Source organism: Mirounga leonina, unplaced genomic scaffold, assembly GCF_011800145.1.
Source record: "Mirounga leonina isolate KUSES-001 unplaced genomic scaffold, KU_Mleo_1.0 Mir_165, whole genome shotgun sequence".
In the NCBI taxonomy this organism is placed as follows: domain Eukaryota; kingdom Metazoa; phylum Chordata; class Mammalia; order Carnivora; family Phocidae; genus Mirounga; species Mirounga leonina.
The window spans coordinates 75,653,396-75,868,019 of NW_023270415.1; the positions used below are offsets into that span (position 1 = coordinate 75,653,396).

General features: G+C 42.8%; 1 protein-coding gene and 1 non-coding gene across 5 annotated transcripts; one reads left to right on the forward strand and one right to left on the reverse strand.

The window, feature by feature from the left end:
- Positions 1-3,889: 3,889 nt before the first annotated feature.
- Positions 3,890-192,714, forward strand: KHDRBS3 (KH RNA binding domain containing, signal transduction associated 3). Of its 4 annotated transcripts, XR_004680592.1 has the most exons (11): positions 63,032-63,555; positions 71,252-71,370; positions 91,167-91,283; positions 97,282-97,428; positions 109,541-109,680; positions 125,931-126,126; positions 151,110-151,192; positions 182,135-182,193; positions 184,048-184,197; positions 185,617-185,675; positions 192,450-192,714. XR_004680592.1 is itself a non-coding variant. In XM_035011994.1 (10 exons), the coding sequence occupies exons 1-10, from the start codon at positions 63,342-63,344 to the stop codon at positions 192,511-192,513; spliced, it is 1,152 nt and encodes a 383-aa protein (XP_034867885.1). In that variant the 5' UTR covers positions 63,028-63,341; the 3' UTR covers positions 192,514-192,714. The 4 variants fall into 4 exon arrangements, 3 of the variants coding, with proteins under 3 accessions (XP_034867886.1, XP_034867885.1, XP_034867884.1); XM_035011994.1 differs by lacking the exon at positions 125,931-126,126 and having other exon boundaries at positions 63,028-63,555; XM_035011995.1 differs by lacking the exons at positions 63,032-63,555; positions 185,617-185,675; positions 192,450-192,714 and adding an exon at positions 3,890-4,570 and having other exon boundaries at positions 184,048-184,673.
- LOC118015525 lies at positions 123,590-123,694 on the reverse strand. The gene has a single exon (XR_004680669.1). It is a non-coding gene; the product is annotated as a U6 spliceosomal RNA (small nuclear RNA).
- Positions 192,715-214,624: the final 21,910 nt, after the last annotated feature.

Below are 214,624 nucleotides of genomic sequence, written 5' to 3' on the forward strand. Positions count from 1 at the left end.
GGGGGGGGGGGGGCAGAAGGCTGGATGTGACTTGAAGAGCTTTGGGGACTCGAGGATACCCGAGGGAAACTTGTGGGTGGGGGACGGCGAACATCTGCGGGATTTGGCGGGGCGGGGGTTGAATGAGCTCATTGGAGGGGCGTTTGTGAGGGACTCAGGGATCCTAGTGTGTGCGGTTTGTCCAGGGAACTGGAGAAAGAGCTGGAGCAAAATGGAAGGATCTGAGGAGATGAAGTGCACACGAGGTGAAGGGAACAGGTGCTTGCGCTGTTAGTAAAGTTTGAGGACCTTGGGGGAGGTTTGGGGTCAGACGCTGAGCATTTCAGAGGAGAGGGGCCCGGCGGTCCTAGTGGCAGAGCCCAGTTCCTCTTCTTTCCCTCCTCTTCTTCCATGCCGCGGCTGTAGCCACTCTTGTAGGGTGGTATGCCCTCCCTGGAGGGCTTGGTGGGGGAGAAGAGGCCCACGCAGTTGCGCCGGTCTTGGCTTGCCTGTCTCCTCTTTGGGAAGCTCTGGGTGGGTCACGGTCACTGGGGGCTGGCTAGGGGTTGGGAAGACTGGGCAAGGAGTCTTTGCTGCCTGTCCCTTTCAGCGCTGCTGCAGCCAGTTCCGGGTGTGAACAGTCCTGGGAAGTACGGGGCACCGGGATACAGGGACACATGGAGGCGTGCCTACCTAGGACGGTATTTCCTGGCTTGTTCTTCCTCCAGCTTCTTGAGTAATCTGGGATGGATGGTAAATCAAGCCTGCCTTCCCAGGAGCAGTCCTCAGCTCCTTCTGTATCTGTTAATGCGTGTTTCAGATAAAGATGGGTTTGGGGGCCACTGGTCTGCTTTTTCTCTGGGTGATGGCCGAAACATTATCTGGTCAGATCTGTTACCTTTTGCATGAATCACTCCGTGCAGTGACAGTTTGGGGTCCCCGAGTTAAATCGGGTCTGCTGATCTTAATGCTGGCCCTGGCTCTTTTATTGTTGCAAGTGAAGGATGAGGCAGACACATTCTATTTGTATATAGATGTCTATATTTTAAAATAGCAACCTCCAGCATTTGCCTGTTTCAACCAGTTCTTCAGAGGAGGGTGTTGTCGACTGATGGTGGTAGTGGAGAGACTCAGTATCTCCAAGAATTTAAGCATGAATGCTGTTTGAACGGTAGAACAGAAGTCGGTTTACGGAGCTTTCCCATTTTAATTGCAACCTTGTTTTTATTTCTTTAATAAAGTGGGCTTGTGAAAAAGCAATGGGCTTACATTCTTAAATTAGAGAAAAAGAATTTTCAGCTTTATTCCCATGCTCTTCTGAACTGTTCTGCAGTTAGGCTTGTACTCCTTGCTCTTTATGATTTACATATATCTTTTGTTGCCTGCTGGGCTGTCATTTCTGTGAAAGAAATTTCTTTGTACATTGTGTGAGATCAGTGGCAGTAGAAATATCCTAGATTGTGGAATCAAGTGCATTTTTTTTTTAAATAAAGCTGACAAAGTTATGTTGTACTCAGTTAAGGAAACAGATTAACTAAAAGTGTAAGAGTTATCTTATTTTGAAAGTTATTTTTTTTTCTCTGTGCCATGTTACAGTACCGTGTTGCTAATACATTCAGAATTCTCTCGGTTTCTGTTTCTACTGGTGTTAATGGCCTCTAGTTACTTGAAACAGATATTGGACAATATTGCCATTTAGTATTTTTTTTTAGATGTTAAATCTGATTACCTCACTTTCCCATAAAAAGTGTAATTTGGGTAAGAAGTACATTTTTCACATTGAACAATTATGTGAAAGAAGGAAAGGGTGCTACTGAGGTGCTCTTATTACTGTTAATTTAGATTACTTCAGACAGACATGTTTCCCTGATATCCAGAAAGCCAAGCCCTATCATTTAAAATATTAATCATGCTCATTTATGTAACTCCAGAATTACAAGTGCATTTCTAAAATAGTATCTTAAATCTGAATTTTAATGGTTATTAGAAAACTTTGATTTTGAATCTGACAAGTGTCTTGTTATTGGCTACAGAAAAGTATTTTTATTCTTATTTAGCTACGTTTTTGACTCTTTGCCTTGAAAAAAACCTATTTTTTTCAGAGTTTATTCTGAATTTCAATACTGGCGTTAGTGTTCCGACAGTAACTCGTGCAGTGACAGTGGTCAGCAGTGAACGCGATACCTCATGTTTGTGTGGAGTGTGTTCAAGTTTCCAAGGCTCTTAACGGTACAGGATGTCCAGTTTCTGTCTCACTCTTGCGCTCTTGTGAGGTCGACACTGATGTCTCCATTTTTCTAGGGAGGCAGCTGAGGAACCCAGTTATGCAAGCTTGTGGGCAGCTGAGATGTAATTTGAACTCAGGTCTTCGGTCTCCTAAAGCCGTTATTCTTGCCACTTGTCCCTTCCCGCAAAGATAGAATAAAATACTTCGCACATGCTAATTTAAAACCCTTCAGGAATCAGTATCATTAATACGCTTGTTTCTGGTTGACTTACCTTGATTTTCTAAAAAGTGTCTTTCTATTCTTATCTAGTGGTCTTTTTGAAGAAACAAACATTGGTAGCAGATTTATCCTACAGGATTTTAATGCTCCGGCCAAGAGGCATTTTTGAATTAAAGCCCTCCTGTGACCAGTTTATTACTTTCATAATCAACACATCACGATAATGAAACAGTTTATAAATGAGGTGTTGCCGTTTTTTAAAAATTCAGTAGTTGTAAACATTGATCAGCCTCCTAGCTGAATTATTTTTTTTCTAATAATCTTTGGTAAGAACTTGAGCTGGGATGACATCAAGATATATGCTCCTGTGCTCGTATAGTTCAGCTTTTATACTTTTCCCAGGCTTGTGTTTCTTTTTTTTTTTTTTTTTAAAGATTTTATTTATTTATTTGAGACGGAGAGAATGAGAGACAGAGAGCATGAGAGGGAGGAGGGTCAGAGGGAGAAGCAGACCCCCCGCCGAGCAGGGAGCCCGATACGGGACTCGATCCCGGGACTCCAGGATCATGACCTGAGCCGAAGGCAGTCGCTTAACCAACTGAGCCACCCAGGCGCCCAGGCTTGTGTTTCATGATGGGCATTAGTTGCTGACTTTTTATTTTCTCAGGCTGACTGGCTCCCCTCCCCCCTAAATACTGAGTACTTTTGTTTCTCTACCAAATGTAACGGTTAATGTTTACTTAATGTTCAACCTGAATCCAAGAAAATAGGCTTTGGTATCACCCCCTTCCCTCACTTCCATGCCTGTAGAGAATTGACGTTGCCATTTCTTGCCAAGGAGGTTTAATTGGAGATGAAAGTAGCGTCCCATGTTTTGTATTATATTTGCTAGTAGGGGATGCGCTGACTCTCATGAAAAACATCTTTAGAAATGTCTTATGCATTATAATTTAATCCAGCTCTCTGCTACTGCTTTGGATGGTTTTCAATCCAAGCCAAGTAACCATTAAATAAGATTACATAACCCTGTATTTTTAATTATCTGATATAATATATGGATTGGTGGCTGGTTCACTGCCAAGGTATATTTAGTGGTTGGTTACAAGAGGAAGTGGAGCAAAGGATTCAAGATTAACGTGGTCTTTTTGTGTCCAGATTGATAAAGTTCTCTGATGGTATTTCAGAATAATAATTTTTCATCTTACATCAGTTTCTCTAATATCAGTACTCCTAGCATTATTTAGGATATATGTGAGGGGTAAAAATGTATAAAGGGAGGATCATTACTTGGCCCGATGTGCCGTGTCTCTTTTTCAACAAAACCTGATGGCTTAACATTTCATTTTTGGTGACCCCCTTTTGGAAAATGTTTGTGATTTGCTTGACTGTTGTCAGACATGTGGAGTAAGAGAGACGAATGAGAATGGAAATTACAGAATTATATTTAGATGTAGAGTGTGATCCTCTGTTTCATCCAAAGAAGGCTGTGGTTTTTTAGTTTTCAATTGTTTTTCTTAGGGTTTTCCAAATTTTTGATGGTTTTTTGTAAGAAAATGGATGGGATGCCCTTTCTGAGTTCCTGTAGCGTGCTGTGATTCCAGGTGATCCAGTGATTGTGAGTCACAGTGTTTTGGTATCTGGTCATTACTGACATGTTGCTTGAGAAGCTGCCGTGCCAGGCCCTGGGGCTGAGTCCTGGAGGTGGCCAGGGAAGAACGCAGACTCCGCTCCTGAGAAATGAGTGTTCTCACATGTGTGAATTTGAGAGTGAGTGTCAAGTTTGTAGATGCCCTCTTCTTTCCTAAGGAAGGTCCTCGACTATCCTTCAGCTGTCCTTTTGAAGTGCTGAGTGACTAGATGGTTTAACTTGGTCAGCCTAGGGACATTTTTGAGGTTCTTCTCTGTGCTGAGTCATGTCTGTAATCTGAATACTGTAACAGCCCAGAAATGTAGAGGTTATTAGCCCAATTTTTCAGTTGTAGAAACTGAGACTCCAACAACTAAAGTGACTTACCCAGGGTGACTTACTTGCAAAATCTCCCAGTGAGGGTGCAAGCTTTGTTCTTCTTTCCTGAACCACACTGGCCTGCAGAGGGAGAAGGTCCAGCTGGGCTGGCAGTTCATGGCTGGGCTGCACTTGAAAGGCAAGTTATATGGCATCCCTTTTTATACCTCACCCTTGGAATTTCTGCTCTAAGGGATCTCCTGTGATCACTTCCTTCCCCCCAAATGGACTTAGATGGCCCATTTTTTCCCAAAGCAGCCGGTGCTTACTTCTCTGATGGTGTGGTTGTCCTTACACTACGTTATTTGGACCTCAGTCTTCCATGGGAGAATGTCAGCTTCTGGGCGGCCCGCCTGGGCTTCCATGGCTTGGTCTTGAGCACCTCGTGGAACTCTTGCAGCCTTCCACTCCTATCTTCATTTCAGTGTTATGTTGTAATTTTCACGGGGGTGGAAGACTCAGAGTGTTGTCGCTGTAAGGCAGCTGATGGGGGCACAGACACAAAAGAAAGAGGCTCTGAGTGAGATGCAGCGTGAGGCCAGCAGCAGAAGGCCCAGGAGACAACGAGATGTTAGCAGGTCTGCTTTGCATCAGATGTTTATTTACTTTTCTTCTTCTTAAGGAACTTATTGATTAAGCCAGTATGCGCTAATTCAGTTAGCTCTCCTTCCCTAAATTCCTAATGACAGACTAAAACCAGAAATTTGAGGCCCTTGTTACATGGCAAATAAGCCTTCTTACCTGAAGGAGTTAATCGGCGATCTCAGATGGCAAACGGACACCCCAAACCAGAGGAGCAACTGGGCTTGCACACTGAATGCCCGCAGCGGCTTTGAGAGCACAAGACCCTTTTGCTTGTTGTCCTCATTCCCACTGAGTGAAGATAGAATGGTTTATATTTTTTACCAAAAAGTAGAAGCTTTCCTTAGCATTGGGGATAATGATTATGATAAAAGCTGCCAAATTAAGGGCTTCTTTGTGCCAGGTGCTTCCTATGCATTAGCTCTAATCCTCACAAAGATCTTGCAAGGTAGGTGGTTTTATCCCCTGCCTGCCTCTTTCGTTTTTTCAAATGACTCATCTGAGTTTCAAAATGTAAAGCAACTTGCCCAGTCAAGGTGCACAACTTTAAATATTCAGGCTGAAATTTTGAGTATGCAGTGTTTTGATAGGTTACTTTAAGAAAACAGATAAAAGGACAGAAGTCGAGATTGTTTTTAAATGAAATTTTTTTTATAGTAGAAGCCAGTTAGGAATTTCCACTGGTGATGATGAATTTTTAAAAGAGGTCCCCCTAAAATGTGTTTTACCAAAAAGGCAAGTTCACTTTTTCCCTGTGTTCTCCAGCAGCACTTCTCAGTCTTAGGTAGGCATTCAAGGCAAGGATTTTTAATTATGTTTGTTTCAATGGACAGGGAGAAAATAGGGAAACTTTGACTGTGGAAAGTCACTAAGACAAAGGCTCTGTGTGTCTTGAAGGAACCTCCCCGAGGCACAGAGCTCTTTATATTTTAATACTGTATTTATCACAGAAACAGTTGGTCACAAGGATGATATCAGGGATTTTTAGTCAGTTTATTGTATGTTTAGAAATTCTCCATTTTCTAAAAATAGGCTCAAAAAGTGGGGGGAAAAGAGTGCCAAGAACATAAAAGAACATATTCTCACAGACAATGGTTTTGGCTCTCTGATGGCAGTGGGCTGGGGGGGGGGGGGGGGGAGGATGTTTCAATATCCTTGCCTTGCAATTGCTAACAGTAATAGTTAACATTTTCCTGGGTTAGATGCTTTATGTGCATCATTGCGCTTAATTTTTCTCACAGTGTTAAAAGAGTAAATCGTTTTACCTTATTTTACACATGAGAGAAGTGAGGGCATGAAGAACAAATTATTTGACTAAGGTCAGAAAGTTAAGTGGTAAACCAGGGTTCAAATCCTTACCTGCCTACCTCCCAGACAATAGACAGTTCACCTGTGAGCACCAAGTACAGGTGGAAGCTTCCGCCGCGGCTGGATTTTCATCTTTGACTTCCACGGGAAATTCTCTGCCATGCAGCTCTTCAGATTAATTGCTCGGTGTGGGAGGGGTGGTCTGTGAGTGGGCGGACTGTGTACTGTGCAGAGCGACACACAGCGGCCTGACCCAAGGGGGCAGGAACTCTGTGACCAGTGGAAGCACGGAATGGGTGCTGGATGGCATTTACATGGGGAATAGTGTTCCTTAACAAGGGAAGAGCTGCTGCAGGAGGCAGCCTGTGATTATGGGGGTATCCAAGTTGCTTATTTCTGGGAGCCTCGGTTTCCCATCTTTAAAATGGGAGTGCTTTTTTACCTCCTCTGCAGGGCTGTTGTTTCAGGCATGAGATGAGTGCAGTGTCTAACTCATGAGAGGTGCTTGGTAAACATTACCTGCCCTTTTTACATGATGACCTGAGACCGATGTGTGTGTTGGCGTCACTTTCCAGACATAAAACGTAGAATAACGTAATCCCCTAGTTTCAGCTCTCAGGGTGATTTTTTGTTACTAGCATGAGTTTAGTTTTCCAGTGCAGGGAAGACTGAAGAACAGACTCGTTCTTGGGAAGCTTCGTGATGCCCGGGGGAGTGAGCAGCACTGGTTGGCCGTCCTGTGCTGCTCGAGCTGCAGTAGCCCCGGAAGCTTCAGTTCCACCCCGGAGCTTCCATAAACAGCTTTGTGACTGCACCTCTTAAAACATAGCTGGACCCTCAGCAGCTCCTCTCCACAAGCACAGAATTTCTTGCTCTGAATTGGTAAGCTGTACATTGTCAGCACTTTTCACATTTCCGTAATTTTTCACCAGTCAGCCCCTGCTGCTATTTTAAGGACTTTAAATGGTGCTCCTGGCGTCTCACTGATGTTGTTCGTTGGTATGATAAAGAGCATGAGCTGGATGTGAGCGCACCCTGTCTGATATACATCTTACACGGGGCGCCACTGTTGGTCCGAGCTCCCCGGGAGAGGAAAGCCGATGGGAGCAGGGGCGGTTTGCCTGCTCGGCCTTCTCCCTCGGTCGGCACTTGTGCTCTGCTCCCGCTCCACTAGATGGCGGTGCGCACAGCTGGTTGCCCTCTCCGTCCGCCCCGCGGCTCCTTCGAGCTGTCCTGGCTCGTCCACAGGCCGGCGTTGCTTTTGATTTTCCTGTGTCCGTCCTCCACATTGCTGATTTTAAGAGGCATCCTCGGTAGCTCTCTTCAGTGTTCGCAGAGAAGCACGACTTCAGTCCCGTAGGCACCGTCTGGAGTGCTTCAGGTGTCCCAGGCACTGCTCACACGTGGCTGCCTTAATCCGGGGAGCCCCGGGGAGTTAGGTCCCTTCTCACCCTGCAGGTAGTCGGGGAGTTAGAGGGTAGCTCGCCTGTGCAGGGTCATGGTGGGGGCTTACCGTCCCTAGAGAAAAAGTGCCCCCAGAGCGTGAACTGAGAACTGTATTCAAGGTGTTAGGGCAGTCTGATGGATGGCTGCTGGCCACAGATTTGTTCGTTTTGTGCGGGAAAATTATAGTCCTGTTGCTTACACTGGAGCAGAGGAGTCAAAATCTTTGATTTGCATGGGGAAGCAAACAACAGTAACCAAAGCTTTGTCAGCTGCTGTAGAAGTGCCTGCTTCCCCCTGGGGTCAGGGGCTTGATCCATACCAGGGCCAAAACCTGGGAGAAATTCTGGACAAAGCCACGATTACATTTTCTGTAATTTTAGCAGAGCTGTATACTGGATAGAGTACATAAGCCTTCCAGAATGTATACTGAGCTTTCTTTCATTTTACTCGTTTATTCAGCTAATATTTGTGAAGGACCCGCACCGCTCGGTGTAGCTGTGTGTTCTGGGCCAGTCGTTTCTCCTGCCTGTGTTCCTTATCTGCGCAAGGCAGTGATGCCTGCCTCGTGGCTCGTTGGGGTGGAATGACAGTGATGTTATTTAGTTTTACTTCAAGATTTTAACATACAGGACATATTTGTTACATCTAGTATGAGTTCACTACACATTTATGTATTTCTCTTCCTCACATGGTATCTTTTGTATCTCAATTTCCTACCTCAGCTCTTGCTTATCTCCCGGCGAGTAGATTATCTGCCGGCAGTTTTCTTAGGGCCGGCTTTCTCCTCCCTCCTTGTGCCTCCTCTGCTCCTTGCTTTGAGTTTGGGTATGCTCACAAACAGGAGCAGAGCAGAGCACTTAGAGAAATCCTTCTCACCTTTTGTTTGCCTCTCAAGTGCAAGCCACTGCTAACTACAAATACTGGGATGAGGAGCGTGCTGTTCGGTAGGAAGGAGAGGTGAGGGACGGTTTTCAGTCAGGTTGGAGTTCCGTCTCAACTCTGCCACTTCGTGTAGTGACCTTGGGTATGTGATCCCTGCTCAGCCTCAGTTTCCATGACTGTAAAATGGTCATTAAAAAAAAAAAAAGTGAAGCCAGTTGGACACTTTGAGCAGTTTACACGCGCTGCGTGGGGAGCTGGGTAGTGTCATGTGGGATGTGTAGTAAGTGCCGGGTAGGTGACTACTGCCTCCTTCATCGTCGTCGTCGTCATCATCATCATCATTTCACATTTTTATTTATTTATTTTTATTTTTTTTAAAGATTTATTTATTTGAGAGAGCGAGAATGAGAGAGAGAGAGAGTACATGAGAGGGGGGAGGATTAGAGGGAGAAGCAGGCTCCTTGCTGAGCAGGGAGCCCGATGCGGGACTCGATCCAGGGACTCCAGGATCATGACCTGAGCCGAAGGCAGTCGCTTAACCAACTGAGCCACCCAGGCACCCCATTTCACATTTTTAATCCAGCAATCTGTAATCCAGGGAGGGAGATAAACATGTAGAGGGAACGATTCTGAGAGTGAGTTAGCACTGCGGTGGGAGGAGGTGGGGGGGGTTTCTGGGGCTCAGAGAATGACCGGGCCAATCCAGGGCCAGGAGGAGTGCTCTTCCAAGAGGACTCGGCTGGACGCAGCACTCCCCGCAGGCAGGCGGGAGAAGCACTTGGGCAGGGACACTGACCTTTCCTGACTCCCCCAGCTAATTACTGACTCCAGTCTGCCCTGTTCACATCACGCCCTCGTACCCCTCCTCCTCCCCCGGGCGCATTGTGGTTCTGTGCATCTCTCTCCTCTTTCCTTCCCCCTCCCATTGTTAACACCTTTAGTTCTTATTCCCGACATTAACGGCTTTTATTTGGAAACAGTTTTAAAACAAAAGAGTTGAAAGAGTAGTGCTGAGACCCCACAGGCCCATTTGTCCGGATTCACCAATTGTGAACATTTTCCCACGCGTGTATTTACTTACGTTCCTGACACCCTGGAGGGGAAGGTGCCTGTGTTACCTCCCCGGACCCCGACGAACGTAAGTACGTTGGTGTGTGTTTTCTAAGATTAAGGGCCTTCTCTTAGGTGACTGCAGTCATAGAGAACAGGGATCACATTTAGGAAGTTAATCACTGCTTCGTACGACGGTCTCCTCCCCGGTCCACGTGCCGATCTTGCTCTTTGCTCCCGTTTGTCTTTTAGAAGATGCAGTTGAGGATCACGCAGTGCCATCGGCTGCAGGCGTCTTTAGTCTCTTGGTTTGGAAGAGCTCCTCTGTCTTCCTTTACCGTTCATGACGTGCGTTTTTGATCACTACACACACTAGTGTTTTTTTGGTAGAATGTCCCTCAGTTCAGGTTGTCTGTTTCCTTAATATTGGATTCACGTGTGTACACTTTTGGCGGACATTCACGGAGGTGTGGTGTGTCCTCCTCAGTACTCAGATGAGGAGGCGCATGGTGTCACTGCCTGTCCCGTTACCTGTGAGGTTACGTTTGGTTACTTGATGAAGAGGCTACCAGTTGCCTCCGCTGGGAAGATACTGTTTTTCTTGTGTAAGTCATTTGTACTTTGCGGGAGCTACTTTGAGACTCTGTCAGTATTCTCTTCCTCCTTATAAACTCTTCCTCACAGATTTTAGCATCCACCACTGTTTCTTAGCCGAAGTATTACTGTACTAGCTGTGAAATGGTGATCTTGTTCACTCACTCTTTCTACATTGATTGCCTGATATTCTACTGGAGGGGACGTGTCCATTGTTTCTGTCCCTCCTTCCTCCTCCCTCTCCCCTCCCTCCAGCGGTCATCTGTCCGAATAAGTTCTTGATTTAACTGGTTATAATCCTTTACTGTCACAGTATAAATTGACCATTAAATTGCCCCAGATTTGGCCATTGGGGAGCCCTTTATCTGGCTCCTGGGTCCTATTGACAGGAGCATCCCGTACGTCTTTTGAGTACTTTTTTACTTCCTAACAGCATTTTGTTCCAGGCACATCTTGTCGTTGCTGTGCTGTGGCTCTTAAATCAGCCATTTCTTCCGAGGAGCCTGGTTTCTCGTAGTGTGGGACGGTCGTTCAGCATCAGGATCTGGGCTGCCAGGGTGTCATTGCTTCTGGGCCCTTCTGGACAGTGGGAGGTGGCTGTGTGTCTGCAGGGGGATCACACGGGAAGCTGCGTGTAGGCCCGCAGACTTGCTGTAGGAGGCCAGGAGGGGATGTTCTGTAGGCTGTACATTCTGCTCAACTCACTGTTGTAGCAGAAAAGCAGCCAGAGATGTATGGAAACGGATGTGTACGATTGTGTCCTGACAACACTTAGAGAAACAGGCACTGTGCCGTAGTCTGCCCGCCCTTCCCTGCTCTCAGCTACTAGGGAGCAGGGACCAGGCCTCGCCTCTCTTTTCCGATGCCATCCACACTGAGGGCACGTCAGAGTTGTGCCCTTTGGATGAGGGAATTCGTGATTCATTAATTGTTGTTTCTGTTGCAGACCACTCATTCCTCTCAGATGGATATTTTGGATATCCATTTCTTATGACACATTGGACATGTTGATTTGTTGGGGATTTAATTTGCAAGATGTGAGTCTTTTAAAAACATAGTATGTGCAATATGCAAAGTAATAAGAAAAAATAATTTCATAGAACTCCCGAGGGTGTTTGTTTATCTCCCCATGATAAAATGATTACTTTCTCTATTTTTTTATAATCAAAACTCAATAATTTTAATAGGGAGTTTTGTATACCCTGTTTATTTTTAAATTAGATACATGAGATTCACACTTACATTTTAGCTTATTATCCACACCGATGTCTTTTTAAAAATTTTTTAATTGTTATGTTAATCACCATACATTGCATCGTTAGTTTTTGATGTAGTGTTCCATGCTTCATTGTTTGCGTATAACACCCAGTGCTCCATGCAGAACGTGCCCTCCTCAATACCCATCACCAGGCTAACCCATCCTCCCACCCCCCTCCCCTCTAGAACCCTGTTTGTTTTTCAGAGTCCATCATCTCTCATGGTTCGTCTCCTCCGCCAATTCCCGCCCCTTCATTCTTCCCCTCTTGCTGTCTTTTTAAAAAAATTTTTTTTCTTAACATATATTGCATTATTTGTTTCAGAGGTACAGATCTGAGATTCAACAGTCTTGCACAATTCACAGCGCTCACCATAGCACATATCCTCCCCACTGTCTATCACCCACCACCCCCCTCCCCCCCCCCCCCCCCCCCCCCACTCCAGCAACCCTCAGTTTGTTTCCTGAGATTAAGAATTCCTCATATCAGGGCGCCTGGGTGGCTCAGTTGTTAAGCATCTGCCTTCAGCTCAGGTCATGATCCCAGGGTCCTGGGATCAAGGCCCGCATCAGGCTCTCTGCTCCGCGGGAGGCCTGCTTCTCCCTCTCCAACTCCCCCTGCTTGTGTTCCCTTTCTTACTGTATCTCTCTCTGTCAAATAAATAAATAAAATCTTTAAAAAAAAAAAAAGAATTTCTCATATCAGTGAGGTCATAGGATACATGTCTTTCTCTGATTGACTTATTTTGCTCAGCATAATACCCTCCAGTTCCATCCACGTCATTGCAAATGGCAAGATCTCATTCCTTTTGATGGCTGCATAATATTCCATTGTATATATATACCACCTCTTCTTTATCCATTCATCTGTCGATGGACATCTTGGCTCTTTCCACAGTTTGGCTATTGTGGACATTGCTGCTATAAACATTGGGGTGCATGTACCCCTTTGGATCCCTATGCTTGTATCTTTGGGGTAAATACCCAGTAGTGCAATTGCTGGATCATATGGTAGCTCTATTTTCAACTTTTCGAGGAACCTCCATACAGTTTTCCAGAGTGGCTGCACCAGCTTGCATTCCCACCAACAGTGTAGGAGGGTTCCCCTTTCTCCGCATCCCCGCCAACATCTGTCGTTTCCTGACTTGTTAATTTTAGCCATTCTGACTGGTGTGAGGTGGTATCTCATTGAGGTTTTGATTTGGATTTCCCTGATGCCAAGCGATGTTGAGCACTTTTTCATGTGTCTGTTGGCCATTTGGATGTCTTCTTTGGAAAAATGTCTGTTCATGTCTTCTGCCCATTTCTTGATTGGATCATTTGTTCTTTGGGTGTTGAGTTTGATAAGTTCTTTATAGATTTTGGATACTAGCCCTTTATCTGATATGTCATTTGCAAATATCTCTTCCCATTCTGTCAGTTGTCTTTTGGTTTTGTTGACTATTTCCTTGCTGTGCAAAAGCTTTTTATCTTGATGAAGTCCCAATAGTTCATTTTTGCCCTTGCTTCCCTTGCCTTTGGCGATGTTTCTAGGAAGAAGTTGCTGCGGCTGAGGTCAAAAAGGTTGCTGCCTGTGTTTTCCTTTAGGATTTTGATGGACTCCTGTCTCACATTGAGGTCTTTCAACCATTTGGAGTCTATTTTTGTGTGTGGTGTAAGGAAATGGTCCAGTTTCATTCTTCTGCATGTGGCTGTCCAATTTTCCCAACACCATTTGTTGAAGAGACTGTCTTTTTCCCATTGGACATTCTTTCCTGCTTGTCGAAGATTAGTTGACCATAGAGTTGAGGGTCCATTTCTGGGCTCTCTGTTCTCTTCCATTGATCTATGTGTCTGTTTTTGTGCCAGTACCATGCTGTCTTGATGATGACAGCTTTGTAATAGAGCTGGAAGTCCGGAACTGTGATGCTGCCAGGTTTGCTTTTCTTTTTCAACATTCCTCAGGCTATGCGGGGTCTTTTCTGGTTCCATACAAATTTTAGGATTATTTGTTCCATTTCTTTGAAAAAAGTGGATGGTATTTTGATGGGGATTGCATTGAATGTGTAGATTACTCTAGGTAGCATTGACATCTTCACAATATTTGTTCTTCCAATCCATGAGCAGGAACGTTTTTCCATTTCTTTGTGTCTTCCTCAATTTCTTTCATGAGTATTTTGTAGTTTTCTGAGTACAGATCCTTTGTCTCTTTGGTTAGATTTATTCCTAGGTATCTTATGGTTTTGGGTGCAATTGTAAATGGGATCGACTCCTTAATTTCTCTTTCTTCTGTGTTGTTGTTGGTGTATAGGAATGCCACTGACTTCTGTGCACTGATTCTATATCCTGCCACTTGACTGAATTCCTGTATGAGTTCTAGTTTTGGGGTGGAGTCTTTGGGGTTTTCCACATAAAGTATCATATCATCTGCAAAGAGTGAGAGTTTGAATTCTTCTTTGCCAATTTGGATGCCTTTGATTTCTTTTTGTTGTCTGATTGCTGTGGCTAGGACTTCCAATACTATGTTGAATAGCAGTGGTGATAGTGGACATCCCTGCCGCGTTCCTGACCTTAGGGGGAAAGCTCTCAGTTTTTCCCCATTGAGAATGATATTCGCTGTAGGTTTTTCATAGATGGCTTTTATGATATTGAGGTATGTACCCTCTATCCCTATACTCTGAAGAGTTTTGATCAAGAAAGGATGCTGTACTTTGTCAAAAGCTTTTTCTGCATCTATTGAGAGGATCATATGATTCTTGTTCTGTCTTTTGTTAATGTATTGTATCACATTGATTGATTTGCGGATGTTGAACCAACCTTGCAGCCCAGGGATAAATCCCACTTGGTCATGGTGAATAATCCTTTTAATGTACTGTTGGATCCTATTGGCTAGTATTTTGGTGAGAATTTTTGCATCCATGTTCATCAGGGATATTGGTCTGTAATTCTCCTTTTTGATGGGGTCTTTGTCTGGTTTTGGGATCAAGGTAATGCTGGCCTCATAAAATGAGTTTGGAAGTTTTCCTTCCGTTTCTATTTTTTGGAACAGTTTCAGAAGAATAGGTATTAATTCTTCTTCAAATGTTTGGTAGAATTCCCCTGGGAAGCCATCTCGCCCTGGGCTTTTGTTTTTTGGGAGATTTTTGATGACTGCTTCAATTTCCTTAGTGGTTATAGGTCTGTTCAGGTTTTCTATTTCATCCTGGTTCAGTTTTGGTAGTTGATACATCTCTAGGAATGCATCCATCTCTTCCAGGTTATCTAATTTGCTGCCATAGAGTTGCTCATAATATGTTCTTATAATTGTTTGTATTTCTTTGGTGTTGGTTGTGATCTCTCCTCTTTCATTCATGATTTTGTTGATTTGGGTCCTTTCTCTTTTCTTTTTGATAAGTCTGGCCAGGGTTTTATCAATCTTGTTAATTCTTTCAAGGAACCAGCTCCTACTTTCGTTGATCTGTTCTACTGTTCTTTTGGTTTCTACTTCATTGATTTCTGCTCTGATCTTTATTATTTCTCTTCTCCTGCTGGGTTTAGGCTTTATTTGCTGTTCCTTCTCCAGCTCTTTTAGGTGTAGGGTTAGGTTTTGTACTTGAGACCTTTCTTGTTTCTTGAGAAAGGCTTGTATTGCTATATACTTTCCTCTTAGGACTGCCTTTGCTGCATCCCAAAGATTTTGAACAGTTGTGTTTTCATTTTCATTGGTTTCCATGTATTTTTTTAATTCTTCTTTAATTTCCTGGTTGACCCATTCATTCTTCAGTAGGATGCTCTTTAGCCTCCATGTATTTGAGTTCTTTCCGACTTTCCTCTTGTGATTGAGTTCTAGTTTCAAAGGATTGTGGTCTGAAAATAGGCAGGGAATGATCCCAATCTTTTGGTACCGGTTGAGACCTGATTTGTGACCTAGGATATGATCTATTCTCATCCCAAAGATTTTGAACAGTTGTGTTTTCATTTTCATTGGTTTCCATGAATTTTTTTTAATTCTTCTTTAATTTCCTGGTTGACCCATTCATTCTTCAGTAGGATGCTCTTTAGCATCCATGTATTTGAGTTGTTTCCGATTTTCCTCTTGTGATTGAGTTCTACTTTCAAAGTATTGTGGTCTGAAAATAGGCAGGGAATGATCCCAATCTTTTGGTACCGGTTGAGACCTGATTTATGACCTAGGATGTGATCTATTCTGGAGAATGTTCCATAGGCACTAGAGAAGAATGTGTATTCTGTTGCTTTGGGATGGAATGTTCTGAATATGTCTGTGAAGTCCATTTGGTCCAGTGTGTCATTTAAAGTCTTTATTTCTTGTTGATCTTTTGCTTAGATGATCTGTCCATTTCAGTGAGGGGGGTGTTAAAGTGCCCCACTATTATTGTATTGTTCTCAGTGTGTTTCTTTGCTTTTGTTATTAATTGGCTTATATAATTGGCTGCTCCCATGTTAGGGGCATAGATATTTACAATTGTTAGATCTTCTTGTTGGATAGACCCTTTAAGTAGGATATAGTGTCCTTCCTCATGTCTTATTACAGTCTTTGGTTTAAAATCTAATTTGTCTGATATAAGGATTGCCACCCCAGCTTTCTTTTGGTGTCCATTAGCATGGTAAATGGTTTTCCACCCCTTCACTTTCAATCTGGGGGTGTCATTGGGTCTAAATTAGTCCCTTGCAGACAGCATATCGATGGGTCTTGTTTTTTTGTCCAATCTGATAGCCTATGATTTTGATTGGGGTATTTAGCCCATTTACATTCAGGGTAACTATTGAAAGATAGGAATTTAGTGCCATTGTATTGCCTGTAAGGTGACTGTTACTGTATATTGTCTGTGTTCCTTTCTGGTCTATGTTGCTTTTAGGCTCTCTCTCTGCTTAGAGGACCCCTTTCAAGATTTCTTGTAGGGCTGGTTTCGTGTTTGCAAATTCCTTTAGTTTTTGTTTGTCCTGGAAGCTTTTTATCTCTCCTTCAATTTTCAATGACAGCCTAGCTGGATAGAGTATTCTTGGCCGCATATTTTTCTCATTTAGTGCTCTGAATATATCCTGCCAGTCCTTTCTGGCCTGCCAGGTCTCTGTGGATAGGTCTGTTGCCAGTCTAATGTTTCTACCATTTTAGGTTACAGATCTCTTCTCCTGAGCTGCTTTCAGGATTTTCTCTTTGTCTCTGAGACTTGTAAGTTTTACTATTAGATGTCAGGGTGTTGACCTATTTTTATTGATTTTGAGAGGGGTTCTCTGTGCTTCCTGGATTTTGATGCCTGTTTCCTTCCCCAAATTAGGGAAGTTCTCTGCTTTAATTTGCTCCAATATACCTTCTGCCCCTCTCTCTCTCTCTCTCTTCTTCTGGGATCCTAATTATTCTAATGTTGTTTCGTCTTACGGTATCGCTTCTTTCTCGAATTCTGCCCTCGTGATCCAGTAGTTGTTTATCTCTCTTTTTCTCAGCTTCTTTATTTTCCATCATTTGGTCTTCTATATTACTGATTCTCTCTTCTGCCTCATTTATCCTAGCAGTTAGCGCCCCCATTTTTGATTGCACCTCATTAATAGCCTTTTTGATTTTGACTTGGTTAGATTTTAGTTCTTTTATTTCTCCAGAAAGGGTTTCTCTAGTAACGTCCATGCTTTTTTGAAGCCCAGCTGATATCTTTAAAGTGATGATTCTGAACTCTAGATCCGACATTGTACTAATGTCCATATTGAGTAGCTCCTTGGCAGTCAGTACTGCCTCTTGTTCTTTTTGTTGAGGTGATTTTTTCCGTCTTGTCATTTTGTCCAGAGGAGAATAGATTAATGAGAGAGCAAAATGCTAAGAGGATAACAACGTCCCCAGAAAATATACTCTAAACAAATCAGAAAAGACCTGAAGCCGGGGGGAAAGAAAGGGAAAGAAAGAAAAAAGAAAAAGAAAAAGATAAAAACAAAAACAGAACAAAACAAAAAACAACAGAATATGATCACATATGATCAGGCTGGTGTATAGATCAGTGCCACACACTAGATTTTGGGTGTATTTTGGTCTGTTAGAAGAAAGTGCCTCCCAAAATTGTAAAGAAAGAAAAACTTATACATGTACAAAAATAAGAATTGATATGATGAAGGGATGGAATATGACTATAAAGATGAAAATTATAAAAAATTTTATAAAAGGAATTGATAAGAAGTTGTTTGAAAAAAGAAAGAAGAGGATTAAAAAAAAAAAAGAAAAAGGGAGAGAATGTGATCAGGCAGGAGAGTAGAAAAAACCATACACTAGAGATTTAGGGTATATTTTGATCTGTTAGAAGAAACTATCTCAAAATTTTAAAGAGAGAACAACTTATATATATATGCCAAAAATACGGATAACTACTATAAGGGATAGAATATGACTCTAAAAATGAAAAATAAAAATGTTTTTTATAAAAAAAGGATTGATAAGATATTGGTTGAAAAGGGGAAAAAGAAAAATTCAAAAAAAAGAAAAAACAGTTAAAAAAAATCAACTTTGAAAGACTAAAGAATCATGGTAAAAAAGCCGTGAATTCTATGTGCAGTGGTCCCCTAGCGCTGGAGTTCTGCCGTTCTCCTTGATCGGTAAACTTGGTCTTGGCCGGCTGTTCTCGCTGATCTTCTGGGGAGGGGCCTGTTGCCGTGGTTTCCAAACGTCTCTGCGGAGGCGGAAGTGCCCCGCCCTTGCCCCCTCCCGGCTGAGTGATCTGCTCGGCTTTGCTCTCCGGGGCTTTTGTTCCCTGCGAGCTTTCCGTACAGCTTTGGAGGCCTCCCAATCTCCGCCCCGGAGGAGCCGAGAACTCGGGGCCCCGCTCCTCAGTGCGCCCCCAGAGAAAAGCCGCCAGTCACTCCCGTCTCCCCGGTCTCCGGCCTCACCCCGTGCTCACCCGGCCTGTGACCGCGCGCCTCTGTCTCTGGCACCCGACCCCGGGTGGAGTCTCCAAACCCAGCAGATCCCTGCGGTGCACCTCCGTGCGGCTCCTTCCCGGGGAGGAAGGTGAGTCTCCCCGGATCTGCCGCTTGTGGGGTCCCCGCTGGAGGAGCCGGGGCTGACTGTGCCGCGGATCACGGTCAATGGCCACCCCGAGCTGAGGGCCCGCGCCTGGGCTCCGCCTCTGCAGCCGGCTTCCCTGCTCCGATACCTGGGAGCTCGGCCGCACGCAGGCACCCCCGGTCTTTCTGTGACCCTGAGGGTCCTGAGACCACACTGTCCCGGAGGGTTCCACCCCCCGCTTGGCCACCAGAGTGACGTCCCTCGGTGGAGCCGACTTCTAAAAGTTCCGATTTTGTGCTCCGCGGCTCTATCACTTGCCAGAAGGGCCGACGGAGGCCCCCTCCCCCGCCGTCTATCCTCCCGAATATCGCCTCGGATTCACTTCTCCGCACGTCCTACCTTCCAGAAAGTGGTCGCTTTTCTGATGAGAGTTGTTGCTCTTCTTTTCTTCGATCTCCTGTTGAGTTTGTAGGTGTTCAGAATGGTTTGATCCCTATCCAGCTGAATTCCTGAGAGGAGACGAAATCCAGGTCTCCTACTCCTCCGCCATCTTGCTCCGCCCAAAATGATTACTTTTTCTTAATGAAGGCATATCTCAAGACAGAGCCGTGAGGTGTGGTCATTACACGTGGCCCCTGCTCTGGTCTAGCATAGCTCCTGTTCTGTGTAGTCTTCAGCTGAAAGCACAACTCGAGCACCAATTGCCAGTGTGAGAAATCTCAGTTATGCTCCTTTTATTGTCTCAGAATAGGTTTGTTTCTTCACAATTTTCTTTATGTAATTTATTGCTCGGATTTATTCAAAAAAGTACTTCATTATAGCAGTGATAAATGGGTTTTATCAGGGACTGAACCCATTCTCAGAGAAAAGTATGTCATTAGGCAGGACCACCTGTTGTTGATGCGCACTGATAACATCCCAGGTAACGTGGGACACCGAAAACACCCAAGCACCCGAGTGCTGCAGATAGCAATAGCAGAAGCATGAAGATGCAAATTAAATTGATTTAAAGTGTCTCTGATGCCTCTGAAATAAATCAGACTTTTAGTTATTGCTTACATTTTTTTTTTTAATTCCCCAAATTCAAAAGTTGATTGTCAGCGTGTTGGTGAGCAGTTGTTTTGTTTGTCTGCAGGCTGTCTGTTGATCAGAAAAGCATGACGTTGCTCTCAGTCCTTTCTCAAGACTCCAGAAAGGTGGTTTTAAAGTTCTGCGTCCCAGAGCAGCTCATGGCACTGTGGAGAGTCCTGATCTGGAGGGAAAGGGGAAGCTGCGCAAGCCTCCTGCCCCCGCCTGGCTTTTGACTCCCAGGTTCTGAGATGCCTTATAAGATTTTGATTTGTTTAATGAGTTTTACTGCTTTTTACTGTCTTGTTGTTTTTAAGTACGGGAAGTCGTGAGGAAGTTCTGCCTCAGTGTCTGTGTGTCTCTCACTTACTCAGAGACACATACTAAAAGAGCACTGTCTGCACTTTGGACGCATCGCCCATCACGTAGGGTACCGTCAGTTCAGAACCGACTCCCCACCCTCCATTTGTACCATCTACAAGGACTTAGAAGAACACAGACACACACACACACACACACACACGTCATGTGTCTTAACAGTCAATTGACTGTATTCTGTATTGTACATTCTTTTAATTTCCTTTTGACTGTCAGGGTTTTGTTCATAAATGGTAAATTGGGGTGCTACTTTTGGTAATAATAAGCTCTGTGAGCCTCAGTTTCTCCATCTATGAAATGACCACCAGAGAATCGGTAAAGTGCCTGGCGTCTTATGGGCACCCCTCCTCCAGCAGTGCACCTGTCCCCTCTTCACGGAGCCCCGCACAGGCACGGACGGGGCAGACTCGACACCCGTCGTGTGCTTCTCGAAGCGTTCCTCTAGAAGGCGGTACCTGAGTTCGTAGCTCCCCAGTGTCTGCTCCGCCATGTGACTTCCAGGAAAGGAGTCACAGCAGAACATACCGTTTGGGCTTGGACAATCAGCAGGACATGGCACAGGAACAGCCCAATCTGCTAGTGAGACTTCAGACTTTCACTCTTTCCGGGAATCACTGTCCAATTTCCAGGGACACTTTGGGAGAGCCCTGGCAGGCTGTGTGTTTCTCCACTGCCTTTCCCCCCTGAACTGGAGGGTGTTCGGTTCTTCTTCAGAAAGGCTCGTGCCCCTCAGCGGGGCTAAGTGCTGGGACACAGAGCTGAGTGGTACTTGGTTCCTGCTGAAGGCATTTTCAGCTCTGGGGAAGCAGCCAAGTGAAAGACATACATACTGCAGGGTGGTAAGTGCCGCAGGAAAGACAAGTGCAGGGTCCTTTGGCACTACCTGGGTGTGGTACATTATCCCGACCCATGTGTGACTGCTGGGGGAGCTGCAGATGGTGACACACCTGTGACGTGAGTCACTTCTCAGAGTCTGTTTCTTCAGCATTGACAGTGGGCATCTGTGTAACCGCGGGACCCCCTGTTGGGCAGGTAGTGTGCTCAGAGGGGGCTCCTGCTCTCCTCCCCCCGCACCCCCCGTGAGTCCCAGCACGTGCAGTACGGCCCTTCTTTCTCTTTGCAGCCGTCCTTGTATTTATCGCACTCCGGATGATAATGATTTGTTGGGAGTTATTTCTCCCATGAGAATCCAGGTTCCTTCAGGCAGGAAATGTGACTTACTGTCTTTGATTCCTGCCCGGTGCCCAGCACGGTGCCTGGGAAATAGTGGGTTCTCAGTAATGTTTGTAGAATGAAGAGCCAGTCAGTCTCACATTTCTTCTTCTATGCATTAGGACAGTGAATTCATTATCTCAGGGTGCTTTGTTGAAGAAACATAGAGCGTGTTTCCATTTTATTTGAGTTTCCAGCTACAGATTGTGAGAGACTTACCATTTCTCAGGCCATTGTGGCAGGTGGGTGCACCCTGGCAGTATGGGTATGGGCCTTCAGTCTGGGACCCAGACTTTGTCTCCTGAGAATTACTGAACCTGGGCACGTACCTTCACCTCTCCAAACTCAGTTCCTTAGTTTGTTCAAGCAGGCATGGTACTGCCTACCTCCCAGACTTCTTGTGAGGATTTAGTGACATACCTCAACACTGTATAGACTCCAGGCTGCTTGGATCTCCAGCACTCAGAATAGTGTTAGCACATAGTAGGCACTCAGTGTTTTTTGAATGAATAATACATGTGAAAGCACCTTCTATTAGTTTGTCTGGAGTATGAAGTAAAAGCAGGAATGTATTGAGAAGTGGAGTGGGGAATAGGCAGGGACTAGAACGTGTAGGACCTTTAAGCGGCTAAGGAGTATGAATGCATTTTAAAATTTGGAGCACGATTGATGGATAGAATGCGGGAGAAGGACGTGGTCAGTCAGCTACATGTTTCAGAAATCATTTGGGATGTTGAACAATACAGGTGAAAAGTGTTTGGAGTAAGTGAGTTCAGAATTATATGTGGCATTCCTAGACGTCTGACTGCGCTAAGAACGCATTGCTGTGTATCTGAGGCTGTGGTGGAGGAGGACGTTCCCTGGGGAGAGTGTGCAGAATCAAAAGAGGAAAGGACAAAGAGACCCTTGTGGCCGCGTCAACACTGGGGTTTTGGGCAAAGGAGAAGAAACCCTCTGTTGTTTCCTTTTTTTACTTCATAAAGGGTGTGTGAGTCCATCAGTGTAAATTACACTTGAAACTGTATTTTAAAAGCTTTTTTTGTGTGCATGTGTGATACATTTCTTTTCAAGGAGGAATCTTAAAATTTGTCACTGCCAGTGATGCTTAAGTAAAACAGGATCTCTGTAAGCTTCTTGAACCCTGAGCTGATAACAGTTTGAATTGGCTGGTGGACCAGTCAGGTTATCACAGGCTTATCTGTCCACAGAGCTTCTTGGCTCCTCATCGCTGCTCGTGTTCATGACCACACATCTTCCAGATTAACTGTTGAGTTGGTTCACACTTTCCCAGTAGAGCTTAAATTTGAGTGAAATGCTTTGTGGCTTTTAATTCTCACCAGCAAATGAATGTTGAAATCGCCACTTTCTTTGTGAATGTTTTGGTTAGTGTTGCTACGGTCAGCAGTAAGGGTGGGTCCACAGACCATCCTAAAGGTGAATCCTGCTGCCCAAACAAGAGCCGAAGAGCCGTGCCTCAGAGGTTCCCTGGGGATGTGTGCAGAGGGCGGAGACACTGCTCCAGGCCAACTTACACTCTCGCCGTTAGAGAACTGGGGCCACAGACTTTTGACAGAGGAACTGCGACAGTTTGATTTGTCCCACCTCCTTTCCTTTAGGGCTTAGGGAAGGAGAGACTTGTCGTCGGCTTCATGCCACCTCCCCTGGTTCTTGTTTGGTCTCTGGCATGGGTGGCAGGGGTAGAGCCGTGTGGCTTTCTTACTGCAACAGCCGGGTGGTAAAAATGGGCCCAAAATGGCGAGTTCCAGGAGAAAAGCCTGGTAAGGTCCCCTTATCCGATGATATTTTTATTCTCTTGTCTACTTGCCGTGGAGGTGTCACCTTCTAGTGCTTGGACCCACTGTGGTGGCCCAGGTGAGTCTACAGGACTGCAGTACTTTCTCACTGGTGCTGCTGTCACAACTTTGGGGGGCCAGCGAGGATCCTTGTATCCTCCAGAGATTTGGGTGTGTCAGTGACACTGTATTTTAGCTCCTTTACTGCAGACCATACTAGGAATTAAGGAAGCACCAGGTCCTAATGAACAGTCTCAAGTTGTCACTTTCTACTTGAGTAACGTTTCAAAACCCTTTTCCATAATAGTTTTGCCATCAGTTTGAAAAATATCAGTAATAAACTTTTCTGAGTTCCTAGATTTGGGGTCCTTGTCTAGAGTGAATATTGGCCTCCACTGTTATTACATCTAAGTCAAAGAAGCAGTTTTCCTTTGATTAAACAAAAATCACAGCATGCAGAATAGGTTTCACACCATAAACTTTGCCTCGAAACTTAACATACAGTATACTTGAAGCTAGGATGCCCAAGGGAAATATGTACCATGTCCTGCTTAGTTTTGGATAATAAAGACTTCTCTTGAGTTGGCTGCTTCTTTTAACACCAGGTACTTCTATGCAGTGGGTTGTATCTTAATTAAATTATTAACACTATTGTTCCGAAATGATAATGAGTCCATCTATATTGTTTAATATCTTAAGTTCTTTATGACAACAGCCAAGAATCAAGCACTGTTCAGGTCACTCATCAGTATAGTTCAGTAAGAAGTGATTTTCTTAAGAGATTTCATTTAAGGTGAGGTTCATCTGCATAGAGAAAACAAAAATAATTTGCTTTTTTCCTTTTTCAATTTTCAGATTCAGATGTTATTTGTGACTTATTTATAATAAAACCAAAAAACCGGATGGGAGAGTGTATCAGTGTTCTACAACTGCTATAACAAATTGCCAGGAATTTGGTGGCTTTATTATCTTCCATTTCTGAGGGCAGGAGTCTGGAATGGTTCTCACTGGACTAAAGTCAGGCTGTCAGCAGAGCTGCGTCCCTTTCTGGAGACTCAAGGGGAGGAATCGCTCCCTATCTCTTCCTGCTGCTGAAGACTGCCCACGGCCCTGGGCACCTGACCCCTTCCCCCATCTTTGAAACCAGCAATGTCAGGATGGGTTCCTTCCACACTGCTGTCCCTGTAGGCCTCTCTCTCCTGCTTTTCTCATCTGTTTCTAAGATTCTTTGTAATTACCTTGGGTTTACCTGGATGATCCAAGACAATCTCCCCATTTTAAGACTAGCTGATTAACAACCTTAGTTATGTCTGCAACATGCAGCTTTCCTTCGCCATGAAACTTGACATTCACAGGTTCTGGAGATGAGGATGTGTGGATGTGTCTGAGGGAGACACTGGTTTTTTCTACCACAGACGGATTAAGGGAAGCTGAAGAACGCTGATGTTTACCAGTTACCAAGGACATCTTCAGCCTCGTTTTAGGGATTTTCATGTGTTAGGATATTATCTCTAATTATACATCAGGGGTTCCAGAGATATTAAATAACTTGCTGGTGTCACATAATTGTTAATAATAATGAGCTATTATTTGTTGAGTTCTTGCTAAGTGCCAGCAGATGTGCAGACAGTATTTTTCTCAATTCTTAGTACAGGTCTCTGAGATAGAAGACGTAGATTCCACTTGATAGGGGAGAAAACAGGCTTTTGTGGACGTTGTGCCTGGCCTCATGTCACATGGCCAGCTTGTAACTGGGTGCTTTGGATTTTTTCAATCTGCTTCCCTATTCCAGTGGATTAAGATGTAAGGGCCGTACAGAACTCATCATCATACTGACGTTGTTATCTGGATAATATTCAGAGTACTGTCAAAGTATTTGGCAAAGTTTGTTTGGTTCATGTGTCAGAATGACCAGGTAGTTAATCGATTGACTTGACAGCTGCTTTCCTTCCCTCTGCCCGTCTAATTCTTATCTGTCTGTAGGCCATTTCAGTCTTAGCGAGTGTTTATTAAGCTCCTCCTTAGTCACTGCCTTATACAGATAGATATTAATGCCCCCATTTTATAACGAAACTGGGTCTGACAAAGGTGAAGGGCAAGATTAAAACCAAGCTCTGTTTCTACTCAAAACCTGTGCTTTTTTTTTGCTATGCTATAAAAGGTGTATCTTATTTACAGATTATTGCTTCAGTCCTACATGTTCAGCATGATCACTTGAAATAATTCCATAAAATATGAGGAAAATATAGAGAAAAGAAACTAAACATGGCTGATGTAGTATTTAAACTGATAAAGAGGGGCGCCTGGGTGGCTCAGTCGGTTAAGCGACTGCCTTTGGCTCAGGTCATGATCCTGGAGTCCCGGGATCGAGTCCCGCATCGGGCTCCCTGCTCGGCAGGGAGTCTGCTTCTCCCTCTCCCACTCCCCGTTTGTGTTCCCTCTCTTGCTGTGTCTTTCTCTGTCAAATAAATAAATAAAATCTTAAAAAAAAAAATACACTGATAAAGAATGTCCAAAGAACATAAGTTTATATATCCAAACGTAGGGTTAAAAGGTGCTTGGTTTATACTGACCCTGGTGAGCTCACTGATATGGAACAAACTAGGACTTGATTCAACAGTTTGTGTCAAATTTGATTCAATAATTTGTTTCAATTAATGTTTGTGGTGAGTGAGAGGTGTTCCCCAAATATATCTACATCTTAAGCCCTAGAAATTGTGAATACTACCTTATGTGGCAAAAGGGACTTTGCAGATATTATTAAGGATCTGGAGGTAGAGAGATTGTCATGATCATCTGGGCGGGCCCAGTGTAATCTCACTGGTCCTTGTAAGAGGGATGTGGAGGAGCAGTCTGAGTCAGACAGAAGGCAGGTGACAGTGGAAGCAGTGATTGTAGTGATGTGGCCCCAAGCAGTAGGACATGCTTCCTTACATACCTATTTAGACTTAAGTTCCAGAACTGTAAGGTAATATGTTCATGTTGTTGTTTCAAGCCACTAAATTTGTGGTAATTTGTTACAGTGGCAATAGGAAACTAATACAATGTCCTTAAATAATTATGACTTCCTTAACAATAACAGTTGGAGACTTCAATAAAATTTTTACAGTAATGGATACAACAACTAGGTAGGAGATCAGTAAGGAAACAGAAGACTTAAACAGCATTATAAGCTGACTAGATTTAGCAGACATCTGTAGAACGTGTTCTCTTGAAAACAGCAGAAAAAATTTTCATAAGTCACATGGAATATTCTCCAGGACAGATTATATGCTAGTCCATAAAACAAGCCTCAACAAATTCTAAAGGATTGAAATTATGCAAAGGATGTTCTCTGGCCACAATGAAATGAGATTAGAAATCAATAACAGAAAGAAACTTGGAGAATTCACAAATATGTGGAAATTAGTAGACACTTTAATAACTGATGAGCCAAACGAGAAATCACAAGGAGAATTAGGAAATACTTTGAGATGAATGAAAATGAAAATACAACATAGCAAAATTTATGGGATGCAGCTAAAGCAGCACTTAGAGGCAAACTTTTAGCTGTAAAATACCTATATTAAAAATGAAGATAAATGTCAAATCAGTTACCTAATTTTCCATCTTAACATCGAAAATAAACAAATTACATGTAAAATAAGCAGAATGAGGGAAATAATACAGATCTGTCCTTGAGAATGTTCCACATGGCTTAAGAAAAATTAGTTTCTGCTACTGTCAAGGGAACATGTTCTATGGATGTCTGCTAATAATACATATTAGAATGGAAATTATCAAAAAGCAAATAGAAAAACAATAGAGAAAATCAACAAACCAGAAGTTGTTTTTTTGAAAACATCACCAAAATTTAACTTTAACTAAATTGACTAAGAGAAGAGGGAGAGAATTCAAATGACTAAAATCAGGAATGAAAAAGGGGACATTCTGCTGACTTTACAGAAATCAAAGGGATTGTAAGGAAATACTGTGAATAATTGTATGTTCATGAATTAGATGACTTCGTTGAAATGGGCAGATTCCTAGAAGGACATGAACAACCAACACTGACTCAAGAAGAAATAGAAAATTTGAATAGAAGGGTGAAGAGATTAATTGGTAAATAAAAAATACTGAAAAAAGCCCAGGTCCAGATGGCTTTACTGGTGAATCCTACCAAACATTTAAAAAAAATTAATACAAATTCTTGATAAACTCTTCCAAAAAAAATAGATACTTCCCAACTCATTCTATGAGAACAGTTTTGCCCTTATTCCAAAATCAGACAAAGATATCACATATACAAAAAAATACAAAAAACAAAAAACCTCAGACCAATCTCTGTTATGAATATAGAAATAAAAATCCTTAAAATATTAGCAAACCAAATCTAGCAACATATAAAAAGGATTACACACCATAATCACATAGGATTTATCTTAGGAATGCAAGGTTGGTTTAGCATTGAAAAATCAGTTAATATACCATCAATGGAATACAGTACAAAAAACACATAATCATTTCAATAGACACAGGAAAAGCATTTGATAAATTCTAACCATTTCATGATAAAAACACTCAACAAACTAAGAGTAGAAGGGAACTTCCGCACCTGATAATGAAGGATGTCTATGAAAAACCCACAGGTGACATCATAATTGTGAGAGACTTTTCCCTTAAGATCAGGAAGAAGCAAAGATGTCTGCTTTCACCTGTTACTATTCAGTGTTGTTCCAGGGTAGCGATGCAAGAAAACGAAACAAAAGGCATTGGCATCCAGATTGGGAAGAAAGAAGTATGATTAACTGTATTCTATAGGTGATGTGATCTTTTATAGAAAATCATAAGGAATCAACTAAAAGTCTATTAAAACTAATAAATGAGTTCAGGACATTCCTTTCTTCCTCCGCTTTTGGATTTAAATTTAAAATTAATATATTTCTGATAAATACAGTCTGTATAGGACTATAAGTTTCATGAAGGCAGGGTTCATGTCTGTTCTGTAGACCACTGCATACCTAGCTCCAGCACACATGCCTGGTGCACCGAAAGCCCTCCTGATGCATCTGATAAATGATTGCTTATTTTGGATAAAAATAGAAAGTATAAAAAATTTTTTTTAAAAGTTGCACTCCCCAGAAAGCAGTCATTTGGGGATAATCATTGTCAATATTTTAGTTTCCTTCTCCGTATAGAATTTTAGATTTTAGTGTTTAGTTTATTGTTCTACCATAATCATTTTCTTAGGTAGTTGCAAAGTTGGAAACTGTTTTTCATGGCTGTGTAGTACTCCATGTTACGTATGTCATCATATTCTTGAGCTGATTCTTCACGAATGAGCATTTCCAGTTTTTGGAATTATAGTTCAGAATTGTCTGTGCCATTGCTTTGCAGTGTGTCCATTTCTGCTTTTGCCTAGATTGCTGTGACAGCCTGAATCTGCTTCCTCACCACCTGAGCTGTTCGCCTCCCAGTTAAGGTTTCCATTTTAAAAGGCAGCAGTGCAAATGGTGGGTATTCATCCTTTCTGATGGCTGAGTAATATTCCACTAGGGATTATGCTAAGTGAAATAAGTCAAGCCGAGAAAGACAATTATCATATGGTTTCACTCATATGTGGAACATATAAGGAATAGCACAGAGAACCACAGGGGAAGGGAGGGAAAACTGAAGGGGGAGAAATCAGAGAAGGAGACAAACTGAGAGAGATTCTGAACTCCAGGAAACCATTTGAAAGTTTCAGAGCGAGGGGTTAGGGGGATGGAGTAGCCAGGTGATGGGTATTAAGGAGGGCATGTGTTATAATGAGCACTGGGTGTTATATGCAACTAATGAATTGTTGGACACTACATCAAAAACTAATGATATACTGTATGGTGGCTAACTGAACATAATAAAATAAATAAATAAAAAAAGGAAGCAGTGCAAAATGCAAATCTTTTTAAGCAGTCATTCCCGTGTTTAAAAGTTTTCACTGGTTCGGGGCGCCTGGGTGGCTCAGATGGTTAAGCATCTGCCTTCAGCTCAGGTCATGATCTCCAGGTCCTGGGATTGAGCCCCGCATCAGGCTCTCAGCTCAGCGGGGGGTCTGCATCTCCCTTTCCCTCTGCCTCTCCCCTTGCTTGTGCTCTCTCTGTCTCTCAAATGAATAAAGTCTTTAAAAAAATTAAAAAAAATGTTTTCAGTGGTTCTTCATATCTTAACAGTAAAATCTTAATTTCTCAGGACGGTGTTCACCCTTACTTTGGTCTCCAGTCTCATTTCAGTCACCCCGCTCTAGGGTCCTGAGGTAATTAGCACACTGGATTTCTTGTCTGATTTGTGAAAGCCCTATGCTCTTTTGAAGGCCTTCTGTGTGCTGTGTTTTGTTTGTTTTTTTGTTTTGTTTTTTTTTAATAACAGAAATGCCCTTTCCCCTCTTACTTGCTTATTAACTCATTTATATTCTTAGGGATTCAGCTGGGGTATCCCCACCTAGAGGAAACCTGCTTGCCACCCACTCTCACCTCTGGCTTGGGTTTCCTTGCTGCCCTTTTCTGCCTCCCTCTGTCATAGTCTTTCACAGTGGATTGGGGTTTCCTTCCTACGTATGTCTTCCCTTTACAGGGTAAACTCCTTGAAGGCAAGGACTGTGTATCCACCGTGACTGGAACACAGTAGGTCTTTAGTGAGTGCCTCAGTGCACCTCTTTGCACATAAGTCTGCAGTGGGCATTCAAATAATTTCTTGAGGACAGTTTCCCAGAAGTTGGGATGAGTAGGTCATAGTTTATCAATATTGTAAAGCTTCTTGACCCACATTGTCAAATTGATTTATAGATGAGTTGTACCAGTTAAAACTTTCTGCCAGTCATGTGCATATATTTGATGAGGCCCTCAATCATATTTTTAAAAATTTTTCATTCGTAATAGATTTCTTTTTTACAAAATAATGAATTTTTCAATTCTATAATTAACATATAGTACTGTATTAGTTTCAGGTGTATAATATAGTGATTCAACTGCCAGGATAATTTATATTGTCTGCCTAGGACATGGTTATTTAGGGAAATGCTAAGTAGAGAGCATTTATGGAGGCTCTCAGCCTGTCACCTTTTATGTTTACCTGCTCATGGGAGCATATTTTACTAAACTGAAACACTGAATATTTACATGGTATTACATGTTATTGGGTGTTATGTTAATGTATAAGTTCAGAGTTACTTGTTGGGCAGATGAACTTACAGTAGCTAAAGTTGTCGACAAGACAGAGAGAAAAATAATTAGCAGTGATGTATCTAGTGTTTGGATTTGCATCTGATAAAACCTGCTGTGGAATTATAACGTAATTTACAGTGCTTCCCTGGGAAATGTGAAATGGTTCAATTTATAAGGCTTAATACTAATGAAGAGGGAAGGCAGAACTGAGCTCTCGCTTCCCAGACCAGTTTCTAGGAGAAACCTTGTGTTCCTCTGAGATAGTTCTCTATCTGCTGTATGCCCAGTTGTCCTTCTGCCTCCATGGTGTGCCATCCTTTCTCCCGATCTCTCTTTCTTTGTGTGTGTGTGTGCGTGTGTGTGTGTGTGTGTGTGTGTGTTGTGTTTTGGGATAGGTGAGAAGTAGCATTAGAAGCTGGGAAAAGCTTGCTATCTGAGATTCTGATTTCATTGTTTGGGCAAGTGTTAGTCTGGGAGAGAAGATAATCGACTGTGCTCTGGTCCAGTTGTAGCTGTGAGGACTCGTGCAAGTTAATCCACACTTGCCAAGGAGGAGAGCACTGCTAGTGGTGCTGTTGGGAGGTGAGAAGGTCGGGGCGAGAAAGGAAATATTTGTCAAGAGTCAGACTAGTGCCTGGCATGTAGCAGGTGCCCAGCCAGTGTTTATACTTTCTTTTTCATAAAGCTCATTTAGATCATTTAGAAAAGAAAGTGCATTAAATCATGGGGGCTTGTTACTGTTGTTGTGCTGGTTCCTGGGACAAGATCTTTTTTTTCTCTTCCCCTAGCATTTCCAGACATTGTCTCCCTCCTCCCTGCCTCTCTCTCTACCCCTTTCCCTTTGAAAAGAAAGGTCAGAACTGATGGTTTTCTCTACTAAAATGTATTTACTAATTCAGTCTTCTTTGCACCTAGCTTACGTTTCAAAGTTGCTGATCATATTTTATGGACCCTTTTCTTTCTTTTAAACATGTGGCACAGGGGCGCCTGGGTGGCTCAGTTGGTTGAGCGTCTGCCTTCAGCTCAGGTCATGATCCCAGGGTCCTGGGATCGAGCCCCGCATCGGGCTCCCTGCTCCGCGGGAAGCCTGCTTCACCCTCTGCCTGCCACTCTGCCTATCTGTGCTCTCTCTCTCTCTCTCTCTGTCAAATAAATAAAATGTTAAAAAAAAAAAATAAACACATGGCACAATGGTCAGACTTGTCGGAAACATCTCAAACCGGTCGTTATTACAGTTGCATCGTTGTCCGGCACCAAACCTGGAGTGTGATGGGTTGTGGCAGATGAACGCCCTCGGCTGCCCTGGGCGCGCTGGCTGTGCCTTGCAGGCGCCCGCACTGGCCTGTAACTGCTGCAGGAACGTGGGTACGAGGGCGCTGGGAGGGTGGAGCGCCTTTCCTGAGCTTTAAGAATCTTTGAAGCCAATGAGTTTTTAGAATTAAATAGTATACCGTACACAAATCAGATTCATACTCTGAATTCAGATGATTTCCTAAGTGTGCTGTGCTATAAAGGAATCAGGCCCAGGTGCCTGGTTGTGCCGCTTGCGGGCTTCCTGCCCCTCACGTGCTGCGGAGCTGAGCTTGCTGTCTGCGTCCCCGAGGGCTTGGCGTGTGTGAACCCAGTCATGACCGGCTCATTCTCGCTCCCCGTCCAGGACTGTGAGACTCCGTTTGGGGGCCAGTACAAGCCATTTCTAGACGTGTAGGAGAGCACAAATGCACAATTCCAGTTTGGCTTGCTGTAAGATGACTTCGAATGTCCAGTATTTGGGAAGACAGTACTGGGTTGGACTAAGAATGAGGCTTCTGGAGTCAGATTGCTTGGGTTCAAATCTGCCTTGTCACTCCTGCTTGCTGACTGTGTGTCCTGGACAAGTAGCGTAAGCCCTCCCTGCCCGGACCCCTCCCTCCCTCCCCAGGTGGGTCCCATGTGGCACGTAGCTCCCCCGGTCTGGTGGAGGTGAAGCCAGCCTGCGGACGGGGGAGCTCCCCTGGCGCGGGAGGCGGTAGCTGTCCATGGTAGCCGAGGCTTCTCCTGTCGCGTTTGAGGAGGGCTGTGCGGTCGCAGGCCGCTGCGGTCTGTGGGCCCGCGGACCCGGCACCGTGTGCAGCGTGGTGGATGCACTGACCGCGCCTGCTCCCTCCTCGCTCCGTCCCGTTTTCAGAGCACCCCGTTACCGTCTGACATATGGCCCGTTTGTCGTCCGCCCCTCCCTGTTGGAATCGAGACCGCATGTGAACAGCATGCGCTCCAGCACCTCCGGCAGTGACAGGCACGTAGTAGGTGTTCAGTAAGAGACACCGAACCAACGAATGCTGACGAGAAAACCCGGAATCAGCTGGGTGGGACGAGGAAAGCCACAGAGGTGGTGCTTTTTACGTTGGACCTCGAAGGGTGAGGAAGAGTTTGCCAGCCGCGTGCAGGGTTGGAGGAGAGCAGGCCAGCCAGAAGAGCAGAGGTTTGGGGGTTTGCAGAGGTGGTGTGAATGAGGGGAGAGGGTCACACCCGGTGCCGCATCGCCCGGTGGCCAGTTTGCCTGGAGATTGTCAGGGTTTGTTTTCTGTTTGGTCACTTGCTTAGTTGTCAGACCATTTCCACACAAACTCTTGCTCTGCTCCTTGCAGGAAGGGTTTTCATGTAAGGGTCCATATGGTAGCTTAATCTTTTTGGTGGAAGTTAATTTTTAGAATATCAGCCGTTGCTCAATGCTATAATCACACACCAGTGGGACCAAATGATGATGGTGACGACGATGATGATGGCATTTGAAAGCGTTTTACAGGGCTTTTACCAAAGATTTTCACCTTTTACTTCACTGGAGACTCTTAATAGTGCTGTAAGATGTATACGATTGGTGGGCATCCCTGGTTTCTATATATTTTTTAATTTGCCTAGGCACTCAAAGTGGATAGCTTGCAAAGAGACGCCAGGATCCTTGTATCACTACCAGAGGCCTGAGCTCCTGGGTTCTACCTGGTGTCTTTGTTACTGACCTGTGCCAGGCAGTAGGACCACCCTGGACCGTGGGCCCAGAGAGTAAAGAGCAACATGCCTGAGCAGTGTGGTTCATGCATTCCATTTTGGTACCTACACAACTTTCCCACTGTCCACAGGCAGTCCTGGCTCAGGGTCAGCATGCCGACCTCATGGTTTGAGAAGCAAATGAAGAGGTCAGTGAGACTCAAGTCCCTGTCCCATACCATGTATAATGCTTTATTTTTCTCTCTAAAGGCGTCACCCCTTTGCAGGTCATAAGCTCCATGAGGGCAGGTCTTTATATTATTTACTGCTGATGCCACATGGTCAAAACAGGGCTTGGCATGTAGAAGATGTTGAGTGAACATTTTGGATGAAGGATTGTTAAAGGGGCAGTAGGCTCATTTGTCTACGAGAAGTCTACTTGCCCTAGATTCTTCTCTGAGCTCCTGTTTGTGGTGATGGGGAGATCATAGGGGTGGACTCCTCCCAGAAAATAGAGGTTTGCTCCTAGGCAGGGAGCATGTCCTCTCTGTTTCCTAAGTGAGGAGAGTTAAGTGATCGGAGCACAATTGAATGACTTTCTCAGCTCCCTCAGAAAGGCATGTTAATAGTTGTTTATATGTAATCTGTGCATGTTTAGGGATGGATGTGTTGTGTTTTGTCTCCCAGGTGTTTTCAGTATATGAACATAGTTTGAATAATAACAGTGATGTTTACCTATGTAGCAAAACTCATTCTTATATGGTGTGTATTTGTTATAAATTGACATGATTAATGGTGACAGAAATAGATTTGCAGAAATACTTTTATCAGACCTGATCAAACATGAATCAGCTGCACACAAATACTTATTTTCAGAAGCATCTCTGATGAAAGAAAAGCAAGTTAGTTCTTCTCTTTTATTCTGTCTCTTTTTTCGGAAGAGGATGGTTTGAGCTAATTTGTATAAAAAGATTTTTCTCTTCTATCTGGTATTTTGATCTCGAACCTTTAGATCTATGTAAAACAAATTTTCTTCCCGTATTCTTTCCTTTATGTTTGTCTTTATTTTTTTCAACATTTTAAGTCATTCAAATATCTTACACGTAATGTCTAAGGATAGTTCTCATTTGACATCTTTTGTCAGTGGTTGTTAATATACCTAACTCTTTAAGGTCTGAGAGGACAAGTGTGATATCTCTGCTCAGTGTTGATTTCTTAGCACATAGTGGGCTGCAAATGTTTGTGGAATCAGTGAATTTATTAAATACCTGTTGTATTAGACCGGGCAGGAGCTGGATGGAGGAGGGAGGGGGTGTCCTGAAGGAAGTGTGGCCCAGCTGCTGGAGGAGCACTTGGGGCGTGTAACTCATCGGTATGTTTGGAAGGGGACTTCACCGACTGAATTTAAAGCTTACATGGGATTGAAGGAGAAGAGGGGGAATGGATAACAGTACGAACTCATGGAACCTGGAGAGAGCACAGTAGGTTCTGGTTGATTGCCGTAAAGAAGGGAGAGAAGGATCAGCTTGCCTGAATTCCATTTCAGTATCTGTGCTACAGATAGAACATGGACATTGCCCTAGAAGTAATTGGAGGAGTCTTTATAATTCTTAGGCTTAAAGGATTGTTTTAACGTTGTTGACCCTTGTCCCGTAGAAATGCTTCAAAAGTGATACCTTTTTAAAAAATCAGTGCTAAATATTTCAGAAATGGTTGCTATGTGTGCTAGCTGTGCATGTGTATATGGGTATTTACGTACGTGTATGTATGTTGGATACTAATCTTGAGAAAAATAAATACATATAGTATGTAAATACATTTATAGAAAATAGCATATATAGTTCTACATAAAGTTGTGTATTTAGTTTTATGTATTTAATTTTAACTTGTACACTTGCTCATACTGATCATGCTTTTTGCTAAGTGGAGATTATTACTATATTGATCTCAGAAAAGAACTAAGAGGGAAGTGCATTTATAGGTCTTTTAATTGTTATTGCCAAACTATTGAATAATCAGCTTTATTAGGTATACATGATGGGTTTCAGGAGAGATCGTGTTTCTTTCATTTATTAAGCTGTAAAAATACCCTTCTTATTGTGACTTGATCCTGCAGCCTGGCAGAGATAAGAAGTCCAGAGACCTACTCTAAATTCAGCTTATTAATAAAGACACTTTAAACAAAGATTAAATTATGCTCCCCCCCTTTTTTTGTTTTTACTGCTATTTAGATTCAGTATCCAGAGATTAGAGGAAGTTAAGGATAGCAAGTGTCAGCCTAGTGCTCAGCATCTTTTTGAAAAATTATGCCATCTTCAACAATAGAGAGGGTTGAGGGGTACCTGGGTGGCTCAGTTGGTTAAGCAGGTACCTTCGGCTGGGGTCATGATCCTGGGGTCCTGGGATTGAGCCCCATATTGGGAAGTCTGCGTCTCTCTCTCAAATAAATAAAAATCTTAAAAGCAAAACAAAACAATAGAGAGGGTTGAGAAACAGAGCAAGATGAGGATGCAGGGCTACTGGTTTTCATGGCGTGAATTTCATATCTGATTGGGAGTCTGGCTATGATCAGAAGCCTGGAAAAGAGCCTGTGTTCAGTGAGAGGCTCCTAAACATCATGATTTGAATTGCATATGGAAAGAGGACATGTTTTGATTATTACTGTGGACTAAGTGTATGGTTAGTTCCTGCTTATACTTGATGCTTAATGAATGTTTCCGAGTGGAGGTTTTTGAGCGTTTGTGCTTAGCTAATCTTGAGTTCAGGTCCCAGCAGTGCTGATTATTATCTGTGCATTAGATAAGTTACATTTTATGAGTGTTGTCTATTCTGAAAATGAGAGATGTCATGTGTAGAGGCCCGATAAAGTACCTGCAGGTGGTGGATGACCAGCCAGAATACAGAAGCAGCTATTTTAACTTATTATCATCATCATCACATTATAGCTGGTAATATATTTACAGGACTTTTTATATTCTTAGGTAATTCTGTCCAACCCCTTTCCTCCTTCTCCCTTACAAAGTCTACCTCCCTTAGCAGGCCATAGTCCCCCACAAGATCAGGGACTGTTTCTGTTTCATTCCCCTCTGCCTCTCATGCTAGACAGAGAGCAGGATTCCAGTCCACTTGGTGACCGATGGGTACACTGCGTATCAATCATGGTGCCCTGTTGCTTTGGCGTGTGATGATGACATGTGTGCCTTTCCTCTCTCGTTCCATGCTGCCCTATATAAGACCGCAGCTGTAATCTGATATAGGTGCAGAAGTAGTTTAACGTTTCACAGTTGCAGGGCACTTAGCACGGTTCCAAGCTCTCTGTGCATCAGGATTTGCATTTGTATCTGTGGAGGACTGGGGTTCTTATTTGGGAGAGAGAAGCTGACGACTTGTTTCTGCACCTGGAGAAGCGCCTTACAGTTCAGTGCCAGTCACTGTTGGTTTTGGTGACCTCTCCAGCTCTGAAAAGGAACATGTCCACCCAGTGTCCCTTAATTTTGACATGTTTGTAGCTTTTTGCTGGAGGAAATTGACTAGTCTTTGTTAAGTGCAGTGTTCTGGTTCTGGAAATGTTACCTGCAAGAAAGTACCTGCCCTCCCTGCCTCCACGCCTGCACACTTCTGGTAGTATAGAGCCCATCTTTGAACCTTGTGACTCAGATAACTTACTTCTCTGCTCTGCCCTTCTTCCTCCTCACCTCTAACATGGAGATAATGGTTGATAAGATGGAAGAATGAGAAAGACTCTCAGTTTGTCAAGTGTAACACAAAGTCAGAGTGCTTGGGTATCACCATGGGTATCTTCAGGGCTGTTGATACACAGGTGTGGGATTCAATGTATTTTATAATCAGCTTTGAAAAGTTGAATAATATGAAAGTGAGTGACTGATACAAGGTATTGTGTAATCAGGTGTTAAGAGGAAAGCCAGGGAGCAGACTGAGGGCATATTACTGAGAAAACCAAGTGTCACTGGGGGTAGGAATTCTGAACTTCAGTGTCTGCCAACATTAATAGTGAATAATGAAGAAATGTTCTCTGTGTTTTTTTGTTTGTTTTGTGTTGGAATTTTTTAAACTACTTCTTTGGGTAATACCTTTAGATTTAAACACAAATCATTAAAATAGGTGATGACAGTAATGTTATTGGAGATAAATGGCACTTAGTATTTGATTTTATTTGTGTATCTAATATTTATGTAATATATGCTATGTGCCACTTGGTGGGTGTACTTATTGTGAATGATATTTTAGAATGAAATAAATAATTTTTAACATTTTATTTTCCATCAGTTCCCAAAGAGTCCCCAAAGTGTACAGTAGTGCCACTTTCAAAGTTGAGGAATGTGGGCGCCTGGGTGGCTCAGTTGGTTAAGCGACTGCCTTCGCTCAAGTCATGATCCTGGAGTCCCAGGATCGAGTCCCACATCGGGCTCCCTGCTCGGCAGGGAGTCTGCTTCTCCCTCTGACCCTCTCATGCTCTATCTCATTCTCTGTCTCAAATAAATAAATAAAATCTTTAAAAAAAAAACAAAACAAAAAACAAAGTTGAGGAATGTAGGCGGGGGACAACGGAAGCAAGTCAAATGGGGACATCCGGCGGCTGGGCAGGGCAGCTTGGCTGTGGACCCCCGTCTTCTGGTGGGAATATCAAAACTTCCCTCTTTGGGTTGTTGCAAAGGTTAAAGAATTACTGTCAGGTGCCTTAGGCATAGGAAGTACTCAGTCCGTGTTGGCTGGTGAGACCACACTTACCTAGGTCTGGTGTGCATGAAGAGGTCCGACCCAGTGAAAATGGTGCGGGCTCGCCAGCATCGAAGTGGCAGGTGAAGTTGGAAGAGCAGATGGAATCCAGAAGCCAGCCATAGAGACCCACGTGAGAAGGCAAATGTCTGACCCCAGAAGCAGAAGGGCCACATACACACTTGTAATAAAACAGTATAAATATGATTGAAGTAAAGTAATTGAGAAAACTACACAGAATGTGATGATAATTTGCATGGGCCACCATGTCTTGTTATTTTCTCAAGCTTCATTCAAATTAAAAAAGAATTGTTTAAAATAAGAATTTTTCCTAGCAGCCTGGTGGGTGGCTTGTATGGAAGGTGACATGCTGACCAGTATGGAAAGGTCCTTAAATACCATGTTTTAGAACCTTGTGTGTGCTTGTGAAGTGTTCAGGGTTTGAAAATGTCAGGTATGACAATACTTTGTTATCAGAAAGGAAGACAATTTGGGGATGCCCATTTATTCACGTCACCTGCATTTCTTGTCTTCCATATACTGGCCTCATTCTTGGCATGAGGGCCACACTCATGGGCAGTGTGTCCAGGACCCTCCTCTGGCAGAACTAGAGTTATAGTGGGAGGATGGGCACATACAAGGAAACCCAAAGTGGATATCCAGCAACAGTCAGTTCTCTCATGTCCAGACTAGCGCATTTCAGTTAGTGGGGTCAAAGGGACTGTTCCCTGTAGATGGAACTACAGTAGAGGGCCTCAGAGGAGCCCGGAGACATACACGTAACCCAGACTGGGGTGTAAGAAACGGCTTTCCAGTAGAAGGTGATGCCTGAGTCGAGTCTTCCAGGTTGAGAATAAGCTAGGGGCACGCAGGCTGGGGCTGGAGATGAAGAAGGCCTCAGCTGCTCTTGCCTTCACTGCTGTGGGATTGCCTGGTAGCAGGGGCAGGAGAGAAAGGATAAACAACCTAAAGAACTAGACTTACCTGGAGGATTTTCCCAGCCTTCTCTGATCCTTAGAGCTCCCTTTCCTGCTCCTCAGACTGGAAAGAGAAGGCTGTTCTTGGTGCTTTTTCTGTCGATCACTGGTACGGAATTCTAGATTTGGGGCTGCCTTTAAGTCCAGGATGGGAGAAATGGAAGGAAAACAAAAGAGGCACTCATCACTGGGTGGATCTTACTTCAGTTTCTGGTTTCTTTCCCCAGTTCTCCTGCTGCCATTTCTTTTAAAGCCCTTTAGATGACTGCTCTCTGCACTCTATCCAGGCTTTGCTTGCATTCCTGGGAGAGACCTGGTAGAACGGGCTTAATTCCACTTTCACTGAAGCCAGAATCAGAACCTTGTTTTAAAATGTAAAATTTTGATTTTTTTCTGAATTAAAAAAAAGTCCTATAATTCATTTTGTAGATACTTAGTATTTTACTGAAAGATTTTCATTTTACAGAAATGATTTCCAGTGTTCCCTGTTTTTATAAATAGCACTGCAGTGAACTTCTTTGTGCATTAAAAAAAAAAAATTGAACCTAGTTCAAGTTATTCCTTTAGAATATTGACTTTGTTTTTGCTATCTTGTAAGCACGGTATCGGATAATATTCATTAAATATATGCTGTGTGGTGGTATGTGCTTACTGCATTAGCTCATGTGATTCTTCTAATAACTCAGTGGAGTAAATACTCCCCTTGGTTTTTAAAGAGTTTTTGATCAGGAGGTTCTTCGACCAAGTGGCTAAAAAGTTGGCATCTCAAAACTGAAGAATGGATTGTGTGTTTTTCCAGTATTTCAGAAAATATGTTCAACTTTTTTTTTTTTAATATAAACATTTACTGTAAGTGTTCTCCTGAGCAGAAACTGATCATAAGAGTGAATAGAGTTAATACAAAAGTATCTTCTTGTTGAGTAAGTCATTATCACAACTAGAAATAAAGTTCCTTTATTCTGGCTTCTGATACTTTTATATCTATCATTAGCTTAAAATGTGAGGAAAGCTAAAAAAGTGTTTTGAAGATATGAAGAATATGTAAGTAATATACTTGAATTTTATAAAATACTTAACAGCAGTCTCCAGCCTGTATATTCTAAATCAGGATTCACAGTCTTTGGCCTGTCAGCCAAATCTGGCTTTTTTTTAAGACTTGCAAGCTAAGAATGGTTGAAAAAAAAATTTCTTGACATGTGAAAGTTCCTTGAAATTCAAATATCAGTGTCCATAAATAAAGTCTTGGTAGAAAAGCGACACATTCATGTGTTTAGCTGTTGCCTGTAATTTCACCGTAGGTTTTGTGCTACGACAGAATTGAAGCTCTAACAGACTTATGACTTGCAAAGCCTAAAATATCTACCATCTGACCTTTCACACACAGTTTTCCAACCCTGTTCTAAATCAAATTGTTACTGGGAATTTGACACGTCTTTCAATACAAAAATCACATTGCTAAATGTGTGAGTCACCGTGGGCTTTGGAGTTGGCGTATGCGGTTGTGTTTGACCAGCCTGTGACTCACTAGCTTTGTGAAATACAAGGGGTTGTGAGCTTTAAATGCCATCAGTAAGTTTTCAGTACATGGTAACGTATCAATAGATGTTGATTTTCTTTCTTACTTTCCCTTAGTTTCCAAGCTGACCCTTAGATTTCTAGTTAACCCAGTAATGTAAATGAACTAATGTTACCCTCATAGACTTACCTTGCCTCCCCTCCCTCTTTGGAATACAGCCCCTTCCTTTCCAAGTTGCCCTCGGAGTGAGAAGTCCTTTCTCAACACAGCTCTTGGTGAGTCTGAGAGCCCCCCTACCTTCTCCCTGGCAGGGACAGGCTCATTATGTTGCCTCCAACCACTGTTACTTACCTAGAGAGAATTCTTTGGGTTTTAGAAAAAATGAGAATGTTTCCCTTTCCAAGAAAAAAAAAAAAAAAAAAAGGCAAGATGAAGACAATGAACTGGAATTCATGCATTCAGTTAGCTAAGCTTTATTTTCATGCAGGTAAATATTTAGTCTGGGTAAAGGTACACATTGTGTATGTGTATGTATGTTTCATTTTTAACTTACGATGTAAGAAAATTGGTATGGTTATAAAGCTAAGAACCAGAGAGCCCCAAAAGATAAGAGTCAGTTATCCTATTGGTTGAAGACCCATGGGAGAGTTGACTTAGTTTCATCAATAGATTAATGCAGTAGTTCTCAAAAGTGTGGTCCATGAATCCCTGAAGGGGGTCTGTGAGGTCAAAACAATTTTTTCCAAGAAGGTGATGTTTCTGGCTTTTTTATTGTGTAAACATTTTTACTGGTAATGCAAAAGTAATGCAGAGAAAATTCCTGGCCCCTCAGCACAAATATCAAGACAGTGGCACCAAACTGTACTTGATGGTAATTTTATTCTTCACCAATACCAGGTGCTGCAGGGAAAAACAAAACAAAACAAACAAAAACAAACCAGTTTCACTTAAGAATGTTCTTGTTGGAGCAGTAGAAATTGTTAATGCTATTGAGTGTCCCCCTTTGGATACATTTCTTTTTAATATTCCTTGTGACAAAAAGGGAAACCTGTGTACAGTACTTCTCATGGATACCCTAGTAGTAAATAGTTGTCTCAAGGAAAAAACATTTGTGTGGTTGTTTGAGTTGTTAGCTGAACTAGCCACTTTTTTTCCATAAAAATCCATTTTTACTCAAAAGAAAGATTGACATTGACAGATAAGTAAGGATTATTCAGATTTGAGTATTTTACAGACTTTTTCTCAAAAATGAGCCTAAGTAGCTCATAGTTTTTATTGTCAATGATAAAATTTGAGCTTTCAAATGAAAATTAGATTTTTGGAAATTCTAAGTACATGCTTAACTGCTTCCTAATAATAGATTCTGAGGAGAGTAACGATATAAACAAATGTGCTTTTTTATTTTTATTTTTTTATTCTTATGTTAATCCCCTACATTACATCATTAGTTTTAGATGTAGTGTTCCATGATTCATTGTTTGTGCATAACACCCAGTGCTCCATGCAGAACGTGCCCTCCTCAATACCCATCACCAGGCTAACCCATCCTCCCACGCCCCTCCCCTCTAGAACCCTCAGTTTGTTTCTCAGAGTCCATCGTCTCTCATGGTTCGTCTACCCCTCTGATTTCCCCTGCTTCATTCTTCCCCTCCTGCTATCTTCTTCTTTTATTTTTTCCTTAACATATATTGCATTATTTGTTTCAGAGGTAGAGATCTGAGATTCAACAGTCTTGCACAATTCACAGCACTTACCAGAGCACATACCCTCCCCAGTGTCTATCACCCAGCCACACCATCTCTCCCACCCCACCCCCCACTCCAGCAACCCTCAGTTTGTTTCCTGCGATTAAGAATTCCTCATATCAGTGAGGTCATAGGATACATGTCTTTCTCTGTTTGACTTATTTCGCTCAACATAATACCCTCCAGTTCCATCCACGTCGTTGCAAATGTCAAGATCTCATTCCTTTTGATGGCTGCATAATATTCCATTGTATATATATATCTCACATCTTCTTTATCCATTCATCTGTCGATGGACATCTTGGCTCTTTCCACAGTTTGGCTATTGTGGACATTGCTGCTATAAACATCGGGGTGCATGTACCCTTTCGGATCCCTACTTTTGTATCTTTGGGGTAAATACCCAGTCAAATGTGCTTTTTTATATTGTAAATTTTTTTTTGCATTTGGAAGATCTACATAAAAAGGCAGTATTTTTTAAATGATCATGTGATGTTACAAAGTTACACATGAGTATAGATTCATTCTAGTACAAGATAGACCAAATAGGTTATAGTTTAACAGAGTATGAAAAGTTCACTGATACAGTTTCTTATTGCAACTCACCTTTAAGAAATTAGTGCTTATTGAGTTGTGGTGTACAAAGAATATCCACAGTTGTCTGGAAAGACACCTCCTTTTTACAGATGCATGCCTGTGTGGATTTTTTTTTTCTTATGCTCTCATAACAACATTTTTGCAGTAGTTGAAACACGGAAGAGATAAGAGAATTCAGCTGTCTTTTTTTTAAGACAGTCATTAAAGAAGTGTGCAGAATTGAAATAGTGCCGTTCTTCTTGATTTTTTTCTTTTTCTTCTTTTTCTTCTTTTTCTGGAAACTGCAGTTATTTCCATGAAAATATGCTTTTATTTTAAAATGTAATCATTTATTTTTGTTATTTTTAAATTAATAAATGTTTTTAAGTTTCTCAGTTTTAATTTAGAATATGGTAAATATTAATAGATTATGACATGCAAATTAAAAGCTCTCTGAGGTTCTTAAATATTTCTATGAGTCTAAGTCTAAAGGGGTCGTCCTACGATCGAAAAGATGGGAAACGCTTGGATTTGTGAGACCATGTTCTGCATCTAGGATAATGCTTAGTACATTTGCAGGGACTCTAAAAAGTCTTGTTCCCTGAATAAATTAAATTTCGTGGCCAATAGCTACTCACACATTGCTAGATGTTGTTCTGGTTGTCTACTTAGTAATTGCTTACTCTGTATGAACTACTATCATAATGCAATAAAGTAGGCTATTTTATAATTAACTCTTTTGTACATTTAAGAATATTTTGGTAACTCTTTTGTACATTTAAGAATATTTTGGTAACAGGAAAAGTCACACTAATTTTATAAGGATAGGTTTTGATATCTACTGTATATTTTCCCTACCCACAATCGCCCTTCTGTGATTATTTGACAAACATATAGATTGGTAACCTGATAAATCTCAAGACTGGAAGTACCAAATGGAATGCTGATAACCATTTGTTGAAAACCAGGGATGCTATGATGCATTAATATGACATAGTGGATACAGAGAGTAGTGGGTTCTGCTGAACAAATAAGCTTAAAAAACAAATAAAACAAATTCTTTTGTTTTATTCTGTAAAATAGCTTAGCTAACTGAATGCATGAATTCCAGTTCATTTTCTTCATCCCTTTTAAGTAGTGGGTTCTGCTGAACAAATATACAGGATTATTAGCATAAGATCTGTGAGTTGCAATACTTTGCCCTATATTATACTTCTTTTCAGCTGAACTTTGTATATGTTAAATTAAAAAAAAATGGCATTTTTCATTTACTTTGACAGTAATTAAAAGTACTTGTATATCTATTGAACTAATCCACTTAGAGAAAGCTCTGTGTATGAAGAGTTAAGATGTATCAAAGGAAATGGGAAGCAGAAATGGAATATATAGGTTTGTGTTCTATTACAAGTTATTTTTTGTATACAGCAAGCTTGAGGTTAATTGGTTTGCTTATGTATATCTAATTGTTCTAGCACAATTTGTTGAAATGACTGTCTTTCTCTACTGAATTACCTTTGAATCTTTGTCAAAAATCGTGCATAAATACATTTTTAAGTTAGCTTACCAATTCTATAGAAAAATTCCTGGGCTTTTGATAGGGAATTGTATTAAATTAATCAAATTTGGGAGAATTGGCATCCTAACAATGTGAGTCTTCTGACCCATGGATGTGATATATATCTTCATTTATTTGGAACTTTTAAAATTTCTACTAACAACATTTTGTAGCTTTTAATATATCAGTCTTACATATGTTTTGTTAAAAATCCCTATTTCATATTTTTGGTGCTATTGAAATGTTTTTTAAGTTGTGTGTGTGTGTGTGTGTGTGTGTACACACACTTGTACCTAGAATTATAGTTGATTGTAACATAGTGCCCTATATCCAGCATTGTAGGTAAACTCACTTAGTACTTCTAGTGGCTTTGTTGTAGAATCCTTGGGATTTTCTAGATCATTTTGTCTGTGAATAAAGGCAGTTTTACTTTTCCCTTTCCAGTCTGAATTATTTTTATTCTTTTTCTTGTCTTATTGCACTGGCTAGGGTCCCCTCCCCCTCTTGTCCCACCACCCCCAAATCAGTGAACAGATGTGATGAAAGAGGACATTCTTTCCTTGTTCCTGATCTTGAGGGGGAATTAGTCTTGCACCATCATTGTGATGTTATCTGTAAGTATTTAATAGATGCTATTTATCAGATTGAGGAAGTTTTCTTTTATTCCTATTTTACAGAGAATTTTTCTAATAATGGAGGTTTACTATTTTAAAATACTTTTTCTAGGGGCACCTGGGTGGCTCCTTTGGTTAGTTTCCAACTGTTGATCTCAGCTTGGGTCTTAGTCTCAGGTTCGTGAGTTCAAGCCCCAGGTTGGGCTCCATGCTGGGTAAAAAAATAAATTAAAAAAAAATACTTCTTCTAAATCTATTCACATAGAATATAATAATAATAATAGAATATAATTTCTTTTTTCAGTTTGTTGATATAATGAAAAACATTGAATTATTTTCCATTGTTAAGCCTTTATCTTCTCGGGATGATCTACACTTGGTGATCATGTATTCTTCTATTTAGATACTGCTAAATTCAATCTGTTAATATTCTGTTAAGGACTTTTTCATTCTTGTTCATGAGGGATATTGATATGTAGTTTTCTTCTAAAATCTTTGTCTGATTTTTGTATTAACCTAATGAAATGAGTTTGGAAGTGTTCACTCTTCCTCTCTATTTTGGAAGAGTTTGTGTACCGTTGGTATTATTTTTGCCTTATGTGTTTAGTAGAATTTACCAGTGAAACTATTTGGGCCTAGGGTTTTCTCTGAGAGAAGTTTTTAAATGATTAATTCAGTTTCTTTAATAGATAGAGGCTTATTCATGTTATCTTTTTCTTCTTGAGTGATCTTTGGTAGTTTGTGTCTTAAGGAAATTGTCCATTTCACTGAACTTATCAAATGTGTTGATGCAAAACTGTTGATAATATTTTCTTATCCTTTCATTGAATGTAACATTTCTGGTGATGTCACTCTTATTCCTGATATTGGTAATTATGTCATCATTTTTTTTTTCTTGATCAGTCTGGCTGCTTATTATTTTTATTGTGATAAATAAATGATGATTTATTCTATCACTATTGAGCTTTTTAAGTAATTAGCTTTTGGTTTCATTGATTTAGTTTTGTAATTTCATTGATATCTGCTCTTTATTATTTCCTTTCTTTGCTTGCTTAGGCTTAGTTTGCTCTTCATTTTCTGGTTTCTTCAAGTGGAAGCTTACATCATTAAATTGAAACTTTCTTCTTTCAAATCTAAGCATTAATAGCCTTGTTTCAGTGAAGGATCCTGAGCAGTCTGGTTTCCTGCCCTTCCTCTGGTAGCAGATGCATTTTTGCCTGCTGTCAATATAGTACATGTGTTGGGGCCGATTTTTGTTTGTTCACTTGCTTTGTTTTGTTTGTTTTTAAACAGATTTTTAAAATCTTCCCCAGTGGGTTCTGCTCACCCCCTACCCTCTTCAGTGAGCTATGACTTTGCTTCTTAACCCTTTGACTGCAGGTGGAAGAAGGCATTGTGAGGGTTATGTACCCTGCCTCAGTGGCAGATCCCTTTGCTCTTTGTGAGAGAAGGATCTGGGATGCAGAAGGGCTTTTTGTTTTGTCTGCCTCCCAGTGGCATCTCGTCACTGCTTGTCCCATCCAGAAACTGTCCTTGAAGTCTCCTGCTCTGCTCTGGTCTTGAGCACCTGGTAGAGGCCTGTGGGAATAGTTGGTGAGTGCGTGTATTTTCCCAGGCATTTTAAACTATCATACTGGCTCACAGTTGGCCTCTAAGAATTTGTTAAAATTCCGGGTGTTTTCTTCATACTTTTATTTATGGCTGCCACTTTCGTGCTTTGCCAAGGGTAAATCATTTCTTGGGTCCCATCTCTCCTTGGAGGAGCTTGCCACCCTTTAGGATTCAGTTCACCTAATTTCATATCAGCTTTCTAACTGGCTCAAAAATTATTTTGTAGATCTTCCAACTTCTGTTGGTGTTAAGTAGCAAGCCATGTTGTCCTGCTGTCTACATCCTGGGTGGAAGGTGTACCTCAGCCTGCTAGGCTTTGAAGTGTAAGCAGTGAATTCCTTCAGGACCCCAGGAAATGGCTGAATTACAACTAGAAGAAGTACAGCATGAGTTTAGTTGGGATCAGTGCGCTGCATCAGTCAGAAAGGTGATCGTGCCTCCTTACTGCATGCAGTTACACTACCCTAGTGTTTGTGGGTCCATTGTAGTTTCATATTCCTTTATTGGGTTGTATCCTGATTTTGTCTTTTTGACTGTTTGTTCTAACCAAGGCTGAGTGCCTTCAGGTCGGAGGCTGGTTCTTCAGTGGGGTTTCCCTGGTGGAGGCACAATCCGTGGCACGTGGGCAGGAAGAATAAATGCATAACCAGATGAGTGAGTGTTGGGACAAGAGCCGTGTGTGAACAGCCTGTTTTTGCCTCAGGGACATGATTAGAGAACTTCAGAATTGAATCACTGAACTATATAGACATTGCATTTTAAGCATAGATGTGTGGTATTTTAAATATTTTACAAAGCATAGTTTAAGCGAGTAAATATTCCTTTTGAAATGTAAACATGAGCTACAGAGAAAGTGTTCCTTTCCAGGGAACTCAGGGTAGACCATGAGTAGACGGATGCTGAAATGGGAGGAAAACTGCAGGGGGCAGGAAGGTCATGCAAACAGAGAGAAAGCTTATCCAGGAGATAGATCAGTGAATTGAAGAAAACTCTCCAGAAGCAGTTGTTGTTTTGTTTTCCAACAAGTACTAGGGTTTTTTGTTTGTTTGTTTTGTTTTGTTTTTAATCTGCCAAATTGAACATGGAGGAGGCTAGGTTAATACTTAGGCAAGTGGCTGCCTTGGTGTAATAATCCTTAACTTGAAATCCGCATGACCCGGTATATTCATGCTGTTTATTGTTGTGTAATAAACCACCCAGACTTAAAGTGGGGCAAGACAGTGTGGTGTGAGTGCACAGTTCTGTGGATTCAGCTGAGTGGCTCTCACTTGGGAGCTCCCCGGAGGTGGCAGTGAGACTGTGGCCCTGCTTGCAGCATCTGAAGGCCTGACGGGGCCAGCGTCTAGGCTGCTCCCTCCAGCACCAGGAGGTGCTGCTGGCTCCGGGTGTCTGGGAGCGTGGCCGTGGTGGGTGGGTGACCACCCTGCCTGCCCATCACCCCCTCGTGGCCCAGATCCTTAGCGCCCAGGGAGCAGGGTTCCCAGGGGGAGTGTACCAAGAGTGCGTATTTCCAGAGGCTCAGGCACCACCTGAAATGCCTCGCCCTGGAAGTCCCAGCGTGCCACCTCTGCTGCTGCTTTTTGTTTGGTTAAGGGAGCCCAGATGTAAGGGGAACTTAGACTCTCCTGTCTCTGTGGGGGACTAGCACAGAAATTGCCACCTTCTGTGGACTTGACGTGTGAGGAGTACAAGCACGGTTTCCTGCTGGTCTTAGGGGCACAGCGGCACGGTTATCCCCCCTTCACTCCCAGGCTCCTGTTTCGGGGCCGCAGGAGACCCACCACGCTCACCAGTGGGTGTGCCGGAAATGCTCCGTGTGTCCGAACGGTAGGTTTATAAGGGTATTTCTGAGAAGAAGGTGTGCTCTCAGGACCAGAGCAGCCTGCTCTGTGTGCCTCTCTTTCTTCTTTATGCTTCGTTTGAATGGCTGTTTTGAAGGCTTTCGGAGTTTGTAAACTTTTCCTTTCTGCATGAATTCAACCTTATTACCTTTAACATCGGCATCTGTTGTAGTCTGTTCCTAATACAGACAGCGGACCTGAAAGCTCCTTTCTTAGGCTGGGACTGGGAGTGGAAGGTGGGTGATTTGTAAGGGCATCAGGCCACATCTGTACAAGTGAAGAAATTGTCAATATGCTTTAATGTAAATGTATCTAAAAACAGCATTTATTAAAAAGTACTGTGGTGAGTAGGTTTTCTTTATGTACTAAACTTATGTTTTTCAGTAACCCATGAAAAGTAAGTAGTATTTTCCTTACTTTTACAAGCAAGGAACATGTAACCAAGTGGGTAAGTAACTTATCTGATGTCATAAGGCTAGAAATTAGCCATTTTTTGGGTACTCTTCCATCTAACTTCTCAAAAATATATGATTATTCTATGACTAATTGGGTCACTATCAGATAATTTGTATGTGATGGTAAAACAGGAAGCAGCCCTGTCCTATGGCACTAAATCGCCATGGCACAGAACACCCTTTTCTTTATGCTGCCCTGAGGTTTGTGGTCCAATTCTTATGCTCCTGTGTTCATTTAAGGATATTGCATGGCTGTCTCTGAACAGAATGAATGGGCTTCAAGATGTTCACAAACCCAAAGATGAAAAAAAACTGGTTATAGTCATCCATATTGCATTGCTTGGTGGGATTGAAGCCATAGTACATAAAATGCACTTTCTTTGGGGATTTTGGGGTTGATGAGTACTAGTGCTTTTGGTCATAATTAAGAAATGTCTCTGCAGCAGTGTCCTAAGCGGATCACCTGCCTTGCTGGCTTTTTCCTCACCTGGCAGGTGAGAGCCACATTGATCTTGTAACAGTCAGAGCAGAGCACATAATTCTTGTGTTGAAAATCTTTCAACAAGTCTTAGCCTCCATGTGCCTTCTTTGACCCTGAGGTAGACTGGATTGAGCTCTTTGCTAATGTCTTTCTTAGCCTGTTCACTCACCTGTCAGGACACCCAGCACCTTTTGCTATAATTATCTCCCTAATGTCTGCCTTCCTCGCTCTTTAAGTTTTTTGATCACTGGAACTCTGTCTGTCTTGTTTCTGAAAGAGCTTTGCAGCCAGTGTGACCCCTGGCATGTGAAAGGCATCCAATAAATAGATGAATGAAATGATTTTGAACCGATGAGTGAAAATTGGTTTTCTTGTTCTTTTTGAGTAACTCAGCACACATATGTTAACCACTGATTCATTTAGTTATCTGAAACATATTGAGCATTTACTCTGAAATAGAAAGGCTACAGAAGAATGAAAGGTATTAAGGCATTCCCCCCCCCCCCATTGCCTCCCATCCCCCAGCCCAGGCTCACAGTCTGGTCTGGAGTGAGGAGGGAGGGTGCGCTGGTTTCTGTGGTGGCCACTTTGGCGCACTCTTACCTACCTGTCTCCCTCTGTCCTGTTCAGTACTGGGCATTGGGTATTGTCCTTTGAAAGAATCCTCATGACTGTAAATGCGGGTTAGATCTAGGTCAGACTGGCTCTGTTCATTGCGCTTACTCTTAGAATTGACTTGCTGTTCATATTTTCTTACCCTACTACAGCCACAGGTCAGTTTTGGTGCCCGTTCTAGGTAAATGATGTGCAGGAAAGCAAAGAGTGTTGCAGATTTCAGTTGGGAAAAGTAGGTATTTTCAGTGTGTGTGTGAGTGTGTGCGTGCGTGTGGCCTGGGGGAGGGTCACTTAAAAGTACATAAAGATAACAATATTAATAGGTAATAAAAGTATCGACTGCCTGTCAGGCATTATTTGTATTTGTCTTCTGTTTTAGTTGCTTATGGCATCCTGCATAGTGGGTATTAGTGTCTACATTTGGCCAATAAAGAAAGAGAGTGTCAAAGATTAAGCAGTTTGACTAAAGTCACACAGCTTCAAGGTGTCAGAGATGTCATTTAAGTCCACTTCCACCTATTTTTAACTCCTGTCTTCCCGCAAATGTACCTTGATGCCTTTAAAACTCCTAATGCGGGGCGCCTGGGTGGCTCAGTCGGTTAAGCGTCTGCCTTCGGCTCAGGTCATGATCCCAGGGTCCTGGGATAGAGTCCTGCATTGGGCTCCCTGCTCTGCGGGAGCCTGCTTCTCCCTCTGCCTCTGCCTCTCTCTCTTTCTGTCTCTCATGAATAAATAAATAAAATCTTTAAAAAAAAATAAAAAATAAAAAAATAAAACTCCTAGTGCACTCAGCTATGCGTGTGTGTGTCCCGTTACAGAAAATGGAAATTGCAACTCTTATCTGTAACTTTGTCTTTCATTATAATCTCCTCTTTTTGAAGATATAAAATCCTAGATGCAGAATATAGCCAGCAGGTCATGTTTTTGTTAAGGCACAGTATCTACACATCTTAGTTTTTATTTTGATTGCACTTTTAAAAACGATTCATTTTTACTCTAGAAACACATCAGAGTGTCTTAAGCTCATTTATCTTACTTTTGCTTCCTGAGTTTTTATCTTTCCCTGGAGGAGGAAATTTACTTAGATTTTTATTTGATCAAAGACACTTTTTGTATTAGGTGGCAATAAAAAAAATTTTTAAGCAGTTTCCTTTTATCCGGCCTCCTTCCTTGCTAGAGCTCTTACCCCACTTACACTTCCACAAAGTTAAAATGAAATAGAAAATATTTGTTACATTTACAGTAAAGTTTACTTTTGTTAGTTCCAAGATGGAGTTAAACTGTTATATATTGGCTACAGTTACCTTCAAAATTTTTCCACAGAAAATCATGTTGTCATATTTAATGATACTGCATCTCTTAATTGAAGATAGTTTATCATTGATCTCAGAAAATCACTGCAACTGCTAAGGTTGGTCAGACTTAGCCCTAAAAACACGAACAAAAGGATTTCAAGAAGAGACAAAAGTAGTGCAGTGGTCAGCGAGAGAAATGCAGTTCATTGTGAGGTCTGATAAGCCAGGATCCTGTAGAAGTTTGGTTTCAATTTTTTTTTTTTTTAATAAAGTGATTAGATGAAAGGAGGTGATATTATTGGAGGCTGTTCTATGTGGAGGAGACCAAACAGAACCTGAACATCAGAGCTCATAGGGCCAGTGGAGGATGATAGGAGTCGGTTTTGAAATGGACAGGAACAAGGGCCCCTCAGAGGAGGGATTGCCTGGAAAGGAAGCAGATATCACATGCCCCTTGTCTCAGGGGTTGTTGGTCCCAGTTAGAGGTAGCGGCTGGCTGCATTGGGGTGGGCAGAGGGAGAGAGCTCAGAAAATATTTCCTGGAAGAAATGGAAAATAAAACTCGGAACACTTGTAGTTTGCTAAAGGTCACTTAACTACTTCATGGTAAAAATCAGCAGGGAATTCATATCTCATGATTGTTGAAGACAAATGCATTCATTTATTCATCCAGTACCTGATACATCCACAGCACTGTCCTGAGTGGTGGAAATTAGCCATGATTAAGACAGAGCTAAACAGTTGTGGTAAATGCTGCAAAGTAGCAATGCATGAGTGCTTTGGGAAGATGAGTAAACTGATTGACCAGGAATTGGTGGAAGTTTATATTAAGTATATTGAACTTGAATTAAATATTCTCATTGAAGAATGTAATGCTATTGCTATATTTAAAAACATGGACCTTTAAATCACTTATGGATATACTGCCTATTACTTCCATTTATTGCCTTGAGAGGCAAGAAAAGACCCTCCTGTGTTTGTTACCTCCCTCAAAGATTAATTAGGACATATTTAAAAGTGTCTAAAATATACTTGTCTGGTATTCAGGAGCCTCTCAATAAACGCTGACCTCCATCTCTTTTTCTGCTTATTATCATATGCAATATAGTGCATGGCTGAACGAACAATTTATAAAATAGACATAAACAGCATTGGCTGATTTTTGGAGCCCTGTTCCCTTTATTTTGTAATATTTTCTTTCTTAGAATTTAGAATATATCTGATTTTTTTGAATATATCTGATTGGTGACTCATGAACATACATAAAGGTGTGATGTCCTGGCATTAAGACTTTTAAAAGTCCACATAAGGGGCGCCTGGGTGGCTCAGTCGTTAAGCGTCTGCCTTCATGGTCTCAGGGTCCTGGGATCGAGCCCCTGCATCGGGCTCCCTGCTCTGCGGGGAGCCTGCTTCTCCCTCTCCCACTCCCCCTGGGCTTGTGTTCCCTCTGTCGCTGTGTCTCTCTCTGTCAAATAAATAAATAAAATCCTTAAAAAAAAAAAAAGTCCACATAAAATATCAGTCATGACGTGATTCTTGTTTCAGGCAAAAATATCCCCTGTTAACATATTATTTCTATGAGTTGTAAAGGTCATTTTGAGAAGAATCACATGTAGCTGTTGAGCAAGAAACTGAAACGGTATCAGAGAATGTTTAAGAGATCTAAATGCATTTCGGGGTGGGGGGTAGGAATGAATTCAAGAGATTTAAGCTACAAGTAGATTAGAGGAAAAGAAATTTGAAATCCTACATTTCTACCCATCCTTCAGTAAGATTTATATCTGTTTACCAGATGCCCCAACATGTAGCTTGTCAGTCTTTTTCATCCTGTCTTGTAGAAAAGTGGTAATGTAGGGATTTCTTTGGTTGTTTCTTCTTTCATAGGTACTGTATAACAGAATTTTCTTTCACATTTTATTTTATTTTTTATTTATTTATTTATTTTTAAAGATTTTATTTATTTATTCATGAGAGACAGAGAGAGAGAGAGGCAGAGGGAGAAGCAGGCTCCCAAGGAGCAGAGAGCCTGATGCGGGACTCGATCCCAGGACCCTGGGATCATGACCTGAGCCGAAGGCAGACGCTTAACGATCTGAGCCACCCAGGCGCCCCTTTCGCATTTTAGTCTCAGAATAAGATGACTTTGTTGTCACAAGAAGACATTTTGGGGTGCTGCTCTTTGGGGATTCCACTTTCTGCAGTCTTCAGCCCCTGGCCCTGGGTTTAACATATAATATGTGAGTTTTTTCATGAAAGTTTATACCAGCACATCTTGTACTTTTTGCATGAATTGTTGAAGTTTTTAATTTGCTTCCCTCTTCTGATGTGGGTAGCTACCATAGAGAGGCCTATAGAGGTCTCAAAACCCACCTTTTCTTTATCATATCTTTTCAATCCTGTACAGCCTTTTTGTAGCTTGTTTATTAAAGTAGTTTAACCTTAACACAAATAGCCATGGACATGGAATCATCAGTTAGAACAGAATAGCCGTTGGGCACTGCTGTGGGATGCAGTTTCTCTCCTTCCAATGTAAGTGCCCCAGGCTTCCCAGCCGTCCTGAAGGAGCTGCTATTTAGCACAGCATTCATTGCAAGCCCTTCCTGACTTGCCTGCGGTCTGCCTGCCTGCCTCTTCAGCCCTGTCACCAGACAACCCCCCCTTTGTACCTTATGCTTCTGCCACTCTGTTACTTTGTAGTCTTTGCAGACGTTACCATAGATCCATCTACAAAGCTCTGATCATGCTGTTCCCCATGCATAGGACGCCCCTGCACATATCCAGGCCTGCTCGTTTAGGCTCTGCTAACATACTGCTTATGGTCAAGTTCCTCTTGATCTTGGGCCTAGAAATGTTTACTGCCTCCTTTAAATTTTGTAATATTTCATCTGTACTTTTCTTAAAGTGATTAAAATGTATACGTTGTGTTGTGAGTATCCACATGTATGTACTTCTTGAGGAGTCAACATCATGACACGATTCAGTAACATAACCACCATTTATTGAGTCCAGGGCTGCCTGACCCCAGAGTCCATGTGGACTTGTCCGTCCCATCCAGGTGTTTTCTGGGGAGCATTGGTAGCATGTTGTAAGGGCTCAGTAAATTGTCACTGAACTTCATGACATCTCTTTCTGCCGATCAGATACCTTTTCACTTCCTTCTTAGTTTTTAGCTGTATTCTGGATCTGTGCTGATCGATGCGGGGCTCGATCCCAGGACCCTGAGATCATGACCTGAGCCGAAGGCAGATGCTTCACCGACTGAGCCACCCAGGTGCCCTGAAGCTATTCAAGTTTTAATTAATTAAAATGAAATAAAATGAAAAATTCAGTCATACTAGCCCCGTTTCAGGTGCTCAGTATCCACATGTGGCCTGTGACCACTGTGTTGGACTGCATAGATACACATTTCCATCTTCACAAAAAGTTCTCTTGGGCATTGCTGGTCTGTGTGGTTTTGATTGCCTTCTAGAGAGTCCCTGTGTACATGTGGAGTGTGTGTGCGCCATACTTCTAGGATAGGAATGATGCAGTGGACAAACTGTCGTGTGGAAATACACCTGTATATACTGTTAGAGAACACTTTCCAATTTGATATTATTTCCTTGTTTGATCATCCCAGAGGCCCAGTTTTCAGTAGATACTCTACCTGTGCCCCGCCTCTTCACTGTTCTCGGGTACTGTTCCTTCGCCCAGCATACCATCTTCACTGCTCTTTGGAGGGAAGCAGACATGTTTTTCCTCAGGTCTGAGCTTAGAGAGCTGGCCGCGCTGGAAATGGGAAATAGAAGGCTAACCTGGCAGGTCTCATGGAAAGGCTCCCCCTTATGCATTGTGGTCTGCAGCTTCCTTGTGCTGCTTAGAGGTAGCTTCCCAGATGGGGCTTGCCTCGGCCCTTGCTGCCGGTCGCATGATGCTCGAGTAGCTCTTGCAGGTTGTTGAGTGGAGTCTTCTGCATGGTCTCATTTAATTTCCACCTTGACGAAGTGAGATAGTAGGTGACCCCCGTTTTACAGGTAAGGAAATGGAGTCGCAGGGAGGGTGAGGCACTCACTGCCCCGGGTGAGTCAGGACAGAAGTGTTAAGCATCTCTAGCTTCATGCTCACGCTACCCTGGTGTGAGCCTGCCCGGTCCTTCCCGGCGGTGGTACCGCTGCCACTGCGCAGATTGCTGACGGCAGGAGAACCAGGAATCTCTCTGCAAGTCTTTTTCTCTAGTGCTAATTATATTAATATTTCCACTTTTCATTGAAGTTTCATCAGCCTGCTCTTCGTGTAGACCTCTGCTCACATTAATGTGCAGAAATATGGAATACGTGGGAGGTTAGAATTTGCTATGCGCAGTGTCGAGGCCGCGATGTACATGATTAGTCCTCCCGGCTGCAGAAGTGGGTGTCCGTGTCCCTGATTGATAGTCAAGGGGACTGAGAGCCCTCTGACGTGCTTTTTTTTTTTTCCTTTTTTTCCAGTGTCCTACTGGATGCAAGTACTGGTCTGTGATTTGAACCCATGTTTCTATTAGTTTTTATCACTTCAGGTCTCACTAAATTAAGCTCTTCTTTCGATATCATCATTAATTTATACTCTTATTGCAGGTCTCAAAAAGCTAGACAGTTGTGCTTGTCTGGAGGCTGTAGGTTAATAAGCTGTTCTGAGAGTGCCATAAGCAAAAACAGGTGACAAATAACTCGATTAAGCATTCAGTTAGGGCTATTTTTGAATTTTCCTCTAAGCAACTTAATTTTACATTCGTTTTATGCTCATGTTTTGGCTTCATTTGTTCGCAAACTTGAGATCATGGAATTTAAAGGACTTGGCTGGTTGTAGCATTTCTATGTAATACCCGTGATACAATTTCTTTGTCAGAGCATAATTAACAATATGATTTGTACATCTACTGCCTTCTGGTATTCACAACACAGTTTGTAAACTTAATTAGTTCTTGGAATAGCAAATGTTTTGAAGATGATAAACACTTTCCCTCTGAATAATGTGTTGAATGGTTATATATTCATAGGAATTTACTCTGTGTTACTCAAATTAGAATGCTGATAGGTATGCTTCTCAAGGTAAACATCACCTGCAGTTGCATATTCCCAGATTATATTGTTTTTGTGCATTTCACAGGGGAAATCAGAAATTTAGCTCAGATAATTCAGCCTGCAGGATATTCATTATGGTTCCATTGTATAGAGAACCTCTGTGCTAATATCATTACAGAGATGCCGTTTTTCCCAACTCTGATGTGATCATTATGGTATAGACGGGGGCTGGAGTGGGGAAGGAGCACACCACCACAGCCCTGCTTCCCTCGCCTCTGCTCTCCGCTGTCTCAGCCCTCATTGAGGCCAAGGAAGTAAGACTGCACTCTCAGCAAGCAGAAGAGATGCCGTACAAGTGTGCTGTGTACCCAGGAGGGGCCTTATTACCATTAATAAGTCACCGGTCTACAATTTAATTGAGTTTCCAAGCAATATGGAACTAGAAGAATCAAATGAGAAGAGGCTCAGTGCCATTAGATTAGTGACTCCCAACCCCAGGTGTCGGGCACAGGTCCCAAAAGCCTGGGTTTCTCCCCATTTATATTTGTGAAGAAATGAGGGCACAGTGAGGCTAAGGGACTTGCCAGAGATGCTCTGGTGGTCAAGCTCAGGCTGCCGCTCCAGGCCCTGGGCTCCCTGCCACTTTTCTGCCTGGTTTGTGCTCAGTTGGGTCCTCCTGAAGGCCCAGCATGAGACCTGGCACATAGTACTTAGGACCCCGAGCCTTCTGATTTGCAGGTACTTTCCACTGTACTTCCAGGAACTTGTCAGGAGTGTATATCAATCAGGTGAACAGAAATCACACCAGGTGTTTTTTTTTTTATTTTTTTTATTTTTATTTTATTTATTTATTTTTTAAAGATTTTATTTATTTTTTTGACAGAGACACAGCGAGAAAGGGAACACAAGCAGAGGGAGTGGGAGAGAAAGAAGCAGGCCTCCCGCCGAGCAGGGAGCTCAATGCGGGGGCTCGATCCCAGGACCCTGGGATCATGACCTGAGCCGAAGGCAGATGCTTAACGACTGAGCCACCCAGGCGCCCCAACACCAGGTGTTTTTATAGAGAGGATTTACTATGAAGAATTGGTTAGATAGGTGCCGGGTGGCTGGAAAAGCAAGTGCGGACACAGAAGTGACACAGACTAGTCACACTAGTCAGACCCTTAGGGCATGGGGAACCAAGGAAGAAACTTGGAGGAAGCACTGCATGGGGGCTGGGGCCAAGGCCCAGTCAGTGTGGTTACTCAGGGAGCTTGAAGAGGGAGCTCAGGGGGCAGGACTCAGGCCTCTGAGCCAAGGGTCCTGGTTTGCTGAGGAAGTACAGTGAGTGTGGCTCTGCGATGGCCGGGGAATCGCTGTCACTGCTCGAACTGGAAACCGCATGTGGCATGCTGCCAGCGACTGGAAGCCAAATGGGGAGAAATGGGGAGGGTCAGTCCTCCCTCCCCCCGCCCCGCCCCGGTCTCTCCTCCTCCTCCAGCACTTCGGAGTACAGATGGAGAGACCACAGCTTAGGAAGTGGCAGAGACGGTTTGTTTATAGAAGTGAGAGATAGACAGGTGCCTTTCTTTTTGGTTAATTAAACCTGTGGGGATTCTTAAAAGTTCATCAAGTCTTACTGTGCTCTCCATGGAGAATACCATCATTCTCTGTCATTCGCTCAATAAATATATTTTGAATGCATGTTGTATTTTTGGTGCAAAACTAGGTGCTGGGGATATGATGATGAAGAACACAGTTTTGTGTGTGTAAGAGCTAGTCAGGGAGACAGATGATAAGGACATGTGTAAATCTCAGCGTTGAAAAGAACCTCCCTGAGTTCAACTTGCCATCAGATGATTGAATCCTGTCTGACGTTCCTGTCAAGTGGGACCCATCTGTGTCGGTCAGGGCTCTGTAGGTGAACTTAAACTCTCCTGAAGATCGCTCTTTCCATCTTGGAAGCATGCTGTCATTAGAATCTTCTCTCTGATTTCTACCTTTCTGTCCTAACTGTACCACTGGCCTTCTTAACTGACCAAATCTAACTTCTCTTATATGATATACAGAAATGTTTATATGCGTGTTTTATTTTCTCATGAATCATTTATCCTTTAGGATAAGCGTTTTCAGTTATTTCGGCTATTTTTCCCAGGCAGCACTTTTCAGCTTTTCCCCATTATTTCCTGCCTTACAGAGTCTTTTTAGGCTTTTTTCCCCCTAATCATTCCTTCTCCCTCTCCCATGAGTTAGTGATACTTCAGATCCACTGTCTATCTGTTTATGTGCTGTGGCCCACAGTTGCCGCACAAATTGGTGAATTCTTGAAACTGGTCTAGGGAAGCACTTCTCTGGATTCCTGGCCATGCTGTTCACCTTAGTCTTCTCACCTTGGTTTGTTAACTCATTTGTAGACCAGAACAACAAATTATCCCAACTCCAGTGCTGAAGACAAGAGAACAGAAGACTGGCAGACATCAACCTAAGATAGTAATTGCTAGATTTAGTCGGAGTAAGCCCCATATCCATCCTTGATTCTGTCTCCTTTGCCCGGACAGGCCATGTGGGGCAGTTCTGGAAAGTAACAAGTATTCTGTATATTCAGCCTTAAAATAAATCAGTCAGTTGTCAGGAGACTTGACAAGGGGAACCCAGTGGCCTGCATAATTGCGTAACTAAATTTTTTATGGTTGAAAGACAAAATGAAAACAAACGAATGCAATTGACTGGCCTTAGCCGGTTGATTTTTTGTAAGATCCCTAGAGGATTTTAATGTACATATTGGTTTAGAATGTGAAGATCTGTACCCAACTTGACAAACACCTTTAAGAAAATTCACAGTGGGAATGTCCACTGTGAAGAGACGGCATCCGATTCCTAAGGAGAAGCCGTGGACAAAATGTAGCTGGAGAATGACTTCATGTGGGTAACTCTTCCCAGCCTTCTGTTGGCGTGGGAAGTTTGTTCTCATTTCCAGCAAACTGTATGTGTCTGTGTTGGCATGTTCCTGTCCTCAGAAGCTGGGACTGTTAAAGTGTTTCCAAACTGATTTTTTAATCAATGTCTTAGCTTCTATGATGATGAAATTTGAGTGACAAAATTTTTGTCTCTGCTATTATTGTATTTTGTTTTTAAAAAGTGTTTTATGCCTATTTGGCAATTTTCAGGTAGCTTAGAAGTACATTGAGTTATGAGGGAAATATAGTATTTTTCGGCATCTTGTATGTTTTGTATTAAGCTGTGTTTTTTGTTTTTGTTTTTTTTTAGCCATGTTCATTATTCTAGTATATCTCATGGTTTTGTTGATACACCTTTTAAATAGTATCGGAGTAGATGTGTTCTTTGGGATCTAGTTGCAATCCTTGATCGTGTTATTTAGTTTTTTGTATTCTTCTTTATAAAAGTGACCCTGTATCAGCTTATGAAAAATGTGATTTAATATCTTAAGCATCATTTTGCCCCAATTACTCTGACTTTTTGCTGTATAAATAGGGACTGATTATGATTATGAAACTGGCCTAAAAATGTCTATCTAGACATCGCATGATTATATCCTACTTTGAATTTATTTTGAATAGTCCGTCATAGCCATAGAGTCTGCATTTTGTTTATCTAACCAATAGAAAATATTTGTTCGTAATCTTATTAGATATGAAAGTAATAGAGAGCAAAATGCTTGCATTATATGGTTGTTATAGGATATCATTAGTCCAGTCATATTTCTATCTCCAAGTATGGTAATGCCAGCGGGATAAATGAGAAAGACACCGAATCTTCACACAAAGGAAATGGGTTTTATAATGAGTACAGTCGGAACAGAACTAATCTCTTTCTTGGATCATTACTTCACCTAATCATAAAACCTTTTTTAATTCAAATCCTTGCAGGGTTCTAATTGGTGACCTCTGGAGCCTGATAATTGTTTAAGATAGCTGGTCTTTTGCAGTATACTTAATGATGTTTGCAATTAAAAGTGAGAGATGTGGTGTAACCCTCAGGCAGGTATAACTAAAATGTAGATTTTCCTTTTTTCAATCTTTAGTAGTTATTCCCATCTCTCCTTTCAGTAGTAACCAACTTAAATCATTGTTAACTTGAATTAACCTCATGCAGTGTTTTCTGCATTCAATCTGTGGGTTTACCGGATCTTCATTGAACAAATGTGTTGGGCTCTCTCCAGAATAGTCCTGAAGCATTTGGAACAGCCATGGGACTGGTCTGTTTGGGGAGGCAAAAACTCCTAGCCTCTTTCTCTCATCCCCTTCTCGGTCCGTCTTCCTGCCTCCCTTGTTGGGGTGATTTCAGTAGAAGCTGACCATTCTTGGCAGCCGATGCCAAAAAATACTTCTGAACTTTCTTTACTACCAGATGAAAATGGGTCAGTAGAAGAGAAATTTGCCAACATTCACCTTTAGAACTAACTGGTAAGACCATGGATGAACCTGAGCCCTGGTCATTTGTTGTCTTCATCACTCTGCATAGCATCATGCTGGGAATGAGTTTGCCCTGTGGTACATTTATTGTGTTTTTAACTCCCTCTCCGCTTCTGTCCTATTTCTCAGTAAATAGTGGGCATTCCATAAATGCAGTCGATGGATTGTTCCTATAAAATTCTGTTGATTTATTGGTGGTGGAATTTAATCTCTTGTGCTCACCTGTTGGCTTGGAAGGTTTTGTTTGGTTTTTGAAGCCAAAGTTGTATGGTAATTTGGAGAAGAAGCACAACCTTTGAGAGTCCATAATGCTGCAGTCCAGCCTCAGCTCTGCTGCTGATCAGGTATAAGAAAAAGGGGATGGTAATTTCCGCCCCATCACTCTGAGAGGTTGTGAGGACGAAATGGAGGTAAAGCCTCCAGTGTAGTGTCCAGCATATAGGAACTGTTTAACTTGTTAGATACCGTCTACCAGTTCTAGGGAGTGTCTCAGCTCTGATTTACATGCTTTGGTCTTTATTGTTTTAAAATTATAGGGGGGAAAAAACCTTTTGCAGTTAGAAGTTTATTTTGAAAATTGTTAGAATTTAGAACCAAAATCCAGTAACCTACTTATTTCTGAAGGTCTTTGAGTCTTTCCCCTTGAGGCACCGAATGATCATGCTGTATCTTTGTATTGCTCTTTTTTCTGCCATTATGCCCTTTGTTTGGTGAATGCATATATTTCAGGGGAAATTAAGGTGCCAGTACACTAGAAGCATTTTCTTCCCTTAAAAAGAATTTGACAAAATGTTCATAATAATTCTGAGTAGTGCTCAGAATTTTTTAGTTATCTGGATTTGATTCTTTAGAATCATATAGCTTTTCTTTAGAATCATACAGCTTTCACAAATTCTTTTTGAAATCCATTCTGTAATGAGATACTTGTAAATAAATCACTGCAAATTAAACACTGTATTAAGTGAGCAATACTAGCCTATATTTGTTCTGTATGTTATAATTTTTAAAGCACTGTGATAAACATTATTTCTTTTGATACTTTCAAGAGCTTGGTGACTTTCTGCAAAAATGAAATAATCCAAAGCATTTTTTTTCTCACTCAAAATCAAGATCCCTGTACTACAGAAATACCAGAAACTGGAGGGAGCATAGCTTTAGGAAGAGGTGAACTGTGGTTGGGGTCCTGGATCGGGGCTGGCTGTGGGACCTCAGCTGTGTCCCTGGATGCCTCCAAGCAGCTATTCCCTTTCTATACAATGAAGATTATAGCTACTTTGCTGCAGCATTACAAGGATTAAATACCTGGAAGATAGTAAATAAATTCCGGCTGCCTATATTATTGCTATATTTTTGTTAATTATCTATGGTGGGTAGAATTAATTCCTCCCTTCCTCTTTGTTAACCTTTCTTCCCTCCTGGAGTAGTTTGACTTTCCTTTCTTTCTATATATGTTTTAATCTTATGTGTTGTATGTATATTTAAGGATATTCGTGCCTAAATATTTGCTCTGTCTTTATAAAAATAGTTTACTTCCAAGCATTCTTAATATTGAGAGTATTGACTGTGTCCAGCTTCCTGGATGGTATATATGTGTGTGTGTGTGTGTTTATGATGAGTCTGTTCATCCTTATTAGACAGTGATATGCATCTCTACTCTGCTGTGCCATTTATTTCTGTTTATGGAAGATTATTTGCAAGATCATGAGCTGTATAAATCAATCTAGTCTGGGCAGGTTTTAGTGTATTCAACTCTGGCTTGAATCTAATAGGTATTCAGTTAGGTTGCTTAAATAAAATAATTCCTTAGTGAAAACATTTGTCATGTTGCAAGTTAAAAAAAAATTATTTTCAGACCAGCAGCTACAGTAACATTTTAGTAATCTGTCAAATAGAATTTACAGTGGCTTTGAACACTATATATATATATCTTTTAAGATCAATTTAAATCCTCCAACTGGACTGTTGTATTATTTTGAAATAGATTTCTGAATGTTGAGCATGTAGTTGTTCTCCTTGTGTGGGCTTCTTGTTAGCATAGATCTGGGCTAAGTCCTGTCCTCTCTGATCAGTTCATACAGGGTGTGGCCCTTGGCAAGGGGGTCTCCTGACTGTGTTAACGTCCCCACTCAGACTTTATCGTGCAGGCTAGTTAGTGCTATTTACCTACACTTTTATGACCCTTTTAAATGTTTTTTTACTAAGTTGCTTTTATTATTTGTTTATTTTTAGAGAGAGAGAGAGTGCACATGCATCAGTGGGGGAAGGGGCAGAGAGAAGGAGAGGGAGAATCTCAAGCAGGCTCCACATTCAGCACAGAGCCCAAGGTGAGGCTCAGTCCAACAACCCTGAGATCATGACCCTGAGCCAAAATCAGAGTTGGACGCCTAACCAACTGAGCCACCCAGGCGCCCCCTAAGTAGCTTTTAAACAACTAGTAAGATGGGCTTTGACATTAGATATACCTTAATGTCAATCCTGAATCAACTCTTATTACCTAACTTTTGTCAAACTTGTTAACCATTTGAATCCCCTGGGCTTATTCTGTAAAATGGACGTGATATATCATAGATTTGGTAGAATAAAAAGAGACTGTAAGTCAAACACAGAGCCCTGCACCCGGTGACTCATTGTCAACAGAGTAATGACAATAATTACCTCATTAGTACCGGTGTAAGTGACCTCTGAAACAACTGTCACGACTTCTCAGCATTTGCTGTGTGATATTCCATGTGGTAAGCTCACATGGAAAGGAGACATCAGAAATTCTTTAATGACTCCTTTGGTTTTTACCGAAGATGTAGGGGTGGAGAGCTGCTCTCTGCCTTACCACTTCCTCTTCCCACCCTCTCCACTCTGCTCTGTGCCAGGAGGCCGATGTGGACGGCACGGGGGCGGCCTCAGCAGACACTCCTGGCCTCTGGCTTGTAGCTGGGTCAGTACCTGCCCAGCGGACGGCACCAGCAGCCAGCTGTCGGGAGGGAGAGGTGAGATCAGAGTGCTTGTTCTCTTCTGCTTCTTCCCTGTCAGGCTACCAGGAGTTGTCTGCTTCCCTCTGTGGGAGTCTGTGACCCCTGTCAGGCTGCCCTGGCCATACAGCCTCTTTCTTTGCTTTTCTTTGCCCCTTTGTGCTTCATGTCTTGGGGCAGTAATACCTCCCTTGCTAGCTAACCCCGGAGTGCTACACCATTCTTTCTTGCTATTATTGTAGGTTCTTTGCACCTTTAATATATAGGCCCTTAATTAAACTCTGCTCAGATTACCCAGTTTGAATGCCACACGTTTCCTTCTGGAATCCTGTTTCTTGGATCATTCACCCGGGGAAAGAACAGAAGCTTCAGGAATAGGCAGAGTTGCAGAGTATCAGGGTTTCTAGCTAACGGTTTCTGACCTAAAAGGTAAATTCCATATGGGCTCAGCACAGGAATGTGTTGGTTCGTTAATGCATTCTTTCATTGACCTGTTTTGTAAAGAGTGCATTTTTTTCCTTTATAGAAACACTGTGTGCTAAAACCCTGATTGGGCTGTTAGCTTGACAAATTATTTTAATGACCTGTGGATGGAATATGTTGGGAAAGTGTCCTGCATTCAGAGCCCTCAGTTTGAGTCTCAGTAATGTTGCTCGCAAACTGTGTGACTTTAAGAAACACATTTTCAAACTTTTCTCATGTGTAAAATGTGAATAATGCTCACCGGTCCTGGAATATTGTCAGGATGATGTGAGATAAAGAAGCAAAAAGACTGAATAAAAGGTAAGGTTATAAGCATGTGTGTTTGTAATGATGAGTTCTTTTCACCATCCAGTCTCATCCAGTCTCACAGCTTGTACCTGGGAGCCCTCACCATGTTCCAGGCTCCATGAAAGGGATTGAAAGGGGGTAGCTGACAGGGTATTGCATGAAGTAGGAGGTTAGACCTGTGGTAAACATCATGATAGAGTACTGTGTTTTTTGGTTAACTGGTCTGGGAATTCAAGGGCACCTCTTCTAGGAAGTAGAACTTAGTTGGAGACACCAAAGAGAAGACACCTCAAGGCAAAAAGCCCACAGAATGTTCTAGTCTTAGAGAGCAAGTTCAAAGCCTACCTACGACATGGTGGACGTGGTGCTTAAGAACCTGTGGACGAAAGTGGGTGTTGTGGGATCGACAATACAGCGTGGGGTCAGGAGCACAGCTGTGTCCCTGTGTCTACTGAATATCTGATTGGATACTCAGTAGACCTGACGCTTTCTCTAAATATGAGGGCTTTGCCTCTGACAGCTTTCTCATTTGTCTTCTGTCCACGTCAACTATAAATAAACTGTCTGCTGTCGTCCCACAGTGGTTTTTCATCCCGACAGACTGTTTTATTATCTAGCTCTGTTTTAACCTGCCTCTTTCTCTCTCTCTCTCTCTGCATCCTGTCCATGTCACTTGCTCCTGCCAGATTGCCTTTCCTTAAGGCTGTCTCCCATCACGACAATCCCCACCTAACAACTTGTAGTAGCTCCCTGTTGTTACTGATCTGTTAGGATCTCAGTTTTGACCTTAGGAGCCTGGCCTGCCCTTTTATGCTTTTGTCCTCACTTCTTCTCTGTGCTGACCCCTCCTCTCACCCTGAAGCTGTTCCGTCTTTCTGCAGGAACCTAGGACGTGGGGTCAGGAAATTGAGTTCACGCCTAAGCTTGTCCCTGATGGGCTCTGTGATGGCAGGATCTTGTCATCCTTACCTGTCTGATCTATTCCATTTTGTACCTGTTTGAAGAGAAAAGGGAAAAATAGGTTTTGCTATCTTAGTAAAACTCCCATCTATCAACTGTACAGTCTGCCTAATCGAAGGAGCGACTGTGAACTAGTGTTACACAGGGCTACTTACCTTCAGTGAAGAATTCATCATTTCCTTGCCTGACAAACTCCATTCCTTACCCTGTAGCACATACTTGCTAGCTTCTTTATTTTCAAATAATTGTCCAAATTCCAAAGCTGCTAGTCCCTTTCCTGCAGCACTGTGTGCATTATATTAAATTTGTCTATTTCCGTGCCACACATTCTCTATATTCTGTTCCCAGCACCTAGTACATTTCCTCAACATATCAGAGCCCAGTCATTGCTTTTGGGTAGGTGCCAGTCTTCACTGCTCACCCAAGTGAACCTCATTGCATTGAAAATATTACCAGATTCTCAAAATAAAATGTTTTATATGTAATTTTCGCAAATCTGTCTGTTGCTTCAGGTGAGATAAGCAGCTCAGGTAGATGCCCCTACAGTCTCAGTAAAATAACATAGGAATGATGAACTTAAAATGAATGATCAAGAGAGAGTAAAGCTCTGGGTTACTAGCCAAGATGCAAAATAGAGGCATGGCCACTTCTGTATAAATTTTTATTCTATTCTGTTTCACTGTTTATAAAAATTTTATAAAATGTCTAAAAATTTACTTTTATGTAATTTAAATGGTGAAATATTCATGTTTCAAAAATTTAAAACAACATAAAAGATAAAGTCCTGTTGATTGTCCACTGATTCCCTCATGTCCACTAGTTACAACTGTTGCTAGTTTCTTATCTGTAAGTAGAGAGACATTTTCTGTGGCGATACAAGTGAATATGAACATACATTGTTAAACCATTTCACACTGTGTGTGTGTCTGTGTGTGTCCTCAACCGTGTATCTGGTGGAGGCTTTTTTTCTATCAGAACATAAAGAGTTCTTGATCTTACAGAGTAGCTGTCTGCTATTTCATAGTGCACGAGTGCCCTAGCTTCTGTAGCCAGGTTCCTGTTGCTAGACATTTAGATGGTTTTCAGTGTTTTGCTATTAAAGACAATGCTATAAGCTTTGTACATAATATTTTACATTAAAGTATGTCCATAGGGTGAACGCGTAGAAATGGAGTTGCTCGGAAAAAGGAAAATATCAATTTAAATGTGCTTGATTCTTTGAGAGAATTTAAGCATTTTTAAAAAAGATTTATTTGAGAGAGAGAGCAGGGGGAGGGGAGAGGGAGATAACTCCTCAAGTGGACTCCCCACTGAGCACAGAGCCTGATGTGGGGCTCAGTTCCAGGACCATGAGATCATGACCTGAGCTGAAATCAAGAGTCAGATGCTTAACCGACTGAGCCACCCAGGTGCCCCGAACTTAAGCATTTTTAATGAAAATGTACAGTTCTCAAATTATTTAATATTTTAAATAAATACTGAAAATTTAATTCATGTAAATCCAAAGATGATTTGGCTGTTTTTTTAGAGGATTTTACTATATTTGATGGGCTAAAATAAAAAGGTAAGTGGCCATTGCTTGGGAAGCTCTGTAGTCACCCAAGGCAAAAACAAAAAAGAACAAGTAAGAAAGACATTGTAACTGACACTAGGTTTCTGGGCTGACAGAAATTTGATGTCCATGGTTTGCAAACGTAACATTTTAATCCCCTACATTATCTAAAACCTAGTCACACATTTGCTTATTATTTCTGAGCTGGGAGATGGCGTTGGTACATTGAACTGTGTGGTAACAAATGCAATCTGGGGATTAGTAAAAGTGAAATCCCTCGTGCATTTGACCTCAGAAACCTGACTGGATTTTCTCTATGGTTGGCCTTCACTGGCTACAGTTAACTAAGAGGTTCTATCCACCTTGGTCGTGTCAAAGTACCTTCCCTTCTCAAGAGAAGATCAGAGAGGTGGTCACAGGGGGTTTGGAAAATGAAACTCCCAGTAAGGGAGAGGCATAAATACCAGAAAGCTGTTTCATGATTTCATACATCATGTTGTACAGTCCCCCCCCCCCCCACTTTTTTTTGCATTGTATTTTATGGGACTTCATGAAAACATCAAACTACTTACAATGCTCTATCAAGTGGAAATTACAAAATTGGTGATTGAATGAATAGTCCCTAAAAGAACCACAAAAGTTTTGACCGGTTTTGGATTTGGTAGCTGGAGGGTCTGGGGCAAGTACAATAGTCGTGATTTAAGCCAGGTGCGTCGGACCCTAGGGATTGGGGCTCCTTCTCCTCCTGTGTGGTGTGTTAGGTCCAGTCCTTGCAAACCAGCACGTTTGTAGCGTGGCATCAGGCCTTCACAATTTTCAAATAAATCTTAAACAGTGAAATACTATATTTTAACATAGTTCAAAGCTTACTTAAGGTGACAAGATATTTTAGCAACATAAGATTTTCAAAGTTGACGGTCTAGAGAGGAAGTTAAATATTTTATATATTTTTTTAAATTTTTATTTACCCTTCCAAAATCATAGGTATATCTCAAACTTTAATGTAATATATTGTAAAATACATATTTTTTTCTAATTTTTTAATCTTTATGATTTTATGTTGCTTAAAATGTTTACTGTCACTGATGCAAGGAATAACATTTGAATGCTGACTCTGGAGTTACATGTCGTGCATATGTTGTAAGTGCTCAAAATCACAAAAATGCAGTGTTACCTGAAAATAAGTAATTACACCTATTTTAACAAACATTTATGTACATTAAAAGTTCTTTTTTTTTCTTTCTACAAAGTTTCAATATAATTTTGTTGAATCTTCTATGCCAAAGGCATTTCTAATTATAGCATAAATGCATAAATAAATACGTGGAATGAATTCTCATTAAAGCTGAAGTCATGAATTATTATACTTGATGGAGCAGATGACATGTGACTTATTGTTCTTTACCGAGGAAAACAAAGCTAGTTTAGCTCATCTACACCATTAGTTCTACAGTTTTAAAGCCTGTTTGTGTGCGTGCGCTCGTGTGTGTGCTTGTGCATTCATGGAAAACTTCTGAAAGAGTATATGATATTGTTATAGTCATTACCTCTGGAGTATGGGTGTAGGAGGAAACTTTTCTTTTGATTTTGCATCCTGTTACACTGTTTTAACTTCTTTTTATAGGAAAAAGTCAAAATTAAAAGTACCCTTACAGGTGTTTTCAACAACAATAACAAGAATTATCTAAGTAAATCTTTGCATTTCATATCCTTCTATTTTAATGTACATTGTTCCCATACAGATTCTGTTTAGAATCCGTTTTCTCGATTAAAGCCTAGGATAGTACAAGAAAGCAAACGAGATAATCCGTTTATTTGGAAGTTTGGTATTATCTTCAGGGCCTTTCCTGCTCTCCTCCATCTCCCTCCCCAGCACTCCTAATCCCTTTGCTGTAGTGTCTGCTGGTACCAGCTAGGTCTCCAGCACCAACTGGGGGTCCAGCAGCTCGACCAGTTCAGTTCTGACACTCATGCTGGAGTTAGGGGCGACCCCATGGGAGGAGGGCCGCGTCCTACAAGACTGCCCTCGCTTCAGACATCAGCTGCAGGTGCAGCGCCCGGGCTACCCACAGCCTGATGAGCTGCAAGTGTGGGGCTTCCACGGCTCCTCCTCAGGTTGGGTAATGTGCCAGAGTGACTCCCAGGACTCAGAGAAGCACTCTGTTTACTATTATGGTTCGTGCTGATGACTGAACGCCTTCTAGCGCCTCGTCTCTCTGCGCAGGTGGGAGTGCTGAACGTACCAGCTCCACACTTGCTTGGTTTTTCACACAGGCGGGCAGCTTTCCTGGCAAGCCTTAAGCTCCCTCTTCCTCCAAGAGTCATCTCATTAGCATAAAGGCCTCTGTGCTTGAGAGGGGCTTGTTAGGAATGATAAAGTGCAGTCCTATCACTCAGGAAATTCGTAGGGTTCTAGGAAATCCGTGCCAGGAACCTGGGACAAAGACCAAATAGATACTTTTCATTATACCCCACGTGCATACTGACTTTTTACCATGCACTGTTAAAGAAAAAAATCATTCTGACACTTGTTAAAATAGTAAGGAAGACTTTATTCAGGACTATCATGATAGGTGTCAGGATTGTCACTGTGGAGAAGGGAGATCAGGTTCAACTCTGAATACAAGCAAGACAATTGGGGGGTTAGCGCTCGAGCATGAAGGGGTAGGTGGGTGGAGGAGGGGAGGCATCAATACCCCTGGGTTCTTTAGTGGTAACTGAAGCCTCCAGCTGTCAACAGAGCCTCCATTATCCTAAGGTGCCATGAACATCTTATTTTCTGTCTTGTATGACATAAAAAATGGTGGGAGAGACTGCAGTAGCAGGCTGTCTTTATGGTCAGACAAACGTGGAGGGAAGTCCTACCTTTGCTGCTATTAGCAGAGTAACGTTTCTGAACTTCCTGTCTGCCATCTCTTGTGAGGATTGAATTATGTCATGAATGTGGCACATATTAAGTTCTCAAGTATTCCTAGCCCATTAACCAAAACAAGTGAATGCGTGTGCCCCTTTCTACACCTGATGCCAGGTTTGGGCCTGCTCCATGCTGTGGTTCCCTTCCTTGAACCTGCGTATCTTGTGGTGCGTCTGGAAGGAGCAGTGCGTGTACACAATCATTCAGCACTCATTGAAGCACCTGCTTGTGTGCCTCTTACACAGCCAAATGCTATAGGCAACAACGTGAGGAAACAGCATCTGAAATTTTCCAAGATCTGGGAGGTACACGTGGTGTGTGCTTAGTGATGTTTGTTGGATGAAGAAACAGATTTTTACCTAAGAGAAATTTATGTTCTGGTGGGAGAGTATCTTGGTCCATTTGGGCTGCAGTTGCAGAATACCACAGACTGGGGAGCTTATGAACAACAGAAATATATTTCTTACTGTTCTGGAGGCTGGAAGTCCAAGATTAACATGCCTACAGATTTTGGTGTCACATGAGGGCCCACTTCCTGGCTCATAGACGACCGTTTTCTTGCTGTGTCCTCTTGTGGCAGGAGGGGTGAAAGAGCTCCATGCATAGGGTCTCTTTCATAAGGCACTGATCCTTTTCGTGAGGGCTCCACCCTTATGACCCAGTCACCTCCTTAGAGCCCCCACCTCCTAAGACCATCACATCCGGGATTAGGATTTCAACATGTGAATGGGAGGTTCCAAACATTGTCTGTAACGGAGATACACTATGGAGATACCACATTCTCTCCAACAGGAGTCATCATAGAATTGAATGTAAAGTGTTTTCTGAGCATCAAGGTGGAAGTGATTGATTCTTTCCTTCCTGCCTCATTGGTGAAAGGGATAGTCACACATAAAAAATAGTATTTGGTGTGGCTGAATCTTGAAGGAGTTGTATGACGTTGGAATAATAACATTACAGGCAGAGAAAAGCATGTTAACGACATGAGTGTGTAGTTGATCCGTGTCACTTGTGAGGAGGGTAGATTTGGCTGGGGAGGTCAACTGACAGGAGGTTGTCTAGGACTTTTCATGCCATCTTAAAGAATCAATTCCTGTGAGGTAAGCCTCGGAGAGCCAGGCAGAGCTGATGGATAGGGATGTCAGTACTTTGTTAACACTGAATAGAGGTTGTTTTCTGGCTTTTCTTAGCTGTTTGAGCAGCCTCTCTCCCGGATTCCAGAAGGCCCCAAGAAACTTATTTTTGTTTGTGTCTGTTTTTTAGTTAGTTCATTGTTCCCTCCATTAGCATGGGCTGTTGAGATTTGACTTTGCAGAGCCATGGTACATGCCTTTTTTCTACAGTACTGGTGAAGAACGATTGGTACAATGGGAAATACGTCATTACTTGAAAAACCCCTATTGATCTGATAGTCTGTATTTCTGTATTTGATTTCATGCCACAGCAGAGCTAGCAAGAACTCCCATCCTCTGGGGTCCTAAGTCATACACTTCATGGTTATCTTTTTTCCTCCACAGAAATAGAAAAGTTTCAAAAAGGAGAAGGCAAGGATGAAGAAAAGTACATCGATGTGGTGATTAATAAGAACATGAAGCTGGGACAGAAAGTGTTAATCCCTGTAAAGCAGTTCCCTAAGGTAAGACAGTGAGGTTTGCAGGTGTGGCAAATCTAATCACAAGGGAGCAGATGTTCAATTTGTATTGTTTGATATTTTCTTGAGGTGTTTTCCCTTAGCATAGCCCTCCCCCACCTGACACCAACACAGATACACTTTTAAAGTTAATTAAAAATTAAAAACTTATTTAGTGATCCTATCTTTTCTGTTTGACTTTAGTGTGAGTTGGGGAGCCCTAAAGAATTATGCTTCTGAATCATCCTAGTGATGTGACTTTGGACAACCTACGTAACTTCTTTCTACTTTAATTTCTTCATTTGTAAGATGAGGTTGGATTACTAAGAATTAGATAAGATTATCCATTTTAAATGCTTAGCATAAGGTGTAAGCACATAAATGTTCACAGTATTATTATCTGTTCTACTTCTCTGTTCCAGAAAAATGTTCTGTTTTTTTCATTTACTGCAAGTGTTATGTCCTTGAACATGATTACAATAGGTGCTTTAAAGTTTCTATCTGATTCTAAAATCTTGGTCGTTTTAGATTTGGCATGACTTGATACATTGATACTCTTTTTATCTTGGTTTTTTTCTTCTGAGTGCTCATGTACATGATTTATGCATACTGTTGTATACGTTGGTAGTTCATTTCTCTTGATTGCTCACTAGTAGTCCATTAGTTGAATATGCCACAGTTTGTTTATTCATTCACTAGGGCGTTTTCAATTTGGGGTTATTATAGATTAAATTGCCGTGAACATTTTCATACATTTTGTGATGATATGTTTTTATTTCTTTTGAGTAAATACTTAAGATTTAACTAGCTATGTATCTAATTTTACGGGAAATTGCCATACTTCTTCCCAAAGTGATTGTTCCTTGTTGTGTTTCCAGGAGCAGTGCAAAACCTGTATCCTCTGTATCCTCATCGGTGTCAGTGTGCTCTGTCTGTTGAATTTTTAACCATTCGAATAGTATGTTGGTATTTTCCTGTGGTGTTTATTAGCATTTCCCTGATTAGTAATGATGTGACCACTTCATGTACTTACTGGCCACTCCTGTATCTTCTGTTTTGAAGTGTCTTTTTGGGTCCTTTGCCTGTTTGTGAATGGGCTGTATGTCTTCTCATCATTGAGTTGTAGGAGCTTTTTTAAATATCCCAGATACAAGTCCTTTGTTAGATGTGTTCTGTGAATATTTGGTTCAGTCTGTGGCTTTCCTGATATTTTCTTCATAGTGTCTTGTGATCTGCAGAAGCTTTTAATTTCATGATGTCTGTCTAATATATCAGGTTTTTCTTTCCTTTTATGATTATTACCTTCTGTCAACTAACAAATCTTTGCCAGTTTCAAAGAAATGCTAGAGTTGTTGATAAGTTACAGAGCTAGTCTACTGTGTTTCTCTAAAAGCTTTACCATTATAGCTTTTACTTTTAGGTTTTTGATACATCTCAGATTGCTTTTAGTGTATGTTGTGATGCAGGGGGTTCAAAATTTATTTTCTCTCCATGTGGATATCCAGTTTTCCCAGTACCATTTGTTGAAAGATGTTTTCCTCCCACTGATGGTGTTGGCACCTCTGAGGAAAATTACATGGCTATGTAAGTGAGGGTCTATTTTTTGCACGTCCTCTGTTTCATTCATCTATCTGTGGATCCTTATGCCACTACCATGCTATCTTCATGACTGTAGCTTTTTATAATAAGACATGAAGTTAGGTGATGCAGTCCCTTCAACTTTGTCCTTCTTTTTCAAGATTGCTTGGATAGAGGTCCTTTTCAATTCCATGTAAATTTAAGAATTATTTTATTAACTTTCACAAAACATTTTGCTTGGATAATGATTGTAGTTGCACTGTATTGATTAATTTATGCAGATAATTTCATCTTAACAACATCGAATCTTCTCTTCCTTGACATGGCGTGTCTTTCCATTTATAGATTTTTAATTTCTATCAGCAGCATTTTATGCTTTTCAGGGTAAAGGTCTTACTTGCCTTTTGTGAAATTCATTCTTAAATATTTTATGTTTTTTAATATTATTGGACAATGGATATTTTAAAGTTTTATTTTCTCATTTTTTTACTTCTAATAGAAAATTTTGTATATTGACCTTATGTTCTGCTACCTTGCTAAATTCACTTGTTTTCATGAGTTGTTTTATAGATTACTTAGGATATGCTGTGTACACAATCTTATCACCTACATAAATAGTTTACTTCTTTCTCTCCAATTTTTATGCTTTTTATTTATTTAGTTTGCATTATTGTATTGTGTAATGCTTGAGTACAAGTAGTGAGATTAGGCCTTCTTTCCTTGTTACCAGAGTGGAAAAATTTAAGAGTGTTAACAGCCAGGGGGTTTTGTAGATGCCCTTTGTTAGGTGGAGGAAGTTCCCTCCTATCTCAGTTTTGCTGAGAGATTTGATCCTGACTGGGTGGTGAATTCCGTTGAATGCCTTTTCTGCATCTGTTGAAATGAACACAGAAGGTTACTTCTTTACACTGTTAATATAGTGAATTTTATTGATTGATTTGTCTAAATTAAACCAGCTTTGCCTTCCTGGGTTAAACCCTACTAATTATCATCTCTTTTATATATATTGTTGGGTTCAAATGCTTCTATGTTCATGGACGATACTGGCCTATAATTTTTTTTCATATATAACATCTTTGTCAGATTTTGATATTAGTGTTATGCTGGTTTCATAAAGTGAGAGTGTTCCTTTCCTTTTTTTTTTTTTTTTAACCCCAAAGAATGTATGTCAGTTTGATGCTGTTTCATCCTCAGTATTTGATAGAATTAACCAGTGAAGACCTTTGAGCCTTAAGTTTGGTGATGAGTTCAAAGTCTTTAATTGACCGGGCACTAATCAGATTTCCTATTTCATCTTTTGTGGTCTCCTCCCCCTGCCAAGAGATTTGTCCATTTCATCGTAATATTTTAGCTATTACTTTTTCAAATACTTTTTATGACCCTTTCTCTCCACCTTTAGAGAGCAGTTACACATATGTTCAACGTTTTGATATTCTCAAAATAGTTCCTGTGTCTCTTTTCTCTTTTCTCCGCTCCCTGCCCCATTCTTCAGATCGGACTTCCACTTCTGTATCTTCAATTCATGAATTATCTCTAACGTTATCTTTATTTTTCTGTTAAGCCCATTAGATAAACTTTTTGTAGCAGGTATTGTAATGATCTGTTTCAGAATTTATTATTTGATTCGTATATAAATATGTGTATGTGAAAAAAATTTTTTCTCTGCTGGGATTTTCTGCTTTTTATTCATTACAGGTGTCATATTATTTTGTGTCATTGAGTGCAGATAAAATAGGTGCTTTAAAGTCTCTAATTCTAAAATCCTAGTCATCTTGGATTTGACCTGAATTGATAAACTTTTATCTTGATAGTGAGTCATAGTGTCCAGTTTTTTGTGTGTTGAGTAATTTTGGACTGTATCCTGGGCATAGTGAGTGTTGTGTTGACAAGACTCTGGATTCTGTTCTGTTTGAGGAATGTTGATGATTTTGGATTCAGACCGCAGACTTGTTGAGTAGAGTGCAGATCTCAGTTCAGTTCTTTTTTTTTTTTTTAATTATGTTATGTTAATCACCGTACATTACATCATTAGTTTTTGATGTAGTGTTCCATGATTGATTGTTCTTTTCTTAGTTTGACTTCTGCATTTGTTTTTGGCATACAGGGTCCTGGGGTCAGCCAGGGATTTGGGCAGATTTTTACACAAACTTGGAGGCCCCCCGTCTCTGACTCCACCTTTCCTTGTATCCCTACCTCACATTTTGGCACTGTGGTTGTCTCAGGCTCTGCCACTCAGGCTAAAAATTCTAAAACCAGTAAGTTTGCCCAGGCCCAGTCTTCCAAGTCTTGACTCCTTTCCAGAATCCCCTTGTTTTTGATCATTCTCCAAAGGCTTCAGACAATTGATTTTTTTGTTTTGCTTAGAGTTTAAGAATTTATAGTTGTTATCTATAGATGGTCATCCTGTTAGGAGCTTACACAACCGTACCTGCAGAACTGAAGATACACGTTTTTAGTAAAGAGAAAACTCTGTTGCAAACATTTCATAGACAGACTCGTTACTAAACAAAGCATGGCTTACGGAAGGCTTTATAAATTGATCACTATGCTTGATTCACTATATGCACACTAGGCAGTAGATAGAAAGATGAACACTCTCCCTGTCCTGAAATAGTTCATAGTCTAGTAGATGATTAATCTGGAATTAATACTTTGTGAATATGAGTGAGTATATGAAATACAGTATGTGTACACAAATACCTGAAATAAAATCTCAAATACTGTTTTTCACTGTCAGCTTTGATGAGAGTGGGGGAAGACAAATTATAATTTCTGTGTCTAACGGAGAGCAGAGTCTATTTCAAGTACTTATAATATCTGAAGTAGGCTGCTTAGACATCCACTGCTTTCAGAATGCTGAAAAAAAGATATTTCTGCTTAGCCTAATTGAGCCTGGGAGTTTCAGGCCAGACTTTTGTGAAGGCTAATCTGGCACTTGCGGCAGTTCTAAGAAAAAAGCTTTCGTGCTGGTGTCAGTGAGTAGATGGAGCTGGAGGAAGCTGGCGATCGGCCCTCCAGAGTGCAGGGCAGAGAGCAGCTGGATGCGCAGTTTTCCCGAGACTGTATACCTTCAGCTGCTGCGGCAAGAGAGCAGTGCTGTTTGTGAAACTCCATCCAATAAAAGGATTTCCATTAATTGAATATTTTCTCTTTTTTTTTTTTTTTTTTTTTTAAAGATTTTACTTATTTATTTGACAGAGAGAGACACAGTGAGAGAGGGAACACAAGCAGGGGGAGTGGGAGAGGGAGAAGCAGGCTTCCCGCCGAGCAGGGAGCCCGATGCGGGGCTCGATCCCAGGACCCCGGGATCATGACCTGAGCCGAAGGCAGACGCTTAACGACTGAGCCACCCAGGCGCCTCTTGAATATTTTCTCTTAATGAACCACTTCCAACACTCTTTCGGTGGGTAGCACGGAACGTGAGTCTTTTAGTATTCAGAGCTAAGACACATTCACTCTCTTGAGTTATATGTCAGGGCTTGTAAAGTGTGAAACTCAAAGTAAACACTGTTTTATGGGGTGTTTTTTAAGACTTCAAGCTGTAGAAATTGCTATCCAGAGTCTTCCTGTGGAGAAACCCTTACCCTTGATTCTGAGCAGTGGCTAGATACAACGTAAGGGCCAAATCAACATTGGAACCCATAGATCCTTTGTGGTTTAGATTTTACATTCTTTTGTTGTTGTTGTTTCATACATCATTGAATCTATCCATCCATTAATATACCTAGTATTTACTGGGAAAACAGAAGTGATCAAGACATGTTCCTTTGTTATAGGAAGATCTGTTTTATGGGGAGTGCAGATGAACAGCCTAACGTCTATAATATAGCATGAGAAGTTCAAGGTTAGGGTGCTTTGGGAAGACAGAGAGGAGGATCATATTGACACTCTTGAGAGAAGCCTTCCCGAAGGTGGCTGTCTCTGAAGGAGCTAGCTGGGCTTGGGTCTGAAGTCAGACAGGGTGAGGTTAAGGGGTGGCCACGATAGGGAAGCACAGGGTAGATGGCAGTTGTGAAATTACAAGCCATTTTATTTGGCTAAACAGGTTAATTTCAATAAGGTGTGCAGATTTTTATAGAGTCGTGATAGATAAAGTGGTAAGAGAGCGGTGTGTGGGGTCGGGCTGGCCATTGAGGGCTGCAGAGATCGAACAGGAAGTGACGTGTGGGCTGTACTGGAGGATGAGGCGGGCTTCTCCAGGTGTGTCAGTGTTGGGAACTGTTTAAGAAGCAGGGCACACTGCATGCAGAGTTGTGCTGGGGCGGAAGACTCCTGTGCACCATTTGGAAAGCAGGCTCTAAGATGAAAGGAATGCATTACATCTCTGTGTAGCCTTACGCACACTGCATGCTCTACTGCTGTGGTAAGATGTCTGCTACAATGTTAAGTAAACAAAGAAAAGCAACATGTAAAGCAGATAGTACCCCAGTTGGACAATTATTTAGGAAAAAAAAACCCAACAACTTGACTCTTAAGAGCAGTTACTCTCTAGAGGGTAGGATCATGTGCGGCTTTCTGCCTTACCTATTTCTGTGCTTTAATGTTCAGCAGTTTGGTGCAAATTTTATAACTGGGATAAAAAAAGATTTCCATTTTGGGGAGAAAGTGGTCCTGAGATTGTTAATTTGGGAGAGACCTCTGTACTATGATTGTTAAGATTTAGTGTACCGAGTTAAATTCTGTCATTTTCAGTTATAAGTTTCAGTTAGATTTATTAATTTTCTTAATTTGCTAGTTGTTTAATCCCTAAGCATTATAATACATGCATACTATTTTCAAGTAACATTATATTAATCAACGTGGTTTGTTACAGTGAATGTTTTCCTATTATGTGCATATTTTAAATTTGATATATTTGCTGTTTCATAGAAGCTCTTAGGTTAAGGGTCTTGAGAGAGAGAAGAGAGAAGTACTTACAGAAACATGTTCCCTCCTGGAGTTTGAATTCAAGCTCAGGGAAACGTTCTTTTTAAAAATTGGTTTGCATTTTTCCCTCGTAGCATGTTGCAGACAAGTAAAAATCCATAAATTTACTACGGGGTAGAAACCTATTCCATAAAATCTTGATGGGTTTAAAAATTTCCCACAGTAGTAAATATTTTGACAGTTATGTTGGTATGTAAACACTTGCCTTTTCTGTGACTCCTAATTGATTTTCAGAGGCATATATAATGTTTTTCAAGAGGCTTTATATGAAAATAAGGTGTATTTTTGGTGTCCAGTTGATAGTTTACCTGTAGAAATAAAGTGATAGTATACTTGTATGTTAATTCTTGATATATAGGTGCCATTACCAAAATTGATGTTGGTGGCCAGTGGGGATTTTGAAACTTGTTGACATCAAGGAGGCCTGATACTAAAAATAATCACTTTACGACACATGTATTTGTGATAAGTTGCTATTAGTGTCCCTCCTGGTATGCATTAACTTTTGGGACCCCATGACAAAGTAAGAAGGCCCCTCTGGACTCCAGAACCTCAGGGAAGGTAGTGAGGTAGAAGGCCGCTGTTTGACCACGAACCATCCAGGTCAGCCTCCCACCATCTCAACAGCCCACACCTCCCAGGGAACCGAGAGCCGTGCGGTTTTAGGTAGAGATGGAAGGATGCATCTGCAGAGGCTGGTTTCCCTCTGTTGTGATCTTGGGACACATGCTGGTGTCATGACAATTAGAAAGTTATCTAAATTGGTATTCGTAAATACGATAACATTCAAAATATATTATGAAAGAACTTCAGATCTTATGCTGTGACTTTTCCTTTATTCTCTTTAAAATTCTTGATTTTTGACCTGGAAAGTAGCAACTTAAACCTAGATTTAGATTTGTTAAGTGAACTCCAAAACCAGCCAGGCATAAATTGAGGGGTTCCTAAAAGAATATGTTCCTGGAGAATTTATTTATGTTCCTGAAACATAGACATAACCAAATTTTGTGACTTTCATTCCTCCTCTTCTTGGCAAACCTACACCTTTTTCTGCGTTCCTTATTTCACCGAATGACAGACACCACACGTACCTACGTGTCCGTGCCTGAAATCAGTGTGTGATTTTTGTCTGCTGGTTTCTCCTTCATTTACTTCCTCTCCCTCCATTCTTGAAGAACCTTGACTTAGACATTTATTATTTGTACTTCCTCAATTAATAACTATCCATCTCTGTGTTCCTGAAACAACTTCTGTTGTTTTAGGGGGTTATTATTGTTATTAATTATTATTACTCCTACTCTTTTATTGAGCCAAATGAATAATCACAAAATTTAGTTATATATAGACCCCCCCAAATTGCATTGCATTCAAAAGACTAGAAATGCTACCATATATGTACTTGGGTCACAACACAGTACCATTTAGAAATTAAAGTCTGTGATAAATATTGTTATATATAAATTTTGTATCATATCACTGCTTACTTTCTCAAGGGTGATAGAAGATAGATCTGTGTGTTGCTGAGCCAAAAGGTAAAATCATTTTCAGTGCTTAACAATGTGTTACCACTGACTTAGATACCTTAAATATTATTGTACTGACTATTTTGGCTCTGGGCCCCCAGAGAACCACCAAGTTGGAGCAGTTGAAAATCACATGACTGTGGTATTGCACACAGGACATCTGGTCCCTCACTTCTAGGATTCCCTGCCCAGTCAGTAAAATGGGAGAAATTCATACCACAGACCAAACTGTGAACTTTTATCAAGACAAATAATTGACACATAATTACATGAAGCAAAAGGACACATTGATTCTGAGAAGCAGTTAGAGAGGGGAAAGAAGCCAGGTTTAGGAACCAGTCCCTCTGTGTTATGCCCAGCTCTGTCATTTACTAGCTTTCTGACACCTGATGTGTCTCCTCTGTGTGGGTCTCTCTCTCCTTCCCCATCCTCTTTACCTCCTCCCCATCCCCGTCAGACCAAGCACCTACTGGACACCTCCACTTGGATGTCCCACAGACCTCTTACATTTGGCGTGCCCAAAAGTGACCTTCATTCCTCGCCTTCTTGGCAAACCTAGAGCTTTTTCTGTGTTCCTTATTTCACTGAATGACAACACATATACCTAAGTGCCCATGCCTGAAATCAGTGTGTGATTTTTGTCTACTAGCTTCTATTTGATTTACCTCCTCCCCCTCCATTCTTGAAATACCATGACTTACACATTTATTATTTCTACTTCCTCAATTAATTACGATTCATCTCTATGTTTGCATTCCGTTATACTCCTTAATTTATACTCCCTCACCCATCTTATATAACAGGCTCTTGTCCAGATCAGTTTATTGCCTTTAGTTTCATACCCCTCGGAGCCAGACTGTTGAAGTCTGGGAGTTTCTAATTAACAATTTCAAACTCACTATTGGATAGTTTTCTTTTTTTATTTGTTTTGTCATCTAGACACTCAAAGAATAGAATCCAGCCTTGAGCAAATAGAGATAGAAAGTATGTAGATTATTTCACATTGTACATTATTTGTGTATGCCTGTGTATATGGATTTTGCCTATATCACCTCCTGGAGAAGTTCTTTGTATACTTTGTTGATGTTTAGAGTTGCTGATGTCTAAATAAGTTGAGCTGTTTGCCATTTAGAAGTAGATACTATGTTAAAATTACAATCAGTGTAGAAACACCAAATAATCTCCACTACTGCCAATAATACTTAAGTGATTGTGGTTGGCAAAGTAATAAATTTAAATAATTATTTTTATCCATAGCTTTAATAGGTCACAATAATTTCTGCAAGCAAAGAAAATCAATAAAATCTGTGTTGACTAGTGCCGTTTGATTTGGGATAAAATAAATTTTAATTCCACAAGTATTTCTTGAGAAACTATTATGTAGGAAAAATGATGAATCAACTGTGGGTCCCAGTTACTCCCAAGGATTGCTACTCTAACAGGAGAAACAGAGTACATTTCGCTAAATGATATAGGGTAAATACTAAGTCGGCAGACTCTACAAGAATTTAAAGATGTAAGAGAGAGCTATTTTTGGAGAAAGAATTACAGATGGAATTAAATTTAGTCCTTAAGTGTAAGTTCAGGATGTTAATAAGTAGAGATCAGAGGGGAGAGCAGAGTAACTGTTGAGCCAGAATGATTTAATTATGGAGAATAGTAGGTTGTAGCCGTCACTGGAATGGTGACAGCTAGTCTGGAAAGCCTTCAGTGCTATACTTGGGCATCAGAATTTTATGTAGCCAGGAGGAAGCCCTGGAAGACTGATGACATAGAGACAGACAGACAACTAGAATGCATAGGGGAAGGTGTTCTGTATTATAAAAGAATTTACTCTTTTTTTTAATTCCTCTTAAAATTTAGGAATGATTGATTTAAATACAAGTTTGGAATGTTTAAACAAGTTTGGAATAACTTTTATTCCTCGGAAATTCATCTGTGTAGAGGTGATTATCAGAATCATGGAAGTTATTGTCAGTAATCCGAAGCTTGATTTAGTTACTGGCTCTGCTAAGAAACAAGCATGTTATTTCTAAAGCACCCACTCCACTTCATGTGGATGCCATGGTCCCGAATCTGTTATTAAGTTTACTATTGTTTGGAGTTTGGCATTTATGACATTGGTTTAATTCAAATAAGATCAATATTCTGAATGTCAACTAAAATGTGGATTTATTTAACTAACCATTGGGTTAGCAGTTACATCATTGGAAACTAAAATGGCCCAAAGACCTAATAAAAGTGGTGATCTGGACTTTCCTTTCAAGCGAAGGCAGGGAAGACAGATCTCATTTACTCTTTACTTTCAGTTCTTGCCCTTGGGCAGGAATCAGAGGAATGTGGAGATTATGAACAAAATGTGTTTCTTGAGGGTTTAATTCTCTTTCCCCAATAAGGTGAAAGCAAATGCTTAGGTGATGTTTTCCAAAGAGGGCTGTATGCACAACAATATATTTGGTGCTAGAAGCACTTGCTAGAACTTCTGTTTTAGTGTGTGTGTGTGTGTGTGTGTGTGTGTGTGTGTGTATAAATAGCCTGTGTGTCAGGCACTGTTCCAGCATCTTACATGTATTAACTTATTTAATCCTTACAACTTTAGGAGGGAATGATTATCTCCTCTTCACATATGAAAAAACTAAAGAATAGAGAAGTAATTTGCTAAGGGTTACACAGTTACTAAGTAACAGGCATTTGAATCCCAGAAATCTGGCTCCAGAGCTCATGCTCTTATTCAAGAAATTAAAGTTCATGTTAGTATTTAGTACCTAGATGAATGCAGGGTTCTTGTGAGTGCCTACAGTTCCGTGCACGCTAAGACCATATCTTCCGGTAAAGGGGGGCAGGGGGAGTTCCACAGTGCAGAAGGTCTCACCAAGTCTTACTTTGCTTTCAGGACATTAGGGCATATAGCTGTGATATATGCCTCATTATGGATTCATGGGCTACGTTACCTAGTTTTAGTTAAACTTCCCTTTAAATGGGCACGGATTATTGCAAAAGAAACTGAATTAAAGGTCTAAAAGACATTCTAAATGAGCAAGAAAAATGGCCGCGCTGATCCTTCCCCCGTGCCTAGTTCCAAGCCCAGCCTTATGACAGAGTGAGAGCACCTGTGATCTAGCTGGATGTGACAAAACGAATCTTCTCAAACTGGAACTGTTTCTCTGTGTCCAGTGTCATTAATGATGAATCTTTTGCCCTAAGTATTAAGATATTAATCAATGATAGAAGAGATACAGAATTTTAAAGTAAATGAGTGCCTACATACATACACAGATACACATACATACACTTCACGTGTGTGTGTGTGTGTGTGTCTCTGTGAGAGGTGTGGGGGCCAGTGGTAGGGATGATTCTTTGCTGCCTAACGTATGATCTTGGCCTACTTGAGGCAATGGCCCAAGGGTGAATTTGCATTTGCCATCACTGGTGACCTGCTCCCTTTGGCCTCCTTCCTCTGTTACATCTTCTTAGCTCTTAAATTAATGACATGTATACTTCATTCTGTATCCAGGCATTTAAAAAAAAACTTCTTTTTATATCCTCTCTTGTTTTGCAGTCCTACTTCAGACCCATCTCTGTATACTAAACTACATTGTCTATCTGATATGTACCCTATGAATTTTGTAGTCTTTCTCAGATGTCTTTTTAAGCATTTTAATGAACATTTAGATTTTATATGACACCCAGTTACAAGATGCTATTGGCCAGTTAGGACCCATCCACCAGAAATCTGCTGCCTTCCATCTGTGCTTATGTGGCATACTCTGGGTTTTCTTTAAGTTAATTAAACTGTGTTAAACCCTTGGGTAGTGATTGGTATACTCTGGACATTAATTTTGATTGACATTCATCATTCTCTTTGAATGCATGAGACACTGCTTGCCTGTTAGAAGCTAGGTGCTGTTTTACGCAGTTGTTGAGTTGTTGCACAGATGAATGAGACAGGGTCTCTGCCCTTAGAAGGTCACAACCTCTGCGCTCCTTAGGGAAAATAATAGGTGGGCAGGTACATTGCTAGGCCTAGAAAAGACTGTGATGTTTGAGGCTCTGAAAACTTAACTTTTTGATAAATGACTGCTGTGTCATTGTTCTCTGTGCTGGTGCTCTGCCCTCAGCGATCACTGCCTGCCCTTCCCTTATGTCTCTCCTGACCTTGCAGCTCCCTTCCAGTGAGAACTTGCCCCAGAGCTGACGTGGTGCCGGCTTCCGGGCATGTGCTTTAAGGGAACAGGTAGCTTCTGCTTTTCTGATCTTGGAAGTCATACGCCAGGAAAAAGCTCTGCCACCTTGAGGCCACCATGATAAGTGGGAGCCCAGGATACCTAGGTGGGGTCGAATCGGTGCAAACAAGGAAAACTGAGGACATCAGCTGACAGCCACCATCAGCGGTAACAGGCATCGAGCGAGCCATCTTGAGAGCGGGTCTTCCGCCCCAGCTGATCTGGCCGTTGCCACATGGAACTCCCCCCAGGGTTCAGATTGCTGAATTGTGAGCAGATAAATCAGTGGTTATTGTTTAGAGCCATTAAGTTTTGGGTTAGTTGGTTACATAGCTGTAGATAACCAAGATAGCATTAAAGCGTGCTTTTCTCGCTGCCGGGTCAGGCCGGGCGTGTGAAATGACCGACATGTGCACATGCTGACTGCAGGCCAGGGTTTCAGGGTTGGAGGGGCAGGGCTGTGCTGGGGGGTGGGGGGAGTGGGCATTGTGGACCGAAGGGGTGGATTTTAGCAAGTGTCAGGTTTATCCCAGGATTTCATTTTGGCCGTGAAATAGTAAAGTGCATTTAAGAAAAGCAGTGGAGGTGGAGGGAGCATTAGAAAGTTCAGTTACAGTCAGGGAAGGTCCTGTAACCCGTGCATGCACTTCATCCCCTGGAGCTCACTCTCCCTTCAGTGTAAAGTTGTGCCATCGTTAAAGGAGTGAGTTCTTATCAAGAGGGAACAGTTAAGCAGTGACCAAAATACAAAGAGAAAGTGAAACCATCCAGATTGCCATCTGTATTTTATTTATTATTTATTTATTTATTTATTTATTTATTAAAGATTTTATTTATTTATTTGAGAGAGAGAGCACATGAGAGGGGGGAGGGTCAGAGGGAGAAGCAGACTCCCTGCCGAGCAGGGAGCCCGATGCGGGACTCGATCCTGGGACTCCAGGATCATGACCTGAGCCGAAGGCAGTTGCTTAACCAACTGAGCCACCCAGGCGCCCCTGCCATCTGTATTTTAAACTCAGAATTAAGTTGGGATTCTTGACAATGGCCTACGAGACCTGCTGGATGTCTGTCTTTGACCCTCTTCCTTCCAAGCCCCGACTTGCTCTGCTCCCCTCAGGCTGCTGGCTTCTTGGTCTCAGAAGCTCCTTTGTGCCCAAGGGCTTTCGCACTGGCTGATCACATTGCAGGAAACGCTGTGTCCCCACACCCTTGCACAGGACACAGCTCATGCTCGGCTGTCACAGGCCAGCCCTCCGTGAACACCCAGACGCTCTGTAGGTGCTTTCGTCCACCTCCGTGGATGCTCACTGCCAGTTAGTCAGCATGGCTGTCTTCGTGTAAACTGTACTTGTCACCAGGCTCTTACTGCTGGAACGTGAAACTCTGTGTGAGCAGGGTCATCATCTCTTTCCCGTTTCCACTCGGCCCCTAGAACGAGCTTGCCACTTCACCAATGTTGTAGTAGTCATAACACGTACTGAGGGCTAGAAGCTGATCTACTACATGCTTTGTTGACTTTGTCAATATTTTAAAAAAGCAAAGCAGATTGGTCTTGTCCTTGATCCTGCAGATTAAGCTTTTGTGCAGGGGTGTGATGAGGACATGAGTCTGAGCTGATCTCAGTAGTGGCTGCTTCCTTCTTCCACACAGCACCCAGGGAAGTGGCCTCGGGAGTCTCCCCCACTCCCTGATCTTCCCTGTGAGCTCGTGTAGGTTGGGGCAGGAGTGTTGAATTCCTGCACAAAAGACCCTTAAGGGAGTGTCGACTCCTCTAATTCTGTGGCTTTTAGGGCTTCGTGCTCTCAGGTGAGCCCACCCCAGGTAAGCAAAGAAGCAAATGCTGGAGGCTCATTTCTCCCTGCAAGCGCCTGAACTCTGCCCCATGGGTGGTTGGTGTTTGCCCTGGGACTTGGGCGTTAACTTTCATTCTGTTCAGCTTTCTTCTTGTCTTAAAGGGCAAGAGTGACGTTCATCTGAGCTGAAATGGGGTAGTTCTGAGAAATGGCAATGGCTAAAGTCAAAAGCAGGAGAGCAGTGGAGCCTGAGAGGCAGGCATGAGCCGGGTCAGGAAGGGCCTCTCTCAGCAGTGTCAGGACACGGGGACTTGATTCTGAAGACTGTTGGGAGTTGTGTTTGAATCAGAGATGTACCCGAGTGAACTTCGTGTGACACTCTGTGCTGCCTGAGGAGCTAGAGGTTGATTCAGTGAAAGGATGCTGAGGCGGGCGAGGCGAGCAAGGATGGTGGCCGGGGGTGGGGCTCGTGGTGTGACTGCAGGCAAGTAGACTGTGAGAGGCATCGAGGTGAGATCGGTGCGATATAATGAGGTGTTGGGGCGGTGAGCACAAAAGGCCTCGTCACTGCCCTCATGGCTTGAATGTCAGGTTCCTGGCTCGAGTCAGGACACCGCAGCAGGCCCGCTGGCTGGGCTGAGGAGCTCTGACGGGCGCTGGCACATGAGTTCAGTGTTAGGGTGGAGTTGGAGGTCAGTAAAGCATCCCTTTGTCGGACTAACCACCTCTTTGGTGAGCACCCAATTAAGGGGACCTTTTAATGGAGACAGTGACATGTTCTTGAGACTTAGTTGTTTATGAAATGACAGCTTAAGTGTAATTGTTCCCTGAGGAACAGTGTCACGTCACAAATATAGTTGAAACCAATTAAAGCCAGTTCAGAAAAGCATTTGGTCTTTACCAACAAAGAACATAATTACAGGATCTTATACATTATGCAGTGAAACCTCTATGTTGGTTTACCGTCTTTGAAAAGTTTCCTGTTTACAATTGTAACACTTGTAATATGATAATATATTTGCAATGTAATAATTCACATCTGGAAAAATATCATTCATCTTGGAAATAACACTTTCACCTTTTATTCAAATCTAGGCACAAATGAATTTATTAATAAAAATGAAAGTTAAAATATATTACATTCTCAGAATACAGTTATCAAAAACCAGATCCTGACTTTGGTTAAGGAAAGAGTTTATTTGAAAGTATTACAAAAAAGTATTACAAGAGCAGGGAGGGGGCCTTGTAATAGGGAGAAGATCTGCGCCTCATGAGATCAGTCAGACAGCCAAGGCTTTGCTTTATGAGGAGAGGGCATGAGGCCAGCAAGGTGGGGGAAGTGGGAGGAGTGGGTGGAAGCGGCATGAAGGGACAGTAGATCAGAAAACGTTCACCCTGAGGCTGGCGCCTGAAGTGGAGGGGTCTCTCTCGGGGGTTGTATGCTGGCCCAGGTTGCTGGTGGGTCACATTCAGGGTCCTGAAGAAAGAGAGAACTTCCCTGAAGTTTGATCAGGTCAGGTTAGTGGACATTTTCTGATTTATCAGTGGGGACAACAGGTCAGCTAATCTTGTGTGGGGCAAAGAATGTGCATTTAGAGGGTCTGTGTCTGGCCTTGTCGCAGGTGAACAGCGGGTCATCCACAGATCTTATCTAAATCATGTGCGGAGGAGTAGTTCTTAGCAATGAGCCATTCCCAGGAATGGAAAAGGGCCTGGGCTTGTCCTCATCATACTGTTTTTCAGGAGTACAGGGTCGGGTTAAATTCAGCATCCTTCCAGTGCTCAGCACTTACCTGATGCGCCTTAATCTTCATGATAACCCTTCAGTGTGAGGACTCTCACAAGCTGTGACTTGGCTTCCTGAGGACCGGGAAGGCTAAGGAACTGCCAAGGTCACGCTGCCAGTAAGGGGCGCCGTGCTACTTTGGAAGGCTGTGGCCTGGGAGCACCAGTGGGCGGTCCTAGTACTCAGAGCAAGTGAGACAGCCATGCCGCCTGACTTGTGTATTGTCATGTTGTCTGAAGAATCTGTGTCACTCAGGCCTTTTCTTGTTGCAAGTAGCAACCTGGGCTAGCTTAAGATTTGTTTTGTTTTTTGAAGTATGTGGGGTACCTTACAGAATCCGTGGAGACATTGAACTTGTAATCTGCAAGAAGGCCTGAAGCAAGGACTTAAAGCCTAAGAAAGAGAGAGGAACCAGAGTCAGTGACTCCTCTCCCTAGCGGTGTTTCTCAACAGGGACACAAATGACATTGTACACAGGGCACTTCTTCGTTGTGAAGGGCAGTCCCACCATTTCCGATGTGTAATATTCTTGGCCTTTGCCCACTAAATGCCAGTAGTGACCTACATCATTGTGACAACCAAACAGACGTGCTAAGTATTTCCAGATTCCCTGGGAGGTGATGCAATCAGGGGTTGAGAACCCGACCAAGCAGCCGAGCGCAGTGCCATTGTTGTGACTCAGCATTAAGGACATGAGTGTCCACACTCTTAGTTATAAACCTCAGACTCCATGACTTCCAGTCAGAGGCCAACTCCATGGCCCGCCTGGGTGGCCTGGGAACAGTCCTGCCGTTTCAGTGTGCTGGCTCCCTTGGTAGCCTCGTGGATGGAGGGGAGTCAGTTTTCAGTAGTCAGTGGATATTGTTCATATAGATTTATGTATGTCCATAATAGCTGAATTCATCAATTTGTTACTTACTAATTTGGCCTGGAGTATGCACAGTCTGTTGGTTGCTCTCTTAGGTGATTTTTTTATACCTTTCTGTATTTAATTCATATTTACTGTTCATCAATCAGTGGGTTGTAAAATCCCTGTGTGGTAGATGAAGTCTGGGACTCATGAGGCTGACTTGACATAGAACATGTAACTCCTGCACAATATGTGCTTGAACAGAGAAGGGAGTGAAAGTGTTTCTGACTGTCAAAACACTCATTTATGTCCTTTTTGTGAGTGAAAGACTAACAAGTTAAATGGAGAAAGAAATCCTAAGGGCATATAAAATCATAAAAATACTTTTCCTTCTTATGTAGAGTTCTACAAGTGACCTTGAATAAATCATATCATTCTGTGGACTTCAGTTTCCTCAGTATAAAATTAGATGTTTGGACTGGATGATTTCTAAGGTGTCTTAGTTTTTGTTAATGGGGAAATATAAGATGTGATGTAAATATGGCTGCTTGACCACAAATTTAGTCTCATGCCATCTTTGAAACCTTCCAAAATGAATATAAATGAAGGGAAAAGGCACAGATACTCAAAGACAAGAATGGAAGGGTGAAGCAATAATAGGCCAACGATGGGAGTGAAGTTTTGGTGGCTGCGAAATAGATGGACAAATGGTAATGACTTAGGCGTCAAGAGAAAGCAGAATTCAGGCTTACAGGGCAAGAGAAAGTGTCCCAGAAACATGGGCGTTAGTACGGAAATAGCTCGAGGAGGCTCAGGAATCGTGGACACTAGTTATTGAGAAGGTGGATTGGTGGGCAGAACTGAAGAAGAAGAGACTTGGTTCAAAGTTTGTGTGAGAAGTGGTTAGACCATTGGATGCTCTGCCTGGCTGATAAAACCAGGCATCTGCCTTCTTAACCTACAGCAGGCTAGAGATTTCCTGGAGGGATTGAATAAAGAAGCCTTGGGCTCTCAGACCCAGATAGATACAACTGAGGGCTAGAGATGCCACACTGAAAATGAGGGTATTTATTTCCCTTATATAAAGGTGTGCACCTACTAGTGGGAATCCCAGCATTCCAGCAGCCAAGCTGATACCTCCTCCTGGGAGATTGGGGAATTCCTATTCAGGGTAATGCTTACCTAGGCCAAGAGAAGAGAAACACAGATACTGATATTTGAGTAACGTTTGATGAAAAAACTAGCCTACCATCTTAAAGTGAATTGTCAAGTCCAGTTGTCAAATCCTGTGGATGAAAGCAGGACTTCAGGTAGTGTTTTGGAACCTCAGCCTTACATTTTTAAGAATAGGCAGCAGAGGATTACTGGTCACTTGAGGAAAGCCCATAATGTACAAAGAGACCAGTTCACAAAATGTGAATCTGTCGGAAGAAGCAGATACTAGAAGCTCCAAGTCGGGGTGGGGGTGGGGGGCACTGCCATTCATATCCTCAGAAATATAAGAATTTATATCACTTCCATAAAATATTTTTAAAATGCTATAAAAAAGAACAAATATAAGAAAATACTATTAATAGTTAAACATTTGATAGCAGAAATGAAAAAAATCAATAGATATGTAGGAAATGTACTTAAATTCCCCAGAAAGTAAAACAGAGAAGGTGAAAGGGAAAGAGGAAAAATAAGAGAGAAATTTAGAGTTCCAACTCAGGAGATCCTAATAGCCAAATAATAGAATTTCCAGAAAGAAAAAGCAGAGAAAATGGGGAACCAAGAATAAGGTAGAGATGAGTGGATGGAGACACTGATTTTTTTTTTTCTATGTTGTATTATTTGATATTTTTAACTCTATATGTATCATTTCTATATTTTTAGAGAGTAATCGACTTAAAATTAAATTTAAAAAACAAAACATACTTACATGTGAAGGTTAAAAATACTGTAGATATTTGAGTTTTCATTGAAGACCAATAAAATTAAAAGTAGGCAAAGAAAAAATATCATTTTGATTTTTTAAAAGTATATATTTTAAGAAAATTACTTCAATTACCATAGAGAAATTGAAGAACAGTTTTCTCTTAAAAACAGCAACAGCACAGCAGTGGCACAGATCGTGGAGGAGCTGATGCCAAAACAGCGGCTGCATGAGTTTGTAATCAGAAGTGTTGCCAAAGAGAACAGTTTCCCTCCGGCCAATAGGGCTGACTTTCTGGGAACAAGAAGTATTGATGACTTACCTTAATTATGGGAAAGCTTTTAAAAGTTGTGTGAAATTCCTAATTACAGTCCTTTCATTCAAGATATATTTATTGTCTTTTCTATGCTAAGCATTGTTCTGATTCATTTATATGGACCCATTTAATCTTCCTAACAGCCTTACGGGAGTAGGTTCTGTTGTATTTCACTGTTCTCATTTTACAGACGAGGAACCCACGGTACAGAGAGGTCAGGTGACCCAGTTAACTAGCTGGGTTACTCAGCTGGTAAATGGAAAAGCCAGGTTTTAAAACCATGGCAATGTAGCCTCAGAGTCCATATCATTAATGAATTCACTTCTGCTGTGCTTATTAAATTAAGAACCCTAAGAATCAAGACTCATTAATTTGTCAACATTTTCATAGCTAGTTATTTTAGAAGAGATAGATGGATTTTGTCATAAAGCTTTGTGAGCCACCAAATGCTTGAGAACTCATCTAGGCCAGCGCAATCCCTGGTTGACGAACCAGGGCTCAAGTGCTGAGGTTAGGTGGAAGGACCCAGACACTCCATAGTGACCAGCCTGGAGCACCTTACATCTTCCCCACCTACATCCTCATCTTACTAGCACTGTGCATGGTTGAAGTCAAATATGCGTTAAAATTGTCAGGATAGCAACCTAGGATTTCTGGGAATTAGCTTAATTTGTAATTTGTGAAATCTAACCATCATTGAAATGATTGGTTTTTACTTTACGACTTTTAAGCCCCATTATATGTGGTTTGTGGAGAGGCATATAGCAGGAACTTAAATATTTGGCATTAATTAGTGATTTGTAGCATACTGTAGTGTTTACTGACATTCAAGATTAATAAATTACTTTCAGATATGAATGTTACAATTTTGGTTTGTTTGTTTTTTCCCTAGTTCAACTTTGTGGGGAAACTTTTGGGTCCCCGTGGCAATTCTCTGAAGCGTTTACAAGAAGAAACCTTGACAAAAATGTCCATCCTTGGGAAAGGTTCCATGCGAGACAAGGCAAAGGTAACATTCATCATAGACAATGGCTACTTCGGAGACAAGTTGCATAATGTACTTTTAGATTATCCATTGTATTAGTACAAATTATATTAGAGCTAGCTAGGATTGCGAATGAAATTATATGAAAATGTTGTATAAGGCGAAGAGTTTGTGGTACTGTGTAGAAAACTGAGTCTCTTGGACCATTTTAAGAATATATGGTGTCCTCCGTGTACATCTGTAACTATTACCTTCATTTGTAAAATGCAATAGCGGTGCCTGTGGTTTCGACTGTAGAAGCAATTCCTCGTAGAAAGTACAGTGATACTGAAATTACCATGGAGAGAAAAGGTGTCTGCAGTCTTAACTGCCGCTGTTTGCATCTTCGAGGAGTTCCTGGGGGCCTTTTTTCTATGCCTGTATTTGAAATAGTTGAGTTTATAAAGTATACACTTGGATTTGCTCTTTTTGCCCTTCATTTAATACCCTGTACATTTTATCAAGTTAAAATGGATTTTAAATGTTTTACTAGTGGCTTCGTATTCTCACACACAGTAGCTCTACTTGGCTCTAGTCCTTCTAACTGCCTCTTTTTTTTTTTTTTTTTCTGTGATAAGCTAAAATTACTGAGTTTTTTTATTGATCACTTTCTTAAATACACCACTTCTGAAAGAAGTTTTCACGTTTCATAGTGTGCTGTCATCACTTACATTATTCTCCATTACCGTTTTGTTGCTCTGTCACTGTGAAGAGATTGATGTCACTGAAAACCAAACCCACATTCCGTGGCCACTTTCCATGAAATGTTGAACAATGATTGTGTCAGATAAGAAAGTTATTTAGACAAAATGCAGCCTCTTCGCACACACAAAAAAGTCCATCTAAACAAAGGCTTTTATAATAAAAAATGGCTGCCATTTGTTTATCGAACAGCTGCTGTGAGTGCATTACTCTGTGTTATCCCTAGAAAAATGATGGAAGATACATAACATTTTCCTTACTTTACATGTAAAAAAACTGAGATTTAGAGAACCTGAGTATATTATCTGTGTTAATCAGGGAAGTTAAATTATTTGATTAAAACAGGGCTGTTATCATACTCACATGGAGTGCTGTTTAAAAATAAGATTCCCATATAACCTTTTTAGGGTAGAACCTCAAAATGAATTTTCAGTGGTTATTTGAAATGATTCTAATGTGTGGCCAGGTTAGATTAACTATTCACTAAGCCTTCCTGTCTCAAATGATGTTACTTTGATTCCCTGACTCATCTGTTCTGGCAGCTGGAGGAGATGGAACCATATATTGGTCAGTTGGTCAGAAATTTTGTATAACCCATCCTTGCTGATATCTTAATTAGGTCTTCAATAAAGCCGTCTGGTCATGAAGTACATGAAATGACCAGTGAAATTCATCAACATACTGCTTATTTTGTTTGTTGTTAAGGGAGGTTTTTTTGTTTTGTTTTGTTTTTTGTCAGAAGCGACATTTTGTGGCATATGGTGGCAGTGATGAGGGCATCCACAGATAGTTTCACAGGTACAAAGGAAGGAGGGAAGGCAAGTCTTTAGCTGGATTATATGTCCAAGTAATAACAAGTGCCTGGCTATCCATTTAATGAAAAGGATTCTAAATATGGTCACTTTGTTATCAGGGCTTGTTGGTTTTTCTAGATTATGTTGTCATTTTAAGGGCTATCTCTGCTGTTGGCATATTGGGCATTCAGCAGTGCAGTAGCTAAGAGTCCTTTTTGAGGGGAGTCTGTGTTGTGAAGTAATATGTAACCTCTCTCTCTGTTGCCACAGACACTTTGTTCAAGTCCCTTGAGTAGCACTGAGGTGGCTGGGCAAGGAGGTGCTTTGACATCTACTAAAATGAGTCCCTTTGTCCTCCCCGGTCGCTGAGTGCTTGCTCTGCATTGCATGGGGCACCCTGTTCTCTTACACACTCAGTGGGTCTAGGCTGCTTTCCTAGACTACTTTCCAGCCCTTCACTAATCCTCTCATTTCTATGTCCTTGACCACATGGGTCTGAGAATCATTATAGAGATTCTGTAAGTGGCTGATCATTTCCATTCCATCAAGACACCCAGGAACTGGGGAAGTAGCATACATTTGGGGTTTACAGTCCATTGAGCTGCTGTCAAGGGATAGGATCAGAAGCCCTTTATTCTCTTGACCCTGTAGATCCCACTGTCATCAGTGGCCCTCAGTGGAGAAGCATTTGCTCAGAGTCAAGTTTGTTAATCCTCAGGCTTTCTGGGTATTTATCTTATCAGTGCATAGTTGCTCTAGGAAAAGGCCCCAGATCCTTGGTGGGAAGACAAGGAGGAAGTGCCACATGTACACAAGGAGGTATTCACAGTTATTATTAGCTTTCTTATTCTCTGCATCCCTGGGGCACACAAGGATCTGATCCTGGGCCAGGAGGTCATACCAAGAAGCAGTAATAAAGCGTGACACCTGGGTGGCTCAGTCAGTTAAGTAAGTGTCTACCTTCCGCTCAGGTCATAGTCCCAGGGTTCTGAACTCGAGCCCAGTGTCAGGCCCCCTGTTCTGTGGGGAGCCTGCTTCTCTGTCTCCCTCTGCCCCTCCCCCCGACTTGTGTGCACACTCTCTCTCTCTGCCTCTCCTCTTGCTCTCTCTCTCAAATAAATAAATAAAATCTTAAAAAAAAAAATAAAGCCAGAGAATTCCCATCTCCTTTCAAGGAACTACCTTGGCTATTCAAAACAAGGCAGGAAAAGTTTCACCAGACAGGCTTCTGCCTGTGTGGAAGGCTCAGTGGGGTTTCAACATTTGAATACTGAGGGTTGTTTGAATCCTCCCAAATGTTGCCAGTCCAGTTCTCAGATCTTCACTGTTCTCCAGACATTTTCCTAAACCTCACAGAAGAGGTGGCTGGGCAGTCTACTGTCCTTCAGCAGCACACAGGCTTCAACTCTGCTTCTGCCTGTTGGCTCCATAAGCCTGTGGCCATAAGCAGTACACCTCCTAGCCTACTCCTGGCTCTTTGAGACTTGAACTCGTAATGTCAAGTCTTGAGTCTGTCATTTTCCTTTCAGAACTCTTCGGTACAGTTTGACCCCACTCCCCCTGCCTTGTTTTCCTCTTGTGCATCATACTGTGGCCGGCCTCTGCCACACGTGGCCATCAGTCTTCAGAAGCATGTCAGTGGTGTCACCACAGGTGATCATTCAGGTAACAGGTTTGCTACAGAAGGGGAGACCACTGGTACCCTGTCCTGTGCTGCAGTCAGGTCCTCACTGCCTGAACTCTTGAATGCTGATCTCTGTTGATCCTTTTAGTCTGCAGAAATTCTCAGTTAATAATGTTTATTGCTAAAGAGATTTCCATTACTATTAAAATCTCATCTTTTAGCTTTTCATAGTGTTCACTATCTAAATTCTAATGAGACCATAATTCATTTTATTCTTGTATTTTCTTTTTTTTTTAAAGATTTTATTTATTTATTTGACAGACAGAGACACAGCGAGAGAGGGAACACAGCAGGGGGGAGTGGGAGAGGGAGAAGCAGGCCTCCCGCCGAGCAGGGAGCCCGATGCGGCGCTCGATCCCAGGACCCCGGGATCATGACCTGAGCCGAAGGCAGACGCTTAACGACTGAGCCACCCAGGCACCCCTCTTGTATTTTCTACATTGATGAAATTACGGGAGTCATTACTGACTTGTATCAGTTGGTTATGTAGCATAATAATCACCGTAATGCTATGGTCTTTCGAGCCTTCAGTTTGTGCCAAGCATGCTGGCTGTTTTGCCCTTATCGTCTATATTATAGAATAATAGAATAATTAATACTGTAGTCATCATTTATTGAGTGTTTATTATGTACTAAGCACAGTTCTAAAGATTTTTTGTGTCTTTAAACATGAAACTCTCTTTTTACTACAACTCCTTTATATTACTAATAACTCCTAGTCACTGTTCTGGTAACTCCTTTATTGCTACTCATTGAGCAGTAGATACTATACTGTTACTCTGCACTTAAAATCACCTCTTCAAGATGATAAAGTAATGTGTCCAAAATTATACAGTACGTGTTGAATTTGGGATTTGAACGCAGAACTCCAAGTGAAGTCTGTGTTCTTCCCCAAACACCATGTTGCCTGTCCCTGCTAACCCAGGACAGAAGCTGATAAAGCTCCTCGCTCTGTGGGGATGAGTGACAGCAGCTGGGCTAAGAAAGCCTCTCTCCCCGTTTCCATCTGGGGTAGCAACGGCAGAGGGCTTCACTGTGCGTCACAGTTTCTCTCATTAATATCCGTAGTGTGATGCTGTATTCTAATAGGGAAGCAGTGTTGAGGTCAGTAGTTTATACTTTCAGAAGTGAACTGTTGAACATAAAATTCAACTTTATGAAGTTTAAAACTTCAGCTCTGAAAGGCAGAGTATCAGATCAGGTGATGGAGAGTATTCTGATTAGAACAAATAGTCTACAGTTGGCCTAAAAGAATTGTACTTTTTATACGTGACCAACTTTGAAGGAAATGCAGAGGATATTATGGTAGCTTATATTTGCTCTCCTTGCTTCAAATATTTCTCCTTCTTTTCCTTCGGTTTCTGACCTTCTTTCCGTAAATGCGAAGAAAACTGGCACTTATCGAGTCCTGGCACATGTAAAGCAGTGTGCTGGGCAGTATGTACGTGATCTCCTTTGCCAGGCATTTACGGAAAGTTGGTCCTTTTACTCTTCTCAACAGTCCTGTATTAATATACTTAACACCAACTTGATTTTTCAAATTAAGAGTTCATCTATCTAAACAGACACACCTGGTGTCTGGCATGGCTATGATTTGGGTATATCTGACTCAAAACCCCACGTCCTGTCATGCTCTATATGCAGATCTCTTTGTTCTCTAAAAGAAATCAAATGAGTGAAGTAACACAAGTTGACGTCTTAAACGATGAAGTCAGGGGTGCTTGGGCCTCTCTGACCTCTTGGCCTGTGGTGGAATTAAAAGGTGGTGTTGCCAGGAGTTCTAGGGTTCTCCTTCTCATGGGGTTGGTGTTTTAGAGAGGCTAGGAAGGTTTCCCCCCATTTTGGAAATCACTCTAGGTGTAGGTACCTGCTCTTCTTAATCTGTCTGTCTGATTTGAATGTTGGAAACAGAGACTTTTAAAAGATCCAGGTTCTGTCATTTGCCACTATAATGAATCCTAGTTAGGAGAAGATCATGGACCAAAATCATTTGTCTCTTGCTGACTGATCTAGGTTTTTCCCCCTCCTCTTTTTTCCCCCCTGTATTTCATTATGTAGACAAAAAAACTTTAATGTGTATCATAATTATGTAAAATCATGTAATAAAATCGTTCATTTATTCTGTTCACTGTTTTATCTTCAGATACAGTGCCTGGCATGTAGAAATGTTTTTTGAATGAATATATGAATGAGCGAATGAACATGGAAATGAATAAATAATATTTACCTACTCGTCCAAATGTATTTGTCGGGTGTCAGCTATATACCAAGCACTTTTCTAGACAAGGCAGATGAGCACCAGAGAAGACCATCATGGTCTTGTTCTGTTGCCGTCACCTCCAGTGAGGAAAATTAGATAATAGTCAAGTAAACAATAGGTATTTTAGGTAATTTGGCGGTGGAAATGCTTTGTGGCAGCATCACAGATACTTGGCGTAACCCATGTAGAGGGAGCTGGGGAGATCAGCCGGTCTGACCAGGGGTCTGAGCAGCGCCTGGAGGGCGTCGGGCTGGGGGGACAGGAGGAGACAAAGCAACCAGAGCATACAGTGTGGCAGAGGGTCTCCCCCTAGGCCAGAGGCAGGGGTTGAGACTTATTCCAGTAGCAGCATGAAGCCTTGAGTGTTTTCATAGAAGGTGGGAATGGCAGGATCAGATGTGTATCTTAATCCTTCATCCTTAGGGCGGTGCTTGCCATTGAGTGAACCTTCTGTGACGGCTGCATGCCGGATCAGCTCTGTGTAGCGTTCCTGTTCCTTTTCTTATAAAGATGCCCTTTTAAGCATGGTTTTTCTTTCTTCAGGAAGAAGAGTTGAGGAAAAGTGGAGAAGCCAAGTACTTTCACCTCAACGATGACCTGCATGTTCTCATTGAAGTCTTTGCTCCACCAGCAGAAGCATATGCCCGGATGGGACACGCACTGGAAGAAATCAAAAAGTTCCTCATTCCTGTTAGTACAATTTTCCTTGATAGTTAATTTGCACTTCAAAGTCCTTCTTTTATTTTAATCCATGGTAATTTTTAGCAGTAAGTATTATTTGCACAGCACTTTGTTAAAAGTGTCCCTGTGCATTGGCATTTTTCTTTCTTTATAAATGAGGCAAGGGATTTTTAAAGAGATCAGATAGGACTGGTAAGGCTAGCTGGCCAAGAAAGTTGAAGAGCATAATCACTAGTTCAAGTTTTGGGACTCACAAGTCCTAAGCCTTTTTGTGACACTAAAATCACCTACAGATCCATTGTTCTCCAGTATAAACCCATCAGTGCCTTCCATGCAGCAAGCACTGTGGGTGGTGTTGGACCAGCAGCCATAAATGAAAGCAGTCCCTACCCTCGAGGACTATGTAGTGTAGGGGAAGGGAGAAGCGTAAGCCAATGATTTCAGTATAGCATGGTAAATATAATGACAGACCTAAGCATAAGGAGCACAGAGAAGAAAGGCACTGTGCTGATGGTTACCTGGCTTCTGCCAGGTGTTTTATGCTTTGGCTTTTTGTTTGTTTGTTTTTTGGTTTTTTTTTTTTTTTTTTAAGATTTTTATTTATTTATTTGAGAGAGAGAGAGATCACAGTGGGAGAGGGAGAAGCAGGCTCCCTGCTGAGCAGAGAGCTGATGCGGGACTCGATCCCAGGACCCTGGGATCATGACCTGAGCCGAAGGCATACGCTGCACCGACTGAGCCACCCAGGCGCCTCTTATGCTTTGTTAATGTAACAATTGCTATTCTGTTTTAACCCTTCCCAGACACTTGGACATTGCTAAGAATGTGGTAATTTAAATAGAATGTGTCCCTACCTCCATTATGAAAGTTAATTTAGGTTTTTTTATATAATTTACATGTACTAGATTTAAAAAAAAAACTGAAACATTGAACACTTTGGCTCTTTAGACAATTTATTTAGAGAAGCTGTCATATCTGCCAGACAGCTGCCTGAGGTAAGACTGTCTTCAGCAATCCCAGGTTGGTCTAGTAGATTGACTTACCTACCGCAGCGTATGTGTCATGACTATATTAGCTGTGAGGAAAACTGTTGAATTTATAGGGAAAGGATATCTTAAGTCATGATTGCCTTGGAAAAGCTGAGACATGGGATTGTATTAAGTCATTTTACTTGGGAGCTGAAAATGGTTCAACTTCCTTAATTCCCTCATGATGATCCCAATATGATGCCAATATGATGATCCATTTATTCACTTATTTTTTTTGTTTGTTTGGTTTTTAGAGAGGAGGGAGAGAGAGGAGGGGAAGGAGGTAATCTTAAGCAGGCTCCACACTCAGTGCAGAGCCTGATGCGGGGCTTGATCTCACAACGCTGAGATCATGACCTGAGCTGAAATCAAGAGTCAGAACCTTAACCAACTCTTGCCACCCAGGTGCCCCTACTCATTTAGTTTAGAAACAAAGTTTTTTAGTACTTTCTATGTGATAGATACATGGGAACTAATAAAAGACATTATTTTATCTGACCCTGTGGAGTCTATATAATGGAAGAGACAGATAAGAACCAGATATTCATACAAACAGTTATAAAATTGTTATTCCGACAAGACTAAGGAGAGGTTTAATGTCTTAGTGGTCATTCAGGGTGGACTGGGGAGTGCTGACCTAGCCACGTAGGCTGCCACAGGACCTCCCACCCCATCCCCTTTACACTCCTCCACCAGGACATGGATCTGACTTCTGTCCCCTTGAGTCTGGGCTGACCAGGAGAACTCTTTGCTGAACCGAGGGTCACAAAGATTTTTTGCTGTTTTCTTAATTTTTTATAGTATTAGCTTTGTCATTTTAAGTCTGTGATCAATTTTACGTTAATTTTTGTGTATGGTATGAAGTTAGGATCTAGGTTTATCTTTTCCTATGTAGATATCCAGCCAGTTGTCCCAGCACCGTATGTTGAAAAGGTAATCCTTTTCTTATTGAACTGCAACACCATTGTTGAAAATCCACTGAACATAAATGTATGGATTTGTTTCTGCATTCTCGGTTCTGTTCCATTGATTTATATGCCTGTCCTTATGCCAGTGTCATGCTCTTAATTACTTTAGCGTTCTAGCAATTTGGTGTGAAATCCAGGTTGTTGATTCTTTTTTAAAGAAAAAGTTCTGTTTCAAAATTGTTTTGGCTATTCTGGTTCCTATGCATTTCTACATATATTTCAGATTAGCTTGTCAGTTTCTACAAAAAAGCCTCCAAGGGTTTTGACAGAGGATTGAATCTGTAGCTCAGTTTGGGGATAATTTCCGTCTTAATAATACCTAGTTTTCTAGTCCATGACTACGAAGTGTCTCTACTTAACAGATATTTTTTTGTTTCTTTCAGCAGTTATATAGTCTTCAGGGTGCCAGTCTTAGACTTCTTTTGTTTAATTTATTTCTAAGCATTGTACACTTTCTGATGCTATTGTGAATGGAACTTTTAAAATTTCATTTTCAGGGTGCCTGGGTGGCTCAGTTGGTTGAGCATCTGACTCTTGGTTTCAGCTCAGGTCATGATAATCAGGATCCTGGGATCGAGCCCCGCACTGGGCTCCATGCTCATTGGGGAGTCTGCTTGAGATTCTCTCTCCCTCTCCCTCTGCCCTTCCCGTTCATGCTCTTTTTATCTCTCTCTCTCAGATAAATAAATAAATCTTTAAAAAATTTTTCATTTTCAGATGGTTACCAGGATATCGAAGTGCAGATGATTTTTATACACTGACCTTGTATCTTGTGACCGTGTTGGGCCATTATTTCTAGTGTGTTGTTTTGGTTTTTATGGAATCATTAGGATTTTCTACATATAGAATTATGTTATCTGTGAATAAAGTATGTTTTATTTCTTCCTTTCAAATTTTAATGTCTTTATTTTTTTAATTTTATTTTCCCTTATCACACTGACTGGAACTTCGAACGCATTGTTGAGCAGGAGTGGTGAAGATGGAATATCTTTGCTTGTTGCTTTTCATCTTTCACCATTAAGTATGATGTCAGCTGTAAGGTTTTCCTTGCTGCCCTTGACCTTGTGGAAGAAATTCTCTTCTGTTCCTGGGTGTTGAGAGTTTTATCATGAATGAGTATTGGATTTTGCCAGGTTTCTTTTTCTGCCCGTTGAAATGCTCATGTGATTTATCTCCTTTTTTTTGTGAATAATAGTATATTGCATTAGTTGATTTTCAGATGTTAAGCCAGCCTTGCATTCCTAGGTGAAATCCCACTTGGTCATATTACATTTTGCTACACTTGATTTACTAGTAGTTTGTTGAGAATCCTTACATCTATAATCATGAGGGATGTTGGCTTGTAGTACAGTATTTTTATAATCTTTGCACTAACCCTTACATTTACCATTTCTGGTGCCCTTCATTTCTTTCTGTGGATAGAGTTGCCACATGGTGCCACCTCTTTTCAGCCCAAAGGACTTGCTTTAGTCTTTCTTATAACCTTGATCTGCTAGCCCCAAAAATTGTTCTGTTTTTTTTTTTTTTTTTTTTTTTCAGAATGTCTTTATTTCCCCTATATTCTAAAAGATAGTTTATGTAATTCCTGGCTGACAGTTTTTTGTTTCAGGTGGTAGAAAGAAGGCCAGTCTGCTGCTTTCTGGCCTTCATTATTTTTGATGAGAGGAGTCCTTAAGGATTTTGTTGTTTTGTGCATGATCTGTTGCTTTTCTCTTGCTGCTGCCACGATTTTGTCTTTCTTTCATTTTCATTAATTTGACTGTGATTGTGTATGCTTATCCTCCTTACTCATTAAGCTTTGTGGATCCATATGTATACATTTTTCTTCAAATGTGGGACGTTTTCAGCTATTGTTTCTTTAATATTTTTTGCCTTTTTCTTTCTCCTCTGCTCCCATCGGTCCTGGATTCCCATGATTCGTATGTTGATACACTTGACGATGTCCCACACGTCTCTGCGGCTCCTTTCTCTTCATCCTTTCTTCTCTGTGTTCCTGACCGGGTAATTTTAATTGGCTTATCTTCAAGTGTGCAGACTCATTCTTTTGCCGTCTCAAATCTGTTCTTGAACTCCTTTGGTTAAATTTCATTGTCGTTGCTGTACTTTCTCTTCTTTTTTTCTTTTTCTCTAAAATCTCCCTCTTTTTTTTTTTTCCCCCCCAACATCTGGGCCTCTCCAAGACAGTTTCTTCCTACTGCTCGCTTGCTTGCTTGCTTGCTTTCTCTTTCTTTCTTTCTTTCTCGGCGTATGGGTCACATTTCCTTGTTTCTTTGCATGTCTCTTAGCTTTTTTTTTTTTTTTTTTGAAAACTCCACATTTCAGATAACATAGCGCATTTGCATTCTGATTCATTTTAGTCTCCAAGGGTGGTGGTTGTTACAGGTTTTTCTTTTCTTTGTTTCTTTAGTCATTTTGTTGGACTAATCTGCAGAGTCCGTCTACTTCATGATTTACGGCTTTGTTCATTTTTTTCCTTCTCACTTTTATTTTAAGCCTGCCCTGCTGGGCACCTCTTCATGTCAGCATTGCTCAGACATCACCAGTGATTAGTCAGAGGCTGCGCTCACACACCTCTGTTAATAAGGCTTCTGCCCTCTGCTGATGGAATTGTAGGGGAGCACCCATAGACTAGTCAGTTGTCACATCTTCCCTGGCCTTTACTGTACTTGTGACCGAAGCTTAATCCCTGCATCTCCTTTGCACGTGCCCAGAGTCACTGTCAGGGAAGGATGTGTGGGGAGCTGTAAGCTCTCTCCAGTCTTGGCTGTACATGTGCATAGTCTTCCATTCAGCAGAGATGTGCCAGATGTCAAGGCTCTCCGTGGCTGTTAAGTTTCTGGCTAGTCTGCCAGTCTGTTGCTTGCCCCATCCCAAACCTGAATATTAGGATTGCCTGTTCACTGGACTTCTATGTATTTGCTACCTAAATTGTTACTGATATTGACAGTGCTGTTGGGTATGAGGGTTTTTCACACTTTCTTCCAAATTAAGTGAACTTCCTCTTGCAGCAAACTAATGGTTTTCGTGTCTTTCCCCAGCGGAAGAACTGACACAACATCTGAGCTGGGGAGGAGGGATGGCTGTGTCCATCTCCCACTTGTCGTACCTGACATGAATAAATTTACCATGTTTTCAATTTGATATGTAACTTCAGTCAGTTCCCAGAGTTCTGAAATGGTTGTTTTTAACTGTTTAAAAGCTTTTATTGTTGCTTTTTATGGAAAGGCTTTGCTCAGCTCCTTGTTTAGCTAAACTACAAGTCCCGTATTCTCTCATTACATTTATTTTTTTACATCTTAGATTATTTTGGACCTCTGACCATATGAGGATGTGTAAAATTTCCCTTCATTCCTTTTAGTGTCTGCATAATATTCCATCATATGCATGTTCTAGAATTTATGTAATCAGTCTTCAAATAATGAACATTTATGTTATTTCTTATAGATTATAATACAGACATTGATCCCAGGATTAATCTTTGACATAATCGTTGGCGTATTTGGGCAAATATATCTGAAGAGAACATTCTTGGCAGAGAATCCACTAAATTTCAATGAATTATTTTTAATGATTTCAATAAAATAAAATAAAAATGACTAACTTTTTTTCCCATTCTCTAGGCTAACACATTTAAATATGTTCTAAATTTACTGGATAGTAAAATCCCGTGTATACCTGTGTAATTAGAATTCTGATCACTTTTCCACTCTTCACAGTTGATGACATGCTAGAATTAGTGTGATAATATGCTCACTTTTCTGATAGGAAGTTAAAATGGTAATTTACTAATGACTAGTTTAAAATGTAGAATTATCATTTAGTCTGTGTGCTAGCATATGTCACTTGGTTTCCCTCCTGATTTCAAATCGTCATATTAAAGACCAAGAAAATTGTAACTACGATGATTTTATCTATGGTGCTGACAGAAACCGTCACCTAAAGTTTCAAAAAGTTGCCAAACATCACGAAGTCGGTGAGTCCAGTTGGTTAAATTCAGGCTTAACCCAAGATGTGTTGGCTCAGATTCCATAATTGGTTTCTAACTACATGGTTTGTCTTCTTGAAAATGCAGTTTTACAAAGATAATGTTTAGCTTTCCTTCTAATTTTTTGACACCATTGTAATCACTTTACTTAGAGCAATTTCTTTTTCCTTTTTAAATTTTTAATAGTACTTTTGGATGCTGTGTTCTTTTCCCATGAATCTATTTTTGAACCACATTCAATTTTGTGTCACACCTCCTAGCACTTTTCAATAGGGCAAATATTTAGCATTTATGTAGCACATTTTATTTAGCATGTGCTTTACAAATAATTTATTAATCTTCACACGTTTTTAGTAAAATGGTAAGGAACATATTAATAGGCTTGTTTTAGAGAGGTTGAAGTAATGATAGATTCAAATGACTCTTGAGTTCGTAATACCCTAAATAAGTTAGAGAAAGAACCTCTATCTGCAGGAAAACCTAGACTCCTCATCCTTTGCCTCTCCCACTAAATCATAGCAGGTTGAATTTGTCTTCGTTTCCCTCACCTTCCCCCTCCTCTGTAAGTTTTTGCTTATTATGGTTTCAGCTTCCTCTTGACTTCCTTTTCGACTGGTGTTCGTGCTACTTTTCCTATTCCACAGTGCCTTCTGTATAGGTTTCAAGTCATTTTTTACACTCTGCTTTTGAAAACTAAGGAAGAGATAGCAGATTTTTTTTTTTTTTATAAATGTACTAAGTCTATTTCATATTTTAAACTCTAAATAATTTAGGAAACTGTTGCCCCTGAGTCTTTTATTCACACTCAGAAAGTTTGTTTCTTCTATCATAAGAGCCTCCCTTCCTCGCTCAAGCGGCTGTCCCTCCTGTTCCTCTTTGTAGAGCCACGCAGCTGGAAAACCCGCCTGCCCACACTCCCTCTTCCTTCCCCTGAGATGGATTCCGGCTCCACCCTTCCCCAAATCACCGTTGCTGAAGTCAGTATTGGCTTTACTGTTGAATCCCATGGGATGAGTACCTGGCTGCTTGACAGAATGTGAATGCAGCACTGACTTGCTGTGGCTTTCACACTACCACGACCTCCGTGTCCTTCTCAGGCGTTTCTCTCCCCTTTTCCGTCTCCCCCACGCGGCTCTTCTTCTGTTACTCTACGTTGATGTCCAGAACCCTTCTCTTGCTCCAAGAACATGCCCCAAGCAATCCTGCCTATTGCCGACATTTGTATACAGATGAGTTCCTGCTAGAGAACCACCTTCAAGCTCAATAATTCTCTAGAAGGACCCGCAGGACTCAGAAAATCGGTTAAACACTGTGACTATGGATCATTTCAACAAAAGAATACAGATCAAAATCAGCAAGAAAAGGAGCACAAGGCAAAGACCAGGCAAAGTCTGGGCTAGGCTTCCAGGTGTCCCTTCCCAGGAGAATTACACAAGGATGCATTTACTTCTTCCAGCAATGATGTGTGACAACACACGGGAGGGGTTGCTAACCAGTAAGGCTCCCCTGCACCACAGTGTGCACGGTTTTTATTGGGGACCAGTCACGTATGCATACAGCACCCCTGCACCTGACCTCAGCTACTCCCAGTCCACCACCACCACCCCGCTTCCTGAGCCAAAACAAAGGTTCCCCACTAATCCCATTGCTAGGGCAGACTTAACCTGGCCACAGTGGAGCAGCATGGGCTCAAGCCTACGCATACAGAAACTCTTAGCGCAGGCAGCCTCCTCCGTGGGCTTAGAGGTTATCTTCTGGGGGTTGGCCACTCGCCCGCCTTGATGACGGGCCCTGCTCGGTGCTGTGTAGGGCCTGAGTAACCCTTCCTTGTCCACTTCTGTGTGCATATCTTTAACTTCTAAATTTCCAGTTTTTATGTCTGATTGCTATGGGACATCTCAATATGTCATAGGCCATTGCATATTCAGCCTGTACCAAACTGATTACAACATGGTACCACTGTTATTTATCCTTCTTATTTTCCAGATGCCCACTGACATTCTTGACTTTGCTGATATACCTCCCCCCTCTAGGATATTACCATTTCTGATAAAATTAAACATAAATAACACCAAATCTACCTTTCCTCATCCTCCCTGCCACTTCCCTACTCCAGGTTGTCTTTACCACGTACTAGAATTAGGAGTTTCCATCTGGAATTTCTGCCTCTAGTGTGCTTTTTTCCATTTAATATCTTTATGGAAATATAAATCACATAGCATAAAATTCACTCCTATAAAGTAGACAATTCAGTGACTTTTCGTGTATTCATAGAGTTTCACAGCTGTCACAATAACCTAAGACCATTTTTATTACCCCCCAAGTAAACCTCGTCATGAACAGTGGCTTCCCATTCTTCTTCCTCCCTAGTCAACCACTAATTTACTTTTTTGCTTTTTACACAGCCTTTATGGAGATATAACTCACATACCCTACAATTCACCCATTTAAGGCATACGGTTCACTGGGTGATTGTGCATTCACAGTTATGCAGCCATCAACACAATCTGTTTTTAGGTCTTCATCATCCCTCAGAGCAGCCCCATACCTGTGGGCAAGCACTCCCCATTCCAGTCCCCTACTGTCCCACTTCTCTGTCTCATGCCACCAGTAATCTGTCTCTATGGATTTGCCTGTTTTTGACATTTTATGTAAAACGGAACAGTATGTGTAGTCTTTTGTCCTACCTTCTTTCACTTAGCATACTGTTTTCAAGGTTCATTCAAGCTGCTTTTCATTGCTGGATGATATTTGATTGTATGGATATGCCATGTTTTATTTGTCCATTTTTTATTAGTTGAAGCCTTTGGTTGGGGTTATTTCTATTTTTTTATAGTATTTCTGTTATTTTTTTGGCTATTATCAAGAATGCTGCTGTGAACATTCATGTACAGATTTTTGGGTGCATGTATGTTCTCACTTTCTTGGGTATGGCCTAAGAATGCAATTATTAGGTCACGTGGTAGCACTGTGCTTAACATTTTTGAGGCAGTGCTAAGTGGTTTTCCCAAGTGGCTGGACCAGTTTTCATTGCCTCCAGCAAAGGTGTAAGGCTTCCATTATCTTCAGCGTTCTCCTTGTTATTATAGTACCACTTGCTGAAGAGACTGTTTGAATATCAATGTATAGTAACTTATGTCTAGGCTCCTAATTCTATTTCATTGATCTTTATGTCTACCCTTTAAGCCAGCACTACACAGTCTTTGTTACTATGGCTTTGTAGTAAGTTTTGAAGTGGGAATATATTAGTCTTCCAACTTTGTTCTTTTTTCTTAAAATTGTTCTGGATATACGAGGTCCCTTGGATTTTCATATAAATTTTAGCAAAGAAGGGTGCCTGGGTGGCTCAGTTGGTTAAGCGACTGCCTTTGGCTCAGGTCATGATCCTGGAGTCCTGGGATCGAGTCCCACATCGGGCTCCCGGCTCGGCGGAGAGCCTGCTTCTCCCTCTGACCCTATCCCCTTTCATGCTGTTTCTCTCTCTCTCTCTCTCTCTCTCTCTCAAATAAATAAATAAATAAATAAATAAATAAAATCTTTAAAAAAAAAAAATTAGCAAAGAAGCCAGCTGGGATTTTGATGGGGATTTCCTTGACTCTGTAGATCAATCTGGGAGGTGGGAGAGCAGGGCAGGGGTATTGTCATCATAACAGTATTAGGTCCTCCTATCCATGAATATTGGGTATCTTTCCATTTACTTAGGTTTTAAAAAATTTCTTCCAACAGTATTTTGTAGTTTTCAGCGTACAAATCTTGCTCTTATTTTAATTTATTCCTAAGTATGCTGTTCTTCATGATACTGCTGTAGTGCAGTTCTTTTTTTTTTAAGATTTTTTTATTTATTTGACAGAGAGAGACACAGCGAGAGAGAGAACACAAGCAGGGAGAGTGGGAGAGGGAGAAACAGGCCTCCCACGGAGCAGGGAGCCTGACACGGGGCTCGATCCCAGGACCCTGGGATCATGACCTGAGCCGAAGGCAGACGCCTAACGACTGAGCCACCCAGGCGCCCCTGTAGTGCAGTTATTTTCTTAATTTTATTTTTGTATTGTTCATTATTATTGTAAAGAAATAAAATTGATTTTGGTATATTGATCTCATTATATCCTGCTACCTTGTGTAATCTGATTATTTAATAATGTTTTTGTGGATTCTTTGTGATTTTCTATATACAGGATTATGCCATCTATGAATAAAGGTTGTTTTAGTTCTTCCCTTCCAATCTGAATACCATTTATTTCTTTTTCTTACATTATTGTCCTGACTAGAACCTCAAGTATGATGTTGGTTAGAAGGGGTGAGAGTAGACATCCTTGTCCTGTTCCTTATTTTAGGATGATTCTTTTACTTTTTTACTATTAAATATGTTGACTATGGGTTTTCCTAGTTGTTGAATGTTTCCATCATTAAAGTACTGGATTCTTCTCTCAAATGGTTTGTTTTTTCTGTATTAAAATGACCATTTTTTTGTTCTTTATTCTATTATTATGGTATTACATAAATTGTTTTTTTATGTTAAACCAACCTAGCAATTCTGGTATAAGTTTTACTTGGCTCTTGTGTATATTTCCCCCTTTTATTTTGTTTATGCTGTTGGATTTGGCTTCCTAATTTTCTTCGAGAGCCTTTGTATCTTAAATTCATAAAGATATTCGTCTATTGGTTTCTTTTCTTGTAATGTCTTTGTCTGTTGTGGTACCCAGACAGTTCTGGCTTTATAGAAACAGTGAGGAAGTACTCCTTCCTCTTTCATTTTTCTGGAAGTTTGTGAAGGATTAGCATTAGTTCTTAATTATTTGTAGAATTCACCATTAGAGTCTTGTGGGCCTAGGATTTTCTTTGCAGGACATTTACTGAGTATTAATTTAGTCTCGGCTTATCTGTCAAATTTTCTGTTTCTTCTTAAGTCAGTTTTGGTAGTTTGTGTCTTTGTAGGAATTTATCCTTGTCATTGTGTCATCTTAGCTACCTAATTTGATGGCATACAATTGTTCATAATATTTCTAAAACATAAACTTAGATACGCAACTCTGCTCCTTAAAACTATTAAGTGCTTTTTAGTACCTTTAATTTTAAACCTTTAAAGTTATATTTAAAATGACTTAAGGCTTTGTTTAATTTGGTTTCTGCTTTTCTCTCCACTTTGAGACCACGCCCCCCACACACACACATACACACCCCAAGTCATTCTTATAATTCAGCCATAGAGCACTTCTTCCTGTTCCCTAGACACCATTTCTTTAGGTCTTAAACTATGCTTTTACCTCCAACTAGAGTACTTTATTGCCGCTTTTCTGGTATTTAGTTCATACTCATCCTTAGATGACACTTCTTATAGAGAAACCTGCTCTTATTGCCCACAGCTGAGTTGGAGGAATTTCCTTTTTGACCATTTAGACCTGAATTTTTCTTTTATTGTGAAACAGACCACACTTTTATTTATTTATTACATGTCTTTCTTGATGACTCTTGAATGGGGTTAGAGATATTCAGGAAAGGAGGAATCAAGGATGACTCTCAGGGTTTCTCAGTTCAGTATTTAAACAATAATGTAAGATAACGAAGAGCACGTTTCCAAGAGTAAGATGTTTTGGAAATGGTGCATTTTTGGAAATGGTGCATTTTTCTAGTATATTCAAATGGAAATGTACAAGAAGAATGTGTACATGTGGTTCTTAATTTCAGTAAAGCTATCCTGTGGTATGTATGTCTTCCTGCTTTGTCAGGTTGTGTGCTCCTCGGCTGCAGGGACCTGGGCTTGCTCCTCGGGCTCTGTTGGTGGCCCTTCACAGATCTCAGTAACTACTCGTTGAATTGAGTTGTAAATAACAATGCCATGTGTCTGTATATCATATTTTAATTTTATTGTAAATATCTTACTTGGAAAGTAGGCCCAGCGGAAGGAGTAATGGCTGATTGTAGAAAATTTTAGTTTGGGAAAAATCCTGTTTTGGTTTTCTTTTTCCTTTTTACAACAATTAATTGATGCATTTTCATTTCAACAATCTCAAATCTTATTTTATGAATTCAACTATTTCCCTTGCCCTTTTTTTTCTTTTAAAAATTGTTCTATTCTTGTCCTAAATACTTTTGTATTTTTCACATGAGGTGAACTATGCTCTCTTCTGTCTTCTGTGTAGGACTATAATGACGAAATCAGGCAAGCACAGCTCCAAGAATTAACATACTTGAACGGTGGTTCAGAAAATGCGGATGTACCTGTTGTTCGAGGGAAACCCACCTTGCGTACAAGAGGTGTACCAACCCCAGCAATAACCAGGTAGGTGTAATTAATTGACTTAACATTTTGTTGTTAGAATAGGGTACCAGGGCAACAGTTTTAATGTCTGCTTTATTAATAGTCAAGCAGCTCTATCAGTGTATCAGTACAAAGCCTGCAAGAATATATTCAGACATTATGATGTCGTAATTAAGGGGATTCACTTTGCTTGGACTGAGATCTTCCTGGGTTTCAATAGAAGCTGTACCACTTAAGTGGCTGATGACTGTAGACAAGTTTATTTATCTCTCTAACATTAATTTTTTAATTTTTTAAAATGAAAATTGTTTTAAAGTAATAGTATTGATATGCAAATTGAGGTCCTGGAAGCATGTGCCTTCCCCATTGAGTGTAGGATTAGGCCAGTTCTTTGCCACATCTCCAGTGTCGAGCACAATGTCAGGCACCAAGTGAGTATCTAAAGCCTGTTGTCATTTTATTCACTGAGAATGCTCTGTGGTATCTGAAAACTCCTCAGCTGGTCCAGGTACACGGAATTTTTTTTCTGTCTTTGGATTGATGACTACTTTTAATATGAAAAATGTTTTAATGAATACATAAGACCGTTTAAGCAAAACCATATATTGAGATATGACTATCTCAGATTTATTTGGAAAATTTTAATTTTTTAATCTTTGCATCCAAAAGAACTCTGTAGAAAGAAGTAACACAGATTTTTCACTGGTGACTGTATATATTTTTCCAGATAGAATTTTGCATGAAATAACTGAAAATAGCATTCTTTTATATCTCCAAGTTCATTTGTGGGGGAATAAAAAGTCAGTTTTCTTATTGAGTGTTGCTGATCAGTGTATGGTCAAAGAGAGCAATTACAAATAGGTGTTACTGCAGTGTAAAATAAACAGATCTGCTCTGTACCAAGTGGATTTTCTCTATAAAAAAGGCTAATAATAATGGGATCGCTGTTGATGGTTTAATGATATTATTTAGGTGTTCAGTAAATGGTAAATCCCTTTCATTTTCATTTCTTCTACCATTCAATTTACTTTAAATCATAAGAAATTACAATTGAACCTTGATCATTGTGGGGGATAGGGGTACTGACCCCTTGCATAGTCAAAAATCTGTGTATAACTTTTGACTCCCCCAAAACTTAACTAATAGACTACTGTTGACTGGAAGCCTTACCGATAACGTAGTCGATGAACACATATTTTGTATGTTATGTGTGTTAAATACTCTAATATTGCAAAATGTTACTAAGGAATTCATGAGGAGGAGAAGATGCATTTACACTACTGTATTTATTGAAAAAAACCTGTGTGAAAATGGAGCCGTGCAGTTCAAACCTGTGTTGTTCCAGGGTCGTCAACTGTACTTGCTTCATTAGTTTCCTGTGGCTGCTGGGGTGAATTACCACAAAGTTGCCGGCTTTAAACAATAGAGAGATTTATCACTTCTGGGGGCTAGATGTCCAAAATCAGTATTGGCCAGACCACAGTCAAGGTGCTGGTGTTGCTCCCCCCTCTAGAAGAGTCCTTTCCTTGCCCCTTGCAGCTTCGGGTGCTGCCAACAAGCCTTGACTTGTGGCCACATCACTCTGGTCTCTCTGTCTGCATGTCGATTTCTGTCATGTCTGTCTTTCATCTCCATTTGCTTCCCTCTTCCACATGATAGCATTTAGGACCCACCGCTATGATTCAGAGTATTCTCCCATCTCAAGATGCTTCCGATAATCACATCTGCAAAGGCTCTTTTTCTAAAGAAGGCAACATTCACAGAATGAATCTCCTGAACAGAGGGCGTAGAGAAGAGAGCACACTCGGTGCCACTGTTGAGGGCACTTTTTAGGGGATGCTGTGTTCCTTAAACCAGATCTGTCATTTTGACTAAGATAATTTCTAATTTCCCTGTCAGTTTTTTTGTGTTTGTTTGTTTTAAGATTTTATTTATTTGTTTGTCAGAGAACGAGAGGGAGCACAAGCAGGGGGAGCTGCAGGCAGAGGGAGAAGCAGGCTCCCCACGGAGCAGGGAGCCTGACCCGGGGCTCGATCCCAGAACCCTGGGATCATGACCTGAGCCGAAGGCAGACGCTTCACCGACTGAGCCACCTAGGCGCCCCTTGCTGTCAGGTTTTAAATTAAGTTGAAAATGTTATGTTATGAACAGGTGAGGAAGGCAGAAGCTTTTTGGTTTTTAGATTATAGTATCTGGAGAAACACCTCTGTCTGCCCAGCTGAAAAATTATTCCTCTTGATGACGCATATACATTGCTTGCCATTGAAAGCCTTTCCATTGTCTTGACGGTGAATATTGTCTTTGCGGTGGAGTATGGCTGGTTAGCGCTCAGCACTGGGAAGAGCACTTTACACACACCCTGCCTTCTTTCCTCCATTTGATTATGGGCTTCCTCAGTACCAGATCTTTCAAATACTCTGCTTTTTTACAGCGTAATATTCCTCTTCATAGAAGAGGTACTCAGAGCCCTCCTGTATTCTTTCTTAAGGCCTCACTCCGTTTAGTCTTTATTGATTACTTTGCCATATTTCCTGTGTGTTCCACCCCTGGCTGAAACTGCTTGTTTCATGAAGTTGGTGCTCATGTCCTTCCAATACGTTTGTTCTCATTATTCCTCTGCCCACAGTTCTGTAACCCTTCTCAGCCCCTTACCTGTTTACATCCTACTTCTCTTTGTGTCTCACACCAAAGCTTATTTTAACACTTCTACTGTTTCTACTATGGATTACTTTTCTAAGCATTTACAGATATTAACTAGGTTATGCCTCATATCAACCCTGTGAGGGGGGCGCTGGTGTGTTAAGTCACCATTTTATAAGTGAGGGATGACTTGTCCAAGATTTGTGGACCCTGGTTCCACAGTCTGTGCCTGTCCCCTGTCTTTGATCCTCCCCTTGGATTTCATCCAGAGTCGGGCTTTCTTCCATCTATTCTGGCACTGCATTTCTTCCATAGAGTTTTGATTCTGTCATGTTTACTGCATTTTTATTGCAGCCCATGATGGCACCTTTAATACAAGCTGTGGTGAACATACTTTTATGTTTTTTACTACTTTTTCTCATTAAATCACATATAGTAACTTGCCAAACTAATATGCACATCTCACAAATAAAAATAAATGGGTGTGGAAATTAGGACAGAAAGGTGCAAAACCCTAAGGGTGAGGTTGGTACTCAAGAGTACAGTCAGAGTTGGTCTTCGAATTATGCTTTGAGCTTCCTTGTAACTCAAGCCGAGGAAAACATGGGCATCAATTCACATTGTCTCAAGGTCTAAAAAAGTAATAAAACAGAAGACAGATGTACTCATCGAAGCCCAAGGCCTTCTGGTCCTCAGACCTGTGAGAAATCTCTCCAGTGTGCAGTCATCAGTAGATCTTGGCCATATCCAGTCCCTCAGTACACCATTTTGATTTTACCTCTGAAATAAACCTTAAGTCTGGTTTTCATTAATCACCTCTTCCATTCCCCCTAATCTAGCCACACTGCTCTTCCACTTTTAATTTGCAGTCTTGAATGACCTGTTAAAATTAGCTTTTGTCTGCTCCCTGCCTCAGTTTCTCTGGTGGCTCCCTTTGCAGCTACAAGAATACCCAGACTTCCTGCTGTGCCCGACAACACCCTCCTCTTCATCTGGCGATCTCCCTGCCCTTTCTGACCTTGTGGTTTTCTGCACTGTGGCCAGGCTGGTCTCCTAACCATCTGGTAAACTGGCCAAGCTTATTTCCCTCTGAGGCCCTTTGCATTCACTGCCCCCGCTGCCCCCACCTCGGGACGCTTTGTCTGGGCATCACATTGTAGGGAGACATAGGCACGTGTCTGGGAAGCCTTACTGATCGCCTTGCTGAGAGTCATCGTCCCCCAGTCCCACAGCTGGGGTACAGCATCCTGTCTCGGTCCCTTAGTAGCATTTATTACGCTGAATTCTGCCTTTTTTATTTGTTCACATTTTCATTGGCTTCTCCTCATTATAATGTAAACCTGTAAAGGCTCTTGTGTCCCTAGGGCCTGGCATAAAGGATTCAGTCAGTAAATAATTGTTAAGTGAATATGGTACAATAGCAAATCCTTCAGGCTCTTTTTGATCCAAGTGTCGATCATTTACAGTGTTTTGTGTTAATGTAGTTCACTGTCCCATGACTAAATGTACTAGGGGAATAACTTTGTGGGAATGGTCACACAGTTGTCACCACTTAGGAATTTTAGACTGGAACAAGTTACTGCTGGAGTCTTCGTCAATGTTCTGCACTGTTACCACTTCAAGATACTTTTCAGCTGAAAGGTGTGAATGACCTAAAATTAAATCCTGCAGTGGGAAGTAGTACGTGTTTTAATAAAGCCTTCGTTTCAGTTCAAATGGGAGAACTAAACATCCCCTTTGTTAACTCAGGAGGTAGGGCGGTGTCCTTACTTCCGGTCTGTCCTGTGCGTGTCTCCAGAAGCACTGCTGTGAAATGTGGCGTCCCCCGCTCTTCACGCAGACCCCACAGAGAAGGAGGCTGTGGAGGTGAGGCCACTCCAGGCAGCATGCTTTGGACAGGTCCTCCCCGCCACCCTGACCTGCTGCCCCGCGGTCTGGCTAGGCGGTCTCGAACCCACGGGGATGCTCCCTCCACCCTTTCTTCAAAACAGCTGCCTTGTTGTGTGTTGCTTTTCTCCCGACCTTTACTCTGGCCATCTGGCCCTTCCTCCCAAGTAGCTGGCAGTCTTACCTTCCCTGCATTTGAGACCAGAAGCAGGAAGAAGAGTGGACCAAGCAGGTGAAGCCTGCCTTTCTGAGGAGTGAGTACATGTTCATCAGTTCTGGCTGCTGAATGTGGTGGTTTTGACCCAGGACATGAAGCTGACACAGTGCTCAAGGCTTTTTATAAGCTTTCATTAAATTGGGGAAATTTTCAGCTCTGGTTTCTGTACATTTTTTCCCTGCCCTTTCCTTTCTTCTCTCGTGGACTGAAGTTCCACATTAGATCTTTTGGCTGCATTTCCCAAACTATATGCCAAGGTGCTGGGGTGCTGCAGTGTTTTCCGGGACCCCCGCAGTCCTCAGCATCTCGTACATACTGCTTGAGCTCTCAGCTTAAGATAATTGTTTATACTTTCAACATTAGATTGTGCCCCACTGACATCTTATCTTTGTAAAACCGGCATTTTGGCAGTTTCTGTGTTAAACAACAAGTGGCCACAATTCCTTTGCCTCTAGGGCACTACATAACTTCTCAAACATGAGGTCGGTTAGGACAGCCACTCGCGGGTCCTCATCTACACTGATTTCTACGTGATTTCACTTTTTGTTAAAATCGATCGTGAATATCATAGATGCTAACGGTTGTTTTAGTGATTGAAAATGAGGTATTTTCCCCCATAATGTATGAAGTTATGAGAATGTTATCAGGAAAACTGAGTAGTTAATATAAGAGTCATAATTTATATTTCACCAGTATATGATATGATTTGTGTTAATCTACCCATCTGTATTAAAAATCCTTGTTTTTTTTTTTTTTTTAACTAAAGACACAGGAAAACGACAATATATTTCTTTTTCTACTAGCCCACATTATAGGTAGGCATTTTCTATTAAAAAATAGCAACACTTTCTTGGGATGTAATTTAAATTATTTGATTCCCTGTTGGACTTACCTTCTCAGGACATTCTACCACCAAACTGTCAGAACAGAAGTCACCCTCCTCTCCTTCCTTCTGGTCTAATAAAAACCTAGACATTGGTACGTGACATGTGTGCCCCACTTCCCAGGCAGAGAGTAGTAGACAACTTTCCTGGGAAATGAGTTTGTCTTCTTTTCTTGCCATAAGGTTCACGGATTACTCCTACTGAGCTACTCCCTCCTTCCTCAGTATCCACTTGCTTTCTGTTCCAATGGTCCCTGAGGGCGTATTAGTGAGTGGCCATACTGGAGTGGATTAAGGGGAAACAAAAGGAGAAAATGGGAAATGTGTGTTTTTTTTTAAATCATTTTAATAGGCTTTGGGAAGACAAAAACCAAGGCAAATAGTGTTATAAGTAGTGTGAGAACTTTGTACAAAAGCTTGTAATTCCGAAGCCAGCCAGGGGCCCGCAGGTAAGAACGGCAGCTAAGCGTGGTTCTCCTGGTCACAGCTTGGTCCACCACGTACGTGCCAAGTGCAGCATACAGCCAGATAAATGTTCTTGGCCCCCCTGCAGGCGTCAGTGCCAACTGGAGGAAGGTTTTTGACATCCAGTTTGCCAACTGATTTTTCCCTACGATAATGTTAAACAAGATCTGATAAACTGAGACAGTTTGGGGCGGATGGAATCGAGTGTGTTCACGTGCAGTGGGACTATCCTCCCACCACACCCTGGTTTTTCAGAAGCTTTTTTTTTTAAGATTTTATTTATTTATTTGACAGAGAGAGAGACAGCGAGGAGGGAACACAATCAGGGGGAGTGGGAGAGGGAGAAGCAGGCTTCCCGCCGAGCAGGGAGCCCAATGCAGGGCTTGATCCCAGGACCCTGGGATCATGACCTGAGCCGAAGGCAGACGCTTAACGACTTAGCCACCCAGGCGCCCCTCAGAAGCTTTAATGTATTTCTTCCTCTTTGAAAATCAGTCTATTCCTGCTGTTAGGTCATTTAATGTCACAGAGTATCTTTGAGCTCTTTCTGTGACAGGGATTGAAGTTACAGAGATGGCTAAGTCATTATTTTGACTTCAGGGAGTTTAAGAAACAAAAGTCAGAGAAACAAGTAATTATGGCAGACTGGTGTAAAAAGGGGATGGGAGATATGAAAACAAGTGGAATGGAAATAGAAATGAGGGGCAGATAATTTTTTAAAGTATTGTATCTACTCATTTGAGAGAGAGAGAGCACACGAGCCGAGGGATGGGGGCGAGGGAGAGGGAGAAGCAGACTCCCTGCTGAGCAGGGAGCCCAGTGACCAGAGCCTAAGGCAGTTGCTTAATCAACTGAGCCATCCAGGCACCCCATAAGGTGCAAATAACTTTGAATGGGGAACATGGGTATAAGGCAAGACAGTGCCAGAGGGAAGTCAGCCCAAGCGGGGGACAGAGACGGGAAAGCAGAAAAGATGGGGACTGTTGGCTTGGCATTTGGGTGTGACTCTGTGGGACAATCAGTCCCCTGGCTCTTTCGAGCTGTAGGTCCTCAGGGGATTTCTCCCCAAGCTAAGCCCTGGTTTCCTTGGCTGTAAAATGGAGCTAGAACACTGAGCCCACGCTAATCCAAACCCTGCTTAATTTTTATCATGTCCATGGGCTTAATTTATTCAACTGTGCCATGATTCCTTTTCCGATTATGCAAAATGATCCCACATCACAACTTGAATTCTTATGGAGGACCTTGGGCAAAGTACACATCTCTCTTAAACTCCTTTACTATTAATTCACTGTTATCAGAGAGGAAGAGGACTTGTCCTGCATAGTTGCAAAGGCAGAAATAGGGCCGTTAGAAATGATGAAGACTTTTGCAATTTTTATTTTATTTATTTTATTTTTATTTTTAAATAAAGAAGAAAAGTAAAAGCATGCTAACAGAATTGGAAGACAGCGACAGGCTTCAAAGTAAGGAATGAGCTCCCTGTCTTCAGGGGGGATACATCACTGGCGGGAAAGAGAAGATAAATGCATTTCTTGCACTTTATAAGAGGTTGTGCTTCTCACACTGTTTTACTAAGAACTAGTTGGTAACTTCTTGAAGAAGAAACAAGTTGCCTTAGATTTATTTTGTACCCTGTGCAATGTAGAATAATGAAACAGTTGCTCATGAATTTTTCTTTAATTGTGTTGGGGATGGGATGGATCCCAGAATGAAGAACACGTCTGTAAGTTCTGGCTCCAAACCAGGAGCAGCATCACCCGAGAGTGCGTTGGAAATGAAACCCCAGACCTCCTGGCTCCCAACTCTGCCCCGACACAGGTCCTCGCTGGTGATGAGGACGCACAAGAAGTGTGGACATGCTGCCCTAGAACCACATTTCAGATCATCTCCAAAGGCGCTAAGAGTAAGGGCTGCCAGAGGGTCTGGAAGCTTCGGTCGTCATTGGCTTTGACGATTTCTTTTGCGCGTTCTGAGGGATTATAACCACAGGCTGCGTTCCCTGTTTGCTTTTATCTAGCCTCTCATTCACTTGTCACCTCTGGCAAGAAAGAAGAGTCTCAGAACGATTAAGTTTCCCTCTCAGAAAACCACAGAGATGAAGACAAGTTGTCCGGGAGTTTGTTAGGGGGTGTGTGGGAGAAATAAATTGCCCCTTGGGTGGCTAGTGCATCAGGGCATGGGCCTCAGGTGGGCATCTGGGAAGGTGAGCTTCCCGCTGTGATAGTGGTGGTGCCAAGCTAAGACCCTGCCGTTGGCTCCCTCGGGCACAGCTTGGATCAGCTGTGGGACCCGCCCAGGTAGTAATGCTGGGGCTGGGTGCCCGGGGGGCTCAGTCGTTGGGCGTCTGCCTTCGGCTCAGGTCGTGGTCCTGGGGTCCTGGGGTCCTGGGGTCGAGCCCCGCGTCGGGCGCCCCGCCCAGCGGGACCCCTGCTTCTCCCTCTCACACTCCCCCTGCTTGTGTTCCCTCTCTCGCTGGGTCTCTCTCTGTCAAGTAAATAAATAAATAAATAAATCTTAAAAAAAAAAAAAAAAAATGCTGGGGCTGGCTTGAGCATTCAGGGCTCCTGCCACCAAAGTCACTGTTTTACCCAATACTTTTTGCTCCTCATAAAATTTATAGACAAAAGCCAAACACTGTAGTAGTGTCTGTTTATACTCTTTCTCTACCAGTCTGCATTCTTGCTCTGAAATGTACAGAGTGTGCATAAAGATGCTGTTGCTAACTGATGTGATCTATACCTTCTACCTGTTCTCTCCTCATCCTCCGGTAAGCAGCCCAAGGAAGGTGTCAGGACAGATTCCAAGTGGAAGACTGTGTAATAATTACCACTTACTAAGTGCCTGAGTTAGGTTAGGCACTTTATACATCCTGTGTGTAACCCTCACGACTGTCTGCAAGAGCTAGGTATTACTGAGACCATTTTACAGGTAGAAAACTGAGGCTTGGCAACCAAGTGACAGAGCAGATTTGAGTATGGGAATGTTGGAACTCGGAGCACGTACTTTTTCATCACATCCTAAAACCTCTGCCAATCTATAAATAATTAGTTCCTGATGAATCAGTCATTCAAAGCAATGAAAGTACCTGTTCACAGACCTTTCTGGATTATTTCCATATCTGCGTTTCAAACCAGGAACCAGAGTCTCGCTGCTGAAGAATGCAAACAGAAAGAACCATGACCATCACAACGCTTCGTCTGCTTCCAAGCTTTCTGTTCAGATGGGTGATCCTTCTTTCCCGTTAGCCTCATTCTGAACAGTGTGGCAACCTAATTTTATCACTTTGAATCAATTTTTCAAGTAAAAAAAAATAAATTCCCATTGATTATCATTATCTCATCTAACAGACATTTTTTTCTCTTCTTGTCCCCATGTTATCAGTCCAGCTGTTAAACTTTACACTGAACTTCATTTGTAGCATTCAGTGGATACTTTGGAGATTGATGGGATTTTTATGTTAGCCTGCTACTTTCCCCCATTTCTTCCTCTCATCAGAGTATCCTCATGGAATTTCAGACACTTAAGAATGACTCTTCAAAGGATCTTTCATAGATAAGTATCCAGAGCTACATATACCAAATGACTTGTCTGAAATTCTGTAATAGATAGTTTAGTATGAGTCCATATACCCAGAGGGCACATAACCAAACAGGGTAGATGATGCTGGGAAAGAATTGTGAGCTTCTTGAATATATAAATTTATGTCTTTCAATTTGATGGAACACTTAAATTTATAGATTCAGAAAACATGCTGAATGTTTTGTGGTCCATGTAGTACCTTGGATGGCAGGGATGGGGTATTAGATAAGGAAGCAGGGGCCGTAGTTTGAATAAACACAGATTAACTGAAATATCACATAGGAATTAGATCTTCTCTAATCATATTGAAGATGGTTCTAGATATATCCTGGAGATAAGATGAGTAAGACTAGAAAGTATTGTGTCTGTCATTGCAATTGAGAGTGATTGAAATCTACATAAATTGTTGATTTTGATTGAGTAGGAGATGTGCTAGGTACTTTCTGTGTCCTGCGTCATTTTTCCTACATAGTACCACTAAGAAATGGGTTGTGTAACTCACTTCACTCTGGAGGAACTGGCTTGGAAAGTTCAGATTTGATTATTTTGAATATTAACTAGAAAGCAGAACTTAAGACAATAGGTATAATCAATAATTGAATTCAGGTCTGACTCCAGTGTCCTTTCTCTTGACCACCGCTTTTACTATGCCAATTTTTATAGCCTCGGATGAACAAAAACAGACCGAATTTACAATACTTACAAAAGGAATAATACAAGTTACCTAAGGGTGAAAGTCTTAGATTTTGCATCTTTTTGATGGCTTTAAAGTTTTTAGAAGTACTGGTCAGGTTCTTTGAGGATGTCCCTCATCTTGGATCGGTCTGATGTTTTTCTCAAGATTAGCCTGGGGTTGTGGGTTTGGGGAACAAAAAACACAAAGGTGAAGTGTCATTTTCATCCCATGTGTCAGGGGTGCCTACTGTCCACATGACTTTGTGCTGCTGTGTTGCCTCGGTAACTGGGCTGAGGTCATATTTGTTGGGTTTCCCCACTTAAAGTTACTTTTTTCCCCCATGAAGGGTAGAATATCTACATAAATTATTGGAAGATTTTTCTCTTCTCTCCTGTTTATTATTTCAATCATTTGTTTACATTTGTCGACTTATGGATATTTATATGTTTTATACATTGGTTTAAAATCCAATACTGCTTTGTTCTTTTTACTCACATTGTTTTAGCTTTGGCCATTGGGTGTTCCTTCAGTTGGCTCCTCTGCTCCTTTCATATACCCTCATAATTTTTTTATTGGTCATTCATTCATTCATTCATTCATTCATTCATTCATTCATTTTTGAGTACATCCTTACTTTCTGTTCTACAAGTAGCTCCAGCATCATCTTGCATACTTCCTGCTCTAGTCCTGGAATCGGCCATTTCTCCAAGGAGCCCCGGTTCCTTTTATTGGAGAATGGTGTGAGAGACCAAGATCTGGGTGCTGGTTCTGCTTCTTGCTGCTGGTGTATCCTTGCTTCCAGGCCCTGTCAGCTGACAGAGCATGGAAACATATGTATACTACTAGCCCATGTATGTATACACATCTGTGCATCTTTCTGTGTGTGACCGCCTGTACCTATATAGTAAATGAATCAAGAGTTGATACTGATGTCTCTGATTCCAATCCATTACCATAGTGTTCATTCTAGCCTCTTCCCCTTGCTTATCTATAACCTTCAACACAAGAAGGGTGGCTTCCATCATCCACCATCCATTTAATTGCTCGAGTCCAGTGTATGTGTAGAGTGTATCAGAATCATTACCTATCCCTGCACCCCTCCTCCTGGGAAATAAACCTATCCCCTAGAGCAGTGCTATGTGCAGTTTCTTTTGCCTTTAGTCTTACAAGCTTCACTCATTTCTAAATTTATTTTATTTTAATTTATTTGAAAGATTTTATTTATTTATCTGACAGAGAGAGACACAGCGAGAGAGGGAACACAAGCAGGGGGAGTGGCAGAGGGAGAAGCAGGCTTTCCACTGAGCAGGGAGCCAGATGCGGGGCTTGATCCCAGGACCCTGGGATCCAGACCTGAGCTGAAGGCAGACGCTTAATGACTGAACCACTCAGGTGCCCCTCTAAATTTATTTTACCTCTCAACTTCATAAAGGTGTTTTATATGTTTTTAATGCAGTTAAAATATTTTGTCCCATTTAGCATTCTTAGAAACCTTTCATTTCCTAAATAATATATATATTTTTAGTTTACATACATTAAAGTTCACTCTTTGTGCTATAAAGTTCTGTGGGTGTTGACAAATGATTTGTGTCACATATCCACCATTTCAGCATCCTGCGGAATAGTTTCGGCCCCCTAAAGTGTTCTACTGCTTCACCTGTTCAACCTTCCCTCCTCCCCTCAATCTGTGTCTACCACTGGTTCTTTTTTTTTTTTTTTTTTAACTCATCACTAGTTTTTTGTTTTTTTGTTTTTTTTTTCTTTTCTAGTATGTCCTGTAATTGGAGTCATATAGTACACAGCCTTTTGAGATTGGCTTCATTCACTTAAAAACATAAGTTTTAGGGGCGCCTGGGTGGCTCAGTTGGTTAAGCGACTGCCTTCGGCTCAGGTCATGATCCTGGAGTCCCGGGATCGAGTCCCGCATTGGGCTCCCTGCTCGGCAGGGAGTCTGCTTCTCCCTCTGACCCTCCTCCCTCTCATGCTCTCTGTCTCTCATTCTCTGTCTCTCAAATAAATAAATAAAATCTTTAAAAAAAAAAAAAAAGAAACATACGTTTTAGGTTCATCCATAGCTTTTCCTGGTTTGTGAGGTCATTTCTTTTCATGGCCAAATAATATTCCTTTGTATGTGTACACCCCAGCTTGTTTATCCATTCACCCCTTATAGGGCATCTTGGTTGTTTTAGCCACTATGCATAAAGCTTCAATAAACATTCATGTGCAGGTTTGGGTGGGTAAATACCTAGGAATACAGTTGCTGGGTTGTATGGTAATACCGTGTTTAGCTTTGTAAGAAAGTGCCAAACTGTCCTCCTAAGTAACTGTACTCTTTTGCATGCCCACTGGCAATGAATGAGAGAGCACCTTGTCCTTCACATCCTCACCATCAATTGGCATATTGTTTCTTTTGATTTTAGTTATTCTAATAGATATGTTTTAATTTGCAATTCCCTAATGACAAATGATATAGAACATTTTTTTTCCTTTGGTTATTTGCCATCTTTATAACTTCTTCTGCCCATTTTTTAATTGGATTTTCTTATTGTTGAGTTTTAAAAGTTCTTTGTATATTTTGGACACAGGTGTTTTTTTATCAGATACATGTTTTACAGATATTCTCTCCTTTTCTGTGATTTGTCTCTTCCTCTCTGAACAGTGTCCTTTTCAGAGGAGAAGTCTTTAATTTTAAGAAAGTTCAGCTTACCAATTTTTATTTCATGGATTATGCTTTTCATATTGTATCTAAAAACTCATCATCAAACCCAAGTCACACTGATTTCTTGATTTCTTCTGAATTTTCTTCTATAAGTTTTATATTTTATGTTAGGTCTAAAATCCATTTTGAGTTAATTTTTGTGAAAGATGTGTCCCATTCTTTTCTCTTTTTTTTTCTTTTGTGGCATATGAATATCTATTTGTTTGAGCACTATTTGTTTAAAAGACTTCTTCACTGAATTGTCTTTGCTCCTTTGTCAGTAGTCACTTGACTACAGTTCTGTGGATCACTTTCAGGTCTGTTTCTTTTGTTCCACTGTTCTGTGTGTCTATTTTTTCCATCAGTACTTACTACCTTGATTATTGTAGCTTTATAGTAAGTCTTGAAATCAGATTACTGTGAGACATCCAAAATTTAGTTCTTCAGTATTGTGTTATCTGTTCTGGGTCTTCTGTGCCTTTCTCTATATTCTCCAGAATATGTTTGTCAGTCTACAGAGTAGCTCTCGGGGATTTTGATTGGGATTATATTGAGTATAAATGTCAAGATGGGAAGAATTGGCAACTGAACAGTATTGACTGCAACAATCATTAAGCATGAGGTATTTCTCCTTTGATTTATTTCATCAGAGTTTTATGGTTTTCTACAGAGAATAGTTGTACATATTTTGTTAGATTTGTACCAAAACATTTCATTTCTTTTGTTGCTTTAATGGATGTTATTATTTTGTATTTTTAAAAAAATTTTTATTATGTATTTTTTTAAAGACTTTATTTTTTTAGAGCAATTTTAGGTCCACAGCAAAATTGAGAGGAAGGTACAGAGTTTTCCCAGAGGCGCCTTGCCCCCACACATGCATAGGAAAATATGAAACACTTCATAAATTGGTATGTCATCCTTGAGCAGGGACTATACTAATCTTCTCTGTATTGTTCCAATTTTAGTATATATCTGGCCCAAACAAATACTGTTAAATTATGTTTTAATTTCAAATTTTAGTTGTTCATTGCTGGTATATGGTATATATTGTTGAGTTATTAACTTTGTATTCTGAGACCTTGTTTTTGTGCAGTAAGCTCTAGGAGTTTTTGTTTGCTTGTTTGCCTGCTTTGTTTTATTTTGTGATGATTCGGAATTTTTATATAGAAATGATGTCACATAAATAAAATTTTATTTCTTCTTCCACAATCTTACACAATCTTATTCCCTTTTCTTACTGAATTAGGACTTCCAGTAAAATTTGAGTAGGAGTAGTAAGAGTGGCCATCCTTGCCTTATTCCCAATCATAAGGGAAAAGCATTCAGTTTCCCTCACCATTCAGTATGATAGCAATTACAGGTTTTTGTAGATTTTTGTTTCAACTTGAGGAAATTTTCCTCTATTCCTACTTTGCTGAGAATTTTTATCATGAATGATGTTGCATTTTGTTAGATGATTTTTCTGCTCTTTATGATTGTATGATTTTTTTTTTAAGCCTTGTTGATATGGTAGATCACATTGATATGCTAGTGTTGAATCAGCCTTACATACCTGGAATAAATCCCACTTGTTCATGGTATATAACTTTTTAATATATCGTTGGATTTAATTTGCCACTATTTTTGAGGAATTGTGCACCTTTGTTCTTGAAAAGATATGGATTTATAGTTTTTGTTTTTTTCATTTCATAATGTCTTTAATGGTTTTGGTTATTAGGAGGCCTCATCCTTTTTCCCCTTTGGATGACATGTCTCTTCATGGGGAGGTCAGATATCAGCTAGGCCAGTCCCTTGGCATCTCCCCTAGACTAATATATGAAAGAATTCAGCAGTGAAATCATCTGGGCTTGGTGCTTTTTGTTTTGTTTTGTTTAAATAGAGGGATGGGGAAGGGCAGAGTGAGAGGGAGAACCTTAAGCAGGCTCCACACCCAGTGCAGATCCTGATGTGGAGCTTGATCTCAAAACCCTGAGATCATAACCTGAACCAGAATCAAGAGTCAGATACTTAACTGACTGAGCCACCCAGGTACCCTGGTGCTTTCTTTTTTGAAAGGTTATTACTTTTTCATTGAAGTTCTTTAATAGACATAACTTTTTTCAGATTACTTAATTCCCCATTTGTGGGATTTGGTCATTTGTATATTTCAAGGAATTAGTACAGTTCATCTAAGTTAACAAATCTGTGGGCCTAGAGTTGTTCATAATCTTCCTTTAATGCCCTTGAGGTCAGTAGTGATGACCTCAATTTCATTTCTGATATTTTTTTTGTGTGTTTAGCATTTCTAGAGGTTTATCAATTTTATTGATCCTTTCAAAGAAACAGCTTTTGGTTTTGTTAATTTTCTCTGTTAAGTTTTTAGCTATGTATTTGCTATCCCAATCAAACTAAAGAAGGAGATAGGACATATGTAGGCAGCCACATTATCAGTGACAGTTCTCCTTATTTGGGGGACGTTGTCTGTGGGAGGTGGATCAGGCCAAATCTTTATTCTGTGGTGTAGCCTCATTTTTCTGTCTTCATTTCTTCATAGGCATTGCACGTTTTTTCAAGATTTTGCTTATGTTGAGCTATTCTTTATACAGTTTCCTTCTTCCTTCCTCTCTGACTTGAAATCTCATATTTTATGTTAGAGATGCATAAGTATGTTGAGTTCTACTTCAGAAAATACCTGTGTTTATTTAACTTAAGAATGGTATTTTAAATTACTGTGTGTTCAGTACATTATTTGGGAAGGTATGTTTTATTTTCTCTTTCACGGAACTCTGATGTATACTTTGGTCTTTGCTGGCGGTGTGTTCTCAGTTTGAAGATCTCTCTAGCCTCAGTTTCCTTATCCATAGACAAGCAGAATATAGCCCACTTCATAGTGTAGGCATGAAGGTTGGATGTGACCCTGGCCTGGCATCACAGAGAAATCCTCAGTAGATGCAGCCTTCCCACATGTCAAAGCTTCCTACTCTGTATCTTAGCCAGAAATTGAGTCTTGGGGTTTCTTTGATGTTACAATATTTATCACTGCTGGATAAGCTGCTTAAATGACTTAACTTCCTTTTGGTATGTAGTTGTTTCTCATTTGCTTTAGTTTTCACTTTGCATATGGTTTCCTTATTTCTTTTTACAGTAATATGGAACGTTGATTTTCCTGAGGTATAAATGCATGTGAACCATGGAATGATAGAGAATATGGTGACTATTGCTAACTTGCCCCTCTTGCTTGCAGGGGAAGGGGAGGAGTCACAGCCCGGCCAGTTGGAGTTGGTGTACCACGAGGGACGCCAGCTTCCAGGGGAGTCCTTTCCACCCGAGGGCCAGTGAGTCGGGGAAGAGGACTTCTCACTCCCAGAGCAAGAGGAGTTCCCCCAACTGGGTACAGACCTCCGCCACCACCCCCAACACAAGAGACCTATGGAGATTATGTAAGTTAAGGGGTCACACGACCACTATGCTGATCTAATTGAGCCAGTCCACACATAGCATTGGATGTTATAACCCACCCTTACTTGCTGTAGTTCTCGGATATTCTACCTTAGTTCAGCAAACATTTATTGAGTGCTAAATAAGACATGATACTGGAAGTGTAAAAAATGAGAAAGAAATAGCCTCTTTTGTCAAGTAGCTTACATCTATGATAGGGAAGGTGAAGTTGGGTGGTGGGGAGGTTCGAGCCCAGGATCAGGGAGACATGTTATCAGACTCTTATAGGTTTTAATGTAACATTCATTCATGTTCCACTCCAGGTTGCCTCTGAGTAATTCAGTCATTTAAAAAAGAATCACCTACATATACCAAGTTGTTTTTTACCCTGAGGTATTTCCTCTTAAGTGCTGTTGTTGAATATGGATTCTTAGTTGAAATGTTTTTCAGTGAAGAAAAACGAAAGTTCCCAATTTTTTATATTAATGCAAATCAGTCAGTGTTTCCATTTACCATTCAGTAATTCTTTGATATGGTTCATAGAGTTACTGAACATAAGAGAAAGAAAATATATCCATGGAAACTGGGTAGAGGGGAAGGGCAGAGGAGTTCTTCAACAAGAATACAAGCCCCCTGGGATTCTTCCTGTGACTTCCAAGTTTAACATAAATAAAGAAAATAAGTGGTGGATAGATGTTTCATGTTAGTGATTGAAAGTCTTAAAGAAACAGTACGTGAACTATTGTCAAAGAGAAACAGTGACGGGTGATGGGGCTGAAACAAGAACGGATGGGCTTTCATGTCTTATGTCAGGGAGATCTCTTGCTGGGTGCTGGGTGCCTCTCTGCATAGTGTCTGGAAGGCTGCATTCATTCTCTGGGCCACAGACAACATCTTTAGCTTCATCAGCAGCCACTGGAAAGATGAAAGTCTTTGTCCTGGACGTAGTGAACTTTGTGTCATTCCCTGGGTATGCTGTGTCCTCTCAGACTTCCAGACCTTTGTTCGTGCTGCTCTCTCAGCTTGGAATCTCATACTTCCCATTTGTCCTTGTACACCTAGGTCAGCTATCCCTAGGGAAAGTCAGAGGTGGTAGGAGCTGCTGTACCGAGCATTACTGCTGAGTCACATGTCTCTCTCCCACCTACACTGGGACTTCTGGAGAGGCCAAGATGGTTAGCTTCTGTCTCTCTGTGACTGGCGGAGAATGGGTCCTGAGAACTAAAACAAATCAGTCCCACAATACTTTCACCATTTTGCTATTCAGCTGGGGAAGGATGTGACCTCTATCTCTTCTCCTTGTTTTTCTCACAGTTTGACATGTTCCTATGTCCTAATATTCCTACCAAACGGACAATAATAATCGTGCCTCAAGCTCTTCCACAAATGTGGAGTCTCTTGAACATAAAAGACAGTGTCTGTGGTTTCCCACCTGGGCTTATGTGGAGTTCTCTCAGGTTTGGATTAATGTAGGTCTGGTTAGATGGCGTTGCCGTAACCATCAGGCAGAGGGTGTGGAAAACCTGGATCCTCGGCTCCACTGCACCATGAGTATGGTATGAGTCAAGCAAAGTGCTTGTCCGGCTTCACAGTCACATTTCAGAAAGAGCTGTTGCCTTCTCTCCATACATTAATTCACCTTTCCACTCAGATGGATTGAATTCCCACTGTGTGAACAAGACACACGTGTCCTCTGTCTCTAGGTGTACACTCTAGTGAATCTAGAATGAAATTAGATGAATACAGATAAACATTTCTTGAAAGGTTCAGGTCCAGGGGAGAAAAGGCATTAAAACAATTGATTTGAAAAGTATTCTGTTGAGTTAATTTACTCCCCTTTCCACTGACTACCATGGATAATGCGACAGTGGCCATGTGGAAGAGTACGTGTGTCCTTTCAGGAGCAGACAGGGTTCAAGGGCTTCAAGGACAAAGGGAGCCTTCACACTCACCTGGTGCTCCTCCAGGCACTAAAACGGTCACTACGGCCAGAGTTGAGGAATGGCGGCCTCTTCCTGCCACACCAGAGTAGCCTTCAAGTAACCAACGGCCATGTTTGCCGTCCTCATTTGAATTTATCTGGAGTGCAGCATTGGTAATTTTGTCATACACCTCTTGCACATGTGACTGCTTTCTGAGTGTGCTCTGTGTGGTAGAGGTGGACCCACACACACAAAGGAAGGATGGCTGACTCTTGAACAACACGGGTTCCAACTGCATGGGCCCGCCCATATGTGGATTTTTCTGATAACAACTGTATAGTACTATAAATGTATTTTGTGTTCCTTATGATTTTCTTAACATTTTTGCTCTGGGTTACTTTATTATAAGAGTACAGTATGTAATACATACAACATACGAAACATGGGTTAATCAACTATTTATGTTACTGGTAAGGCTTCTGGTCAGCAACAGCCTATTTACTGGTAGTTAGGTTTTGGGGGTAGTCAAATGTTATACGCAGATTTTCACCTGCACGGGAATCAGTGTTCCTAACCCTGCATTGTTCAAGGGTCAACTGCACTGCCGTGAGTACACCCTCTTCCCCAAGTTGAATTACTGTCATGAAGAGTTTGGATTCTGTGCTCTGCCTTTCCCTCTTGATTTGTATCTGTTACTCCTGGAAACACTTATGGAAGTTAATAGCCAAGAAGAAGGATTTTCCCCATTTCGCCTAGCATTTTGCAAGCCTTCTACACTGTTACAGTGAAAGCTTCAGTAGCTGAACACTGTACGTAGCAAACAATGTTGGGAGCTGGTGTGAGGAGGAGACACAGTCCCCTCACCTCTGCAGCTCGCCTCAGTAGCTCTGCCTCTCAGGTGTGCTCTTTTGACCTCTTCTTTGTTTCCTGACCCAACTTGAATTCATTTTTTTACTTCTAGCCCTTCTAAACATAGCTTTGCTGTGTCTGGCATATTCCCAGACATTGGCCATTGGTCCTAACTGTTTGAAATCCTGAAGATTATTCACACAACATGCTTAGCTTTGGAGCATGGGAAGGAGAAAACACCCAAACTTAAAAGAAAATTAAAAAATGTGTTTGTAGAACTTTAGAAGAGGTGGGTATACTAAATGGTATCTAACTTAGGAAGCCTGAGATCCTATAACCCCCCAAAATAGTTATTCATTCATGTGGCAAGTGAGAAAGTTGAAGTTGATCTTTAAAATAATTATCCCGGGGCGCCTGAGTGGCTCAGTCATTAAGTGTCTGCCTTCGGCTCAGGTCATGATCCCGGGGTCCTGGGATCGAGCCCCGCATCGGGCTCCCTGCTCTGTGGGAAGCCTGCTTCTCCCTCTCCCACTCCCCCTGCTTGTGTTCCCTCTCTCGCTGTGTCTCTCTCTGTCAAATAAATAAATAAAAAATCTTTGAAAAAAAAAAAAATTATCCCATTGAATTGGAATGATCATATAAAGTAGCTTCTAAACTCCTTGAGAGTATGGGTCCCTCACTTGACATTCACTTTTATATTCCCAGTGCCTAGTATAATATCTGGTACATAGGAGGTCTTTAATAAATGTTTGCTGAATGAGTGAATGAATGAATGATTGTTCTCAAGACTGAGTTTTAAGGGATGCCTGGGTGGCCTTGGTTAAGCGTCTGCCTTTGGCTCAGGTCATGGTGCCCGGGTCCTGGGATTGGGTCCTGCATTAGTCTTGCTCAGCCGGGAGCCTGCTTCTCCCTCTGCCTACCACTCCCCCTGCTTGTGCTCTCTCTCTCTCTCTGACAAATAAATGAAATAAAATAAAAAGACTGAGTTTTTAAAAAAATGTACATGTGTGGAGAACCCACCCAGATGCCTTTTGTGTGGTTTTCATTTTTCGTCATTTAGCAATTTATATATAACTTCATTATTAGCATATAGCTGTATAGTGCAATCATTAGTATACATCTGTTTCAGCTGATTATAAACTTCTAGGGAAAAACACCGTGTCTCTAGCCCGTAGCATAGTGTCTGGCACATTATATCCACTTAGTAAATCTTTACTGGATTGGGGACCCGATAAGTTTTCCTAATGAAGGCTACCATTGATCTTTTCTAAGTCATTACTGTAACCATCTGGTGGGAAGCAGTGTGACAGTTGGCATTTGAAAAAACATGTTGCCTTAGTTATCCTCGTCTTCTGGTGCTCAAAGGGCAGTTACAGGTTACAAAGAGATAAGACTAATTCTGTGTAGCTCCTGAAAGTAGTAGAGTAACATAAACCTCATCTCAGTATAAGAATGAACTTTCCAGAACGATGTAATATTTAATGAGAAACTACTCTCTACAAGGCACTTTCATATATGTTATGTCATGTTCTTCTCAGAGCCATTCAGTGAGATGTTATGAGCCTATTGTACAAATGAGAATTTAAGGTTGCGGAAGTTAAGTGTCTTGCCTAAAGTCACATAGCTGATAAAGAAGGAGCAGATGCGGAGTTCAGTGTTCAGGGCCTATGTTCTATCTCGAACAGTCAGTGCTTTATTAAAAACTGTACTCTAGTAGCTGAGATTATAGGCTCTTCTCCTCTTTGGAGAAAAACGCAGCAGGTACCTTATCTTGCCTCCTCTGGACTGTGGGCAGGGTGACAGGAGATTGTGTTAGATGACCCCTGTGGCCTGGCCATGTAATTAGCTGCTCGTGTTAAGCTACCTTAAGTAGATAAATGGAAATTGAGAAAAATTAGGAAAAACAAGATGGGGTTAGGATTTTTTAAAATAATAAATGACAATATTGTATTTATTAGCAAAAAGAGAAAGAGCTTTTTCTTTAAGAGTTTCAGAGCATCTGTAACTCTTAAAAAAGACTTGTCATTCCTTTGGAACTCAGAAATGTGATTTTTAAAGATCCACCTTGAAATGCATTCATAGTATATATGTTTTATTTCTATGAACTTGTTTGGTTCTGTCTCACCAATTCAATTTGCTTTTCATTTTAAGTTCCATTTAACATTTATTATCTGAGGACATTATTTCCAGAATAAAAGACAAAAATCGTATCAGTTGCTTATTTAAACAAAAAAGGGGGTAACATCCTATTCCTTCAGATCCTGCCACAGCTGCTGCTTTTTTGAGAAAGTACACATTTCAGTCCTTAAAATACTCTGCATTCTTCAGAGTATGTGCACGAGCACGAGGGGATTCCAGCATAGTGTAAGCCTCAAAAGCTCAGTGAGTGGTGTGCGTTACAGTTGTTGGTATGCAGTTACAGTATGCCCGTTATAAGAATATGTTTGATTAGCCCCGGTGAGAAAGCCTGATAATTTGAAGGTATTTCCTTGTCAAAATGTGCCTATTGAAATTGGACTGATTTTTCTCAAGGTGTGTGTGTGTGAAGATATTTGATCATTTCTAATGTCACCTGAGCCAACTGTTCTTCATCACACTCACTGTCACAAAATACTCCCTGAGCATGTGTCCTTGAGAAGAACATCTGTCAGCAAATAAATCTGTTGGTCTGTGAGGAGATGAGTGTTAGGAAACGGCAGGTGACACACAGTGGCCGTGTGCAAGGAACAGACTCACTGTCGGGGAGACCAGATCCTCCCGTCAGTGAATGCTTGTCTTTTAAGAATAACTCTAAGGAAACAAGACAGTTCACATGATTAGCTTTTTTTTCCAGGAGAGAAGAAAACAGATAATGGTTATGTTTTCAACCATTTGGGAATAAATTGGGACCTTCTGCTCCACTTTTAACTTTGTAAAATTAGACATAATTACTGTAACTTCTCATCTCTTTTTTGAGAACAAGAAGTACCTCTTCCCCAAAATAACATTGATTCATTACTTGTGTCCAAATAATTAAATAAGTGAGTAATTAGCATAACCCGGAATACATTCAATGAAAGCACTTTAACAATGCAAAATGTTGGTGTAATTACACAGAAAGACATGTTTGATGCTTCCTGGCAGAGCCCAATTTACATATGAATTTCTAAAATGAAACCATTTTTGATAAATCACTTTAGGCTCCGCATGCAGAGAAAACACACAATCAAAATAGATGCATGTTCTCCAAGCACTCAGTATCTTTTATTGTCTCTGAAAAATGTTAGCCATTTCCATGATTTCACCTAACACTACATGTTCCTAACTACTAGATCTAAGTCTCTAACTCCCACCTCTCCCTTGCGTGCCCTCGGGTATCCACTTCCTGTGTCCTTCTGTCCCTGAGTGCCCCAGAGCACTGTCAAAGCTGTGGTCTGGGCCAGCCCCTCGGGCTCACAGAGACTGGTGAGTGTGGACGGCACCGCCGTATCCCCAGGCTGCAAGGGCTCACCTGCGCCTCTTCTCATTCCCCGTAATCAGGGAGCAAACCAAGTCTTTTCACGTCTTTTCATGTCTGCGTAGCTATTGGGTCTCCAGCTCCTCACATCACCCTAGCTTTAGTTAAGGTGCTTGCCCTCCTCGGGAGACACCCCTCCCTCACAGCATCCAGCTCACATGCTGTGACCATGTCCTCCCGGAGCACCTGCACTTCTCCCAGTCTGCACCTGTCCCTAATGCTTGCCCCCATGTCTCACCTGTCACCAGCTTTCCATCTGTGTTCACGCTTCTGTTCCTGCCACCCAACACCCAGTAGTCTTTCAGTAAATACTGGTTGTTTAGATGGGCGGATGGATGGGTGTGCAGATAGACATGTGGATGATTGCTGTCACCTACTTAGTCACGCCCTTGCTCATAGCCTTGTCCTCGCTCTGGGTCCTTCCCTTCAGTAACGTATTATTCACACTACTTCTAGAACCCTTTCTAGCGTCTAAGTCTGAGAATGCTGCTGCCTCCCCAGCACCAGAATAGAACTAGTTTAGAATTCTAGAAGGATAAATTTGAGATTTTTCTGAGTGACATCTGAAGGCCTTCTTGAGTATCCTGCCTGACTGTTCAGCCTTCTAGCCTGCTGCCATCCCCACATGATCATATTACATTCTGTTGACCTGTTCTAGTTCCTTAAACACAACAGGGACCTGAACGCCATGTCGCCTTGCATGTGTAATCGGTTGTCTTGGAATGCCCTTCTTGTTTTGTCCATGCCAGCTCTTTTTCCCTCTTCCCGCTTCCCTCTCCCTCTCCCCCTTCCCCCTTCCCCCTTCCCCCTCCCCTCTCCCCTCTCCCCTCTCCCATCTTCCTTTCCCTTCCCTTCCCTTCCCTTCCCTTCCCTTCCCTTCCCTTCCCTTCCCTTCCCCCCTCTTCTCCCCTTTTCTCCCCTCCCCTCCCCTTCTCTTCTCTTCTCTTCTCTTCTCTTCTCCTTTGCCCAGAGCCTGTCACAGGGCCTGACAATTTAGAGATCATACATAAACATATGGAGGGTGGCCTTTATTACTGCCAACTAATTGTGTCATTCCATGTGTCATGTGCACTGTTAAATATACTTAGTGAAGTAAAATTAAATATCTGGCACGAATTTTAGTAACATAACATGGCTCATTTAGTGAACTAATAAATGTGAAAGACAATACAATTTAATAAAGAGAATGTTATTCTGAGAGGTGAAATTACCTGGTTTCTTATCTCCCTTCTTATCAGTATCACCATTGTTTCTTACACAAATTGTTTAACCCTTTTGGGCTTTGGTTTCTGTGACTACAAAGTGCCCATCATGGTACTTCACCCGAGGAACCAGAAGGTTAGGCCAGACACTGTCCTAACTTTTTTCCAACTTGAAAATTCTATAATTGATTGTTTTTTGAAGTTGGTTCTCACTATCACCGTAGAGATGTTTTTACTAATAAGGAACTGTATTTTCATCAGATAGAAATCTTGGTACTGAGAAGAAAGTCACAGAATAAACAAAGCAAACTAAATTTTAATGAGAGTAATAAGCTAAAAGTGAAAGTGAGTGAGTGGCTCTGCGTCTCTTGAATTCTAGAACAGAAGTTCTGAAAAATGTTTTAAAAATGAGACTTCTTTTCAAATGCATGTCCACAAGGTGTACAAACTCAAATCATCTTAGAAACTTTAATCATATTCTTTTCTAACTCATTTAATTATGTCTGTGTCATCCATCAGTTTCTTCATGGGAAGTACGTGCCAGCCAGGGATGTCCCCCGTAGCGTCCGGGTCATCGTTGTAAGCTTTTGAGGCTGAGCTGAGGGGTTGTGGTCCCCTTTCAACATAAGTATGTCAGGGCCTTCTAGAAGTCCAACTTTGTCAGAATGTGGAAGCCCTGCAGGTACTTGATAGGCTCTGATGATCCCACTGCGATGCCTCACCCTCGTGGGTGGTAGTGCCTACTTGCAGAGGCTCCGCACATCCTGGAGTCTGTGCTCTGCGCCGGCTGCATGTTTTCAGATGCGGAGATGGGGCTCTCGAGACTGTCTTAGTGCAGCTCCTGAGGGCTGTTTCCTCACAGGACAGCTGCCATTTGTTAACTTAATCCAGGTTTAAAAAATCAGAGTTTTGAATGAGAGCAGCAGTCTAAACCGTGGGTTTAGGGAACAGGGTTCTGCCTGTTCTCCAGCATCATGGCTCATTGACGCTGCAGAAGATGAAACTTGCTTTAAGGTCCACCCTGCTCCTGCCATACTCGATGTCCTCCTCTGAAACATGGCCGTACGGGGACTGCCATTGACTCCTTTGCCAGAAGAGTAAGCTCTTGCAAATTTTTGGTGACTGGAAACATCCGCAAAGGCCTTTAGGGAAAACCAAATATAGTTTTTAAATGTACGTGTAATTCTGTTAATGTAGATTTTGTTTTGAAGACTCAGTGAAGCCATCGTTGTCTTTTTTTGTGTGAGCTCACCTGAAGTTTTGATTACATGACTAGTTTGGGGACTTTAGTTACAGAAGAGTTACTGGTGGCAGATTTTCCCAGTGCAGTGACTACTGGCATAGTTTTTTGACAGTTAACTAACCTCTAAATTGTTTCAATTATCTTGTTTTCCATAGTGAGAAATTTAATTAAAACAGAGTACAGATTGTGACAAGGTTATTTATGAAAATGCGTTTTAAATGTGAATTGAAAAGCCTAGGGACACCTTTTTATTTTAGATTAAAAGATGAAGGTTCTGTAATTTTTTACATCCATTTTACCAGAAGCAAGAGTTAAGAGCCACATGCAATTTACTTGAAATGTCTATCAGGACCTTCCTAAGTCGATCTCTTTCCTAAATTGTTGAAAGGTTGACCTATTTTGGAAAGGTAAAACTTTTAAGAAATGATTTCAGATTTTAAGTTTATGTATTTAGAGGTTGTTTTTTCTTCTCTGAACAAAACAACCAGAAAAGCGTTTTAAGAGCATGGAGGACTCTGGAATGACAGTGTCTCTAGGGCAGGGAGAACACATTTAGCCTCTGTAATGAGGCTTGACCATTGAAGTGAGCGAGCAAGCAGTGGTGGTTGTCTGAGCTACCGTGACGGAGGTGTCAGGTCCCTCAGGTGAATTAGGGCTGAGGCAGGGAGGGGACTTGAGAACCATTGGAATAGTCCTCTATCATAATGGATCCCCTACAAGAACCTGCCATCTTAGTTTTATGATTTTCCTCACGCATTAACCAGCATTCATCGAACTCACTCCTTGCCATCAGGCAGATCAGGATCTAGGAGGAAACGCTGTTATCATCCCCACTTTGAATCCTCCCATAGTCCCCTGTCTGTTTCAGTTGGTTGTTCTCTGTTGGATCCATGTGTATACATCCTACTTAAGATACTTCTTAGAACAATGTGATCTACTCCCTTTATTTGTATAATTATTTCCCTTACATTTTAAGTTATTGATGATAGGTGCTATGCCTTCTTATCCACAGGGTCTAGCATGTAGTAAGTAATATTTGATTTATTGATACAGGAAAAAAAAAAATCCCATCCAGACTATTTCAGGAGGACCGACGGAGGAAGACTATCTGCTTGATGGAATGTGGAAAGACTTCTAGAGGAGACAGCAAACCAAACAGGGAAGGGTGATGGCAGCATTCAGGGAGGAAAAGCTGGGAAGCTGTCCGTGAGGACTCAACATGCTGTTCACGGGCAGAGACCTGCGGGAGGTGTTGGTGGGTTTGAGGGCAGCCAGCAGAGGTGTGGCGGTACTCTCTTACTGCTGAGGTTTATTATCATCTTTATCTTTGTGCTTTTGCTTTTATCCAGTTTGTTAGCAGAGTGTAAGGTACATAACAGGACATGGAACCTTGAAAGATATTCCAGGGCTAAAGCAGTTTAAAATAAAACCACACTGTCAGGTGGGCTAACACATGCGGAAGGCCCACTGGCCATCCAGATGTGTCATCGGAGTGCAGCATTATCCCAAGGAGTTGATTACAATATAGGGTCTGATCCTCTGTTTTATGGGGATGAGCAGTATACTTACCACCATGGTTATAAGCAAAGGCAGGAGTCAAACTGACTAGATTCAAATCTTTCCTGTGTCTTTAATTGCTGTGTAATTTTGGGTGAATTGCTTATCTGCTCTATGCCTCAGTCCCTGATTCTTAAATGGAAATATTAGTACTTACTTAACACATAGTGTTATGAAGATTAGACAAATTAACATATGGAAAGTATTTAGGGGCACTGGGTGGCTCAATTGTTTAAACAGCTGGCTCTTGGTTTCCGCTCAGGTCATGATCTCCTGGTTGTGGGATGGAGCCTGGATAGAGCCCCCCCTACTCCCATTTGGGCTCCATGCTCAGTGGGGAGTCTGCTTGAGGATTCTTTCTCCCTCTGCCCCTCTCCCTGCTCATGCTTGCTCTCTCTCTCTCTGTCAAATAAATAAATCCTTTAAAAAAAGGAAGTATTTAAAATAGTGACTGGCACATAAAAAGTGGTATATTAAGTAATTTTATTTTTGGCTCAGAAATCTAATTCTTCAGGGGTCACCTGGGGGGCTCAGTCATTAGGCGTCTGCCTTTGGCTCAGGTCATGATCCCAGGGTCCTGGGATCGAGCCCCGCATCGGGCTCCCTGCTCGGCGGGAAGCCTGGTTCTCCCTCTCCCACTCCCCCTGCTTGTGTTCCCTCTCTCGCTGTGTCTCTCTCCGTCAAACAAATAAATGAAATCTTAAAAAAAAAAAAAAAAAAATCTAATTCTTCAGTGTACCAAGTAGCTCTGTCTTTCATGGCAGACCATTGCTAACTATACCCCAGACATTAATACAGTGGTCCTTCTTGAACTGTGGAGGATATGTTCCAAGACCCCTGGGGCATGCCTGAAACAGCAGGTAGTAGTCAACAATACGGTCACTGTTTTTTCCTATGCATGCATACCCATGATAGAGTCTAATGCATGAGTGAGGCACACTAAGAGATTAACAGTAATAATAAAATAAAAGTTATTGCAATATACTATAATAAAAGCTATGTGAGTGTTGTCTCTCAAAATATCTTACTGTGCTGTTCAGCCTTCTTCTTGGGAGGATGTGAGGCGGTGAAAGGCCCACGTGACCAGATGGAGCGAGGGTGATGACGCAGGCATGTGACGTAGGGGGAGGCTACTGTTGACCTTCTGACGAGGGGTCACAAGGAGGACCATCTGCTTCTGGCCAGCGGTGGGCTGTAGGAAACTATAACCACAGAAAACGAAATCTTGGATAAGTGGGGATTACTGTATATGATAATATTCAGTGCTGTTCACACCCATGAAAATAGTTAAAATCAAAAAAGATCATTTCCAGTTTTAACTGGAATGGGGTTGCAATAGGAATTCTCCTCTGCTGCTGTAGAAACGTAGACTGATGTAACTACTTCGGAAAAATATTTGACACCTCCTGTTAAAGCTGAACACATGCTTCCCTAAGACCCAGTGGTGCTATTCCTGGGTACTACTCAACAGAGGTGCATACGAGGATGCACCACAAGACTTGTGCAAGAGCTGAGTAGGCAAAAACTAGATAGAATGGGAGAGAGAGAGAGCATGGGGGTGGTTCAGAGGGAGAAGCTGACTCCCTGCTGAGCAGGGAGCCTGATGCGGGACTCGATCCCGGGACTCCAGGATCATGACCTGAGCCGAAGGCAGTCGCCCAACCAACTGAGCCACCCAGGCGCCCAAGTAGGCAAAAACTAGAAAGAAGCAAAATCTCTATCAAAACAAGAGCGGACAAACAAGTCACAGTGTGATGATACGGACCAGTATTTTCAGGCAGCAAAAAAGGAACCAGCTGTTGAAGCTACATACGACAAGGCGGGCGGATCTCACAAGCACTCTGTTGGGTGAGAGAAAGCTGGTACGGAGTAGGAGTCACTTTGATTCCATTGATATGAAGCTCCAATGCAAGCTGAGCTCACTTGATGGTACCGAAAGTCAGGACAGTGGTTACTGCTGGGGGGAGGTGGTAACTGAGGACAGGTTCCAGGGCTGCCTCTGGGGCTGCAGGGGTGGGGTTTGGTGTTCCGGTTCTTGATCTGAGCGCTGGTTACACAGCTGTGCTTACTTGGTGAGCATTCACTGAGCCATGCACTTAGGGTTTGTACCTCTTTATGCCCTTTTTTATACTTGGACAAAGGGGTTTAAAATATGACCAATTTGTGTCTGAAGAATGCTGTACCTGACAGACCCAATACTCTTGTTCATCACACAGCAGTACGTCTTCCTGCAAGTGCATCTGCCCTGAGACCAGGTGATAATCCGAAGGTTTCTCAGTCTGAAAGCTAAGCAAGGAGCAGTCTTAGTGCTAACAGTACAAAACTCTGAACCTCTGAGGCTTCTATTTTCCTTGTAGAGAAGCCTCTGCACTGTGCAGTAGGTGTGTGTTTTTGTGGGCCAGGAGGCCCTTCTTCCTGGTGACACTAGAGTCCCTTGGCGCCTCACTCCTGGCCAGCTGTCCATTCACACAGGGGCTGTCTTCACACTGGGAAGAGTGAGTGAATGAATCCACATCTGTTGGTCATTCATTATTGATCCACTCATTCAGAAAGGATTTACTGAATGCTTCCTCCTGCCGGGCCCTGGAGCCATGGTAGCCCAAAAGGCAGGGGAAGCCCCTGTTCTCAGGGATACCCCATTCATGAGAGTCTGCTCCAGACCTTGCTGAGAGCCACTGGGAAAGGTGAAACGAAAACACCAAACAAAACATCTTTGAAGGTGTAAGAGCTAGTAAAGTACAAACAAAACAAATACTGGCCAGCACCTTGAAGAGAACGAGAGCCAAAAAGGTGAGTTCAGCATTTCTGAGCGATTTTTCCCTTGGGGCAGCCTTTCTCAGCTGGGCTTCCTCATCTGAATCATGGAATATAGCAAATGATGCTGTGAAAGTACTATCTTTCTAGACGCATAGGAGAGAAGTGAATTCACTTTGTACACAGGGGGCGTGGGGCATTGGGCTTCGTTCTATGGTAGAACCCTGTTTGAGAACCCCTGGGAGGGCTTCTGCCAGTTCCTGAAGAGGTAGCTGAGAGGGCAGTTGAGCTTTAAAGAAATCTGGAGTTTGGAAAGATTAAAAAAAAATTAAAAAGTGGGAGTTTAAGGCCCCCCAGGTTTGGGTGCAGGGGGTTGGTAACCTCGCGGGGTTTGCACTGGAGCTCAGAAAAGCACTCACACAGGGAGGCCGTCTGGTAGCCCCAGTCCCTTGTGGGCGCAGGCTGAGCTGGAATTGCCAATTCTCCTATCCTCCCACCCAAAGCAAATACAAATGCTCTCTGGAGAAATACGTAGTGGAGACTTTCAAATTTTTTCTGTAATTTCATTCATAAATATAAGTTGAAGGCACCGTAATAAAAAAGAAAAAATAGAGAGAGGTTCAGGTAGCAGATACAAACTTTAAAATAAGTGTTCTTTATCATCAAGGAACTAAAAGGTGAGATTGATGGTTTAAGCAGAGAACTGGAAAATATACAGAAAGCAGATATTCTAGAGCTGTAAAACACAAAAAAGAACTAAGTAAATGGTTTTCAGCAGATTAGATGCAGATGAAGGAAGAAACAGTGTCGAGGAAGTCAAGTCAGACGAAGCAGAAAGATAAATCCTGGGCAGCATAGAAACTCTCATGAGGCACAGAAGCTTCTGGTGGTCACCTCCTTCACATCAAGCCCTACGGGCCCCGGAGGACCTGGCTCCTGTCCTCCCTCTGGCTCACTCCACCTGGCTGTCTGTACCTCAGGACCTTTGTGCTTGCTGTTCATTCTGCCTGAAATCCCTCCCGCCCCCTTAAATCTGCATAAGCAGCTCCTTAGTCCCTTCGCATTTGTATGTAGAGTCCTTGCTTAAGGCTCCTCTGGCTGCCTCCCCCACCTCTTACTGTGTCCACATACTATCTTTGGGATGCTTGGTTTTGTCTTTCTGCACCACCACCCCCCCCCCCCCCCGCCCTGCCCACACCGGAATATAAGCCCCATGGGGACAAGGACGCAGTTGGTTTTGTTTGTTCAGTATCACATCCCCAGTGCTTAGAGCAGTGCCTGGCAAGTTAGAGTAGCAGGCAATCAACAAATGCCCACCTCCCTTGGAAAGTGGAAAAACTGATGAAAAAAATCTTTCGCCTGATGTGCTAATGTGGCCGTAATACAATTTAGTAATTCTGCTTTCCTCCATCCTCATGGGATTTCTGGTTTAATTTGGTTTTCTTTAATTTTCCGTATACAGTTTTCCCTTCCCTTGTTTGTGGAATTGCTCGGTTAACCTCTTTGTTATCTAATTTTCCTTTATTGTACTTTTGAGCACCTTGTCAAATCCAAACAAATCTAATTGTGTCTGTTAGGTACGAACTGAGAGAGAGAAATCATTCTGTGAATAATTGGCATAGCTCTGTTTTCACAAGCTGTGGGCAGCCACTTCTTCCTCCAAAACCATGGCGGTTCATACTAACATTTGCTGAATAGACATGCAGACATTGCAGTTTTAGACCAAGTTTTAAGAATTTATCGTAGTCTATAAAAGACAAATACATGGAATGCTCCGCTGTTTCTCTGGCTTAAGAGTTTGAGAGTGCTAAAAGGGATACATCCTTAAATAAATCTACCTTTTTTGGGCAGGTACTGCGTCAGGCAGCTTTCATATATACTTTTTGGTTAATCCATCTACAACCACTGGAAATAACCATAACATGGATTGCGATTCCCATTTGGCAAAGTATAAAATTGCGGTTTGAGGAGGTTAGGTGGTTTTCCCAAAGCTGCACAGCTAGTAAGAGGCAGAGCTAGAACTTGAACACAGGCATCAGACTCCAAAGACTGATAGGAAGAATTTGTGAGTCTAGAAGATGCATAATACATTCCTCACAGCCATAAACAATACCTAGGGATGTGACTTGATTGTTGAATTAATGATATTGAAATGATTATGGAAAAGATTCTTATTTAGAATTATTATTAATATTGTGGTTTTTGTCCTTAATTATAAAACAACTTGGTTATGTGATATGTTCATGGTCCCATTGGTGATACTTGACAGGGATATAATTACTCAGAACCCAGGGAAAATGCATTTCTGAAAAGACTGTTTTTAGCTTAATGTTTGCTTTATAAACTCAAGATAATCATTATAAGACTATAGATGTTTTTAAGATTTTATTGAGAGAGAACGCGTGAGCACGAGTCGGGAGGGGGGACAGAGGGAGAGGGAGAAGCAGACTCCCCGCTGAGCAGGGAGCTTGATCCCCAGGATCATGACCTGAGCCAAAGGCAGACGTTTAACTGACTGAGCCACCCAGACACCCCAAGAGTATGGATTTTAATACGTTTTAGTGCTGTATTATAAATGAAAACTTCTTGCATTTCAAAATGACCAGATATCACCCTAATTAAAGTGAGGTGTTATATAGGGTAATTGTTTCCTTTTAAAAGGACTTAAAACTGAAACATTATTTTTTAAAATCACTGTCTTTTGTAAATTCTTCTGTTTAAAATGGCTTTTCCCAGCTTAAATGTTATGCTTGATTTTACTTGTGACAGAAATAGAATTAAAAATAGGTCATGCTGTTTGCTTTATCCCGGAAAATCTCTTCTTTTCAAAGCAAAATTTCTTTGGTATTTGGCCATGTGTCGGTTGGAGTTTTCTAGGTCGGGAATGGCAAACACAGAATGTCTACCTGCGTGAGAACATGTTTCTCCTCATGTAGCCCTGGTGTCTAGCAAGTATCCAGGTCACCGTCTCAGTTAAATTCCACATAGGCGTCTTCACTGTCAAAGATAAAAACTCAGAGGTGTAGCCTGTTGAATTAGTAACTCTTTGTTAATGAGGCAAGACTTTATATTAATATACATTTATTTCTTGACCATGTTTGTTCGCTGTTTCTTATAATGTTTTGACTTTCAGAAATAGCATACGGAGTTTTGAAAAGGAATTTTTGCTGAGGGCAGGCAATGTAAGACTGGTAGGTAATGTTTGACAGAAGAATTCAGGTGAGGTCTCATTACCAGCATTTACTGTATTTTACAATAAATATTGCATTTGATCCTATAATATCTCCTTAATTTGCATTCATCTTAAAGAAGTTATTGCTATATTTCCTGCCACTTGGTCTGTACTTAGTTCTTGTCATTCGTTTATTCAGCAAGGTCACTGTGAGCCTCCAACGTGCCAGATGTTGAGTATATAAGAGAACAAGTAAGGCTTGGGCCTTACCCTTGAGGACCTTGCAGACCCGGGGGGAAGAAGGGAGACAGAGGGATAATTCCAGGTCCCCTGTATAAGCAAGTTATCAGTTACTGTGGAGGCACAAAGGAGGGTGTGAAATTTCAGCCTGAGGTCTTCTGGTGGAAAACCTAAAAAGTGGTAGCAGAGGGAGCAGCAGGTACAGAGAACTTAAGCATGAAACGGCGAAGCTTCTAGAGGGTCTCGGCGAGGTGCTGCAGCGTGCCCTGCACTGTCTCTGGGTAGGATGCTGAGGCAAGCCTGCAAGAGGCTTGGCAATGTGTGCTTTATTTTGTAGGAACAGGAAGGGTGGGGAGTGGAGATTTGTAAGCAGGGAAGCAATAAGCTCAGACTCACATTTTAGTGGCTAATTCTGGAGGAAGGTTTAGATAAGGGAGCTCTTCCAGGGAGATGAGTTAGAATATTGTATGAGTCCAGCTGAGAATTTCTGGACGATGGTACCATAGTCACCATGGGAATGTAGAGATCGCAAGGATGTAACTCAAGACTTCCTGCCAGGTGGGATGGTGGTGGGAGGGGAAAGCTGGACACACTGACTCTGCCCAGATGAGGGTGCCTTCAGAGCTTCTGGAGACCAGTGGATTCTTAGCATTTTATTAGGGATGTGTATCTCCTCTACTCCCCCACTCACAGGTACAGGATCCTATTTTAAAAGTGCAGCGAAGGAGATGAAACATCTTTGCACTGCATTTTAATAATGTCAGGGAGCTCTCTTAAGCTTCTTCCAGGGAAATTCAGTAGGTTCTTAGAGTAAATAAGTTCATAAGGCCCACACTCAGGGCAGGAGGCAGAACCAGGTTGGGGGAGGAGGGTGGATTGCATGCTTTTTCCTCTGCAGGCACTCAGTCCAGCAATGGAATGAGGATGGATGTATCGAGCAGCCCTTCCTAGGCTCCAGGCACTGTTCCTACTCTGTGTGAAAGAATAAACAAGACACGATCCAGGTCCGCAACGGTGGGGGAGGCCAAGGCCCACTCGTTTCCGCCCAGTAATGGAGATGTGTATCTGATCCATTGCTGGAATCACACGGGTGTGATAGACTCTGGTTTCATGGGGCTGAGAAGATACAGCAGGAGAGGAGGGTCCTTTGAGCCCCACAGTGAGAACTTCCCCTGGCAGAGGGGTGGGCACAGAGGCTTGTCGGGAGCAGCACATGGACTGGAAGTAATTATTGCCCTTGTGGCTCAGGACACATGGCAAAAAATGAGGCTGACATGTTGACTGGGCCATGTCACAGAGGAGAATGTTCTCTCGGAGAAAATAAAGAAATGTGAGAAATTACCCAAAGATTTCAAGTGTAAAGAAAATCGTTCAGCATGTCTGAGCGCTGCCAACAGGGACATATGTGTCCCCCACCCCAGGTTCTTGGAGTAGATTCTCAGCTTAGCGTGTGATTGAACCACATCTGTGACATCCCCTCTCTACTAGATTTATGATTTCTGCTCAATTGTGTGTTAACTTGTAACAATAATGCATTCACTATTTGTTAAAATTCCTGCTCTGGCCTCAGAAAAATCCAAAGAGGAATTTCTTAACATCAAATTAAATAAATAAGAAAACAACCAGTAGTTGGGAACATTAAGAGCATTCAAAAAAAAGAGAGAGACAGAGCTGCTGATGCCCAGATTAGTCCTCATCAAAGAAGCTTAATGCTGAGGGGCTCTTACCCACTCTGCCTCCTGCCCTTCCTCATGGTAACTGACCCTTGAGTCCTTTCTGATTAAACCTCCAAATGTTGTCTGACAATGACCTCCTTTCCTGCTTTGCAGGAAGGTGGCAGATGATCATCAAGAACTACTTCTACTCCCTCATAGAAACTTACAAATGTGTTTGCACCTACACTCAGCTTTTCCTCCTCTCCTATCCCATTGTTCTTCACACTTCCCTGTATTTTTCAAGTGTCGTCCATTGAACAGACAATTTTTGTCATGGGAGGAGCAGTGCCCCCATGGCCAAATCCACCTGTGAAATTATATGAGAATTGCAATTTTAATCAAAATCTTCAGTGTAAAAACATGGAAGTCACTAATTCAATGACCTAAACAATTTGAAAATTCAAGTAAATTTCTAGCGTTGTAATATCTGACAGAATAGTCAAACAAGGAATGAATGACATAACTGTAGAGTTAAAATAGTATAGCACTTAACATTTTAGTTATTTAAGGAAGTTCCACTCATTTACAATCTTGATCCTTTAGATAAGCATAGAAGTAGAATTCTTGACTTGGTGAAGCCATACTCTTTCCAGGCTACTGACAAATTCCTGAAGAACCATGAGCTCCACGTTGCCACGTTGCGCAGTGCCATGACCTACTTACAAGTCCAGCCCTCCAGATTCACCCTTGCTCTTCTGTGTCCACACCCTGTTCCCTGGGAGAGAGTTCTAAACCACGAGGTGGATCATGTCACTCAGAATCCAAATCCATTCTCCTTAATGTGGCCATCATGATCTGGTTTATGGGTTTCTCCATTTCATTGCTCTCTGCTCTACCACAGTGTGCCCGCAAGCTGCTTGCTTTCCTGGATGAAGAGGGTTCTCAGATATCTATACCTCTGCTGTTTTGCACCTGCTGTTCATTCTGCCTGGCTTTTATTTTTAATGAATTTCAACAGCTGCTTTTGCTTTTCTCAGCATTTGAAACTAAGTGCTAGCATTGTCACTTGGGGAGTCTTCCTCTCCGTTCCCATTCCCCTTTGGGCAATTTTGTGGTGCCTCAGTGCTCACCTTGCCACACCACTTGACATACCGTGTCATCATTATCTCATCAGTGGTCTATCTGTCCTCCTGTTCCACACCAGAGTAGATGATGATGCTCCTCTTCCATTCATCGTGTCTAACCGAGTGCCAGGAACAGGGTAGGCGTCACGTGGAAGGGTTTTGTTTTTTTTTAATTTAACTTTTAATATTACTCTTTCCATTAAGAATACCAGCTTCTTTTAATTTATTAATTCACCAGAATTATCAGTAATACCTGCATTATATGACTTACTGCATTATTAAAATCCCACCAATTTTGTTGTTGTTTTGCTTGTATCTTGTCTGATAGCTTTCTCCTTCTTACATTGGTCATTGGAAGATCACCAAATTAGTAATCTGCCTTTAGTGACTGTGAGGAACATTGTGGTTTATATATTGTGTGCTAACTGTATTCTTCACTTTTATTTTTCCTCTGCCCCTATTTATTGAGAATTCGTTTTGTATTTTATTCTGTCTTATGCCCAAAGTACTGGACATGTAGCTCTTCAACAAATACTAAGTTCCTCCTTTGTGAAAAAAAAAAAAAACATTTAAAAAAATTAGGGGATCACGTACAAAATGTATAAGCCTTATTCCTACAGAGACCATACTGTCTCTTGTATTGATATTTGTTTTACAAAATGCAAATCATTATAATGTAACTTCCTATTTAAATATTTGTGTTTACCTAAGCCAAATAGATTGAGGTCTAATATTTAATAGATGTTTTTTAGGAAAGAATAAACTAAGGTAATCACTTTAAAACCAGTTATTTGGCTCATACCCTTGTATGTAGTGGCTTCTGATGTTCTTTATCTGTTAGTTGTATTATTTTAGAAATCCAGGAGAGAGGTCTTTATGGGTAATGCTTTAATATAATAATTAATTATATAAGCTGTCCTTCATGAAGTTCTTAATACATGCCACACATTTTGCTGGAATACGTACACATGTGTATATATATAATTTCCCATCCCTTCAGAATACTTAAGGGATCACAATTTACAGGTAAAGAAACAGATTCTGATATGGGAATGAGCCTGATTAAAATCATTGATAGTAAATTATGGAAGCTCATCTAACTCCAGATCCTTTCTCTTACCCCTTGACCATATTTCTCTACTTCAAGAGATCTGGTGGTAATCACTAAACTGATTAACATTGGTTAAGACCAATGTTCCAAAATAGTTAGATTTTTTTTTTTTCTTCAGGCTCATTTAAATATTAAGTAAATAGCAAGTAATCCAAAGTCACTATAGAATTGACTAACACCAGAAACTTGGTAATCAGTTTCAGGGTAGGATTCATACTTTCATGGACATAAATGTCATTGTAATATATCTAATTTGATTTTATAAAATGGTCATTTCTCTGAATCTTTTTGAATTCCACAGTGCTTTTAAAATAACCATAGTGTGCTTGTTATTACATCTGCAGAATGTCCTCAGGTTGAAGCTTGTCTCCAGTAGCACTAGGAGGATGGCTTTTGCTCTTGTTGTTGTTGTTTATTGTAAGAGTTGTAAGAGCTCTTTTTATACTGAATATTAGACCGTTATCAGATATGTGATTTGGAAATATTTTCCAAATATTTCCAAATATTCCAAAGGACATATCTAATGTCCTTTGATGCATACATTTTTAATTTTGATGAAGTCTATTTTGTCTATATTTTCATTGGCTGTTTGTGCTTTTGTTGTCATATCTAAGAAACTAATGACTATTCCAAAATTAAAAAGATTTACACCTATGATGTCTTCCAGGAATTGTATAATTTAAGCTTGTATACTTACATGTATGATGCATTTTGTGTTAGTTTTTGTGTACGGTGTGAGGTAACAGTACAGCTTTATTCTTTTGGATATGGGTATTCAGTTGTTCCCACACCATATACTGAAAAGACTATTCTGTTCACCACTGAATTGTCTTGGCACCCTGTTGAAAATGAATTGACCATAGCTGGAAGGGTTTATTTCTGTCCTCTCAGTTCCGTTCTGTTGATCTGCATCTCTACCAGTACCTCACTGTTTTGACTACTTAGCTTTGTAGTGAATTTTGAATTGGGAGAATGTATGGTCTATCCTGGAGAATGTTCCATGTGTAATTGAGAAGAATGTGTATTTCACCCTTACTGGGTAGAGTGTTCTATAGATGTCTGTTAGATATAATTAGTTTGTATTGTTCAAATCTTCTATTTCTTTTTTGATCTTTTTTTGTAGGTGTTCTTTTTATTATTTAAAGTGTGATGTTTAAGTTCCCAGCTATTATTGTTGGATTATCTCTTTCTTCCTGTAATTTTGTCAGTTTTTGCTTCAGTTCTTTTGAGCTCTGTTGTTATATACATGTATATATATGCATACATTTTTATAATTATCATCTTGATTGACTCTTTTATCCTTATAAGTAAATGTGATTTTACTCTGGTAACAATTCTTGTCTTAAAGTCTATTTGTCTGATATTAGTGCAGCTATGGTAGTTCTCTTGATATGTATTTCCATGGTGTACCTTCCTCTATCCTTTTTCTTTCAATGTATTTTTATCTTTGAATCTAAAGTGTATCTCTTGTAGACAGCATGTGGTTGGATCTCTTTTATTTATTTGTTTATTTTAAAGATTTTATTTATTTATTTGACAGAGAGAGACACAGAGAGGGAACAAAAGCAGGGGGAGTGGGAGAGGGAGAAGCAGGCCTCCAGCCAAGCAGGGAGTCTGATGCGGGGCTTGATCCCAGGACCCCGGGATCATGACCTGAGCCAAAGGCAGATGCTTAATGACTGAGCCACCCAGGTTCCCTGGTTGGATCTCTTTTAAACATGATGCCAATTTCTGTTTTTTTTTTTTTTTTTTTAATTCCATTTTATTTAGTCCATTTACATTTAGTGTAATTACTGATAAGGTAGGATTTATATCTGCCATTTTGCTATGTTTTCCCTCTGTCTTAAGTCTTTTTTGTACCTTACTATCTCCTTTTGTTGTTAGATATTTTTAATTGCATCACTTTAACTGCACTGTCATTTTTTTCTTAAAAATTTTATTGATTTACTTTTAGAGAAAGTGCGCATGCATGTGAGTCAGATGCTCAAACAACTGAGCCACCCAGGCACCTCTCTTTTCTTGTTTTTTGTTTGTTTGTTTTTTATTAGTCTGCCCTAGAGATTGCAGTTTACTTTTTAACTTATGTCAGTCTTTTTCAAAATTACATCAGCTTAATTTTAACAGTAAACAAAAACTTTGCTCCTTCTTTAGCTCTGTCCTTACCTGATCACTTTTGTGTTGTTTCTGTCATATAAGTTGCAGCTTCATACATTGTGTGCCCATCAACACAGAATTGCAATTAGTTCTTCATGCAGTTGTTTTTTAAATCAAACGAGGAAAAAGGAATTACAACAAAAACACGTTTATAGTTTTGTCTTTCCCTAAGTAGCTACCTGTATTAGTGTTATTTTTTCATGTGGATTCAAGTTACTTTTTAATGACCTTTCACTTTACTTTAAGGACTCCTTTTAACATTTCGTGTAGAACTTATCTGCTATTGATGAATTCTCTGTTTTTGTTTACCCAAGAATACATTAATATTTCCATTTTTGAAGGATAGCTTCGCTGGTTATAGAATTCTTAGTTGACAGTCTTTTTCTTTTAGTACTTAGAATGTGGAATCCCATCGTCTTCTGGCCTCCGTGGTCTTTCTTGAGAAATCAGTTCTTGCTCTTATTGAGAATCTCTTTCACATGATCAGCAGCTTCTCTCTTGCTGCTTTAAGATCCTCTCTTTGTCTTTGTATTTCAACATTTTGATGATGATGTACCTAGGTGTGGGTCTCTTTGAGCTTACCCTACTTTGAATTTTTTGAGCCTCTTGGATGGTAGATTAAAGTTTTTCATCAAATTTGGGAAGTTTTTAGCCATTATTTTTCTATATAATCTTTTTGCTCCTTACTTTCCTCTCCTCTGGGTATCACATTATGCATATGTTCATGTTTGATGGTGTCCCACAGGTCTCTGAGACCCTGTTCATTTTTCCTTATCTTTTTGTATCTTCTTCCTCAAACTGGATAATCTCAATTGATCTACCTTCAGGTTCACTTATTCTCTCTTCTGCCTAGTTATATCTGCTGTTGAACTTCTCTGGTGAATTTTTCATTTCACTTACACTTTACAACTCAAAAATTTATTTGGATTCATTATTGTTTTCTATAGCTATATTAATATTCTCTATTTGGTGAGGCATCGTTCTCATACTTCAGTTCTTCAGACACAGAGTATCCTTTAGTTTCTTGAATATATTTCAAATAACTTATTTAAAGTTTTGTCTAGTAAGTCTAGTGTCTGATCTTCCTCAGGGTCAGTTTGTTGATTACTTTTTTCTTATGTATGAACCATACTTTCATGTTTCTTTGCATATCACCTAATTTCTTTTTAAAACTAGAAATTTAGGGGTGTCTGGATGGCTCAGTCGGTTAAGTGTCTGCCTTCGGCCCAGGTCATGATCCCAGGGTGCTGGGATCAAGTCCCGCATTGGGCTCCCTGCTCAGCGGAGAGTCTGCTTCTGTCTCTCTTGCTATCTCTCTCTTAAATAAATAAATAAAATCTTTAAACAATAAAACTAGAGATTTAACTTAATGTATCAACTGTGGAAATTAAATGCTCCTTCCTTCCAGTATTTTTTTGTTTTCCTTTTTTATTTAGTGACTTTTGCAAACTAATATTGTAAAGTTTATTATGTGTTGTCACTGAAGTGTCTCCTGTTACCTTAGTGGTCAGCTAATGATTAGAGATTTTATTGAGTGCTTGGAAACTGAGTCCCTAGCATGTTGGAACAAGTCATTAAGACTCAGTCAGTTGGTTTACAACTCACTCTTTCCTTGGCCTTGCCTTTCCTTCTTGTGCTGAACCTGCAGGTCATCCTGAGGAGAGAGCTTAGGGTCTTCCCAGGGCTTTCCTGGGTTTCTGCATGGTACTGTGCAGGTGTGTAGCCTTCTAGATTCCCAGGAGTGTGTCAGAGCTATTCAAAGGGCAAGTGGATATCTCATCCTCCCACTTCTCTTGCTGGCTTTTGGTTAGACTGTTACTTGCTCCATCACCTCAAGCAACTAAAATCTTATGTAATTGCCTCCAATTATTTTCTTTGAATACCCCCAGGGAAAAGGCATTTTGTACTGGATGAGCTCCAAGTCAGGTCAAATAAAATCCTCTGGGAATGAGGTTTTGAAAGAACTCCACCCTTTTCCGCTTCCTCCAGTGGCCCCCAGACTGCTGGTGTCCACTGTGGTTACAGCTGTTGGTTTTCAAGGCTCCTGCAGAGCTGGGAGTGGTCCTATTGGAAAAGGACGCATTAAAACATCACAGAGCTCGCTGGTTACAGCTGTTGGTTTTCAAGGCTCCTGCAGAGCTGGGAGTGGTCCTATTGGAAAAGGACGCATTAAAACATCACAGAGCTCACTGCTTGTACCAAGATTCAGCCAAGTTTTTAAAAATAAATGCTCCTTAGATCTCTGCAAACCTTTTGTTAATTTTTAGACTTTTGAAAATGTTGATTCTGACAATTTCTGCCAGTTTCTTGTTGCTTTTTGTAGAGAAAATATTTGGAGGTTCTTACTCATCACTTTCACTGATGTCACTCTTACATTTTTCTTTACACGATACCTAGATACATATTTAAATGTTAGCTGAATTCATAAAGAGTCACTAAAAGCAGAGTGGTTCTTTTTTCCCAGAAACTTTTCTGACCTTTTTGTACTTCTCCTGTTTTATTTTAGGACTATGATGATGGATATGGCACTGCTTATGATGAACAGAGTTACGATTCCTATGATAACAGCTATAGCGCCCCTGCCCAAAGGTAAGAGTCGATCTCTGATTACACCCCAGTAACAGACACCTTTGCCTGTCCACATATATACACTCTGGGAAGCGGGGATGATCAGACAGTGAGGGTACTGTGACTTGGCTTGCTCTGTTTCTTGTTTGTTTTAGTTGGAGACGCACGCTCTGTTCTACCAACTAGCATGTATTGCTCCTCCCATTTTTATCGTAGTGTTAAAGCAATGAGGCTTGAAAAATATAAATTGAATTTTTTTTTTTTTACTCTAAAAATTTAACTCAGTGTTCAATACATTCTGAGGAGGAACAGTGTCTACAAAGTCTGTGGTTATGCAAGTCTTAAGGCTTAGAATCACATCAGCAATGTGTGAATATCCTACATTGTCAGTGCCTGAGGTGGAAAGCCCCCAGGAGTTTTGTTTGGCATTCAGATAACGTTTCTGTTTCTTAGCAGCAGTGATCCTTTTTTCTAACAACTTCAAATTCCTATTTGTGAATAATGAGGTAGCTCTAATTCATTTTCTAAAGAGGTATTTACCCAGAAATAAGTAAGTGCTATCAGAGGCAAAACAGAGCTTTATAGTTCCCTCTTGTGATAATATACCTTGATGTTCATTGATATATGAAATCAGTGTTTATTCCTGTTCAGAATGTTTTCTTAAATGCCTAGAAACCTCTTGCTTTATGTTTAAAATTCTAAGTGGAGGACAAAGATAGACATGTATACAAAACAACATTTTGCTTTACGAAGCATACAGAAATCAGGACCGGGTGGTGGTTTTGATGAACTCCTACAGTGCCGGGCAGCTTTGAACAGTAGCTGCTGTTACTCCTGAGCTCTGGTACTGAGGTTGACACGGATATAAAGTTCTTCTTCTTCTTTTTGGCTCATGTCAGATTTTTTTCTCATATAACTTGTAACAGTTAAGAACCTTCAAACTTGGACTCTGACTGGTCTTTCTGAGTGGGAGCCTGGTGTACTCCCGTCCTTGAGAGTGTTGGCACAGCCTAGGGGACTAGCACTGGTGGGTGCTAGCCAAGACTTTACGTACAGTAGTATCTCGTGTAAGGGTCCCAGCAGCTGCATCAAGTGTGTGGAACCGTTCCCACTGTAGGGACGAAGGACTGAGTAATGTGCCCGAACTCCCAGGTGGCTTGGAGCATAAGTGGTGTCTGGAGCTGCACTTGATCTGTAGAGCTGGGAGGTGAGCTGCACGGGAGGGAGATGAGATGGGAGGCCGCACACTCCCTGCGGGGTGCTGAGGCTTGGGATCCCCGAAGAGTTACACGCCAGGGATGGTGCGTTTCGACTTGGATTCAGAGTGTCATTCCAAGGCAGTGGAGGGGCTTGACTGACAGGTGGTGAGCCTAGAGGCAGAGACCAGTTAGGAGGCCGGTACATTATAAGGCCTTTAAATGTCAGGGAAGACTCACTTAAAGAGACATCTTGCCTGACAGCCAGTCCGCTTCTTTGAAGTGATCTTTTCAGTGTTGCAACTCATCACACCTGAAGGAGGACAGAGAATTGTATGAGAATTGCCCACATTGACAAGTGTAGAAGCCACTCTTTGTTAGGTATTCTGAGTATTCATTTAATCTTCATGACCTGTGACATAAACATCAGTCCTTTTACAGAAGAAGGGAACTCTGATTTCCAGGAATGAGGGAACTTGCCTGGGATCACGGAGCTTACAAGGGGAGGAGCAGGCTTTGCACCAGGGTCCGTGGCCTCACGCGTCCAGGAGGGGCTGCTCGACTGTAAACCCAAGGGAAGCAGCTGTACCGTGGGGTAGGATAGAGATGGTTTTGTGCACTGTATGAGTTTGCTAGAGTCACTGTAACAAATAACCACAGTCCAGGTGGCTTAAGCAACAAAACTTTATTTCCTCACAGTTAAGAGAAGCCAGAAGTCCAAGGTCCAGGTGTTGGGGGATTTGGTGTTTTCCGAGGCTTCTTCCCTTGGCACACACCTCCTCACTGTGGCCTCGCATGCTCTTCCTCCTGTGCACGTGCATCCCTGATGTGTACGTGTGTGTCCCCTTTTTTCCCTCTTCTGATGGTACCAGTCACATTGGATCAGGACCTCTTTGAGGGCCCTGTCTCCAACTCCAGTGCCATTCGGAGGTACTGGGGGTGGGGTCTTCAACATATGCTTCAAGCAGGGGACACGATCCAGCCCGTAACAGGCACATATCATAACACTGGTTTAACCACAACACTCTGTGTCTCAGAATTAGAATAGCAAACTTGCAAATCCTCCCCAGGATCGGATAGTGAGTATTAACAAGGAAATCACCACCACCACCGTCTTCAGCTTCTTGTTCGTTTACCCTGTGCCTGGTCCTCTCTGTCCTCTCTCCCCTCTCAGCACACCCTAAATATTGCAGAATTCAAGTCTAAACAGGCCATCCCCTTACATACAGGTTCAGAGAGATGAAGTGGCTTATCTACACTCAACAGGCTGAGTGGTGATCCAGACCCAGCTTGGCCCCACGGCATCCTCTTTGTCCTTTGTCCCATTGCCTCTCTATTCTCCTCTCGTCATGGCTTTGATTTCAGTGGCTGGAATGAATTCCTGTTAGTATTGCCCATATACAGTATTCAATAATAAATAATCAAAGCATTCACTGCCACTACTTTCAAGGAGCATACAGCCTTAATATTCACTAATAGATAATACCATGTAACACTCAATGATCTGTAGTCTACAATTCCTTGATTCTGACACTTCACATACTGTAAAAATAATTTCGTACTTCAATAATTTTCTCAATCAGAATTTGAAAGCCCATTCTGTGCCATAGTTGTAAGGTTCAGTATAACTGCAGATTTTTTTACCTGGTCTGCTTTGAGATGACAGAGCTATTCTGAAAATGTCCTTTGACACATCATGGTGAGTCACCTGCTCTGTCCAGCATGGTAGCCACTAGCTCATGTGGCTGTTGAACCTTGAAATGTGGCCAGTGCAGATTGGGATGCGCTGGAAGCATAGGACACACACCAGAGTCCTAAACGTAGCATGAAATAAAGAATACAAAATAGGGGCGCCTGGGTGGCTGAGTTGTTAAGCGCCTGCCTTCGGCTCAGGTCATGATCCCGGGGTCCTGGGATCGAGCCCCGCATCCGGCTCCCTGCTCAGCAGGAAGCCTGGTTCTCCCTCTCCCACTCCCCCTGCTTGTGTTTGCTCTCTCGCTGTGTCTCTCTCTGCCAAATAAATAAATAAATAAATAAATAAATAAATAAATAAATAAATAAAAGAATACAAAATAAATACATTATTAAAATTAATTTTACCCATTTCTTTTTCTTTTCTTCTTTTTTTTAATGTGACTACTAGAGAAATTCAAATTACAAATTTCTCTTGGATAACGAAGAGTTAAAGACTCTGGTTCATGGGTGCCTGGGTGGCTCAGTTGGTTAAGCAACTGCCTTCGGCTCAGGCCATGATCCTGGAGTCCCTGGATCGAGTCCCACATCGGGCTCCCTGCTCAGCAGGGAGTCTGCTTCTCCCTCTGACCCTTCCCCCTCTCATGTGCTCTCTCTCATTCTCTCTCTCAAATAAATAAAATCTTAAAAAAAAAGAAAAAGACTCTGGTTCACTCTCTCTCTGGCACAACAGGCACGTTGTAGTGTCTCCAGATTGGGGCCCACACGTTGGGGGAAGCAAGTCAACTCACCAGGTGCAGAAAGAAAATGAGAGAGGGTCAACTCCTGTCCATCCTTTTAAAATTTCTATTTTGATGTTTTGTGTTATGTGTAAATCTAACTTACTAATGCTCTAATGCACATGTTACCCAAAAGCAATTACAATTACAAGATTAAAAGTGGTTTTCTTTCTGATACAGATGTGTTGTAAAAAACTTTTGTTGGAGATCTGGGCCATAATGGTTAAGAGTCTGGCTGACCTGTATTTAGACCCCACTTCAGTATTTGCTGGCTATATGGCTTTGGGCAAGTTACTTGACCTCTCTAAGCCTCAGCTTGTAATGTGTATAACTCTGTTTCTTCTGTAGATGGTCAGCCTGAAAGTTGAATGAGGCAGGAAATCCCACGGTCTGTGGGAATTGTTGGGGGGTAGGGAGAAGGCATGTCATCCACAGTGTCTTTTCTGTGCGAGAGTGAATGAGGTAATCTGTGTAAGGCAGTTAAGGCAGGGTGTAAGGCAGTTAGCACATTGTGCTGAGTAAATTCTAGCTCCTGCCCTCCTTCCCCAGTTCTGAATTATTCTGCATCTCATTTCACATAGGGAAGCTAAGAGAAAATCCAGAAGGGTTGTGTGAATAAATGCTTTACAGGGAAAATGAGAAGAGGGAGGGGACCTTGTGGAGGCTACTCCCCCCTGGGATGGTCAGTATCAGTATTTAACATAAACTGGGATTAGCAAACTGAGCAGCTGTAACCCACTTGAAAACAGAGCAGGACAGCAGGCTCACGTGGCTGGTCATTGGGTATCGTTACCCGCTGTGCAAAAGGGTCCCTTTTGGTAATGACGTTTAAACTTTATAAGCGGTAATCATTTTATGATATGACACTGTTTTGTTGCAGAAACAGCAGTTTCTCTCAGGAGGTTTTACAAATTAGGAATTTTTTCTCCCGATTTTCAAATACCTTGTATTAAAATTAGAGTACAAATGAGAATCCCTGCAGAGTGATAGAAAATTCAGTATAGTTCAGCTACATTTCCCCATTGATTTTTGTAATGACCTTGATAGTGCTAATACTATAGTGTAAAACAAAAGCATTGTTTCTCTAACTTCACACATTTAATGAGTAACAAGCTGTCAACACAATTACTGTGAAGAGAAATATGAACTATTCTTTATAATATTGGAATTGTTCTGACATAGATTGGCTCAAAAATAGTTATTGATTGATTTCTTTAGACACCCCTCCTGAATAGCAGTGATGAATAAAAAGAGCAGGTGATAAATGGCCTCAGCCCTCAGACACCTGCCCCTCCCTTGACATGACTTGAGACTTCACAAAAGTCCTAATTTCGACTCTCAGAAACCACTTGTAAATATATCCATTTCATTCTAGATTAAACAATTCATTCTTTATTGGATGTTTTATTTATAATCCTAAAATAGTTGCAGTTGTATAACACGATGCCCATAGTATTTAATAACACTGTACTGAATTTGGGAAGTTTGCCCGGAGAGTAGATTGCAGGTGCTCTTACACACAAGAAGGTAACTATGTGAGGAGAAAATATGTTAAGAGCTTTAATGTAATAATCATCTTGCTGTATATTTGTAAATCAAGTCATCACGTTTACAACCTTTTATATAATTTTTATTAAAAATACCACAATATCAGTTTGTGTGCCTAGTAATTGTAAATTCTCAAAGGAATATTTGATTCCTATTGTGATCATAAAGAAAGTAGAACAAAAAGGGTATCAGAAAAGTGTTAATACCAGTGATGGGTATTAAGGAGGGCACGTACTGCATGGAGCACTGGGTGTTATACGAAAACAATGGGTGGTGGATCACTACATCAAAAACTAATGATGTATTGTATGGTGACTAACATAACATAATAAAATTAAAAAAAAAAAAAAGTGTTAATACCCCTGAGCATAAGTGGATGGCTGTGCGGTAAGAATAGTGAGTTTCTGGATGCGTTTAATACAACATTCCAGTTTCCCAAGAGCTTTGTGGTTTGACCATACTTTAAAGTACATATTTCACCCCATCCTCCAAAATCTCTGAAAGCACTTAAAATTTCTGAAAAAAGGAATTAGGAATAATAGCTCCCAGTTTTGGAGGATCTGTTGAGTCTAGCACTCAGCATTTATGTTCTTTATATGCAGTATCTCCGATTTTTACAGTGGCCCTACATGGTGAGTGTCCCACGCACAGAAGTTGAGGATAGCAGTGTTTAGCAACTTTCCCAAGAATACACAGCTGAGAAGTACTGGAGCATAGGTTTTTGTCTGATGCCAAGAACCATTACCCAGCTAAGAAAAATTTTTTTTTAATGTAAAATCATATTGACTTGTTTTTGTAAAACAACACCTAAGCCCCTTTATCCAGATAGGCAGGGTGACAGAAGCTGCCAGAAGCTATGAGTACTCTTGGTTTGTTTTCAAATACCAATTCCAAGGAAAGCAACGAGACAAAAACTGACGTTGCCATGTGCCTGCCGCCTACTTGCTATCGCTTCTGCTGGCAGCTTTAGGATTATATGTCCAGCAACGCCTTCTCAAGAGCCAACTATGGAGGTCGGAAAAGGATTTGGAGTTTTCACTTTGGAAATGATGACCTGTTGTTTAACTTAAGTTGTAACCGTTTAAAATCAGTAAAACTGTTTTTCAGGAGATAATCGCCATGTGTGTGGTGTCACGGTTGCTTGTCTCGGACTTGTAAAAGCAGTAATGGTTTGGCGTGGATTAAGAGTTTGTTAACTTGCCTTGTAAAATTTCTGTCAAGTCTCCTTCCACCTAGCCTGCTCCTTGGAGTTGTCTGCCTGCTGCGTAACTACTGACCATGCCTCTTGGCAGAAACTAAGCCGTGTAAGCTGTTGACAAACAAATACATCCAGCCTGTATTACGTAGATGTTGGTGAAAAGCAGAGATACCAGCCCAGATTATACAGTAAACCCATAAAGTCCTTAATTCTCAGCCAACGACTCTGTAGTAAGAAAGAAAGGAAGGAGGGCTATCGTGAAAACGTGAAGCCAGCACCTAGAAGGGAAAAGGGAAGGAAGGACACGCTCAAGTGTTGGCAGGAGTGAGAATTGCACTGATGACCATCATTACGCGCTGACCACCCACCACGGAGTATTGATTATACCCCGATAGATACGTGTGTGTGTGTGTGTGTGTGTGTGTGTGATGTCTGTCTCTGATACGAACTTTAACCTTAACAGGTGGAAATGATCATCCCCATTTTATTCTTGAGAACACTGAGACCCAGAGAAAGATTAAATAATTGGTCCATGCTACCCACTTGATGACTGTTGATTTCAGTCCATTTTCTTTTTATTATAGGAGTGTTTTTCCAAGGGTAGTACACATACCACTGATGTTCACAACATGATTTCAGATGGCACACAGGCAGACCTTTTTTTACAGTTGTAATGATAGATTTTAAAGTTACTGGGAAAATATACTTAGCATGTCAAGCACATGATTTTATGAATATTGCTGTAATTTAATTATGATACATTGAGGTGAAAACAAAGTCAATACAAAGAGTAATGTTAAGTCACTGGTAGGATGAGTGGGCACATGGGTGACAGAAGTCCTGCCAGCCGTCCAGGAGGGACTCTAGTGTGGCCAGCACCGCACTCTGCGTTTGTTTACTGGGTAATGGCCCACTGGGGTGTGCCACTGCTGAGAAAGGAGGGGCGGTCAGTGAACCAGAGCCATGATCGGGCCTCCCTTGGGGTTACTACCTCGATAGCCTGACTCTATTGAAAGCAAGCCAAGAAGTTTTATAGCTCCAGCAGGAAATTCCTTAGGATTAAATTAGTAAAAAATAAAGGAAAATTTTCCAGATTCATTAAGTTAGCACACTTTGAAGAAATCAAGTATCAATTGAGTACTTAGGAAGTGGTCATTACTATATCAGGTGCTCTTATGCCTGCCATTTCGTTTTATCCCCAAGAACCTCTGTAAGATCGTTACAGGCCTTACTTTTATGAATAAGGAAGCTGATGCTCGGAGAATGTGAGCCTGACCAAAGTCACGTAGCTGACAAGTCAGGCCTCATACCCAACTCTCTTAAAGCTCAAGCCCCTGTTCTTCTGCTCACCTCGGAGGCAACAAGTAAAAAAACCTGTCCCTGTGCATGTGGAGAGTACCCACCTCCTGTACTGACCATGTGGAATCTTCATGCGTGATCTTGACGAGTACACGGGAACACAGGACTGGGGCAGGCGCAGGCTAGTGGTAATAAATCAGTTGCCGCTGTCAGTTCAGTCTTTCATGTTCTTGAGAATACACGAGATTTATCACTGAGGAATTGCAGAATAATGGCAGTGTGTGAAAACAAAGTCCACCAGGGAGATGTACTACATCATTTGGATTTAGCGCTGCCATCTGCTTAATAGTGTTGAGAAGACTAAAGCGGTGCTTATGATCAGCCATTCAGAGCAGCGACAGATGCTGCAGAGCACACGGGGAAATGCAGAGGATGCGACAGGGTTTCCAGAAAGTTGGGGTGTTGCTTATCAAACCCCAATTTTAAGCCTTCACTATAAAATTTTAAGGTCTGTTAGATAAAGCAATCCACTCTGACTCTCCCCATGTTTCCTTTCGTCATGTTTCACACATCCTTAAAATGTATTTTTGTTGATTTTTAGAAGAATTTTCCTGACAAATCCTGTATAGATTTAAATTATGATGTGATTTAGTTTAAAAGACTGTGGGCTATAAAACCAGACACACCTGGATTTGAACCCCAGCTCCATCACATCCTTAGCTGCGTGATTTTGGCCACGTTATTCAGCTTGTTTCAGCCTGTTCTCATCTGTGAAATGATGACAATATCTGACTTACAGACTGTAGTTAGATGGAATGGCAGCTGCGATGTAAAGAGCAAAAGTTCAGTCAGCTCACTAACGTCAGACACGCTGAGCACCACACAGCCTTATGGCAAGAGGGTACAGTTATTATCCCATTTTATAGATGAGGAAATTGAGTCACAGGCTTTGTGGGACATGGAAAGTAAGTGCTGGAGCTGGCGTGTGAGGCCAGACGGTCTGAGCACTCTGCTCTCCTGCCTCTCTGTGCACCTGTGGTTGTTCGGAGTGTAGTCACTGCATCTAGAAACTGGTACAGTCTTTTTCTGAGGAAGACTCCTGTCAGTAAAATCCCAGCAAATAAACAATCTGAATAAAATTATATATATATATATATATATAAATGATTCCCCATTTGTGAAATAGGTATTGAAGGCTTCATTTAATTTAGATTGTTTAGAATCGTAACATGTTTGGAAGCACAGACTTGAGGTCAAAGCTTGAAGTTACTTGTGAAGAATGATTTATAATAGAGAACGTCAGGGTGCTTGAATTTCTCAGAATCTAGTCAAACCTCATTTACTGGACTCATGACTTTAGCAGCTGAAATAATTCAGACCTGGTATAGATTGTATTTTCCGCCTCTGTTTGTCATCATGAAGGGATATGTTCCTTTTGGAAAGTAATTTACAAGTGTTCATCAGGAACCTCAGAAGTGCTTGCAATCTTTGACTCAATATTTGCACAGTACATGCCTGAACTTACTATACAGTGAGTGTCTGACAGTGTAAGTAAGTATGTTTAACAGCTCTTTAAAAGGGGCACCTGGGTGGCTCAGTTGGTTAAGCGACTGCCTTCGGCTCAGGTCATGATCCTGGAGACCCGGGATCGAGTCCCGCATCGGGCTCCCTGCTCGGCAGGGGAGTCTGCCTCTCCCTCTGACCCTCCCCCGCTCTCATGCTCTCTCTCTCTCTCTGTCATTCTCTCTCTCTTAAATAAATAAATAACAAATTAAAAAAAAAAAAAAAAGCTCTTTAGAAAGAATAAACAATTTTGGCAAAATTCAGGGAAAGAGATACGACATTTTAGATATGGGAAAGAAACCTATCTGTATCACCTTGGCCAAAGTAACAGAGCTAAAGCAGCGCCTTACTGAAGGCCAAGTCAGGCCTTGGTCAGTGAGGGTGGAGGGCCAGTCTCCTGGATTTGAATCACGGCTTGGCACTGGCCAGCCGTGCAGCTGAGGTCCCGTTACTGAACCTGCCCTTCAGGTTCCGCATCTGGAAACCACGGGTGATGATAACAGTAAGCACCTCATAGGATTGTTGCGAAGTTAAATGAGTTAATATACAGAAAGCTCTTTGAACAGTTCTGGCACATTGTAAATGCTGTCATTAGCCATCATTACTGTAATTATCTAAAATCCTTGGGGCTAAGAGTCTTAGATTCAGAATTTTTGAATTTGGGAAGACAGTATGGTTACATACCGTATGTTATACAACTCCAGTAGGTCTGCTTGTGCTTCCCCGGCATAGTGACTACCCCTTGGATTATTTGAAGTTTATGATCAAGGAAAATGTGATTACAGAGAGATGAGAAGCATGTATGGCAATTGAAAAGGAGATTTCTGAGGAGGGGCATGATGTTCAGCCTTGGCAATTTGTGATCTTACCAATAGAACAATATTGTTAGTGCTAGCAATTAATTTTTAAACAGGATGGACTAAAGGATTGGGAGAGGACCTTCCCGTCCAGTAGGAGCCATTATGGCAGCCAGGTCACTCTTGATTTTGATTTTTGTCTGTAGCCTCACGTTGGGTCACCCACAGATGGTCTAACCTTATATTGAATTGTGAGTAATTCGCTCGATTACTCATGAAGTAGATGTCAAAGCGTAGTATGAGAGTATATTTAATTCCTTCGTGGCTCCTTCCATTATTTCTTCACACATACCTTTTAAAGGCATTGTGGTTATATATTTCTGTGAAAATTACACATGCATGTTTCTTTTTTAGACTTTTCCAAGATGGCACAAACAGGATGATTTGCTTTTCTTTACATTTTCTTCCTTGACAAATTGCTTGCAGTGGAGCGGCAGTTCCCTGAATCAGTGGTTTTGCCATCCAGCAATCTTCCCCGACCCGCTCCTCACGGCACGTTCCCTTCCTTCCATGTGCTGTCAGGCACTGAGCTGGTCTTCTGTGTTTTCAAAATACTCTCATCGCCTCCATTCTCTAGTAGTACCTACTAGACTACTGAGACTCTGTCTCTTTTTTTTACAGAGAGCCTCTCAGTAGCAGGGACCCTTTGTTTTCGTCTTTCTGTCCCATATCTCGTGGTCAGAGAAGTGATCTATCTGTGGTTTTCAGTTAAATGGATAACACTTAAGTCTATATCTGTTTTAAAAGTTTCTTTCCTGGAAACACAGTAGAAAGTCTGATTGCATCGGAAGTCTCCTGTGAAAATGCATGTTGTCTGCACTCTGGCTGTGTAGAAATATCACTGATACAGCCTTAAAAAATAACACGAAGCAGGTGCCCAAACCAATCTTCTGTTTATTATTTTTAATCTGGATTTTGGTGTAGCACAGCTATCTTAAAGTTTTTAAACTCTACAGATAATTTCGTTGGGCAGCCAACATTGAGAGCTATCCTTGACTAGCAAGCATTCTATAATGAGGTGTTGTATATAAAGCACTTTTCGCAGTGCCTAGCAGATGTTGCTAAGTAAATGTTTCCCGAAGAAATGCAGTATTGGAATTTCTGTAATGGCTTCCATTCATTTGTTCAGCAAACAACTATTGAGTACCTACCGTGTTCCTAGAACTATCCCGGGTGCTTGATAAGTATCCATGAACAAAAAAAGGTAAAGATGGTGCCCTTGTAGACCTTAAATTCTAGTGCTACTCATGTTTACACATGGCAGTCATGCCCAGCTTCATGGAGGAGATGATCAAAGACTTGAAGGAGGTAACAGAGTTTGCCCGAGGGGCCATCTGTGGCAGCAGCAATCTGTGCAAAAGACCTCTGATGGGGTCTGTCCCGTGTCGTCTGGTATCTTTAAAGTCCGTCGGCTTCCATTCCAGTCTGTAATTTTAACTTTTTTAATAGGAAACTTCAAATTTCCCTTTGGAATAAAATATTTTTGAATAATTTGGAACAAAGTGTTTTAATTAACTGTCCAAGAATATGTTGTAATAATTCTTCCTGTCTATTAGTCTCAGTATGATTGAAGGAGCTTGCGGACTTAAAACTATGAAGATACAGGAGACTGTTACCTTGGCCGGTGACAGCTTTGGTTTGCAGGATAATGGCTCTCAGAAATACCCACATCCTCGTCCCCAGGGCCTATGGTTATGTTACCCTACATGGCAGAAGGGACTTAGCAGATGTGATTAAGGATCTTGAGATGGGGAGATTATCCCTCATGATCATAATTGCAAATGCCTTTACCAAAATATATTAGCAAATCAAAAATCAGTTACCTTATCATGACCAAATAGAGTTTCTCTCAGCAATGCAAGATTTATATAATACATGAAAGTAAATCCATGTAATTCACCACATTAACTAAATGGAGAAGAATCATATGATCATTTCCATAAATGCAGGAAAAATGTTTGACAGAATTTAATGTATATATATATATATTTAAAGATTTTATTTATTTATTTGAGAGAGAGAGAATGAGAGACAGAGAGCACGAGAGGGAAGAGGGCAGAGGGCAGAGGGAGAAGCAGAGCCCCTGCTGAGCAGGGAGCCCGATGCGGGACTCGATCCCGGGACTCCAGGATCATGACCTGAGCCGAAGGCAGTCGCTTAACCAACTGAGCCACCCAGGCGCCCAGAATTTAATGTATATTGATGATTAATAATAAATAGAGGTCTGAGCAAACTGGAAGTAATGGGACAGTTTTCCCCTGCTTGACAGAAGACATCTGTGAGAACACACACACACACACACACACACATCCTTAAGCTAACATCATTCTTCACTGAAACATTCCATGCTTTCCTGCTAAGACGGGCGACAAAGCAGGTTTGCCCACACTCCGCTTGCACTCAGCGTTGTACTGAGAGGCCTGATCTGTGCAGGAAGGTGAGTGAAAAAGAACAATAGGCATACAGATTGAAAGTAAACGGTCTTTGGGGCGCCTGGGTGGCTCAGATGGTTAAGCGTCTGCCTTCGGCTCAGGTCATGATCCCAGGGTCCTGGGATCGAGTCCCGCATCGGGCTCCCTGCTCCTTGGGAGCCTGCTTCTCCCTCTGCCTTTCTCTCTCGCTCTGTCTCTCATGAATAAAAAAAAAAAAAAGAAAGAAAAAGAAAGTAAACGGTCTTTATTCACTGATAACATGATCAGGTAGTTGAAAATCCTAAGGGACCCACTAAAAAACGACTCAAACTAATCAGGCAGTTTGTCAGTTGTAATGCATTCAGTATACAAGCCCTGTATTTCCACGGACTAGCAGTTAGCAAGTGGAAGGCAACTCCCCCAGAGAGACCATGTGCAATAGTATCAAAAAACATAAAATACTTAGGGATCATTTTTAAACAGTCTTATTGACATATATTTTACATGCTGTAACATTCACCATATAAGTTAAAAATTTATTACTTTTAGTACATTTACAAAGTTATGTGACTCTCACCATAGTCCTATTTGGGAACTTTTTTTTTGTTGTTTTTCATCACTGTAATAAATTCCCTCATCTCTGTTACAGTTAATCCTTTTCCTAGCCCCAACCCCAGCCCACCATTAATCTCATTTTTGTTTTTACAGATTTCCCATTTTCTGAGCATTCATTTAGATGGGATCAAAATATATGACTTTTTACATCGGTATTTTACATCGGTATTTTTCTTAGCATTATGTTTTTGAGGTCCATCCCCATCATAGCATTTATCGGTATTTTATTCCTGTTTTATTACCAAATGGTATTCCATTTATGAATATATGGCATTTTGTTTATGCTTTTACTAGGTGACTGACTGTTTTCACTTCTTAGCTCTTATGAATGATGCTACTGTGAACGTTTATGTGCTAGTCTGTGGAGCTTTTGTTTTCATCTCCCTTGAGTAGAGATCTAGGAGTGGAATTGCTGACTCAAGTGGTAATTTTATGTTTGACTTTTTAAGAAACTGCCCAACTGCTTTTTCAAGGTGATTCTACCATTTTAAATTTCCACCAGTGATGTGTGAGGATTCTTAAGGATAATTATAACAAAAATGTGCAAGATCTCTATACTGACAATTGTTAATAAAACACTGCTTATAGAAAGTAACGAAGGCCAAACTAAATGGTGATATATACCCCATGTTTTTGCATTGGAAGACTCAATACTGAGAAAGACGTTGATTCCCTGAAATTATCTGTAAGTTCAGTATAATAAACCCCTGCTGGTTTTTTTGTTTTGGTCTGGTTTGGTTTGGGTTTTTTTGTTTGTTTTGGGGATTTTTGTTTGTTTCTTTCTTTTTGATACCAAATGATAAGGTGGTTCTAAAATATATGAAATTCAGAGGACCTAGAATAGCCAAAGCAGTCTTAATAATGAAGAACAAGTTTGGAATACTAACTTTTCCGATGTCTAAAACCCAGTAGTGAAGCCATTGTGGTTCTGTGGAAGTATGGAGAATAGGCCAGTGAATATCCAGAAATGGACCCACACATAATTGCTTTCAAGGGCACCAAAGCAATTCAGAGGGTAAAGAATTGTCTTTTCAGTAAGTAATGCCATCACAATTAGATATTTGTGTGGGTGGGGATAGCTTTGATTTCACACACACACACACACACGCACACACACACCTCATACCACTTACAAATGTCAGTTTGAGACAGTTCGAGATTTCAGGTTAAAGTTAAATTTATAAAGCTTGTAGAAGAAAATATTGAAACAATAGAAATCAAGAAAAGATTTAGAAATTTTACTTTATCAAAATTTCAAACATCTTCTAATCAGAGGACATCATTAGAAAATAAATAAGCCACAGTCAGGGAAAACATCTTTGCAACACATATATCTGGCAAAGGACTTTTGTCTATATGATAGAAAGAAACTTTATAACTCATCAAGAACAACATAACCCAATTTTTATAATAGGCGAAAACCTAGATCAGAAATTTCACAAAAGTATATATTCAAATGGCCATGAAAAATATGGAGAAGTGCTCAGAGTCATGGGTCATCAAGAAAATGCAAATGCAGATTAAAACCTCAGTGGGATACCACTACATTCCGACACTCACACTAGAATGGCTAAAATAAAAATCCTTGACAGCATCCCATGTTGACAAGGTTATAGGGCAACTAGAACTCATACATGTATAAAACAGGACAACAATGAGAAGTTTGGCAGTTTCTTTAAAAATGTTGAACATATATGTACCCTATATACCAGTAATTCTACTCCTAATAATTTTATCCCAGCAAAATAAGAATATGTATCCAGAAAAAGCTTTAGGTAACAATGTTCAAAGTGACTTTATTTTTGAGAGCCAGAACCTGGAAACAGCCCAGATGTCCTTCCACGGAGGAATAAATTCTCTTTAGACCATGGAACGCTGCTCAGCAATGAAAATGAATGGAATCATGGTGGCTGCAGTAACATCAATGAAAACTAAGAAAACTTGTAAAAAGTACTTGCTACAAAGCTGCCAGTCTGAGTTGGTGTTTAGTCGTCATCTACTTAACTGTCGCTGATAATAGATGGCCGTTTTACCAGGCATCTGGCAAACCAGAACAGAGAGAAGGGGGCAGGCCAGTCGAACAGTCCGGTCAAGGGCACTGACTTGGTGTGTGCTGGTAATAAGTAGTCCTCGGCGAGGCTCAGGCCTCGAGTGCCTCAGGAGGGTGCAGAAAGTGTCCAGAGAAAGATCAGTAGAGGCCAGTTTGTGGCGAACCTGAATACCAGGCTCGAGGATTTGACACGATTTTTGGACTCTTTTAGACCAAGGTGTTCTGCATGCCCACCACCACCATGCTGGTCCAAGCTCACTTCGTCTTCCTTGCTTCTAGAATACCAGTAGCCTTTTTAAAACAGAATAGGTATTTGATTTGAATTTTTTAATGTTGGATTTGAATTTAAATACAATTTATGCATGGGTAGTGTACTTGAAATGATCTTAGTTCTACTTATTTGTAGAATGAGACTGAATAATTTGATATGCACATTGATTCAAGTTAGTGTCTACCAGATTGTCCAGAAACACTGAAAACCATTTGCTGGTCCTACTTGTCTCACAAGGATGCTGACAATCCCATAAAAAGTCAATGAGGCTCCTTCCACACTGACATAATATTTCACATGCATAGATACTGCTAATCACAATCAAATTTCTTTAAAAGTAATGGATAATGGCTTTGATATCCCACTATCAAATGTATCGGAAATCTCTTCCAAAAGATACCTCCATAGAGCAGATGAAGGCACTGGCTGCAAAAACAAATTCAAGATCCCATGAACAATTCCATTAACAAATGATGCCATGAAATACTGTAAACTGCTCATAAAATGTTGATAGACCATTTTGAATGCGATGGAAAGAGCCAGAGGAACCAGTACTGAAAGATTATGTGCCTTGGCACACAATGTAGTTGGACATGGGTCTTCACAGATACAAGTAAATAGGCTCATAAACCCAACCTTCATTTTGTTCTCTGTCCAAAAAATCTTCTTATATTTTTTAAACTTGTAGGTACTTACTTCATTCTTTGGAAATTACTTCTCAGCAACCTTCCCAACCTCGTCACTTGGGGACCCATCCCTGACCCTTTGCCTTCACAGGGCTCCCCGCAAAAACTCCCATCTGTCGTGACAGTTATGTTCTGTTACATTCTAATACACAATCTTGATGCTTCGTACAGAGAATTCTCATTAAAATTTCTTGGGGTGTCTAGTGCTGATGTATGTACATAATTGATAACCATTTTTATATCCTCTTTTGCCAGAAAAATGTTATAAAAAACAGATCTGTTTCCTTGTGTTTTTTTCATAAGAAATCTTAGTCCTAAATGTTAGTGTTTCTGTGAAATTAATTCATTGTTGCAGTTAACAGCTATAGTACAAATACTGAAGTGTGAGTCAAAAGACAGGTCTAACTTGGAATCCCAGCTCTGTCCTCTGTTGTGTGAATTGAGCAAGCCAACAGTAAGCCTTATGAAACCTTATATTTAATTAATAAAGTGAGTGGACAAAATAGTACTTACCTTCTGGAAAGTTAAATAAGATTATGAAATTGTGGAGTACTGTGCAAACAGAGGGAAACTATGAGCTGTTGGGTTATTTTTGTTGTTAGATTTCTGTCACTGAAGGTGAGGTCCTATCTTTCTAAGCAGAAATAAATTATGTAACATCAAAATAAGAACTCTGAGAAAAATAATACTTGTTTAGAAAGAACCTCTACTTTGATAATATTAATAACAACTATCCTTGAGTTATGTATGTACTACATTATTTTATATGAACTTCACGACAATTTTAAAATTAGTTTTGGGTTTTTTTTTTTAAGATTTTTATTTATTTATTAGAGAGAGAGAAAGCACAAACAGGGGGAGGGACAGAGGGAGAGGAAGGAGACTCACTGCTGAGCAGGGAGCCCGACATGGGGCTCCTTCCCAGGACCCTGGGATCATGACCTGAGCCAAAGTCAGTTGCTTAACCGGCCAAGCCACCCAAGTGCCCCTTGACTGATTTAGTTTTAAAACCCGTCTCCAGATGAGAAAATTGGATTAACTGCCTGAGTTTATACACACGTAAATGCTGGACCCTGGCTTTTGATAATACCTTTGTTTGACTCGAAAGCCTAGTTTGTAACTATTAATTCTCGGCCGTCTTCCAGAATGACAGTAAGATGAGAAAGCTGCTTATAAATGAAAGTGTGAGTCTCTAACGAAAGTCTTAGTAGCAGTGCGTGGACATCGCAGCCCCAGCGTCAGTGTTTGGGGGGCTGTGAAACAGGCCCACAGCATCGCTAAGACTTGCTTGCATGCAAGACTGCATTGGAATAAGAAAAAAGACACAATGTGAACTAAAGATACTCTTGTAAACAAATTCTTTCCTTTTTACTCTTTACTTTTTCTTGGAATCTAATCAAAATTCATAGTTTTTTTTTTTTTTTTTTAATTATAGAGAACCATCTGCAACCTTTTAAGCAGGGTTTTGATAGGAAGAAGTAGCACAACAGAGGGGTTTCATGTTCAAATAAGAAAGCATAGTTGGATATTTCTGCATCAGAAAAAGATACTCAACATCCGCCATTTCGGAATTCAGTGCTCTCTATCTTTTAAGACTGGGATGAGCTCTGAATTACCCATAAACTCAAACAAATGAGAGGTTTCTTTTCTCTCATGCAAGAACCTAAACAGCTGCAGGCTTTTGGGATACGTCTTTATAGCTACCAAGTACCCAGGCCTCCTCCTTCCTTGTTCCCCACCCTGTGTCCTGAGGCTCCTCCCGGTCTCGAGATGGCTGTGGAGGTTCCAACCATCACATTGGGGTTTGGGCAGAAAGGAGAGGGAGGAAGAGGAGAATGTCCATACCTCCTGGCTGGGGCAGCCTTCTGTTAGGAAACTTCCCAGAAGCTTCATTCACTCTGGGAGTTTGCTTCTACGTCACCTGCAGAAGTGCCTGAGAAAGGGAGTTTCAGGGACTGTTGGCCTTATCACTAGCACCTCACCCCCCGTCTCACAAGGAGGCTTTTGGTAAGAAAGAAAGGAAAAGTATACGCTAAACAGACAACAAATGCCTGTTGACCCTTAGCTTTTAGCAAATAAGTTAAGGTTTTTTGTTCTCTAAGACTTCTTTCTTTCTTCTGAGACATAATATATATACAGCAAAGCGCGTAAATTCACACCTATCTGAAGTATATGGTTCTGTGACTGCTTACCTGTGTGTACGCCCGTGCAACCAGAAGAACATCTCCGGCACCCAAGAGGCTCTCTGCCTTCTGCTTTTGGCTCTGGGATAGCTAATCGCCATCATCTCTTGGTCTCCCAGAATGACATGGCTTTAAAAAAAAAAGTACCCAAACATATTTCCTGTTTTTCCGAAAATATGGTAAGACAGTTGTTAGATAGTGGTGAAGAGCAAGTGGTGTGGAAAGAATCTATCTGGGAGGTGACAGTAACTAGACTTACCCCTGACTCCATGGCGCTCTAGACACGTGACTTTAGAGAAGTCACTTCCTGTCTCTGACTGGCTACTTTCTCATTACCAAGCCGGATAGAATGTTGTTCTGCTTGGAATGCCTTTCTTCTCCTTGTCTGGCTCTTCTCTCAGGTGTCAACTTAGACCTTTCTTCCTCCAGGAAGCATGTTCATGTCCCCCAAGACTGATTCAGGCACCCCGCCTCTGAGTTCCTTTAGAGCTATGGGTATTTCATTTATCACATTATTCCCTTTGCCCACTTACACTGTCTGATTTGCACACCAGACTAAACGGGTTTTATCACAAAAACCAAATCGTGGGGTGTCTGGGTGTCTCACTTGGTTAAGCGTCTGCCTTCGGCTCAGCTCATGATCCCTGGGTCCTGGGATCGAGCCCCGAGTTGGGCTCTCTGCTCGGTGGGGAGTCTGTTTCTCCCTCTCCTTCTGTCCCTCCCTCTGTTCCTTCTCTTTCTCGCTCACTCACACTCTCTCTCTCTCTCTCAAATAAATAAATAAATAAATAAATAAATAAAATCTTTAAAAAAAAACCAACAAAAAACAAAGACCGAATCTTTTTCACTGAAGCTCCCCAATGTCTGGGACATAGTTGATGTTCCATAAATATCTGCTGAACAAATGTTCAATGAAGGTGGTATTGAATCTCAAGAATTTCTACTAAGATCATCTTTCTCAAGAGATAGTGTAACAAGTAAGAGTTTCTTCTTAAATGGTGGGTAAGTGTTACTGTTTTTAACCTAAACTTTTAAAACAAGTAATACCCAATTGTAAATTTGTTCTAAAGATGAAAGATCATTTGTGGGGAGTACCTAGCACAATAATGGCTCACAGTAGGCATCTGGTAAGTGTTGTCTGTTATTACTGTTACGTTAAATCTTTGCAGGTCTGTCCACCCAAAGGCGAGCATCAGCTAGTCCTGGTTGTTGGAGTAGGTCCTCCTGAACTCAGGCTTGCCAAGCACTTCGAGGGCACGGGCTTCCTGGCCCCTTTGTCTGTGCAAATCTCTCTTCCTGAGCCTTCTTACACAGAAGGTGGTACTCTCCAGCTCTGTGGAGAACAGAGGGAAAGAAAAAGGATTCTGAGTGTCTCACGAGAGATTAAGGTTAAACATAAAACAAGTACTTTCTGTCAGGCCTGTTCAAGTGTATTACTGTGGCAAGTTATTCAGGCTTCATTTCTGGGAAGTCTTTGAAAGTGGAGAGAGAATCATTTGTCTCAGATGATTAAGACAATTTAGCCTGAAGTCAGGGGATGGGCCACATGATCTCTCAAGGTCGGTTTCTTCCCTTTGATTCAGCAAAGTACCTGTAAGTTCCTGTACTTGGTAGTGAGGGCAAATTTAGAAGTTTCACAGTGGAGAAGTGGAACGTCAGCTATAAATGGCGAGATCAGTCTCTGATTCTGTGGCGAACCTGTGTTAACATTTAAAATCTTTTTATTTGACAAACTAATTGTTACGTCTGAAATGAGGCTTTGCAAACGTAATTACAACAATAGGGTTAAGAATAATGGTCACCATTTATTTTGTACTGACGAAGTGGCAAGCCAGTGAGAAGTGTTTTGTGGACATGAACTCACTTAATTATTACTCATCCATTACCCCCCTCTCCTCAGAGACCCAGCTGCTCAGTCCCTTCCTGAGCAGCGGCTGCGAGCCAGACACTCGACTCATTCCTTCCTTCAGTGTTTTTATTGAGCACCTTTGATTTTCAGACACTTTTGCAGCTGAAACTCAGTAAGCTACCTGCCCAAGGTGATGCTCCTTCTAAATGCAAGGACAGGATTCAAAACCCAGGGAACCTTTTTAATCCCAAATCAGCACTCCCTGCAATGCATGTAGTCCCTAAGTGATCTCTTCATCCCAGGGTTTTAAGTACCTTTTAGGTGGTGATGACTCCAGATTTCTGTCTCCCTGCAGCCTTGTCTCCTGACCGGTGGCTCCCCTTCCCAGAGGTCAGGGAGGCCTCTCGAACCTGGCGAGTCCCAGGCCTGCCTCCTGATCCCACCTGCCCTATCTGGTTAATGAACTTTCCATCTCGCCCGGGGTGTAAAGCAGAGACGGAGGAAGGCCTTACGTGCGCGTATGACTCGGCGTGGCCGGCCTTCCTCCTGACTCGTGCACCCCCCCCCCCCCCCCCCCCCGCCCCGAGCACACTGCCCTTCTGGCCCCCAAATGGACCAAGAGCGTGCCCACCTCCTACACCTGACAGCCCCCCCGCCTGGGATCCTGTCCCCTCGGGCGGCGGCTGCACCGCCGTCACGGCCTTCGGGACACTACTCCCAGAACACCGTGTTAAAGGGTCTCGGAGCAGGCCTTTCTTACTCTTCTTATTCTCACCGTGTTTACATACAAACTGCTTACTGCCTCTCCCTCCCATTACAGTATAACTTTATTTATATAAACCCCACTGAGCGTGTAGCTTAGGAGGGTAGTGATTTTTTTTTAACTGGGTCCGTGAGTGAAAGAAGGAGCGCAGGCCTGAAGCGCTTGGCGCGCAGCATTCGCTTCAGGAAATGGCTCCCCGGCAGCGCGTGGCAGGACCCGAGAGCCGGAAGTCGAGAGCCGGAAGTCGCCTGCCGGGCTGTGGCCGGGTGCCGCGCTGGCCCGCCCTCCCCGCCTGTGCGCTTGCGCACTTGACAAGCGCGTGGGCTTCAGAGCGGAGCAGCAACGAGACTTGCGCTAAGTTGGGTGCATGGATTGTGACAGAATCAAACTATTACTAATGTCACAGTAGAATTCAGGTTGTAATAGCCTCAGTTTCACGAAGTAAGATGACTAACGCATATTTAAATATAACCAGTTTCGTTGATTTTTTAAAAATTATTCGTAAAGAAGAAAAGGCTGTGTTTTCTCATCTGTCATTTTAAAATCCTGGTTGGTTTTTTTTTAAGATTTTATTTATTTATTTGAGAGAGAATGAGAGACAGCACAAGAGGGCAGAGGGAGAAGCAGACCCCCCGCCGAGCAGGGAGCCCGATGCGGGGCTCGACCCCGGGACTCCAGGATCACGACCTGAGCCGAAGGCAGCCGCTCAACCGACTGAGCCACCCAGGCGCCCTCGAATCCTGTTTTGTCTCTGAGGGGCGCCTGGGTGGCTCAGTCGGTTGAACACCTGACTTTTGGTTTGGGCTCAGGTCAGGATCTCGGGGTCGGGGGATTGAGCCTCCTGTTGCGCTACACGCTCAGTGGGGTTTCTGAGATGCTCTCAGTGTCTCTCTGTCTCCCTCCCTCCTCCCCTCCCTCCCTCTGCCCGCTGGCTCGCTCTCAAATAAATAAATCTTTAAAATCCTGTTTTGTCTCTGAAAACAATAGGAGATAAATTTTCAGTTACAATTTTTAAAATATGTTTATGGTACATCTATTTGGTATCAGCCGATTTTTAAAATGGGATTCCATTGTAAACTGAAATTTGTGTTAACTCTTAATTGTTTGAATAGGGAGCAGGAATAATTCCCCACATTGTTTTAAGCCCCATTTTCCACTTACTCTTTTTACCAAATCTTATTTCTGAGCTTAAGAAACATGGTAAAGTTATTTTTAAAGATCTTTTAATTTATTCGAGAGAGAACACCCACACGGGCAAATCGGAGGAGGGGCTGAGGGGGGGGAGAAAAGCAGACTCCATGCTGAGCATGGAGCCCGAGGCAGGGCTCGATCTCGCGACCCTGAGATCACGAGCTGAAACCAAGATTCCAGCGCTTAACCGACTGAGCCACCCAGGTGTCTGGCAAAATCATTTTTTATATTTGCCTGTGTTTTCCCTCCCCTGTCAGTCTTGTGATGGGTCTTCTCCTGAGCAATGGAATGTCAGACAGGTTAACGATGTTAACTCTGAAAGGTCTAGAATTCCAAAAATCAGACCTTAAATTTTTGTGCTAATAGAATTACTGAACCTTCTTCTCAGAGAAAGAAGGATTCTCTGATTAAACTATAAATTATATCTGGCCATTTAAATCGAATATTTAAGTATTCCAATTACTAGCAAATGTGTGTGATTTTTAATTCCTAAAGAGAATTATTTATTTCAAACCTCAGTGTCTGTTTCTGTTTTCTTACATTCTAGGCACTAAAAAGTGACATGTACCAGTGAGGGGATTGAAACGGCCCTCTTGTTAAAACTGTGCCTGATGGGTCTAGAGGCATCTACATATCTGCCTTGCTTATAAGTCCCCTGACTCTTGCCTATCTGCCCCGGAAGACCTAGGTTTTTAATCCTGGTGTATGTTAGATCTGGGGCCAGGCACTTGTGACACTGAGCTCTGTCCACCCGGCTAGCCCTGTGAGTGAGCCCTTCCTCCCCCATCATCACATGGACAGTGAGACGTTCTTCCAGATAAAAGAATCATTCTTCAGGCAAGCTTAGGATAGTAACTCTGCCTTCCTCAAACTTCCTGCCGACAAACATCCTATGCCTCAAAACTCCTTTATGACTTTATAATCTCAAAAATTAGTAAGAGCCACACAGTGGGTAGGTATGTATGGCTTGTATCTGTGTTAACATGTAGCATATTTGAAATTAAAACAGAAACATTTAAAAATGGTTATTAATCATGAAATATAGAACAGTAGTCAACCCATTGCATGTTAACATTAAATAATCTATTTTTATGGAAAATCACTGTTTTCCAAGGCAAAAATATTTAGTGAGAATTGTGGCATTGTTTTATATTTTTGCAAATCTTTTTAATGTCTGGCTTAACAGAAGCTAACTAGATTCTTACATCTGCCTCTGTATTCAGTCTGATGTGATACGTTGTTTTGTTTGAAGTAGTTGGAACAACAAATACGTAGTTGGGAAAGAGAAAAGTATTTTGACAGCTTTTCACGTAACTGTGGATATTCTTTGGTACTCCACCAAAACTTGGCAGGTGGTAGTTTCTTAAAGGTTAGTTGTAATGTGGATTCTGAAACCATGTCAATAAACTTTTCATACTCAGTTACATTAAAATACCTTGGTCTGTTTTCCACTTGGTGGATTTGGAAACATCATGCATGGGTCATTTAAAAAATACTGGTTCACTGAGTTGTGCGTATTTTCACAATACTATGACCCACTTCCTTGTGCAATATCAAAAGATCATATTCATTATTACCACCACCAGTCTCAACAGAGAAGTCTTTAAGTACTGGCTTGCTATCAATTTACAGGGGTAAATACTAATTTTTCAAATTTGTAGTTTATACCTGCAAGCTCGAATTTTATCATTGGTAACAAATACTGTCATTTTTTTTCTTGAAGTGACAGGCTCACTTCATTCATTTTTGAGAACACATCGGCCACATATGTAAGTCTGCCTAACCGTGGTCTGTCTGCGCTTCATTCCTGTGAGTAGAAAGGGTTGCTGTGAGCCGAGCCTGAGCTCAGCCCACACTGCAGCCAGCAGCGGAGCTCCCATAAGCACACTTCCGTGTCATCATGCAGAATCGTGAAAAGGTGTGGACTTAACGGTTGAGTTTTATTAAAATTAGTAATTCTTACTGCTTCATCATGACATTTTTAAATGAAAGTACTTTTCTTAATGTAACTGCTAGTAGAGTTTGCTGCCACTGCCTTGGTTCTTGCCAAAGTACTGAGTTTTACCCACCACATTGCCTGCAGTGTGAGCACAGTGGAAAAGATGAATAGCGTCAGCTTATTTTCGCAAGAATAGTTTGACTTGGTGGGCCCCCTATAGGATGGCAGGGGCTCTTAGGAGTCCACCGCTGCTCTAGGCCATTTTGCAGATGCAGATTGTATTAATGCTCTAGGAAAGCACTGAGTTAGAGAGGGACCCAATAGCAAGAGAAGAATTGAGCAAGTTCTCTAAAGCAGTTTAACCCTTGTGCAGCCTTCCCATCCAAAGAATTGTCCTCACACCACAAGCTTCCTGAGGGCAGAGATAATCATCACTGCGTGCCTGTCCCACAGTGGGATGCCGTGAGCGCCAAGTGTGCCTAGGAACAGCGGCTGGCTCTTGCCTCCCTCCCACATCAAACCTACCTTGTCCACATTTGCAATCCTCGGGGAAAGAGGGACAAAAGATTAACAGCCTCGCATTTAGATCCGCAGCACACTTAGCAGAACACAGAAGACGGGAGTAACGTCATGCTACCATATATCCAACATGTCCTAAGCATTTAAATAAAAAACAGACGCAGCAAACTGAAAAACTAACACTTGGACAGAACAGAGCTCAAAGAATAGAAGGTGATTCTAAAGTAGTTAAATACGCATATGGGTAAGAAGACGTGGAAGCCACAAAGGCTAAACCAGTTAGGAAGCCCGGGATACAAAGTCAACCGAAGGCTGTTGAGTATCACCAAAGGATAAAGAGCTAGCAAGTAGGATAGAAAAATTGAGATGGATGCTAGAACCCAATATTTCCAAAGTAACCTAACTGGGGTTACCAGGATGGAAAAACTAAGAAGATTAAGGGGAAGAGAGAGAATTTTATAAAAGAAAAAATTGAGAAGTTGAAGACACAAGTTATTACTTACCTTGAAGGGCGTACCTAGTGCATGGAGAGCTGTGAATTTAACACAGGAATGAGGATGAAGAAAGAGGGCCAGGAATAAACAGACTGTCCTAACTTTCCTGTTGAAAGGATTAACTCCAAACTCCTTAGCATTATAGAGGAGGAGAGAGCAGATCCTCACAGATAAACATCAGATGTGGCACCAGACAGACCTAACTTACAGCTCTGGGCCTTATGTGTTCGTGTTCATCCTTGGATAGTTAGGTAACTTCCAGAGCTTCAAATTTTATTTTATATAAAGGGAAAGAATAATATCTACTCCATCAATCTGTCGTGAGGTTGAATGAGAGAAAATACACAGGCACGCACACTGTCCGTGCCCCTCTGTATACCATCTGACGTAGTAGAGTAATTCCTCTTTTTTTAGAGTTCATGAACTTCTTTGTAGTCTGACCCCCACTCACCTGTTGCTTCTTCCCTCCTCATTCAGTCCCTCAGCCGATCCGTGTTACCTTCCTACTTTCCTCTCACCTCCCAGTGTTGTGAGACTCTGATCCCAAGGTATTTTGGACACACTTCTGTGCTCATACACACCCTATTCTGTGGAAATGTACTTGTTCATCTTTGTTAGCTTCCTGAGAGTAGAGATCACACCTTATTTATTTCTGTATCTCCATTTTTCAGAATGGTGTCTTTCACATAGTAAGTGCCCAGAAGTCTTTACTAAATATATGACCACATTTGGGCTTAGTGCTTCCTTTTATTTTTCAAGTCTGTTCAGCATCCAAAAAATATTAAGTCCTTTGAGTCCTTCCATTTTGCACCTTTAGAAGTGAGGTGAGAGTAGTGTCTCGTTCACCTTTATTCACTAATAAAACTTTGTCCTTCTTGCATTGCCTTGGCACATAATTTTTCAATAATTTTTGTTGTAATTAAGTCAATGTATTTAACAAATTTTACTGAGTGTCTGCCTTGTACTAGGATTGTTCTATAAAGGAGCTTGAGGTATGTCATTGAATAAAACAGCCCCAAGTCCCTCCCTGTAGAGCATATATTCTCAGTCTACTGAGAGGAAATAGTAAGTATAATAAATACATATATAATATGTTAGAAAGTGACAAATGCTGTAGAAGAAAATAGAGCAGAGTACTGTGGATGAGGGTTGTCAGAGCAGGGGATTGCAATCATAATCTGAGTGGACCTTGTTGAGATGGCGTCATTTGAGCAAAACCTTGAGAAAGATGAAGTTAGTCATGCAGTTATCTGGAGCTAAGAGCGTTCTAGGCAAAGAGAATGGCTGGCGAAAAGAATGACAGCACAACTTTTTTTGCCCTGAACAAACTGGAAACTCTGACTATATCAGGGGTTTTTCCAATTGTGGGCCATAGATTCCAGGGGGCACAATCAAAGATTTGCAGAGTTGGGTAGGAGATGAGGATGGACAGCAGCAAGTGGGAAGGACTTTATGAGTCCTGGGGGTTAGAGCAACCTAGTGGTCTAGAGCTTGCTGAGCTGGCATAAATACAAGGAAGGGGCCTAATGAGAGTGGTTTCAGTGACTTTAAAGTAGAAATTAGTGGAGAGTCTTAAAGAGGTTGAAAGGGCAGGGGACAGATAAATGTCAGGATTGCCTTCTTGATCCCACAGGGACAGGGTGATACAGGGACTCAGAGTTTCTGTCCTCCTCTTGGACGCCTGTCAGTGGAGAGAAGAAGGTCTAGCGAGTGGTAGACTTGGTCCCAGGGCTGCAGTTTGCTCCCTGACCCCTGTGTTGTCTCTCGGTGTGGGGGTCTATTTCTTGACTCTGGTTGATGGAACCAAGAACCTCCAGGAAAGCCAGGAGTTAGGCTGCATCCTTGTACTTCCTTCGACCACGGAGATGCGGTGGAATGTGGAGGAATAAAAGGTCCGGGCAGACGTCGCCTTAGTACCAGCCCGAGCAGCCCACTCTTGATCCGTTCAGGGACCAGCTTCCCTGGATCCCTTTTGATGGAGCCGAGGCCTGTTTGGCCTAATGTGTTTTCTTACCTATTGTTAGTATTATAATGTATGCCTAAGTGAAGATTTTTTGTGTCTCTTCCCTTTTGTCATATGTTGGGTTTTTAGTTTATCCTTGGGAAATAGGACACCTCTTTGGTTAATAGACATTTGAGGGGCACGAGCTGAAGTGTTGGCAGAGCAATTCGGTGGAACTGACAGGTCTGAGAACAGGGCTCAGCTGCTCCCGGCTTCCTGGCTCGATGACAGTCTTGCAGTAAATAATCAGAAACTGGGTGAAATGATAGCAGATGTCAGCTTAAAGTTTTCACTTGTCAAAACCGAGATTGTCTTATCACCAAACCGTTGCTGGACCAAATTATGCTCCCTGTTATCCTCCTGTTCATTGGAAACATTCTTTCTTCACCCCTGATTTTTTTTTTTTTTTTTTTTTTTTTTTTAATGCTGAACAGTTTTAGGGCACTTCACAGACAAATGTCCAGTCTATACTGATGTGTATTACTGTTCAGTCCGTTAATAAAGACTTGGTTGGGTCAAAAGCAATTGTTTGACCTCTCTGTTGGTCAGCTTCAGTGCCTGCCATTTACAGCTTCGAGTTACACAGTGGGGACCTGTCTCTGTAAAGGAAATTCTTTTAGGCCTATGAAGACGTAACTCACTTTGTGCAACAGATAAAATTCTCAAGAACATCAGGGTTTTATTTGTCTAAGGAGCCATTATGCTGTAACTTCTGACCTTTGGAAAGAGGACTGAGGTTCATTTAATTTAGTGCTGAGTTTCTATGAAACATTAGCCAATTTATTTTCAACAAAATGAGAAGTTGTTTTGACTACTTTGTGGCCAAATGCTCTGCGTGAGCCATCGAGAATGTCAGACCTGCCCGTGGTTTGATGGACGGAGCACGAAGACAGCTGGTGGGTCGGTTCTCCCAGCGAGCCCGGCAGGTGGAGGCCCCAGTTCAGACTCAGGTGTCTTGACCAGTATTTAACACTGACATTTCATCAAGAGGTTAGTTTCTGAATTTCTGTCCTCAAGATGAAAGAAAAAAAAAAAATTCTACTTTAAAGGCAATTCTCATATTTAAAGCTATAAAACCTTAAGAGGTAGGAAAGCAATATTACTTCTTATATCACTTGTTGCTGGATTTTTGTTTTTTAATATGAATGTTTCTTTGATCCTTTTTTCGCTGGTCCCTCCCGTTTCCTTCTCACCATAGATAAATTTGCTGCCTTGAGAGAAAATTAAGGCTATTGAAAGGGAGAGGGAATTTGAGACCAGACAGAGAAGTAAGGCAGTGATAATTAACCATGATCACATGGCAGTGAGTTCCATGTGGATCCGTACATTTCTGAGCACGAGGAGGGATCCTGGAAGCCCCGGGGCGGGTGGGGGGGGGCAAGTCAGACATTCCAGAAAAGTGACAGAGCAGGGCAGAGTGAACAGGGAGCACCCCCCCACCACGCCCCTGTAAGGCTGCCCCACGGTGAGCAGAGTCCACCGCTGGTATAGTGGTGATGGTGGCGTCCTGAGCTTTGAGCGTGGGTGCTGTCCCTTCTGAGCTGTGTGACTCTGGGCAGGTGGCTCAGCCTCCCTGAGCCTCGGCTGCTCCATCTTCAAGGATAGTGATTTGAGGGAGGTTAAGCGCGATCATGCGCCTGGAGACTCCGTGAGTGAGGGGGTCTCACTGAGCAGAGTGCCCTTGCTCTCACACTGCCTGCCTTTCTCCCACGTCCTCAAGGAGTGTCAGCTCTCAGTCTGAAGACCTTTTTATAAAACTCTGTAGCTCCATGTGCCTCCTTAGAAAAATTGCACGTTGCCACTTGGTATAATAGGTCAGCTGTAGGAGTGACTGTTCTGTTCCTGGGCAACATTTAAAGAAGCCATGGAGCTTAACACGGCACATTCCAGAGAGCTTCTGTTCTGTCTCCATGCCGGAGAGCTCCCATCATAACCAGTATGTTACGCTGTGTTTAATTAACTAATGAGGATGTGATTAAACCACGATAACAAGATATGACCTATATTTTCACATGGAGGAAGCATCTTATGCCGAGGAATATTCTGGCCTCGGCATTTTATCAGTGCTTATTAACTCTGTGTGATGGAGGTACTCGTAGACACTCAAATTGTTCAGGCTGTTCCGTGCATCTGCGCCTTACGTGTGCAGTTTGCTCTGCCTGCAAGGCCCCTGCCACCGGCCCCCTGTACGCCCCTTCTCCGCACCCCTTCCTCAGCTTCACCCTCCTGGTTGGTGGCTCAGAACTGCTCTGGCATTACCTTCTCAGGAAGCCATGGAATGCAGCCAGTGGTGGAGGCGTGCGTCCTCTGTGGACTCACTCCATCCATGTAGAGTGAGGTCTTGGGAGTCGGGGGAGGGGGGCGGGGGGACAAGGAAAGTGGCCTGGGGAGCCAGCCTAATGCTGGGAAATCAGGAAGGTTCTCTGAGGAGGTAGCGTTTTGGCTACAGACTGAGTAGCAGGTAGCTTAGAAGGAGAGGAAAGAACACTTTTGGCAGAAGGAGGAGCAGGTGTGAAGAGCTACCCGCACATGCTCGAGGCAAAAAGGAACCTACTCCCCTTGCTTACCACTTCCTCCTTGCATCGCGGTGCTGTGCTGCAGCCGTCAGAGTGATGAGTCTCTGGTACCTCTCACCTGGCAGAGGAAGCATGGGAGGAGAGCCTGGTTTGGGTTTGACCGACGAGTGTGTCACCTGTCTGTTCTCTGTGAGATTTTAGGCTGGTGTCCTGGCCTTCTGATCTGCCGCAGCAACCTTACCTCTAAAATGGGTATGACAGTTCCACTTCCCTCAGGGGGCTGCTGTGAGGACTCCGTGGGATCTCGGCAGTTGGCACTCAGCAACACTTACGCCATGGATTTTATTATTCATCTTGCAGCTTCCTAAGGTGTTAAGCAGCTGAGCTGGATCATTTTCCATTTTGATTAGAACTTCTTACTTGATTGCATGAGGTTGGAATAATGAGAATGTTTATTTCCATGACAATCCAAGATAACAAATTCAGGACGGTTGTTTCCCTACAAAATTAAGTAGAGTGGGAAAGCGCAAAGCCTGAGAGGATGAGTGGAAGCCCTTCCTTGGATACCGAAATAGCATCATAAACTAATTGTATCTGCCATGGTTTAGTAATCTAGATTTTGCATAGGTTTGTTCCTATAAAAAATTATGCCTGTTCAAATATGCAAATATGCAATATCTGCAGAATGGCCATGGTAACAGGCTCCCTCCGGCCCCCCCATCTCAAGGATGCCGTACATTAGAACAGAGACGTGCCTGTGCTTGCAAAGATGCTCAGCCTCCATCCTCACGGACATTGCGAGAGTGCTGTGACCGGCTGGCGGGGAGCCTCCCTGCTGTCCTGTCGCGACACAGTCATCACACCGACTTCCTAACAGTAATGCCCTAGTGCTGACGAAATGGAACACTGGGTCTGGTCCCTGTTATCAGATCACACGGCGTCGGGTTCTCTGGTAAGCAGGAGCTAAAGAGGAAGGAACGTCCTTGCCTTCCTTCTGTTGGACGGACCTGTGGTTCTCTGTCCTGTCCATGGCCGCAGTGCCTGCCCTTGCAGGACACACGGACACACTCACGCTCTGCTCATTGGCCAATGGCTGTGGCTAAAGTGACAGACAGGTTTATTAAATATCGCAGCTGGAAATCTTTGATATTCCCAGGATCTAAAGTTTCTGTGCTAGATCTCTGCTGTCTCAGTGGGGATTCTTCCTTTCAGTGTGTAGCCCTGCCCTTGATTGGTTATCTTTGGTTTTAGAATACTTCACTGAATATGTTTTAAGCTCACAGTTAAGTTATTTTGTCCTGTTTTCATCTTTTTTTTTCTTTGTGCCTTTTGTTCATTGCAGTGGTGCTGATTACTATGATTATGGACATGGACTCAGTGAAGAGACATACGATTCCTACGGTGAGTAACTAGCCAGCATGAACCAGAAATAGAGCAGGGGGCGTGGTCATAGAAGCACCTTCAAGACCGGAATTGAGGAGAAATCCATAAAGACATTTGGACTGAAAAAGCAACTTCCCTTTCAGTTCTTCTGTGCATATCTAGCTATTTTCAGAAGCTCCTTTACGATTTAAATTTAATATTTAAAGAGGACTAAAAACTCACAGAAAATTGTGTAGGTTCACATTCTCAACTTAGACTTTCTGTTTGGGTTGATTGCCATGTGCTGATTTTCTCATTTATAGAGTCCTTTGCCAGACTGCAGACACTTGATAGCTCAGGTCTTTTTGAAGTGTCTTTGCTTCTCGACAGTGAAGGAAAATGAAGCCGTTGAGACTGCAGCTCTCAAAGGATTGTCCCACCCCCATCTTCATATTTTAATTCATCTCCAATCCCAAACCCTCTTAAAAACATTACAGTGGGAGTCATTCCATAAAGGTTACAAAAGCACTGAGCCAGGGAGGGGATGTAAGGCTCTCTCTGGCTTACGGGGAGACAGCTAAACCCCACTTAATTCAGTGGGAGCTGGTAGAGATGCTGGGGAATCCATGTCCAAAGTCTCAATATGCAGGAGGAGGACAGGTTTAATTAAAAGAATTGGCGGAGGCAACATAATGATAGTAAGAAGCTCCTTTGCTGGAGGGCAAAGAGATCAGAGAGCAGGAAGCTTCAATCAGTTGCAAAGCTCTGATAAATGCCTAGTACCCAGTGCAAGTGAATCAGGATTCTGGTTAATGGATGTTCTGACATTTCTCTGAACATGAGTGAAAAACCATTTTCCGGTGTTCCTTTTGAAGTGCATTTTGTTATATCACCTGCCCCAAGCTGTGATGACCTCACCTTGGATATTTTTTAGTTTTGTTTTTTGTAACAAACACTTAAGAGAAATACCTTGGTTTGCTGAATGCTGTCTAGTTAAATGGATGCAAGTTTGCTTGAGGGAATGACGTTGATTGCATGTTTATATCAAAAGAAGAGGTCATTTTAAGTATTTTTCCTTCACAGCCTTTTTAAATTGGTCTTAGTGGACACAGGGCTTTTAAATTGCTGTAGGTTGCAGCAGAAATGTTAACTGTTTGTTGTCGGAGACTTGTAGATTACTGATTGGAAGTGCTGAGATGGAACAGGTGTTTTAATTTCAGGAGATCTGAATGGATGATGGAAGGCCTTTTGTTATTCTTACACTTGTCTGATACGGATTTAGTATTATGATGAGTGAAATTTGACATTCTGTCATTAAGTTTATTTCGTATTCAGGAAGTATTGTCGAGGCTACATTTCCCCTGAACACGACATCCATTCACTCTGTCTGGGGAAGGGCCTAGGAGACGCGGTGACCAGGATTCTCTCCCACCCTGCCCATCCCCACGTTGCTCGTTATGTTTGTCTGCTTTTGCCTGCACAGATCTGTGTGGTGTTTGTTTTTGCTGTCAAAAGAAATCTGAGCGATCCTCTTCCCATTCATAAATGTCTTAACATTTAGCAAAAAGCAGTTCAGTTTGCTGTTTGAGCGTGCGAGCTTTTGTTAAAATGAGTGACCAAGAGGAAAGTTCTTGCAAGTTGGTTGCCATTTAAGATACAAAAATCATTTTTCTTCCCATACTGATAGTTTTTGTTAGTGGGGTGACCATTTCCCATTGTGTTTGTAATTTTTCTCTAAGTAAATACCCTTGTTTGTTTGTTTTTCCTGGTACATCAGGGATATGTCTTCAATACGACATCTACCACTGGTTCAGGGTTAAATTAGATTCTGAAAAATGAAGCCAGTGGAATCCATGGCAATGATCTAATTGCGATTCATCTTACTGATTTCAGGGCAAGAGGACTGGACTAACTCGAGACACAAGGCACCTGCAGCGAGGACCACGAAGGGCGTCTACAGAGACCAGCCCTACGGCAGATACTGATTATACTGTCTGGTGTTGTGAAATAGCCAGTCTCCACCAGTCCTGTGTACTGTGCAAAGTAATGTTTTTCTATGAACAATCCCTTTTTAAATAAATCAAAATGCTTAAAATCTGAATGGATGGAACTTTAAAACTACTTTGTGGAAACATCAACCTGGGCAGACAAAAAAAAAAAAAAAAAAAGACATGTAAAATTTTGTTATTTCCAGTCTGTATATGAAAAAATAGGTCATCAAAAGGAAAAAAAATAACTTTGATTAACTAGTGTTAAACAAAAAACTAGGTTTACTAAATATGTTAATCCATCCTTTTAACATAAGCCTCACCTTTCACTTTAAAGGTTTCCATAGCAATTTAGTTATTTTATCTTTCAGCCATATGCTAGTTTTTTTTCTCTTGCCAACATGCGTAAAAAGGGAAGCCAATTACAAGTGCAAATAATGTGGTATTCTTTTGTAACTCAAGTCTTGAAATGTTCTGTAGTGTTGAGCAAAGTCTCCTCTTGCTTGATACTAAATAAACTTTTGAAAGAAATTCCGTGTGTGTGAGCTAACAATTTCATGTTTCTCTTATTTAAAAAGGCCTTCATAAATAGTTGTAAACAGGGAAAGAGTTCATTTAACAACGCTTGTCATAAAAGGGTCACACTAAACGTTGTACAACTGACTTAAAAAATGGTATAAAATTAAATGTACCATTCTATACTCACCGTAGTTTTAAATGCTGTTTAAAGAGTCCACATGGTGTTAAGCTGCGTGAGTAGCACGTTAAAACGACGCAAAACCAAATCTTGTTTAAAAACTGGTTTTAAAATAACTACTGATTTTCTGAAAAAGATGTGATCAGTTTTCATCTTGTTGAGCGTTTTTTCACTAGTGCAACTTTGGATTTTTTATGAGAATTTTGGTACCTTAATGAACACCTCGCTCCATGCTGGAAGCAATAAGCACAAAGCTTTTAAAGACATTCTGACTTGACTAATTGAGGTCGCACTCGCCAAGGCTGAGGATGTGTAACCCTTAAACGGTCTTCATTGTCAAAGGTAAATAAATCAAATAAGATTTTAATCTCACTTAATTTATCTTAATATAACTAATAAAACCAGGGAGATTACAACTTAGCAAGTTTCATTATCCATTTTAGAGAGGTTTTAAGATCACCTAAATTCTCATTTTAAAAAGTTTAATTTGTTTTAGTAATCTAAAAAGCCTTAGTTCAGTCAGTTTAATTGGGGCCAATTTTTCCCTATTAAACAAATGTAAAACCTCATAACTAGTTGTTTGTAATACATTCTTTGGTTAGTAATTGAGGGCACTTCTTAAAACTGACAAATATTTAATAAAGTTATTCTTTAATCATTTGGCTTAAGTTTTGTTTTTTGGTTTTTTTTTTTAATTGTAGATTATGTGAAATGTTTAATTTTTGTTTCTTAAGAGATTTCCTTCTCTTTGAGTAAAAAGGTCTTTTCTTTTGTTAGGAAATGTCAGCCATCTTGGGAAGTCGGAGGAACTGGTTGTGCCCGAGGAGCAAACAAAGGTGAGTGCCTTTTGTTCCAGTTATTGTGATGTGTTACGGAAGATGAAGACAATTTAATGCTTATCTAAAGTCACATGGAAAATACCCCACACTGGGTCCTATTACCAGCACTAGTGATGATGGCAAATTAACTCCTCCAGTCAGAGCAGAAGCTCCCTGAATACAAGCAAGTCAGACCCAGCCGGCCCTGTTGGTGCAACGGACGTTGTTGGCTTGCCTTCTTCAGGAAAAATAGAAGCCCCGTCAATCACGTGAAAAAGACGTCCAAACTATTAAGGGGAAAAAAGCAGTTTATCAAGCCTAATGTATGATATGACCCCAGTTTTATTTTTTAAAAACTGTGTGTACTCTCTGTATATTTATAGGTAAAAAAAATACACTGGTATGCTGCAGATTTTTGACGATAATTATCTTAGGCTTGTGAAGGTATGATTTTGTGTGTGCACTTTTCTGTCCTTTCTGAACTTCGCAAAACAAGTTACTACTTTTATAAGACAAGTACTAGAACCTGTGTTTTATAAAATTATTTCATAAATTTAAAAAAAAAAATAGGGATCTGTAAAGGAAACGTATCATTAGTTTGGTCTCAAGGTATTCTTGTTTTTTTTTTTTTTTTTTTCTAAACCATCAGAAACACTACTTACTTAGGCCCTGATATTCCAGAGAGTCTTCCTTTTTAAAAGTAGTTTTATTTGAGCTCTGCCCCTGACACGTATCTTTGGACATCAGCACGAGGAGAATGATGCTTAGCTCCTGTAGCTGTTACTAAGAACTGAGTGAGCTAATATTTTGAGTGCTTTGTAACCTGAAAAGTGATACAGTAAATGTGAGGTTGAATCGTCAAGTTGAATACCCATATTTAATATGTATGGGTAGTAGCTGAGCTTTTTTCCCCCTCCAGTAGCCAAAAGTAACCTGAAATAATTAACTTACTATTAGGAAGAAAATAGTTCTCTTTATTCTCATGGACCAAAATAAGATTTTTGGTTTTGAGGGTTTTTTTTGTTTTTGTTGTTGTTGTTGTTGTTGTTGTTGTTGTTTTTTCTGTTTTTTTGGCAGGGGGAGCTTTTCTTGCACAGAAAGAGAATGTGACACATCACGCATTTTTTCAATGTGTTACGTTGAGATTTTTCACTATTTTCCTCCTTCTTAAGTAATTTTGGAGGGGGGATTAGCATATTGAATAATAATGTAGGTTTCTTAAGTGAGAGATTATAGATAGGTCCCTAGAGAGTAAACCCCCAAAGGGTCTTCAAGCTTAATTCATAGGAATTATTGTTCAGTGTTAGGTTTATTTTCATTTTTTAAAGAACCCATAGCTCCATGGAACTATAAAAAGGGATTGTGATTCAGAAAGGTCAGGAACCACCAGGAATACTATTGGACAAGAATCCTCCTGTTTGGCTTCCAGGGGCTTCCCATTTTTGGCACGTAGGCTGCCAAGCCTCATTGCTTGCCGTTTCAACGTGAAGACTCTGCTGTAGACAAGCAGTCTTCTCCCACCCCTCAGAGCACATTGCATAGTTCCAGATCTTTCCCCTGACCTTTGTCTACCCGCTTGGGATTAATAGTATCTTTTCTCATTTTACAATATGTACTGAGCATGAGTTCTGTATTAGACACAGAGGAGGCGCTGCAAACGCAAAGATCTTTAAGACGTGGGCCTTACTTAGACTGCAGTAATTCAGGATGGAATGGAAGTGTGCTCGCCCCAGTTCCCCCACCCACAGAAATCGTGCCCACTCCTCAGGACTTGGCCCAGTGCCCTCTCTGAAGTAACGTGCTCAGTTTATACTTAAATCATTTTAGTGACTTAGGTTGGTTACAAGTTGCCACTTTGACCAAGCATGAGCTCATCACTCTCAATAAATGATTTCATTGAATCCTCACAGTCACAAGAAGATAAGTGTGGTCTCCGTTTTGCAAAGGAAGACACTTCAGCTTCAAAACGTGAAATCACTCAGGTAGAAAACTCTCACACCCTGCAACTGGTAGAGCCAATTTTAAACCATCCGCTTTAATCCCGAGGCTTTGTTGTTAGCCGAGCTCTGGACTAGCACTGACTCCCCCATCAGATTAAAGGCTCTTTGAGAGCAGGGGCTAATCTTCATGTTATTTGTATCCCTGAACGTGACTCCCACAGCCCTGAGCATTATCAACACATTGTGATTGATAAGTATAAGTGAATATCCAGATTCCTTCCTAGAGAGATTCTTTGGCGGTGTTTAGGTTCTGAGTCCTCTTATATTCATGATACTCCGGCTTGAATCAGTATCAGTATCTATGCAGATACGTTGACTTAATATCTGCTGTGCTACAGACACTGGAAATTCAGTGCCGATGACATAGTCCTGTTGCTGAAGACGCAACAACCTGCTGGGGAGAGGGGCAAGGAAGGAGTCAGTAGGACAGGTGCGGGCGCATGGAAGAGAGACCTGTCTGCTAGGCGGGTGGCTGGAGGTGGGACAGGTGCCCGCAGACACATGAGGGCCAGGAGGAGATCACCTAACCACACAGGGGAAGGTGTTCCGGGAAGCATTTGTATCCCAGCTCTGTCATTTATCAGCTTGATAACCTTGGTTAAGTTACTTAACCTCTCTGAACTATAGTCGAGATGGCAGTTTCCCCACCCGTAAAATGGCACAGTAATGCTAGCGACCTCAGTATTGCTCTGAAGGGTTAGAAACATGTCCGGCACTGATGTAGGTATTTGCTCTTGTTTGTTACTTAATGTAAATACTTGGAATTATAAGAAAGAACGATTATCTAGGAGGCATCAGTTATATTAGGTAATCAGAGAAAGCAACAGATGATGCTATCTGGGAGGCATGGGGCACATAATGAAGGGTCTCGCAGGTCCCGCTAAGAAGCTTGGACACAGTGACCCCATTTTCCATTGTAACATCCTCCTCATCTCTTAGCTTGCCCTACTCCATCCCCTCAGGCAGAGAAAGTGCCTTGTCAGTCTCCGCTCCAACAAGAACTTTGTACAAACCTCTGTTTGCACTGGCTATTGATCCGAAATCCAGACACAGGGTGTCTTAAAAAATAGGGCCCTAACCTTTTATCCTCTTAGTCTTCTCTCAGCAGAGTAAGTGTTCAGCAAGTCAATGAATATGAGAGAGTGACACTCAGTGGATCAATAGGATTCCTAACAGACAGTGTTAGGGGTTGTTAGGAATAGTTAGCAGAGACCAAAAAACAACAACAAAAACCCCACTTGTGTCAATAGGATTACAATTCAGAAGGTCTAGCTCCATTGGTTTAACTCAAAATTAGATAGTAGCTCTGGTCATTGTGTACAGAGAAATGAATCCCAGAGTCTAAAACTAGTAATTTGGAGAAAAAAATAAAAATGTAATCAGAAGTCTAACCAAAATAGAAGCCACTTTATAGGGTTTAGGTAATGAATGTAAATAACAAAGTTTGTTATTTTCTATGCAAATAAGATCTATTTACATTGATACTCAGTGTCTTGTACAGAAAGGAAAAAAAACCTATGGTTATATTGAAAATAACAAAATCTACTTTGTCTTGATTGTGTCCATCTTTCAGAAAGGCTGTAGAACATTTTCAGATCTGAATTGCATCCTCCTCTTATCTAATGGAAAATCCCATCCAATTGAAGTTGATCCTCAATGGGATTTGATTTCAGTGATTAGCACCTAGCGCTGAAATTGTTTCAGACCTTAGTGTGATGAGCCCCTCAGTGGCCCCCATGTTGTGCAGGGTCGAACTCAGGCTCTTGGCTCTGCACACAAAGCCCGACGTGATCTTGGTCCCATCTCACGGCTGCTCCAGCCTTGGTACTAAACATCCCTCTCAGTGCTTTCCTGTCCGGGTCGTCCTCTGCCTAGAACCACGCTTCCCTATCCCTCTCAGCCAGCTCTTGTACAGCTAGTCATCATGGTCTGTCCAGCCTCGAAGTAAACCCGGAAGTTTCCCTGTGTCCTGCGGAAGCCTTCCTTGGCACGCTGTCTCCACATCAGGCGTCGGGTTCGAGTCCCTGCTGAGAACCCTTAGAGCTGCGTGAATTCTGCAAAAACAGGGTCCCTCAACGGACTTTTCATGCTCCTTTCCACCCACCCCCACCAGCATAGAAACATGTCTTATGCCCCAGAAGGGGTCTGTGAGCAAGCAGTCGAATACACGAGTGAATAAAATGAATGAGGAGACTCAGTGTCTCCACAGTAGAGGAGAGTGGATTAGGACATCCTTGGCTTTACCAGATGGAGTTAGAGTCATCCTTGAACTTGGAGAGAAACTGACAGGTTCTTAAATGGGGTCATTCAGATGTAGATAGAGGTATCTAAAAGTCTCCTTTGACCACCACTACTGGCGAGATCCAAGCCTTACTCATGTCTCCGTGTGTGCCGCCTAGCACAGTTCCTCGTACCTGACGGGCCGCACTGAAAATGGGAGAGAGAAGAAATTCGCAGGGCTGGAGGCGTTCTCTCCGAGCCAGATCTCTGCTCTACTCGTTGATGTGTCTTTCTCACCAACTGCAAGACGAGGTTCTTTAAACACGGAACCATGTCTTACTTGACTTGTCCACCCAGATGCCAGCATCGTGCCTGGCACACGGCGGGGGCTGATGAGGTGTTCGGTGTGGAGCACGTGAGCGGGGAATGAACGAGCCAACCACCCTGTAACTTTTAAAATCCTAGCCTGGGGCACTTTGCACTATTAGTTTGGTTTCTCAGTGGAAATGAGATAGTTACTTCTGCAGCCATTGGCTTTTTTAGTGGGAGGAAATGTGAAGTTGGAAAGCAAAATATGTCCTTTATTTAATAGGTAATACGTGTGCTTGGTACAAAATCCAGAAGTCCAAGAGTACACAGTGAAAAGTTGGTCTTCATCCTCCCCCCACACCACCCCCCTGCCGCAGACCCCCAAGGCAGCTGTTTGCATTGGTTTTTTTGTATATTTTTCCCAAGATAGTCTGTGCATAGGCAAAAGCACATGTTTCCTTTTTACATACAAAACAATACACTGTTTTCTACCCCCTTGTTTCACTTTAGAGTACATCTTAGACTTCATTTTCTATCATTTTATACACTAAAGCTACCTTTTTCTTTTTATTGGCTGAATAATAGTTACATGATTTATAATTTAAACAAGTATTGACGGACATGTAGTTCACTTCCAGCATTTTATACCCATGAATAAGAGTGCTAGAAAGCATAGCCCTACATCTCTGTTATTGTACACGTTTGTATACATCTTACCAAATTTCTGAAGTAGGTTCATTGAGCCTTTCCGTGTTTTATGAATATTACCGTATCGTTCCTGTGATACGCTTTTCTGAGAAACTTGAACCCTGCGTGCCGCATGCATTCCTTACCGTCAGCGGTTGGCACCTGCTCCACACAGAACACTCTTCTACTCCAAGTGGGTGCGCGGCATGGCACGCGGTGGGGCAGGTCCCGGTGCGGAGGAGCGAGGCGTGCGGGGGCGCCGGCCCCCGTCAGAGCAGCTGCCGGGGCGTGTCTTAGGCGACAGGGGCAGCTGACAGTTGCAGGTCCTGGAACCCTGAGCGGGTTTGCTCCGGGGGCGTCCTCGCCCAGCTTTTCCTGTTCTCTGCTTTCCCAGATCCTGCCCGTGCTTCGAGATCTCACCTCTCCTCTGTTGCCAGAAGAACCCTTTCTTCTGTTCACTCAGAGTACCGGCTGCTGGCTCTCGATTGGCAGACACCTGGTGTGGAGCTGCCGGCCAGTGTCCCTCAGGGTCCGGAATGAGTCCGCACCGGAACAGTCATCAAGCTGTTGAGGAAGTACTCACTGATTAACTAAACAATACCCCAATTAATAGATTTACTACATTCGATGTTTACCTTTTCCGGTATTAGCCTTTCCAGTTCAGGTTGCGTCGATGGGGCCCAGCCCCCCAAAGCACACGCAGGTGCTGCCACGTGGCTCCCTGTCTCGGGCCGTGTGCAGCGATCGGGCTAAGTGAAGGCAGAGGTGGTGCAGCCAGAGGGAAAGGGGGTGAACTCTGGGGCGGGGGGGGGGGGAAGGAAAAGGTTTCACAGAGAATGGTGGGCGTTGACAGGCTGGTGCAGGTGAGCGAGGCGGTGCTGCCCAGGGCAGGAAGCTGCGCCACGTGGGGGGACGTGAGCAGGGGCCCGTGCTCGGAGAGGATGGGGGTGCTGGGGAGCTAGGAAGGGCTAGGTCATAGGGCACCTTGACCAAACGGTGTGGTGTTGACAGGTCTCCTGGGGCCGGGCGCATGTGACCGGAGCCATGAGGAGTAAGCATAGTGACGGCCACTTCTCCATTGTGATTGGGTTTGCTTTTCTTCCCTCTTGATTACCACTGGGTTTTTGAAATAACAGTTGTGTTCTGTGTAGCACATCAAAATATATGCTTTGGTGTTAGTTAATAAAAACTTGTAAATATATCTGAGAGTTGGTTCTCAGATGACAGGAAGTCAAGGACTGTCCGGTGTGTACCCATAGGGACCCGTTTCATATTTTGATATTAGAGGTTCCATGTCAAACAAGGCCATTCTGAAATCCTACCCATAAAGGTTGTAATGGAGAGTATTTTGATCCTCCTCTACCAATTAACCATTCATCTACCTTACTGAACACAAATATTTTATGTCCTTAAATTTCTATAATTCTGTTTTGCCTTGTTTTCCATAATAACCTTATTTCTGTTAAGTTTCTGCTTCCTTCCTTCCTCTGCCTAAATCCTGCCATCCGCAACAGAGCATAAATAATTATTAGTTTCTTGATGTATAACAAATATATTTGATTTTCCTCTCTTTCAGGGGCTTTCCTTCGAATTATGGACTGCTTATGAATCGTCAACTCACCAACGTGCCTAGTCAGTAAATGAATTCACTTGGGAGCTTGAAAATCATCTGAATTTCTTTTCACAATTTTATGTCCTGTGAAATGTTTTATAAAATGGTACGCTTTTTAATTTGGAAAGCCTGTTTAAAAAAAGGAAAGAAAATCAATCTTATTTTGTGGTCTCCTAACAACAACAAACAAATGATTTGTGTGATACTTAATAAAGACTGCCCATTTCAACCTCCTGCACTTTGCTATAGCCCTAGAAAAACAAAGGCTTGTTATTTCAGCAAGCTCTGAATTTTGCACACTTGAGAACCATCTATGGCTTCAGCTCACTGCAAGAAGTCGGATTCTATACATAGTCCAGATTTGAAAATGATTTATCTGTCTCAGTTATGGACCAATGAATACGGACGTGTCCCACCAAAAGTATTCTGTCACATAAAAGGTTAATTACGAAGGCTTCTGCAGGAAGCAGAGCGGTACTGCCAGAAAAGAAAGCTGATTTCCATGCCTCTCTGTAATTTGTTATGGAACATAAAGGTCATAATCCCCGTGGACAGTATTATTCTGTTCGTTCTCTTTTCTTCATTTACTGGTGCATTGTGATTTTAATTCAATATGCCCCAGGAGAATGTTTTATTCCTTCTGCTAGAAACTCACACAACATGTTTCCTAGTCTTGGAGTTTCAGGAACAGTCTTGTGCATTGTTAAATTGTCACTCTCCTACCTCAAAAACACATTTCCTCTAAGGCATTCACTTTGACAGCGTACCATGTTAGAAGCATCGTGTTAACCACAGAATAACTTCTAAAAAGCTTGCTTTTCCATATCCTCTCATGATGCATCCGAAGAACATTCTCCAGTCCCGCAGTCATGCCTTTGCCTTTGTCACGTACACAGTTGGGCATCTCAGAAGTGCCAGGACAGACAGCCCAGTGTTGGAGAGGGTGCGGCACACGCCGCGGGCGGCAGCAGGTGGGCACCACGGCCCTGCGGCTGTGAGCGCCCCTCAGCGCACGCTCGGGAAGGCGGTGCACAGTGACAGTCAGCTCCAGGGACCCTTTTGTTTGTTTAAGGGTTTTTTATTTATTTGAGAGCGAGAGAGAGACAACGATAGCGACAGAGAGCATGAGCGAGAAGAGCGAGCACGAGTGGGGAGGAGAGGGAGAAGCAGGCTCCCCCGCTGAGCAAGGAGCCCAGGACCCTGGGATCATGACCTGAGCCGAAGGCAGATGCTTAACTGACTGAGCCACCCAGGCGCCCCAAGGGACCCTTTTGTTTGAAATTGATTGAACAACCAAGAACTTTAGAACATAAGCCAGACTGTTACAAATGGAAAAAAAATTTGAGCTCCCTTGTTGCTTGCAACCTTTCCACCCACCGAGTCAGGGACACTAGTCATAAACCTACAAGTAGAATCCCAGGGACTCGAACTCTCCCATCTGTCCCTTCTCGCTCCCACTCTTCCTGCCATAACTTTGGCCTCTTACTGTACTGCCTCTGTTACTTGGTTCATTAAACGCATACTTGTCGAGAATCTCTTCTGTGCTGGGCACTGCCCTACACGTTAGAGTGGGCAGATCAGCGAGCCCGTCCTCGGGGAGCTTACTTTCCAGTGGGAGGGGACAGGCCATGGGCTACAAACCCGGAGAAGGCCAGGTGGTGAGAGTGCTGTTGAGGAACTTGAGAGCATCGCCACGGGAGGCGGGGGTTAGACTTGAGTCTGTGTGGCAGAAGACTAACAAGGTCACAGGTTAGCAGGGACCCAGAAAAGGAAGAAAATGAGCCACATCAAGACCCCAGCAAGTGCAAAGATGCTGAAGTGGGAACATGCCTGGCAGCTTGAGGAGCCGCAAGGGTGCCGGTGTCGAAGCGATGGAACGAGCAAGGGGCAAAGAAGACTACAGTGCAATCAGGGTGGTGGGGGGGGCGGGGGCACGTAGGGCCACTTTTGAGCTTTACTTAAAAGGGACCTTTGTGTGGGAGGGGTTTGTGCAGAAGATTGGCATGGCCCAGTGTGTATTCTAAGAGTCGCTTTGGCAGCCCCGTTGAGAATAGGCTGTCGTGGGGCCGCTGCAGTGGAGGGAAGAGGGAATGCTAGCCTGGCCCTCGGGCAGCCGTGCAAGCGTTGAGGACTGGCCAAGCTCCAGACGTGCCTACAAAGTAGAGCCGCTAAGCCTGTCCATAGGCTGATGTGGAGCGCAGGACGGTGGCACTGGACGGTGCAGAGAATCTGGTGTAGGGCCACTGAGAAAATAAATCCCCTCCCTGTGACGGGAAGACGTGGAAGGAACAGGGGATACATTAGGGACTGACGGTACGGACAGACTCACAGAGGCCTTTGTGACCACGGATGACTTCGCAGAGTGAGAGCATGGAGCAGATTCCAGAATGAGTATCATCAGCTCCTTCAAGGAGCTTCTGTAAGGAGTTGCTGGAGAGGGCCTGTGGTTGAGATGAGGAGGTGGGAGGTGGGGAGAGATGCAGGGGAGCGGTCCGCAGGGGAGGCTGGGTGCCTCGAGAGCGGGGTGGGGAGTGGGGGCCAGCATGGGCTCCTTGGGCACAGGTCTCCTTGCTCTGGGGGGTCCGGCCCCGGGACAGACTTCCTCTTAGGGAACTTTCCCAGTTCGGCCCAGGGTCCGACCTGGCCAGGGCTCTGGGCGTCCCCACGGGTCACACCTCGGGGGTGGGGAAAAGCCTAAGAGCGAGTCGCTCAACACAGGAGCACAACTGAACAAAGGAAGCCTTTAGATGTGAAACGCGACTTGACGTCTCTCCAGCTGAGTTCCTTTTGGTCCGTCTCAGACAGCTGGGGTCCCTCGATGTCTTCTCTCCTGCTCCCAGCAGCTCTCCAGGCATGGCAGGCTGAAATAACCATTCTAGTGTTTGCTTGTAAAGGATCCCAGCCACTTCCTATGGTCTTAAAAATGATGGCTTTTTCAACACATTTATATGAGATCCTGAAGCTAGCTTTTTAAAGTGATACCTTCATGGAGTTGTCCACATGATGGTTGCTGCCACGCCAAAATACCTCCTTTCTCTGGTACATCTGAGGATTTTCTGCAGAGCGCCCTGGGCCAGGTGCTGCTGCGTTGACCCACCGGAAGCTCTGAGAAAAAGGGGCTTTTGTGTGAAGCCCACAGCCCCTCCTCCGTGTCCCTGCTCAGTAGTGACTTCTAGGGTTTGCATTCACTGCAGACCCTTCACTGAACGCCCAGCTCTGACCTCTCTCCCCATGGCCCGTGTCCCACCCGACTGCCTGTACACACACCGAAACGTACGCGTCGGCACTTCCCAGGCAGCCTGCCCCACACGGCTCATTCTCATTGCTCTGCCCTTGACCCAAGGTGCCCTTCCTCCAAAACGTTCCTCGTTCAGGCTCAGGGCGAGACCGCAGCCCAGCGCGTCAGAGTGCGGCCTCTGGAGTCCGATCGGTACTAACCAGAGTGGATACCCTGGTGTCTTGGTTATCAATTCCTGTAGAACGAACTAGCCCAGACTTTAGAGATTTAAAAGAGCAAACATTTACGATGTCCTATGTTTTCTGAGGGTCAGGAGTCTGGGACACATTCTGGCTCAGAGTTTCTCATGGGATTGCAAACCCCCTGCTGGGGCTGCAGGAGCCCCTCAGAGAGCTGCTCGCGGGCGGTGGACCAGGGGTCCCCACGGGCCTCGCCACGCCGGCCTCTCCACACGCTGCCTCAGTGTCCTCACAACATGGCGGCTGGCTTCCCCTGGGCAAGTGGTCCGAGAGGGAGAGTCCACGAGAGAGGGAACACAGAAGACAGCCACAGGGTTTTATACCCGAATCCCAGAGGTAACATAGCGTCACTTCCCCCACAGGCTACTGGGCAAACACCAGCCCCGCTACAGCTCCCAGTGACTACACACACCAGGCGGTGAACGCCAGGGGGCGGGGATCTCAGGGGCCCCCCTGGAAGCCAGCTACCCCTCGCCCCGGGAAGTTACTTTCTGTCTCTGTGCCTTACGTCCTTACCCACACGATGGGGAAGGTAGCGCCTCCCTCCAAGGCACTGTCAGAGCGAGGCCTGGCACCTCGTGAGCACTTGATACAAATTAGCTGTTAACTTGTGGAAACACCCCGAGGCACACACACGCACATGCCCACACACACATGCATGCACACGTATGCACTTTCAATGTAGATGCCACCCTCCCCATCCTGCTGGTGTGGAAACCCTCAGCCGTCACATCCCTGCCCGCCAGGGGAAGGACGCGTCCTCTACCTCAGGGAGCCGTGGCAGCCCCTTGCCCCCAACCAGCCAGTGGAGCCTCAAATCCACCAGCCACCACACACTCGGTGTGAGGGGTTCAGCCTTTGCTGCCCTCCCAGCCCTGACTCAACACACAGCCTTCCCCTTCACCCCCGCGGCCCCTCAGGGGGGCTTTGGCCTCAGGTTCCCTGCTCATCCTCCATCTCCCACCTGCGATGGTTCCAGAGCCATCACCCCTCCCCTGCCCCCAAGCCCTTGCTCTCCTCTTGGCTCTCTTCTGTCCGGGGCCCCCCACCCTGGAGCTGCTTGCTGGGCCCTGCCTCCAACCATCGACCCACTGGAAGCAAGAGGCTAAGCGAGCAGCTCTTCTGCCCGTTTCTTCCAGATCGGGCCCCTCGGGTTTCAGGCAGGGGCACCGTGCTCCCCGCCTATCTCGGGTAGCCCCTGATGTCCTCTCACCAGATGGGTCCTCCAGAGCCAGGCCTGTGTTTTCAGCCTTCTCTCCTTCCCCATCAGCTGAGTGATGCGGAAGACCTGTTTCTGAGTCTTCGTGCTCTCATCTGTAAAATGGACATTCTTCAGGATGGCCCTGGAATGTTGGTGAGAGACTCTCAGGTCCTTGGTGTTGTGAAGCTAGAGCTGGGCCACGGGCAGGATGGAGGAAACGTGTAAGTGTGGCCCGCTTATTCATTCGTCCAGCGCGGGCTGAGCACCTGCCAGTCTGGCAGTGGTGTTGGGTCCAGAAGCTCTAGGGAGGGAGGCTGTGCTTGTCTGCTTGCCCCCGAGGAGCTCACGGACTGAGGCGAGGACAGAAGGTGGCTGGAGGGTCACACACACATTTTGTAAAAACCAGAACCCAGGGAAGAGTTCAGATCCCTGGCCTAATGCGGTGTTTCTGGTGAAAAAACTGCAGGACAATGTCCCCCAACAAAGTGCTGGGGTGGGCTAATTCACTTTCCCAAGCCGTGCCCCTGGGGCAGCCGGCTGCAGCAGCTGAGGGGAAATCAGGGTGACACCCAGAGAGAAAGCATCCCTGTAACACAACAGTGCAGACAAGGGAATCGGATCTGCTTCCCTTTCTGGGCAGGAGATTCATGATTTCCAAAATGCCAGAAGATGATCACAGAGGCCAGATCCAAACTCTTCACAAGAGGGAAGCCAAGGCCCGTAAAGCTGGGCAGCTGAGTCCAAAACCGCACGTCTGGCCCCTGTGGCCACATCGCTGTCTGGGAAGCATCTGTGGGGGAGGTTTAAATCCAGAAAATTCTAGGAGTGAGGGGCGGTGGAGGCCTCTCGGCCTGAACTCTCTAGATTGGGAGGGATCCAAAGCTCCTAATGGGCCACCCGAAGTTATTTCCATAGTGAAAAACACATGTTGCATTAATCATTCCGAAGACTACACGGGCTTGATTGAGGTGAGCTGTTCCTGCCACGACTTAATGTCTCCATCTTAAACCAAACGGTGCAATCGTATTACAGAATATTTATTTCCCTCAGACCTTTCTTCCTACAAATCTATAATACTGAATAACTGAGGTCAAAGAGTAGATGCTCTAGAGAAATTTTTCTTTTCATTAAACAATATTAAATGAGATGCCCGTTCCTCTGCTTCTGCATAGCCAACAAGCGTCCCTTGGCTCTCACAGTCCTTCAGCTGATTTCATCTCTTACCAACCAACTCTCCACAAATACCTAACTGCCTGGCTTTTCATAAGAAAGCAGAGGATCTACAGCCTCGGCCTGCTTTCCGCATAGGCCCCAGTCCGCCGGGCACGGAGCCTGTGTGGCCCCAGTCCCCCTTCCCTGTTAGCTCGCACCCAGCCTGCTGCAGGAGGTTGCTAGTTACTATTTGGCCTCCTTTGCATTTGGCATCGATGGACACCTACGGTGAGGCGTCTTCCCTGGTGTGAGGGAGTCAAATTAGCCAGAAAAAGTGGCAACTCGGTCCTCCACCTGTACCACAGGCTGATGGTTACACGCCTTCCTTGCGCCTGTGTCCTGGGTCCCCGGCAGCTCAGGACTCGGGAAGGGAGCGATGCCTGTCCCTATTCCCCGGGGAGTGCCGCCCCCCTCCTCACTGACCGCCTGATGGCCCCTAAGCCTGGAAGCCTGTCAGGGGCACCTGGCCTAAGCAGCCCTTGTGGGGGAGAAAGGAGGGGCCCTGCCCACGGGCTTCCGATCAGAGACAGACAAGATACTGCCACCAAAGTAAGAGCCAAATCTGACCCGCCCCCCCCCACCCCCCGATGCCAGGGCTGCAGACCCTGCTTGCCCCACACCCAGCCACTCTGGCCCCCAGGGGCCTTCTGTTAAGCGGGCAGGTTCTCATTCCTATACTTGCTTTACGGCTGTCCTGCCCAGTGATTCCATGGAGGCAGGACCTCCCGGGGCTGGGACCCCCTATGTCCTTGCCCATCAGTGCCTACGGCTTTCTACACGGCTTCATTCTCGGAAGGCACCAGGGACACCCCCATCCGAGAGACCCGGCCTCTCGACCCACTGCTGAAGGGTTCTACCCTGGCCCCCGGCAGGAGCTCATAGCACGCTTGGCTGGGAGGGGGGCTGGAATCCAGAACGGAGATCCAGAATGGAATCCATCATGGAGAGAGGTTGGACCTCAGATCCCCACATAGCCTGGAGTCCTGAAGGGGTGGCAGTCAGAATGTAGAGTCAGAGACCCCCTCAGACCAGCCACGGCCCAGTGTCCTCGTCAGTAAGGCCTAGACACGCAGTGGGATGTTGCCAGAACTCAGTAGGTCCTCAGGACCTGGGAAGGAGGGCAAGAGACTGGGAGGAGCAAGAACTGTAGAGGGAGGGCTCAGCATGCTTCCAATCCCACACGGGCTGTGCTGGGCCCATGGCACGCACGTGCGCGGCGGACGGCTGTCCTCCCTGTAAGGGCCAAGGCCATGGCTGCCAGAGCGCAGGAAGGCTGGTGCCCATGAAACCAACAGTGTCGAGCAGGCTTCGGGGAGGGGGCTGCTCAGAGCTCTGAGCTCAGCTTGGGAGCAACCTGGGGCCATGCTGCCCTGGACCTGGCTCCCCAGGAAAGGGACCCCACCCTTCCCGGTGTCTCTTCAAGATGCCAGGGCACATGGCACTTGTCTCCACACATGATGCCCGGGTGGACATGACGTGGTGTGTGTGGTGTGAGGGACACTCCCCCCAAGACACACCCGCCACCCCTCTCGGCTCTACGGCCTCCTGGCTTCCTGATCTGGGGACAGTCCCATACCCTCTGAGATGTGGTTTCCCCAGCTGACAAACCGGAGTGATGGCCCCAGCCTCACGGGGTTGGTTGAGAGAGTCAAAGTGAAACCTGGGTACAGCTGGCCCCGGTCCCCAGCCGTGGGTGGGGGGGCCAAGAAGGAGCGGGGCAGGGCAGGGAAGCGGAAAGGGGCAGAGACGGAAAACAGAAGCTGTCCCAGCTCTCCCAGCACAAGCACAGACACTTGTCTGCTCATAATGACTTTCTATTTTTAGATAGCCACGCTCTCTGTGACCTGCTTTGTAAACAGATGCTCCACAGAACAGATCGGGCTGGGGGGTGGGGGGGGAAGGGGGAGGGGCAGCGCAGGCAGGGGCACCAGGGCCCAGCTCCCTCTGTCTCCAAGATGAACACCCACCCACAGTGAAGAGCTGGGGGTCACAAGCGGTAGCCCAAGCTCCGCCCCCTTCTCTGGGGCCATTTCAAGAACACTGGAGCCATTCTGAGGGCATTCACTGGACAAAAGTTGCTTGCCGAGTTGTATTAGACTGGTAGTAAGGGCAAAAAGCCAGGAAGAGGGGTCAGCTGGTCTCAGCAGAAGCGAGAACAGGCAAGGAAAGGGCTTTGCCGCTGGAGAACTTCCTCCGGGACTCTGCCACTGATTTTAGCCCGGGGAGACCGGGCGAGAACGTCTAACCACAGAGCTTTCAGGTAGTAAGTCTGCACGGTGTTAAGTCACTGCGTTTGTGGTGATTAGTTACGGCAGCCATGGGACGCGAACACGCCTGGCTAAGAGCATCTCGGTGACCCCGGAGTGTGCTCGCACGTGCTCAGGTTTGGGAGTGGGGCCAACCTGCCGGGGATGTCCTGGCTCCCCAGCAAGGAGGGAGGTGTGGGGTGACTTAGGCGACCTCTTAATTCTGACCCTCTGACAGATTTCTAAGGTTGCTTAAGAGAAGGCTCAGCAGGAGGTGGGTTACTGGAAGGAGCTGGGGCAATTTATTTTTCATGTCCCTTAAATACCACCAACATTGTACATTCTGCAAGGAGAAGACACACCATCTCCTTGCCTCTCAGGAGAAATGCATTGCTCCTATTAGTTATGTAATTGGATTCGTAGAAGTCGGTGGATTTTTGTAATTTCTATGGCCTTGTTTAGGCGCCAGTGTCATTCCACATAGAAGGACCAGGGGATGGTTTCCTGCATGCGTGCTATACCAGAGGAGAAAAGGAAAAGATGAGAAAATGGGCGGCGGGGAGCAAGTGGGCTTGAGATAATGAGATACAGCCAGAGGAAGGTGAGACTGGAGAGGAACATGCACCCCATCAAGCCTGAGATGGGCTCCTGAGCATCCCAGCAGCCAAAGCAAAAAGGAAGTGAGGCTAACTGCAAGGCTCAAGTGACCACAAGGTATGACCTTCAGGGAGAACACACAGGAGCATCCCATCAGCCTGGGGACAGGGGCAGCGGAGAGTGTCAGGTGCAGAAGGCAACAAGGTGGGACCAGGACGCCTTCCTGGAAGAGGCAATGCTTGAGCTTCATCTTGTAGGTTGGGAAATGTTGGCTGGGGCAAGAGTGAAGGGTAAGGCAAAGAGCAGCATGAGCAGAGCATGGTGGGGAGAAATGGAGAGCATGTGCCGCAGATGCAAGCAGGTCTGGCGCTGGGGGTGGCGGTGAGGCTGGGAGGTGGGGAAGGGCCTATTGAGAAGTCCAGGAACACCTTGCTGCCTTGCCAGGGAGCTAGAACTTGACTCTGAAGCAGTGAAGTGCCCTGGGGGTTTAGTTTGGGGGAGTAGCATCCGAGATCCACATTTTAGGAGTAGCTAACTGCCTTGTGGAAGGGCATGAGGGTCCGCCAGGAGGCCGCCCAGGGCTCCAGCAAGAATCCTGGGAGAGGTAACACCTGTTTGAATCCAAAGCTTGCTCTCTGCCCCCTCCCCCACTCCAGGCTGCATGGTAAATCGTCTAAACTGCCATGCAGGAAGGAGAGAGAACAACGACTCACATATACCCCTGAAGCCAAGGTTCCCCACCCCCATCCCCATTCTTCAGCCCTCCTGGCTCAGCCTGGTTCTTGGAGACTCAGGCAGCAGATGGAGCCCAGGATGTTCCCCGCAGTGTGGAGGGACACTTGGGCCAGCAGTGGCCAGTTCAGAAAGCCTGCGCTGCCCAGAGACCCCCAGTCCCAGATACTGCTGCCACCTTGTGCCTGGGAGGCTCTGTCCATAGGAGCAGGTCTCTCTGTGGCTAAAGGAGCATCTCCCCCCACCCCGACTTGGTCTCTACAGGTGGCCAGAGGTGTTTCTCTAGGACAGGCCAACACATTTGTGTGCTCCCGAACTGGCCCCACTCATGGGGCTCCTTCCCCTGCCCCTGCACACAGGGCAGCCAGGAGGAATCACCATCCCTAACCTACCTGCCCCTCCGCCTTCTCCGCATGCACCAAATGTTGCCAATCCAGGGAAGATGGACTTTCAGGTCCCCAAAGGGGAGATGAGCACACAGAGGTGAGGAGAGGGGGGCAGGCTGTCCTTTCTAGAGCTGAGAAGGCTGGGGCCAGGATCTGACCCTCCCCTAGGATTTCCAGAGCAGTGCTTTGTCCACCTTCCTAGCTGGCGGCTTCTGTTACTGCTCGAGATGCCGGGTCAAGGACACGTGTCCCTTGTAGCGAGGAGCGCAGGTTCCAGAACTGGACCACCCAGGGAAACCCCATCTTCACCTCAGGTCTATCCATGTTGCCAGGGGCAGGCGAGGTCGCATCTGTGAACCTCTGTCTCCTCCTCTGTGGAGCGGGATGTACACAGTACTCAATTCAGAGTTGGTGTGCGGATTCGAGGTCAGCAGCTACTATTGATACTATTTCTCTGATTAACTGCAGTACAAATCTCTCAGGGAGCTGTGACGGGGCTAAGTGGGAGCACCCTGGGAACCACATAAAGGGTAAGGGATCCAAATCCTTTGAACGGCAGCAATGGACCAAGATTTTGTATATGGAGATGGGACAGGTGCCCTGGATTCTCACTTAACGCCGATTTTTGAGCTCTGTATCAGGGGCCTTTTATTTGCGTGTGTCAGGAAAATCCAGAACTCGCTGGCTTTTAGCCAAAAGGGAATTACTGATTCCAGTAAGCAGAAACATCCAGCGGGTAGAACTAGCTTGTCTCTTGGAGCTGGTTCTGGACTGACCGGTCCTCAGGTCTCAGGGTGCTCAGTGTCCTTCCGGGGGAGATGCGAGCCACCCTGATCCAGCCAAAACTCTGGGATGTCTCTGCTGGGACAGACTTGGGTCACATGTTGCCAGCCTCCCACCAATCTCTGTAGCCGGGAGAACGAAGAATCTGATTGGCTCTGCAGCCCCGAGTCTGGCTGATCTCGGGGGTGGGGGGTGGGAGGAGGCAAAATTGGGATACTTGCCACAAACGCAGGGTGGCTGGGGGTGACCGTCCACAGTGGGCTTGGTGTGGGCTACAGTGGACAGGGAAGGCTCCGATTTCCGAGCAAGGCAGGGTTTGCATCAGCCCGGAGACCGTGGGCAGGAGGGCAGGACAGCAGCTCAGGTGGATGTCACAGATAAGCTGCCTCTGCATTTTTCTTCAAATGACATCCTTTCTCTGACACTGGAGCGCGCCCATCTGAGTGTCTGGAAATTGGGTGCCTCTAGGCTAGGGCCGCCCGATTTAGCAAATAAAAATACAGGATGCCCTGTACCATTTGAATTTCCGATAGGCAACAAATAAGTCTTTAAGTATAAGCATGACCTTGGCAATATTTGGGACATAATTTACCAAAAAAAAAAAAAAATTCATTGTTTATCTGAAACTCAGATTTAACTGGATGCCCTATAGTTTATCTGACAATGCTACAGCGTAGGTTCTCCGTCTGTTCCGAAGCATCCCCAGACTCTTCCAAGAGAGATTACGCTTGTCTGTGCAGATGAGGGCAGAGCTTATCCCCAGCGGGCATCACCCCCTCCAGAATGATTTCCCAGCTCAGTATGATAAGGAAACTTCCAGCGGTCAGTCGTCCAGTGGCAGAATGACTCGGTTTCCCAAGAGGAAGGGAGGGGTGTCTCCCAGTGGAACATGCGCCCCTCCTTATATCCCCATGAGACGGAGGTCCCTTGCACTTTCTCAGCTGGGGGCTCATCTGTTAGAATCCTGTGCACACTGGGATACTCTCTCTTTTCTTCCATCTATAGGCAGGACGAGAGGGAGACAGTGATCTGAGAGAATATGCCATCAGCGTAAAACCAGACTTTCCCTTGCGAGAGACGGGGATGCTCTCAAGTTCTAGACTTGGATCATCAGGGAGGCAAAAGTGTTGACAAGTCCATTTAGGCACAGGCTCCTTTAATCAAGCTTACTCACGAGGAACCAGTATTTAGTTGTATATAATAGAAAACCCCAAATAACTGATTTAAGCATGATAGAAGTTTATTTCTTTCTCATAAAAGATGTCCTCAAATAAGCGAGGTAACATAGGGCTGGTACGATGACTACAGGGCCATCATGCTCCTGACCTTCTTATCCTCCACCCTCAGTACAGACTTCCCATTTTAAGAGTCACCTCATAGGCCAATATGGCTGCTGGAGTTCTAGCCATTACCTCCACATTCCATGCTGGCCTCAGAGCTGGCGGCCGTGAGCTCCACTCACACAACCGTCTTGGAAATCTGACACAGCATTTTGCTTCCTATCTTCTTGTCCAGTACTTAGCAATTTCGTCACTCCTGGCTGAAAGGGAGACTGGACAATGTAGTTTTTAACAGAACGCATGAAATAATGCCACGAAGGAAGAAGGAGAGAAAGAACAGTGCGTGATGACCTCCAGCCTCTGCTACAACTAATAGCAGGTGCCCTGACTTACAAGTTCTCAGTTGGCTCTGGAGATGGGCTAGATGGGCTAAATGGGGGTTTCACATCAGCCTGGACTATGCAGGAGTTCAGAGAGCTGCTGGATGCTTCCGCTGGTCAGGGAAGGGACTCCTACATTTGTCCAAGCAGATTCTTATCCACGTGAACAAACACTGAAACAGGAGTTACGCTGGTTAAGGCCCTGCCCTGGGGCCCATTGGGCTGCTCTCCTGCTCACCCTCGGTAAGCCCAGGCTGCATGAACAGTGCTGGGAAACCACGGAATCAGACTACTTCAGAGGCCCCTTCCCCCATGAGGCCCAGTGACCCTAAGGGTTGGTCACCATAGGATTTTCTTTCTCGAGAGTGACTTCAGATAGAGGCCTCCTAGCTTTCTGGAAGGTTCTATCATGGGGTACCCCGATTACAGTTAGAGGATCTCTCAGGGGCTCAGGTTTGCATTTGGGAATTCACTATTGCCACTCTGAATGTCCTTAAGGGGTAAGACTCCAGGGGGAGCTCAGGACTCCCCCCGGACCTAGAGGCTAGGTCAAGACCAAGGACACAGCAAGCAGAGCACTGGGGTTGTGTGGTCTCGGAGGTGCTGTCTCCTTCCCACAAGAAGGTAAGGGTTTTAAGCCACAGCCCCCACCATCCCCTGCTGGCCCTTGTTGGCATTAAGGTTCTCAGCCCTGTCTGTATAGCCCTTCCAGCTTGAGAGGGACAGCCTCCCCATCCTGCCCCATTCACTTGAAAACCAATTAGGAAGAAGGGCAAAGCCTTAAATGGCCCTCTGTGTCTGCCCTTCAGGCTCTACCTAATGGAGTCCGGCTCACAGGCTTAGTGTTCAGCCCTGGGGTGAGAGGCCAGAGCCCTAGTTGTGTCTGTCTTCATCTGGTTTCTCTTGGCCTTCGGCAACTTGACGGGTTGGTGGAGGAGGTTTGTGGAACACAGGTTTGGGCATCTCGGGTTCCCAGACATCCCTAATCTTTTCACCAGAGGGTCAGTTAGGAACAACTCGCCCGCATACCCACACGTGCGCACGCTCCAGGGGGTAGTCGATGATTCATGGGAGCTGCTTCCTTCCCAGGCCCAGACAGTGAGCTCTGCAGGAACCCTCTCCCCTCATCTGTGTACCCCCAGGGCCCAGCACACGCCAGCATGTGGTAGGCACTGCGTATCTGCCGGGTGGGCAGAGGCCAGCAAGGGGTAAATGGCCAGGGCGCAGGAGCCCTGGATGGCAAACACCTACGAAGGAATGAAAAACTGGTTTGGAAAGGACATTTGTGTCCTTTTTACTTATTTATGTGTTTATGCATTTATCATTTATATTCTGTCTACTCCTTGGAAAGGATTTACAATATTAAAACACATACAAAAAAACAAAAAACAACCAACCTGCACAAAATAAGGATAATTTAAAAGCAGCAGAGAAAAATATATGTAGCAGGTACTTGGGCTGAAGTTGCTCCTGTCTCTGAACTGTTCCTTCAGCTCGCAGGTGCGGGGTGTGTGTGTGTGGGGGGACATTGCCTTTCCCGACGACACGGATGGACCCCGGAAGCTCTTATGCTGAGGGAGCGGAGTCAGACAGAGACAGACAAATACCGTACGATTTCACTCATATGTGGAATCTAGAAACAAAACAAATGAACAAACAATAAAATAGAGACACTAGAGACACTCATAAATACAGAGAACAAATTGGGCGTTGCCATAGGCTGGGGGGCGGGGGGTGTGTAAAATAGGGGCAGGGGATGAAGAGGTACAAACTTCCAGTTATAGAATAAATATGTCACAGGGATGAAAAGTACAGCATAGGGAATAGAGTCAATAATATTGCAAAAACCCCGCATGGTGACAGATGGAGGCCACACTTATCACAGTGAGCATGCTGTCACGTATAGAATCGTCTAATCGCTGACGTTGTACACCTGAAACTAATATATGTAAACCATGTCTCAATTACAAATATCACCCCACTGTACAACCTGAAAAGGAAAAAAGAAAAAGAAGAGGGCGGGGACTGACATACGTGTAGCACCGGGCCGCTTGGCTCCCGGAGCCAAGCGGGGAGGGCACACAGCCCGGTCCCCTCCCGGCCGTCACCCTGCCCGTCACCGCTCGCGCATGCAGCCACTTCCGCACGGAGGACGAGGGAGGATCGTACCCCTGCCCACCTGTGTTTGTGTTTTTTTCCTCGTGAAAATAATTGAGAGTGGCTTGGGGAGCATTGCCGAAGCTGGTTACCAGAGGGAGGTGGAGGGCTGTTAGTTGGAGCCGGTGGTGGCCTCCGTCGGAGCGGGTCTGCAGTTTGGAGACGAGGCCCGCGCACGGCCCCTTCGATGGGCACGGACAGCCCCGCAGGAGGGGTGGAAAGGGTCTTCTGAGGCCCGGCAAAGCCGTTCCTCTGTGTCCCTGGGTGCTGGTCACCGGGGAGCTGTCACAATGGCCTGTTCCCAGATGCACAGCTCTGGGCCCCCAGCATCTGGGACGGGGAGGGGACGGGAAGGGACCGGGAGGGGACGAGGAGAGAGGGACGGTGAGTAATGGTCTCTGAGCGCTGCAGGGATGACTCCTCGCGCCGGGGGGACTGAGCCACACAGCTGAAGGGAAAGTGTGGGACCATTAGGAATCCATGAAGATGGGATAAAGGGTCCTATAGTGAGGAGTGGCGAGGAGCTCCCGGGGTCTGGGGTGGGGGGGCAGGACTCCTCGCTGGTCAGCAGCCCTGGCCACAACGGGGACGTGTGAAGGTACAGGGAATGTCACCCCCCTTTGACCAAAGCCCTTCACCCTCGGGAGTGATCATCCTGCCCAACCTTCACCATAAGACTACCACCCTTCTCTCACCCCTCCTCTGAAAACAGCACTGACAAACTGTTCTGCCTTGGCTTGCACACCCCCACTGACAGGGAACTCACTATCTACCAAGGCAGCTTGTTCCTTGTCACACACCTCTGGCAAGATAGTGTGAGAAGTGTCAGGACAGAAGCTGGTACAAGAGCGAGGGGAACCCCGTGGGGGGGGGGGCGGCGCTCTGTCATCCTCGGCCAGACAGTGGGTTTCTGGAGTGTAGGGAGTGTATCTCATCATTATTTACATGATCCAGCCATCAGCACCGCGCTTGGCACGCAATACGCACTCATCCTACATGTGTGGATGGAAGTAAGGCTCTCCTTCCTTTACCTAAGGAGAGCAAAGAGGCAGGAAAGGGGGGAAATTAGTACTTCCTTATATTGACCTAAAACTCGCTTTCTTGTTGCTTCTACCCATCGACCTTTAGGCCATAAAAAAACCCATCAACCTCTTCTCTGCCTGAAAACCTTTCTAGAATGTGAGGGTGACAATCATGTTGCAGGGGAACTATCCTAGGCCTTCGATCGCCCCTCCTTGCTGGACTCCACGCTGCACATCCTGGGCAAGGGGAGGGCAGGGCAGGAGCCATCCCCCCAGGCCAGGCCCTTAGCTTGTTCCTTCAACAGTGTCTGGAGCCTCCTGACACCTGTGGGGGAGCTGGAACCCCACATTTGGAAGGAAAGGACTAGAAGGTCTAGGGCCAAAGAACTTCCCAAGCCCCCGAGACAGCCGCTTGGTGACAGATCAGGGACGCCTGCCCTCCTGGCCCAGGTCATGGCCAGGGTTAAGCCACAGAACTCCCATCTGAGCCTCCAGCCTGGGGTCCTCAGTCCTGGCACCCCAGCAGGATGGGGTATTTCCCCAAATTTCCCTAAGTGACTCCGACTCCCTGTCAGGCTGAGAATCGCTCCAGCCCGTGCTGAGAATCCCTGGGTGGTAACTCTGGCGTGTCTGTCCAGTCGGCACATCGCCTAATTCCTGAGCAGAGACAACAGGGAGACAGTGAAGTGGCCGTATTCACCACAGGCCTCTCACCTACGTGGGTACCGAATCTGGTTTTTCTTTCTTAGATAAACTTGCTCGGCCCGGGCTATAAGCCAAGCACTGGGCCAAGAGCTTTCCTTGAGTTATCTCAGTTAATCCCGACGATTCTATGGGTTACTATAACCATCACCTTCCTTTGACCTGTGAAAGACTGAGGGACCAGAGCTAGCAAGTGGGGGAAGTGGACCCCCCCAGGTCCCCGTCCCCCACCCGATGCCCCATGGTCCTGCCCTCTCTGGCCTGTCATGTACTGAGGGAGATGGGGGACACCTGACTTGTCCCATGTGCCCCTCGCCCAGGGCCCAGCTGACCTCCCAGCATGGACTGAGCCCTGCTTTCTCTGCGGCCACTGCCCCATCCCAGGTTACGAAGGGGCACGGGCCAGATAAGTCGCCCACATACCTTGCATCTTACAAGGGCGAGCTTGGTGTCATGCAGCCTTTTTCCGATGAGAAGGAACAGCCAGGGCCTTAGGATCAATCCAGAAATCCAGAGTCGGCCTCCTTTCAGAAGCCCAGGTCAGGGTTTCCACCGGCAGGACAAGCAGGCTATCATGATGAAGGCTGACTCCGGGCAGTGGCACTGAGCTGGAGGCACTTTCCAGGGTCCGGAGTGTCCCGCTGGCTGCAGAGCTCGTCACATGGCGTCTGGCACTAGGGCGGTGTCCCCAGAGCGGAGGGAGCAGATGCTGGGCTCTAGGTGCCTGGGGAGGAATCCTGAATCCTCCCAGATGGCCGCTGTCCTGGTCCCAGAGGTGGTCATGATGTGGTCCCTTGGTGAGAGGAGAAGGCTCAGGCTCCAGCACGCGGGGGCAGATGGATGTGATGATCGGGTGTCTCTCCTCCGCACTCCGGCTTAGGCCTTTGCTCACATGGCCAATCCTACCTGTCCTCAGGGACAGTGAGCCTGTATGGACTCTTGGAACCTCCTAGCTCATTTTCCCGCACGGTGATTCCCGGAGGTAAGTTAGGGTTCTAGTCCATCGTACAGCCGTGGTGGTGGAAACAGAGACGGAGCGTGGCCCCGGTTACCCAGCTGGTGAGTGGCTCACAGGGTTTGAGCCCAAGCGGCCAGTTCCAGCACCCATGCTCCTCAGCCCCCTGGCTCCCCGGGGTTGGCCTGGGCACTGCCTGTTCCGGAGGACCTCTCACACCTCCATGGAGCGGCCGCATCCTCAGTGATGGTCACTGTGATGACGTGAGCTCCTCCCGTTTCTGTTTCTCCCACTAGCCTGGGAGTCTCTCCGGGGGAAGAACCTTGTTTCTCTCCCTTCCCTGTTTTCTCAGCCCTGAAGATGGCCTCAGTTACTGTTTATTCCAGCTGTGGGCCAGCTGCTCAACCTCAGATCTGACCCGCAGGGGGACAGGCTAGTTTCTGAGAGCCGCGGGAGATCATTCCGGCAGCTCCCCACACACTGCAGGCACCTCAGCCGCAGGAGGCCAGCCCGGAGGTGCCCATTTGCGTGTGTGCATCTCCTCCTTGCTTTACTTCATACACAGTTTATATAACTTATTTTTATATCCACAACAACCTATTACTTAATGTCATAGTTTTAAAAACTTTACATAAATGTGATAGTACCTGATATATTCTTCTGTAACTTCTTCAAACATTTTCAACGAGATTCATCTGTGTTGATGTGTTCAGCTATCATGCCATCATTTTCTTTTCTGAATAGTCAACTATATGAATAAATTATAATGTGGTAATGTTTGTATCTAAGAAAAAAAGTTAAAGTAGCCTTGGCTTCCATAACCTCCGTGCTGAGCTCTCTGGGGGATCTGGGGCGAGTGACCCTGGGTGCAGTCAGGGGCTGGTCAAGCTCGAGAGTCAGTTCCCTTGCCATTTCTTTTTTGTTTGCTTTTTTTTTTTTTTTAAAGATTTTATTTATTTCTTTGACAGAGAGAGACACAGCGAGAGAGGGAACACAAGCAGGGGGAGTGGGAGAGGGAGAAGCAGGCTTCCTGCTGAGCAGGGAGCCTGATGTGGGGCTTGATCCCAGGACCCTGAGACCATGACCCGAGCCGAAGGCAGACGCTTAACGACTGAGCCACCCAGGCGCCCCCCCTTGCCATTTCGTGCTTGATGGCATCAGTCCCATCAGAGGCACACCGAATAAGGAGAAAGGATGTGGTCATTAAAAAAGAAGAAGAAATAAAAGCCAACTTGAATCAATGAAAGCCCAGGAAGACCATTGGTAGAGGCATGAGCTGGTTTCCTTATCTCCTATACGTATTATGAAGTCTGTCCTGAGACCCAGTCGTGCTGTGTAAGAACCTAATGTCTAGGACAGATCAATGATGTGTGTGACGTGGGATGGCCCAGATGAACTGGACACCTTCTGTTCTGAGCTCCCTATCCCGGAAGGTATTTGTGCAAATACTTGGAAAGGGCTCACAGAGCAGGCTGCAGGACAGCTAACTAGAAGAGGAAAGGCCATCCCCTGGCAAATTCTGCAGGAGATTAGCTGGGATCATCATTCTACCCCACCCTTCCCCATCCGCCCTCTTCCATCCCATCATCCCATCCCAGGCTGTGGTTGCACAAATCTTGCTCCTCCCTCTGAGAATACCCGTGGGGGTCTCCTGGCTTCCCACCCAGGCGTGCCCAGGGCTGTGGCTGAGGAGCTGCCCTCTGAGACCTTCACAGTTGCTCATCTCTGCTGGAAATTTACTTTGGAACTGGAGTGCCCGCCATGGAGTCCCACTTGCTTATGACAGCAATGGTTTCAATATATCATCATTAAATTGGCTGACGGTGGGCTGGGAGGGGAGGGGAGGGAGAAACCCATCAAATGCTGGTTGTCAGTAAATGTCAGGGAAAAGGTACATCAGCAGAAATAGCCAGGGCACATTTAGGGACTTACTTATTTATTTTCTTTTGCTTAGCTTTGGTTTGAATTTCCAAACTCACCTTTTCAATTTCAATCTCAATGCTAGTTGCAACATGCAGGATATAAGGAAACAAGAGGAGAGAAAGTCGATGTTAAATCAGGTTTTTGTGTGTGCATGCACTTTTATTTTTAAAAATTACAAGTGCACTGGGGCGCCTGGGTGGCTCAGATCGTTAAGCGTCTGCCTTCGGCTCAGGTCATGATCCCAGGGTCCTGGGATAGAGTCCTGCATCGGGCTCCCTGCTCTGCGGGAGCCTGCTTCTCCCTCTGCCTCTGCCTCTCTCTCTCTCTGTGACTCTCATGAATGAATAAATAAATAAAACATTAAAAAAAAAAATTACAAGTGCACAAATGGGGGGGAAAAAAACCCAGACAAACAGGTAGGATTTTTGGTTTGAGCTTTGGGCAAATCTGTTGATAACGAATAGAAGGATTCCCAGTATTGGGTTATCACACATGCTAGAAAAGCAAGACATGGGGCTTTATAAATCTAAAATTTAGGTTGAACCATATGAAAGTACTGGCCTTATAAGTGAAAATGCCCTGATGTTGGTATTTTCATTGGATTCAAACTAATTGTTGGAGGAGGTCATCGAGAGGATGGGACAGCTGGTTGACCTGTGAGCTGGACTCGGGCAATCAGAGACTCCTCACCCCCTCCCCGTCTTTGGCATGTGTGCTCTGCCTCGGGTTTCCATAGTGGAAGCTGTTCCAAGAATTCAGCCTTGAGAGAATAAGGTGTTGTTGAGACCATTTGGACTGAACCCCATTGAGGCCTCTCTATAAACACTTGAGATTCTGGAGGGCAGGTGCAGATATCTCCTCATGTTACATCTACCCAAGACAAGCCTCGGGAGTAAGTCCCTTTTATTAAAATGCCACCTACCCGTCTGGAGTGGGCCACCTCTTTTTTCCGTCTCTCTTAAACTCCATGTACAAGGGCCCCTTTCAGATTCCACCCAGGGCACTCCCGAGGCTTTGAACCAGTGCTGAGACATTGATTTGTGTGATTACTTGATGAATATCTGTTTCCTGCACTAATATGAGAGTTCCACAAGAACAGGACCCATGTTTGTTTGTTTTTTGTTAGTTTCCTGAGACTAGCATGTTGTCTGGTAAATGGGAAGTGCATGTTAAATATATCCAAAAAATGACAAAAGGAAACAAAAAAAGGGGGAGTTACAGGCCTGTGGGAATATTACCCACCTAGCTGGAATATGCGGGGAGCCCAAGATCAGGAGGCCAGGATTAATGTGAAAATAGTCTGTGAGATAATCAGCATGTTAGGCAGATATGTTCTTGGTGTCAGCATCTCAGAGGCACAAAGGGGGGGAATTTCATATCCTGTGACCTCTGTCACCAGAAGCAGACAGTCTCATTGCATTCCTGAAAACTCCTGGGTCCAGTGGGCTTCCCAGTCCTAGAAGAAGGACTAGGGCCTGCGGAGTCTCTGAGGATGGAGCGGAGGTGGTGATGGCTGGTTTCCAGGGGAACTGGGGGTGTCCTGGTATAGAGTACCACAAATCCCACTGTTCCACCATGGAGCTTGGGGACCTAGGCTGGGGGTTCCTGAGAGCTAGGGGGCAGAGGTGAGACCTCTCAAAGACAGACAGACACACACAGACAGACAGACGCAGAGACAGACAGACAAACACACACACACACATGCAGAGAGAGACAGAGCGAGAGATTGGGAGCACCAAAGGTCTGACCTGGAGAAACCAAACCTGTTATTAGTCCAAAGAGCAATCCCAAGGTTAGGCTCAAAAGACATAGACAGTAATTTGGGGGCTGAGTAAATGTTGCAATGAGCCAGGGGTGAGTGTGAGCACCACGTGAGGGGTCCCTGACTTCTTCTGTGCTGGAAGGCAGCCCGCGTATTGGCATGGTTTGGGGTGGTCTGACTCAGACTGTACCTGCTGTGGCGAGGCTGGAGGGGAGGGACTGGTGAGTCCTCCCTGAGAAGCCAGGGAAGGCTTCCTGGAGGAAGTGAGACTTCTTCCATAATCCTCATTGTTTCCCTGAGTTGAGTTGGCTCAGCTTTCCTCTCTGAACTCATCTGCCCCCATTTTGTTCTTCATCAGTGCCGCTTCTAAGGTCAGAAGATGGTGTCACTGTGGCAGGTGCCGCCCTCCCTGGGCTCTCACGGTAACGATCAATTTCCACATGACTTAACACTCCCAGTTCTTTATGATACTTGTATTATTAAAGCCATTTTATGGAAGAGAAAACTGAGGCTCAGACAGAATAAGAACTTGCCCAGGGCTACGCAGCCAGTAAGTGTCATGACAACAATTCAAAAGTAGGCCCTCCCGACCCCCAAGCTTGTACCTGGACTTCCTCGCTGTGCTGCCAGGGCCGGCGGAGGGTGGGCTGGGTGGGGGCCATGCGACTGGTATCCATGTAACCACGCAGATCACTGTCTTGGGGACAGAATCTCACCCTTCCCTCCAGGGACTAGCAAACTGTTATTATTGCTACAGGTACTAATGCTGTTTCTTAACCCTTGTCAAGAAGATCAATTAGCCAATCTCCATAGTTCCAGCTCTCTGCAAACTTTAATCATTTGGCAATTATCAGGTCTTTCAGCCCCATAATTATTTTCCTTGCTGATCTCTTTAATTTCTCCTGTTCCCCTGGTGACCTTGTATGCGGTGGTGATGAGGTGACCCACAGTAATATTAAATTCTGTGTCGCAGGGGCTTTGGAGAGGCAGACTGGAACATGAAGGGAGCACAGCTGAGCTTCGTGTGCACTCCGTCGAGTAGGAAGGGCGGGCCAAGGTGTGCCAGAGGCTCGTGGGGGCCAGGCAGGGGACCAGGTCTGAGTCCCTGCTCTGCTTCAGTCTCGGGGTACATTTCCTCGTTTGGAAAACGGTGATGACAGGCCTCTGCTCAGGAAGTTGGGGAGATCCTACGAGGTGACAGCTGGGAACAGCTGGGGAAGCAGCGGCAGCTTCTCCAACTTCCGTGTCCGAGAACACGCCCGTCAGCAGCGATCCTGTTAAAGTGAGGCTTCTGAGGCAATAGGACTAGGGCGGGGCCTGAGAC

Bases quoted from the DNA above. Each gene is read 5' to 3' on its own strand.
- KHDRBS3 (XM_035011993.1), top strand. From the start codon at position 63,342: ATGACTCCTTTGGTTTTTACCGAAGATGTAGGGGTGGAGAGCTGCTCT. The intron at 109,681-125,930 runs GTAGGTGTAATT...TCTTGCTTGCAG, and splicing joins CCAACCCCAGCAATAACCAG to GGGAAGGGGAGGAGTCACAG. The intron at 126,127-151,109 runs GTAAGTTAAGGG...GTTTTATTTTAG, and splicing joins AAGAGACCTATGGAGATTAT to GACTATGATGATGGATATGG.